This window comes from Scyliorhinus torazame, chromosome 5 (genome assembly GCF_047496885.1).
Source record: "Scyliorhinus torazame isolate Kashiwa2021f chromosome 5, sScyTor2.1, whole genome shotgun sequence".
Taxonomy (NCBI): Eukaryota; Metazoa; Chordata; class Chondrichthyes; order Carcharhiniformes; family Scyliorhinidae; genus Scyliorhinus; species Scyliorhinus torazame.
In genome coordinates, this window is record NC_092711.1 from 244,058,992 (window position 1) to 244,347,349 (window position 288,358).

Here is a 288,358-nt window from a genome sequence, read left to right on the forward strand (position 1 = left end):
GGGATTCCAGTTATGACGGAGAGCGGGTATTGAGGATGGGGGATATGTTCATAGAGGGGAGCTGTCAGAGTATGAGGGCGCTGGAGAAGTTTGGGTTGGCGAGGGGAAACAAATTCAGGTATATGCAGGTGCGGGACTTCCTTCGTAAACAGGTGTCAACCTTCCCACTCCTACCGCTAAGGGGGATTCAGGACAGGGTAGTTTCCAGAGGGTGGGTAGGAGAAGGGAGCGTCTCAGGCATTTATAAGGATCTGATGGGGTCAGAGGAGACGCAGACCGAGGCGATGAAGCGCAAGTGGGAGGAGCTGGGAGGAGAGAGGATGGTCTATGGGCAGACGCGTTGAGTAGAGTCAACACATCCGCAACATGTGCCAGGCTCAGCCTGATACAATTTAAGGTTGTTCACCGGGCTCACAGGACAGTGGCCTGGATGAGCAGATTCTTTGGGGTTGAGGACAGGTGCACAAAATGTGCGGGGAGGACCGGCGAACCATTTCCACATGTTTTGGACATGTCCAAAGCTTTGGGGATTTTGGCAGGGGTTTGCGGACGTCATGTCCACGGTGTTAAAAACAAGGGCGGCGCTGAGTCCAGAGGTGGCGATTTTCGGGGTGTCAGAAGACCTGGGAAACCAGGAGAGGCAGACGTTCTGGCCTTTGCTTCCCTGGAGACGGATACTATAGCATTGAGGGACTCAAAGCGCCCGAAGTCGACGACCTGGCAATCGGACCTGGCTAGCTTTCTCTGTTTGGAGAAAATCAAGTTCGCCTTGAGAGGGTCACTGTTAGGGTTCACCCGGAGATGGCAACCATTCGTCACCTTCTTTGCAGGAAGTTAATCGTCAGCAGACGTTTTTTGGGGGGGGGGGGGGGGGGAAGAAGAGAGAGAAAGAGAGAGAGAGTAGTTTAGATTAGAGTAGGGGGTCAATAGGGAGGGACTTGTACGAGAGGTAAATGCTTTTGCACTATATTTATGGTTTCATGTATAGTTTATTTGGTTGTTGTTAATATACCAAAAATACCTCAATAAAATGTTTATTAAAAAAAGGAATAGCAGAGCAAGCTTGAAGGGCTTAATTGCCGACTTCTACTTCCTATGTTCCTCAATATAAAGTCTGTTCTACAGTATTAATTTAGCAGTACAACTTGTTCTGCAAAGGCACGTGGCTTTGGACAAACACATAGGACATATTACTGAGCAATTTTTGTACAAGGACAGGGAAGAAAAGCAAACAACAACTACAGAGGAATGTATATAAAGAATGTCTGTTTTTAATTCTGCTTGGGGGTGGTACTACCACTGTACAGTCCTGATATTTAGTTGTTACTTTGCTTAGCAGCCAGTCTCTTGTCTCTCTCTTCAGCAATGGTGAGGCGAATACCCTTTCCACGAGGCAGAGAAACCCATGGCTTATTACCCTAAGAACAAAGAAATTTGGTTAAAGTGGTGGAAGTAAATACATAAAAATGGTATTTTTCTGCAACTTTAAAAAAAATATTTTTTTAATAAAAAGAGTAATCAATTATTTTTTATTCAATTAAGGGGCAATTTAACATGACCAATCCATCTATCCTGCACATCTTTTTGGTTGTGGTGGTGAGACCCAGGGAGAGAATGTGCAAACTCCACAAGGACAGTGACCCAGGACCGGGATTGAACCCGGGTCCTCAGTGCCGGGTGGCAGCTGTGTTAACCACTGCGCCACTCTTCTGCAGGTTTTGGCTCGATTATCAACAGCACAACGCCAATGGCAATTTGTTTCTAGGCACCTTTGTAACTTTCGCCATTTCTCTCTTCCCCCCCCCCCCCGCCCCCCGGGCCTGGAAAACCTCAACACTCAGTTGCATTACAACCAATCAGTCATGGAAACTTCTAATGGCACATTTTATAAATACAAATTCCTAACAAGTTGCTACATAGAAGATTGTTATGGTTTTTGATCAATCATACAGTGAACTTAATCTACTGTCACAATAGATGCTGAGAGTGGGAACAGATTCAATCTTCTGAGAAAGCTACTTTTACTTCACAGTAAGTCACTAACTTGTTCAAATCGTCATGTGCAGAATTTCCCAAAGAGGATGAACCAAAATGCAGCAGATAACTAGAAATGCAGCTCACCAATTAAACATTCAAAGAAAAGGTTTGCATTTTTATACAGCACCTTTCAGTCAAAGGACACCTCAAAGCACTTCACTGCCTGTGAATTTCATCTGAAGCATAATCATTGTGGTAATGTAGCAAGGGGGCAGTTGATTTGTTTTAGTGGCATTAGCAAGGAACAAATGAATTTTTTGTATAATCCCATGGAATTATTTAGTGTTTCCGCGCAGTGGAAATAGGAGATCAATGTAACACCTCATCCTAAAAAAGTCAGTAGTCACTGAATACTGTACTGGAGTGTCTAGGATCAAGTGTCTACAAAAGGCAATACACAACCTTCTAACTCAAGAGGCTGACACACAACTAAAGCTTTGCAATCCAGGCAAAACATGCATTTACATAGCACGTCTCAAAACATCATCAACTAAGTAATTATGAAGTATAGTCACTGCTATAATGTAGGAAACACAGTAGCCAATGTGTATTCAGTGACATGATAATGTCGGGATTACCTGCTTTTGTGATGTTGACTAAGGAATCTATCTTTGCATCAGTATTCACCAAAGAGAAGAAATTGGTAGATGTTGAGTCTGGAGAAGGGTGTGTAGATATCCTGGGTCACATTGAGTTCCAAAAAGACTAGGTGTGTTGGGTGTCTTAAAAAATATTACGGTAGATAAGTCCCCAGGGCCTGATGGGATCTACCCCAGAATACTGAAGGAGGCTGGAGAGGAAATTGCTGAGGCCTTGACAGAAATCTTTGGATCCTCACTCTTCAGGGGATGTCCCGGAGGACTGGAGAATAGCCAATGTTGTTCCTCTGTTTAAGAAGGGTAGCAAGGATAATCCCGGGAACTACAGGCCAGTGAGCCTTACTTCAGTGGTAGGGAAATTACTGGAGAGAATTCTTCGAGACAGGATCTACTCCCATTTGGAAGCAAATGGACGTATTAGTGAGAGGCAGCACGGTTTTGTGAAGGGAAGGTAGTGTCTCACTAACTCGATAGGAGTTTTTCGAGGGGGTCACTAAGATGATTGATGCAGGTAGGGCAGTGGATGTTGTCTATATGGACTTCAGTAAGGCCTTTGACAAGGTCCCTCATGGTAGACTAGTACAAAAGGTGAAGTCACACGGGATCAGGGGTGAGCTGGCAAGGTGGATACAGAACTGGCTAGGTCATAGAAGGCAGAGTAGCAGCAATGGAAGGATGCTTTTCTAATTGGAGGGCTGTGACCAGTGGTGTTCCACAGGGATCAGTGCTGGGACCGTTGCTCTTTGTAGTATATATAAATGATTTGGAGGAAAATGTAACTGGTCTGATTAGTAAGTTTGCAGACGACACAAAGGTTGGTGGAATTGCAGATAGCGATGAGGACTGTCAGAGGATACAGCAGGATTTAGATTGTTTGGAGACTTGGGCGGAGAGATGACAGATGGAGTTTAATCCGGACAAATGTGAGGTAATGCATTTTGGAAGGTCTAATGCAGGTAGGGAATATACAGTGAATGGTAGAACCCTCAAGAGTATTGAAAGTCAAAGAGATCTAGGAGTACAGGTCCACGGGTCATTGAAAGGGGCAACACAGGTGGTGAAGGTAGTCAAGAAGGCATACGGCATGCTTGCCTTCATTGGCCGGGGCATTGAGTATAAGAATTGGCAAGTCATGTTGCAGCTGTATAGAATCTTAGTTAGGCCACACTTGGCGTAGTGTTCAATTCTGGTCGCCACACTACCAGAAGGATGTGGAGGCTTTAGAGAGGGTGCAGAAGAGATTTACCAGAATGTTGCCTGGTATGGAGGGCATTAGCTATGAGGAGCGGTTGAATAAACTCGGTTTGTTCTCACTGGAACGAAGGAGGTTGAGGGGAGACCTGATAGAGGTATACAAAATTATGAGGGGCATAGACAGAGTGGATAGTCAGAGGCTTTTCCCCAGGGTAGAGGGGTCAATTACTAGGGGGCATAGGTTTAAGGTGAGAGGGGCAAGGTTTAGAGTAGATGTACGATGCAAGTTTTTTTACGCAGAGGGTAGTGGGTGCCTGGAACTCGCTACCAGAGGAGGTGGTGGAAGCAGGGACGATAGTGACATTTAAGGGGCATCTTGACAAATACATGAATAGGATGGGAATAGAGGGATACGGACCCAGGAAGTGTAGAAGATTGTAGTTTAGTCGGGCAGCATGGTCGGCACGGGCTTGGAGGGCCTGTTCCTGTGCTGTACATTTCTTTGTTCTTTGAATGAATAGTCAGGACACAGGAGATAATTTCCCAGCTTATCTTCAAATTGGTGCCATGGAATTTTCCATCCACCTTGAGGCTGATGGGACCGGGTTTAATGTTCTATCGAAAAGAGAGCGCCTCTGACAGGGCAGTGCTCTCTCACTTCTGCACTGGGGAGTCAAACCTTGATTTTAGTGCTCAATCCCAGGAATAGGAATCTTAGGATTCCTACTACTGAGCCATGGCTGAAAACACCAAAACAAATTCTGCATTGAACTGGTGAATATCTAGCAACTATATACAACTGTTTGATAAAGTATTATTTAGTTTTGCAAGTCAGTGTGCACACTCAAAGAATTAAGAGGTCCATAATCATGCTGCAGTTTCTGCCCTTCACCAAGAGCTATCTTGATAAAGCAGGACCATGTCTGATAACTGAAGCCACAATTGACTGGTCAACTACGTAAACAAAAAAAATGTTTCCAATGGCACCAGAATTCATACTTACTTTCCCAATAACAAAAATGTTGGAAAGCCTGGTAGCAAAGCTGTTACCATTAGCATCCTTTACATGAACGACATCAAAAGAGCCAGGGTGCCTCTCACGATTAGTGATCACTCCAATACGACCCAAGTTAGCACCTCCTATCACCATGCACAAGTTACCTGCAGGAGGACAACGAAACAGGTGACAACACATCAAGGGGATTTTAGGAATAATTATTATTTTTATTTATTAAGGGACATGGTCAACTCACCTACCCTGCACATCTTTAGGTTGTGGGGTGATACCCACACAGACACAGGGAGAATGTGCAAATTCCACACGGACAGTGACCTGGGTCTGGGATCAAACCCGGGTCCTCGGCGCTGAGGCAGCAGTGCTAACCATTGCACCACCGTGCTACGCCTATTTTAGGAGTAGTTCTTATGTATAGAACGTACCCAATAAAATTATTCACTCAGGTTTCTTTTTTAAATGCAAAATAGCCCAAGTAATGGCACACAACTTATTCCATCACAATATCAACAGTCTGTAAAAATTAATATTCCCTACATTCCAGTGCCCCCTAAAATGCTCCTAGACTATCATGGTCTCATTACATTTTAATTGGTATTAATTTCTCAATCTATTGTTAAAGGGAGTTGAAGATAAGCAAGCTAGGCTAGGGAAAGGAATCAAGTCAAGAGTCCATGTTCCTGATCTCTATTCAGTCCTCCAGTAATAAATCCATGCATGGGATCTGCAACCAAGGAATGATTTACGCTGTAATTTTCTTCTCTTCCAGCATGTAACAGAGGTTAAGATGCTGAAAAGCATCTGATGCACAGGGGACACATTTTTCTTTAGGAACCCCATCAGCTTAACCTCATATTTCTTTCACCCAATGCTGATCCAGGTTACTTTAAAATGCATGGACCATATGCAACAAAAACTCAGTTGTGGCTAGTTAGGTGAGCCAAATCACCATAATTTGTTGCTACTGATGGCTTGATTAAACAGCTTCTAATGGTAGAATTATTGCTGCAAAACCTATGTACAGAGTATAAAAACTGCATCTATTACACATTTCAGGTACCGTGAGAAATATAACACTATTCGTATGTAACCCTTTACTTAAAAATGATATTTTTTAAAATGATTCGGGTATTTAAAGTAACTTTACTTTCACTCTACATTTTCCCGTGCTTTGAAAACATTTTAAATTTGTAAACTCAGACTATCTGGAGCTTAGAATCCTACCCAGCTTCAACCAGAGAAAATTACACTGATCTTACCAGAAGATTTTGATTTTACTTTGTAAATTCTCTATCATTCTATATTGCTCTGTGCCATTGTTCTTCACTTAGGGCAGCATAGTTTTGTGAATGGGAGGTCGTGTCTCACTAACTTGAATCGGGTTGCATGAGGAAGTGACAAAGATGATCTGGGCATACAGGTCCACATCACTGAAAGTGTCAACAGGTGGATAAGGTAAGTCAAGAAGGCTTGCTTGACTTCAGTCAGGGCATGGAGTATAATAATTGGCACGTCATGCTGCAGTTGTACAGAACTTTAGTTAATAATAATCGCTTATTGTCACAAGTAGGCTTCAATGAAGTTACTGTGAAAAGCCCCTAGCCGCCACATTCCGGCACCTGTTCGGGGAGGCCGGTACGGGAATTGAACCCACACTGCATTGTTCTACATTACAAACCAGCTGTTTAGCCCACTGTGCCAGTTGGGGCACATTTGGAATATTGCATATAATTCTGGTCGCCACACTACCAGAAGTATGTTGATGCTTTGGAGAGGGTACAGAAAAGGTTTACCAGGGCGTTGCCCGGTCTGGAGGGTATTAGCTATCAGTAGAGGTTGGATAAACTCGGTTTTAATTGGAACGACGGAGGTTGAGGGGCAACCTGATTGAGAATTAAGAGTGGCATGGACAGTCAGACGGTTTTCCAGGGTGGAAAAGGCAATTTCCAGGGGACATAGGTTTACGATGCGAGGGGGGAAGTTTAGACAAGATGTGCAAGGCAAGTTTTTTTTAAATATAGAGTGTGGTGAGTGCCTGGAACACGCTGTCTGGGGAGGTGGGGGGAAGCAGATATGATAGCGCCATTTAAGAGGCATTTTGACAAATACATGAATAGGACGGGAAAAAAGGATATGGACCCCGGAAGCGCAGAAGGTTTACAGGCATCGTGATCGGCATAGAACTGGAGGGCCAGTTCCTGTGCTGTTCTTTGTACTGTCTATGCAGCCATTTGAAGCCAATTTCCATCTTAATACCCTTTCCCTAAATGGACAGAAGTACAGACTTGGAAGCATGTTGACCATAAATGCTTCATCACACCACAAAGATATTGCTCAATTTACAGTCACAACTCAGATACCAGTGTCAAATTTGATGAAGTCTGTGATCTTGCCAGTATCCAGATCGATCTGTACGGTATCGTTGACCTTAATCAGTGGGTCTGGGTAGCGAATGGTTCGGGCATCATGTGTAACCAGATGAGGGATTCCCTTGGTCCCCACTCGGATCTTCCTTACTTTACACAGCTTATACTGGAAAACAAATGAACATATTTGTTACTCTTCATAGACACGACACAATGGTTAGCACTGCTGCCTACAGTACCCGGGTTCGATCCCAGCGCTGGGTCACTGTCCTTGTGGAGTTTGCACATTCTCCCCATGTTTGTAGGGTAGGTGGATTGGCCACACAAAGTTTAAAAAATAAATAAATTTTAAAGTACCCAATTCATTTTTCCAATTAAAGGGCAATTTAGCGTGTTCAATCCACCTACCCTGCACATCTTTGGGCTGTGGGGGCGAAACCGACGCAAACACATGTTCGATCCCAGCTCTGGGTCACTGTCCGTGTGGAGTTTGCACATTCGCCCCATGTTTGCTTGGGTTTCGCCCGCACAACCCAAAAGATGTGCAGGGTAGGTGGATTGGCCACGCTAAATTGCCCCTTAATGGGGAAAAATGAATTGGGTACACTAAATTTTTTTTTTTTTTTTTAATAAATCTTGTTGAATCCAATTCACTCCTACTACCCAATACTATTTAACTACAAACTGACACTGTATCGTAAACAATCCATCCAATTTAGCAGGAGGAACTGACAACATAGTATTTCATTGCACAGTAGCACCTGTGGTCACTTGCAACTTTCCATAGCAAATGGCCAGCGTCTGTACTTTGACCGGGTCGACACAACCAAAGTCAGGTGCATCTAACCTGGTCGGCAATGGGACTGGAGGTTGAGTCTGGGTAGCATTTAAACAGATTCACACTGACAGAAATCCATTAGCACTAAAGTAATCTGTCCTCCAGAATTTAAATAGGAACGGTGCAAGAACATGACACCAATGAAATGGTACAACTTCCAGATTTAATATTCTGATTCATATATTTATTGCTTTACTTAAATTGAGGCTTTTTATCAAAAATCAAATCATTAATTAAAGTTGCGAGGTCCGTTACATATTACTTTACTTGCTCCAACATCACAATACCCAGGGGCAGCAGGGTTGCCTCACAGCACCCGGGTTACATTCCGGCCTTGGCTGACTGCGGGGAGTTTGCATGTTCTACACTTGTCTACGTGGGTTTCATCCAGGTGCTCAGACTTCCTCCCAGTCCAAAGATGTACAGGTTAGGAGGATTGGCCATGTTAAATTACCCCTCCACAAGGTTAGGTAGCATTATGGGGATAGGGCGGGGACATGCACCTCGGTGGGGTGCTCTTTCAGAGGATCGATGCAAACTCAATGGCGTCCTTCTCAACTGTAGGAATTCTATGATCTGCACATCCCAGTGAACTTGGCCAGCAAGTTATTTAAATGTTTATAAAGTCACCTTTAAAATCAGAATAATTTTAGCAGCAACAAACACATCTATCTGGTGGTAGAAACAGGCCAGTTACCATTCCCTCTACCTAATTACAGCAAAATGAAAAAATTGTGGAAAACACCCAAGGCTGAGGAACTGCATTATCCTGCCAATTTTTATATCAACACCTGGAATGATAATCATGATTTGGTTTAACCGGAGGAATTAAGAAAAGTGGCAGGGGTAAATTGACGACTCTGTGGCTTGGATCCAGAAAGGAAGAACTACCACCTATCTCAACAACAAATCCCATTTATATGGCCTGGGAAGAGGAAGCACAGATGGGTTATGTACAGAGATTTAATTTCTCTTATGAAGACTGAGTAGGATATTCCTTATGCTTTGCAGTTTAAATGTATGAGAGGTGATCTTACTGAAAGATGAACAGTTCTGAAAGGGCTTAAGAAGGTAGATTCTGAGAGGCCGTTTCATTTAAGGACAAAGGGTCAGCCATTTATTTAGGAGGAATCTCATCTCCGGATGCGACAAATATTTGGAGTTCTTTAGCTCAGAGAGTTATAGATGCTTCATTATTGAGGTTATTCAAGGCTAAGAATGCAGAGAACTTTGCATTCTGCAGGGTACAAAGGGACGATGGGGACATGATGAAAACAGCGATTGGGGTAATTATTAGCCTCATCAGTTAGATGATGAAGGGCTCAAGGGGTTTAATGCATGCTCCAATTTAATGGCACTAAAACAAAGCCAAAGGTGATAGATGTTGAAAATCTGACCAAAAAGTGTTGGAAATACCTGGATGCTGCCACCCAAATGATAATTTATTTATAGACCACACTTTGTGTACCAATACCATAAAGGAAATAAAAATACCATCTAGCTATTTCTAATCAGTCAGTGCAGTCTAATGGGAGTGCTGCAAAAGACTCAAAACACAATGCAGTCAGGAAAATTAATCTATTACAAACACTTCCATAAGCGTTATTCCAAAAGGCGCTAAGCCTTCACATTTGATGCCAATCTCATTGCAAACCAAGAATTGGGGCAGCAACATGGCGCAGTGGTTGGCACTGCTGCTTCAGGGCACCGAGGATCAGTGATTGATCCCAACCCCAGGTCACTGTCTGTGTGGAGTTTGCACGTTCTGCATGACCTGCGTAGGTCTTACCCCCACTCTCAGGAGCCTAAAGAAGCCAGCTAATGCTGACCATGCAGTTTTGTCAAAATATTCTCCCCTCCATTGCATAGGGCACAGACTCATGCCCATTATGCCAGTCATAACAAGTACACAAAGGCAGAAGCCGGTGAAGCAAGCTCTTCAAAAAGGGAAAGATCAACAGAAGTAAATATTGAAGCTGCTCTTGAGCACATCACTTCAGGTGCCAGGTGGAGTTGAAACAAGGGACATGCCCAAATGACTACTTAAATGGAAGAGCAACGAATGCTGGCATAAATTCCATGAAAGAACAAAAATAAGAGTCCATGATGAGGCAATTACCTTGGCCTCCTCAGCTGTAATTCGATGTACAGCAAAACGACCCTTGGTGTCATAGATCAGACGGAAGTGTTCACTCGTCTTATCAATGCTGATCACATCTGCAAATAATGAAATACATTGTGCACATATTCATAAATTAAGCACAACACATCATGCAACTAAAGTGCAAACACAAATGTTACCAAAATCAAAAAGCTGTCAACCAAACAACATAAGAACTAGAAGCAGGAGTAGGCCATCTGGCCCCTCGAGCCTGCTCCACCATTCAGAGATCATGGCTGATCTTTTGTGGACTCAGCTCCACTTTCCGGCCCGAACACCATAACCCTTAATCCCTTTATTCTTCAAAAAAAAATCTTTATCTTAAAAACATTTACTGAAGGAGCCTCTACTGCTTCACTGGGCAAGGAATTCCATAGATTCACAACCCTTTGGGTGAAGAAGTTCCTCCTAAAATCAGTCCTAAATCTACTTTCCCTTATTTTGAGGCTATGCCCCCTAGTTCTGCTTTCACCCGCCAGTGGAAACAACCTGCCCGCATCTATCCTATCTATTCCGTTCATAATTTTATATGTTACTATAAGATCCCCCCTCATCCTTCGAAATTCCAACGAGTGCAGTCCCAGTCTACTCAACCTCTCCTCGTAATCCAACCCCTTCAGCTCTGGGATTAACCTAGTTAATCTCCTCTGCACATCCTCCAGTGCCAGTACGTCCTTTCTCAAGTAAGGAGACCAAAACTGAACACAATACTCCAGGTGTGGCCTCACTAACACCTTATACAATTGCAGCATAACCTCCCTAGTCTTAAACTCCATCCCTCTAGCAATGAAGGACAAAATTCCATTCGCCTTCTTAATCACCTGTTGCACCTGTAAACCAACTTTTGCGACTCATGCACTAGCACACCCAGGTCTCTCTGCACAGCAGCATGTTTTAATATTTTATTTAAATAATAATCCCTTTTGCTGTTATTCCTACCAAAATGGATAAGTCATTCTTTGTGACATTACAGTAGCTACAACATCTGGCAGTCTACAAAGAGGCAGCACAAGAAAATGCAATTCTCTGGGTAAAGCTTCTAATTCCCACCACACACATTCCATTCCCTTCAGGCCATCCTCTCTTCTCCACTATTATATTTGAACAGATTCAACCAAGTACCCTTTTTTCTTGGGATATGAATAGAACTGGCAGGGTAAGCCTCGTGTTACCCATCCCTCGAAAAATTGAACCACTGCTGGCCATTTGGCATAGGTACATACACAGTACTGTTAGGGAGGGAGGTCTAGGTTTTTAGTCCAGTGACCAAAAATAGTTTCAGGTCAGGATGCTGTGATAGCTTAGAGGAAACCTTTCCAAACACACCCAATTTGACATCAGGAATTGTATGTCTACTTTTCAAAGCAATAGCGCAGGATTGTCTCCATTTTGTTTGAGAAGAGAATGAAATCAATCTGCTGAAACCAATATTCAATCCAGACAACGCATGCGAGGGATAAGGATCTTCAAACGCCCTTTAGAGGACTGCCATAATTACCCATGAATCCAGTTGGGTAGGTGATATCTGTACGGACTTTGCCATCAATTTTGATGAATCTCTGCATACAGATCTTCTTTACCTCATCACCAGTCAGCGCATACTTCAGGCGATTTCGGAGGAAAATGATGAGCGGGAGGCACTCTCGGAGCTTGTGGGGACCAGTAGATGGACGGGGAGCCTAATAAAGCAAATCAGGTTATACACACTGTATGCGACGTACCAAATTCCTGAACACTCATCTGGACAGTACATTCAGTTGGAAGATGTTTTCTAACTGGAATATTCTCAGTAACTCTCATTCTAGCATAAAGTTGCAACACCTGCTTCCTTTTTACCTGAAGCCACATTACTCTCATGGCATTTTTCTCTCTCATCTTCCTTCCTTGTGACAAGCCAGAGAAACAAGTCCACAAACTAGTTTAATATTTCTGCCAAACCCCAGGTGTCAAACTACATCCATTTGGGTTGTACTTAGATCTTCTGGGCAACCAAGCAGGACACCCCAAAGACTTAACAGGCTGAGAACAGCAGGTGACAAACTATGACAGCACGGTAGCATTGTGGATAGCACAATTGCTTCACAGCTCCAGGGTCCCAGGTTCGATTCCGGCTTGGGTCACTGTCTGTGTGGAGTCTGCACATCCTCCCCGTGTGTGCGTGGGTTTCCTCCGGGTGCTCCGGTTTCCTCCCACAGTCCAAAGATGTGCAGGTTAGGTGGATTGGCCATGATAAATTGCCCTTCGTGTCCAAAATTGCCCTTAGGGTTGGGTGGGGTTACTGGGTTATGGGGATAGGGTGGAGGTGTGGACCTTGGGTAGGGTGCTCTTTCCAAGAGCCGGTGCAGACTTGATGGGCCGAATGGCCTCCTTCTGCACTGTAAATTCTATGAATGACAGCGCCTTTAAAAAGCAAAGTAGGATTACAGAGCAAATCATTCAGCAACTGCAGCCTCTAACATTTATTTTTTTTATTATCGCCAACCTTGATGCACGCAGAGCAACTCATTTTTAAATGCACATTGAAGAAAAGATATTGCCAAATTCATTGGAGTAAAAGGCTCTTGTGAACTCATCACTCAATCTGTAAACTGACTAGAGTACAAGCTGACTGTTTAAAAAATGTACAATATTTCAAACTGGAATAAAAAGTTAAACAGCATTAACCTTAACTGGAATAAAAAGTTGAAAGGCATCAACCGTACCAGCTAAACAGTTATTTAGACATAAAATATACTAGGATTCGTGACAACAGGTTGCCAGGCTGGACTGCAAAACTCTCCATTCAGCACAACACAAAGTTGCTGTTGCCCCAATGGGGCTATTCACCCACAGTATCGGGGCAAATCAAATATCAATATTTCCTCCGATGTTGGGGAGATACTTACAAATACCCCGGTCAGTTTATCCAGCATCCAATGTCGGGGAGCCGCCAGGCGCTTCAGGTGCTTCTTTGGACCTCGGGCCTGTGTGAAGAGGAAAGTGTTTAGTTTGTAGGTGCGACTCTCAATCCTCCGGTGTCCAGATCCGCGGGGCGGCGGCGGCAGCAGCAGCAGCAGCAGCAGCAGGAGCAGGAGCAGGAGCAGGAGCTCCCCCCCCCCCCCCCTGCCCCGAGTCCGACTCTCTCGCCTAACCCAGGGCGGGGTGAGGAGAGAAAGATTATTTATAAACCCGAAACCTAACCGCCAGTCCCGGGCTGAAGCTGCAAATCCAGGCCGCTGATGGGCCACGGTCTAGTCCTGGGCCTACATCGCCCGGCAGCGAAAGGAGACAAGGGGCAGCAAACGTTAACTGACTGAATCAGCGCCAACCCCGCTGTAATAAGGTGGAGGGGAGGTGAGCCAGGTTGGCTCCCCGGGAGTCGAGCGCTCTCTCTCGGTCTCCCCCTCCCTCCGAGTCCCCGGGACGGCAAATGACCGCCGCTCTCCGCCCAGCACTCGCTCGGTGGCCCCGCCGCACTATGTGTTAGAATATCCAGCAAGCTGCCGTTCGCTTCGCGCAAATTGTCCCGGAGCCTGATTCCCCGGCCGTTTATAAACGGACGGCGGTGAGGTTAATCGCGTTTGCCCGCTTTACGAAGTGGATGTTGTCGGATTCGCCCCGCGCTCTCTTCGCCGCCAACTCTCACCATTTCTGTAGCTGCAGGAAAAAGGAGCGTTCCCCACAATGCAGCGCGCCTCCAGGCCGCGGTGCGCCTGCGCACTGTGCCCCTCGACAAGTCAGCAACTGGTCAGGTCCAGTGTCAGCAGCACAATGGTCAGTTGATAGGACAGACTGTGGGTCTACCTCTTTTTCAGCCATACACTATCTTACATTAGAGTTTCCAACTCTCCCAGGAATTAAAGATTAGCCCCCTGGCGTGATCAGCAAGAAAAATTAAAGGAGCTTTATAAAAAAACTTTTCATTTATTGTCTACAAAAATATATGATGTGGAGATGCCAGCGGTGGACTGGGGTGAGCACAGTAAGAAGTTTTACAACACCAGGTTAAAGTCCCACAGGTTTGTTTCGATGTCACTAGCTTTTGGAGCGCAGCTCCTTCCTCAGGTGAATGAAGAGGTCTGTTCCAGAAACATATGTATGGACAGATTCAAAGATGCCAGACAATGCTTGGAATGCGAGCATTAGCAGATGATTAAATCTTTACAGATCCAGAGATGGGGTAACCCCAGGTTAAAGAGGTGTGAATTGTCTCAAGCCAGGACAGTTGGTAGGATTTTGCAGGCCAGATGGTGGGGGATGAATGTAATGCGACATGAATCCAAGGTCCCGGTTGAGGCCGCACTTATGTGTACGGAACTTAGCTATAAGCATCTGCTCAGCGATTCTGCGTTGTCGAGCGTCCTGAAGGCCGCCTTGGAGAACGCTAAGCCGGAGATCAGAGGCTGAATGCCCTTGACTGCTGAAGTGTTCTCCGACTGGACGGGAACATTCCTGCCTGGTGATTATCGCGCGATGTCCGTTCATTCGTTATCGCAGCGTTTGCATGGTCTCGCCAATGTACCACGCTTCGGGACATCCTTTCCTGCAGCGTATGAGGTAGACAACGTTGGCCGAGTCGCACGAGTATGTACCGCGTACCTGGTGGGTGGTGTTCTCACGTGTAATGGTGGTATCCATGTCGATGATCTGGCACGTCTTGCAGAGATTGCCATGGCAGGGTTGTGTGGTGTCGTGGTCACTGTTCTGAAGGCTGGGTAGTTTGCTGCAAACAATGGTTTGTTTGAGGTTGCGCGGTTGTTTGAAGGCAAGTAGTGGGTGTGTGGGGATGACCTTGGCAAGATGTTCATCTTCATCGATGACGTGTTGAAGGCTGTGAAGAAGATGTCGTAGTTTCTCCGCTCTGGGAAAGTACTGGACGACAAAGGGTATTCTGTCGGTTGTGTCCCATGTTTGTCTTCTGAGGAGGTCTTTTTTGCTGTGGCGCGTTGGAACTGTCGATCGATGAGTCGAGCGCCATATCCCGTTCGTACGAGGGCATCTTTCAACGTCTGTAGATGTCTGTTACGCTCCTCTTCGTCTGAGCAGATCCTGTGTATACGGAGAGCTTGTCCATAGGGGATGGCTTCTTTAATGTGTTTAGGGTGGAAGCTGGAGAAGTGTAGTATCGTGAGGTTATCCGTGGGTTTGCGGTGAAGCGAAGTGCTGAGGTGACCGTCCTTGATGGAGACGAGTGTGTCCAAGAATGCAACTGATTTTGGAGAGTAGTCCATGGTGAGTCTGATGGTTGGATGGATCTTATTGATGTCACCGTGTAGTCGTTTCAGTGATTCTTCGCCGTGGGTCCAAAGGAAAAAAATGTCATCGATGTATCTGGTGTATAACGTCGGTTGAAGGTCCTGTGCGGTGAGTAGGTCTTGTTCAAACTTGTACATGAAGATGTTGGCGTATTGGGGTGCGAATTTGGTCTCCATGGCTGTTCCGTGCGTCTGGATGAAGAACTTGTTCTCGAAGGTGAAGACGTTGCGATCCAGAATGAAGCGGGTGAGTTGCAGAATTGAGTCTGGAGATTGGTAGTTGTCAGTGTTGAGTACTGAGGCTGTTGCAGCAATGCCGTCGTCATGGGGGATGCTGGTGTAGAGTGCCGAGACGTCCATTGTGATGAGGAATGTTCCTGGTTCAACTGGTCCATGGGTGCTGAGTTTCTGTAGGAAGTCCGTCGTGTCGCGACAGAAGCTGGGCGTACCTTGTACGATGGGTTTCAAGATGCCCTCGATGTAGCCAGAGAGGTTCTCACACAGGTCCCATTGCCAAAAATATGGGCGAAGGAAGCTGTTTTTTTATTATACGTTTAGAGTACTCAATTATTTTTTTTCCAATTAAAGGGCAATTTCACGTGGCCAATCCACCTACCCTTCACATTTTTGGGTTGTGGGGGTGAAACCCACCTAGACATGGGGAGAATGTGCAAATTTCACATGAACAATGACCCAGGGCCGGGATTCGAACCTGGGTCCTCAGCACTGCAGTCCCGGTGCTAACCAATGCACCACATGGAGGAAGCTGTTGCAATGTGTTTTTTTAAAATTCGTTCATAGGATGTGGGTGTCGCCGGCTGTGCCAGCATTTATTGCTCATCCCTAATTGCCCTTAAGGGGCAGTTAAGAGTCAACCACATTGCTGTGGGTCTGGAGTGGGCCAGACCAGGTAAGGATTACTCGTCCGGTGACAATACTACTAGACAGCACCTCCAATAATCCATGTGTAAGGATTATGGAATAACTCTAACAGAATTGGAAATCCTACTTTATATGGCAGTACATCCCCTACTGCTCACCCTTCTTGAGAAGAACTTCCTCATTTCTATTCAAAATTTGTCTTTTCCAGTTTTGAACTTGTGCTTCAACTCCGCAGCTTGTGTCTTTTGTCATTGACAGGTCTGATCCCGGTTGCGGTGTTTTTTTTAGGAGGAGCTTGAGGGTCCAAAGAGGAAGCACTCCTGCTTCATCTGGTCCAAAGGTTGTGCTGCAAAGGCACTGATCTTGTCTTTCAGCTTTCCTTCCCTCTACTCAACTGCTGGGATTCTCAAGGCCTGGGAAACCCGGCTGCACACTGCAAGATAAGCAACACAGGTTGAACAAGGCAGCCGACCTCAATAGGACAAATAAAGGCCTAGCCCATCTAATGGGACCAGGTTAGCTGTATGCCCCTTGCCCTGTATCCAACACCAATGGTATCCTGCTACAGACAAAATGCCTAGAACACATTGTTCCATCAGAGGGACCGATACAAGACCTCATGGCAACACCCTCCCTCTAAGCACTGGCACCTGTTTGACTCTGTCATCATCCGAGCAAGGGACCACAAAGACATGCATTTTACCTGCGCCGTGACAGGAGCCAACAACTGCTGGATGGACCATCATCTAATCCACTCTGTGATCAACATCAATGTAGCCCCAAAGCAACAATGGCAACTGAAACAATGCCACAGGAAAACAGATGCAGAGGCACTCAAAGACCCTGATAAGAGAGTCTCTTCAGCGCCTCACCGCCAACTCCCGGTGACCCAGAGATGGAGAGTGTCCACAGCGCCTCACCTGCCCTCAAGACCGTCATAATCAGCACCTGCGAAGAGACACTTGGGTAACACCAAGGAAACACCAAGACTGGTTTGAATAGAACGATCAGGAGATCCAGGAACTGATAAGCTGATGAACCTGAAACAGCAACACAACTCGGGAGAAAGAAAGCAGCTCTACAGATAGCTGATGACTGAGGTCCAGCAAAAAACCTGGGATCTAAAGAACAGATGGTGGATAGAAAAAGTGCAGGAGAACCAGCCAGGACGTTCGAGGTATCTTTAGCACAGTCGAGTACCCAATTATTTTCTTTTTCAATTGGGGCAATTTAGCGTGGCCAATCAACCTACCCTGCACATCTTTGGGTTGTGGGGGTGAAACCCACGCAGACACGGGGAGAATGTGCAAACTCCGCACGGACAGTGACCCAGGGCTGGGATTCGATCCTGGGTCCTAGGCGCCTTAGGCAGGAAATCTTTAGCACAGTCAAGTCAGTCTCTGGCCCAAGTACCCAAGGTCTCATCCCACTGCTGGCTAAGAACAGAATGGAAGTCAGCACCCATTGGAAAGAGCACTTTGAAGACCTCCTTAACAGAGACTCTGTCTTTAATGCGAATGTCCTCAACTCCACCCCACAGCATGCTACCCACCACCATCTCAGCACAACCCCAACACGCCACAAGGTAGAAAAGGCATCTGACAGCTAAAGAGCAATAAGGCACCAACAGCAGATGGAATTCTCGCTGAAGCACTAAAACATGGCGGAGAAGCACGAATAGTACAAACACATTTACCTAATTTCCATTATCTTGAAGGAGGAGAACATGCCAGGAGATCTCAGAGATGCCGAAGTCATGATCATCTTTAAGAAAGGAGATAAGTCTGACTGCAGTAACTACAGAGAAATTTCCTTGCCGTTGGCCACAGGGAAGTTCATCGCAAGTCTTCCTTAATTGCCTTCTCCCTGTTGGTGAAAAGCTTCTTCCAGAATCACAATGCAGATTCCACGCACTAAGGGGCATGACAGACATGATCTTCATCATGTGACATCTACAAGAGAAATGCAGGGAACACAACAATCTTATACATGGCCTTCTTTGATCTCACAAAGGAGTTCAACACCGTGAGGGATTATGGAGCGTCCTCCTCCGTTTCGACTGCCCCCAAAGATCTGTCACCACCCTCCACCTGTTCCATGATGACATGCAAGCCGTGATCCTTTTTTAAAATAAATTTAGAGTACCCAATTATTTTTTTCCAATTAAGGGCCAATTTAGCATGGCCAATGCACCTACCCTGCACATCTTTGGGTTGTGGGGCGAAACCCACACAAACATGAGGAGAACGTGCAAACTCCACACGGACAGTGGCCCAGAGCTGGATCGAACCTGGGACCTCGGCACCATGAGGCAGCAATGCAAACCACTACGGCACCGTGCTGCCCGCAAGCTGTGATACTGACCATTGGTTCAACCACAGACCCAATTCTCATTCAAACTCGGATCAAACAAGGCTATGTCATCGCACTGACGTACTTCTCAACCTTCCTTTTTGCAATGCTTCATCTTTTTTTTTTAAATATAGAGTACCCAATCAATGTTTTCCAATTAAGGGGCAAGTGGTGCTAACCACTGCACCACTGTGCTGCCTGCAATGCGCCATCTTACCCTCAGCAAGCTCTGCTGGAGTGGAGCTGAACTACAGAACTAACGGGAATCTGTCATTGAACTACAATATGCAAACAATGCTTGCATCTGCGCATACTCAGAGGCTGAATGCAAGCAATCATCACACTTTCACTGAGGTGTACGAGAGCATGGGCCTTATACTGAACATCTGTAAGACAAAGGTCCTCTACGAACCTGTCTCCGCCACACAGTATTATGTCACGGTTATCAAAATTCACAATAAGGCCTTGGACAACATGGATCATTCTTCATACCTAGGCAGCCTACTGTTAACAGTGCAGACATTAACAATTAGGTTCAACACCACCTTGAATGTGCCAGTCTAGCCTTCGGTCACCTGAGGAAGAGAGTATTTGAAGACCAGGAACTTAGATCTGGCACCAAGCTCACTGTCTACGGAGCAGTAGTTATCCTTGCCCTCCTATGCAGCTCTGAGAGTATATACAGCAGGCACCTCAAAACCCTGGAGAAGTACCACCAGCACTGCCTCCGTATGATCCTGCAAATACATTGACAGGATAAGCTCACCAACATCAGTATTCTCATTCAGGCCAACATCCCAGCATTGAAGCATTGAGCCCCCTTTGATTAACTCTGCTGGGCGGAAACATCGTCCGCATGCCTAACGCGAGATTCCCGGAACAAGCACTCTACTTAGAGCTTCGAAACAGCAAGTGAGACCCAGGAGGGCAGAGGAAATGCTTCAAGGCCACTCTCAAACATTCATGAGCTCCAGAAAGGGACGGGGTGAATGTCTTAGCCTTCGCCTCGCTGGTGGCGAGGAGGCGGATTCTATTGGGGGTAGAGGTCAGTGCCTCAGTATGGCTGGGAGACAATGGAGTTTCTGAGCCTAGAGAAGGCTAAATTTAGCATAAGAAGGGGCGGCACAGTGGCACAATGTTTAGCACTGCTGCTTCACAGCGCCAAGGACCCGGTTCAATCCCAGCCCCAGGTCACTGTCCATGTGGAATTTACACATTCTCCCTGTGTCTACGTGGGTCTCACCCCCACAACCCAAAGATGTGCAGGGTAGGTGGATTGGTCACTCAAAATTACCCCTTAATTGGGAAAAAAATGAATTGGATACTTTAAATTTATAAATAAATAATAACTTTTGGGCGAGAGATGGATATATTTTTGTCAGTCAGTGCTATTGTAGGGTTTGTGGTATGTAATGGGCTATTAGTGTATGATTTTTGGCACCATCATAAATTGTTTTTTCAAGACCAGTACCCTATGTCTCTAAAGGCATTGGAAGATATTGAGTGGGGAGATTAATTAAATACATTAGTGGTGAATTAGTCTTCTGCTGATTATCTTTAAAAAATAGGGAAGACATTTCCCAATACTCTTTATGATCTGGGCCATAGGTTTTTATATTTTTATACTTACTCCCCTGCCCACCCAGAAGTTAGCAGTATTAATAATTGTGGAGGACGATTGCCACAGGTTGCACAATAATAATAATCACTTATTATCACAAGTAGGCTTCAATGAAGCCCCGAGTCACCACATTATTTTCAGTCTTAAAAGGGGAGGCTGGTACAGGAATTGAATCTGCGCTGCTGGCCTTGTTCTGCATTACAAGTCAGCTGTTTAGCCCACTGTGCTAAACCAGACCCTCATTTGCACAATTGAGGTCTTTGGTCCAAATTGTATGTACTATTACTTACTCGTAAATACTATCATTTGTGTAAAATATTTAATTTGAAGTAATGTATAGAATTTACCTTTTCTACATCTCTTTTTTTTAAAAATATATTTCATTCAAGATTTTTGGCCAAACATAACAGTACATAGTGTTTCTTTTACACAACAATAAAGCAATATAAATAACAGTGGCCAGTTTTAAACAAATAAATAAATAATATATAAACAAAAACAAGAACAAAACTGAATGGCAACTGCCTTGTCCAAAATAAATACTCTCCAAAAATACAATCCAATATAGAATTACCTATAACAAATACCTATACATATTATACATATACAATAACATCTCTAAGAATCCGTCCGATTCCTCCCCCCCCCTCCCCCCTCCCCCCTGGGTTGCTGCTGTTGTCTACTTCTTTTCCATTCCCTCTATCTTTCTGTGAGGTAATCGACGAACGGTTGCCACCGCCTGGTGAACCCCTGAGCCGAACCCCTTAACACGAACTTAATCCGTTCTAACTTTATAAACCCTGCCATGTCATTTATCCAGGTCTCCACACCCGGGGGTTTGGCTTCCTTCCGCATTAACAATATCCTGCGCCGGGCTACTAGGGACGCAAAGGCCAACACGTCAGCCTCTCTCGCCTCCTGCATTCCCGGCTCTTCTGCAACCCCAAATATAGCCAACCCCCAGCTTGGTCCGACCCGGACCCCCACCACCTTCGAAAGCACCTTTGCCATCCCCACCCAGAACCCCTGTAGCACCGGGCATGACCAGAACATGTGGGTGTGATTCGCTGGGCCTCACGAGCATCTCGCACACCTAGCCTCTACCCCCAAAAATTTACTAAGCCGTGCTCCAGTCATATGCGCCCTGTGTAACACCTTGAATTGTATCAGGCTTAGCCTGGCACACGAGGACGATGAGTTTACCCTACGTAGGGCATCAGCCCACAGCCCCTCCTCAATCTCCTCCCCCAGTTCTTCTTCCCATTTCCCTTTCAGCTCATCTACCATGATCTCCCCCTCGTCCCTCATTTCCCTGTATATGTCCGACACCTTACCTTCCCCCACCCATGTCTCTGAGATCACTCTATCCTGCACCTCCTGCGTCGGGAGCTGCGGGAATTCCCTCACCTGTTGCCTCGCAAAAGCCCTCAATTGCATGTACCGAAATGCATTCCCTTGGGGCAACCCATATTTTTCCGTCAGCGCTCCCAGACTCGCAAACGTCTTTTCTACATCTCTATAGAAGTACCTTATTGTCCTCTTTTAAGACTGAAAATCCCCATTTTTTGTCATTCTTTCCTCACGGATATCTTTTCTGATTCTGGTAATCTGTCTTGCCGTGGTTCATGGCAGTATTTCCACGGTTTGAACGTAACCCTTATATCCTGATCTGGATACGATAATCAACATATAATCTGATCAGACCAATGTCCCAGCCAAGCATGACTCTGTTGTTGCTTTTCTCCTTTCCACATAATTAACCAGAGGAGTCTCAGGTACAGAATGATCATTTATTGACCAACGCGTTGGGAGAGCCCAGCTTTAGAGATAGACCTCTGGAGCTGACTCTGCCAACGTACAGAATCAGGTGACATTTATACAGAATATGGTTATCAAGGTTATGTATGTGAGGATATTGTTTACATTAGATCATGTCTGCTTTAAATTTTACATTAAGTTATATGCACCCAGAGTGTTATCTACTCTTATCTACCCTTCAGTTTTCTATGGATCCCTCCCTAACTTCCCATTTGGTGCCAGACCCGTTAGATGTGTCTGGTCCTTAGGTCGAGTTGGAAAAACACGTTTGTTAATTTTTTATGTTGGGGCAGCACAGCGGCGCAGTGGTTAGCACTGCTGCCTCATGGTGCCGAGGACCGGGTTTGATCCCGATCGCGGGTCATTGACCATGTGTCATTTGCACATTCTTCCTGTGTCTGCATGGGTTTCACCGTCACAATCCAAAGATGTGCAGGGTAGGTAGATTGGCCACGCAAAATTGCCCCTTAATCGGAAAAAAAAGAATTGGGTATCCTAAATTTATAATGTACTCCACTATATAGATTCAAAATCCTTTAGAATAAGTGCTAACTGTCCTAATAGATTATTGTTAATAATTCCTAATCATTTGTCTTCTGCAACATCTCTAACATATACTCTGCTATAGTTCAGCACTTTAGCATGAACATTCGGCACAGATAAATCGTTGAAAGATAGAAATCTTCGCTCAAATAGAAGAAAGAGGAATTTCTGGTGAATGCATGAAGCATTAGCAAACGAGAATCTCATGGTGCCATTTTAAGGCCTGGGTGAAATAATACAACATCATAGAAAAGCTTTTGCGCTGTAACTGCCAGTGTAACTGTTAGAAACAGTGCAAGTAAAGATTTTCTATCCAGCTATTTATAATGTACCCTATCTTCTTCTTCATTACTTAGGTTTTTCCAAGCTAACCCCAGCCTTCTCCCACAGCTTGCAAAGTACATCACTTTTGAGTCAGAAAATGGGAAGCGCATGCACGTCACTCATCCTCCAATGTTGTCTATTGACAGCACATAGCTGTCGGTTCCACCTGAGAGTTCGCAGAGTGAGGCTTCATGGATATCAACTAACGCCCTACCATTCTAGGACAGAATTATTTGGAGTTCCAATGCGCTGCACCAACGTTTTCCAAATTTATTCCATGTGAATTGGCATTTTAAATGCATCAAGATACAGGCATTATCATTAAAGTTCGAATTTATGTTGCATATCAATAAGTGAGAAACGCCTAGATAATACACTTCAAAGTATTTGCCAGATAAGTGAAACAAAAGAGGAGGCACAGAGTGGCAAGAGAGAGAGAGGGATAAGAAGACAAAAATACAGGACACAGAATGATGAGAGTGAGGAGAAAAAGAATAGATTAAAAGATAACATTTAGATATAGGACAGGATTTAAAATTTTGGGTCAGGACCACCACCATTGGGGTCAAATGCAGATCCTGATCCATTCCACGTCAGGAATAGTCACCTGACAATGATTTGGTCTTGTTTATTCAATTACTTTTGTTTTTTTATTCATTTACGGGATATGGGCGTCACTGGTTAGGCCAGCATTTTCTGTGTTGTCAATTAGTGGACAGAGCAATGGCTCGCTGTCCATTTAAAGACAGTGGGTGGTCTCTTGAAGTTGGAGGCCCTCCAGCATGTGTGGTATTATCATAACTGTCAGTACTGCAGTCAGTGCTGCAAGGGTTAATGAAGTGTTGGGAGTAGCCACTAGAGGGAGCAACTGTTACATCTATATAAGGCAGTAATGCTAAGCCTTGTGGGAGAGTATGTGCAGGGGTTAGCTAGTGAGAGTCAGAAGCACAGATAGTATAAGTGAGTACAGATCATATTTAAACCAGTAGTGAGATTAGCTGTAGATGAGTGTAGTTTAGATGTTATTAATCAACTGTGTATTCTTTAGGAGTATGTGTCGAATCCAAGTTAGCAGTGTTCAAGTTTGTTTTAGTTCAAGCTATTTTGTGGGCTCTGTGAACACTACGCCAACTATCCTGAAATAAGCACCTCAAAGTACACCACAGCATGGAAGGAACTGCAGAATACTGTTGCGGGTAAGGAAGATAGAGGGCTCCTCTATCATGAGCACCAGCCCCCACTGCCCTCCATCAGTAACTTTAAAAAATCTGACATAAAATAAAAAATGACCAGGGCTGCTGGGCCCTGTAGTGGAGAGGGAACCTGTGGCCGCAGCTGTGGCCAGGTAGGTGGGGAAGGTCCTCACTGTCTTCCTTGAAGCACTGCCCCCATTGGCCTGCTACAGGAGTCTGCCTCTGGGCAGCTGCCATGTTTTTACAGTAATTTCATTGCATTGTAAATGTAAGCCTACTTGTGACAATAAAGATTATTTAAAAAAATTAATATGTTGCCAATTATGTGGAGGAACCCATTGAAAAGTTCAGTCGGCCTCTGATCCAAGGCCTTAAATGACCTTTCAATTACCTAAATTGGCTACCTGCTGCTTGTGGGCGGGTAGCGTTCCACAGCTGATCTGGCCTTATCCAAAATGGCTCCTGGGCGACGCCATGAAATAATGTGCCCATGCACCTCGGTTCCCACCCCAATAGCAGGGAGAAATTCTTGCCAAAAAAGAAAGCAAATTAGCGGACTGAAAGAACAATTCTGTGATTTCTCATTACACATACCCCAGAATAATATATGTTCCAAAAGTCACAATCAGGATCATGAAGTATTGTGCTGAAAAATGCACTAACAAATGATTAAATCTACGAAATGAGATGCTTCACACTCTTCAATTCTATATGACAAATTGTATGTTTATTAAGTAACAGTGCTGGTAAAATAACTTTGGGATATTTTAAACAGTTCTACAACATTTCACCCACAATAAGACAAAGTGCCATAGTTTTAGATCATCTAGATTTTTTCAGTGTGTACATTTGTCATCGGTCCAACAGCAAATAACCCTGTGAGAATGTCTAAGTTGACAGCATTATATTGTATAAAATGTTCCACCTTAGATATGGTCATTACAAGTCTTTTTTGTGCTATAAACAAGTATTAAAAATTTGCAGAATTTTCTTCAAACTTCTGGAAATCTTTTGAAACTGTGGTGCAAGATATTAAGGTATTTTTCTCACTTTATCTCTGCTTTAAATATCTACAGAACAACAAAGGCAGGAAAAAGGATAGGAGTAACGTGTGTAGTTGTTTAAAGTCCAAACTAGTGTGAATTAAACATTAAAGTAAAAGCAAAATGCGGAAGATCCTGCCAATCTGAACTAAAAACTGAAAATGCTAGAAATACTCAGCAGGTCAGGTAGCTTCTGGAGGGAGAGAGAAACAGTGTTAATGTTTCAGCTCTGTGACCTTTCATTAGAACTATTCTGAAGGGTCACAATGACCTGAAACATTGGGCAGAATAATACAGGGTGTTGATGGCACCCCTACCCCCTTCCGGAAACCACGTCGTCAGGCTTCGCCTCAACCAACTCCACAGCAATAAAGCACTGCGGGGTTCATTAATCAGAGCTCAGTGGGACCCTCAATGGGGCAGAGATCCTGCCCTCCGGAGCTGCCAGCTAATCGGGATTGGCCAGCAGCTCCATCAGTCTGGGCAGCACCAGGAGGGTGCCACTGGCAGCTGCCCGGAGCAGCTGAAGTGAGGAGCCTGAGGCATAGGATCCACGGAGCAGGTAAATCTGGGGCCTTGAGTCAAGAGGGTTTGGAAGTGTTTGGGGTGATGGCGGGGGAGAGGGTGAGAAGAAAAGGGGGCTTCAGTCTAAGAGGCAAAAGGCAGCCTCAGAAAATCTACCCCATTCCCCCTTCCAACCCACCCGTTAACCATTTGAGGTTTAAAAAAAAAAAATTATTTTTAATTTTTTTTTAAAAATCGGGCTTTCCATACCTGCCCTGCTGCCCACGGCAAACATATTATGGCCTGGGCAGCATATTATTCGGGCCGATAGACTTGATAACAAGTCTAATTGGCCCCTGATCCATAATTTTAATATAGCATGTGGGCTGCCAATTTCTGTTCCCGCCGTTCCCCCACCCTGTATTATAGGGGTGAGTTCAGTGGTAAGTAGGAAGAAGGTGGGTTGGGTGCACATCCCATTTTATGTGTCCCCCTTGCGGGGAGCTCGCCTACTGCGGGCACGTAAAATTCATCCCCTGAACTCTTTTTCTCTCCGCTGATGATGCCTGCCTGACCTGCTGAGTACTTCCAGTATTTTCTATTTTTATTATTAAAAACTGGGAATGGTAAGAGAAACTTCATATATTTATTCAAGAGAAACTGCTCTTAAGCCCCCTGGTAGGGAAGAGGTTATTTCCATCACAATTATATTATGCTCAAGTGACTGATTGACATTTGCTGAATATCCAGATTAACTCATCAAATCTGTGTTCTTCGGAATATTTCTAGAAAACGGTTTCCCATTAAATGTATTGTTTGCACTTAATCAATTGTAAGATTTATAGAATAAAATTATAGATAAATGGTTACAACACAGGACATTCAGTCTAGTAAGCTGTGCCAGTTATTTGAAACAGCATTGTAACTAGTCTCACTCCCCATAGCCCTGCAATTTATTTTCTCCTTCAGGTACTTATTCCAAATCCCTTTTGAAAACCATGTCTGAGTCTGCCTCTACCGCCTTTACAGGCTTTCCAGATCGTAACCACCGGCTTTCTTTACATTTCCAGTGCTCATCTCTCCACCTGGAGGTAACATTGAATTTATTCATTCAATTACCCAGCTTTATTGCTCAAAATATTTTATAAGATTTCCTTCTCTTTATCCTTGCTTTCCCATTCACCTTGACAATTAGAATTTCTGTTTCTTCTCTTCACTGGTGACACTCCCAACTCCATTACGAAAACAAGAGAGCTGACAAGCAGCCTTAATCTTAAAAGGAGATTAACAAGCTTAAGGGGAGATGATGGTGCAGTGGTAATGTCACTGACCTAGTTATACAACAGCCCAGACTAATGCTTTGGGGACATAGATTCAGAACCTACAACAGCAGCTGGTAGAATCTGAATTCAATTAATAAGTCTGAATTTAAAGCTAGTCTCAGTAATGGTGACCATGGCAACCATCAGCAATTGTCGTAAAAATCCATCTGGTTCACTAACATCTTTACCTAGTTGGGCCTACATGTGACTCCAGAAACACGGTTGACTCTTAGCTGCCCTTTGAAATTGCCTGGCATGCAACTCAGTGCCTGGACAATTAGGAATGGGCAACAAATTCTGTCTTTGATAGAGGCTCCTTCATCACACAAAATATTTTTTTTAGAAGTCCCTCTTTTACAATGATGATAATCATGGGGGATTTTAATCAATTTATAGACTGGCAAAACCAGATTGGCAAAGGTAGCCTAGATGAGGAGTTCACAGAATGTTTTTGAGATAGTTTCTTAGAACAGCACGTTCTGGAGCCAACCAGAGGGCAGCTGGCATCGTGCAGTGAGATAGGATTAATTGATAACCTCATAGTGAAGGCACCCCGAGGAGCAGTGATCATAATATGATTTTATTTCACATTCAGTTTGAGAGAGAGGGGAGTGCGTCCAAGACTAGTATTTTAAATTTAAATAAGGGCATGAAAGCAAAACTAGCTGAAGTGAAGTGGCAAATGTGCTTACGGGATAGATCAATAGAGTCCCATTGCAGACATTTAAAGGGCTATAGATACATTCCAATGAGAAAAAAAAATCCCAAAGGGAGGGCCCATCATCTGTGGTAACTAAAAAAGTTAACGACAGTATTAAACATAAAGAAAAAGCATATATTTGTACAAGGACAGGTCAGAAGATTGGAAGGAATACGAAGAACAAACAACAACAACAAGATTGATAAGGAGGAAAAAACTAAAGTGCAAGAAGAATCTAGCCAGTAATATAAAGTTGGACAGTAAGAGTTTCTATAGGTATTTAAATAAGAGTGACCAAAGTGAGCACTGGTCCTCTAGAAAGTGTGTTTGGGGAATAGGGCTATTGCAGATGAATTAAACAGGTATTTTGCATTGCTCTTCACTATACAGGACACCAGTAACATCCCAGGAATATCTGTAAGTCAGGAAATGGAAGGGAGCGAGGAACTCAGGAAAATTGCAAACACCAGGGAAGTGATATTGAGAGCATTGTTGGTTCTGTGGGCTGTCAAATCCCCAGGTCTGGATGCACTTCATCCTAAGGTCTTGAAAGAAGTGGCTAATGAGATAGGTGATGCGTTGGTTTTAATTTTTCAAAAATCCCTAGATTCAGGGAAGGTTCCATTAGATTGGAAAATAGGAAATGTAACTCCTTCATTCAAAAAGGAGGGGGTGGTATGTAGTGCAGTGGTTAGCACTGGGACTGCAGTGCTGAAGACCCGGGTTTGAATCCCGGCCCTGGGTCACTGTCCGTGTGGAGTTTGCACGTGAGTGCATGGGTTTCACCCCCGCAACCCAAAGATGTGCTGTTTAGGTGGATTGGCCATGCTAAATTGTCCCTTAATTGGAAAAATAATAATTGGGTACTCTAAATTTTTGTTTTTTTAAAAGGAGACAGAAAGCAGATTGTTAGCCTAACATCTGTCACAGGTGAAATGTTGGAAACTATTATTAATGATATTGTAGCAGTGCACTTGGAAAAATTCAAGGCAATCAGGCAGAGTCAACATGGTTTGGTGAAACGGAAATCGGTTTATCCAATTTATTGGAGTTCTTTGAAGGAGTCATGTTCTGTGGATAAAGGGGAGCCAGTGGATGTACTGTACTTAGATTTCCAGAAGACATTTGATAAGGTGCCTCCTCAAAGGTTATTGTGGAAAATATAAGCTCATGGTGCAGGGGTAACATATTGGCCAGAATTGAAGATTGGCTAGCTAACAGAAAACAGAGTTGGCATAATGGGTCTTTTTCTGGTTGGCAGGATGTGATAAGTGAAGTGCCACAGGGCTCACTGCCAGGCCTCAACTTTTTACAGTTTGTATAAATGATTTGGATGAAGGGACTGATGATATGGTTGCTAAATTTGCTGACGTTACAAAGATAGGTAGGAAGGTAAATAGTGAAGAGGATGTAAGGAGGCTACAAAGGGACATATATAGGGTGAATGGGCAAAGATCTGGCAAATGGAAAATAATGTGGGTAAATGTGAAATTGTCCATTTGATAGGAAGAATAAAAATAAGCTTTTTTTAAAAAAAGTGAGCGATTGCAGAGCTCTGAGGTGCAGAGGGATCTGGGTGGCCTAGTGCATGAAGCACAAACGGTTTGTATACAGGTACTGCAAGTATTTAGGAAAGCTGATATAATGTTATAGTTAATTGTGGGGGAATTGATTACAAAAGTAGGGAGGTTGTGCTTCAGTAGTACAGAACATTGGTGAGATCACATCTGGAGTATTGTGTCACAGTATTGGTCACCTTATTTAAGAAAGATGTAAATGTGTTAGAAACAGTTCAGAGAAGGTTCACTGACTAATATCAGGAATGAGCGAACATTTTAGGAGGAAAGGTTGGAGTGGTTAGGTTTGTATCTACTAGAGTTTAGAAGAGTGGCTTCATCAAAATATTTAAGATCCTGAGGGATGTTGACAGGGCGGATGTGGAGAGGAAGTTTCCTCTTGTTGGAGAATCTAGAACAAGGGGTCAGCGTTTAAAAATAAGGGATCGCTCATAGAGGACAGAGACGAGGAGAGATTTTCTTTTCCAGAGAGTCTGTAACTCTTCCTCAAAAGACAGTGGAAGTAGAGTCTTTGAATACTTTTAAGGCAGAGTTAGATAGATTCTTGATTAACAAAGGGGTGATAGGTTATAGGTTATAGGCAAGAATGTGGGATTGAGGTTACAATCAGATTAGCCATGATCTTTTTGAATGGTGGAGCAGGCTCAAGGGGCCGAGTGGCCTATTCCGGCTCCTAATTCGTGTGTACACATGGTGCTCCATAACCAGCTCGTGAGTGGGGTGTGAGGACTGATTGGCTGATTTTGAATTCTCCTCCCTCCCGGAGGAAAGCATCTAACACTCCCAAGCCTTCTCTCCAATGACTAACTGAGTAATAAGCTTCACTGAGCATTGAATTGCAATGCAGATCCATGCCCTACCTCCATGTTACTTGGCTTATTATATTACCTCATGGAAAAGGGGCAGCACGGTGGCTCAGTGGTTAGCACTGCTGCCTCACAGCACCGAGGACCGGGGTCCGATCCCAGCCCCTGGTCACTGCATGTGGAGTTTGCACATCCTCCCCGTGTCTGCGTGGGTCTCATCCCCACAACCCAAAAGGATATCTATGGTGGGTGAATTGCCCATGCTTAATTGTAAGAAAAGAATTGGGTACTCTAAATTTATTTTTGTTTTAATTACCTCATGGAACCTAAATGTCCAATAGGGTGGATCTAACACCTTCTCCCATTGGCACTTTGTATATCATACAATAGCACAGCTCGGGAATGGGGAAAGGAGCCAGGTAACTTCTCAGGATTCTGCCAGTATCATTTTGAAACTGACCACAAGGGGCACAAGCATTGTCCACAGTGAATTACTGACATTCTGAATTTCACTCCTTATTGGGGAGAAGTGTCTCTATGTGCCTCCCCTTTCTGACCGGGAACATAGCACCATCAGTACTACCATTGTTATACATGCCTAGTATATATACAGCATGTATCGGACCTATATAAATGCCACAACACTGAAATGAACTGGACTCACTTCAGCCATAATGGAGAGGAAGCTTGAATGCTCGACAGTGAATATGTCATGGGATAATGGCCACTGTTGCCCCTCTAATTTCACCCTGAACAGTAAACTTTCTGCCGCATTTGGTAATTTGCTATCTACTATTTTTGTGTTTCTTTTTTTTTAAATTAAGGGGCAATTTAGCATGACTAATCCACCTACCCTGCACATTTTCGGGTTGTGGGGGTGAAACCCATGCAGTCATGGGGAGAATGTGCAAACTCCACACGGACACTGACCCGGGGCCGAACCCGGGTCCTCGGTGCCATGAGGCAGCCGTGCTAACCACTGCGCCACTTTTTTGTGTTTCTTTAACCAGTTCTTACACAACTGATAAGGCGAGGAGGGGCAAGGCAATTGACTGGACCCAGAAATAGCCTGAAGGAGAGGCTTGAACCCTTTTCTCCCTATCAGTTAGGACATGGTAGTACAGAGCTTCTCTCACAATCCAAAAGGAACTACATCAAGTTTATGTCAATATCGGTGTTCAACTTCAATAAAACAGTTGGTGTTTGGCAGTGTGGACTGGTGAGACAAGGTCCTTATGCCATCACCCATCCCAATCCCGTTTAAACACGGCATCTTCAGAAGTCCAACACAGCCCTCTGCCATTTTTGTTCACAAGAGGTTTAGTGTGTTCCCCTCAGCTCAGTGTCTTTAAAAAAAAAACAGCTGCCTTCAAAATGAAGAGTTGGGATGAGGCTGGTGGAACATTTAAGGGAACGTTTACGATGAATTATCTCCAACTCCCAGGTGAAAAAAAAACCCAGCAAGAACTTTTTGTGTAAGGCACATCAAACAAGATCATCGATCCTTTTGCGTTTCTCATAAATTAGGATTTCGAAGTGCCTGCTAGGTTTGTGTAAAAAACCATCTCACTGGTGTCCTGCGAGGGAATCTCCTTCATCCACACTGGCTGGGTCAGTGGGGGAAACCTTCCCTTGACAAATGACAATCAGGTTGGATAAGGACATAACACTTGGCAAACAACAAGCCAGTTCGCTATCTGAGTATACAGTAATGGTGCAGGTTGTAAATAGAGAACCGAATGCATTGTCAGCTCAGTTCTGTTTCAATCAATTCATACATATATATATATATATTTATAAGTAGCAATCTGGCCAGGCTGGCTCGCTGTCAGCAGGTCACCACGTTGCCCGGAGTTGCATCCGAGGTGAAATCGAACTCGTTGTGCCCCAGCCAGAGTTCGGGCAGCTCGTCCACTCGGTCCAAGCCCAGATCCAGCACCAGGGTCATGAGCACGTCCTCGTCGATGAGGTCGGTGTCGATGATCCCCGGTGAGGCTGGGGGCTGAGGAGCAGCCGGTGCCTGGCTATCCCCGGGGGCTGGAGCGGGCTGCAGAGCAGAGCTGTGGTACTGGCTGTTGAGTTTCTGCAGCTGGAAGCTGGCCAGCAGCTGCGGACTGTGCAGGCTGAACTGCTGCTGCTGGGCCCCGCACGAAGAGGCCATCAGCCCCGAGGTGAACTGCCCAGTGTTGCCGCTGGGGACCCTGCTGCGAGTGACCGTCTCTCCATAGTGCAGCATGGTGACCGCTTCCCGTTCCTTCAGTCCCGGGCACACCACAGAACTCATCGACCCACTCAGATCAGCCAAAAACCTGTGGGAGAGGGTAAAACAACTTTTAATTAACATTAGACCCAGAACACTATGGTTTTGATGGTGGGTCAGCAGGTCTGGAGGGAGAGAAACAGGTTTCCAGTCCGATAAGGCTACTTTAAATTAGCAACATTCCAGGGAGAGAGTCTCAAAAACAAACACTGCACTTTCAGTAAAGAGCAGATACCAGAAATGTGTTCACCCTGGGACCTTTTAAATGTCTCTAATCGCTGTGCTGCAACATGTTACCATTCGGAATTAGTATCAGTGTGTTTCACACTGCTTTTGCCAGGTCTTCTACAGACTGACACCGTTAAATGCAACTTGAAGGTCGATTTTTTTTTATTGATCACGTTTCAGGGCAAAAAAAAAGATTGCTGTTGCTGGTCTAGCTCTCAGTGGCGAGTGGCGTTTGGGACCTGATTGGCGGTCAGCTAACAGTTGGGTCCAAGTGAGGTTGTTGAGACATTTTCAAAGGTGCAGTTCATGTGAAAGTGACATCTCCAGGCTGTGCAGACAGAATGCCGTCACTGAAATCTAATTCAAGTGTAACTCGTGTAGACAACCGAACCTAATCTAACTGAAGGAATGTTGAAAAGACCAGCCTAACCTCTTCATTCACGAGAAAAGTGCAGGATCAGTGAAGGTGGCTGGCCCTCGCCCTCTTCAATAATTTAACCAATTATTGGATCGCCCAATGCTTCTGGGAATGTCAACTGTGTATCGCTTAAGTATTTTTATTTTTCATTTAACTTTACGTCTGTCCCCTGATTTTACTTCCCTGGCTTGATTTAAAATAGATGTCTGGGGTTACAGTGTCAATGTCATTTTATAAACGTCCATGAGGTTATCCCCCCCACCCCCACCCCCACCCCCACGCACACACCACCACCCGCCCTTAAGACATGGGTTTGCGGTCTTCACGGCAATATGGATCAATTTGCTGGGTTCTTCCAGAACACTAGTGCACTTCCTGCAAAATTCCCCCCAAATCCTACGTGATCAGATGAAAGTTGCTTGTTGAGTCGCCATAAAGCAGTGAGCCTATTCATTGCTCAATGCTCCGGGAATCAATTGCCCGAACCAGAGTTTGTAACCCTAAGTAATGACAACCAGTTCCGCGAGACTCCTGGGGATATATATCATGTGATCCAGAGGAATTACAAGTGCTAAATCCCTTTAACCCATCAAAGACATCTGCCACACTGACTTTAAGATGGTCTGCTGGGTGCGCAACAAATAATGGGAAACCGGTCAAAGTTTGGTGGATATTTCCAAACATTTTCATTCTGCGGTGACATTTTAATTTTCACCTTCGTTTCACACTATTTCCGCTTTCCAGAATTCAGACTTCTTTCACGAAGCCCTCTGCTGCTGTGACAAGGGCAGAGTGTTTTTCTTATATTCTCTTTTAACATCGCCTGCTATTCTCATCACTTGGGACCATTTTTGTGTTTCGATTATCCCCGTTAATCTACTCTAACATTCTGCTATAACAGTACTCCCGAGCTTGCCTCCCGTTGCAAGCACCTTGCTAGTGTTTTACTGAACTCTTCAAAGCCTAAAAAACCCATATAACAAACATTTAAAATCTTCTAATAAGCCCTAATTGGACAATATTTTTGTAATATCGATATATCGGACCTTGTCAACCATTATTACATAAATTGCAGGATAAACATATTGCAAGGATTAAAGATGTAGACATTAGTCTAGATACATACATATGTTTTATTTTGTGATTCACCCAGACTGGCCATGTTGTGTTTCAAACCCGGGACTAATCTCACGAGGTATATTTCCAACCAGCAAGCATGTCGATGGAAGCTACTTTTGCAGAGGAGAAGCTCGCCACTGCTAAACGGCCAAGCCGACAGCTCCTTAAAGTTGAACACTCGCTACTGAGCAGTTAGCTTGATAATCTAGTCTGCACTTCATTCAAATGATTGCGAATATGTGCTGAGCATGAAACAAAGGCGTGAGCGGTGTTCAGTCTTACCTTCTGCAAGGTTGGTTGCCCGAGACACTCTGTCGATCCGATTCAGGGTGCAGACATAACAACCCCTCCACCACTCCGAGGACGTGACCTCCAAATGCCCACTTTCTGTGCGATGAGATCCTGTCCCCTGCCGGGTTGGTGCTGGAGCTCCCGCTGATCCGACCTGGAGAAATCCCCCTCGAAGTGAGGGCTCAGCAGCAAATGGGGGTGAACAGATTGAGTTCTGAGTCGGATCCGGAGTTGTTGGTACCACCGTTCAATTTGACGAGCTGGACCACTTGCAGCGACAGGCGTGCAGGCTTTCTCCTGGGCAATGACCTGACTCGAGTTGCCAGGAGCTGGGGAGACCCGTTCCCAAAGAATATCTCAATCTGAATGATCTGCGCTTGATCCAATTCTCTCTGCCCAGCAAATCTATACACCGCTCCCTCTATGAATCCCCACTTGCAATGAAAGAGGTTGTCTCTGGTCTCTCAACGTTATTCTGACCTAGCCCCCATCAGCATTCACTGGCACAACGTGCAAATGTAACCGAGTGGGACGACTGCAAAACCTGGCCTGGATCGTCCTGTTTGTTGATGTGCAGCTTTTCCAGAGGATTCCTCCAATCAAAGCAAAGTCACTGGAAGAGAGGGGAGGGGGGGGGGGGGGTGGAGGGGGAGGGGGAGGGGGGGAATTAATTAATAGGAATAACTGCTTTGAAAGAACAAAGCCAAATGTCCATTCAAGGTGCATGCTAAGTAGTTCTGGTCTCAAAAGCTGGATGGGAACATAGGATCAGGAGTAGACCGTGTGACTCCTGCAGCCTGTCCCGCCGTTCTATCTAATCACTTGATTCTCTGAGTGACCAATGCCTCTCAGTCCGAGTATATTAGCTGGTGGAGCATTCATAATAATAATAACCTTTATTATTGTCACAAGTCGGCTTACATTAACACTGCAATGAGGTTACTGTGAAAAGCCCCTAGTCGCCACACTCCGGCTCCTGTTCAGGTACACAGAGGGAGAATTCAGAATGTCCAATTCAGTTAACAAGCACGTCTTTCGGGACTTGTGGGAGAAAACCAGAGCACCCGGAGGAAACCCACGCAGACACTGGAAGAACGTGCAGGCTCCGCACAGAGAGTGACCCAAGCCGGGAATCGAACCCGGGTCCCTGGTGCTGTTAAACAACAGTGCTAACCACGGTGCGACCATGCCACTATCCTCTGAGGTACAGAGTTCCAAACGTTCACAATTCTCTGAGTGATGGGGCTTCTCCTCAACTTACTCCTGAATGATAGGCCCCTTTTCCTGAGATTTTGCAGTTGGGGGAAACAACCTCTCACTATCTACCCAGTCAAACTCCTTCTGAATCTTTTGTGTGTCGAGGCACAAAGGCAGGGGACTGGCACGAAGTCACGGTGCTCGTTTGGAGAGCCTGTGCAGACACAATGGACTGAATGGCCTCTTTCAGCACCATGTCAATTTTGTGATTCTGTCATATGTATCAGTGAGATTGCCTCTCAGTCTGCTAATCTCCAGAGAGTAGAGACTCAATTTAGTCCATCTCTCGTCATAGGACAACCCATCCCAGCCAATCTAGAAAACTTTCACTGTTGCACCTCCAATGCAAATATATCCTTCCATAAATATGGACAATAAAAATCTCCTTCAGTACTCCAGGTCTCACTAATGCATTGTGCTATTGTAACAAGACTTCCTTATTCTTGTATTATAACTCCTTTGCAATAAGGACCAACATGCCATTTGCCTTCCAAACTGTTTTGCAGCACCTATATCCTTGTACATGTTCACCCAAGTCTGACTGAATACCAGCATTACAGTGGTTAGCACTGTTGCTTCACAGCGCCAGGGTCCCAGGTTCGATTCCCGGCTTGGGTCACTGTCAGTGCAGAGTTTGCACGTTCTCCCTGTGTCTGCGTATGTTTCCGCCGGGTGCTCCGGTTTCCTTCCACAAGTCCTGAAAGACGTTCTGTTAGGTAATTTGGACATTCTGAATTTTCCCTCCGTGTACCCGAACAGGCACCAGAATGTGGCAACTAGGAGCTTTTCACAGTAACTTCATTGCAGTGTTAATGCAAAACTACTTGTAACAATAAAGATTATTATTATTACAAATTTCACCCTTTTTGGAAACAATTCTGCTTTTTTACTTATTATGAAAGCAAATAGCCTCAGACATCCCCACTTTACACTACAGAGCTCTGAACGAAAACGTCAATACAGACTCGAAACACTAACTGTGTTTTCTCTCTCCACAGATGCTGCCAGACCTGCTGAGTTTTCCCAGCATTTTCTGTTTTTGTCTCAGATTTCCAGCATCTGCAGTATTTTGCTTTTAGCTTTGAGCCTTAGTGGAGAGGGTGTTAGGCAGCAGAAGGGTAGGGGTGTTGGTGGAGAGGCAGGGCGGGGAGGGAGCACCCACAGGAACAGACCTTTGTGTGGGCGGATGGTGAAGGGAGGCCATTGATTTATTTATTTTTAAATTTAGAGTACCCAATTAATTTTTCCAATTAAAGGGCAATTTAGCATGGCCAATCCACCTAGCTTGCTCATCTTTGGGTTGTGGGGTAAAGGAGGCCATTGATGGACATGCCCCTCCAAACCCAAGGCCTGGTAGAGTCACTGTTCAGACTTCTCCCCTGATTGTAAAGAGCAGCAGACCCAGCAGTGGCATTTACATATGACCAGGCTACACACCATGGGCTTTGTCAACATTAAGAAACTATTGGGAAATAAATGGGAATTGTGTTTTTTCTCAACTGACAATGCAGCACAGTGCCTTTATCCATTGTGATCAAGGGAGCATGTGTCTGATCACCACAAGTATAGACAATTATTTTGAAGTACGGTATTAACAAAACTTGTCATGAGAATTGGACTTTTGCTATTCATGTTTTTGAGTCTTCCTGATTCCATGACATCTATAGTAACAGCCTCAGGCCAATATGAGTATCAGACAGAAAGGGGAAAATCAGGTGAAAAGAAAGGGGAAATTCTTAATTAAAAATGGGGAATTCTACATAAGAACATAAGAACTAGGACCAGGAGTAGGCCATCTGGCCCCTCGAGCCTGCTTCGCCATTCAATGAGATCATGGCTGATCTTTGTGGACTCAGCTCCACTCCATCCGGCCCGTACACCATATCCCCGAATCCCTTTACTCTTTAGAAAGGTATCTATCTTTTTCTTAAAAACGTTTAAAGAAGGAGCCTCAACTGCTTCACTGGGCAAGGAATTCCAGAGATTCACAACCCTTTGGGTGAAGAAGTTCCTCCTAAATTCGGTCCTAAATCTACTTCCCCTTATTTTGAGGCTGTGCCCCCTAGTTCTGCTTTCCCCGACCAGTGGAAACAACCTGCCCGCATCTATCCTATCTATTCCCTTCATAATTTTATATGTTTCAATAAGATCCCCCCGCATCCTTCTAAACTCCAATGAGTACAATTCTTTTGGACTTAGAAATCAATATTATATTTCTTATAATCCTGCACTTAGACACATGTTAGGAAATACCAAATAAACCCATATTTGTCGTGTACAATCCCTTTTGCCTTTACCTTGAACAGTATTTATTTTATTTCACTGTCTACTTGCGTCCAGAACACTTTCTCCTGTTTCTGCCAGATTGGGTTCAGAGGAATGAGTTGAGCTTGGGTTGGTTGAGCATGGCACCACGGTCAGGGCTTGAGTCGGCACATAGGAGAGTAATGCATTTGAGGCTAAGGGGTGTGGAATAAGTGAGGAACAAGAAGGAGACAAGGGTGGACGTGAGTGGGTGTGTGCGAGTGCAGAAAGGAGAGAATGAGCAGAAAGAAAATGCATTTTATTGGCCAGTAAAGCCAAAATCACTATTCTGATGAAGTAATTGAGCTGAATCGTTGCTCTGTTTCTTTTTCTATAGATGATCTGCTGAGTGTTTTCGGCATTTTCTATTTTTATTCCAGCATTTAGAATATTCTGCTTTAGTTTACGTGATACTCCTTTTGGGACCCTACAGGGTTAGCGTACGAAACATCATAAGCGGAGTTCTTCACTCTGAAGCAGTTTAAGACTGCGACCAGTCCATGTTAAATGCCACACGAATTCCTCCACGTTTTGCAACCACCATTTCCATTCATCGAAAAGGGCAGATGTTCAGGTTTTTTGCACAAAAGTAGCTGCCTAATCGGCACTTCAATAACACTATACCTCAGTATTCAGGGCAATTTGAAGACCACCCGTTAAACATACTTACTTTTCAATGCCATCCTATCCAGTGCTTTGCATTTCAAACTGCTCTCCCTTCCAATGGGAGCGTTGCAGCTCCATTTCCACAAGAGCGGCACAGATTAGATCATCTGCTGTTGTGCGTTACATTGTTTTCAATAGCGTGACTATAGATCTGCCTTTGGTTATCTCTCAACTTCTATTTGCCACATTCACATCTACCCATCTATCGCTCACAGTGTGCCTGCTGATCAACACCCCACATTTCTAACATTCAAACAGGGCAAATATCAGAGACTGAGGAAGATATAGTTCGAGAGGCAGTAGTGACAAAGTGATCTCACAAAGTAATTTCAACTGATTTCCTCTGCCTTTGAAATATTCATTAATATAACATTACTTGGAATGTTATTAAAATGTTCATCTTACTCGTGTAGATCAGAACTGACACCAGTGCCGCAAAATAATTAAACCTCCCCCTCCCCGACTTTAGCACGATGATTTGTCCTCAGGAGTGGAATCTTCTGGTTTAAGAGCATCCGATCTATTGATGTCTGTTTGGACAGCCTGCAGAAATTCCTGTATTTCTTCTGGATTCTTGAAGCATTCCAGGGTTGCCTCAATCTGATCCCTCAGTGAATCCGAGGCCTGCGGGGGGGGGGGGGGGTGCAGATTCATCAGTCACTTCTGCAGACTAGGATCTTTTTAGCCCAGCTGTTCAGATTCATCTGTGGCGTTTTGTTTCAATTTTATCTGTGTCTGGAAGATTGCCAGCGAGATAGTAGGTAGCTATTTAAACAAGATGTGTTTTTTTTTTTGCAAGGCCAGAACACCCAGGAGCGCACATTTGAATGGGATGCGACTTATTCCAACTACGATAAACCTTCCAGACCACCTTTACTGCTCTCCAAATAGGACGAAGTCTTACAACACCAGGTTAAAGTCCAACAGGTTTGTTTCGATGTCACTAGCTTTCCAAATAGGAGGCGATAATTGAACCAATCAAAGCATTGGCGGTAAGATATTCACATCCAGTATAGTTTTGTTTTGCTTCCGCCGGTGTCAGCCTGTGGAGTTACCAGGCAATATGGTTATCAAGGAAACGGTGCTGAGTTAGCACAGTCTACTATTAAAACCGTAGGGGGCCTTTTTAAAAAATGGATAATTTTTTCGTCTCTTCCTTCCCCGCCCACATCGAGAAGGAAAGCCAGCATACCTTTTAGCAAAAGAATAGCACAACCGGAAATGACTTGTTAGAAACCTGGCCAGTCAGCATTGAGTATCGTTAAAATTTAAGTATGTTCAAGGCTGTGATAGACAGATTTTTAATCAGTTAGGGAATCAAGAATTATGGGGATAAGGCCGGAAAGCGGAGTTGAGGATTATCACATTAGATCAGTCATGATCTCATTGAATGGCAGAGCAGATTTGATGGGCCAAATGGCCAACTTCTACTGCCAGGTCTTATAGTCTGATGGTCTTAAACTGCCCAGCTGTTGACAATACTTCCACCTGTACTAAAGCTGCGAGCAGTCATATTGATGGCTTTCTGGAACAGTGGGGCCAGTCAGCAAGCAGGCAAAAAGTAATTCCTGTCTTCAGGTGCTTTTAACACAAAGACACAGCAAAAACATAATTACAGTTATATTAGTGAAAAGGGATGGTCAAGATCAATAGGAACTCCTTGAAAACTGATAAGTTGTATTGTCAACAAATGTAAGGAAATGGCATACATGTTTGAACAGTTACTTTCTGTTTTGCATTTAGAGTAGAGGGAGAGGTCAGCATGCTGGATCTCCCAAGGAAACTAATATTGTGTCAAGGTCAGTGGCACCAAATGCATATAATAATGGGACTAAAGAATGATAACTCCCAGGAGGAGATTTTTTTAAAAATTGAGTACCCAATAATTGTTTTCCAATTAAGGGGCAATTTAGCGTGCCCAATCCACCTAGCCTGCACATCTTAGGGTTGTGGGGGTGAAGACACGGGGAGAATGTGTAAACTCCACATAGACAGGATTGAACCTGGGCCCTCAGTGCCGTAGGCAGCAGTGCTAACCACTGCGCCACCCCCAGGAGCAGATTTTAAAGGAAACGGCTGAGAACATTGCCCAAGCTATAATCTACCAAAGTTCTCTCGATTTTTTCCCTTTAGATTGGAAAATTACACACGTTGCTGTGCTATTTAAAGTGAAAGAGGGAAAGCAGGGAATTATAGACCAATTAGTCTAACATCTGTTGGAGGGAAATTACTAAATGCTATAATTAACGATAGGGCAACTAAACACCTTGAAAATTTTCAGCTGATCAGAGAGAGCCAGCATGTATTTGTAAAGGGTATGCCATGCCTGACAAACCTGATTGAGATTTATGAAGAGGTTTTGAAGAAGTGTTCAGGGGAATGTCAATGGATGCGATTTATATAGTTACATAAAACATTGATATGAAATGAAAATCGCTTATTGTCACAAGTAGGCTTCAATGAAGTTACTGTGAAAAGCCCCTAGTCGCCACATTCCGGCGCCTGTTTGGGGAGGCTGGTACGGGAATCAAACCGTGCTGCTGGCCTGCCTTGGTCTGCTTTAAATGCCAGCGATTTAGCTCAGTGTGCTAAACCAGCCCCTTGATAGTCCTTGATAAGAGGCTCTTAACTAAAGTTGAGCAAGTTTTATAATTGTCAGGATGTAATCCATGGTGTCTCACAGGAACCTGTGTTGGGGCTCAACTATTCACCAAATTTATTTACGACTGTTTAAAATTGGGATGGAAAGTGTAGCCAGTTAAAATGGCTAACTCCCGATTTAGAATGGCTAACCCCGATTTAAAATGGCAAACGGAAAAGGCTGATGGGAAAATCAGCCAACAGGACTAAAACAAGCAGCTGCAGGTAAAACTGTGTATTTGCCTCTGGGAAGGCCAGACAAGATCGATACCTGCAGCCATCAGCATAACAAAACACCAGCCATCTGAATACTAATTAACAATCCCCGGGAACAATGTGCAACAAATTAGACACACACAACCCAGACTTTTCGGCACCAACAGGAGCCTACACAAAGGGAGGTGAACGATCACCCCCAAGACCGCCCATCGATCAAGGAATCGCTCCAGCATTGGAGAATATCGAACCAAGTGATTGGGCACTTGGAACCAGGTACAGGGTCCGCCCCGAAAGGCGGGAAGCCCCTGGGGACTATAAGAATAGAGTCCAAGTTCAAATCGACCCTTCGACACCCTTCTGCAACCCCTTCTGCCTCCTGCACCCTTCTGCTGACCTTCTGCAACAGCTGCTCAAATCGTAAGTCTTACTTCAACGCTCGCTATGAGATAGGCGCTCCTAGCTATTCATCTGTACCAGCTTCGAATCCCACAGGCTCAGAACCCAAACGAAAGGCCATTCATTTCCCTAACCTGGTGGGCCATTTCCAAAGTTAAGTATTGGCCTGTTAGTTGTAGGAAGTAGCTTAGAAGTAGAATTTATGCATAAGCATTGATTACTGTATATAATAAATGTGCGTTGATTTAACTCTTACTAAGCGGTGTGTTGGATTATTGATCATTACTCGGACTTGAACCACATGGCGGTATCAGAAAGATAACCGGCGACTCAAGAGCAAAGGTGATAGAACAAGAGCAATTAAACTAAGACTAAAGTTAGCAGCAACATTTGGCGAATCTGGTGGGACCCAATCTAGAAGTGGAAAACCACTCCGGGAGAACCCAAGAATTTGAATTAGAAATCCAATTGGAAACAGAAAACCACAAGTGTTCAAGAGTTCTGATCAATAGTCATAATTCGGAAGTGTGTGTATGCATGCGTAACTAACAGGGCTATAAGGTAAAACTGATAGATTTTTGTTGTGTCAAAACTGTCGGAAGTTTGTATATCGGAAAGTAGCGAAAGCCGTACCCATATTTACAACACCGCCTTAGCCCCCTGTTCCAAATTTTAAAGAAGAGGCATTCGGATAGGAAGGATGGCAATGCAGGCAATGCAGCGCCTCATGAACCCTGAGGAATTTGCGGTCGCAGCGACCAGCAGCAGTAGAGTGGGACAATGTCCCATTTGGGAGGAAGAAATCAGGAAATATCTCAAAGGGAAAGGATGGCCCCTTTGGAATGATTTCTGTGATAATGAGGAATCAGGTCCCGGGAGTATAGGACATACTTGGTGGGAGAACCTGAGCGAGATCCACAAAAAGAGCTTGGGAAAAGCTCGCAAGCCGATGGCAATCGTGTCCTGTTTGGCACAATTGCGAGGCACAGGGGAGGTCGTTAAGACGCTCCGCAAAGAAGTTGAGGGCATACATCGGATGAGTAAGGTCGATGTAAGCGAAGTAGAAAGAGAGAGTATGGAATTGAGGAGGAAATTGGCAGCAAAAGATGGAGAGGTGGATGACGCCAAACGGGCTCACCAGTCTTGTCTGGCGCATTTAAACAGCTTCCAGTCTCAATACGAAAAGGCCTATCACGACACGCAACGTGCAGTTCTGGTACGAGAGGAGACAGAAAAACAGGTAGAGACATTACGGAAACAGTGTAGTGATCTCAAGGCAGCATTAAGAGCACTCCATGCTGCCACCACAGAACAAAGACAAAGCACCTTAGATCACGCAAAGTGCCGGAAGCAGATTGCAGAGCTGCAATCGCTGCTTTCTGTTCAAAAAGGTTTTCAGGAAACCTTTGAGGAAAAGTTAGATCAGGAAGATGGCCCTGATTGGGAAGAGTTAAACGAAACAGCGCAGAGATATGTTCAGGGAACATGTGTGCAGGGAAAGCCCCAAAAGAGAAAAGCGCCCCAACCCCCCCCACACAGCAGATAGTTCTAGCTCCAATGAACCCTGTAACCACCCTCCGCACAGCCACACCGGACGATGCAGAGTATCTATATTCCACCCCCTTAACAGTGACCCAATTACGGGACGCGTGTGAAAAGATCACACCGTTCCTCCCCGCCTCAGACCCCCACCATTTCTTTGCCACAGTTAGACATCAGGCGAACATGTACGGCCTGGATGAGCGAGAGCATGTAAAGCTCACAGTTTTAAGTTTAGATCCGTTGGTAGCAGCAGCCCTTCCCGACCCACAGAATTAGGAGGAGGCACCCTTGCAGAAATGCATACCGCGATCCTGGATGCGATCGGGTATAACCGGGGTGACCCCGTAGATGGCCTCAATAAATGTAGGCAGAAGAAATCTGAGCACCCCACAGCGTTCGCTGGACGCCTGTGGATTCACTTTGCAGCAGTCTTTGGAGACGTAGACCGTGCCCATTTGTCCCCAGACAACATGGCCAAATGGACCCACACCCTTATCTCCCATGCCACAGGAACAGGACAGAAAGCTTGTACGAGTTATGATCCCTCAGAGGAGGCCCATAACGAGAAGTGGGTAGTGAAGAGATTGTCCCGCGTTTGGGAACAATCTGTTCAAAGTAAACCCACCGTTAAGAATAGCGAGGAAAAGCAGGCCGGCGCAGATATGCAGGCAGTAAAAACAACACAATAGAACCCCGCATGGGTGAATGAGCGAAAGAACAGCCCCCACCTAAGTCACAAGAGTGTTACAACTGCGGACAGTTGGGACACTTCGCAAAAGAGTGCAATGCCCCTAAAAAGCCACAGAGAGCCCAGCAGACAGGCACTCTGATTAAGAAAAAGACAGAGCCCATTCATAGTGTTAGCGCCCGTTCGGATCAGACGGACTTGACCGGAACGGACTGACGGTGTACAGGCTCCCCCAGTTGGGTCTGCGACACCCTTTGGGATAGGTCAGGACGACCAGTAGTTGCAGCAAAAATTCGGGGACAGCCTATCGAATTTCTCTGGGACACAGGAGGGTCCCGCACCACAATAAATTCCTCCACCATGTTCCAAAAAGACACGTGGCCCACTACAGCCACTATCACCCTCAGTGGCTTTACAGGCCACTCACAGCAGGGACACATCACAGCCCCTGTACCCATTCAAATTGGTAACATTACCACCAAGCACCCCGTGGTTTTAGTTGACCTGCCCCACACAGCAGAACACATTCTGGGAATTGATTTAATCAATTCCCACAACTTATCATTCGATCCAGACAACCAGTGTGTCTGGAAGATGGCAAAATCCGCAAGAGCCCCCGCAACGCTCAACATAGGAGAGTATATGAACAAAATTAGCGCCGTAGGTGAATTTTGGTTCAACCCGACCACGATTAGCACGGACAAGCAGGTTAGGGCAGTTCTGCAAAAGAACAGGGCAGCATTCGCGACCCACAAGCACGACTGTGGATGGATGACTGGCTCTGTACAAATAACAGGACCTGACCCTAGACCCCAAAAACAGTAAGGATTTCCCCAAGAGGCAGAGGGAGAAATCTCAAAAGTAATAGAGAGCTTATTAGAGCAGGGCATACTTAGATCAGTAGCCTCTACTAATAATGCCCCGATTTGGCCAGTGAGAAAGCCCGATGGATCAAGGCGACTGACCATCGACTATCGGGAACTCAACCCCCGCAGCTGCCCCCACCGTAGCAACAAGTCCCGAGACCATGCTCAAGCAGGGACTCAATTACCGACACTTCACGGTTTTGGACGTCAGTAATGGATTCTGGTCCATCCCATTGGCAAAGGCGTGCCAGTACAAATTTGCCTTCACCTTTAAAGCACAGCAGTACACGTGGACATGCCTGCCACAAGGCTTCCACAACTCCCCCTCCATTTTCCACCGACAGCTGGTTTAGCAAAATTCTCTCGCCCCGAATGTCTGGTACAGTATGTAGACGACCTACTACTGCAGACAGACACCAAGGAAGAGCACATTGAGCTTCTGTCCGAACTCCTGGAACTATTACATTCAATTGGTTGTAAAGTCAACCCCAAAAAGGCCCAGATGTTGGAAGAAAAAGTGATATATTTGGGAACAATTATCACGCACGGTAAACGCGAGATCGAGCATAAAAGAATTGACTCAATTGCTAAATTGCCCCTTCCCCAGAACGTTTCAGCCTTCGGTCGTTTTTAGGACTACTGGCTACTGCCAAAACCACATTGACAGTTTCGCCAGCAAGGCAGCACCCCTCTCAGACCTCCTAAAGAAAGGAGCCCCTTGGGAATGGCTTCCGCAGCATACGGATACTGTGGACTCTTTAAAACAGGCACACATAGCAGCCCCCGCACTACATGTTCCAGACCCGCTTTCCCCTTACGCCATAGAGGTAGCGACCACAGACCGCACCCTTTCAGCCGTGCTCCTCCAGGAATGGCACGACCAGTTAAGGCCCGTAGCTTACGCTTCCAGAATTTTAGATGCTGTGGAGCAGGGATTTTCAGCCTGTGAGAGGCACTTGCTCGCAGTATTTTGGGCAGTCCAGTACTTTTCATACATTACCGGACTGAACCCCATCACAATTCTCATAGAACATACCCCCACCAAACATTTACTGGACGGACGACTCTAGGACGGTACCGTCAGCCAAATAAGAGCAGCTAGATGGACCCTTCTCTTGCAGGGACGGGACATCACTGCGAAAAGGACAAAGACACACACCTATTTAGCCGACAATTTACAGTATCCCAGAACCCCCCATGAATGTGAGATTATCTCTCCACACCACAACACAGGCCCCTTTATCGCTAAAACACCCCCCAGAAAGATAGGTAATTCAACTCAGAGCCCCAAGCACACGGACACGTGTGAGCCCATAAATATTTATGTGGATGGATCTTCCACAGTCTTGGATGGGAGGCGCATAACAGGTTGCGGTATCTATGTCGAGGACACGCAGGGACGCGCCCTCGAGGAAATAGCGTTAAAACTACCCGGACACTTAGGCGCGCAGGCAGCAGAGCTTGCGGCCATCGCATATATAGTTGAGCACCCAGATTCCTTCCCCAGCCCAGCAGACATATACTCGGACAGCCTCTATGTCTGTAACAGCCTCACGGAATTTCTGCCCCTGTGGAAAGCAAGAGGATTTGTTTCCGCAGACGGGAAACCTCTCCCCTCAGCCCCATTCCTCCGTCATATTTTAGAAAAAGCCCAGAACAGGACTTATGGGATCATCAAAGTCCGCAGCCACCATCGTTCCTCCCCCCCTGGAAATGTAAAAGCCAAAGCACTGGCTAAAGCAGGTTCCAGACATGGGTATTTTTAGAAACCCCCCGAAAGCGCGCCAGTGAGTGCAGTCCACGTCTCACAGACAAAGATCGAGGATCTAGTGGAGGCCCAGAAGCAGGACACCAATCTCAAGGGAAACTATCCAGCTCCCTATGAGAGATTTAGAAATACACTGACCACACATGACGGTGTGGTGTTAAAGGACACCCTTTATGTGGTTCCTGAACAGGACAGGAATCAATTGATTTGTTTGTTCCATGACGGTCATGGACATCAGGGAATCGATCCCACTACAGCCCATCTCAAGCAGCTTTGTTGGTGGCCAAATTTAAAGGAAGATGTAAACCATTACATAGAAAACTGTCTTATCTGTGCGCAGAATAATCCGGACCGATATGCCAAAAAGGCTCAACTCAGCCACACCCGACCCGTTAATGGCCCCTGGACTAACCTCCAGATCGACTTTATAGGACCATTGCCCCCTTGCAGGAATGGCTATATATATGTACTTGTGGTAATTGACACATTTACAAAGTGGGTGGAAGCATTCCCAGCCCGCACAAACACTGCAAAAACCACAGCCAAGATTTTGACCCACCACATCTTTACAAGGTGGGGACTCCTCCGCAGCATTGAATCCGACCAAGGTTCCCATTTTACGGGACGTGTCATGCAGAACGTCCTCACGACATTTGGCATCACCCAAAAATTCCACATAGCATACCACCCACAGTCGAGTGGTATCGTGGAGCGCATGAATCGGACCCTAAAAACCACCCTCAGAAAAATGGTCCAGCAGAACAACACCACTTGGGACTCAGTCCTCCCTTTTGCGCTGATGTTTTTGCGTAACACTATTTCTACCTCCACAGGTTACACCCCACACACCCTCATGACCGGATGCCCCATGCAAGGCACAGAATATTTGTTAGGTTTGGACCTGACCAGCCCCGAAGTGACGGCCCTCACACACGAGAAAGCCGTGGAGCAATTAGTTGCAAATGTTAAAACGGCTCAGCGAGCAGCCGCAGTAAAATTGGGCACCAGAAAGAAACAGAGCAAGGCTTGTTTCGACAAGACAGTGCATGCGACTGAGTATAGTATCGGACAGCAAGTGATGCTTTCTGTATATAACCCCAGCACATTCCTGTCACCAAAATACTCGGGTCCGTATTCCTTTGCGGATAAAGTAAGCCTTTCCGTTTATAAAATAAAGTACCCCAATGGTAAGACTGCGTGGTTTCATATAAACCAGTTAAAGGTTTATGGAACACAGTCGAACCACGCACACCACGACATGCTGGACGCAGCACACCACACCCCGCCCACAGCCAACGTAACCCTACCAACCCCCACCACGTCCAGCCCAGCCACGGACTTGACCTCGACTCCACCCCCGAAATATACACTCTGCCCCGGAACGCCCACAGACTGCAGCAGCAGATACAGCGACTGTGACTCGGACGATAGCCACAGCACGCCTACCTACTATCCCCATGCAATCGGACCCACACCTAGCGACTCCGACTTCGATCCCAGTGATCCCTTCCTGATCACTTTCCTGAACAAACCCGACCTTCGACCATCGAACCACACTGACGACCCCGATTTTGTCCCCACACAACTAGACACCAATCATTTGCACCGTGACAACTCATACCGACTCGTCCGCAACGACAAGAGCAACCCCAACTCACACCATGCAGCCCTTTCAGTCCTAATGTACTCCAGAGTTTGGCACCCGGGAGAAGAGGACGACCTCGGGTCTGACTCCCAAACCGCCAACCCCTTTGCGACCCTGTTCGCAACCGAGAACTGAGGTGTCCAGATGATGTTTTAAAGGAACCGCTTGGGAGAAGTGTTGTCCTTTCTGATGGAACCTGCAGAATGTTTTATGTTGTGTGTACGTTTGTTAAATGTTGTATGTCCAACAGGAGAATTTTTTTCTCACTGCCCCACGCCTATTTGGCCGAAACCTCTGAGGACTTGCCTACAGAGCCTCACTGTGGCCAGACACTAGTTCAGAGGAACTAGCTTGTCTGCAGACACTTGTTCGGGTACCAGACGCCCGCTCGTAACTGCCCTTCTGGTTCGAAGGAAAGAACCACTACGGCAGCCCCAGCACGATGACTACATTTTTGCCCGTTCTTGTCGGTTGCTCAGGCAGTGGAGAAACGGCTTGAGACCCGCCCTGCCTGGGAACCCCCCACTGGTCAACTACGCTCGGGTAGGAGAGATACGGCATTGGTAGCCGTCCTACCCGGGGACTCCATCCAACTCTTACCCGTCGCGGCCCATACCCACCTCATTTGGCATTTTTCAGTTCAAAAAGTTTTGTTTGTTTCGGTAACCTTTAGGTTGCCGGCCATCTGCTATTTACATCCTGGAACATTTGGATGCTAAATCAGCACTGGTTTATTATTGGGAAGTGTGCCGTGTCCTAAAATCTGTTTTTTTGGGGGAAAAAAATGAGGGAGTCATACATAGTGACCAATTATAAAGGGAATAATTGGCACAACAGGACAGACACACTAGCATACCAGATATTAAACAAAGATAGTTACAGACACTATGCTTATTTCTACAGAACTCCAGAAGCTCCAGGACCGGAGAAAACAAAGAAAGAAAAGGGAAAGAGAACAGCCATGAGGACTTCCTTCATATGGATCAACATAATGTTTATGGACATTTGGTTGCGCGTGACCGCGAACCCCATGACTTCAAGACCCCCAGCCGTTAATGTTTTACTTTCCCGCAGTACCCAGAGCCCAGTCACCAGCGACACTACATCATCTTGGTGTGCCAGGTTCATAACCTGGTACTCCCTGTCCTATGTGATCGAAACACTACTAGCGTTGGCGATACTCTGCTGCATCGTGCAGACTATGCGTCTATGGAAATGGAGAAGGAGAGCCTACCGCGCTCGAATCCCGGTATATAGGATCAGATCCCCTATGTTAGGTTACGACCAGACCCCCGACCCCCGCGATCTATAACAAAGTAATAAAGTGCATTCACTTGCGTTACTGTTATTGTAAATAAAGAGATGTAAAGAACTTTTCATGAGCAAATTGTATGATCCTGAGCTTGACTGCCAAGCCAGGAAAGACTGGATGAAATGCTATGATTTTGTTGTATGTTTGAGGAAGGTTGGATAATGGAATGTTTAAGTGAGTGTAGTATATTAAGAATAAGTTAGAGGTTCCCAGTTTATTGTTTTGTAATGCATGTCCCTGTCTGACATAGCGCCCTTAGAATTGTTAGTTAAAATTCTTTGTGCATAGCTATGATCAGTGCAGAGGCCATGAAGGAAGTGACCCCCCCCCCCCCCCCAGGTCAGAGAATGGAAAGCAACATAATGATGTCATCTTTCACGCTTCGCGTTAGGATCACAAGGAGGGAATGTAGCCAGTTAAAATGGCTAACTCCCAATTTAGAATGGCTAACCCCGATTTAAAATGGCAAACGGAAAAGGCTGATGGGAAAATCAGCCAACAGGACTAAAACAAGCAGCTGCAGGTAAAACTGTGTATTTGCCTCTGGGAAGGCCAGACAAGATCGATACCTGCAGCCATCAGCATAACAAAACACCAGCCATCTGAATACTAATTAGCAATCCCCGGGAACAATGTGCAACAAATTAGACACACACAACCCAGACTTTTCGGCACCAACAGGAGCCTACACAAAGGGAGGTGAACAATCACCCCAAGACCGGCCATCGATCAAGGAATCGCTCCAGCATTGGAGAATATCGAACCAAGTGATTGGGCACTTGGAACCAGGTACAGGGTCCGCCCCGAAAGGCGGGAAGCCCCTGGGGACTATAAGAATAGAGTCCAAGTTCAAATCGACCCTTCGACACCCTTCTGCAACCCCTTCTGCCTCCTGCACCCTTCTGCTGACCTTCTGCAACAGCTGCTCAAATCGTAAGTCTTACTTCAACGCTCACTACGAGATAGGCGCTCCTAGCTATTCATCTGTACCAGCTTCGAATCCCACAGGCTCAGAACCCAAACGAAAGGCCATTCATTTCCCTAACCTGGTGGGCCATTTCCAAAGTTAAGTATTGGCCTGTTAGTTGTAGGAAGTAGCTTAGAAGTAGAATTTATGCATAAGCATTGATTACTGTATATAATAAATGTGCGTTGATTTAACTCTTACTAAGCGGTGTGTTGGATTATTGATCATTACTCGGACTTGAACCATGTGGCGGTATCAGAAAGATAACCGGCGACTCAAGAGCAAAGGTGATAGAACAAGAGCAATTAAACTAAGACTAAAGTTAGCAGCAACATTTGGCGAATCTGGTGGGACCCAATCTAGAAGTGGAAAACCACTCCGGGAGAACCCAAGAATTTGAATTAGAAATCCAATTGGAAACAGAAAACCACAAGTGTTCAAGAGTTCTGATCAATAGTCATAATTCGGAAGTGTGTGTATGCATGCGTAACTAACAGGGCTATAAGGTAAAACTGATAGATTTTTGTTGTGTCAAAACTGTCGGAAGTTTGTATATCGGAAAGTAGCGAAAGCCGTACCCATATTTACAACACCGCCTTAGCCCCCTGTTCCAAATTTTAAAGAAGAGGCATTCGGATAGGAAGGATGGCAATGCAGGCAATGCAGCGCCTCATGAACCCTGAGGAATTTGCGGTCGCAGCGACCAGCAGCAGTAGAGTGGGACAATGTCCCATTTGGGAGGAAGAAATCAGGAAATATCTCAAAGGGAAAGGATGGCCCCTTTGGAATGATTTCTGTGATAATGAGGAATCAGGTCCCGGGAGTATAGGACATACTTGGTGGGAGAACCTGAGCGAGATCCACAAAAAGAGCTTGGGAAAAGCTCGCAAGCCGATGGCAATCGTGTCCTGTTTGGCACAATTGCGAGGCACAGGGGAGGTCGTTAAGATGCTCCGCAAAGAAGTTGAGGGCATACATCAGATGAGTAAGGTCGATGTAAGCGAAGTAGAAAGAGAGAGTATGGAATTGAGGAGGAAATTGGCAGCAAAAGATGGAGAGGTGGATGACGCCACCTTAGGAAATTCCAGCCGGTCCAGGAAGCACATCATTCTCTCCTTCCCATCCGGGGGCCGAGCTTCGTATAATCTTTTATAGAATGCCTTGAACACTCCATTCACTCTCTCCGCTCCCCGCTCTATCTCTCCTTCCTCATCCCTCACTCCCCCTATTTCCCTCGCTGCTCCCCTTTTCCTCAATTGATGGGCCAGCAACCTGCTCGCCTTCTCCCCATGCTCATACTGTACACCCTGTGCCTTCCTCCACTGTGCTTCTGCAGTACCCGTTGTCAGCAAGTCAAATTCTACGTGTAACCTTTGCCTTTCCCTGTACAGTCCCTCCGCATATTGCCTGTCCACCCTCAGAAGTTCTTGCAGCAACCACTCCCGTTCCCTACTCTCCTGCTTTCCTTTATGTGCCCTTATTGATATCAGCTCCCCTCTAACCACTGCCTTCAGCGCCTCCCAGATCACTCCCACCTGGATCTCCCCGTTATCATTGAGTTCCAAGTATTTTTCAATGCACCCCCTCACCCTTAGACACACCCCCTCATCTGCCATTAGTCCCATGTCCATTCTCCAGGGTGGACGCCCTTCTGTTTCCTCCCCTATCTCCAAGTCTACCCAATGTGGAGCGTGATCCGAAATGGCTATAGCCGTATACTCCGTCCCCCTCACCTTCGGGATCAACGCCCTTCCCAAAACAAAAAAGTCTATTCGCGAATAAACTTTGTGGACATAGGAGAAAAACGAAAACACCTTACTCCTAGGTCTGCTAAATCTCCACGGGTCTACTCCTCCCATCTGCTCCATAAAATCTTTAAGCACCTTGGCTGCAGCCGGCCTCCTTCCAGTCCTGGATCTCGACCTGTCCAGCCCTGGCTCCAGCACCGTATTAAAATTTCCCCCCATTACCAACTTTCCCACCTCTAGGTCCGGGGTGCGTCCTAGCATGCGCCTCATAAAATTGGCATCATCCCAGTTCGGGGCATATACGTTTACCAAGACCACCGCCTCCCCCTGTAATTTGCCACTCACCATCACGTATCTGCCCCCGCTATCCGCCACTATAGTCTTTGCCTCAAACATAACCCGCTTCCCCACTAGTATAGCCACCCCCCTGTTTTTCGCATCTAGCCCCGAATGAAACACCTGCCCCACCCATCCTTTGCGTAGTCTAACCTGGTCTATAAGTTTCAAGTGCGTCTCTTGTAACATAACCACGTCTGCCTTAAGTTTCTTAAGGTGTGCGAGTACTCGTGCCCTCTTTATCGGCCCGTTCAGCCCTCTCACATTCCACGTGATCAACCGGGTTGGGGGGCTTTTTACCCCCCCCCCCCCCCTTGTCGATTAGCCATCCCCTTTTTCCAGCTCCTCACCCGGTTCCCACGCAGCTGTGCCCCCCCCCAGGCGGTGACCCCCCGCCCACCCCACCCCATTCCGGCTCCCCCCTCTCCCCAGCAGCAGCAACCCAGTAACTCCCCCCTCCCACCCCCCCCGCTAGATCCCCCACTAGCGTAGTTACACCCCCCATGTTGCTCCCAGAAGTCAGCAAACTCTGGCCGACCTCGGCTTCCCCCCGTGACCTCGGCTCGCACCGTGCGACGCCCCCTCCTTCCTGCTTCCCTATTCCCGCCATGATTATCATAGCGTGGGAACAAAGCCCGCGCTTCCCTTTTGGCCCCGCCCCCCATGGCCAACGCCCCATCTCCTCCACCTCCCTTCCTCCCTCCACCACCACCTGTGGAAGAGAGAAAAGTTACCACATCGCAGGATTAATATCATAAAACTCATCTTTCCCCCCCTTTTTCCCCCTCTTCGCCCCCCATACTCGCCCCACCCCTTTGTTTCAAACGTTCTTTTTTAATAACCCGCTTATTCCAGTTTTTCTTCCACAATAAAAGTCCACGCCTCATCCGCCGTCTCAAAGTAGTGGTGCCTCCCTTGATATGTGACCCACAGTCTTGCCGGTTGCAGCATTCCAAATGTTATCTTCTTTTTGCGAAGCACCGCCTTGGCCCGATTAAAGCTCGCCCTCCTTCTCGCCACCTCCGCACTCCAGTCTTGATATACGCGGATTACCGCGTTCTCCCACCTACTGCTCCGAGTTTTCTTTGCCCATCTAAGGACCATCTCTCTATCCTTAAAACGGAGGAATCTCACCACTATGGCTCTAGGAATTTCTCCTGCTCTCGGTCCTCGCGCCATCACTCGGTATGCTCCCTCCACCTCCAGCGGACCCGCCGGGGCCTCCGCTCCCATTAACGAGTGCAGCATCGTGCTCACATATGCCCCGACGTCTGCTCCTTCTGCACCTTCAGGAAGACCAAGAATCCTTAAATTATTCCTCCTCGTGTTATTCTCCAGCACCTCCAGTCTTTCCACACATCGTTTATGGTGTGCCTCGTGCATCTCCGTCTTCACCACCAGGCCCTGTATATCGTCCTCGTTCTCGGCAGCCTTTGCCTTCACGACCCGAAGCTCCCGCTCCTGGGTCTTTTGCTCATCCTTTAGCCCTTCGATCGCCTGTAATATCGGGGCCAACAGCTCCTTCTTCATGTCCTTTCTAAGTTCTTCCACGCAACATTTCAAAAACTCTTGTTGTTCAGGGCCCCATGTTAAACTGCCACCTTCCGTCGCCATCTTGGTTCTTGCTTGCCTTCCTTGCCGCTGCTCCAAAGGATCCACTGCAATCTGGCCACTTCCCTCTCCTTTTTCCATCCGTTTCCAGGGGGGATTCCCTTCTGGTTTACCGCACAGTGCTTCTAACCGTTAAAATTGCCGTTGGGGCTCTTATCAAGAGCCCAAAAGTCTGTTCCACCGGGAGCTGCTGAAACATGCGACTTAGCTGGTCATCGCCGCACCCGGAAGTCGTGAGGCAGCACTGCTAATCACTGCACCACCGTGCTGCCCTTCCCAATGATCTTATATTAATATCAATGACCTTTCTCCATGTGACTGTAAATAAATTTGAACAATTAGTTTTAGTCTGCACCGATTGGTCTGGGTTATTTTGTAATTTTGGAGATGACAACGTGATGGGCACTCCATATATTTCCACTAATCTATTTATCATGTTCAAGGGTTAATTGATTGTCAATCAGGGCATGTTGTCAAGCACTCAGCAGAAAATAAAGACTCAGGTTTTGATTTGAAATGAATGAATGAAAATGAAATGAACATTGCTTAATGTCACAAGTAGGCTTCAATGAAGTTACTGTGAAAAGCCCCTAGTCGCCACATTCCGGCACCTGTTACGGGAAAAGGTTTAAAAGGTATTTAGTATCCCCATAGTATTTAAAAGGTTTGATCATGGAAAATGTCATCTCACAATGAACACAAGAGAAAGTTTTTTGGGGAAAAACGTAAAATTGTATTGCAAGTCCTTAACCAACACCTTTTCTTTGTATCAGGTTAGTGTTCCAATGCTTTGGTCATAATTTCCTCCAGCACCATTTATGTGAGAAACATTTTGTTATATTCATTCCTGAAATGTGGTCTCTGGCAGGTCTAGCTTTTGCTGCCCATCCCCAACTGCCCTCGAGAAGGGGATAGCAAGAACGATGAGCCAGTGGACACTGCAAACTTCACTTCGCAAGTAATCATCTTGTACCATCCAGGGCAGATTGCTGCTGGCTATGCTTCTGTCTTTGATTGCTATGCTGCTCACATTCCTTGCAAGTTTGCAGAGTTGGAGAAGATTGACCGTCACTCTGGAAAGAAGCTGGAAGATAACCCCAAGTCTGTGAAGTCTGGGTATGCTGCCATTGTTGAAATGATGCCATCTTTAAATTTTTTTTTTAAAGAGAACTCAATTTTTTTTCCCAAGGGGTAATTTAGTGTGGCCAATCCACCTATCCTGCACATCTTTGTGGGGGGGGGGGGGGGGGGGGGTGAAACCCACAGACACGAAGAGAATGTGCAAACTCCACAGTGATCCAGGGCCGGGATGGAAGCTGTGTCCTTAGTGCCGTATGCAGCAGTGCTAACCACTGGGCCACCCCAAAATGGTGTCCTCTTGAATGCCAGCAGTTCATCTGATGTAGGTAATCTCATTTGAAGGAATTGCTGTTACGCAAGGAATTCCAGCAACAGTGAAGGAACAGTGATTAAGTTTCAAGTGAGGGCGATGTATGACTTAGAGGGGAACTTGCAGGGTGTAGCCTTCACATGAGCTCGCTGCCCAGTCCTTCTGGGTAGTAGAGGTCATGAGCTTTGAAGGTGCTTTGGTGAGTTGCTATTGTGTATCCTGCAAATCGTACACTGTTGCCACCGTGTGGCAGTGGTTGAGAGGGTGAATATTTGTGGCAGATGAGTGCTGATCTAGTGGGCTGTTTTGTCCTGGATGGTGCAGAGCTTCTTGAATGTTGCTGCAGTTACACTCGGCAAGTACATAGTACAGGGCAGGAGGCCATTCGGCCCATCGAGTCTGCACCGACCCACTTAAGCCCCCACTTCCACCCTATCCCCGTAACCCATTAACCCCATCTAACCTTTTTTTTGGTCACGAAGGGCAATTTATCATGTCCAATCCACCTAACCTGCACATCTTTTGACTGTGGGAGGAAACCGGAGCCCCCGGAGGAATCCCACGCAGACACGGTGAGAATGTGCAGACTCCTCACAGACAGTGACTCAGCGGGGAATTGAACCTGGGACCCTGGCACTGTGAAGCTACAGTGCTATCCATTTGTGCTACCGTGCTGCCCAAAAGTATACAGCATTGCACCACAATCCTGACTTCTGCCTTATAGACGGTGGGGAGTTAGAGAGGAATTACTTGCGACAGGATTCCCTACCCTTGACTTGCTCTAGTAACCACAGTATTAATATAGCTGATCCAGTTAAGTCTCTGATCAATGGTAACCTGCAGGATGTTGATGGTGGGGTTTCAGTAATGTAATGACATTGAATGTCAAGGAGAGATGGTTTCATTCTCTCTTGATGGAGATGGCTATTACTTGGCACTTGTGCAAATGTTACTTGCACCGGGGCGGTTTAGCTTAGTTTCTCAGATGCAAAGCACGGCCAGCAGCTTGGGTTCAACTCCCGTACCAGTTGAGATTATTCAGAAAGGCCTTGCCTTCTCAACCTTGCCCCTCACCTGAGGCTTGGTGATCCTCAGGCTAAACCATCGCCAGTCAGCTCTCCCTCTCAAAAGGGAAAAGCAGCCTACGGCGATTTTCAGTGATTACCTCGAGTGAGATGATTAGCCTTCAACAATTACAACTATTTTATTTGTGCTGGAAGCTGCTAGATGTACAAGACCCAGCTCAGCTTGAATGCTTCCCATGATTAAATAGCCTAATGACACTCAAGTTTAAACTTCCATGTGCAGAAAAATAACCTTTAGAAGGGCAAGAATAACAATTTAGTTTCACTGTAAAATATTAACACACACAAGCAAAGCCAAAAAAATTAATTGACTTTTAAGGGCCCCTCTAGACCATCTTTGACAGGTCAGCAAATTACTCTCTACATAATAGCAATATTGTGTTGTTCTCAAGTAGTAAGTAGATCAGCACAATTTCAATCTTTATACATAATTCATCCACCTGGCAGGAGATGCTGGGGATGGAATTAATTCAGTAAAGCAGGAGACAGCCGAGGTGACAGCTGCTGACAGAACTAGTCCCATTTCAATACTTCACCAGTAGAGATGATTATTCACATCACTGCCTCCTTTTCTTTTACAAAGGGAAATTCCTTCAGATCCTTTCCCAAAGTAACTAATACAGAATATTGTTGCTTGATTACATTCTTTAGGCTTATGAAAGTCTGACAATCCCGTCTCTTTGTGCTTTATCAATTTTTGCAAAATGAGGCTTTTTCATTCAAAAACAGTGAACAAAATATTTGTATTAGTCATTAAATGCTAACTATGAATGACAATGTGGTGGAAAGCAATGGTACAATTACCTAGTTAGTGAAATCACTGCATGCTAGGTTATGAGCCATAGGAAGCTTCTAGGTTAAATTTGACTGAGTTTGTCATTCTTAATTGGTGCAATTGTGGGGTACTAGAATTAGCCTTAGGTTCCTTGTGTCCCCAAATTCCCTAATTGATTTCTTGATGACTATCTTATGTTAATGACTTCTGGTTTTGCTCTTCCCTACAAATGAAAATGCACAAAAGCCTTTCCTAATTTTAAAAACCTCTATTAGGTTACCTCTTAGCCATACTTTTCCAGTTGGAGCCCTGGAAGATCTGCTGGAAAGTGTGAATGTTTAATGAGGGCTAAATAGCAGTGTATAAATACCTCCTCCCCGCTCAATAAAATAGCTTACAAGCTCTCATTTTTGAGGGTCAAAAACAAAGGATGATCATAGCAGGGAGGTTCCAGACAGTTATTGGAGTGTCTAAGTGACAAAGGGGGAGAGAATAGTTTAATAACCTGTTCCAATGAATCATACCTCATGTGAGGTGGCTCTTCAATGTAAACAATTATTCATCAGCAACAAATACACCATCACATTCAAACACATAATTGCACCAATAGTTTTGAAAAGAATGTTTTTCAAAGAAGATACATGGCTTGATGCACTGGTCTACACTATAATGGACGCATTAAACTTCTGATTGAAATCATGGTATCAATGAAGGAATGAGAGCAGGCGATGCACTCATTCATACAAGGGCATACAAACAGCTGACCATTGCTGTCCACCCCTTATGAACCATACTGATGCTTGAATTGAGAACCATACCTGTGGAACTGCATGACATGGTAATATCTGCAATTTGAGTTCATATTCAACACAATTATTTTTATATAGCTTTTCAAATCTTCTGCTTTGGATGGTTCCTATCTATTTTTATTTGGACTAAGCACATAATAATGTTGTCAGCTATTAAATTCTGCAGTTATCAAATCCCTTCTTTACCACAGAGTCATCCCGCACCCTGGTCTCAGCAAATTTGGTGCTGCCTTCAATTTGCAAAACCCATAAATTGGGGTCCAATGCCATTAACAACAACTTCTCATAACCGGACTCTCGCCAGGAAAGCAGATGGGTGTTTGGTTGCCTTTTGATTCCTCACCAAGTTCCACCATTTGTGGATGAGTCCAAATAGTGTCTTCAGGCTGTTAAACCACCCATGAATTACAATTGAGCCCAATTCCTACCTTACACACTTCATTGAACTACAATCAGGAAATAATGCTTTTTCCACTTTAACCTGACAGTGCCACAGCCAATTGTAGCATTCCTACTGTGTGCCCAATGACATTAGCCTATTAAGCATGAGTAGCTGAACTAAACAGACCCAAAATGCTCATCGTCAGATCTCTGGTCTACTGAGCTAGCTGATCTTAACTAGAGTACTGGATATGTGAGGTGTTTTTAATGATGTCAGTGCCATGGTAAGGACTGGAGAGAAATCAGCCAAGGTTCCTGCACTGGTCACTAGCCAGTTACACTCGGAAATTTACACATATGTACATTGAATCGGAATCAACTGATTTGCTCTCCCATGATTCAACATCCTCCTATTATCACAACATGAACATAGTGGTTTGGGTGATGCAAAGAGTAACTGGAACCCATGAAAATAATAAGTCTGCAAGGGGACCAGGTGCCACGTCTGTCACAAAGGCAAAGACGACAGAAATGAAAAGAAAAATCCATGGGTTGGTGGAAGTGCAGGGAGAGGAAGCAATAGCAAGAGGGGAACTATTGGCAATGGATAGGACGTATAGAGCACAGGAACAGTTGCAGAACATATGACTAACATGAAGTTAAGAAATTCTTTTCAGGGGATGTTTGTCTCATTATCCTTGTTGGATGTTTTCTTAGATTTGCACCCCATTCACAATGCTAAAAAAGAATATACCCCTCAAGAGGGTAGGAAAGGTAATTTTGATCTCTGCCTTTAAAATGAAGCCCTGTGCATCTTGCATGAATTTCCATAGTGCGATTAGTATCACAGGCAAGAATAGCTTTCCTCATATTACTCATTGCCATGTGAAGAACTAGTATAATCTTTGGTCGTTAACAAATGTGCAAGTTCCAAAAGAGATTCAGTATTCAGAAAGGTTAATCTAGCGGTTTCTTTTCAGTGAACATTTACTTTAAATTTGTTAATGGAAATTAAAGGGGGTAAAGAAAAATATCAAACTAAGCCCAATCATGACGGTATTGGACAGGCCTCCAGAAAAACTGTTAAAAGGTGCACTATATTAAAGCGACTGGAAGTTGTTGGCATTTTAAATTCCATTTATTAATAACCACGTTGTATAGTTTCTGGCCACCACAAAAACTGAAAAAATAAGAAACAGTAACAGGAGCAATGTACAAAACACGTTTAGAGCTTGGCTCTCAGTAAAAATGCCACAAAATTATTTAATAAGGCTGAGGTATAGTTAAAAACCTGTGTTTGAAATACACAAATAGGACTTGGTTTCAAAAACGTGTTAAAAACAAGCAATTACAAGAAGTTGCTGGTGAACGAATGGATCGGCTAAAACTGAAGCATCCTTTTTGTAAATTAACCTCCACAGATGGACAATTCTCTCAAGACATTGTCTGGAATTTTCCGGTCATTGTGATTCACTTTTCCCACTGGCGGGGAAATCCCATTGACAAGCGTTGGGAAGGTAGAATCCCGCTGCAAGCGAATGGCGCGCCACCGAGAAACATGTGGCTGAGGGAATGGAGAATTTCACCCATTGTTCTTCATTCTAATAAACATAAAAACATTTTGAAGGAATGCTTTGGTGAGCGTTAAAAGGATGAAGCAGACATCTCAACAGTCTGCAAAATTATGGATATTCAGGAACAGTAGGTCCATCTATTTACATTGTACTTCCAGTTCAATTGAATCTCTTATCAAATTTAATAATTATGTGATGCTGATGATACTCAGAAAATTCATGGAGGCAAGGCCGAGAATGAAACCGTCTCTTCTCTACATTTTCACTAATTTCAGCTTTTTCATTATTTTCTGTCACTTTGCTGCCTTTTATATACTTTTAGCATTCAAGTTTCTCACATTTGATTTATTTGTTTAATTAAGTGACCTCTTTACTGTCGTTCACTTGTATTTTTCTGTGTTCAATTTAATTCTTGCTCTGTTGCTTTTAATTCTTTGCAGATCTTTCTCGATTGTGACTTTAAAAAAAAAAAATTTGTACCCAATTATTTTTTTCCCAATTAAGCAGCAATTTAGCGTGGCCAATCCACCCAACCTGCACATCTTTGGGTTGTGGAGGTGAAACCTATGCAGACACGGGGAGAATGTGCAAACTCCACATGGACAGTGACCCAGGGCTGTGATCAAACTCGGGTCCTCAGCACCGTAGGCAGCAATGCTAACCACTGCGCCACTGTGCCGCCCCACTCTTGATTGTGTCTTAACCAATATTCCATCCTCAATCAATCCCACAAAAAAATCAACTGAATTATTTTATGGCTGCTTGTGCGTCATTGCCAGGTTTGCCGAAATCAATGGTCACTGCACTTCAAAAGTAGTTAATTGTGTAAAGAACAGGTAGTTAAAACTGATAAGGCACTTATTAAATGCAATCCCACAGGAACAAATTTCACTTGTTGAGTATTTTCCTAGAATCCATCTATATTGTGTGTTTTATATTACGAGGTGGAGTTTATCCACTCCCAACACAACAGCAAAGCCTCTTACTAACTTCTGCCCTTTTTTCTGAATATTTTTATTCAAGCTAGGGATGATGACATAATTAATGGAAATTGATTAGATGATTCAATGCTACTGTCCTTGATGTGTGAGGCAGTTGAAATGGCATCAAGAGAAGTAGAGACAATAACTAACAATCATGTTATTAAAAAGAAAAATCCAATTAAGGGGCAATTTAGCATGGTCAATCCTACCCTGCACATCTTTGGGTTGTGGGGTGAGGCCCACGCAGACATGGGCAAACTCCACATGGAGAGTGACCCGGGCCGGGATCGAACCAAGGCAGCAGTGGTATTCACTGCAGCACCCTGCTGCCCCAATCACATTATTCTGTGTGCCAAGCATAGAGTAAAGGGGTTTAACATTACTAGGTTCTATATCAACACTTAGAATGGCGCATCGATTAATTGTTTTGATGGACTCAGCAATGCTTGCCAGCCAGTACAGTTCTTCTGACTGCTTTTACGTGGCATTCAGACCAATGCTTTCAGTTTCCATATCACATGCAGTCATTTATAAATAGAAAAGTCAACTTGCTGGATTTCTCCAGGACCACATAATGGGAAGATCCATTCGCTGCCAGTCTCAGTAAATACTGAGAAGTACACTTTTGTATTTCAAATGTTGCATGAGATACAGGTATTGGGAGTTTATGGAAGTCCTTGCTCTGGTAGGCCTAGCATCAGCAGCTAGCATTAGGTACCGTGCAATGTTTGGTACTAATTCAGCTCCCTCATGGTTTTGGGCTCAGTACCTTCTTCATTTAAGTCCTCTTGTTACACAAGAATTCAGTATTTAAACAAATCCTTTGAGAAACAATCATAACTTTTAACAATTAAACCCTTAAGACTTAAGAATATCAATGTTGATAACCACTTTTGAAGAAACATTTGGAATGATTCCTCGGTGTAGCTGACATTGAACCTATAGCACAGGAATTTCCAAGCTCTTGTCCTTAATGTTCAGCTTATATCCATTTTTCCATTAATTATCACGTCACGCTACTAATAGCTCTTGCAGGTCTAGTTTAGTGAAGCACTAAGAAAATCACTTCCAAACCTCCACCCATGTTAACTTCAAATACAACAAATCAAGATGAGATAAACTGCTTAAGTTCAAGGGTTACACATGGCTGCAGGTTGGACACCCATGTTATAAAGTTGAGGTTAAACGCGTTCCTTTTGACCAGCAAGCCTATTGACTAAAATTACTCTTTGTAATTGGTGGCAGCTGTCCTTCTCGTTGTGAATGTTTCAAAAACAAAAAAATGTTTTTCATCTTTTTGTAGCATGCAGCTGTTCCAAATTGGTATTTTATCTCAAACACCATCAGAGTAATTTATTTTCGCTGATATTTGTCAAGAGTTTGAAATAGAAATCAGAACACGTTTGTGAAATATTTGTTATAAGCATTGCCACTCTATGCATCTGCAAATTAGAGGTTTACTTAGGTCAGCAGGAGGGCTATGTTCCATCCCATCACAGAGTGACTGCCTTAGGGGCCCCAGGGGAAAAAGATGTAAACAACCATATATGCTTGGATTGAAAGGTGATCCTACAGAAAACCCTCCCAGAACACAACCAAAGAAAGCAAATAGTGAAGAATTACAGATCTACTTAAGCAAGTTGTCGTAGTGGATGACTAACTTCTTAACCTTTTGTTTCAACCACAGTTGATTTTCCATTCTAATTTAAAATATGATTTTATGGACCATGATAATCGCTTATTGTCACAAGTAGGCTTCTAATGAAGTTACTGTGAAAAGCCCCTAGTCGCCACATTCCAGCGCCTGTTCGGGGAGGCTGGTACGGGAATTGAACCGTGCTGCTGGCCTGCTTTGGTCTGCTTTCAAAACCAGCGATTTAGCCCTGTGCTAAACCAGCCCTATTGCACCATGCCTGCAAAAAGGGCAGGTTTTATCCAGCGTTTTGTAACCAGAGTTTAAAAGAGGCTCCTTGAATGGCTCCAGAGGAAGGCAGGTTCAACTTCACTTGTTTCTTTTCACCCACCTTGAATGCGACCATGACCTTTACTGAGACATTCCCCCGCCCCACTTCTCTGAAAATTTAGCCAAGAAAATTGCCAGGTAAAGAATAAAACCCACACATCTAGGTCCGTCCTTAAAAATCAGTGCACCAGAGCATTACATTGCTCCATGGATTATTTTGGTTTATAAAGTTTTGTATCCTCATTTTGCAATTTCTCTGCAGTTGAACCAAGTCATTAACTCTGTATTTGAGGACAGAAAGCAAAACACCACTCGCGTCTCAGCATATATACCTGGCAGACTCTTTAGCCAACCACAAAATCAACTGCAATTCCAATACAGACTGTATTTCAAAGCAGCAACTACAAAATGAATTAAAATATATTTACAAGATAATGAGGTTAATAAGAAAATACAACAAGATACTGCAGTCATTGAATGTCCAATGTTCTGTCCTACATGGTTGAACAAGAAAGGGTTAATTGCAGTTTTAAGTCTCAATGAACATCTGTTGTCCTGGAACTTGCAAGTAATTCCGTCCAAGTTTCCCCTGCAGCTACAGCAGCCACAGACTGCCTTCAGTTTAAAGGCTTCTCTCGCCTTCCGCTCACTCCCCACCACTTATTAAATTACATTCTTCAGATTTCCTGGAAAACAAACACAAAAACAATATTTTTACATAAACCTTTGTCCGCAATGGTTCATAGCACGATACCACCAGCAAATTAGCTACAGATCACATTCAGAAAAGCGTGAATCAAATCCAGTCAGACCCTCACGTTATCAAATCGAGGAGTATTCACATTAAGCTGCAAAAAAAAAAAAATGAAATGAAAAAAATGAAAATGAAAATGAAAATGAAAAACAGATAGTCTTGAGGACCATTAAATCGTACAAGTTCCAAGGCCAGTTTTTGTTTAATCAGGGCTTCCCCAACAGCACAAGGTCCAACAAGAGACTCTTGAACTGAAATAATGCTCAAGTGCACCAGTGCAGCTTCTGAATGTTATTATTAGGGGATCTAATGAGGCTTATGGATTGCTGGTATGGAAGATTTTAGTGTTGGCTGTTTGCATTGAGGATGCATAGCAGGCCTCAGTTTTCCATTCCCAATATTGTAGGCAGCAGGTGCCCAGTATGTTTCAGTGCATCAGATAGTTTGCCTAAAGTAATACACATGAATTTGCACTTTACTGATATTAATCAAGTTTCTCGAAAATATTTCACCATTCAGGTTGAAAGAAGTCAAAATCGGTGCATTCTCATTTGGATTTGTGAAACAACCACCAATTCTCCTCTATTTGGAACAGGCTGACAGATGGAATGTGTGCAGAGAAATGCATTGTTTGGTGATTGCTCACAACAACCAGCAGTCCGCGAGCATGAACTTTCTAGAGAAGTCTTCCAAAACACACAATGTGATTACATCAACTTCAAATAATAATGCTAAGTGTCTCACACATTTAAATGGGAAATATAATGCTTCCAATTTAAAAATAGAAGTTGTAAGACTATAGATGTAATTTCACTTTAGCTTTTTTGATAAGAAATTTTCTGGACCCCAAACAGTAAAGATGGACTGGACATTGTTGTGTAGATATTAAGCAGCCTACTTCCCTGTGCAACATTATCTGAAAAATGTAAGTCACTGAAGGATCCAGTTAACTCTCCCAATACTCAAAAAATGGTCATCGAGTCATAACATCTTGGCAAGTAGAAGCTCAGTTTGAATTCAAGATCAGAGCAGTTCTGTACCAGAACATGGCTATACAATTCAATCTTTTAAGCTTGTTAAATGTTGTTTGACAATGCTCTTGTAAGTGTCTTGGTACATTTCACTATAGTAAAGATGCTATATAAACAAACATATCTGGAGAAAAGGACATGGTCAACAGAACACTATGCCAGTAAGCTTAACCATTAATTATGGTGGGGGGAGGGGGTGGGGTGGTATGGCGGCACAGTGGTTAGCAGTGCTGCCTCATAGTGCTGAGGATGCCGGTTCGATCCTGGCCCCCAGGTCACTGAACGTGTAGAAAGAAACACATTCTCCGTGTTTGCATGGATCTCACCCCCACAATCCAAAGATATGCAGGGTAGGTGAATTGACCATGCTAAATTGCGTCTTAATTGGAAAATGAAAGAATTGGATATTCTTTCAAAACATTTTTTAAAAATTAATTATGGTGGGGAAAATGTTTGATCCTCCACTTTTGAACTCCTGATCTCAGCCGTACGTTTATGGACAGGTACAGTATTGAAGATGGGTCAGGAAAATTCCCACTGATGGGGAGGCATGGTGGTACAGTGGTTAGCACTGCTGCCTCAATGAAGCCTTGGGTGACTGTCCGTGTGAAGTTTGCACTTTCTCCCCATGTCTTTGTGGGTTTTCTCCAATTTCCTCCCTCATTCCAAAGATGTGCAGGTTAGGTGGATTGGCCATGTTAAATTGTTCCTTAGTGTCCAAAGATGTGGTTAGATTGATTGACCATGCTAAAGTGTCCCTTTGTGTCCAAAAGGTTAGGTGGGGTTACAGGGATAGGGTGGGGCCCTGACTCTAGGCAGGGTGCACTTGCAGAGGATCAGTGCAGACTCGATGGGCCGAATGGCCTCCTTTTGCACTGTAGGGATTATATGATTCGAAGATATTTTCATTGAGGAAAACTGGATGTACACCCATGTTTGGGTCACTCATATGGCTCTTTTGAATGCTGGAGAAGCTTTCTGCCTTCGTAGGAAATGGATATCCTGATTTAGATTTTGCCTCCATTAGACTACAAATCCAGAATGGAAAAAGCCACTTCCTTAAGGAAGCCCATGAGCCCGTATCCATTTAAATTCAATAATGACGAGTCCAACCAGTGCTGACCTGGGTTTTTAACCTTTTGGATCATAGGAACAGGAATATGTAATTTAGCCACTCAAGCCAGTTCCACCATTCAGTGAGATCATGCATCATCTATGAACTAACTCAATTTTCCCTACTTTTGCTCCACATCTCTTTTAATACTTTTGTCAACAGAAATCCATCAATCGAAGGGCGGAACGGTGGCGCAGTGGCTAGCACTTCTGCCTCACGGCAAAATGGACCCGGGTTCGATCCTGGCCCGGGATCACTGTTCGTGTGGAGTTTGCACATTCTCCCATTGTCTGCATGGGTCTCATCCCCAAAACTCAAAGATGTGCAGGGTAGGTGGATTGGCCAAGCTAAATTGCCCCTTAATTGGGAAAAAAAAAATTGTGTGCTCTAAATTTATAAAAAAAAGAGAAATCCATCAATCTCAGATTTAAAATTAACACATGCCATTTGCAGAAGAGAATCCCAAATGCCAACCATTCCTTGCAAGAAGTGTTTCCTAATTTAAATCCCGAAAGGCAGGACTCTAATTTTCAGACTATGCCCTCTAATAAATCTAAACTGCACTCCTCCAAGAACAATAAATCATTCTGAAGGCGTGTTGCTCAGAACTGAACACATTACACCAGGCGAGTCTGACCAAGGTTTTGTGTAGCTGCAGCATAATTACAAACCCCTGAGATTCTAATCTTCCAAACATAAAGGCCAGTATTCCATTCATCTTTTTGATTATTTGTGTACCCGTTTGTAATATGTAATAATCTACTTACATGGGCCCTCATTCTCTTTGGACTGCCACTATTTTTAACTTTGCACGATTTACAAAACACTCTATTCTATTTTTTTCAATAGAAAGTGGATACTTCCCACTCACCTATATTAAAATCCATTTGCCCCAGTTTTGCTTATTGATTAATTTAGTTCTCTCTTAGTAATTTAATGCTCCATCAACACTGCTTACAATGCCCATCTTTATGGAATTGTAAAAATTGAATACATGGCTCTCAATCCTATCAAAGTCGTGGGAACCCAACACTAGTCAGGTTATGCTATTTAGTGTACCTGCCAATTCATCCTATTTTCTGTCACCTGCTACCTAGCTCATTTCCTAACCAGGTCAATAATTTGCCTTCAATTCCATGGCCTTCAAATTTACCTACCAATCTTTTATGAAGGATTTTATTAAGTGTCTTCTGGAAGACTATATAAATTCTATCCATAGATTCCCCTGTAAACTAGTTACCCCTTCAGAAACAAAACAAACAGGTTCAGCAGGTCTCAACCTGTAGTACATTGCTGGTTCTCTCTAATCAGCTGAAAGTCTTCCAGGTGTTCAGTGACCCTACCCATAATTATAAACTTTAGTAACTTGCGACAACAGAGGTTAGGTTAATTTCTTATATAATGGAGTTACTTAGGGAATTTTCCCATCTAAAGGAATCAAGAGATCTTCAGAAAATTACAGTAAAAACATCTGCAAAATGCATGTCTACTTCCTTTAAAACCCTAGAATGAAGACTTTCTAGATTTAGCAATCTTCAGTGACATTGGTTGAAAATTTACAGGGCTGAGCCTGCTTCCTCTGGCCTGGGAACACTAACAGATTTTACAGTTGTTATGCAGTTAGCTGCTGCCCCTATGAGTGAGGATATTCTGACGCCACATGGCCAGCAGCATGCCAAAAATCAGTGGTCACTGTTGGGACTGCAGTTAGGCTCAACATGGAACATCCCTGGAGGCCTTGTCAGGGCCAGAAGGGGAGGGGCGAAGGGGCGTGATTGAGGGGCTGAGCGGATGGGGGTGCAAAGCAGGGACAGCCATTTCTGTTGCAATGGGGAGGGTTCAGTTCGGTCCGGGGGAGGCTTCGGTCCGGGGGAGGCTTCGGTCCGGGGGAGGCTTCGGTCCGGGGGAGGCTTCGGTCCGGGGGAGGCTTCCGTCCGGGGGAGGGTTCCGTCCCGGGGAGGGTTCCGTCCGGGGGAGGGTTCCGTCCGGGGGAGGGTTCCGTCCGGGGGAGGGTTCCGTCCGGGGGAGGGTTCCGTCCGGGGGAGGGTTCCGTCCGGGGGAGGGTTCCGTCCGGGGGAGGGTTCCGTCCGGGGGAGGGTTCCGTCCGGGGGAGGGTTCCGTCCGGGGGAGGGTTCCGTCCGGGAGAGGGTTCCGTCCGGGAGAGGGTTCCGTCCGGGAGAGGGTTCCGTCCGGGAGAGGGTTCCGTCTAGGGTTTGGAGATGGTGGCACAGTGGTTAGCACTGTTGCCTCCCAGCGCCAGGGTATAATTCAAGCCTTGGGTCTGTACGGAGTTTGCACTCAGTGTCTGCATGGATTTCTTCCGGTTGCTCCAGTTTCCTCCCACAGTCCAAAGATGTGGTTAGGTGGGGTTATTGCGTTACGGGGATAGGGCAGGGGAGTAGGCCGAGGTAGGGTGCTCTTTCAGAGGGTCGGTGCAGACTTGATGGACCTAATGACCTCCTTTTGCATTGTAGGAATTCTATCGTTACATTAGGCATAGTGTGCCCGAGCAGGAGGAACCCACCAAACATTTCACAGCCACACCTGCTGCCAGACTACCAATGCTTGTTTACCTGATAACCTCACCATGTGGCACGGGCTCCCGTAACCTCACCATGTGGCATGGTCTCCCCTGCAGTAGGTGGTGGCCCTAAAGTGGCCATTCACTGGTCAGTTGAGGGTGCCTAAATTTCTGGTCATTATTTTCTTCATTATCGTCAATTTGATATCCGTCACAAGTTTCTTTTCATACTCCGTTTTTTGTAGTTCTTATTATGTTTTGTCACCCTTTTCTGTTCTTTGTACATCTCCTATTCAACCGGATCTTGTATGCTCTTTCTACAACAACTTATATTTGTATAGCAATCGCAATTAAATAAAACAGCCCAAGTCACTTCACAGCAGAGTTTGAAAGTAAAATTTGACAAAAACCAATTCAAGGACATTTAGGGCAGTTGAGGTCATTTTTAACGAGCATTTTAAAGGACAAAGGAGGTTTAGGGAGTGAATTCCAGAGCTTTCATAGAATTTACAGTGCAGAAGGAGGCCATTCAGCCCATCGAGTCTGCACCGGCTCTTGGAAAGAGCACCCTACCCAAACCCACACTTCCACCCGATCCCCATAACCCAGTAACCCTACCCAACACAAAGGGCAATTTTGGACACAAAGGACAATTTAGCATGGTCAATCCACCTAACCTGCACATCTTTGGACTGTGGGAGGAAACCGGAGCACCCGGAGGAAACCCACACACACACGGGGAGAACGTGCAGACTCCACACAGACAGTGACCCAAGCCGGGAATCGAACCTGGGACCCTGGAGCTGTGAAGCAATTGTGCTAACCACTATGCTACCGTGCTGCCCTTAGGACCTTGGAAGCAGAAGGAATAGCCACTGACAAATAAAACAGGGATTCTCAAGTGGCCAGAATTTGTGGAGTGCTGATATCTTGGAAAGATGTGGGGCTGAAAAAAGATTATAGAGATTGCTAGGGGGAGAGGCCAAGAAAAAACATTGCAGGTAAATCTCCAACTACGACTCGGTGAGTACAGTTCCACCTAGCTAGCCGCCAATTAATATTTTTTGACAGGCAGAGCTCTTGCCCCTTAGCGGTATAAACTGTATCACTTTGAATTATTTTTTGAACACCACTGCTGATCAACAGATTTGCCCAGTTTACTGAGGGCAGCCTCTGCCTCATCCTGTTGAAGTCGACCGTACCTGAATTTTTGTAGCTGTTTCGCCCGTCTCCCTTTCATACAGGACAATGAACTCAATCATATTATGGTCACTAATTGATAAATGTTTATGCACCATTACTTATTTTCAAATCCAGTATGGCTCACCCCTTTGTTGGTTCCAGAACAGTCTGTTGCAGGAAACTGTGCTGAACACACACAAAATATTTGCTATCTATCTGATATGAACTCATCTGCTTTTCTCAATTTCCTGAGCGTATGCACTGCTCACCTCGGATTGTGCTAAGTATCTGCTCGATCCGTTGAGGATCATTCTGGTCAGTCCTACAGCTGCGGGTGATTTCCAGAACATAATCAGGTCCATATTCTGTAAAATACTGTGAAGTCAATTGGGTTAGTAACGGCATTAAATAATCTGCAGCATTGTCAAACGGAGTATGTGTTATAAGGATCCCAGCACATGAGTTCAAATTCCAAATTTAAATTCAATGAAACAAATCTGAAATAAAAAGCTAAGATCTGTAATGATGAGCATGAAGTTACGATGTTTTAAAAAGCCCCAACTGTTTGCTAATGTCCCTTGGTAAGGACAGCAGAATCTGCTGTCCTTATCAGGTCTTGTCTACATGTGACTTGGTACCTACAATCAATATAGTTGACTCTCAACTACCTTCTGAATAGTCTCGCAAACCACTGTGTTCAAAAAGGCAGCATACTGCCACTTTCTCAAGAACAATTAGGGATTGGCAATAAGTATTTGACATGCCATTGATGCTCATATTGCATGAATGAACTGAAAAAATAGGAAGTACAGTATTTACTTAGGTCTATTTTTACCCCTGCAGCAACTATAAGTTGTAACACTGGCTGCCAATAATCGGAAGTTCAATATTTACAGCATCAGGTTCCCACCAACATCCAAACTTGTAGTTTAAATATAAGCAAAAGCAAAATACTGTGGATGCTGGAAATCAGAAAATGTTGGAAAAATCAGAAGGTCTGACAGCATATTTTCAGCATTCGCTGTTCAGTACAATCAAATTCTTGAATAGGACTCCCCAAGACTTACATTGCCATGGTTCATTCAGCATTTCCCAATACAGGGTACTGTGAGCATGTCTTTAATGTGGAGAAGATGACCGCTCATCTTAATCAATTGTTTCCGTTACACAGAGCAATCCAAGCTCATTACTCAGTCTAACAGGCAGGATTTGGAAGGGCAATTGCCTGTAAATTCTGCAGCACAATGTCTTCAGAAGTAATTGCAGGAAGTGCCAACCACGCAGTTACACTGTCTGAGTGTTGATAAATAATTAGCTAACTTGGGGCTCCATACAAGCAGAACCAATTATACTCATGACAATGGAGTTGTAAACTCAAACAGAGATTAGAAGCGCAGAGTTCAGGTTGCACACCCTCACTGAATTCAGTTTACTAATGTTCTACTATATTTTCTTTAAAAAATAACTAAATTTAGAGTATCCTATTAATTTTTTCCAATTAAGGGGCAATTTAGCATGGCCAATCCACCCACCTGCACATCTTTGGGTTGTGGGGGCGAAACCCGCGCAAACACGGGGAGAATATGCAAACTCCATACGGACAGTGACCCAGGGCCGGGATCGGATCTGGGATCTCGGGTCTATTATATTTTCAATGAGAATTGCACATTCAGGTAGCTAGGTTGCAATCTCATCTAACTTGACAATGATCCATGTAAAGTGTGCAATCTCGACACTGGTGACTTGGTTAAAGTGATTTGGTTATAATCCCAGCCTGTGATATTCAAAAATGTCTATACTTTGAATGAGCTGCTGGATGGAATGTCCCTTGTGTCAAGATGATCACCACTACTGGTGAAGTTGTCCAGAGTTCAGACAATACGATCTGTCAGGCTGAAAGAGGGAGCTGAGTGACATGAAAGCAAAAGAAAATAAATTATAAATCACAGATTTGATTCCAAATTGCAAACTTTCCCCCAGAGATGGGATATGATGTCTAACGGAAAGCTGTAGTCTCTCTGCAAGTGTATCACAAGGATTTAAAAAATAGATTTCTGAAGGATACTGAACCTTTTCAACTTTTTTCCCCATAAAACTTATCTAACCTTGAAAAAGCTTGAGCGTAGCACAATGAAACCTCCTCATCTCGGTCAGCAGCAGCTGGAGTAGTAGAGTGCTGAGAGAAGGTATCCAATTAAACATGCTCGGGGAAGAGGATGTGAAGCGAAAAAAGACAGATCTTAAAAAGGAACTGTTAGTTCACATATCTCGTGAAAATACTCCAAAAGGTAAACAAAAATAGCAAAATACTAGTATGCTTCTCTGCACTGTGTGAGAATGATTGCAAATCAACACTTAAATTCAAACTGGCATTGTGTGAACAGATGCCCTAAACTGCACACACAAACTTAATTACCAGAGGAAATGTCAGTTCCTTCAGTGCAGGCAATGATGTTAATTATCCATGGAAATGGGGCAGTTAACTTCCTTTCAAAGCTCTAACAGCATTCTGAAATTAGACTAGAACCATTGAAGTTCTCTTCATGAGGATTGTCAAGCTGAAAATTCAGCTTCAAAAGTCCCATTTCAGATCATTCCACAATTCTCGTCCTGTTTTTTTTTAGCTTCTTGACCACAATCTTAATCCTTCTTCCACAATTTTAAAATTATAATTTGTGGCAGTTGATAATTTCTTTCTGCTTTTGTAAAGTTTATTTTCTCTTCCAATGGAGACTCTTGGGGCAGTACAATATTCACAGACTGGTAACTTGCTTTCAGGGTTCAACCAAATTCAGCCATGAAACCAGTTGGTGAAAGGCCCAGATCCACACTAAGATGACTGGTTCCCTCATGACTGGTAGATTCTTAACACCTTCCCACAGTAAAATATCAAAGATCATCACTAACGCAGCATGTTGATAAGGGAAACAAACACTTGGACTAGTGACACTTTAACATGCTGCAACCCCTCAACATGTTTTCCTGTCTTTGCAGTTGTTGTGCCACACAGGCGAAATAAAATCTATTCACGGATTCAAATGAACAACCACCTCGTACCAAGAAGAAATAAAAAAAGCACAAGTTGGGTAAATCACCATTTGACAGTTGGCATGGCAACCCAGAATGAACAGGCTGTTTGAGATTCCAGGAATTGTTCTCGCCAATAGAACAGAGTACCTCCCTGTTGACAGAGGTCAAAGGATTCTTATATTCACTGCATAAGTCACGAAAGATCATCATCAGCTCAGTGAGCCAAGAGATATCCCCCCACCCTGCACAACTGCTCTCAATCCATTTCTAGTGGACTAACTCAGATTACATTTGCTATGATGTTTACACTGTGTTAAAAGAGCAGAGTGGAAATCAGAGATTAGCAAGAAATAAATTAATACACTGTACTATACAATACTGGGTGGCACTTAATGCACTGTGCTATAGGATAATGAATGACATTTGAGATGAATGCTTCTCTTTCTACTCTGAAGAACTCTTATGGAAGATGCTGCCCCACACTTCTGAAATCATCAAATCTATGGAAGAACATCATATGGACAGACTATGTAGTTCAGACTAAACAGCTAAATTTGATTTATGGCAAGCAAAATTATGCAGAGACAAAAGTAATCAGCAGATAAACATCAACAAGTAAAGGACTAAACTTTATCTCATCTGTTCCATTCGCAATATAATTCTAAAAATTTGTAGCTCTCTTCAGTAAGTTTTAGGCATGAGTGAGTGATGGAAGGTTTTAAGGGAAATTAGCCTCAGCACATAGTAATACAGCAAAACATAGGGAAAAAAGGCAGCATATGTGTGGTTAAATTTTTTCCTTCGCTTTGATGTACAAATTGCCAGACAAAAGATACCCTTCACAAATAAATCAAAACAGCAGTGTCTGTGACACAAAAGATCTCACAGATGTAAACAATCTCAATATACAAAGGCCAGACATATAATTTAACTAGATTAGGATTCTATACAGAGGTGTCCAGTTAATTTGGCCAATAAACTCCAGAAGGCACAGGATGTATTTTTGAATAAAGCATGGCAGCCACAAATTATCCTAACAAGATACAGAATTAAATTGAGGCTGGAGGGAACGAAGGATTCATCATGCCAGTCGCTTAAAATATTAACATTTATGTGAGATAGAACAACCTAGAGTAAAAGGAAAATATTCCGGATGCTCGAAACTTGAAATAAAAACAGAAAATGCTGGATAAACTCAGTAGGTCTGGCAGTATCCGTGGAGAGAGAAGTAGAGTTAACGTTTTGAGTTATTAGTGCAGCACAGTGGCGAGCAGTGCTGCCTAATGGTGCCGGGGTCCCAAATTCGATCCCAGCTCTGGGTCACTGTCCGGGTGGAGTTTGCACATTCTCCCCGTTTTTGTGTAATTTTCACCCACACAATCCAAAGATGTGCAGGGGAGGTGGAAGGTGGGTTGGCCACACTAAATAGCCCCTTAATTGGAAAAATGAATTGGATACTCTAAATTTATTTAAAAAAAACATCGAGTCCATAGCTGTTTCTCTCTCCGCAGATGCTGCCAGACCTACTGAGCTTATCCAGCATTTCCTGATTTTAGCATAGCTCAGAGTACTGACTTCAGGTCTGTCTCATAGGTGTGGACGGTTTTAGTTAATTATTTTCAAGGGCAACAAAAAAGTGTAGAACAAAGGTTGATATGCCAGCAAATAATGATATGAGGATAAATTTTCTAAATATTTAAAAGTATAATTTAGCACAAGTAAACATTCAAAACTCATATAGTTAATAATGCCAAAGCAACCTTTTCCTTTTTCCTCCCAGTTGGGAAACAGTACATGGAATTGGAGAAGATTAACCTAAAAAGAGGGGGATAATGATTTAAAAATGCAAAATAAAACTTGCTCCATAGGCTAAAAACAATATACTCTCCATCGGAAGCTGTGTTAATATAAACTCTGTAGTGGACACTCTAGGCAGAATTGAACGATGATAGTGGTAGTCTCATCCACTGACTGGAAAGTGGATGGCAACCCGATTGCTGTCAATTCCAGGAGTTCTGATAGGATTAAATGTCCATTGTTATAAATGCCTAGTTCATGTTTCATCATAATATTTTACAGGTAAGTGTTAGTTCCGGGAAGGTTAAAGTTTAATTGCAGAAAATGGGATAAATGCAACAAAAGCAGCTTGAAGACTATTCCACTTAAAAGGTTACAGCCATGTTGATTTAAGGGATTAAGAGCTAGAACTGTAAAATGATAAAACAGCAGGTGGGCTTAATTACCTGGAGAACTGGAGACTAGGCACCCACAGTATTTGCAAAGAAGTACAGTGCAACCCAGAGAGTTGTTTTATTGCATAGGGAGGTGGTGGCGTAGTGGTATTGTCACTGGACTAGTAAACCAGATCCAGAGGGCAGCACGGCGCAGTGGTTAGCTCTGCTGCCTCACGGCACTGAGGTCCCAGGTTCGACCCCGACTCTGGGTACTGTCCGTGTGGAGTTTGCATATTCTTCCCGAGTTTGCGTGGGTTTCGCCCTCACAACCCAAAAGATGTGCAGGGTAGGTGGATTGGCCAAGCTAAATTACCCCTTAATTGGAAAAAAATAAATAATTGGGTACTCTAAATTAAAAAAAAAAGTAAACCAGATCCAGGTTCAAATCCCACCACTGCAGATGGTGAAATTTGAATTAAATTATATAACCTGGAAGTAAAAGTCTAATGATGACCATGAAACTATTGTCGATTGTCATAAAAAAAAACATTTGGTTCACTAATGTCCTTTAGGGAAGGAAATCTGACATCCTTACCTGGTCTGGCCTACACGTGACTCCAGACCCAAAGCAGTGTGGTTGAATCTGAACTATATTGGCCCCAAGAACTTCTTCTGAGCCCCAACTCTGCAATTAGGCAATGGGCAATAATTGCTGATGCCCTCGTCCCATGGACAGATTTTTAAAAAATTACAGCACAGAAGGAGGTCATTCAGCCCATCGCACTTGCACCAGTTCCCAGAAGACCAACCCAGCTAGTCCCATTCCCCAGCCCCATCTCTGTAGCCCTCTAAATTAATCACTTTCAAATATATATGCAGCCCTCTTTTGAAACCTCCAATGGAATCCGTCTCCACCACTCTCCCAGGCAGTGCATTTCAAACCCCAACAACTCTTGAGTAAAGAAGTTTCTCCTCATCTCACTCCGAGCTCTCTTGCTGACCATCTTGAAATTGTGACCCCTAGTCACTGACATACCAAAGAGTGGACACAGAAGATCCTTCTTTACCCTGTCAAAATTGAACACCTCAATAAGGTTGCATCTTAATCTTCTCTGCTCCAAGGAGAACAAGCCCAATTTCTCCAATCTTTCCTTGTATCTAAAATTCCTCATTCCTAGTATCATTCTTTTTTTTTTTTAATTTAGCTTTTTTTTTCTCCAATTAAGGGGCTAAAAATTGCCAATCCACCTAATCTGCACATTTTTGGATTGTGGGGGTGAAACACATGCAGACACGGAGAGAATGTGCAAACTCCACATAGACAGTGACCCAGGGCCGGGATTCAAACCCGGGTCCTCAGCGCCGTAGTCCCAGTGCTAATGTGCCGCCAATTCCTAGTATCATTCTAATACAGCTCCACTGCACTCTCTCCAGGGCTTTAACATCCTTCCTTAAATAAGATGCCCAGAACTGAACACAATACTCCAAATGTGGTCTGATCAATGATTTGTCGAGGTGTAGCGTCACTTCTTTGCCTCTATTTATAAACCCAAGGATAGAATCATAGAATTGACGGCATTCGACCCATCGAGTCTGCACCAGCCCTTGGAATTAGCACCCCACTTGAGCCCACACCCGTAACCCAATAACTCTACCATGCCTTTTTGGACGCTAAGAGCAATTTAACATAGCCAATCCACCTAACCTACACATCTTTGGACTGTGGGTGGAAACCGGAGCACCTGGAGGAAACCCACACAGACACAGGGAGAACATGCAGACTTCGCACAGACAGTGACCCAAGCCGGGAATCGACCTGGGAGCCTGGAGCTGTGAAGCAACTATGCTAACCACTGTGCTACCCTTTTAAAAAAGTTTCAACTTGCCTGGCCACCTTCAGAGAATTATGCACTCGAACCTGGAGGTCCTTCTGCACTCCCCTCAAAGTTGTACCATTGAGTCTATATTGTCCCTCCATGTTTCTACTACTAAAATGCATTGCAGTTCATCTGCCAGGTGTCTACCCATTTGGCCAGCTTGTCAATGTCCCTTTGAAGTCAGTCAGCATCATCCTCACAATTCAGTATTCTCCCTAGCTAAGTATCATGTGCAAATTTAGAGATTTTGCCCTCAACACCCACCTCTTAATCATTTATATAAATCAGAAAAAGCAAGGGTCCCAACACTGAGCCCTGAGGTACACCATTTTCTTGTGAGTGTTTGTTTGCTGTGGGGAGTGATTATTCTGTAGCAGGCTGAAAGGCTGGCTCAGGAGAAGTCCAAGAGGCCTTTTGATAGCTCTGTGCAGTTAGGGCTCAGGATAATTTCTGGGGAGTGGAGATGATGGTAGATGGTCACTGGTTCCATGCTAAAAAGAGTTAGGGCTCAGGAGAAGCACTGGGGGCATTTTATGGCTTGGTGTTGCTGGGGAGATCGGAGCTTGGTGAAATCCAGTGGCAGTGCCAACCCAATGAAGCTAGCCAGGTATTAAAGATTTGAAATTGGAGGGGGTGATAGTGGAGCAGGAGATAAAAGATGTGATTGGGAGGATTCAGTTGGGGAAGATGGCAGGGCCGGATGGGTTTCCGGTGGAATATTATAAAAAATTCAAAAATAAGCTGGTACCGGTGATGGTGGGGATGTTTGAGGAGGCGATAAGGAAGGGGGTGTTACCACAAACTTTGGGGCAGGCATCGATTTTCCTGTTACTTAAGAAAGATAAGGATCTGACGGAGTGTGGGTCGTATAGGCCCATATCACTTTTAAACGTGGACTCAAAAATATTGGCAAAGGTACTGGCATGTAGGCTAGAGGAGTGCCTCCCGAAGGTGATAGGTGAAGATCAGACGGGGTTTGTGAGAGGGAGGCAGCTCTTTTCGAACATTAGGAGGGTATTGAACGTGGTTATGGCACCGGCGGAGGGGAAGGAAACAGAGGTGGTTGAAGGGATGAATACCTCATTCAATTGGGGAGGGAAGGTGGCCAGAATTAGGTGCTACTACAGAGAGGAGAGGAAGGCAGACAGGGGATTTGGGTCTTCTGAACCTGATGTTTTATAACTGGGCGGCGAATGTGGAGAAGGTGCGGAGCTGGGTCAGAGGGGTGACTCCCAATGGGTCAGAATGGAGGAGAGTTTGGGTAGGGGGTCGGGATTGAAGGCGCTAGCAGGGAAGTGGGATGTAAATTTTCGGAGATGGAAGGAGAAAGGAATTAGGAAACTAAAAGACTTGTTTCTTGGAGGTCGGTTTGCGGGGTTGAAGGAGCTGGGAGTGAACTATGGGCTGGAGCAGGGGGAAATATTTAGATACATGCAGGTTCGAGACATTGCCAGAAAGGATATACAGAGCTTCCCAGTAGAGCCGGCTTCCACATTGCTGGAGGAGGTGCTGACGACAGGGGGACTGGAGAAAGGTGTAGCATCGGCGGTTTATGGGGCTATTTTGAAGGAGGAGAAGATGCCGCTGGAAGGGTTCAAGGCAAAGTGGGAGGAAGAGGGTCTAGAGGAGGGGTTCTGGTGTGAGGTGCTCTGGAGGGTGAAAGCCTCCACCCCATGTGCGAGGTTGGGGCTGATACAGCTGAAGGTGGTGTATAGAGCACACCTTAAAAGGGCGAGGTTGAGCTGGCTCTTTGAGGGGGTAGAAGATGTGTGTGAACGTTAAGGGGGGGGGGGGAAAGAGAAAGAGAGGCGCAAACCACGTTCATATGCTTTGGTCCTGTCCAAAGCTGGAGGATTACTGGAAGGAGGTTTTTAGGGTCATCTCTAAAGTGGTGCACGTGAAACTGGACCCGGGCCCTCGGGGTGTTGGATGAGCCGGGGTTGGAAATGGGTGCGGAGGCAGATGTTGTAGCCTTTGCTTCGTTGATCGCCCGAAGGCGGATCCTGTTAGGGTGGAGATCAACCTCTCAACCATGTGCTCTGGCATGGCGGGGGGACCTGCTGGAATTCTTGACGCTCGAAAAGGTCAAATTTGAACTGAGGGGAAGGATGGAGGGGTTCTACAATTCATGGGCAGTATTCATTATGCACTTTTGAGAATTGGATCACATCGAACATTAGGGGGGGGCTGGGAGGGTTGGGAGGAGAGGGACTGTATGTGTTAATGGGGACTAAGGGTGATTCCTGTTTCCTTTTTGTCATTTGTTTATGTTAACATCGGGCTAATGTTTGGGGGTTTGGTGGGAGGATGGGATTGTTGTTATTGATATGGGGATTGACATTGTATTCGTTACTGATTAGTTTATTGTTGGGTGTAAATTTGGGAGAAAATGTGAAAAAGGAGAAGAATAAAAATATTTTTTTTAGAAAAGAGTTGAAATTGCACCAGTAGAGCCTGGAGTGCAGACTTGGAAATCCAAGGAATGCTGTCTCAGGAGATGAAATTGAAACACATGGAGGTGTGCAGACATTGATGCAGTTAGTTCAGAGTGGATCTGAGGGAATTCAGAGGCATGATCTTCAAAAGTTAAAAGTTTGGAGCTCCCTGTGAGGGAGAGTTTCAGTGAGGTTGGTTGACTCAATGTTTACTGGGTGGTGGGTTGCTGAGAAATCTGTCTTGGTCACATTTGTTATTTTGTGTACAGTGTGGTGCATTCGACCACAGTTTTCCCATTAATTTAAATGTATCTCTGACTGTTATAGAGTACGAGATAAATTGTTTCATCTTTTTTTAACCTTATAGAGTGTGTTTTGTTTGCACAAAACCTGTGGAATCTTGTGGTTTTATTCATATAGCAAGTGTCTTGAATCCCAAACTTTGTCTACTTTAACCAAAAGGTTATTTAAATTAAAAAAAATTTAGAGTACCCAATTAATTTTTTCCAATTAAGGGGCAATTTTGCATGGCCAATCCATCTAGCCTGCACATCTTTGGGTTGTGGGGACGAAACCCACACAAACACGCGGAGAATGTGCAAACTCCACACGGACAGTGACCCAGAGCCGGGATCTAATCTGGGACCTCGGCGCCGTGAGGCTGCAGGGCTAACCCACTGCGCCACGGTGCTGCCCATTCCAAAAGGCTATTTTGTCCCAAACCCAGATCTTATCAAAAACCTAGGGCATGGTTTAGAATTATTTAAAAAAAAAAATTTAGAGTACCCAGGCCAGGGTCAAATCTGGGTCCTTGGTGTTGTGAGGAAGTAGTGCTAACCACTATGCCACGTGCTGCCCCTATTTGGTCTAGAATTATAACATCAGGAAGTTAACAGGCCAGCTTTGAAGGCTAAGAGCTCACCCTCAAGTGCTGCTGGCCAAGAGCCAGCAGCTCTTCATCCCCAGCAGAAGTGCCAGTAACATTGGCAACTCCTGCGTCTATGGCAGGCCCTGGACCAGAAGCATTACGAGGCCTGGAAGAGATTAGAGTGGCGTGGGGTTGTTGTGTAGGGCAGGGATACTTTTATAGCAAGGGTGACCCTTGTCATAGAAGAGCCATGCATAGGGCACAATGTGTCCTTTCATGACGGACCCCCACCTTGGAGCCCACAGGCAGGCCACCAGTTATGCCCTGTTGCAGTGGGGTACGACCCTTAATTGGCCACTTAAAAGCCTCAATTGGCCTAGGGACACGGAAGGCTGGCCTCAATCTTTCCTATTCTGGACTTGATTAAATTCTGCCTTCTGAACATTTAAGCCCAGTATTTGAAACCTGAAATGATCTTCAGTACTACATTGAGTTGGTTGTTGACAGGAGATCTTTCACATTCATGAAAGCAGAAGCTCCACAGCTGAATCAGCTGAATGGTGGGTCATTATCATGCCAGCAATGGTAGTATGTTCATTTAGTGCAGGAACAATTGAACAACCGTATTAAAAACATTCCCGCAATTGGACAAGATTTGCCACACTGATGGAAGGTGAAATTTTCTCCAATGCCGACGGTATACAAGACCATGAGTTGGAGTGTCCAACTGTTGTACTGGGTGTGGTGATGTGCATCAATGTAAATACATGTAGGCTAGCTAGACACTAGAGGGAGCACAAGAGACATCACACACACACACTCAACCAATAGATCAAGTAGATAGGACACGACCAATAGACATTCACGATACACAAGGAGGTGACACGACCACAGGGGGGCATTACACCAACCCAAATATAAAGGACACCACACACATGATCTGCCTCTTTCCAGTGGAGACAGTCAGTGCATACAGACACAGGGTTGATTCAATATTACACCCACCACGTGGATTGCAGCAACTGGTTAGTCAATCTGGGTAGCTATAGTAGGATTAGCAACAGTGTTGAACCCGAGTAATAGAAGTGTAAATAATTTAATAAACGTGTTGAAGTTATCTCCACGTCTGAACCTTCCTCTGTCAAGTGCACCACAAGGAAGCCGCTTATGTTACACCTACAGCATAACAAATCACTGGGGTCACTTGCAACCCAAACCCTGGTAATCTGTCCCTTGTAACCCAGGAGATTAAGTTCCTTTCCTCTGCACAATAAGTAGGCATGCTGAATACACGAAGAAACAGTCATTCAGGAAAAAACAGAAACTTTTAAGGCAAGCATAACATTGTATTTGTATGAACTCAATGTATCTGTAATAACAGCATATACACAATGTTTGAAATGAATCTTCACAATATTACCCATATCTAAAAAAAATATTCAAGGTCTAAAGGTTGCAAGTAAGCCTCGAGAGGCCTCTCAGTAATGATTATGCCAAATGCTTCATTTATGAATCTAACAGTTGTAGCTTATTTCAGTCCCGAACAAGCCCATCATTCTGGGCAAAATGGAAAGACAGTGCGTTATTGTTGCGCTGTCACTTGACTACAAAACTGTATTCAGAGTAAAAGTCCCAGGTTTGATTAGTCAGAGTGACTCAGCAGATAGCAAGAAAAGGGAGCCTGTTGCAGCCTTACCTCATGATCAGGAATCTCAGAGGACAGGGTTTTTCCAAGGATAACAGCAGTCAGATATGTCCAGCAACGGGCTGTGTTAGCATGGTTATAGCCCCCTGTCTCCACCAGAAAAGCAAACCACACAGAAATAATTTATATGGCAGAAGGCACAGTGACAATGTTATGTATTACTGTCTGATCTTAATACAATCTTTCCACACACTTATATTGAAGTTATGATAACTAATGGTTTATGAAGAGTTCCAATTATTTCTTATTTCCTTCTTCTTCTATCCAATGGGTCTTTTCAAGTTGGCACAATGCATTTGATCCTCAGTATGTGGAGCAGGAGTACCTATACTTTTTTAGATCCTCAACAGCAACATGACTAACATTATTTTTATTTTTTCATAAATTTAGAATGCCCAATTCATTTTTCCAATTAAGGGGCAATTTAGCGTGGCCAATCCACCTACCCTGCACATCTTTGGGTTATGGGGGCGAAACCCACGCAAAGAACGGGAACAATGTGCAAACTCCACACGGCCAGTGACCCAGAGCCGGGATTGAACCTGGGACCTCGGCGTCGTGTGGCTGCAGTGCTACCCACTGCGCCACCGTGCTGCCCCTGTGACTAACATTATTGACAGCCTCATCAGAGCCCCAGATCATGTCCTACCACAATGTAATATTTCCTTTCCCAAGTCAACCCCTTGAGCTAAATCAACAATTTGGTACCAATCTGGGCAATTGGTGCTTTAAGGACATGTACATTATAATCTGAGCTAAAACTTCCCAAATTCATTTTGTACAGGATACTTACAGCAAACCGAGGAGTGTTTCATTCCATCAGTCTGGGATGAATTTGAACTTAGGTCCCAAGTTCCATACCCTGATAGTCCTTTTCCAATCTCTCACTTATTTAAATGTGATTGCATCACTGATAAACTCAAATCCTCCCCGAATTCAACACCTACATGCACAGACCCAGATAATATCACTGCCATAAATAAGCAGTGGTAACCCCAGATGTTTCACTTTACTTGCCTAACTCAAGGACAGGACTAAATTTGCATAACTTTTACTTGCTTCAGCTAAAATGTGTTCATTCTGTACAGACCTGGGATGGACCTTCCTGGCCAGTTTACTTCTGTACCACACTATATGATGCATCTACTTGCGCAATTATTAAAGAGCTCTTTCTTTATAAGAACACTCCTAATGCAAAATGTTAAACTATTTTTAAACACAGCAAAGACTCCTCTTATGGGCAATGTTGTAACTTGTCAATGAACTCTATTTACAGTTATCAATCATCTCTGTTCCTATTACAACAAAAGACAGATTGACTCACCTCCTCCCAAGACCAGAGTTGGCAACTCCCAGTTCAGAATGTAACGGAGGCACTTTCCCACTCCCACTGGTGTCATATTAAAGGAGCACATTGGGTCTCCAGCAATTGTATCTGCTCCTAGCTGGCAGACCACTGCTTCAGGGTTGAATGATGCATACACCTCCTTTAACACACTAATGCGGAAACAAAATAAGTAAATGGATGTTACTGGATAACAGATATTTGCTGCATGTGGAATTGTAGAATCACTGTAATCAATGATTTCCTCCTCATCAGTCCTATTCCCATATAAGAATGAGCAATAAATGCTGGCCATGCCGGTGATGGCCACGACCCAAAAATGCAAAAACAAAGGTCAGTCTAATAACAAGACTATGCTTAATTGGCTTGTTATTATCCATCATTTATTATTCTTCATGCAACCAAGCGAAAGGTGTGAAAGCCTACTTATGAATTCGCTAACAGTAAACTTGATGAGAGCATGCTAAGGTGATTTTCCACCCGATTTTATCCCTCATGTCATTCCCTTCAGGGAATTGAGGTTTCCTTAAAAAAAATCCAATGTTCAACTGCCTGATCACCCAAGTGGTATGTACACCTGTTCAAGGCTAAATTATCCAATACAGAAAAACAACTTCATAAAATCAGTATTCCTAAATTTGCACAACTATGAATAAATGTATAGAAATTATTTTTTTGGTAAATATTTTTATTGAACATCTAAAAACTTTATATACAAATACAAAAACATAACACTAAAACAAGAACAGCCCCCCCAAACCCCCTACCATCCCCAACAGCTGACAGTGGCTAGCTCTTTAAAATGCAACAGTTGCCATTTTATATAGAACCTCCCAATCGACCCCCTCAGCGTATACTTAACTTTCTCCAAATACAAAAATTCCGGGAGGACCCCAGCCACGAGGTGGAGAAGCTGACCTCCACTACAGCAGAACATGGCTATGATCAATTAGCAATATGAAGGCTAAAACATCTGCAGCCACTCCCACCTGCAACTGCGACAGCTCGGACACCCCAAATATGGCCTCTAGGGGACCCAGCTCCCTGCCCAAGATCATCGATATGGTGCTGAAGAAAGAGCCCCAAAAGTTAGCTAGCTTAAGGCATGCCTAGAACATATGTATGTGATTCACTGTGCCCCTACCACATCGCTCGCATTTGTCTTCTAACCCCTCAACCTACTCATCCTTGCCCTCATTAGGTATGCACCACCTTCAGTTGTATGAGCCTGAGTTTCGCACACGATGATGTTGCATTCACCCTCCATAAGGCCTCATACCAAACCTCCTCCTTCACTTCACCCCCTAGCTCCTCTTTCCATTTTGCCTTAATCTTCTCCAGCGAGGCCCTGCCCTCCGCCAGCAGCCTCCCATAGATACGTGAAGTTTTGCCCTCCTCCAACTTGGCCAGCGACAGTACCCTCTCCACCAAAGACACGGGCGGTGCAACTAGAAAACTCGAATAAACTTTTCTCGCAAAATTCCGGACTTGCAAGTACCTAAATGCCTCTGACTGTGCGAGCCCGTGTTTTTCCCAACTCCCCCAAACTCGCAAACCGCCCCTCCAGAAACAATCCCCCATTACTGCCACCCTTTATCCTCCCATCCCCTAAACCTGGTGCTGACCCTAGCCAGCCACAACATATGGTTGTCCTCGACCCTCTACCTGCTTTAAAGTGCTGCCGTAATTGCCTCCATAGGTGAAATTTTTTATTTTTATTTTTTTATTTTTTTTAAAAAGAGTACCCAATTCATTTTTATTACAATTAAGGGGCAATTTAGCGTGGCCAATCTACCTATCCTGCACATCTTTGGGTTGTGGGGATGAGACCCACGCAGACACTGGGAGAATGGCAACTCCACACAGCCAGTGACCCAGGGCTGGGATCAAATCCGGGTCCTCAGTGCCATGATGCAGCAGCAGTGCTAACCACTGTGGCCTCCATATTTTTAACGTAGCCACCACCGGGTTCTCAGAAAATTTTCTCGGGGAGAATGGGAGCGGGGCCATCAACAGCACCTACAATCCTATCCTCTCACACGATCTGGCCTCCATCTTTAACCAAACTGACTCCTGATCCCCCCACCAACCCAACCTTTTCCACATTTGCCACCTAACAGGAGGAAAGCAGGTTCAGCAGCCCCAACTCCCCTGACTTACGGTCCCTCTGCAGGACCAGTCTTTGGATTCTCGCCACCTTCCCTGCCCAAATAAACAACAAAATTGTGCTTTCTACCCCTACAAAGAACGTCTTTGGTAGAAATACTGGCAGGCATTGAAATAGGAACGAGAACAATGGAAGATATTCATCTTTATCGATGCAGTTAGAAGTATCCCAAGCTTATTTGTCCGGACACTAGCTTTTGGCTCCTGGTACAACTTAATCCATGACACAAACTTCGGCCCTATCCAAAATCGCTCCAGCACCACAAACAGATACCTTAACTCCACCCTATCAAAGGTCTTCTCGGCATTCAGTGCCACAATCACTTCCTGCTCATCTCCCTCTGCCTGAGACAACACCACATTCAACAGATGCCATACATGGAAGACAACTGTCTACCCTTCACAAATCCCGTGTGATCTTCCCAATGACCTGTGGGAGGCAGCCCTCCAACCCGAGTGCCAACACCTTCGCTAAACTCTCTGCATCCATGTTTAATAATGAGATTGGTCGGTATGACCCATATTCCACTGGATCCCTATCCTTCTTCAGAAGGAGTGAAATGGAGGTCTGACTCGTCATTTCTGAGAGCACTCCCCGAGCCACCGCATGCTCAAACGCTTCCACCAGCAACGGGACCAACCTGTCCATGAACTTCTTGTAAAATTCCATCAGCAACCCATCCGGCCCTGGTGCCTTCCCAGTATTTTTTTTGTTTTGGGATGCGGGTGTCGCTGGCTGGGCCAGGATGTATTGCCCATCCCTTATTGCCCTTGAGGAGGCAGGTAAGAGTCAACCACATTGCTGTGGGTCTGGAGTTATATGTAGGCCAGACCAGGTGAGGATGGCAGATCAGATTTCCTTCCCTAAAGGACATTTGTGAACCAAATGGTTTTTTACGACAATCGACATTGGTTCCATGGTCATCATTAGACTTTTGATTTCATATTTTTTTTATTGAATTCAACCCACTACCAACACCAAACCAACACCAATGTCTCACGTTCGCCATGATTAACTAAGTCCCTGTCCTTCTGCCTGAATGAACGTCTCCGCGTTCTCGAAATAAGGGTCTCTCCCATTGCATGTGCCCCTCAACTTTGCTGGGTAGATCACGCACTCCACACTTATAAAGTGCTGCCTTTGTTTTATTGAAGGCAGCTCTCCTTTTTGCCACCGGGAGATCCTGGTAAATTTGAATCACAGTGCCATCCCACTTTGTCCCCTGCATCTGCTTGGCCTCCCTGAACAAGTTCTCCTTTGCCTGGTAGCTATGAAAGCATACATCCAGCTTCGGCCGGAGCGATCGGTGGGCCCTGTCCAACGCCACGGGGGGGTGAACGGACACATTTGCCTTCTCCCCCATCAGTTTCCTCAGCATCTCCACTATAAACTTTGTTGGCCTCGGGCCCTCCACAACCTCCGGCAGCCCCACAATCCGCAAGTTCTGCTTCCGAGACGAGTTCTCAAGATCCTCCACCTTTGCTCTCAGGCCCCTTTCCAATCTTCGATCTTGGTCATTTTGGCTTCAAGCGAAGCAAATTGGTCACTGTGTCTCGACAGTGCCTCCTCTGCCCCTTTCAATGCTTCGCCCTGCTCCCTCACTGTCTCCAATGTTATTCCAAAAGTCTCTCTTATCAGGACCAGCAAGTCCTCCACCAAACGATTGAGAGACTCCAGCATTTCCCTCTCATGCCTCTCAAAAGTGTTGAATGAAGTGCCATTCAAACTCCATCACCCTCACCTCCGTCAATGTATACACCGTTATATAGGCTGCCCCTCCTGGCCCACTCGTCTCCTCCATCTTCCCTGCCCACGCACCCTTCATTGTACTCAAATCTCTTGGCGGACTAGCGCTCAAGTCCTTCCTCCCCTGATTTTTCCGCAAGTTCTTTGCCATCCTCCACCAACCATTCTCGACGGGGACAGCTTTTCACGCAATTTTCCCCACAAAAACCAAGTGAAAAGGGCCTAAAACTCAGGACTCTGGAGGGAGCAACCCAACCTGCAACTTCTTCCTACATGCCGCCACCGGAAGTCCCCAATGTATAGAAATTTAGTAAAATCAAAGTTCTAAGTTTGCCTGCTTGTCATGGTTAGATTTTTTTCTTTTAATAGTAACTGCAGTAAACCTACCATCCCCAAGCTGACACCTGGAATGTGTTACCAGGGTCCTTCTCAGTACCAATGTTATTCCTCCTTTGACAACTAATGGTTTACAGCTTCCACATAACATTTTTAATCATAGATATTGTTTGTAAAGGATCTCCATGTTTAATATTACACAACCATAATTAAAACCGTATTAATAAGCACAACACATGTCTCTTCAGGAGTCTTCTTGTTGGAACAAATTCTTGGGATTAAAAAAAAAGGCAAAACATTTTTCAGTCTAAACGCTCAATATTCCCAATAACTAATTCAAATTCTGAAAGAACTAGTCAGGTCAATAGGAAATCCTATTGGCCAAACAAAACATTTTTAAAGGTCCTGTTGATTGTGCACATCATATTTGAACATCACCATACTAACTGATCTGGAAGCAATTATCTGAGCTGACAGAGCGTGACAGTTAAATTTGCAGAAGAAACAAAGTCATTAACATAGGGTGCTAGTTTCAAATAATTACTGAGTCTGACAGAATGAGTTAACTGTTCTAAGATCAACTCAGGTTTAGTCATCCACACAGGGTTCTGGCTGAGAAGAGTTACAGTGCAGGAGTGGATTACCATAAATAGTGATCTCATCACAAGCCCAACAAATATCCCCTTAGTGAGATTAACAGTTAAAACATGCACACTCAATGGGTGGAATTTAACGAGGACCTCAGGCGTGGATTGGGAGTGGCCACTTAAAGGCCTTTTTCATACAAGCATAGAAAATAGGAAGAGTAGGCCATATTAGCACAGACGTTCTGGAATCTGTATGTGTTAAATTAAGAAACACCAAAGGGCAAAAAACATTCGTAAGGGTGGTATACAGACCACCAAACTGCAGTAGGTAATATTGGGTTTAGCATTATGAAATGAAAATCGCTTATTGTCACAAGTAGGCTTCAAATGAAGTTACTGTGAAAAGCCCCTAGTCGCCACATTCCGGCGCCTGTTCAGGGAGGCTGGTACGGGAATTGAACCGTGCTGTTGGCCTGCCTTGGTCTGCTGAAAAACCAGCTCTTTAGCCCTGTGCTAAACCAGACTCAGTAGAGGGGAAATCAGAGATGCAAGTGATAAAGGAACATCTGTGATCATGGATGACTTTAATCTACATATAGATCAGGTGAGCCAAATTAGCCACAGTACAATAGATGAGGAATTTCTGGAGTGGAAATGGGATGGTCCCCTGGACCAAAAAGTCGAGGAGCCAACTAGGGAACAGGCCATCTAGGACTGGGTGTTGTGCAATGAGAAAGGATTAGTTGGCAATCTAGATGTGAGAGAACCCTCAGGGATGACTGACCATAATATGATAGAATTCTTTATCAAGCTGGATAGTGAGGTAGTTGATTCTGAGACCAGGGTCCTGAATCTCAATAAAGGTAACTATGATCATATGAGACATGAGTTTGCTATGATGGACTGGGAAACATTACTGAAAGGAAGGTCAGTGGACAGGCAATGGCAGGCATTCAAGGAACAAATAGGTGAACTCCAAAAGTTGTTTATTCCCATTTGGTGCAAGAGTAGAAAGGGAACTGTGGCCAAACCATGGCTTCCAAGGGACATTAGAGATAGTATTAGATTCAAAGAGGAGGCATACAAATTAGCAAGAAAAAGCAACAGACCTGAGGATTGGGAACAGTTTACAATTCAGCAAAGGTTGACCCAAGATTGATTAAGAAGGGGAAAATAGACTACCGGTGGCGGCTATGAAGGAGTAAGTCACACATTTGTTGGCTCCCGCTCGGGTCGGACTTTTGGACCTTTCCCCCCAATTTTCTACCGGACTTGAACTGTAAAACTGAAGACAGAAGCAATTATGTACTGAATTCCCACATCGGTGCAAGGAGAGAAGGACTAGAAGTGCTCGTAAAGGCAGAAACAGAAAGACAGAGAAGGCTTGGGCTGAAGCTGCAGCGGGAGACAGCATGGCGGAGGACAGGACCTCTGGTTTGTCGACCCTGCGGTCAACGGAGCAGCTGATGCAAGTTATTCAGGAAGGCTTTGCTAAGCAGAAACGGGACTGCTTGGACCCGATAAAAGAGTCGATTGAGCGGCTGGAGCTTAGATTGGACGCCCAAGATCTGGCTATCCAGAAGGTGGAGAAGGCGCTGGCTGAGCAGGAGGAACAACAAACTGCGGTGGAGTTGGAGGTGGGGATGCTGAGAGACCAGCAGAAGAAGCTCCTGGAGAAGGTGGAGGACCTAGAGAATAGGTCCCGCCGGCAGAACTTGAGAATCGTTGGGCTCCCAGAGGGGTCTGAAGGAGCGGATGCTGGGGCATACATCGCAGATATGTTTGAGAAGTTGCTGGGGGATGGGGCATTCTCCCGACCCTTGGAGGTGGACAGGGCTCACAGAGCACTCGCGAGGAAGCGTGCCCCCCCCCCCCCCCCCCCCCAAGGGCAATGATGGTGAGATTCCACAGGTACTTGGATAAGGAGTGCATTCTGCAGTGGGCCAAACAGACACGGAGCTGTTAATGGGACAATAGTATCCTGCGGGTCTACCAAGACCGGAGTGTGAAGGTGGCCAGGAGAAGAGCAGGCTTCAACCAGATTAGGTTGATCCTTTTTAAGAAAAAGGTGACTGTTGTATCCGGCCCATCTCTGGGTCACGTACGAGGAACAGCACTTCTATTTCAAGTCGCCTGAGGACGCGCTGGACGTCGCGAAAAGGGAAGGACTGGCGGTGGACTGAGAACATTTGAACTTTGCTGCAACGTTCATGTTTTGTTTTTTCTTTTTGTTTCTCTATTCTTTAAAAAAGAAGTTTTCGTTTTGTGGAAGCTGTTTGTAATGTCTTCTGTATTGATTTGGGACCAGTGGCAGAGCTGAGTGAGTTAAGGTTTTCATCTGCACTGTTGGGGGATGGAGGTGTGCTTGTTTAGATTTTGGTGTTTTTCTGTCGGGCAATTGTGTGGGGATTGCTTGATGTTGGAGTATGTTTGTATGAGTGAGGGAGGTTGGGGGGGGAACAATAGGTGGGAGACTATCTGGTGCCAGGGATGGGGGCCACCAAGCTAGCTGGGCGGGCTAGATCACGGAAGCGCAGTGGGCGGTGTGCATATGTTTGGTTTATCAAAGGGATTGGGTTATAGAGTGTTGTTACTGGGGGGTGTTCTGCTGATGAGGGAGGGACTTGGGTTAAAGGACAGAGAGGAGGTTGGGGGCGGAGGCTGCCTGGGGCGGGCCATTGGAGACGTGGAGCATGGGTTGGGGGCGGGCCCACAAATGGGGATGGCTGATCGGCGAAGGGGAAATGAGTTGGGGGAAATGAGCCCCCCAACTAGGCTGATCACCTGGAATGTTCGAGGGTTAAATGGGTCGGTCAAGAGGGCACGCGTGTTCGCACATCTTAGGGGACTGAAGGAGGACATGGTAATGTTGCATGAGATGCGCCTTAGAGTAATTCATCAGATTAGATTGAGGAAAGGCTGGGTTAGTCAGGTCTTTCACTCGGGACTGGTTTCAAAGATTAGAGGGGTCGCGATCCTGCTCAATAAGCGGGTGGTGTTTGAGGCGGAGAGAATAGTTTCAGATGTGGGAGGTCGGTACATTATGGTCAGTGGGAAACTGGAGGGGGTGCAGGTGGTATTAGTAAATGTGTATGCGCCAAATTGGGATGATGTGGAGTTTATAAAGAGGATGCTGGGGAAGATACCAGACCTGGTCACGCACAGGTTGGTCATGGGAGGGGACTTCAACACAGTTATTGACCCTGGTTTAGACCGGTCAAGCTCAAAAACGGGCAGGGTGCCAGCAATGGCAAAGTAACTAAAAGGGTTCATGGAGCAGATGGGGGGGGGGGGGGGGGGGGTTTGGATCCATGGAGATTTGGACAGCTGAGGGTGAAGGAATTCTCCTTCTACTCACACGTGCATAAAGTGTACTCCTGGATCGATTTCTTCATTTTGAGCAGGGCCTTACTGGCAGGGGTGGTGGACACGAGGTACTCGGCGATCACAATCTCAGACCATGCTCCACACTGGGTTGACCTGCAGGTTAGTAAAGACAGTAACCAGCGCCCGCACTGGAGGTTAGATGTGGGACTTTTGGTTGACGAAGGGGTGTGCGAGCGGCTGAGGAAATGTGTTCAGAACTACCAGCAGGTCAACGACATGGGGGAAATTTCAGCAGTGATGGTCTGGGAAGCACTGAAGGCGGTGGTCAGAGGGGAGCTGATCTCGATACGGGCCCATAGGAAGAAGGTGGACAGGGCAGAGACGGTTAAGGAGATAATACAGATCGATAGGAGCTATACGGAGACCCCAGAGGCATGGCTTTTAAGGGAACGGCGGAGGCAACAGACAGAGTTCGGCTTGTTAACCACAGGGAGGGCGGTGGAGCAGCTGAGAAAGGCGAGGGGGGCGATCTAGGAGTATGGAGAGGCCAGCAGAATGCTTGCACAGCAGCTTAGAAAGAGGGAGGCAGCCAGGGAGATAGGGAAAGTAAATGAATGAGATGGGAACCTGGTTGGAGATTCAGCAGGGGTGAATAAGGCATTTAGGGATTTCTACAGTAGGCTTTATCGGTCGGAATCCCCTACGGGGCCGGAGGGGATGAGGCACTTCTTGGGGGGGTTGAATTTCCCAAAGGTGGACGGGGAGCTGGTAGAAGGGCTGGGGCCCCCGATCGGGTTGGAAGAGATAGTGGAGGGTCTGAAGGCCCTGCAGGCGGGTAAAGCCCCGGGGCCGGTGGAGTTTTATAAAATGTTCTCTGGGATATTGGGGCCGGTGTTGATGAGGATGTTCAATGAGGCAAGGGAAAGAGGTGTGCTGCCCCCGACAATGTCACAGGCAATGATTTCGCTGATTCTGAAGTGGGCCAAGAACCCGGAGCTGTGTGGGTCCTACAGGCCGATATCCCTGTTGAATGTGGACGCCAAACAGCTGGCCAAAATTTTGTCCTCCAGGATTGAGGATTGTGTTCCGGACATTATTGGGGAGGACAGACAGGGTTTGTTAAGGGTAGGCAGTTGGTGGTCAATGTAAGAAGGTTGTTAAATGTGATCATGATGCCTCCGGAAGGTAGGGAGGTGGAGGTAGTGATCGCAATGGATGCAGAAAAGGCTTTTGACCGGGTAGAATGAGGTTATCTGTGGGAGGTACTGGGATGGTTCGGATTTGGGCGGGGCTTTATTGACTGGGTCAGGTTGCTGTATCAGGCTCCTGTGGCAAGTGTACGGACGAATAGGACAACATCGGACTATTTTACACTGCACCGGGGGACGAGACAGGGATGCCCCCTCTCCCCACTGTTGTTTGCGCTAGCTATAGAGCCGTTGGCAATTGCTCTGAGAGCTTCTGAGGGCTGGTCCGGGAGGGGTGGAGCACAGAGTCTCGCTCTATGCAGACGACCTGCTTCTGTATGTATCGGACCCATTAGAGGGGATGGAAGAAATCATGAGGATTCGAGGGGAATTTGGCTGGTTTTCGGGGAAAAAGCTAAATATGGGGGAAAGTGAGATGTTTTTGGTCCAGGCGAGGGGACAGGAGAGGCGATTGGGGGAGCTGCTGTTTAGATTAGTAGGGGCAAGCTTTAGGTACCTAGGCATTCAAGTGGCGCAGGAATGGGACCGGTTGCATAAGTTAAATCTGGCCCGGCTAGCAGACCAAATGAAGGGACGATTTTCGGAGATGGGACGCGCTCCCGTTGTCATTAGCTGGGAGGGTCCAGACGGTGAAGATGACGGTCCTCCCGAGATTCCTGTTCGTGTTTCAATGTCTCCCCATCTTTATTCCGCAGTCCTTTTTTAAACGGGTCAACAAAGTGATCGCTGGCTTTGTTTGGGCGGGCAAGACCCCGCGAGCAAGGAAGGTAATGCTTGAGCGGAGTCGGGGAGAGGGCTGGCGCTGCCAAAGTTTAGTAACTATTACTGGGCGGCGAATATAGCCATGATCAGGAAGTGGGTGGTGGGGGAGGGGTCGGCGTGAGTGCGGATGGAGGCGGCTTCATGCAAGGGCACCAGTTTGGGGACGTTGGTAACTGCGCCTCTGCCGTTCCCGCCGGCACGGTACTCCACCAGCCCCGTGGTGGTGGCGGCCCTGAGTCTGGGGGCAATGGAGGAGACATGTGGGAGCAGAGGGAGCATCGCTCTGGTCCCCAATCTGTAATAATCACTGGTTTGCTCCGGGAAGTATGGATGGGGGGTTCCGGATATGGCGGAGAGCAAGGATTGAGAGGAGGGGGGATATGTTTATAGAGGGGAGCTTTCCGAGTATGAGGGCGCTGGAGGAGAAGTTTGTGTTGGCGAGGGGAAACAAATTCAGGTATCTGCAGGTGTGGGACTGCCTACGTAAACAGGTGTCAACCTTCCCGCTCCTACTGCTAAGGGGGATTCAGGACAGGGTAGTTTCCAGAGGGCGGGTAGGAGAAGGGTGCATCTCGGACATTTACAAGGAACTTATGGGGTCAGAGGAGATGCAGACCGAGGAGCTGAAGCGCAAGTGGGAGGAGGAACTGGGAGGTGAGATAGAGGATGGTCTATGGGCAGATGCGTTGAGTAGAGTCAACGTGTCCGCAACATGTGCCAGGCTCAGCCTGATACAATTTAAGGTCGTTCACCGGGCTCACATGACAGTGGCCCGGATGAGCAGATTCTTTTGGATGGAAGACAGGTGTGAAAAATGTGTGGGAGGACCAGCGAACCATGTCCACATGTTCTGGGCATGTCTGAAGTTTAGGGGATTTTGGCAGGGGTTTGCAGATGTCATGCCCACAGTGTTAAAAACAAGGGTGGCGCTGAGTCCAGAGGTGGCGATTTTTGGGGTGTCGGAAGACCCGGGAATCCAGGAGGAGAAAGAGGCAGACGTTCTGGCCTTTGCTTCCCTGGTAGCCCGGAGACGGATACTATTAGCTTGGAGGGACTCAAAGCCCCCGAAGTCGGAGAACTGGCTATCGGACATGGCTAGCTTTCTGTTTGGAATTCGCCTTGAGAGGGTCACTGTTAGGGTTCGCCCGAAGGTGGCAACCATTCGCCGACTTCTTTGCGGAACATCAATCGTCAGCAGAAAGGGGGGGGGGGAAGAGTTAGTTTAGCTTAGAGTAGGGGGTTAATAAAGATGGGACCTGTAAGGGAGGGAGACGGCTTTTGCACTATTTTATAGTTTCATGTACATTGTTTATTGTGTTCTTGTTATAATACCAAAAAATACCTCAAAAAAAAATTTATGAAAAAAAAAAAGGGCAAAATAAAATATGAAAGTAAGCAGGGAACATAAAAACTGACTGTGAAAGTTTTTATCGGTATGTGAAGAGAAAAAGGTTGATAAAAACTAAATGTAGGCCCCTTACAGTCAGAAACAGGGAATTCATAACGGGGAACAAAGAAATGGCCGAGGAACTAAATTCATACTTTATTTCCGTCTTCACAAAGCAAGACATGAATAATGTACCAGAAATTCTGAGTAACGCAAATTTTAGTGAGGAGCTGAAGAAAATTTGTATTAGTAGAGAAATGGTTTGGGAGAAATTAATAGGATTGAAGGCGGATAAATCTCCAGGGCCTGATAATCTTCAGCCCAGAATACTTAAGTGGCCCTAGAAATAGTAGATCAATTAGTAGTCAATTTCCAAAATTCTTTGGACTCTAGAATGGTTCCTACAGATTGGAGGGTAGGTAACATAACCCCATTATTCAAAAAGGGAGGTGGGCGGGCAGCACGGTGGCTCAGTGGTTAGCACTGCTGCCTCACGGCACCGAGGTCCCCGGTTCGATCCCGGCTCTGGGTCACTGTCCGTGTGCAGTTTGCACATTCTCCCCGTGTTTGCGTGGGTTTTGTCCCCACAACCCAAAGATGCGTAGGCTAGGTGGATTGGGCACGCTAAATTGCCCCTCAATTGGAAAAAATTAATTGGGACTCTAAATTTTTTTAAAAAGGGAGGTAGAGAGAAAACAGGAACTATAGACCAGTGAGCTGAACATCGGTAATAGGTTAGAGTCCATTAGTAAGAATTTCATGGCACAGCATTTGGGGAGCAGTGGTATAATCAGACAAAGTCTGCACGGATTTACGAAAGGGAAATCATGCTTGACAAATCTACTAGAATTCTTTGAAGATGTAACTAGTTGACCAGGGAGAACCGGTGGATGTGGATTATTTGGACTTTCTGAAGACTTTCGACAAGGTCTCACACAGCAGATTAAAGTTGAAGTGCATGGGATTGCAGGTAGCGTTTTGAGACGGATAGAAAGCTGGTTAGCAAACAGGAAACATAAAAGTTGGAATAAATGGGTCTTTTTCTGATTGGCAGGTAGTGACTAGTGGGGTCCACAGGGATCTGTGCAAGGATCCCAACTGCTCACATTAAATGATTTGGATGAGGGAACTAAATGCATTATCTCCAGATGAGCTATGATCGTAATGAATGGCGGAGCAGACTCAAAGGGCTTAATGGTCTCCTCATGTTTCTATTTATATTTCTATGTATTCGGTCTTTCGAGCCTGCTCCGCCATTCATTAAAATCATGACTCAACATCAAAGTCAGTATCCTGTTCCCGCTTCCTCCCCATTTCCTTGGATTCCTTTAGCTGCAAGAATTTATCTGACCCCTTCTTGAAAGCATACAATGCTTTGGCTTCAACCATTTAACACAGCTTTCTCTGGTAGTGAATTCCACAGACCCCCACATTCTTGGTGAAGACATTTCTCCTCATTTCAGTCCTAAATGGTTTACCCTGCATCCTTAGACTTTGACCCCTGATTCTGGACTCTCTGCCATCGGAACATCCTTCCTACATCTACCCGGCCTAGTCCTGTGAGTATTTAATAGGTTTCTGTGAGATCCCCCCTCATTCTTCTAAATATAATCCTAACCGATTCGATCTTTCCTCATACGTCAGTCCCGCTGCCCCAGGAATCAGTCTGGTAAACCTTCGCTGCACACCCTCCATAGCAAGAACACCCTTTCTCAGATAAGGAGACCAAAACTGCAAACAATATTCCAGGTGTGGTCTCAGCAAGGCCCTGTGTAACTGCAGCAAGACATCCCTGCTCCTGTACTCTAATCCTCTCGCTACAAAGACCAACATACCATTTGCCTTCTTTACCGCCTGCTGTACCTGCATGCTTACTTTCAGTGATTGGTGTACAAGGACACCCAGGTCTCGTTGGACATTCCCCTCTCTCAATCTATAGCAATTCAGATAATGTTTTTGCTATCAAAGTGGATAACCTCACGGTTATCCACATTATATTTCATCTGCCATGCATTTGCCTACTCACCCAAATTACACTGAAACATTTCTGCATCTTCCTCACCCTCCCACCCAGCTTTGTGTCATCTGCAAATTGTAAGATATTACATTTGGTTCCCTCATCTAAATCATTAATATATATTGGGAATAGCTGGGGTCCTAGCACTGATCCCTGCGGTACCCCACTAGTCATTGCCACCATTTGGAAAAAGACCGGTTTATTCTTACTGTTTCCTGTCTGCCAACCAGTTTTCTATCCATCTCAATACACTATCCCCAATCCCATACACTTTAATTTTATATGCTAATCTCTTATCTGGGACTTTGTCAAAACCCTTCTGAAAGTCCAAATAAACCACATCCACTGGCATCCCCTTGTCAACTCGATGAGTTACATCCTCAGAATTCCAGTAGATTTGTCAAGCAAGATTTCCTTTTCGTAAATCCACGTTGGCTCTGCTGTCCGATCCTGCCACTGTTTTCCAAGTGCTCTACAATTAAATCTTTTATAATGGACTCTAGCATTTTCCCCACTAACTGATGTCAATCTGACTGATCTATAATTTCCTGTTTTCTCTCCACTTCCCTTTATAAATAGTGGGGTTACATTTGCTACCCACCAATCTGTAGGAACAGTTCCAGAGTCTATAAAATCTTGGAAAATTACCACCATTTCTAGTGCCACTACCACTATCAAGTAAAACCTAGGGGCCTCCCTGTAGGGTCAGAGAAAGAGGATCTCTTGATTGGGAATTCTGTGGGCTCCTCCCTAGCGACAAGGGCCACATCTGATGAGTTGCACCACCCACCTTGCCAGAACCTTCCTGACTGGCTTCAGTGACCCCACCCCCACTTACCTTGGTACCACAACAGCATCTATGTTGCTGCTCTGGGTTGGGTGTGGTTCCAGCTGTTGCCAATGCTCCCTGTGGTACTGTTGTGAGTGAAGAGTTGCCTGGCCTCCAAATCGACAACAGCCCTTGGGAGGTGGGATATCGTCTATTTCAAGGACAAGAGCTGCAACTAAAGGCAATTAATTGCCTGGTTGTCACAATTGGGTCAGGGCTCTCAAAAGTGCTGTGGCATGGTTGCTTCCAGCTTTCCAGCAAGCTGTTAGAACCACTCCAACAAAATTCAGCCCAATGTTAGAACAACAATGCAATGGAATGAGATTAACAGCAAAGGTGCAGGTCATTCGTATTACAACATATTAATTTGCAGCAATTCCTCTAACCCAGTTTACATAATGACCACATTAACATCAACCATTCAAACAAAAATATTACCCTCTCCCCAAGCAAATGTGGTTAAAAGTATTGTTGATTCTGCAATTAAATTTGATTTTCAGAGTAGTCTTGTTGATTGACAATGGAATGTATACTCCTTGTACTCGCTCCATTGTATAATAGAGTCATAGGGTGTGGCTCGCCAGTCTTAGGATAGGGGACGGGGATAAAACTGAGACTGAAGCCAGTTATTCCTTGATACTCTGACTTATCTCCTTGGCATTTGGTTACAAAGCAATATTGAGAAAAGTCTAAAGGAAAGCCTCCATTTCCCTTGTCAGCCACAGTATAATGGTGAAATACTCGAGAAGGACACGGTGACAGTACTGGAGATAGACATTTCCAAAAAACAATACTTCCAAATATCTACCAATATTGAATACTGCTCGAGGTTAACAACATATTACCGAAGCATCGAAGTGCTAAATCAAAATTTACTTCTTAAGAGTGCATGGTTCTGTGTAAGGTATTGGGTTTTGAGAAGTTAAAATCTGACACGCGAGGGGCAGCATGGTGGCGCAGTGGTTAGCACTGCTGCCTCATGGCACCTAGGACTCAGGTTTGATCCTGGACCCGGGTCACTGTCTGCGTGGAGTTTGCACATTCTTCCCGTGTTTGCGTGGGTTTCAACCCCGCAACCCAAAGATGTGCAGGGTACGTGAATTGGCCACGCTAAATTGCCCCTAAATTGGAAAAATAATAATAATTGGGTACGCAGCACTCTCTTTGCTCAATTCAATGATTCCTTTCCTCACAAATCTGTATGCTACACATGGTTGTGACCATGGATAATGGAATGTACAAACTCAAGACTTTGTTGGTGGGATGTACTGGCCATGTCATGTCCGACCGAGAGCGTAACGTGGCCGGTAGATGCCGTGAGAAGCCTCCCGCAAGCCTCCGGCAGCCATGATGCCTCGTGGGATCTACCCATGTCCCGCAAGGCCAGAACCCTGCCCACAATGGGTGGGACCAAACTGCACATACTTAAGTAGGTTTTAAATCTACTTAAGTGTACTTACCCACGATTTACCGCCCTCCCCAGGAGGCCTCAGCCAGGCACCATTCGGTCCTGGTCCACACAAACATGGACCAGGCGGAACGGCACCAGGGGTGGGGGGGGGGTCGCTCCCGAGCCACCCAACCACTGATTATGCTCACTTTATGCTAATTTGTTGGATGGAACTGATTGGGAAATGCACCTACATTCCAAACCTCTGGAGTGAGATAAAGCGTGTTGGAATTACCGCTTACTGTTGTTCTCAGTTAGGATAACGTTGTCACTTGAGAATTATTTTCCCCAATTCTGTTATTTGGTCTTGTCATTCTAAATCCAATCAATGGTCACCATTAATTTCACTCAGACAGACCACTTGGTAGACATGCAAAATTAATCCAACCACCACTCTTGCTCCATCTGTGGCTGTCCCTGGCCTCTGCTCCACATTTAAAAAATCATATCACAGTTGAGACAACTCACCCACCACATTTTCATATCGTATGCTCTGCGATATAATTTGTTAATGTCTAACATACTGCATTACTTAAGGTGCCATCCGAGCAACGAAACACATATTCCCACTCTCTCTCTTCAGCGTGTGTTGAAGTTTCTAGATTCAAAAGGGTAGCCCTGCTCATTGCCTCAGCAGATCATCTATTAAGAAAAGTCTTTTCTGTTGCACAAGTTGACATCCCAGTACAAATTTGCTGGGCTTTTGGTGCTTTGAACAACAAGATTGATATTGTGAAGCATCAACGTCATAAAAATGGTTTCTTTATCTTCAATTTGTAGTGTGTGAGATGCCCACTTACACTGGGGTTCAAACACAAAAACTGTCTGCGATATAATTCTGGAGATGGATTCTAGATTAAGTTTCATTTAGTTTAGTATCAAAATCTCAGACATGATGGGATATTTATAATCCTCTGATATCCAGTGAAGAAAGTCAATACTCTGGCTCCTGTTGGACTAGAATGATTTAATTTATATAGGATCTTATCTAGGTTATTCATCTGTTCGAATGCTGCAGGTTGCAAACTGGTTGTTCACATCTAACACCCACCTTTCATTATGTACAAGGGCCCAGAAGTTACTTATCAGCAAGGATGAAGCAAGAGATTGTTTCGAATAAAAGTTTCAGATTAGGAGGCATGCAGTCAGCAACATTAAGGATTAGACAATGGATTAACGAGATAGATTGAATTTGCCTTAAGAGATACTCAAGAGTCTAATGACAATTTGCAAATACACTTCCAGTCAGCCTGCATGACCCTTCCAAGGTCAGACCCTAGATCTGCTCAGCTGAACTAGTCGCTCAGTTGGCAAGTAAAGTACAAGCACAAAGCATAAGTACTAGAATGGTAGGGGATGGGAACCTAAGCAGGGTGACATGGGAAATAGAAACAAGGACTGTAATAAAAGAAAGAACGGTAAAATGCAAAAACGGTAGACAAGGTAATCAAAGGTGAGAGGCAAATAGGGCTACAGTACAAAGCAAGGTCAGGATAATTAAAAATATCAAATAGGGCAAGCCTAAATGCTTTCCATCTTCACGCATGAAGCATTCGGAATAAGACGAACCGACAGCACAAATCGAGTTCAAGAGATACGATCTCTTAGCGATTACGAAGACATGGTTACAAGGAGATCCAAACTGGGAACATGGATATTTGACCTTTCGGCAGGATAAGAGGGAAGGAAAAGATGGTGCGGTAGCACTCTTAACAGATGAAATGAGGACAGTTGTGAGAGATGATCTAGATTCGGATGATGTGAGATCCATTTGGGTGGAGGTAAAAAAACAGCAAGGGAAAGAGTAGGAAAGGGAAAATCAACAAATAATAGGAGCATGGAAAAAGAACAGAGCCATAATTACGGGTGACTTTGATATTCATGTTGATTGGATTAAGTTGGTAAGGATAGCTACGACAATGTTTAGGGATAGTTTAGGGATATAGAGCAATATATCATGGAGACAACCAGGGGCAGGCTATCTTGGATTTGGTAATAGGTAATGAGGCAGGTTTAATAAATGACTCCAGGGTAAACGATCCTCTAGGAAATAGTGATCACAACATGATGGAATTTAATATTCAGCTGAGAGTGAGAAATGTGGATCAGAAACAACTGTGTTTAACTTAAATAAATGAAATGAGGATAGACTTGGCCAAGTGGACTTCGTGGATAGATTAGCAGGAAAGACAATAAACAAATGGCAGCAGGCATTTAAGGAGCTAATTTGTGACTCCCAGCAAAAATATATCCCAGTAGGGAGGAAAGATTCTAATAGAGGGATAAACTAACTATGGCTAACCAAGGAAGTTAAGGAGAGTATTAAGTTGAAAGGAATCACTTCCAGTGGTGACATGTAGGTGGTGGCTCCTGCTAGAGTCTTTAGTTTTTCGTGCCCGGTCTTCAGGGGTACTTTTTGGATGGGTTGGTGTGGGACGTCATAAAGGAGTTGGTGGCATGTCGAAGTCCCAGAAGAAAGGTCTTTGAAAGAAGGGGGCGAGCAGAAGTCCACCGGTGAGCACTGCTGTGAGTCCACCAAGAGGAAAGATGGCAAGGGCTGGTTTGTCGGGTAGGGCTGCTCCCATTACAGTTGAAACTGTGACCGTGGTGGTGTCGGTGGAGTTTGAAAGAATGTTCACCAAGCATTTAGAGGTACTTTGGAGGGAGATGACGGCTTTGCTTAAAGAGTGGGTGAAGGAGGCGCTTGCTCCGATAAAGGTTGCATTTATGAAGATGTCAGTTGAGGTGCGGGAGCAAGGGGAGAGGATGAAGGGGATGGAGGAGGCATTGTCACAACATAGCAACCAGTTCAATTCGATGGGAGAGCTGCAGAGGGTGGCGGAAGTCAATAAAGTGCTCAGAGCCAAGGTGGAGGACTTGGAGAACAGGTCGAGGAGACAAAATTTGAGTATTATAGGGCTGCCCGAGGTGGTGCCGACCGTAACAAAAGAATTGAGTGGGTACATGCGGATGGGCAGGGCCTGGGGCAATGGCGGATAGGAGGGGACTGGAGGGGGTACTGATGTTGAGAGACCCCTGGCCAGTATGGTGACGTGGAACATGAGGGGGTTAGGGGGACTGGTGAACAGCGCAAGCATTTTGGCACATTTGAAGAGTTTAAAAGCTTTTGTGGTGATGCTGCTGGCATAGTCTCAGAATAAAGGGGTGTCAATTTAAGACTGAGATGAGGAGGCATTTCTTCTCTTATAGAGGGTTGAGTCTTTGGAACTCCTTGCCACAGAGAGCTATTCAGTCCCCTGTCTGGCCATTTAAGGAGATCATGGCTGATCTGTGGCCTAACTCCATATACCTGCCTTTGGACTATATTTCTTAATACCTTTGCTTAACAAAAATCCATCTGTCTCAGATTTAAAATTAACAACTGTTCTAGCTTCAACTGCTGTTTGTGTGAAGAAGTGTTTCCTAACATCTCTCCTGAATAGTCTAGCCCTAATTTTTAAACTATGTTTTAGAATCTCCAACCAGTGAATATAGTTGATCTCTCTCTACCCTGTATTTCCCTGTTAATATCTTGACTATTTCAATCAGATCACCCTTTTAGCTTCTAAATTCTAGCGAAAACAGGCCTAATCTGTGTAATCACTCCTTGTAGCTTAATCCCTGTAGTCCAGGTATCATTTTTGTAAACTTACGCTGCACCCCCTCCAAGGACAAAATATCCATCCTAAGGTGTGGTGCCCAGAACTACTCACAGTACTCCAAGTGGGGTCTTTTTTAAAATGTATTTACGGGATGTGGGCACCTCTGGTTAGGCCAGCATTTATTGCCCATCCCCGGTTGCCCTTCAGAAGATGGTGGAAAGCTGCCTTCTTGAACCGCCGCAGTCCTGAGGTGTAGGTACACCGACACCAGGTATCTGCTGCTCTTGCCCTTCTAGATGGTAGTGGTTGGGGGTTTGAAAGGTGCTGCCTCAGGAACCGTGGCGACTTACTGTAGTGCAACTGTAGAAGGTACACACAGCTGCCACTGTTCATCAGTGGTGGAGGGATTGAATGTTTGTGGAAGGGGTAGCAATCAAGCAGAGTGCTTTGTCCTGGATGGTGCTGCACTCATCCAAGCAAGTGGATAGTATTCCATTATACCCGTGATTTGTGCATAGAGATGGTGGACAGGCTTTTGGGGGGGGGGGGGGGGGGGGGGGTGAGTTACTCGCCATAAAATTCCTAGCCTTTGACCTGCTCTGGTAGCCACAGTATTAATATGGCTGGTCCTGTTCAGTTTCTGATCAATGGCAACCCCCAGGATGTTGATTGTGGGGGATTCAGTGATGGTAATGCCATTGAGTGTCAAGGGGCGATGATTAGATATTCTCTTGTAGAATTTCTAGGCTTTATTCTTGATAGGGAATTGTTCTTTTTTGAAATACTAGACTTTAAAAATAAAGGATTTCCTAGACCTCCAAGCATTCCCCCTAGCTACAGCAATGATGAGACCCAGAGACACTTACAAGGAGATCCTTCAATGTAAACTATCGATTGTCATTTATTTCATAAAACTAACAAACACAGATCTCAGAAGATGAGCAATATAATGGGGTCTGTGTTTAATTAAACATTAGTAACTTGAGTAAGAATTACTCTCACTATTTATCTTCAGGTGGTTCAGGACTGGCTGTCAATGTAGCTTAAACAATAGCTGCAATTATTAATTTCAAATTAATTAAAACTTTCCCCCCCCTTTTTTTAAAAGTTAGAGTACCCAATTCTTTTTTTTCAAATTAAGGGGCAATTTAGCGTGGCCAAGTTACCTAACCTGCATATCTTTGGGTTGTGGGGATGAAACCCACGCAGTGATGGGGAGAATGTGCAAACTCCACACGGACAGTGACCCAGGGTTGGGATTCGAACCTGGGTCCTTAGCGCCGCAGTCCCAGTGCTAGCCACTGCACCGCATGCCACCCTCAAATTAATTAAAACTTAGGGTTCGATCCTGTTTCTGTTAATGACTGGGCCTTGTATACATATTTTTATACCAGAATGTAAGTTTGATTCACAAGATATTCAACTAATAATGGTATTATTTATTTAGTTAGTTTTATTTATTTATTTTTACATCCCATCTCTTCCAGTAACTTTGATCCTTCCTCCTTATGTTTCTGGCTCTGAATGCTATCCGTACTACGTTCAGCTTGCTTCTACACTCTACATTTTTGATTCTACGGTCCCTCTGATGGATCTTATGTGGCAGCTCAGATCTCTTAAAGCCGAGTATAATGTATTTGCTGCTCATAACACAATCTCCTCTACATTGGGTAGATCAAAGGCAGTCCAAAAGCATGATTCCGAATTTCTAGTGTCTGTCATTTTAATTCATCATTTTAATTGACCTTGGTCTCCGACACGATTGCAATGAAGAACAACTTAATTTTGAGGAACAGGTGGCAGGATGGCACAGTGGTTAGCACTGCTGCCTACAGCACGGAGGACCCGGGTTCAAATCCCTGCCCTGGGTCACTGTCCGTGTGTAGTTTTCACATTCTCCCAGTGTCTGTGTGGGTTTCACCCCCACAACCCAAAGATGTGCAGGGTAGATGGATTGGTCACGCTAAATTGTTCCTTAATTGGATAAAAATAATTGGAGACTCTAAATTTATTTTTAAAATTTTTTTTAGGCACTTTACAGTCTTCCATGCTCAACATGGGAGTTCAACAATTTCAGATCATAAACATTGCCCTATTCTTATTATAGTACTTGTTGGTTATAATATTGACATTGTTCTGTCAATCAGCTTGAGGCGGGCTTTCCACCTCCATCGGAGATGCCCCGCCTTCAAGAGTTGGTACCCTGAGGTCCTCTAATGGACACAGAGGCACAGATGTTTCCCCAGCTCTCCAATGCAAGTGGCCAAATCTGCCCAATGAAATCTGTCAGCCTGGACGTTTGGTGCCTGCCTCCCAACATTGCAGGTAAATTCCCAGTGGCGCAGAAGCTCATTAATTGGCCATTTAAGGGCTTCAAATAGTCCATGGTTGAGAAGGTGAGTCTCCAGACTCCACTTAATCTGGTTGGGAGGGCAGTATGTTTTCAGGGTGTCCTCTTCTTCCAGATCCAGTTCCAGTAATAATAATAAAAATAATTGCTTATTGTCACAAGTAGGTTTCAATGAAGTTACTGTGAAAAACCCCTAGTCGCCACATTCCGGCGCCTGTTCAGGAGGCCGGTATGGGAATTGAACCCACGCTGCTGGCCTTGTTCTGCATTACAAGCCAGCTATTTAGCCCGCTGTGCTAAACCAGCCCTATAGTAGCCACCACTTCCATTGGAGTTACTGAGCTGCCGACCCTCCAATTGACCAGCAGCTCCTTGGGGAGTATACAGTGATGGAAGCTGCAGTGGCAATTAATTTGTTGCCTGATCCCCGTAAACTGCAGGAGAGCTATTTGCTTCTTTGAACTTTAATAACTTTAATGGCTGGGGAAATTTTTTTTAAAGGCAAAGGCCCTGGTGATTTACTGGAAATTAGTATTATGTGTTTTGAACTGTTTTTTATGAACCCGGTTGGGAATAAACTGAGAGGGAAAGCTGCGTAACTCGCAGTTTCCTTGCTTTGCCTCAAAACCAATTTGGTTATTAGTATCCAGCTAGCAATCCTCATCTCAGTGGAACATGTCTGTATTTGGAAACCTGTGAGACTGAGATGAGGGCAGAGCCCAAGGACTGAAACGGCTCTATTCTCCCCCATGCTGAAGCTCCATTGATGAGGACCACCAGACATCTACTGAGACTTGTGATCCATCTTTGCAAGAGGCACCAAATTAACAGCTTTGAAACCTTGCAAATTTTCATAAACTTTTTCTTTAACTGCTGGCCTCTGCAGAGACCTATCTGTTTGTCCTTTGTTTGTTTGTGTGTGCGCTAAGGTATAGGTAGCTACGCTTCCAGATTACAAATTATGTGTTAACCAGTTCATGCAAATTGTTTTAAAAAAGAGGTTTTGTTTTATAATAAATCGATCATTGAGTTTATTGAAAGAAGCCTGGAATATAGTTGCTTTTACCCTGGGTCAAACAATAGCGAAGGTAAACAATTGGCCATTTTGGCAAGTGAATTAAATGTTTACATGAAAAGTGTGATGCAAGTAGTTGGGCTAGATAAACTGCACCCACCTTCCATCTTGGCCATATCAATATTTTGACATAATGGAGTGCTTGAAATAGAAATCTCCTGCCTGCATTGTCACCACATACATTTGAAAACTGATTATTCAATATTCTGGTCTTCACAATCACATTTTATCAAAGTTGAACTTGAATAAAAGAAATCTCATTTAAATCCAGACTGCAGAAAGACCTGCATTTTATCAAAGGTAGGAAACTGTGAATCTAGGTAGTTAGGATTTATTTTATTTGTTCATGGGACCGGGGGGGTCGCAGGCTGGGCCAGCATTTATTGGCCATCCCTATTTGCCCTTAAGAGGGCAGTTAAGAGCCAGCCATGTTACTGTGGATCTGGTGTCACCTGTAGGCCAGACCAGGTCAGAATGGCAGATTTCCTTCTCTAAAGAATGTTAGTGAACCAGATGGGCTTTTACGACAATCCATAATGGTTTCATGGTCATCATTCGACTTTTAATTCCAGACTTTCATTGAATTCAAATTTTACCATCTGCAGTGACGGGATTTGAACCTGGGTCCCCAGAGCATTACTCTGGGTCTCCGGTTTACTAGTCCAGTGACAATACCACCATGCCACTGTCTCCCCCAAATGCTAGCGGATGATGTTATAAAATATTTTGTCTTGTTAAATCAATGACAAACCTACTCATTTAAAATCAAAGAAATAGTCTGCCTGCTCCACCTTTGAAATGGTTATGATCTCTGCACCAATTAAGTCATAAAGATCTAATGTGTGGAATGCAGGTTCATGCAGTGTTAACATAATCTCTATACACCTCTGCAGCCAAATTTGAAATCCAATCCAGATGAATAACATTTTAAAGTATTTTCCATCTGGCTATAATGATGGCAGACAGTGAGACTGGGCAGTTTCAATGCAGTCTCAAGTCATCAGGAATGTGCAGCATACAACTCCTCAGAAATCAACACCAATTGGCAAGATCACTGAGCGGTCATAGATTGCCTTTGCCTAAATCGCACTCTGATAGTTATCTAGAAATTGCATTTTAAAAAAAAATATTTGTAATTAAAGTGCCCAATTCTCTTTTTTTCCAATTAAGGGGCAACTTAGCGTGGCCAATCCACCTACCCTGCACGCAGACACGGGGAGAATGTGCAAACTCCACATGGACAGTGACCTGGGGCCGGGATCAAACCTGGGCCCTCGGCTCGGCACCGTGAGGCAGCAGTGCTAACCACTGCACCACCGTGCTGCTCCTAGAAATTGCATTTAATCAGTCGGAGAACATTGCCCTGTGATCCTTCTTCTCTTGCTGGAAGACATCTGACCTAAAATTTGATACATGCCCTGCGTCAACATGCCCTGCGTCAATGCAGAAGATACAACAAATTAATTTCTGTATGTGATGAGTTACAGGCAGAAAATCCATTTATATGCTGTAGATGAAATATAGGGAAACCCCAATTTAAGCATAATATTTTACAAGAAAGTAATTCTGTCGTGATCAGGATCTAACCGAATTTTAAGCAGTTCCTACCTTTCACATATTTGGTAATACAGGTCATCTTGAATGCCATCTTGTAATGGGACATTCACAGTGTAACACCGTCCTTTCCCCATTCCAATATCCGTCACGTCACCTGTCCCTTGGGAAATAACCACAAGAAATCATAAAAAAGAAAACTCCAAATCAATACTGCAATCCAGTAGGAGGACTGAAGTGACAGTAGACCTACCTGGAAAGAATCCAGGTGAATACTTGTGAAAAGATACAGTCATTACTTTTGATGTAAAGCTGAATGCATCTTCTACACCTGGAGACAATAAAAAAATAAGACAAACACCACTGATTAGACCAATAAAGTCAATATGTCCCTTCGACTGTAAGAAAAGGCTGCTCAATTTTGGAAATGCAGACTAACCTTTTCTCAAAAATGACTGCTAACATAATGTCCTTCTAATGTGTAACACTAACGAGTTGTAGGCCTATGGATTCTTTCCACCTTTTGTTCAAAGTAACATACACATCGCAGCCAAATGAAAATATGCTGAGGGAGGCCAGATCTTTCTCTGACAGAGGAGAAGAAAAATCAGCACAATAGTAACTTCAGGGCATTGCCCAGCACCTCCAAGAAAGTATTATTATACTGGTATTCCTGAAGATGTGAGAAAAAGTCACTGACTCACTAACATGATCAAGAACTTGTGCTATGTAGCAAGATACAGTCATGCTTTTGAATCTAAAACTAAGTCGATTTCGGCGGGAGAACAGCTGGTGAGTCAGTTTCAGCGGGAGCATTGCTGAAGGAGGTTGCTGGGAGGTAAGTCAACCTTTAAAAGCACTTGTCTTTGCAGGGGCAGGCCAGTCGATTTCGGCGGGAGAACAGCTGGTGAGTCAGTTTCAGCGGGAGCATTGCGGAAGGAGGTTGCTGGGAGGTAAGTCAACCTTTAAAAGCACTTGTCTTTGCAGGGGCAGGCCAGTCGATTTCGGCGGGAGAATCAGCTGGTGAGTCAGTTTCAGCGGGAGCATTGTGGAAGGAGGTTGCTGGGAGGTAAGTCAACCTTTAAAAGCACTTGTCTTTGCAGGGGCAGGCCAGTCGATTTCGGCGTGAGAACAGCTGGTGAGTCAGTTTCAGCGGGAGCATTGCGGAAGTGGCTGTTGGGAGGTAAGTCAACCTTTAAAAAGCACTTGTCTTTGCAGGGGCAGGCCAGTCGATTTCGGCAGGAGTGGAGCTGGCTGGTTAGTCAATTTCAGCAGGAGCTGAGAATTTTTTTTTTTTTTTTTAAATTTAAAATAGTTTTTTAGGCGGGAACAGGAAGTCCACCCGCGGACGTCTGGGAAGACCCTCACCAATAAATTCTGGTGGAGAGGAAACCCGAGACACTACACGTGTAGTGTCTCCCACCCGCCCTCCTCCTCTAACCTAATAATAACACCCATTGGTGTGAGGTAAGTACCATATTTTATTATATTATTATTTTTTATAAAAATTTAATTTAGTTGTTAGCCAGATCTTGGTAGAAAGTTAGAGGAATGGCAGGGAAGGGAGTGCAATGTTCCTCCTGCAGGATGTTTGAGGTGAGGGATGCAGTTAGTGTCCCTGCTGATTTTACCTGCAGGAAGTGCTGCCATCTCCAGCTCCTCCAAGACCGAGTTAGGGAACTGGAGCTGGAGTTGGAAGAACTTCGGATCATTCGGGAGGCAGAAGGGGTCATAGATAGCAGCTTCAGGGAATTAGTTACACCAAAGATTGGAGATAGGTGGGTAACTGTAAGAGGGACTGGGAAGAAGCAGTCAGTGCAGGGATCCCCTGCGGTCGTTCCCCTGAGAAACAAGTATACCGCTTTGGATACTTGTGGGGGGGGGGACTTACCAGGGGTAAGCCATGGGGTACGGGCCTCTTGCACGGAGTCTGTCCCTGTTGCTCAGAAGGGAAGGGGGGAGAGGAGCAGAGCATTAGTAATTGGGGACTCGATAGTCAGGGGCACAGATAGGAGATTTTGTGGGAGCGTGAGAGACTCACGCTTGGTATGTTGCCTCCCAGGTGCAAGGGTACGTGATGTCTCGGATCGTGTTTTCCGGGTCCTTAGGGGGGAGGGGGAGCAGCCCCAAGTCGTGGTCCACATTGGCACTAACGACATAGGTAGGAAAGGGGACAAGGATGTCAGGCAGGCTTTCAGGGAGCTAGGATGGAAGCTCAGAACTAGAACAAACAGAGTTGTTATCTCTGGGTTGTTGCCCGTGCCACGTGATAGTGAGATGAGGAATAGGGAGAGAGAGCATTTAAACACGTGGCTACAGGGATGGTGCAGGCGGGAGGGATTCAGATTTTTGGATAACTGGGGCTCTTTCTGGGGAAGGTGGGACCTCTACAGACAGGATGGTCTACATCTGAACCTGAGGGGCACAAATATCCTGGGGGGGGAGATTTGTTAGTGCTCTTTGGGGGGGTTTAAACTAATGCAGCAGGGGCATGGGAACCTGGATTGTAGTTTTAGGGTAAGGGAGAATGAGAGTATAGAGGTCAGGAGCACAGATTTGACGTCGCAGGAGGGGGCCAGTGTTCAGGTAGGTGGTTTGAAGTGTGTCTACTTCAATGCCAGGAGTATACGAAACAAGGTAGGGGAACTGGCAGCATGGGTTGGTACCTGGGACTTCGATGTTGTGGCCATTCCGGAGACATGGATAGAGCAGGGACAGGAATGGATGTTGCAGGTTCCGGGGTTTAGGTGTTTTAGTAAGCTCAGAGAAGGAGGCAAAAGAGGGGGAGGTGTGGCGCGGCTAGTCAAGAGCAGTATTACGGTGGCGGAGAGGATGCTAGATGGGGACTCTTCTTCCGAGGTAGTATGGGCTGAAGTTAGAAACAGGAAAGGAGAGGTCATCCTGTTGGGAGTTTTTTATAGGCCTCCTAATAGTTCTAGGGATGTAGAGGAAAGGATGGCGAAGATGATTCTGGATATGAGCGAAAGTAACAGGGTAGTTATTATGGGAGACTTTAACTTTCCAAATACTGACTGGAAAAGATGTAGTTCGAGTACAATAGATGGGTCGTTTTTTGTACAGTGTGTGCAGGAGGGTTTCCTGAAACAATATGTTGACAGGCCAACAAGAGGCGAGGCCACGTTGGATTTGGTTTTGGGTAATGAACCAGGCCAGGTGTTGGATTTGGAGGTAGGAGAGCACTTTGGGGACAGTGACCACAATTCGGTGACGTTTACGTTAATGATGGAAAGGGATAAGTATACACCGCAGGGCAAGAGTTATAGCTGGGGGAAGGGCAATTATGATGCCATTAGACGTGACTTGGGGGGGATAAGGTGGAGAAGTAGGCTGCAAGTGTTGGGCACACTGGATAAGTGGGGCTTGTTCAAGGATCAGCTACTGCGTGTTCTTGATAAGTATGTACCGGTCAGACAGGGAGGAAGGCGTCGAGCGAGGGAACCGTGGTTTACCAAGGAAGTGGAATCTCTTGTTAAGAGGAAGAAGGAGGCCTATGTGAAGATGAAGTGTGAAGTTTCGGTTGGGGCGATGGATAGTTACAAGGTAGCGAGGAAGGATCTAAAGAGAGAGCTAAGACGAGCAAGGAGGGGACATGAGAAGTATTTGGCAGGAAGGATCAAGGAAAACCCAAAAGCTTTCTATAGGTATGTCAGGAATAAGCGAATGACTAGGGAAAGAGTAGGACCAGTCAAGGACAGGGATGGGAAATTGTGTGTGGAGTCTGAAGAGATAGGCGAGATACTAAATGAATATTTTTCGTCAGTATTCACTCAGGAAAAAGATAATGTTGTGGAGGAGAATGCTGAGCCCCAGGCTAATAGAATAGATGGCATTGAGGTACGTAGGGAAGAGATGTTGGCAACTCTGGACAGGCTGAAAATAGATAAGTCCTCGGGACCTGATGGGATTTATCCTAGGATTCTCTGGGAGGCCAGGGAAGAGATTGCTGGACCTTTGGCTTTGATTTTTATGTCATCATTGGCTACAGGAATAGTGCCAGAGGACTGGAGGACAGCAAATGTGGTCCCTTTGTTCAAAAAGGGGAGCAGAGACAACCCCGGCAACTATAGACCGGTGAGCCTCACGTCTGTAGTGGGTAAAGTCTTGGAGGGGATTATAAGAGACAAGATTTATAATCATTTAGATCGGAATAATATGATCAGGGATAGTCAGCATGGCTTTGTGAAGGGTAGGTCATGCCTCACAAACCTTATTGAGTTCTTTGAGAAGGTGACTGAACAGGTAGACGAGGGTAGAGCAGTTGATGTGGTGTATATGGATTTCAGCAAAGCGTTTGATAAGGTTCCCCACGGTAGGCTATTGCAAAAAATACGGAGGCTGGGGATTGAGGGTGATTTAGAGATGTGGATCAGAAATTGGCTAGCTGAAAGAAGACAGAGGGTGGTGGTTGATGGGAAATATTCAGAATGGAGTACAGTCATAAGTGGAGTACCACAAGGATCTGTTCTGGGGCCGTTGCTGTTTGTCATTTTTATCAATGACCTAGAGGAAGGCGCAGAAGGGTGGGTGAGTAAATTTGCAGACGATACTAAAGTCAGTGGTGTTGTCGATAGTGTGGAAGGATGTAGCAGGTTACAGAGGGATATAGATAAGCTGCAGAGCTGGGCTGAGAGGTGGCAAATGGAGTTTAATGTAGAGAAGTGTGAGGTGATTCACTTTGGAAGGAATAACAGGAATGCGGAATATTTGGCTAATGGTAAAGTTCTTGAAAGTGTGGATGAGCAGAGGGATCTAGGTGTCCATGTACATAGATCCCTGAAAGTTGCCACCCAGGTTGATAGGGTTGTGAAGAAGGCCTATGGAGTGTTGGCCTTTATTGGTAGAGGGATTGAGTTCCGGTGTCGGGAGGTCATGTTGCAGCTGTACAGAACTCTGGTACGGCCGCATTTGGAGTATTGCGTACAGTTCTGGTCAGCGCATTATAGGAAGGACGTGGAGGCTTTGGAGCGGGTGCAGAGGAGATTTACCAGGATGTTGCCTGGTATGGAGGGAAAATCTTATGAGGAAAGGCTGATGGACTTGAGGTTGTTTTCGTTGGAGAGAAGAAGGTTAAGGGGAGACTTAATAGAGGCATACAAAATGATCAGGGGGTTGGATAGGGTGGACAGTGAGAGCCTTCTCCCGCGGATGGATATGGCTGGCACGAGGGGACATAACTTTAAACTGAGGGGTAATAGATATAGGACAGAGGTCAGAGGTAGGTTCTTTACGCAAAGAGTAGTGAGGCCGTGGAATGCCCTACCTGCTACAGTAGTGAACTCGCCAACATTGAGGGCATTTAAAAGTTTATTGGATAAACATATGGATGATAATGGCATAGTGTAGGTTAGATGGCTTTTGTTTCGGTGCAACATCGTGGGCCGAAGGGCCTGTACTGCGCTGTATTGTTCTATGTTCTGTGTTCTATGAATGCATCTTCTACACCTGGAGACAATGAAAAATAAGACAAAGTAACCACTGGCTGGCACAGTGGCAAGTACTGCTGCCTCACAGCCCCAGTGCTAATCACTTTGACTCTGGTCTTGGGTGACTGTCTGTTTGGCATTTGCAAATTCTCTCCGCATCTACGTGGGTTTCCTCCCACAGTCCAAAGATGTTTAGGTTCAGTGATTGACCATGTTAAATTGTCCCTTAATGTCCAAAGATATGCAGGTTCGGTGAACTGGCCATGATCAATGCATGGGTTAGGGGGATAAGGCATGGGCATGGGCCTGGGTAGGTTGCTGTTTCAGAGGTTCAATGCAGACATGATGGGCTGAATTTTTTTTTTAATAAATATTTTATTGAAAATTTTTGGTCAACCAACACAGTACATTGTGCATTCTTTACACAATATTATAACAACACAAATAACAATGACCTATTTTATAAACAAAAAATGAATAAATAATAAATAACAAAAATGAAAACTAACCCTAATTGGCAACTGCCTTATCACAAGTAACACTCTCCAAAAATATAATTTAACAGTCCAATATATAATTATCTGTCGCAACGACCTATACATATTATACAGTATATATTAACAACCCTGAGAGTCCTTCTGGTCCCCCCCCCCCCCCCCCCCCCCCCTGCCGATCCTGGGCTGCTGCTGCTGCCTTCTTTTTTCCATTCCATCTATCTTTCTGCGAGGTATTCGACGAACGGTTGCCACCGCCTGGTGAACCCTTGAGCCGACCCCCTTAGAACGAACTTAATCCGCTCTAGCTTTATAAACCCTGCCATGTCATTTATCCAGGTCTCCACCCCCGGGGGCTTGGCTTCTTTCCACATTAACAATATCCTGCGCCGGGCTACTAGGGACGCAAAGGCCAAAACATCGGCCTCTCTCGCCTCCTGCACTCCCGGCTCTTGTGCAACCCCAAATATAGCCAACCCCCAGCTTGGTTCGACCCGGACCCCCACTACTTTTGAAAGCACCTTTGTCACCCCCATCCAAAACCCCTGTAGTGCCGGGCATGACCAAAACATATGGGTATGATTCGCTGGACTTCTCGAGCACCTTGCAACCTATCCTCCACCCCAAAAAATTTACTGAGCCGTGCTCCAGTCATATGCGCCCTGTGTAATACCTTAAACTGAATCAGGCTTAGCCTGGCACACGAGGACGACGAGTTTACCCTGCTTAGGGCATCTGCCCACAGCCCCTCCTCGATCTCCTCCCCCAGCTCTTCTTCCCATTTCCCTTTTAGTTCATCTACCATAGTCTCCCCCTCGTCCCTCATTTCCCTATATATATCTGACACCTTACCATCCCCCACCCATGTCTTTGAGATCACTCTGTCCTGCACCTCTTGTGTCGAGAGCTGCGGGAATTCCCTCACCTGTTGCCTCGCAAAAGCCCTCAGTTGCATATACCTGAATGCATTCCCTTGGGGCAACCCATATTTCTCGGTCAGCGCTCCCAGACTCGCGAACTTCCCATCCACAAACAGATCTTTCAGTTGCGTTATTCCTGCTCTTTGCCACATTCCATATCCCCCATCCATTCCCCCCGGGGCAAACCTATGGTTGTTTCTTATCGGGGACCCCCCCCCCCCAAGGCTCCAGTCTTTCCCCTATGCCGTCTCCACTGTCCCCAAATCTTCAGTGTAGCCACCACCACCGGGCTTGTGGTGTAGTTCCTCGGTGAGAACGGTAATGGGGCTGTCACCATAGCCTGTAGGCTAGTCCCCCTACAGGACGCCCTCTCTAATCTCTTCCATGCCGCTCCCTCCTCCTCTCCCATCCACTTACTCACCATTGAAATATTAGCGGCCCAATAATACTCACTTAGGCTCGGTAGTGCCAGCCCCCCCCTATCCCTGCTACGCTGCAAGAATCCCTTCCTCACTCTCGGGGTCTTCCCGGCCCACACAAAACCCATGATGCTCTTTTCAATCCTTTTAAAAAAAGCCTTTGTGATCACCACCGGGAGGCAGTGAAACACAAAGAGGAATCTCGGGAGGACCACCACCTTAACCGCCTGCACCCTCCCTGCCAGTGACAGGGATACCATATCCCATCTCTTGAAATCCTCCTCCATTTGTTCCACCACCCGCGTTAAATTTAACTTATGTAATGTGCCCCAATTCCTGGCTATCTGGATCCCCAGGTAACGAAAGTCCCTTGTTACCTTCCTCAACGGTAGGTCCTCTATTTCTCTACTCTGCTCCCCTGGATGCACCACAAACAACTCACTTTTCCCCATGTTCAATTTATACCCTGAAAAATCCCCAAACTCCCCAAGTATCCGCATTATTTCTGGCATCCCCTCCGCCGGGTCTGCCACGTATAGTAGCAAATCGTCCGCATACAAAGATACCCGGTGTTCTTCTCCTCCTCGAAGTACTCCCCTCCACTTCTTGGAACCCCTCAACGCTATCGCCAGGGGCTCAATCGCCAGTGCAAACAATAATGGGGACAGAGGGCATCCCTGCCTTGTCCCTCTATGGAGCCGAAAATATGCAGATCCCCGTCCATTCGTGACCACGCTCGCCATCGGGGCCCTATACAACAGCTGCACCCATCTAACATACCCCTCTCCAAAACCAAATCTCCTCAACACCTCCCACAAATAATCCCACTCCACTCTATCAAATGCTTTCTCGGCATCCATCGCCACTACTATCTCCGTTTCCCCCTCTGGTGGGGCCATCATCATTACCCCTAACAGCCTCCGTATATTCGTGTTCAGCTGTCTCCCCTTCACAAACCCAGTTTGGTCCTCGTGGACCACCCCCGGGACACATTCCTCTATTCTCATTGCCATTACCTTGGCCAGGATCTTGGCATCTACATTTAGGAGGGAAATAGGTCTATAGGACCCGCATTGTAGCGGGTCCTTTTCCTTCTTTAAGAGAAGCGATATCGTTGCTTCAGACATAGTCGGGGGCAGTTGTCCCCTTTCCTTTGCCTCATTAAAGGTCCTCGTCAATACCGGGGCGAGCAAGTCCACATATTTTCTATAGAATTCGACTGGGAATCCATCCGGTCCCGGGGCCTTTCCCGCCTGCATGCTCCTAATTCCTTTCACCACTTCTTCTACCTCGATCTGTGCTCCCAGTCCCACCCTTTCCTGCTCTTCCACCTTGGGAAATTCCAGCCGATCCAAGAAGCCCATCATTCTCTCCCTCCCATCCGGGGGTTGAGCTTCATATAATTTTTTATAAAATGTCTTGAACACTCCATTCACTCTCTCCGCTCCCCGCTCCATCTCTCCTTCCTCATCCCTCACTCCCCCTATTTCCCTCGCTGCTCCCCTTTTCCTCAATTGGTGTGCCAGCAACCTGCTCGCCTTCTCCCCATATTCGTACTGTACACCCTGTGCCTTCCTCCATTGTGCCTCTGCAGTGCCCGTAGTCAGCAAGTCAAATTCTACATGTAGCCTTTGCCTTTCCCTGTACAGTCCCTCCTCCGGTGCTTCCGCATATTGTCTGTCCACCCTCAAAAGTTCTTGCAGCAACCGCTCCCGTTCCTTACTCTCCTGCTTCCCTTTATGTGCCCTTATTGATATCAGCTCCCCTCTAACAACCGCCTTCAGCGCCTCCCAGACCACTCCCACCTGGACCTCCCCATTATCATTGAGTTCCAAGTACTTTTCAATGCACCCCCTCACCCTTAGACACACCCCCTCATCTGCCATTAGTCCCATGTCCATTCTCCAGGGTGGGCGCCCTCCTGTTTCCTCCCCTATCTCCAAGTCCACCCAGTGTGGAGCGTGATCCGAAATGGCTATAGCCGTATACTCCGTTCCCCTCACCTTCGGGATCAACGCCCTTCCCAGCACAAAAAAGTCTATTTTCGAGTAGACTTTATGGACATAGGAGAAAAACGAGAACTCCTTACTCCTAGGTCTGCTAAATCTCCACGGGTCTACACCTCCCATCTGCTCCATAAAATCTTTAAGTACCTTGGCTGCTGCCGGCCTCCTTCTAGTCCTGGACTTCGACCTATCCAGCCCTGGTTCCAACACCGTATTAAAATCTCCCCCCATTATCAGCTTTCCCATCTCTAGGTCCGGAATGCGTCCTAGCATCCGCCTCATAAAATTGGCATCATCCCAGTTCGGGGCATATACGTTTACCAAAACCACCGTCTCCCCCTGTAGTTTGCCACTCACCATCACGTATCTGCCCCCGTTATCCGCCACTATAGTCTTTGCCTCGAACATTACCCGCTTCCCCACTAATATAGCCAACCCCCTGTTTTTCGCATCTAGCCCCGAATGGAACACCTGCCCCACCCATCCTTTGCGTAGACTAACCTGGTCTATCAGTTTCAGGTGCGTTTCCTGTAACATGCACACCTTAAGAAACTTAAGGCAGATGTGGTTGAGTACCCGTGCCCTCTTTATCGGCCCGTTCAGCCCTCTCACGTTCCACGTGATCAGCCGGGTTGGGGGGCTTCCTACCCCTCCCTGTTGTCGATTAGCCATCCCCTTTTTCCAGCTCCTCACCCGGTTACCACGCAGCTGTATCTCCCCCAGGCAGTGCCCCCCCGCCCATCCCCTCTCCTCAGCAGCAGCAACCCAGTAATTCCCCCCTCCCACCCCCCCCCGCTAGCGTAATTACTCCCCCCATGTTGCTCCCAGAAGTCAGCAAACTCTGGCCGACCTCGGCTTCCCCCCATGACCTCGGCTTGCACCGTGCGACGCCCCCTCCTTCCTGCTTCTCTATTCCCGCCATGATTATCATAGCGCTGGAACCAAGCCCGCGCTTCTCCCTTGGCCCCGCCCCCAATGGCCAACGCCCCATCTCCTCCACCTCCCCTCCTCCCCCCATCACCACCTGTGGAAGAGAGAAAAGTTACCACATCGCAGGATTAGTACATAAAACTCCTCTTTCCCCCTTTTTTAACCCCCCTCTTCGCCCCCCACAATCGCCACACCATTTTGTTCAAACGTTCTTTTTAATAACCCGCTCATTCCAGTTTTCCTTCCACAATAAAAGTCCACGCTTCACCCGCCGTCTCAAAGTAGTGGTGCCTCCCTCGATATGTGACCCACAGTCTTGCCGGTTGCAGCATTCCAAATTTTATCTTCTTTTTATGAAGCACCGCCTTGGCCCGATTAAAGCTCGCCCTCCTTCTCGCCACCTCCGCACTCCAGTCTTGATAAACGCGGATCACCGCGTTCTCCCATTTACTGCTCCGAGTTTTCTTTGCCCATCTAAGGACCATTTCTCTATCCTTAAAACGGAGGAATCTCACCACTATGGCTCTGGGAATTTCTCCTGCTCTCGGTCCTCGCGCCATCACTCGGTATGCTCCCTCCACCTCCAACGGACCCGCCGGGGCCTCCGCTCCCATTAACGAGTGCAGCATCGTGCTCACATATGCCCCGACGTCCGCTCCCTCCGCACCTTCAGGAAGACCAAGAATCCTCAGGTTGTTCCTCCTTGCGTTGTTCTCCAGTGCCTCCAACCTTTCCACACATCGTTTCTGATATGCCTCATGCGTCTCCGTCTTCACCACCAGGCCCTGTATGTCGTCCTCATTCTCGGCTGCCTTTGCCTTCACGACCCGAAGCTCCCGCTCCTGGGTCTTTTGTTCCTCCTTTAGCCCTTCGATCGCCTGTAGTAACGGGGCCAACAGCTCTTTCTTCATTTCCTTTTTGAGCTCTTCCACACAGCATTTCAAGAACTCTTGTTGTTCAGGGCCCCATGTTAAACTGCCACCTTCCGACGCCATCTTGGTTTTTGCTTGTCTTCCTTGCCGCTGTTCTAAAGGATCCACTGCAATCCGGCCACTTTCTCCTCCTTTATTCATCCGTATCCAGGGGGGATTCCCTTCTGGTTTACCGCACAGTGTTTTTAGCCGTCAAAATTGCCGTTGGGGCTCCTATCAAGAGCCCAAAAGTCCGTTTCACCGGGAGCTGCCGAAACGTACGACTCAGCTGGTCATCGCCGCACCCGGAAGTCCATGATGGGCTGAATGACCTCCTTCTGCACTGTCGGGATTGTATGGAAGACCAAGGGAAATAAGGCGATTCTTCAAGATTGAAAGAGGGAGCTAAACCAACAAAACCAAATATAATAGGGCGGCACCGTGATGAGCACTGATACCTACTGCGCTGAGGACCTGGGTTCGATCCTGGCCCCTGAAGGACGTAATCACATTAAATTCAGAGAAATGGAGAACTTTTAAATGTCATATTGTGCCCCGACAGTTCCTGTTTTTACACCGGTACATTTTCTAATAATGCTTCAAGACTTAAATCACGATACAGCATGTAGGGCAAGTGCTATTAACTTAAGCCAGTGTCTAGAGCATTAATGGATTGTGACAGGTCTTGTAAAATTCACAAAGTTACTTTTAAACAACAGTTTAAAGAGCAATTCAATGTTTGTTTTGCTGAGAGTAACAACTGAGGCTATCAGCACTCACCATTATTATGGAGCAGTAACCCAATGCATTCAACAGTTTTCTGGAGTTTGGGAGACTTTGGGCGGGATTCTCCGGTCACCGATGCCGAAATCGCTTTCGGCAATTGGCCGGTGAATCAAGGTTGGCGCCGAAATCGGGGTGGCGCCGTTTTCACAATGCTTCGCCCCCTCCAAAGCAGTGTATAGACGGCCCCAGATGCTCTGCCCACGAACGGCCGATTTCCCGACAGCATGGGTCTCTCATGCTATTATTTGTCGGAATCTCAGTGTGGTGGCTGCGGACCGAGTCCAGCGACGTCACAGTCAGGGAGAAGCCGATCCGTGGGCAGGGGGGATTTGGCAGGGGCAGGGGAGCACTGCTGGGGGTGGTGGTCCGGGGGTCACAAGCCTGGCCCAAGGGGGGCACTAATTGGCAGGCTAAGCAGAACTGTACTGGTTCCATTCTTGAAAGGGCCGCTTTCTCTCCCCAAAAGTCTCTACACAACTAAGCAAGTAATCTGTTTGTTAACTTTATTTATAAGTGTATCGTTTGAACTGTATCGGGTTGCTTAATTAGAGTTAGTAGCAGGTATAGATAGTAAAGTTTTCCCTTGTGCTTAAGAACTGTTTAACTGATAATTATAACACTATTTTCTTTGATGTTAACGTGATTAATTCGGTGTTTCAATTAAAGTTTGCTTTAACATAAAATATGCCTATTGGTCAGATGTATCACTCCTGGGGTGAAGTTTCCTTTCCTCAGTTTTACAAATTAAAAAAATTTTGATTGGGGTTCTTGTCTGGTATCCTAACAAATATTGGGGTCTGGTCTGGGATCCTAATAACATGTGTGCTTCTACTTGGCTGAACTAATGTATTATTCGGGTTGCCTGAAGTCATTAGTCTAGGTTGCACATGCAAACCAATGAATAAATTAATTTTGCCAATCTACGTCTCTCCCTCCAAGCTTTAAATCATTCATATTTTAAGTTTTCTCCCTTCATCCTCATACTTTGTAATAATCACATTGCCACATTTGCCCATTTTTAACGTTTTTGACTTGGAGGAACTGGTTGGATTAATTTAGGTTAAAATGCTATTAAATTAAACTCACACACCGAGTTAAACCTAAATATATTGGGTTCTAGGAATGGATATTAGATTTAGGTGGATCACACCCAGAATAGTGCTCCTCATATATCACATCAGTTTGAGACATTTTATTTTAAGAGGTTTAAGATCCAATTTGCATTAAGAAAGAAACTCTGTGTGTGTGTGTTCCTTTCTCCCTGCATGTGCTGTCCATCTCTGCCCTCTCCGGCCTCTACCACACCACAATATCTCTCGGGTGCAAGCTATCAACAATGGCTTGGCGAACTGCCAATGAAATATAGACAAGATAATTTGTTGCTCTCAAAACTCTCATTTTATTCAGAATGGCAGTAATGTTAAGTAAAGTCTTTCCCTGTCCCTCAGCCAGCTATACTTTTCAAGTTTGTGGAACTAATGAAACGACAGCAGGTGTCTAACTAAAACATTATTGTCATATTTCTATCCTCTGTTAAATAACATTCAATATATAATCAATCACATTTATGAAACTTATTCGCTTGTATTGCAAAATTAGAAAAAAGTACTAAAAGCTAAAGAAAAATGTTCAATTAATATATGAGAGTGACACAGTAGACTGCATACACACATACCACATGCTCCAAGTTCACCTCAGTCACAGCTCTGAATAAAGATACTGGCTAGCAACTGTGGTTAAAAACTATGTGCCTACCTTTTTATTTAACTGCAGCCTGGATCCATTAGTGAGATGAGTAGGGAGGTCTAGTGACAAAGTGCAATTCCACCAAAGTGACCACCTTTGATGTCACGAGCTGGCGGCACACCCTTTTGAAGTCTGCCCTTTTCTGGGCTCAGTGACAATTAAGTGAATTAAATAATAGCTCAAATTTAAAAATTGCAGCGTCCCTCCCACCCGCCACTGCAGCAAACCACCAACCTCCCCTGCATTCCTGGATCTTCTCCGACACAGTTGGGACTGAAAAGCTGTGGTGGAGAGGAACCATGGGTGCAGTGGGTTGGGGACGTGGTGGAGTGGAGAGGAGCTGTGGGGGAGGGCGGGGTGGGGGGGGGGGGGGGTGGGGGAAGGATACAGGTGGTATCAGAAATGCTGGTATGTTTTGACAAAGTAAAGAGCTGAACTTCGGAGCAGGTTCTATGCCTGCTAGGAGCAGCCATATATACGTCAGTACAAATATTGAGCTAGGTTCATTGCAATCAATAGAAGTTCACACGCTGATTGGTCCCAGCAGGACCATCAGCATGGCTCTCTCAGAGCCTATACAGGTGCACCACAACTTCCAGATTCAAAACGTTAAGCGGCTGTGCTGGAAATACCATTGTGGCCCTCAACTGCAGTGAGCATCTCAATCACTTGCGGCTATTGGAATGATGAGATCTAGGTCAATAAGTCTAAGCCCAGCCATTTGGGAGCATTCAAGTTAAAAACTTTAGTGAAGGAGTTAAAAGACAATTCATTAGATAATGTAATCATATTATGACGTAAATAATACTTTAAATTTATTTTTTCTCCTTAATTGGAAATTTAAAAAAATATATTTTATTAATTTTTTTGTGTGATTTAAAAATAAATAAAATTTAGAGTACCCGATTCATTTTTTTTCCAATTAATGGTCAATTTAGCGTGGCCAATTGACCTGTCCTGCACACCTTTGGGTTGTGGGGGTGAGACCCCTTGCAGACACGGGGAGAATGTGCAAACTCCACGTGGACAGTGACCCGGGGCCGGGATTGAACCCGGGTTCTTGGCGCCGTGAGGCAGCAGTGCTAACCACTGCACCACCGTGCCACCCCAAAATATATTTTATTTAAACCCTGATTTTGGACATTAGAAATTTGTTACTGAGGAAATAATTTGCAGGTGAAAAATGATCTGAAAACAGTTTGTACATTTTATGGTAACCTGGTGATCAAATTATGCAATCAGAGTGACATACACGGAAACCCATTCCAAATGTAAATATAGAAAAATATAATGGTAAAATGTGAATGCAGAATGTGTGATAAAACAAAACAAGGGGAAGTCAAGCTATACAGACAGGAGGTTTTCTGTATAAGATCTAATAGATAATTACAGTTTAGAAGAATGAGAGGTAATCTTCTTGCGGCATATAAAATTCTGAGATGGGCCGATAGGGTAGGTACTAAGATGTGTTTGTCCTTGGGGAATCTAGAACTAGAGAGCGCAATTCCAAAATAAGGGGTCTTTCTTATTATGACGGAGATGAGGAGGAATTTCTTTTCAAAGGGTTGTTAATCTTTGAAAATCATTTCTCCAGAGAGCTGGGTTATTGAATATACTCAAGGCTGAGTTACATTTGACAGGGGAGTCAAGGGTTAATAGGATGTGGGGGGAGGGGTTCAGGCAGAAGTGGAATTGAAGACCACAATCAGATCAGCCATGATCTTATTGAATGGCAGACCAGCTTCAAAGGGTCAAATGGCATACCTCTGCTCCTATTCATATGATCGTACTATAAAGGTTTTTGGGAGATATATGTCGTGTGTCAGGTATCACACTTTGACACACTTACAAGTCAATCATTTCCTGCACTTTTTTTTGACTTTTAAATCACATCAATATCTGATTTAAAAAAACAATTAATGTCTAATTGACCCCAGGATGGCACATGAATAAAATTCAGCAGCTTTAGAGAACATACTGGATTACACACAGCTTCAGTTTTGAAGCAGACAAGTACAATGCATGTACAGTAATGCTCCTGTCCTTATAAAACAGAATATCCTTCAACCTACCATCTATAATGTTATTCCGTTCTAACTTTCGTTATGATATTGTAATTAACATCTACTGAAAAATTCAATCTTACCATCACCATGGTGAAGATCCAGGTCTATGTATAAAACTCGATCAAACTTCTTTCGCAGTTTTAAAATGCCAAGCACAGCATCATTCAGATAACAAAAACCAGATGCTTCATCTCTTTAGGAGAAAAAAAACCAGGTGGATAATTAGAACAAGATGGTTTTTCCTCTGGGTGGTAATAACCAACGTTAAAATAAAATGTATTCATGGGATGTTGGGGTCGCTGGCAGGGCTAGCATTTTTCACCCCATCCCCAATTGTCTTTGAGAAGATGCTAGTGATCCACTTTCTTGAGTTGCTGCAGTCTGTGTGGCGTTAGTATACCCATAATGCTGTTAGGTAGGGAGTTGCAGGATTTTGCAAGGTAATAAAGGAATGGTGTTTTACAAATAACTGCTACATAGTACTGAAATTGAATACTGCTGAAAAAGTGATGTGCTTTTGAAGCTTTTAATCTTGTTCTCATAGGACAGATGCAAGAATACCAAATTTCAAAGGGAATAACAATTTATACAACATGAGAAAAGGGTGGGGATTGATTTTGCTTAATTTAAAAGGCCACTTTGCCAGATATGTTCTTTCTGCTTGCATCCATTGGGCTCGCACTAAGCATGACTGCACAGTCCTGCTCAAAAGCAGTTACAAAAACGTTCAATCTTAGACTTGTGTAAGAGTAACAAGCTGTCTGGTGGTGTATATGATGGGATTTTACGTCATGGTTCACTGCTTCCACGTATGCATGGACTTCCAAAACATAAAAGTGATGTCCCTTTACGTCTTTTGATTGATCTGCACAACATGACTTGGCCAAATGGCTGACTTGGGGTGTTACAACTGGTTCTGGCGAGTTTTCCACATACATGGCGAAGGATTCATTTGCCTTCGTAAAGACCATACAAAACCTGCATATTGACAGCACTGCCATGCCTAAGTCTTTGTTCAGCATTATAAGCCTACTGATTAATGTGCCACTCAAGGAAGCCATAGACATTTGCAACACACTACAATATGATGGCATCTAGATGCAGTATTCAGTGAACATATGAACTTTAAAAAATATATATTTTATTGAAATTTTTTTCCCTGAGCAACATTTTTCCCGCTTACAAAACAAGCGAAACGATAACAGTAACAAAACAGAAATGTTTAAACTTGTTAACAATAATAATAATAATAATATACAAGTAACAAAACCTCGTACTCTATTGACCTCTACTCAACTGCCTCCCCCCCCCCCCCCCTGGGTTGCTGCTGCTGGTCATCCGTCTTCCCTCTAACGTTCCCCTAGGTAGTCGAGAAATGGCTGCCACCGCCTGGTGAACCCTTGAGCCGATCCTCTCAGGGCAAACTTTATCTGCTCCAGTTTAATAAACCCCGCCATATCGTTTACCCAGGCCTCCAGTCCGGGGGGTTTCGCCTCCTTCCACATGAGTAGGATCCTGCGCCGGGCTACGAGGGACGCAAAGGCCACATCAGCCTCTTTCGCCTCCTGCACTCCCGGCTCTTCCGCAACTCCAAATAGAGCTAACCCCCAGCCTGGTTTGACCCGGGCCTTCACCACCTGCGAAATCACTCCCGTCACTCCCTTCCAATACCCTTCCAGTGCCGGGCACGCCCAAAACATATGTGCGTGGTTTGCCGGGCTCCCGCCACACCTCCCACATTTGTCCTCCACTCCAAAGAACCTGCGCAATCTTGCCCCCGTTATGTGTGCTCTACGTAGCACCTTAAATTGAATCAGGCTAAGCCTGGCGCATGAGGAAGAGGAATTTACCCTGCTTAGGGCATCAGCCCACATACCCTCCTCTATCTCCTCCCCTAATTCTTCTTCCCACTTACTTTTTAGTTCGCCCACCGACTCCTCCCCCTCTTCCCTCATCTCACTATAAATCTCTGACACCTTGCCCTCTCCGACCCACACCCCTGAAAGCACCCTGTCCTGTATCCCCTGTGTCGGGAGCCGCGGAAATTCCCTCACCTGTTGTCTAGTAAACGCCCTCACCTGCATATATCTCAAGAAATTCCCCCAGGGTAACTTATACTTTTCCTCCAGTGCTCCCAAGCTCGCAAAAGTCCCATCTATGAATAAATCTCCCACCTTCCTAATTCCCAACTGGTACCAGCTCTGAAATCCTCCATCCATTCTTCCTGGGGCGAACCTATGGTTGTTCCTGATAGGGGACCCCACCAGGGCTCCCCGCACCCCTCTCTGTCGCCTCCACTGTCCCCATATGTTCAGTGTTGCCGCCACCACCGGGTTCGTGGTGTACTTTTTCGGTGAGAACGGTAGCGGCGCCGTCACCAGCGCCTCTGGACTCGTCCCTTTTCAGGACCTTCTCTCCAGCCTTTTCCACGCCGCTCCCTCATCCTCCATCATCCATCTACGTATCATTGCCACATTGGCGGCCCAATAATAATCTCCCAAGTTCGGTAGTGCCAGTCCTCCTCTGTCCCTACTGCGCTGAAGGAACCCCCTCCTTACTCTCGGAACTTTCCCTGCCCACACAAAGCTCGTAATGCTCCTATCTATTTTATTAAAAAAGGTCCTGGTGATTAAAATAGGGAGACATTGAAATACAAATAAGAACCTCGGGAGGACCATCATCTTAATTGCTTGCACCCTGCCCGCCAGCGATAAAGGCTGCATGTCCCACCTCTTAAAGTCCTCCTCCATTTGTTCTACCAGCCGTGTCAGATTAAGTCTGTGCAAGGTTCCCCAGCTCCTAGCGATCTGAATCCCCAAGTATCGGAAGTTTCTTTCCACTTTCCTTAGCAATAAACCTTCTATCTCTCTACTCTGGTCCCCCGGATGTATCACATATAATTCACCCTTTCCCATGTTTAACCTATACCCCGAAAATTCCCCGAACCTCCTCAAGATTCGCATAACCTCTATCATCCCCCCCGCTGGGTCCGACACGTATAGCAATAGGTCATCCGCGTATAACGAAACTCGGTGTTCTTCTCCCCCTCTAGTCACCCCTCTCCATTTCCTGGAGTCTCTCAGCGCCATGGCCAGAGGTTCAATTGCCAGCGCAAACAACAATGGAGACAGCGGGCATCCCTGTCTTGTTCCCCTATATAATCGGAAATACTCCGATCTATGTCGACCTGTAACTACGCTTGCCGTCGGTGCCCCATAAAGTAGTCTAACCCAGCGAATAAATCCGTTCCCAAACCCAAACCTCCTTAACACTTCCCATAAATACTTCCACTCCACCCTATCAAATGCCTTCTCTGCGTCCATTGCCGCCACTATCTCTGCCTCCCCCTCCACTGAGGGCATCATTATCACCCCTAATAGCCGTTGCACGTTAACATTCAATTGTCTCCCTTTTACGAACCCTGTCTGGTCTTCGTGCACCACCCCTGGGACACAGTCCTCTATCCTCGATGCCAGCACCTTTGCTAGCAGTTTGGCGTCCACGTTCAATAGTGAAATAGGTCTATAGGACCCACACTGCATCGGATCTTTGTCCCTCTTCAAAATTAGCGATATCGTCGCCTCCGACATTGTCGGGGGTAGTGTCCCCCCTTCCCTGGCCTCACTGAACGTCCTCGCCAACAAACGGCCAACAAGTTCACATATTTTCTGTAGAATTCCACCGGGAACCCGTCTGGCCCCGGGGCCTTCCCTGCTTCCCAGTCCCTTAAATAACCTCGTCCACCTCAATCGGCGCCCCCAGGCCTGCCACCGCCTGCTCCTCCACTTTCGGGAACCTCAACTGGTCCAGGAACTGCCGCATCCCCTCCTCTCCCTCTGGGGGCTGAGACCTATACAGTTCTTCATAAAAGGTCTTAAACACCTCATTTATCTTTCCTGCCCTTCGCACGGTGTCTCCCCTTTCATCCCTAATTCCTCCTATCTCCCTCGCTGCTGCCCTCTTTCGCAGTTGGTGCGCCAACAGGCGACTAGCCTTTTCCCCATATTCATACCTCCTCCCCTGTGCCTTCCTCCACAGTACCTCCGCCTTTCTGGTGGTCAGAAGGTCAAACTCGGTCTGGAGTCGTCTCCTCTCCCTGTACAGCTCCTCCTCCGGGGTCTCTGCAAATTCCCTGTCCACCCTTAAAATCTCCCCCAGTAATCTATCCCTTTCCTTGGCCTGTTTTCCTTTTGTGGGCCCCAATAGAAATCAGCTCTCCTCTGACCACCGCTTTTAGTGCTTCCCAGACCACTCCCACAGGGACCTCGCCGTCGTCATTGACTTCCAGGTATCTCTCGATACACCCCCTCACACTTGCACACACTCCCTCATCCGCCATCAGTCCCACATCTAATCGCCAGAGTGTTCTCTGCTCCCTGTCCTCTCCTACTTCCAGGTCCACCTAATGTGGGGCATGATCCGAAACCGCTATGGCTGAGTATTCAGCTTCTTCCACCCTAGAGATCAACGACCTTCCTAAAACAAAAAAATCTATCCGGGAGTACACTTTATGGACGTGGGAGAAGAAGGAATACTCCCTAGCCCTGGGTCTAAGAAATCGCCATGGATCCACTCCCCTCATTTGGTCCATAAACCCCTTAAGTACCTTGGCCGCTGCCGGCCTTCTTCCAGTCCTTGAGCTGGATCTATCTAGCCCCGGGTCCAGCACCGTATTGAAGTCCCCTCCTAAAATCAAATTTCCTGCCTCCAGGTCCGGAATACGCCCCAGCATCCGTCTCATGAACCCCGCATCGTCCCAATTTGGGGCATACACATTAACCAACACGACCTCCATTCCCTCCAGCCTACCACTCACCATTACATATCTACCTCCACTATCTGCTACGATGTTCTTTGCTTCAAATGCTACCTGTTTCCACACCAAAATGGCCACCCCTCTGTTCTTTGCGTCCAGTCCTGAGTGGAACACCTGTCCCACCCATCCTTTCCTTAGCCTAACTTGGTCCGCCACCTTTAGGTGCGTCTCTTGGAGCATAACCACGTCTGCCCTTAGTCCTTTCAAATGCGCGAGCGCTCGGGCCCTTTTTATCGGTCCATTCAGGCCTCTCACGTTCCACGTGATCAGCCTCACTGGGGGGATACCTGCCCCCCTCCCGTGTCGACTAGCCATTACCTTCTCTAGGCCAGTCCCATATCCCGCCTCCGCGCTCCCTCCCCCAGCGTCGCATTCCGCCCCCGACCACCCTCTCTTTAGCCATTTCCTTTTGGATTTCCGCAGCAGCAACCCAGTTGTCCCCCCACCCCCCCCACGGTTAGATTCCTATCTAGCTTGATTGCTCCCCCCATATCACTTCCGCAAGTCAGCTGACTTCAACTGACCCCGGCTACTCCTGCTCGCTCCTCGGCCCCCCCGGTGTGAGGGAACTCCCATCCGCCTTGCGCCTGTTTTCCCGCCTTATTCTTTCTGGCGCGGGAACATCCCTTTACCTGTCCCGCCTCTTATGGCGCAGCTCCCTTTCCCCTCCCCCTCTCCTTCCCCATTCTCTGACTATGTCCCGCCTCTCCCCCCTCACCGGCGCCCACATTTCCCCAGTGTCCTCCCCCTTCCCTGTTTACTTCTCGATTAACTTTCACCATCCCATTAACAAAAACAATAATAACAACAATAACAGTTCCCTGCAGCATCAGTCCCTCAGTTCCGGTCCAGTTTCTCTTCGTTAATGAAGGACCATGCTTCCTCCGCCGTCTCAAAATAATCGTGTCTCTCCTGATGCGTGATCCATAGTCTTGCCGGCTGCAGCATCCCAAACTTCACCTTCCTTTTGTGCAAAACCTCTTTGGCTCGGTTGAAGCTCGCCCCCCTTCTCGCCACCTCCGCACTCCAATCCTGGTAGATCCTTACCACCGCATTCTCCCATCTGCTACTCCGCACCTTTTTAGCCCATCTCAGGACCTCTTCTCTGTCCTTAAGGCGGTAGAATCGCACGATTATCGCCCTCGGTGGTTCTCCCGCTTTTGGTCTTCTCGCCGGGATCCGATTTGCCCACTCCACCTCCATGGGGCCCGCAGGGGCCTCAGCACCCATCAGTGAGCTCAGCATCTTACTTGCGTACGCTCCACAGTCCACTCCTTCCACACCCTCCGGGAGACCTAGTATCCTTCGCGCTCCATTTTCACGGGCCTCAATCCTATCAGCACACTTTTTATGAAGTGCCTCGTGCATCTGAGTCTTGACCGCCAGGCCCAGGACCTCGTCCTCAATACCTGATACCTTCTGCTCCACCACGCGAAGTTCAGTCTCCTGGGTCTTTAAAGTCTCCTTAAGCCCCTCAATTGCCTGTAACAACGGGGTCATTACCTCCTTCTTCAGCAGGTCCACGCACCGTCTCACCACCTCGTCCTGCTCAGGCCCCCATGTCACCTGTGGTTTCTCCGCCGCCATTTTGTTCCACTCCCTCTGACCTTCTGGCTGCAGATTCTTCAGGCTGCAGCCGCCGCCACCGGTTTTTCCCTCCGTCTTTCGGGGGGGGACTCCCTTCCCTCGCGCCTCGCACCGGGTTTTACGGCCGTCCAAGTCCCCGTTGGGGCTCTTAAAAGAGCCCGAAGTTCCGTCGGAGCTGGAGCCGCCGAAGCGTGCGGCTAGCTCATCCCTGCCGCTACCGGAAGTCCCGTGAACATATGAACTTAACAACGAGCAATTGACTTCAGCTTTAACGACACCAAGCATGTCCAAATAGATATTTTCCCATGGAATCCTGTCCAGGTCCAGTTCTTACGAACATCTTCATCTGCTTCCACGAGAAACGTGTATGACGGATGGAGTGATCTCCTAACCTTGAACATTTTTGAGATGTATAAAGTATGTTTTCGATATTTAAAGCTGCATGCATGAATTCCCTGATATACCGTAATGGGCTCCAACCCACACTCAGATTCACCTTTGAAATGAAATGGCCTGCCGAGTTCCTATTCCATGACATGTTGGTTGAGAAATCTGCTAATGAGTTCTCCACTATCGCTTACCACAAGCCGACCTTCACTGGTCAATATATGCATTGTGATCTCTATAGCTCCACTACTGCAAGATTGGCTTTATTGGCAACCTTCTAAATAGGGCCGGAGCCATTTACTCACCATGAAAGCAGAAATTTCATACGGGATAATGGCAACACCAATCAGATTATGACGAATTGTACATCGCACAAAATCACAAATTGCCCCAAGGCCACCATTCTCTTTTTTTTAAATTTTAAGTAGCCAATTATTTTTTTTCCAATTAAGGGGCAATTTAGCATGGCCAATCCACCCACCCTGCACATCTTTGGGTTGTGGGGCTGAAACCCACGCAGACACGGGGAGAATGTGCAAACTCCACACAGACAGAGCGGGAGCCCGTGGCGTTGGTGATCATTTATGCCCCAAATTGGGATGATGTGGAGTTTAAGAGGCAGGTCCTGGCGAAGATCCCGGGCCTGGACACGCACCGGCTGGTCACGGTTGGGGTTTTTTAATACGTTGTTGGACCCAAGGCTGGATAGGTCGTGCCCCAGATCTATGAGGGTATCGGCAATGGCGAAGGAATTGCTCAAATTTATGGAGCGAATGGGGGCAACGGACCCAGGGCCGAGGGAATTTTTGTTCTATTCGCAAGTCCACAGGGGGCACTCCCGGATTGATGTTTTTGACCTGGACAAGGCACTGTTGGTGGGGGTGGTTGGGTTTGAGAAGTCGGCGAACGTGGCGACTAACCAAGCACCACACTTGGTGGATTTGCCTCTCCTTAGCAGCGCCACCAAGTCTCTGATCAAGCTCCCAGAGGCCGCAGTGGAGGTTGGATGTGGGGTTATTGGCCGATAAGGTTTATGAAAGATAGGAGTAGCTATCTGGAACTATGTAGAGTATAATAGGGGGAGGTGGGGGAGGTCTCAGCTGCTACGTTGTGGGAGGTATTGAAGGCAGTGGTGAGAGGAGAGTTCAATTCAATTAGGGCGCTTGTGGTGAGGGCGGAGAGGCTGCGGCTGGTGAAGGCCATTCTGGCAGTGGATCAGAGACTTGGTGGCGCTGCTAAGGCGAGGCAAAATGGAATTTGGGCTAGTGTCAATGGGGGTGGCGGTGGGATAGCTGCGCAGGGCCAGAGGGGCAGTGTACGAGTATGGGAAGGCGGCGAGCAGGATGCTTGAGCATCAGTTGCGGCTGTGAGGGGGCTGGGGGGGAGAGGGGGGGGGGGGGATTAAGCTGTTAACGGGCCAAACGAGGCAAATGGGGTGTTTGAGGCATTTTAGAGGAGGTTAGTTCAGAGCCCCCCCCCCCGGCTCACCCTTTTCTCAATTCAATGATTCTATAAAGAAACTTCAGCAACCCACTCCCCCATCCAAAAGAAAGAAAGCCCCACCGCCCCAGGTTCGCTAGCCCCACCCAAATTCAAAACAAAGAAAACAGAAGCCCTCCTCCTACAATAGCCAGCCGCTGCTCTCCCTCTCACCACTTTCATTAACCAGCATTTCTGTGAGCAGGGTGACCACCCCCCACCTGAGGTTCCCAGCTCTTCGGTTTCTTCCTCAACAACCGATGGGCCCGGTCCCCTTGAGGAAGACGTCAAAGACTCCTCCCCCACCAACTGCTCAAACATCTTGGCCACATATTCTGTGGCTCTTCTCCCCTCAATGTCTTCGGCAGGCCCACAATACTCAACATCTGCCTCCTTGAGAACTTCTCCAGATTGTCGAGCTTAGGCTTCAGCCCTCCGACATCATCAACATTTCAGATGAGGGAAAGTTACCAGGACACTTTGTTGCAGGTGGTGGTCACACTCCTTAGGATTGGGCCTTCTGGTTTGAACAGTGGTCAGGGACAGGAGAGTGTGACTGCGACATAGGCTGGTATAGGGACCCAAAGAAGTGGAGGAGCCTTAGCCTTTGCAATTGTTCAACAGGTTTGAAGTTCTTGCAGCCTGTGGATGAAAGCAGGGTGGATGAGCAAACTGATTATGGCAACTTGGTACAGGAAACCATTCAAGCGGTGGTAGTGGTTGGGGGGGGGGGGGGGGGGGGCAAAAGGGGGTACAACACAGATCTCTGCAGCTGAGTGGAAGTTCAGATGGCTGTGTTGCCTGCTTGGTGCCAGCATTCAATGCATCTGCTTTGGGCTGGAGGGAGACGTGCAGTGGGAGGGGAAGGATCTAGTGGTCGGTGGTTCATGTAGGTACTAATGATATAGCTAGAACATGGAAAGAGTTTCTGTTTAGAGATTACGAGCAACTGAAGGCCAAATTAAAAAATTTAAACTCAATAGGTAATAATCCCTGGATTACTACTTGAGCCATGATTAAATTGGTGTTGGATAAATCAGATTAGAATATTACAGAGTTAAATACATGGCTCAAAGATTTATGTGGGAGAAATGCATTTTGATTCACGGGTTACTGGCACCAGTAATAGGGAAAGTGGGAACTGTATCATTGGGACGGTCATCACCTGAACCATGTTGGAACCAGTATTTCTGGCGCGTTGTATCACTAGGACAGTAGAGGAGTCTTTAAACTAAAATGTGGTGGATGAAGGATTAAGTTTGGGAAGATGTGATACATTAAATGGAGAAGACAAGACAAGAGAGCAAGGCAGGAATAAGGGAAATTATGATCAGAGTGTGGCAGGAAGGGACAGAGTGTACAAACCGAAGGGTGCACCAGCAGATAAGAAGGCTAGAAGTTACAAAAATAGTAAAAGGACAGAACTAAAAGCTCTATCTGAATGCAAGTAGCATTTATAACAAAACAGATGAATTTACAGCACAAATAGAAATAAGTATCTATGATTTGATAGTGATGGCTGCAGAATGACAAAGACTGGAACTTGAATATTCAAGAATATTTCGACGGACAGGAAGCTAGGAAAAGCTGGAGGATGATATTGGTACAAGAAAAATAGATAACTGTAGACCTTATTTCTGGAACTCAAGATGTATAATCAATGTAGGTTGAGATAAGAAATACTAAAGTTAAGTTACTTGTGGGAGCGGTTTATAGGCCGAACAGTAACCACACTGTAGGATGGGGTATATAGGAAGAAATAATAGGGCCTTGTAAGAAAGGTATGGCACTAATCCTGGGTGATTTTAATCTAGATTTAGACTAGACGAATCAGATTGGCAACGATAGCCTGGAGTATGGGTTCCTAGAATGTTTTCAGGACAGCTTCTTAGAGCAGCACATTCTATCATCAACTGAAAGCAGGCTGGACTAGATCTGGTAGGGTGTAATGAGACAGGATTAATTAATTAAAAAAATAAATACATTTAAAATGCCCAATTTGTTTTCCCCCAATTAAGGGGTAATTTAGCGAGGCCAAGCCACCTACCCTGCACATCTTTGGGCTGTGGGAGTGAGAGCCACGCAGACACGGGGAGAATGTGCAAACTCCACATGTACAGTGACCCAGGGCTGGGCTCAAACCAGAGTCCTCGGTGCCGTGAGGCAGCAGTGCTAACCACTGCACCACTATGCCACCCCCTAGAGACAGGATTAATTAATGAACTCATAGGTAGCAGCGAACACAAGATGATTGAATTTCACATTCAGTTTGAGGGAGAGAGAGAAGTATTTTAAACTTAAGAGCAATTATAAGAGCATGAACAGTCAACACAGGAAGCGTCAACATGGTTTTGTGAAAGAGAAATTATGTTTGACTAATCTATTAGGTGTTCTTTGAGTAAATAACACTCAATAAAGGGGAACCTGTGGATGAGCAGTGCTTGGATTTCCAGAAGGCATTTATCATGTTATCACATCAAAAGATACTAGGCGAAGTAAAAGCCTGTGGTCACTGTCCAGGTGGAGTTTGCACATTCTCCACGTGTCTGCATGGGTCTCACCATCACAATACAAAGATGTGCAGGGTAGGTGGATTGGCCACACTAAATTTCCCCTTAATTGGAAAATTAAAAAATAGTAAACGCCTGTCGTGTAGTGGGTAAAATATTTGCATAAAAGATTGACTAGCTAACAGAAAAGAAAGTGTAAGGATAAATAGGTCATTTATTTGTTGCGAGAGTTGTACAGGTCATTTGAGAACACACATCTGGGCTACTTCACACAGTTTTGGTCTCCTTATCCAAGATAGGGTATAAATGCATCAACAGTTCAGAGCAACGGAGACCTGGGATTGCTGGCAGAAAAGGTTATGAGGAACGGTTGGACAGGCTGGGCCTATATCTATTGCCGTTTCGAAGATTGAGAAGTGGTCTTATTAAAACGTATATGATCCTGATGGCTCTTGACAGGATGGATGCTGAAAGGATGTTTCCCCTTGTGGGAGAGACTAGAACTAGGGGACAAAGTTTAAAAATAAGAGGTTTGTCATTTAAGATGAAGATGAGAAGAATTATTTTGTTGACTGTGAACTAAGTCAATAAACTCTCTCCAGCAAAGAAAGCTGCTGCATTAGCTTTAACTTCACCAGTTTGGATCCAGTCAACAAAGGCCACAATCAAATCAACCATGATTTTAGTGAATGGCTGAACAGGTTTGAGGGGCCAAATGGTCTACTCTTGCCCCTAATTCATATGCTCCTACGCATGGTCGCATCATTCCTGAGAATAATGTTACATGATGTAATGCTAGATCAGGGCTATTGCATAAACAATTAATCCAACTTTGTAATCACGCAAGAGTAAAACAAATTGAGGAGCATCTTGAAAATAAACTTGCAAGATGTTGGACAATCATTGAAGTTAGCCAAAGAAAATGAAAAGGCATCTGTGGCTTCCCATGGTTGAATGGGATATTCAAAAATGCCGAACTCTGAAATTGACCTGTGAGAAGGACTGCTAATTAGATTTGTTAAAATAACCAGTGACATCCAGAAATCAGAATGAACCTACAGCACCCACCTGACAAGTTAACAAACAGTAAGCAGCGCACTCAACTACAAGGTAGCATTAAAGTATTACAAGTGCAATTATTGTTTCCTCAGGCAAAAAAAAAAATGCTGACACCTGCTGTCTCGCCCCAAAACAGATCTTTCTCTCTTGCACCCTATGTGCATGAATCACCTGACTCTCCCACTAAGCTCAAGCCATAAACAAACCACAGATACTGAAGATACCAACCAGAGTCCCTCTAATGAGCTAATGGAAAGTATCTTATAGGCAGTTCCAGGCTGAGACCACACTCTCCATATTTTAACTTTTTCTGTTATCTCCACTGTCTCCACTCCATCTCTGTCCTCACCCCTTCAGGTATTCAGCTGGATTTTAACAACACTCTAACTTATACGGCTGTATTTGCTGACAACACCGTGCATGTGTAATTTGACTGTTTTACTCAGTTGTCATTGGGAGCGATGGAATGGGCAGCAGCCAGGACCAAAGATTGCTCTGTTCAGCAGTTTCTTTTTAACATGCACTAGGAGCAGAATTGCCCCAACAACAGTTGGGGACGCAACAATTCCAAATGCACTTTACGGAGAAAATGGCTAAACTTAACAATATGACTAATTTCAGTCTCAAACCACTGCCCAGGGAAACAATTAAACTGCAGACACACTCCCTGGGGAATGCATCACTGTTTGCAATTGATCAATCAGCTTCTTAGTCCTTCCCTGCAGAAGAGCTTTTTGTTCTTTCGCTTTACACCATCTCTCGTGAAGGGGGAAGTGGGCGATGAGTGGATGTAAACCCCTGTAAATACTGTCCGAACTCCCATGGATGCCCCTCGCTTACTGACACGCTTCCAGGGAAACATGGTGACATCTCTGGAACATACGCAGAGTAATACTGGCAAACCAGGTGCAGCAGAGTGACATTACTAGATCTCTGCACATGTGCAGCCCAGTGCATATACGCAGACCGCCATCTTGCACTGGCAGGAGACAGATTGAATTTAAGGTAACGTCTATAAATACTGCTCAGGTTTTCCAGTATTCAGCAGTGGTGAAGTGTCTTAGGTTGGAATGTTTAATGTGTTAAGTGTTACAGGCTTAGAACATGGTAGGTGGGGTGTGAGGAAAAACACTACTTTGCATGATGCCATCCTCCAGGCAACATCCCTTTTCTCTCAAATCATCATTCTGTCCGTCAATCTTTCCATTCTTCACTAATGTTAGAAATCAACATCTGTTTTAAGTGATAGACGCTGACCTTTTCTACAATCAAAACATAGATACCACCATTAACTGGCTTCAATATTAAACTTATTTTTGAAAACTGAAGTAACATTAAATGAATAAAGCTCATACGTTGTCACTTCTTTTGCTATATCTCACTGTCCACCTCCAATAATTAAATATAAGTTTAGAGAACACAAAACAAAGTGTAAAGATGCATGTAATCAGTGTAATTTTCTCTCTCTCGTACATGAGTTTATTACAGCTTTTAAATTTCATCCTGTGTGTTCCAAAATTATTTCAAGTAAAGCTACTGGGAAGAAAGTACCAGGTAGTAATGAATATCATTACAGCTGAATACTGATGAATCTTGGGAAATTAGGTACACTGAATATGTTCAGAGTAAACAATCTAAATTCAAGATATAGCATCAAAACTCTTGAGCAAATTATCAAGTCTCTGCCAGGCTTTTGGAAAAGACCAAAGCCTTCAAATAAAAACTTAAATGAACAGATTAAAAGACACAGAAGAAAATTCAATTATTAAATTGAATAATGTTATTCCTATCTTGCTGGGTGAAGAAATTATTTTCCGAACACTCACTTTTTTGCATGATGCCATCCTCCAGGCCAATTTATTGCCACCTGATATTTTTTGTCCATCAGGCACTGCGCAGCTGTAAGAGTGGCCCCAGCTACTGCTGCGGCATAATCAAACACTCCCTCTGCCGTAGGGCAGTCATAACCTGAAAAATACAAAAATGGAAAGAGATAATTAAACTGAAAGAAAACTTAAACCAAGTCGAGAACCAACAGAATCCTGAGCTATGGGCAACCTCATCATGGAGCAACATTTTTGTTTAGTTCTTTTTCCCTCATCTTCAGCCACTATCACCCTCATTTCCTGAGGGTGTTGAGTACGTGCTGGGATATGATTCCACACATCTTGCTTGTGCTAAAGTATTGCAATAAAGCAGCCAATACTCATGCATGAGTTTTGAAAATGCACAATTGTTAACTACAGGGTAAACCGCAACTAAGCCCAATTCGCTCAACCAACATCCACACATACACAATTTCAAAACAGGATAATGAGCACTGATTTATTTTCCTTTCATAACCCACGGGTGTTGAAACTAATTGAAGTTAACTGTAGCACCACTACCATTGCCTGTGCTGAGATTAACTAATCCAACACAAACTGATAAATTGAATTACATTCTGCACAGTTTTACCACTCATTGTATAAAATCAGCTGCCAAGAAAGCCATTTCCACTCCCATTTTCAGCCTTTCAAATGCTCTCTACCATTTCCTGAGCTGAAAGAAACCCTTATACAATCTTCTCCTGCTCATCATTTAACCACTCGTGATACATCACATATGAAATCAGAACACTTTATCCTCTCATCCCAGCGTAACTAATTTTCCTTCAAGCAACTAATCCTTCCATTTCCCCTCCCCTGAAAGAGAACGCGTGGGAAAGAAATAAAAATCAGAGTGCAAGCAAATCTACACCACTTTTGCACAACTTCCTGTTGTCATGCAGAGTGCATGAAGTTGCTCTATATTAAGATCAAAATGCATCTCAGCTGGAGATAAATGACTTTCTACAGATTAAAAAGGTAAGTTAAAGCTTCACATCAGCCTGAATTTTGGCAATATTTTGCCAAAATGTAAACCCCCCCCTTCTTTTAAAGACTTTCCTGGGGCCAGTCCATATCACGCACTGTGAACCAAAATAATTTACAGGTTGTCCCTTTTAAGCCTTTGAAAAAAAAAAATTGTTGTCCTTCACGGTTCTAAAAGCCCATATCTCAGGCATCACATAGAAAGAAGCAGTGAGTGATGGGAGGATTGGGTCACTTGAGGTTATGTAGGCGTCTCTTTGTTAATAGATGCACAATAGTATAGGATTAGAAACAAGAGGCATATTTAAGCACAAAAAGGATCACAATAACATGGAAAAACAAAGAAACATTACAGTTTAAATAAGTGTATTAATCTGAAATAGAAAGGGTTTCGACGAATTGCAGATTTACATCCAAATAGAGACACCACACTTTGTACCACCCCATGCAACCTATTTCATTCAGCACCAGAGCATGAAGCCTTCGTTTCTACAGATGATCTGAATCCTGTTCCACTAAAAGCAACAGAAATTCTTTTGTTTTCCCCCCTTCCAAAGTCAATTGGGAACCAGAGTGGGGGATTTCAGAGTAAGAAACACTAGGCTGGTTGGCCTTTGTCTTTTCCCAATATTGGCTGCTAACAGTTCCACAGAAGGTCCTTTGTTGGATCAGGTTTAAGTGAAAGATAATGAGTGTTCTGTGAGCTCAAATTTCTCTTTGCTGGAATGGTCCCAGCTTTCAGACAACCTGACTGACGCTAATCCTTATCTATAGAGTATTGCAAGGCACAGTGTGAGGCTGTGTAACACCTAGCAACAGGGAAAAGCTTGGCAGCTCCAGCAATGACACAGACAGACAGGCAGGAGAGACAGAGCTTTTCACAAACTCATTACCACGAGGAAACCATGAAGGGGTGTGTTTCTGAGAGTTACACTGTTCCCAGGTACTGCAATAAAACAAGGTTAACTTCTTGAGTATCAAATCTCCAAAGAATCTGGAAATATATAAATAGTGTGGTGGCCGAGGATGGGGAGAGGTTGTGTTGGGCCAGATTACCAATGCAATCTGTTCCCCGCTCACTTGTTGATCATAATTATTTAAAAATAAATAACAAACCTGTTTTTTCACATGTGTGCCAATGTTGATACTTCTAAAGACGAAGAAATATCTTCCAATGTTTCAGACCTAGGGTCAAGGCTGGTTTTGATCTGAATGAAAGAGCCCTGCTACATTTTTAAATAATAATAATCTTTACTGAAACAAGTAGGCTTACATTAACACTGCAGTGAAGTTACCATGAAAAGCCCCTAGTGGCTACATTCCTGCGCCTGTTCGGGTACACGGAGAATTCGGAATGTCCAAATTACCTAACAGCACGTTTTTCGGGACTTGTGGGAGGAAACCAATCCAGACTCAGGGAGAACGTGCAGACGCCCCACAAACAGTGACCCAAGCCAGGAATCGAACCTGGGACCCTGGCGCTGTGAAGCAACAGTGCTAACCATTGTGCTACCGTGCCGCCGATGACTGTAGGAAGTACTCATACATTATTTTAGTATTTTTTAAAGTTAGCTATCTTAAAAGATAAACATTACTTGCATGTATGAGCGAGTATTTTGAAAGAGTCATTTTTGATTTTGAGACTTGCAATTTAAGAAGGAAGTCAACTTGCATTACAACATGAAAACTCAATCACAGAATGAATAAAGAGTAGGAGGCAATTGTGTTGCAGTGGAATTCTCTTTACTAACATTCTCACAGAAGCATCAATAGTACAGCACAGAAAATGAAATGAAAATCACTTATTGTCACAAGTAGGCTTGAGATGAAGTTACTGTGAAAAGCCCCTAGTCGCCACATTCCGGCGCCTATTCGGGGAGGCTGGTACGGAAATTGAACTGTGCTGCTGGCCTGCCTTGGTCTGCTTTAAGAGAAAACATTCAGTCCATCAGATGGTGGCTCTGAAACATCTATGCACTTAGTCCCATCCCTCTGCCCTTCCATCACCAAATACCCCACTCTCCCAAATACTTCTCCATGGTCTTTTGTAAAACTTTATTGTATAGTAATTTGCTGTACAGAATTTGAGCATTGCTGAATAGAGACTTTTTTGTCGAAGCACTCATCAGGACATTCCACAAAAATGCAAATCCAAGGGGGACAACAAATTTATACTGTGTGAGAAGAGAGTGCGCAGATTGGTTGACAAGTGGATTCTGATTGGTAGATGCACCAGCTGATGGTGACTGATAGCCAACTGCCAAGCAGTGTTTGAAATTTAAACCAGGTAGCTGGACCCCAGTTGGTCAAGGTATTGCCCTGAGGAATAAACCAGCAAATAGCTGTCACGTATTTTGTTTAGCTGGAACAGGAGCAATGTGTGTTCATGTTCTTTCTGTCTGAAAAGACCACGGCCCTATGTTTTAATATATGTAGCTTCCAATGCATGCAAATACACAACGCTGCAAGCCTGACTGACTATTTTTAATTGGTTGTCAGCGTAAATTTTAGCACAACGGGGGTTACTTGCCAAATGTTGTTCAATTGCAGAATCACATCTATGTTGGACACTGTATATTGAGTTTTGCAAGCACAGGTTAGTTGAGTACAGTTTGTACCTAGCCCGTTGTGAACAGTGGAAGGGACATGCTGCTTGGTATGATCTGCCAGTCATTGAGACTTATGGCCGACATATGTAGCATCACAGTGGCATTGAAATTCATATTTCATCATGTAATAGGCAGAACGTCTTTTTGGCTTGACAGCAGCATCCTGTGTGGCGAAACATCAGTCATGTTGCTACTGCATGAAACAGCTAGCTTCATCTGTTGTTCAATTTTTTTTTTAGATAATTTGCCCTTCCAGGGTAACCGGAGGTAAACTGGGGACTTTTCAGGGCCGAACGTGATGGCCTTGGGTCTGTTCGTGATTTAGTGCACTATACAGCGTAAAATGATCTGGTCAGGGTAGCCATTATCCTGCAGGATGTGTTTGATGCACCCCATTTCAGTATCAAGTTTGCATGGTGAGTAAGTGTCTCGGGCCCAATTTAAAAGATTGCCAATAAGGCCAATCTTCTCATGTGGGGAACTGCAAGAATCCCAACGCATATTTTCAGCAGTGAAGATAGGCCTGCAGTAGACTGGTGGATTTCCCAACTAATAAATAAGGAAAAGGGAGTTAATTTGACTGCTCCATTTCAAAAGGCGAATTTGAGTGCAGGATGAAGCCCATTAAGGCATGTCATGAAATTATTACATTCATCTGCAGATTTAAATATAGCAAACATGTCATCCACATATCAAAATATGCAAGGGATAAGAAGTTCTGTGTCATGCCTTTGAAGGCATGTTTTTCATGGGACCCAGCGAAGTTGTTTGCAAGAGCTGAGTCTAGAGGAAATTCCATGACAACACCATCTATTTGGGCATTTGTGGTGTGGCATTGTCAAAACTGGACGCAAACTGCATGAGTTACCGAGTTCATAAGTTCAATGAATACTGATTCATGCAAAGGTGGTGGGTTTAGATCACCATGGTATAGTGCTGCAGTGCAAATATCTATGGCTTCCTTAAGTAGAACATCGGTGAATAGGCGAGCAATGTCAATGAGCATCCGTTCACAACATGCTATCAGTATGCAAGTCCTGAATGATCATCACAAATGTGAAGGAATCCGTCATCTTATGCCTGGAAAACTTGTTCAAAACTGGTTGTAGCATTTCACCCAATTCATATTGTGAGAACTGGTCATAGATAAGATGGTGACTGATAACTGGTGCATTCTCCATGGCAACATCTCTACCAATCAGAGTCCACCTGCCAACTAATCAGCACTCTGCTCATACAGTCTAAATTTGTTGTCTCCTTTGGCTTTGTATTTTTGTGAAATGTCCTGATAAGTGCAAGATGAAAAACTGCTTCAACAATTTTTTTAAATGTTTATTGTATATTCAATTTCCTACTCTTTCTTCTAGGATATGCCAAATCCTAGCCGTCTGTACAAAAAATAATTTTCCTAATCAGTTGCTGCATTCTTTTGGTAATGTTCTTACCAACTTGGTAAGAACCGAGTTACCGACTTGGTAACTTGAACTTACGTTCAATTGAAACAAAAACATGCTTTCTCCAACTTTCCTTGTCGCTGAAGTTTCTCATTCTTGGCATTACCTCAGTAAATCCCTTTTATAGCCTGTGTCTTTGTCAGCAAAACTGGTTACAATATTCTAACGGCGCACCCACCAATGATTTGCATAGATTCAGCATTACCACTTGTTTTAATACCCCATGCCTCTTATATATAAAAAGTGAGAATCCCATTTTTTTTTAATGACAGCTTTATTTAAGAGCCTTCGTACATTAATAGCTTTGTGTAACTGAATTTCTAAGGTCTTCAATCCTTTTAAGATTTTACCCTTCAGTGCATCAACTGAGAATTTTCGTTCTTATGCACAAAACAAAATCAAAATGTTCTCCTTCCTGAACTGCACTCTAGCTTCCAAGGGGCAATCATATCCTAGAGTCTTGCTGCGCACAGGCCTCTATCAACACTTCTACATCCCAGGTACCAGGTGGCACAAAATAGCTGAGGGAAACTCTTTTCAGTTCTTACTCCCACAACTATGGGAATATCCCTTGCCTCGTCTCAATGTCACACAACATGATGGTATTTGACTTACTTACTGTCGCTAGGGCTAACTTCTATACTTTTACCCACACTCAATCTCCACTTCCACTGTTTATGTTCTCTTGGCTCTAATAGTAAGTGATCTGCTAGCTTAAAGTGTTCACTGCTCATCCTCCTGTAATGCCAACTCTTTGTTTTCTTAAGTGAACACAAGATCTTTTCTCAAATTTGGTTTCCAAACTCCTGGACTCCTCTGGACTTCAAGAATACATTTCTAAATTGGACTACACCTGTGCACCTCAACTACTGCTCATTTGTTTAAATTTTAAAGTAACTTTGTCTAACTTACAGCCAATTCTCCACTGCTATTGTTAACTGCTCAGTCTGTGGTTAGCCTACTGGTTTTGCAGCTCTAGCTCGTCTGGTTCATGGCCAGAGATTCATTCTCCTGAACTGAAGTACACGTCTCAGATACTTCTGGAATGCACAGTGACCTTCAACTTTGCCAAAATTTTCTGTCCCACAACTGATTCTGCACGTCTCCTGGACCTTCATGCCCATGGAAATACCTCTTACAGTGTGTCCTCCTATCTGCTATCCTTTAAATAGCTTCTGGTCTTACTCACCCATCACATTGATCTCTCAATCTGGACATTAGTTTATATTCTGTGTTGACCCCACTCTACTGTTGTCACCTTTATGTCAGTACAGAACATCTGGCTTTAACTGGTAGAACAGTGGTTAGCCCTGTTGCTTCACAGCTCCAGGGTCCCAGGTTCAATTCCCGGATTGGGTCACTGTCAGTGCAGAGTCTGCACGTTCTCCGTGTCTGCGTGGGGCTCCTCCGGGTGCTCCGTTTTCCTTCCACATGTCCCAAAAGACGTGTTTCTTAGGTGAATTGGACATTCTGAATTCTCCCTTGTGTACCCGAACAGGCGCCGGAATGTGGCGACTGGGGGATTTTCACAGTGACTTCATTGCAGTGTTAATGCAAGCCTACCAAAGATTATTATTCTAGCTAGTGGAGTGGCCCCAAAAATTCTGAAACCCAAACCAACCCCCACCCAAAACCGACTATTAATTCCAACAGAAAGAAACACCTAGAAATTCCTTTTACCTTTTATGGACTCTAATTTGATCAACATATCCTACCCCACTCTGTAATAGGGGTGTGTGCTTGTCTGCAAAAGTCAGTATGCATTTTATTATTTTTTCCTAGATTGGTTTAAGTATAATAACGCAAATCTGTTTCTTTGTTAAACTCCAGAAAACCTGCCCTATTAGTTATTTTATGATCACAGTGTAAACAGTTAACTACTCACTGAATTGTCAAGTATATTCTTTTCCAACAAATAAAACTTGTTGGGGTCAAACGAGGGGGTAAAGAAAGGAGCCAAGCAACCCTCCTCAGCTAGTTGGAACAGTGCCCTGACAATTTTCTCACCAAGATATCTTCACTGCTTTCCTCCCTCAGCAGCTGCTCCAAATGAATTCTTATTTGCGGTAATTTCAACATCATCTCAACTGATCATGCTTTTACTCTTCAGGGTTCACATCCTTCTTAATCTTGACCAATGGCCACCCCTCTGACCGTGCCATCTCACATGGTCTCACTACTCCCACTGTGTCAAGCTTTAATTCTGTCTACACCTCCCGCTGCCTCAGGAAGGCAGACAGCATTATCAGAGAACCCTCCCACCTAGGCTTTGCCTTCTTCCAGACCCTTCCATCAAGCAGAAGCTACAGAAGCCTGAAGACCCGCACATCCAGACATAGGAACAGCTTCTTCCCCACAGCTACTAGACTCCTCAACGACTCCCGCTCAGACTGATCTGTTCCCTGTAAGAACACTATTCACGAAACCCTAAGCTTCTCTTGCTCATGTATTTGCTTTGTTTTGCCCCTTGTTCCGCACTGTAACCAATCACTGTTTGTCATGTACCATTTGTCAATGTACTCTGTCGATTATTCTTTTTTATTTACTATGTACGTTCCCTTGGCCGCAAAAAAATACTTTTCACTGTACTTTGGTACATGTGACAACAAATCAAATCAAATCAGGTAAGATCATCTTGGAATATCTGATCACTTCCTTGTATTGCTCTCCACCTACATCCCCTTCCCACTTCCAACCTACTTTCTTCTCAGTCCAGCCCAGGAAAATCTCTCTCCCAATTAATTCCCAGTTCAGCTTTTGAACCTCCACACACAACATTTCTGAAGCCACCAATCTGTGCAACCACCCTCACCCCCACTTTTAATGCCATGGTCCCGATTTAAAAAAACATGTTATTTTCTCTCATTCTGGTCAATGCCCTGGTACGGCCTTCTCCTCCGCTTCCTTAGGCACACGGGAAACAAGACTTGAATGTATATAACAAACAACTGGCTTAGCTAAATCATTACTCAGCAACCATAAAGGAACAGCATAAATCAAGATTCTGTTTGACTCGCATAAAAATCTGACGGTACTGGATTACCGAAAAGTACGTTGCTTGTCATCCAATGAGGCGGAGATTTGTAAAATTATTCTTTAAATGCATCATATTTAATATCGGAAGTAAACTTACATCCTACCTCTCCATGGCAAACACAGGGCTTGTCCTAATACCATAACTGTGCATAGTTTTGAGTTTGATTGTGCGATAACTCATTCTTATTTTAGATTCTATAATAAGAATCTTCATTAGTGTCACAAGTAGGCTTACATTAACACTGCATGAAGCTACTGTGAAAAGCCCCTAGTTGACACACTACGGCACCTGCTCGGGTACACTGAGGGAGAATTCAGAATGCCCAATTCACCTAACAAGCACGTCTTTTGGGACTTGTGGGAGGAAACCGGAGCACCCGGAGGAACTGCTTCTCTAACATGCAATGCGGTGTGTTGTGAACCTGGATAACGCACAAAAGCCTCTGTGTAAATTTAGTTACAGATGCTGCCCGACCTGCTGAGTATCCCAGCATTGTTTGTTTTTATTTAATTTTCCAGAATCTGCAATATTTTGCTTCCGAGTAAATTTTGGCAGTTTACTTATAATATCAAAAGAAAATCAGCTGCGAACTAGCAGTAAAACGCTTTGGCATACCACTACACTACACAGCATCAACTGGGCATGAACCCGAGAACTCTGCAGAGACACCAATGAAGGTCAAGTGACACTCTGTAATGAAGGAGAAGAACACAATGCATTAATCTCCCTCAACTATACTCACTATTTCGCGCAGAGCTATCAGCTAGCTCCAAGTAACCTGTGGCACTCTGGACCAGCAATCATAAAGCCAGCCTTGGAATCACGAGCATCAGCTTCGTCTCGGTTTCTCCACAGGAGTGGTGCAAAGCTTAAATGAATGAATTTCTTTCTGCCAATAATTTAAAAAGATTTATGCTCTGAAGTTCACATGAAATGAGATAACTTTAGAAGCTACAGTCTCCAAGTCCAATCTTTAACAAGTATATAAAGCAACGCTGGCAACTTGTGGATCTTTCCGAAGATCGGTAATCAGCGCCATCTAGTGGCCTATGACAGTAATACACTGGCAAGCCGACAGAAATATTTTCCTGTTCTCTGCATACATTTGCAGGAAGTTTGGCTTCTAAATCCACATTTATAATGTGGAATTTTAATTAGTACTACAACAAAAAATGCATAACTGCAGGAGGATGATAAACCCTGCATGGATTGATACTATTATGGTTTTACAATAGCTTGCCAGTAGTTGTTTCTCAAAAAAAGTTATTTTTAATAGTCTTCCATCAATCAGCCTGCTCAATGGATCATTCCCAATGGATATAAAAACTACTATTTCCCAATTGCTTTTATACGTATTTCACACACCTCCATATGTACATATTTAAATCCTATTACTTGCGTGTGAATTGCATTTCTAATCGTCTTGTGCTACTTTAGGTGCATACCAAGTTCTTTTTTTAAATTACGTTTTTTAATTTTTTTCCAATTAAGGGGCAATTTAGCATGGCCAATCCACCTTCCCTGCACATCTTTGGGTTGTGGGGGTGAGACCCACGCAGACACGGAGAGAATGTGCAAACTCCCCACGGACAGTGACCTGGGGCCAGGATCTAACCCGGGTCCTCAGTGCTGTGAGGTAGCAGTGCTAACCACTGCACAACGTGTTGCCCATATACCAAGTTCTTGATTGAGTTATGCATTGCGGGATGAAGAAAATGAAATGATCTTTAACGTAAATACAGTTTCCAGAAAGCTGGATACAAGCAGTATATACACTGGCAAAAAGCATTGCATTTATCTGAATTCAACTCTTAAAATATATGGACTTAATCAGAGGAAAAAGCCTGCGGAGCAACTAGAGCATGAAATATTTTTATAAAACACCAAGAAAGTTGTAAAAAAAAACATTGAGTGTGTCCCCTTTAGCCATGTTAGGCAACACAACCCTCAATTCTCTATCCACTAACAGACATAGAATCGCTCAGGAGAGGCAAAATAACAGATTTTAAAAACAGACAGCAATCAGTTTTCCACAAACATTCAATTCCTCCACCACCGATGAAAAGTGGCAGCCATGTGTACCATCTACAAGATGCACTGCAGTAAATCGCCAAGGTCCCTTAGTCAGCACCTGCCAAACACACGATCTCTACCACCTAGAAGGACAAGAGCGGCAGATACCCGAGAACCCCACCACCTGACGGTTCCCCTCCAAGTCACTCACCAGCCGACTTGGAAATATATCACTGTACCTGCACTGTCACTGGGTCAAACTTCTGGAACTCCCTCCCTAACAGCACTGCGGGTGCACCTACACCTCAGAAATTGCAGGGGTTCAGGAAGGCAGCTCACCACCACCTTCTGAAGGGCATCTAGAGATGGGCAATAAATGCTGGCCAGCAACGGCCGCAACTCGTAAATTAATAATAAAAGTAAAATAAGATCGCACTGCTGCACACCTAAGTTTATTGTGGCATCAAATTGACAGAATGACTCCCATCACGGTGGATACATTGGCAGAGGTGATGCCGGTGGAATTCGAGTGGAAATTTGCCTAGCACTTCGATCAGCATGGGAAGGAGATGATGGGTACTCACAAACAGTTGGTGGAGGATGCGCTTCCCCAATAAAGGAGGCTCTTGGAAAGATGATGATGCGGGAGCATGATGATGTGTTGAAGGGGGTGGAAGAAGCACTATTGCGGCACAGCGACTAGCTCACCTCAATGGGAGAGGAGCTGTCAAGGGTAGAGGATAACAATAAAGGCCTGAGGGCCTGGAGAATCGGTCATGACAATACAATCTTCAGATTGCGGTGCTGCCAGAGGAGTTCAAGGGCCAGAGGCTGACAGAGTACTTTGCAAGAATGTTCGTGAAGGCTTAAGGGCTAGGACTGAACGGAGTTTGGATTAAGTTGTCTGAGGTTATGGTAGGGTTGGCTTAGGGATGTTCGGATATTGTGTTGTGTTTTCCCTCTGTGTGTTTTTCTTTTGGTTGCTTTTAATAAGTTTGGCTGTTTTTGCTCTGTATTTGATTTGAATATCACTGTATGGGAAGGTAGTTGGGTATGGAGGGGCGGAGGAGTTTCGTTGTTCAGGGTAGAGGGAGTGGGCGAGAGCGGTGGGGGGGGGGGGGGGGGGGGGGGGGTTGTGTCTGAAGATTCTTTATGTTAGATAAGTGGGGGAGTGGGCTTTGGTGGGGGAGCACCCCACTAACAAGCAAGGGCTGGCTAGTGAACGTGAATGAGGTGGGGGAGGGGCTGCGGCCGGCCAAACCTGGTTTTGGCTTTCTTAGGAGGTGTGAATGGGGAGGGAAAGGAGAGCCATTACCCGTTACGAGAGGAAGTGGCTGGAGTGTTTTTAGGATGGGGCGGTAGGTCGCTGATGGATGTTGGGGACTGGGCTAGGTCCCATCCATGGTGTGGGGCCATCTTGAGTGGGTGGCGGACCTAATGTTGGTGGAGGGGGCATGAATGGGGTGATTATGGCTGATAAAGGAGGGGGGGGGGTGAGAGATCCCAGTCTGAATGGTGACGTGGAAGTGCAGAGATTGGGTGGTCCAGTGAAGAGGGCTAGAACCTTTTCGCATTTGAAGAGCTTGAGAGCTGATGTGGTGCTGCTGCAAGAGACCCATCTGAGGGTGAAGGATCAGGTGCGGCTTCGAAAAGATTCGCTTAGTCAGATGTTGCACTCAAGCATTAATAGCAGGGCCTGGGAGGGTAGAAATACTGGTGAGTAAGAGGGTTAGGTTCCAGATGGAGCAGGGGGGCAGATATATTATAGTTCAGGGCACTTTGGAGGGGAGGTTGGTGGTGTTGGTTAGCGTATATGTCCCAAACTGGGATGATGTGAGGTTTATGAAGAGGATGTTGGCGGCCATTCCTTGCTTGGACACACATCAGTTGGTTTTGGGTGGGGATGTAAATTCGACGTCGAACCCGAGATTGGATCGGTCGAGGCCATGCTCACTGGCCCCTTCAAGGGGGGAGGGGAGGAGACAAAGGTGTTGGTGGCGCTCATGAAGGAGATGGGAGGAGCGGACCCATGGCGGTTTCTGCACCTGGGGGGTAGGGAGTATTCTTTTTTTTCCTCCAGTGCATAATGTATGTTTGAGGATTGATCTCTTTGTCGTGGGCGGCCGTTGCTGCCAGGGGTGAGAAAGCTGAATACTCGTCTATTGTTATTTCAGATCATGCACCTCACTTTGGGGATGTGGTCTTGGAGAGGGGGCTAGCACAGAGGCTGGATAGATGTGGGTTGCTGGAGAATTTAGGTTTCTATGGGAGGATGGCAGGGGCATAGATGAATATGTTAGATTTGATAACGGGAAGATCTCGCCATCAGTGATATGGGAGGCGCTGAAAGCGGCAGTGCAGGGCGAGAATATCTCGTATAAGGCACAGGATGACATGGAGGCGAGGGGGGAATGGCAGGGTTTGGTGGATGAGATTTTGGAAATGGAAGGGAAGTATGCGGAGGATTCCACGCCTGAGTTGTTGGTTAGCAGGGAGGAGCTGCAGATGACGTTTGATCTTTTGTCCATGGGGAAAGTGGTACGGCAGATGAGGCAGGGAAAGAGGGAGGTGTATGAGTATGGGGAGAAGGCCAGTCATTTGTTGGCAGGCCAGCTCAGACACAGGAGGGGAGGGGGGATCGACCGATATCCCTGTTAAATGTGGACGCAGTTTAAGTTTGAGGGTCAAGCTGTTATATGTCAGGGACTGGTTTAGCACAGTGGACTAAACAGCTGGCTTGTAATGCAGAACAATGCCAGCAGCGTGGGTTCAACTCCCGTACTGGTCTCCCTGAACAGGCAACGGAGTGTGGCAACTAGGGGCTTTTCACAGTAACTTTATTGAAGCCTACCTTTGACAATAAGCAATTATTATTATTATGCGGGTCCGAAGGCAAGTGTTTATACGAGCCAAGTGGGCTTGGGATACTTCCGGCTACAAAGGGGAATGAGGCAGGGGTGTCCCATGTCCCCCCTCGTTTGCTTTGGCGATAAGAGCTCTTGGTGGGGCTTGGATATGTGGACGGATATAGTGGGAGGGTAAAGCATAGGGTGTCTCTGTTTGTTGATGACCTTCTTTTGTACATATTGGACTCAGTTCCTACGGTGGGAGACATAATGGGGCTGCTAAAGCATTTTGGGGCTATAAACTAAATTTGGAAAGAGGGAGTGCTTTTTGGTTTCTCCACTAGGAAAGGGGACTATGTTCGGGGCGGGGGGACGGCGGGGGGGGGTTGCTGTTTCGGGTGATGGCTACCCATTTCAGGTGTCTAGGGGTGCAGGTGGCTCAGGATTGGGCCATAAATTAAACTTCACAAGCCTGGTGGGTAGGGTCAGGGCGGATTTTACATCTGATCTATTCTAGCTGAAGGTTCTTAATGGTGACAACCCTACAGAAGAATAAAATTGCAAAAAAAAAGCATAAACACTTGAGAGACTGTCAGACTGCTCACCTAGTCCATACTCTGCAGACTCAGGGTCATCATCATCACCATCCTCACTGATTTTCCGTAAATGCTCCAGGTAGGCATCGGTGTGGAACATTGCCATTTCTTCCATAGAAGCTACTCGGGGTTTGACTACTCTGTTGCAAACAATAAAAGCATCGACTTTAGAATTTTACATCTTATGGAACAATTATGCCAGAATCTAATGCTTTGCTAAAATACAAATTCGATTCTGGGATTTATCCCTCTGCCTCCAAGTCTGTCTGGACTGGTGAACACCCATGTGTCATCCTTAACGGGCACTCAATATTTTTAAAGTGCAGTATAATTAGTAGTCAACTGTGAGATGATGCTACAAAACCAACACCTAATAAAATATTTAGCTATGCGTTTTCCAAATAAATCAATGCTTACCATTAAAGCCTACATGGAAATACTAAAGTTAGCTGCCATGCTGAACTCAATACTTAACTCAATTACTGGTGGGATAAAGAGCTATGCAAACCAGGAAGGTCGGTGCTGGATTAGTTGATCTCAACAAGGCCTGCAATTGGTATCAGTGCCCCAAAGTCAGGGATGGGGAACAAAGCCAGGGTTCTCACTGCTGATCCTACATCAGATAATTTGCTGGAAACAAATGGATATGCCCTGCCAGTGATCATTGCCACGGTTCACACATGACACAGACCAGTACATGGAAAAACACATCAATACCTTTGTTTCGATTACCAAATGAAATGAAAATCAATAATTTACACCAGATGGACAAACTTTATCAATATGGCAAACTATTTGGATCAAGTTAATTGGCCAACTCTACTGGGTGGAGATGAAACCAACTTTGAATACAATTGGAAGGTTTTTAAGAATACGATAAAAACGTGGGAGACAAATATTTACGTAAAGTCAAAAGAATAGAATGTGATAAGAAAAAGACAAGGTGGCTGTTATGTGCACTGACAAATAGGGTGAAAATTAAAATGCTCTTACCAAAGGCACCTGATACTCAACCAAACAAAGTACAAGGAACTGCTTTTCAGTTACACAGAAGACTGTATTCAGCTATTGTAGGGTGCTCAAGGGCTGTTGGTATTATGAGTCTGGTGGCAATATCTCAGTATCTTGCAATGGTCTTTACTCTTTAAGAAGATGCCCTACTCTCCAAATGTAAAGATAATACTAATAAAATTAGATGACCATGTTGTTTTAGATTAAATTAAGAACATGAGAATAGGCAAGGGCAGCTGGGCCAGATGATATCCACCAGAGGGTCCACAGCAAGATGGGATGAGTACTGTATTAGCCCATTCCCATTTTAAACAGCTCACTCGGCACTCTGAGATGCTTACCGTAGAGTGGAAAGGGGCTAATGTTGTTACCTTTAAAAAAATGAAGGACAGAAATGGGTCAAATACAAGACCATTTGACAGGAATAATACCTGAATGAATCATTAGGGAAGCAATATATAATTATTTGGAGATGGGTATATTACAGACATCCAACATGGTTTCAAAAATAGGTCAGTCTTATAACCTTCCTTATTTGAAGAAGTCACCAAGATGTTGGATGACAGATGCTCAGACTTCAAAAAAAGCCTTTGACAAAGTACTGAATAAGAGATTTCTCTTTAAGATAGAGGTCTCCAGTATTAGTGATAATATATTGTCCTGGATTGAGAACTGGCTGGACGGAAGTTGGTAGAAAGTAGTTATAGATGGAGTTCGGAGCTGTTTGGAAACCGGACACCAATAGTTAATTTACATTAATAATGTAAATGAAAGTGTTGAGAGCATGATCTGTAAATCTACAGATGACACTAAGATCTGAGAGATTGTAAGGACTGCAGATTATGCCTTACAGTTTTAGGTGGATCTCAAAGGTGTTGCTGGATTTGTTAGGATCTCAGCAAGAGATCGGGAGAGGTGTGGCAAGCAGAGGTGAAAACCGGCACAACATCAGCATTGGAAGAAACTGTACCTACAATGACTGATGCATGCAACTGTTCCCGTTTGGCTACAGCATAAGCAAGCATATTATAAACATGAACTGGATGCCGAAACAGTTAATTCTGTAAATAAAATAGCTGTACCTCATGTAGTTCAGCAATCCATAAGAGGCAATCAGAGAATGAACCATACTGGCCTAGAAGTAAAAAGTAGGGATTAGTTAAGAGACAAGAAGTGAAGATCAACAATACACTACAAAATGTCCAACCGCACTAAGTAGTACGCTGAGTGGGTTGACCTTGGAACTGTGCTTCCAATTCTTTACACATCAACTCAAGATCTTACCTATTCCATCAGGGAAGCAGTGAGCAGATAGATTGAAGGCATTTCCTCTGGGAACAGCTAAGAGAAGATTTTTAAACAAGTTTCTTTGCAATCAAATTGAATAATCCCCACAGCCAGTTAGGAGTAAAAGTGACATGGAACAAAGATCAGATAATCTGTGTCGCCTCTGATTAAAGGGAATGGCATGAATTGAATACCTAAAGTATATCTAATTTCAAAATATAGATATGCCGAGTTGGACGAACAGTCACTCCAGCATGGCGATTGGCTTCAGCATCTCGGGATTGAAAATAAACCCCACCACCATTTCTACTGACTACTATCCAATATACATGCTGCAAAATACAAGCAAATAAACCTTAGGCAAGTGCAGCGTAGGGCTCTGATATTACCACCCCAGTGCATCAGTATATCATTGTGATCTAGGCACACCACCAATATGTGAATCTTTTCTCATTGAACTTACGAATTCAGAAACTCATGCAGTCGAGTTCAGCTTTAACACCATGTATACCCAAATAGATGGTTTGAGGGGCTGTCCCTTTCTTTTTGTCCCTCAGTTTATGTGAATTGCTCTAAAACAAACCCAAATAAATTGTGTTGCAATGTGATCCCCTTTAGGTTCAGCTCCCAGAAATACCTTTGTTTGTTTCCATGAGAAATGTATCTTCGATGAAATGACACAGAACCTCCTACCTCCTATATATTTCCACTACAAAGATAATACATTTGCTATATTTGAATCCTCAGCTGTATTCAAGAGCTTCCTTCCACACCTCAATAGGCTTCATCCTGTGCTCAAATTCACCTTTTGAAACGAAGCAGTCAAAAGAGCTCTCTTTCCTTGATGTGTTAGTTGAGAAATCTGCCAACGTGTTCTTGACTAGTGTCCACCTGAAGCCTACCCTCACTGGTCAATATATGCATTGGCACTCCTACAGTTTCATGCTCCATAAGATTAGCTTTTAGGCAACCTCGTAAATTGGGCCTGAGCCATTTACTCGCCTTGATGCAAGCTTGATGTTGAAATAAGGCATATCAAAGCCACCCTACGTGATAATGGCTAGCCGGATCGATCAGATCATCGCTCACCGGATATTGTGCAACTCACGAATGGACCCAAGGCCACCATTCTCAGCCCTGAAACGTGCCCAGTCCACCTCAGATTATCATAGAAATGTAAGGTGTCCCCATTGACCAATATACAAAATAGGAGAAGAAGGTTATGTTGAAAATGAAATGAAATGAAAATCGCTTATTGTCAAAGTAGGCTTCAAATGTAGTTACTGTGAAAAGCCCCTAGTCACCACATTCTGGCACCTGTTCGGGGAGGCTGGTACAGGAATTGAACCGTGCTGCTGGCCTGCCTTGGTCTGCTTGCAAAGCCAGCGATTTAGCCCGGTGCTAAACCAGCCCCTAGAGCCCCTCGAGCCTGCTCCCCCCCCCCCCCCCCCCCCCCCCACCCCCACCCCCCATTCAATAAGATCATGGCTGATCGGTTTATGTTTAAATTCGACATTCCCACCAATCCCCGATAATCTTGGATTTCCTTGCCTAACAAAAACTAACTTAACTGCCCTCCACCCCCTTCTGAAGCACAACCCTCACACAACAATTCTCCTCATTCCTGTCCCAAAAGAGCAACCACTAATTGTAATCTCCCAGAGCCTGTGTGAGCTTTCTCCGGGTGCTCCGATTTCCTCCCACTAGTCCCGAAAGACGGGTTGTTAGGTAATTTGGACATTCTGAATTCTCCCTCAGTGTTCCCGATCAGGCGCCAGAGTGTGGCGACAAGGGATTTTCACAGTAACTTCATTGCAGTGTTAATGTAAGCCTACTTGTGACAATAATAAAGATTATTATTATTAAGTGTTTCCTAGTTCTGGACTCATCCACAAAAAGAAACATCCTTTCCACATTCACCTTATCAAGACCATTCAGAATCTTACATATCTTTTTATTAAAACAATAAAAAATATATACAAGGCCAAACGGTACAAACACAAATTTTGTGTTGGAGAAACAGGGTACCCTCCCCTCAGTACAAATGTACGGGAAGGGGGTGGGGGGTGGATACTCTGATTATTAAAACAGTTCACAACACATTTCTACAAAAGAAAATGGTACAAGCACTAAACTTTGCACTGGAGAGGCCAGATGTCCTCGCCTCTGTACCAACAGAAGGGAAAAGAAGGGGGCTGGTGGGAAGAGAGAGGAAAGGAGGGTGGTGGGGAGGGAGGGAGTCGGGGTGTTGGTAGAGGGGTCCCAATAGGGCACTGCCTGAACTATCTACGGAGGCAGAAAAATAAAAGAACCTTCAATTATGATGCTGCAATCAAGTCAACCCTCACCTTTCTAAACTCCCAACAGAAACAAGCAAGACAACCCGCTCATTACAGGTATCAATCTGGTAAACCTCCTCTCCAATGCATTTGCATCTTTCCTTAATTAAGGAAACCAAAACAGCACACAATATTTGAGATGTGCTTGCACCAATTCCCTATTTAACTTAAGCATAACATCCTTACTTTTATAGAATCATAGTCATAGTCATAGACGTTTACAGCATGAAAACAGGCCCTTCGGCCCAACTTGTTCATGCCGCTCAGTTTTTAACCACTAAAACAGCAAATCATTCCATGATCCTGAGCTCCACCTTTATATTCCTTCGGGTACCTACTGACACCAATCCTACTAGATTTTAGCTGGCTGGTTAAGGACTGGGTGGGGCAGCTGACATTTTGGGTTAAAATATGAGGGTTTGCCAAATTATATGGCCTGTTTATAACAGTCTGAGCTTGACGTCCTGGTAACATGTGCAGGCCATTTCTACGTTCAAAAGCTAAAGAAGGCTATGATTAATTTAATCAGTCTACCCACAATAAATTTAATATCCATCTCCACATTTCTGATACTGGTGCAGCCACCACCCAGGACTGTCTAGAAAAATCCCTATCAGCACTTAGGACAGGGCTTAAAGTGAGCCAGAACACAAGATCATCAATTTCGAACCATCCTTCCAGGCAACAAAGGGACATGGCTGGGGTTTTCTGCATCCTTGCAACTCTATTCTCTCCCACCACTGCCATGTTAACACCAGCTTTTGGTTCCGGCTCAGAGGCCTACCCCAGGCATAATAGTAATCTCATAGATGCCCCTCATTATATTTTAACCCAAAATGTCAGCTCCCCACCCATGTTGAATTTCTCATGCAATAAAGAATAGCATTCCATTAGACTTCTGAATTACTTTCTGTACCTACAAACTAACTTTTTGTGACTCATGCACTAGATCACCGAGATCCCTCTGTACCTCAGAATTCTGCAGCTGTTCTCCTTTGTAATGTACTATATTTTTATTCTTCCTGCCAAAATGAATAAGATCACATTCTCCCATATTATATTCCATTTGCCAGATTTTTGCCCACTCACTCAATCTTTCTATATCTGTCTGCAACCTCTTTATGTCCTCTTCACAATGTACTTTCTTACCTATCTTTTGAGTCATCTGCTAATTGAGCTACCATGCCTTCGCTTCCCTCATCTAAGTCATTGATATAAATTGTAAAAAGTTAGTAGACACCAACCAGGCAAGCAAGGCACAGAAGGGGGGGGGGCAAGGACGCACATGGGCACGGTGACAAGGGCGACAACAAGGGATGCCCAGGTAGCACCAAACACACCCCTGATATGTTCTAATACCAGGAAGCAACATATATAAAACTAATACGGCACGGTTGTGGTAACCGATCACTGGGGACCCAAAGTTAGGGCCCCCACAGCAGTACACACGTTACGTTTGTATAAATACCTCTTTATATTCCTAATGTTTTCCTTGTTCTTTTTCCTCATAGACCCACTCTGTAAACATCTCTCTATTACTGTGTGATGTTCCTTGCATTGTTATTATAAATGCAAATACCTTTTTAAAAAAAGAGAGTATTCTCCACTAACAGGATGCTGCCATCAAGCCAAAAAGATGTTCTGCCCATCACACAAATGAGCATCATGGTATATGAATTTCAGTGATATCAGGTATATCTTAATGGCTGATGATCGTATCAAACAGTATGACCCTGTGGCTGACCACAATTTGTAAAGTACTGATTGTACTCGACCAGCTTGTGCTTGCAAAACTTAGAATATTATCCGACAGAAGATGTGATTCCACAATTGGACAACATTTGCAAAACAATCCTGATGAATTACACTGTAAACTAAGTTAAGATGGTCAGTCAGGCTTTCAGTGTGGCTGGAAGCTACATATATTCACACAAGGGGCCCTGTTCTTTGGAAACGGTAACGGCATGTCCACATTTTGCACCTTTTTCAACGGAGTAAATGCTTAATTAACAGTCATTCCCTGGTGGCATAGTGGTTAGCAATGCTGCCCCACAGCACCGGGGACTCAGGTTCTGTTCCGACCTTGGGTGACTGCGTGGAGTTTTCACATTCGCCACATGTCCGCGGGGGTTTCCTCCGGGTGCTCTGGTTTCCTCCCACAGTTTCCTCCCAAGGGGCTGGTTTAGCACACTGAGCTAAAGCGCTGACTTTTAAAGCAGGCTAAGGCAGGCCAGCAGCACGGTTCAATTCCCGTACCAGCCTCCCCGAACAGGCGCCGGAATGTGGCGACTAGGGGCTTTTCACAGTAACTTCATTGAAGCCTACTCGTGACAATAAGCAATTTCATTTTCATTTCATTTCATTTCAGTCCAAAGATGTGCAGGCTAGGTGGGTTGGCCATGCTAAATTGCCCCTTAGTGTCCAAAGGTTAGATGGGGTTACAGGAGATAGGGAGGGGGAAGAGGGTTTGGATGGGTGCTTTTTCGGAGGGTCGGTACAGTCTCGATGGGCCAAAGGGCCTCCTCTGCACTGTTGAGATTCGATGATTCTCTAAAAGAAGTTTAACAGAAGTTTGATGAATGGATGAGGATATATACTCATGATGGGACTCACTAACTCATTAGTTTAATACATTGGAATAGTTTATTTATAATACATTCTAACTAAACCTCTGCAATAGAATTTTCCTTTTTGTTATTATTCAATTATACCGTCAAAGGTGGGAACGGAGTTGGGGCTCCCCCAAATATACCAGCACCTGTGGCATGTCAATTTCACGTCACCCACTGCAATAATCACCAGGGTAGGACAGAAATCCTACTCTTCTCCCGAAATTTAGCTTGTAAAAAAACTCAACTGTTGAATAGGATGGGAAAAGCTTAACTACATGAATAGGATGGGAATAGAGGGATACGGACCCCGGAAGTGCAGAAGATTTTAGTTTAGGCGGGCAGCATGGTCGGCACGGGCTTGGAGGGCCGAAGGGCCTGTTCCTGTGCTGCACCTTTCTTTGTTTGAAGAGGGAAGGCAGAATATTAAAAGGGATGCACAGGTTTCAGAAGCTGTCAAGTTTATGAACAGCTGAGGGGAGAGAAGTACACTTCATGGGGCTTCGCTCTAACCCCATAAAAGGGGTATCACCCATCACTGGAAGGGCTGTAACACAGGCATCTGGAGGCTAAAGGACGGGAGGGGCAGAAAGGCAACTGGAAGCCAAATCCTTAATATAGATCTCTTCAGTGTTGGAGACAACCTGGAGATGACCAAATAGCAGTGCCACAAGAGACTGTGACCTGTCAAACAGATGGTTAGACATCAAGCCCTTATCACCAGAAACCTCACAGCAGTGGTTGACATGCCCTACAAATTGCCATCAAAGCCATTATTGCCTTGAATTTCTTCACTTCTGGCTCCTTCCTAAGATCAGCTATGGACCTTACTGTTGTCTCAAAAACAGCTGTACATCACTGTATCTTGCTGGTCACTGATGCCTTCTTTACAAGTGTTCAACAACACATTAACTTAATGACAGCCATGGCCTCGCAAGGCTAGATGAGATGGCACTGGGTTTCACCTCCATTGCTGGAATCCACCAGGTGCAGAGTTACATTGAGTCTAACTGTGTGGCAATCAAGGCACCCAGTGACCAGCCAGTGAAATCTATCAACAGGAAAGGTTTTCACTTCTTCAATGTTGAACTGTTTTGCGTGATTCCTCCATGTGCATGCTCACTTCCCTGGCAGCTGCCAAGATTCGTTTACCATCAAGTCCAGGCTGCCTTTCACCCCTAACACTGTGACTCCTAGAGAACAAGAGAAATCCCTTGCAGAGATAGCTACTAATGCCCCTAAAGAAGCCCAAGACAAAAGCACAGAGATGAAACAACCAAAGCCACCACTCAACAGGTTCACTATTGAACACGTCATCAGGCTCTTGAAAGTGAAATTCCTGTGCCTGGACCATTTAGGCGGTATCCTCTAATACTCTCTTGCATTATGATGGTTTGCTGTGTTCTTCATAACTTGGTCTTCGAGAGAGAGCTGAGAACCTTGAAGATGGTAAGTCCCCGAAAGCAGACAGTTCATTGGGGGAAGAGTATAAGCAGGTGCTAAGAGAGGAAAAGAAATTGGGGGCGGAAGGAGATGCTGCAGAACAGGTCAGTATCAATGAGGTGAGGTTCTGGCCTGCCTTGGTGCCAGGCCTCTCAACCCCTATGACATATCACTTCTTTCTGGCGCAGTGCAAGCCTTTGGTACAAACCACACATCCCCCCCTCAGGTCACCCACCAACATCCTGGGGAATACCACTGACCATAAATTGAACTGGACTAGCCATATAAATACCATGGCTACCAGAGCAGGTCAAAGACTAGGAGTCCTGTAGCGAGTAATTCACTTACTGATTACCCAAAGCCTGTTCACCATCTACAAGGCACCAGTCAGGAGTATAATGGACTCTCAATTTGCCTGGATGAGAGCAGCTCCAACAACACAAGAAGTTTGACACCATCCAGGATAAAGCAGCCCACTTGATTGCTACCCCTTCCACAAACATTCAAACCCTCCACCTCTACTGAACAGTAGCAGCCATGTGTACCATCTACAAGGTGCACGGCAGGAACTCACCAATGTTCTTTATGCAGCACTGCTCCAACCGATGGCCACTACCATCTAGAAGGAGAAGAGCTGCAGATTCCTAGGAACTCCACCCCCTGGAGGTTCCCTTCCGAGTCACTCACCACCTCGACTTGGAAATATATCGCTGTTCTTTCACTGTCACCGAGGCAACATCTTGGAGCTCCCTCCCTAACACCTCACTGTAGCGGTTCAAGAAGGCAACACAACACCACCTTCTGAAGGGCAACTGGAGCAATAAATGCTCGCCTAGCCCATATCGCGTAAATGGATTTTAAAATTCTGCAGTTTTTAACACCTCCTTAACATTTGTGTGTCGTGGGGTGGGGGCAACAAAGAGGATCTCCAGGAGCTGGTTTCTACTGACTCCCCAATGGACCTACAGCTTATTTAAAAATATATATTGAGAGTACCCAATTATTTTCTTTTCCAATTAAGGGGCAATTTAGTGTGGCCAATCCACCTAACCTGTACATCTTTGGGATGTGGAGGTGAGACATATGCAGACTCGGGGAGAATGTGGGTCCACAGTTTGTAGCTTTTCGCCTTACCCTGCTGGTGACCTTGGAAAGGGAGTCACATCTCTTGATGTAGTCGGGAGTGTAGATGTATGAGATTTTACTGGCAGCGGGTGCCTCAGGCTCCATCTCCAGCCCAGAAAACCGTCCGCCCTCAGGCCGGCACCGTGCAACCCAGAAAACCGTCCGCCGGCCGGCAGGCGGGCACCGCGCAACCTAGAAAACCGTCCGCCGACAGGCAGGCACCGTGCAACCTAGAAAACCGTCCGCCGACAGGCAGGCACCGTGCAACCTAGAAAACCGTCCGCCGATAGTCTCCATGCAGCCTGTAAAAGGGGCCGGGTATCTCTGACTGACGCAGCCGCAGTTATGACCCGGAAAAATGAGTGCTACCGTCACCTTCAGCAACATCAGCTCATAAACAGGGTATGACGAGAAATAACACTTCAATGGACCAGGAAGATGTTACTTAAGGATCATTAGAGTATATGCACCCGGAAGCCCTAAAATCGTATTTATTATGTGCCTCCATGTCACTTAGTCCTGCAGTATCCAGGAGTTGCAGAACAATCTCCAAGCCCTTTGTTGTGTGCAACCCTGGAGGAAAAACATCAGGACATTAAAAACGATTTTTTTTTTTTGTCATTTTCTTTCCCAGACCTGAATAATATTGAAATGGAAATAAGGCTCATCATACTGCTTTTGAATTGGCGTAGGAATGCAGCATTGGCCAACTAATGGCTGGAGCGTAGAAACGTTTCATGTGATGACACCTCCAGGAATACACTTGCCCACATTTAATCACAGTTGGCAACCTTAATTTCAGTCCGTTTTGAGATTAATTCTCTTCAGCGCCTGTTTCATATAAGTAGAGGTGACGGACTCCAGCGCTTGAACAGGAGAGCCAAGAATTCCTAAAATGAAACCCAGAAAACTAGCGAACAGTTTCAAAAAAACAGATAAGGCACAAACAACTGGTCCGGGGGTTTCCCGGCGGCGCGGGGCTGCCCCACAATGGGAAACCCCATTGACCGGCCGGCGTAACGGAGAATCCCGCCGGCAGGTCGAGGCTGAAAAGTGGCGTGGCAGAGAATCCAGTCCAAGGACTTTGTGTATACACAGCATTCCTCAATTCCTCATCTGAAGTGTCATACGGACTCAAAACGTTAACTCTTGTTTCTCTCTCCACAGGTGCCAGACCTGCTGAGTTTTTCCAACATTTTCTAATTTTATCTCGAGATTGTTCTATGTTCTATGCGGTTATTGGCTAGGCACATGGAGCACACCAGAATGACAGTGGGATAGCTTGATCTTGGTTTCCGACAAAGCTCGGCACAACATCGAGGGCCGAAGGGCATGTTCTGTGCTGCACTGTTCTATGTTCTATGATTGTTATTGGTGAGAAATATGAAGCCTGATGATAAAATCCAAATGCTAGTTGTAACATGGCCAGTACATTTCTATGGGACCACTCTTGCAAGGAAAACCTTGAATTAACGTTAAAAATTGAATCCTGGTTAACTCTAGAAACATTTATAGCTAATGATAAATTTAAAAAGTGGGGCAGCACAGTGGCGCAGTAGGTTAGCCCTGTTGCCTCACCGCACCGAGGTTTGATCACGGCTGGGTCACTGTCCGTGTGAAGTTTGCACATTCTCCCAGTGTTTGGGTGGGTTTCACTCCCACAACCCAAAGTTGTGCTGGCTGGGTTGATTGGCCACGCTAAATTGTCCCTTAATTGGAAAAAATGAATTGGGTACTCTATTTATTTATTTATTTTTCCATAAATGTAAAGTGAAGACAGAGTGACAGTGGGTTATCGTAAAAGCAGCCCAAAATTTCTTGGGATGTGAATATTAATGGAAAGGCCAGCATTTATTACAAACCGTTGAGAGTGGTGGCATAAAGTAGCACAAAAACTAGATAAGGTGATTAAGTAGAAATATGAATAATCTTTTAGGGCATAGATTTTAAGAGCAGGCAAAGTAGCCTCAACCGGGACCTTGAATTCATGTCGCGTTACATTCCCCCCACCATATGGGAAATCCTACCAACTGTCCTGGCTTGAGACAATTCACACCTCTTTAACCTGTGATTATCCCCCTCTCCAGTCGCACCATCTGGACCTGTAAAGACTTAATTACCTGCAAAGACTTGCATTCAAAATATCATCTTGCATCATTGAATTTGTCTGTATATGTGTTTGTGGAACCCACCTCTTCATTCACCTGAGGAAGGAGCTGTGCTTCGAAAGCTAGTGATTCAAAATAAACCTGTTGGACTTTAACCTGGTGTTGTAAGACTTCTTACTGTGCCCACCCGTCCAATGCCGGCATCTCCACAACATTGAAAATAGGAACTGATTGATCAAGGCATCATAGGGGCAACACAATGGGTGGGCACTGTTGTGGTTGTGCCTAAACCAAATGGTGACATCTGTATTGATACGTGACAAGTGAATGAAGTGATAGAGAATGTTATGCAATTCCTGCTGTGGATGAAGTATTTCAAGAGTGGTCAACAAGCAAGGTATTTTCCAAGTTAGGTTTAACATGGGGATACCACCATCTGAAGCTTCATCTTGATTCAGGAAGGTGACAACTTCTGTCACTTGTGGAATTTACCTGGTGTGACCTACATATGACTCCAGACACAAAATGTAGTTGACTCTTAACTGCCGTCAGTTGTATCAAACGACTACAAAATCAATAAAAAGGGAAAGAAACCAGACAAAACTGGTAACAATAACGGCAAATTCAGCCCTGTCCACCCTGTAAAGTCCTCCTAACACGTGGGGGCCTTTTACCAAAATTGGGAGAGTGGTCTCACAGACTAGTCAAGCAACAGCATGGCAGTTATATCCACGGAATCGCATACACATGGAATCATGACCTACTGATAATGTCCCGGTCACAACCATCACCATCCCAGGGTATGTCCCACTGGCAGGAGACCCAACAGGGGTGGCAGCACAGTGGCATACAATCAGAAGACAGTTGCCCTGGCAGTCCTCAACATTGATTCTGGGCCCCATCAGGTCAAACATGGGCATGGAAATCTCCTGCTGATTACCGCAATCCTCTCCCAAGCTAGGGTGTCCCGCCAGTTGAACACAACTTGGAGGAAGGACTGAGGTGGCAAGGGCACAGAATGTACTCTGGGTAGGGGACATCAGTGTCAGTTGTGTGGTACTCACCACTGTTGTATTATATTGTATATATTGGTTTTACGGTAAGGCCCCGGTACTACAGGTACAGGGGTAGATCCCTGCCTGCTGGCTCCACCCAGGAGGCGGAGTATAAATGTGTGTGCTCTCCGAACAGCAGCCATTTCATAAGCTGCTGTAGGAGGCCACACATCTCTGTGTAATAAAGCCTCGATTACATTCTACTCTCGTCTCGCCGTAATTGATAGTGCATCAATTTATTCCACAGATTTTTCAGAAATGGACCTCGGCATCAAGCCAGATCGCCTGCAACTGCATCCTCAAGCAGACAACGCCAAAAAGGACTTCCAACATTGGCTATCTTGCTTTGAAGCATACATCGGGTCTGCACCAGACCCAATCCCAGAAGCACAGAAGCTCCAGATTCTGTACACACGGCTGAGCTCCAACGTTTTTCCCCTCATCCAGGACGCACCTACCCACGCATAGGCCATGGCGCTACTGAAGGAGAATTACGCCCAGCAAACCAACAAGATCTACGCCAGGCACCTCCTATTCACGCGGCACCAACTTCCTGGTGAGTCTGTGGAAAATTTCTGGCGTGCCCTGCTCGCCCTGGTGAGAGACTGTGAGCCTCCAGATCCCACTCCGTGGCGATGCGGGGGTACTGCATCGCCACCCTCACCGTCCAGGGCGTAGAGTTCAGCGGCTTCCGGCTCTACGTCCTCCCCAACCTCTGCACTGCCTTGCTAGTCGGCATGGACTTCCAGTGCAACCTCCAGAGCCTACTCTGAAATTTGGCGGGCCCCTACCACCCCTTACTGTATGCGGCCTTGCGACCCTCAAGGTCGACCCGCCTTCCCTGTTTGCAAACTTCACCCTGGATTGCAAACCCATCGCCACCAGGAGCAGATGGTTCAGCGCCCAGGACAGGACCTTCATCAGGTCTGAAGTCAAGCGGCTGCTTCGGGAAGGCATCATCGAGGCCAGCAACAGCCTGTGGAAAGCCCAAGTGGTAGTGGTCAAAACTGGGGAGAAAAACAGGATGGTCGTTGACTAGTCAGACCATCAATCGGTACACGCAGCTCGACGCGTACCCCCTCCCACGCATATCTGATATGGTCAATCTGATTGCACAGAACCGGGTCTTCTCGACAGTAGACCTGAAATCTGCCTACCACCAGCTCCACATCTGCAAGGCGGACTGCCCATACACTGCGTTTGATGCAGACAGCCGCCGTTACCACTTTCTTAGGGTTCCCTTCGGCGTCTGCCAACGGAAGATGGACCGAATGGTTGACCAGTACGGCTGCGGGCCACTTTCCCGTACCTGGACAATGTCACCATCTGCGGCCGCGATCAGCAGGACCATGACGCCAACCTTGCCAAATTTCTCCACAATGCCACTCTCCTCAACGTCACGTATAACAAGGAGAAGTGCGTGTTCAGCACAAACCGCTTAGCCATCCTCCGCTATGTGGTCCAGAACGGAGTTCTGGGGCCCGACCCTGATCGCATGCACCCCCTCATTGTACTACCCCTCCCCCACGGCCTTCAAACGTTGCCTGGGGTTCTTTTCGTATTACGCCCAGTGGATCCCAAACTATGCGGACAAGGCCCACCCACTCATTCAATCCACTGTTTTTCCTCTGACGGCCGAGGATCACCAGGCCTTTAACAGTATCAAGACCGACATTGCCAAGGCCGTGATGCAAGTGGTCGACGAGATGCTCCCCTTCCAAGTCGAGAGCGATGCATAAGACGTCGCACTGGCTGCCACCCTCAACCAGGGAGGCAGGCCCGTAGCATTCTTTTCACGCACCCGCCATGCCTCCTAAATTTGGCACTGCTCCGTCGAAAAAGCGGCCCAAGCCATCGTTGAAGCTGTGCAGCATTGGAGGCATTACCTGGCCGGCAGGAGATTCACTCTCCTCACTGACCAACGGTCGGTCGCCTTCATGTTTAATAGCACACAGCGGGGCAAGATCAAAAACGATAAAATCTTCAGGTGGAGGATCGAGCTCTCCACCTATAATTACGAGATTTTGTATCGCCCCGGTAAGCTCAACGAGCCCCCCCCCAACACCCTATCCCGAGGTACATGTGCCAGCGCACAAGTGGACCGACTCCGGACCCTGCACGACAACCTCGGTCACCCAGGGGTCACACGTTTTTACCATTTCATCAAGGCCCGCAACCTGCCCTACTCCATCGAGGAAGTCAGGGTGATCACCAGAGACTGCCAGGTCTGCGCGGAGTGTAAACCGCACTTCTACCGGCCAGACCGCGCGCGCCTGGTGAAGGCCTCCCGCCCCTTTGAACGCCTCAGTGTGGACTTCAAAGGGCTCCTCCCCTCCACCGACCGCAACACGTACTTTCTCAGTGTGGTCGATTAATATTCCCGATTCCCCTTTGCCGTCCCATGCCTTGACATGACATCTGCCACCGTCATCAAAGCCCTCAACACCATCTTCGCTCTGTTCGTTTTCCCCGCCTACGTCCACGACGACTGGGGATCTTCATTCATGAGCGATGAGCTGCGCCAGTACCTGCCCAACAGGAACATTGCCTCGAGCATTCCCGTATCAGCCTCCCCGAACAGGCGCCGGAATGTGGCGACTAGGGGCTTTTCACAGTAACTTCATTTGAAGCCTACTTGTGACAATAAGGAATTTTCATTTCATTTCATTCAGCAGGACGACCAGCTACAACCCCCGGGGAAATGGGCAGGTGGAGCGGGAGAATGGGACGGTCTGGAGGGCCCCACGGTCCAGAAATCTCCTGGCCTCCCGCTGGCAGGAGGTCCTCCCCGACGCACTTCACTCAATTCGGTCGCTCCTGTGCACCGCGACCAACGAAACCCCCCATGAACGTCTCTTTGCCTTCGCTAGGAAGTCCACCTCCGGGGTTTCGCTCCCGACATGGCTGGCAGCTCCAGGACCCGTTCTCCTCCGTAGACATGTTTGACTCCACAAGGCGGACCCGTTGGTTGAGAGGGTACAGGTACTTCACGCTAACCCGCAGTACGCCTATGTAGCGTACCCCGGTTCTGAAGACAGTCTCCCTCAGGCACCTGGCACCAGCTGGTTCCACACACACACCCCCCTCCAACCCACCGCCGGCGCACCCCCCGCTCCGGGACAATCCATCCTCCCCTTGCCCACACCCGGGATAAAGAGGATTTTGACACGCTCCCGGAGTCACCGAAGACCAAGCCGCCGCCGGAGTCACCACCAGCACTGCGGCGCTCTCAACGACAGAGCAAGGCACCGGACCGCCCAAATTTGTAATATTATCTGTACTTTTAAAACACAACATTCTGTATATTGTTCTCCACCACCCCCGCAGGACTAATTTCTTTAACAGGGGGTGAATGTGGTCGTCACCACTGTATATATTGTATATATAGGATGTTGATATAGGTGCTTTATGGTAAGGCCCCTATACTACAGGTACGGGGGTAGATCCCTGCCTGCTGGCTGCGCCCAGTAGGCGAAGTATAAATGTGTGTGTTCCCAGTACAGCAGCCATTTCGTCAGCTGCTGTAGGAGGCAACACATCTCAGTGTAATAAAGCCTCGATTACATCCTACACCCGTTTTTGTGTAATTGATCGTGCATCAGAGGTCACGCCAGAACCAACACCAGGCATTCCTAAAAATGAGGTGTCAACTCGGTGAAGCTACAATACAGGAAAACTTGCATGCCAAACAGCATCTGCAGGAAGTAGCAGATGGAAATTCCACAACCAACAGATGAGATCTAAGTTCTGTAGTCCTGCCACGTCCAGTCGTGAATGATGGTGGACAATTAAACGACTCACTGGAGGAGGAGGCTCCACATCACTAACACATCAGGAGCCTAGCACATCAGTGCAAAAGACAAGACATTCACAACAATCTTCAGCCGGAAATGTCAAGTGGATGATCCATCTCCGCCTCTTCTGGAGAGCACCAGCATCAAAGATGCCGTCTTCAGCTAATTCGATTCACTCCATGCACTATCAAGAAACAGATAAAAGCACTGGGTACTGCAAAGGCCCTGACAATATTTCAGTAGTAGTACTGAAAACTTATGCTCCAGAATTTGGCGCGCCCCTAGCCAGGCTGTTCCAGTCAGCTACAACACTGGCATCTACCGGACAATGTGGAAAATTGCCCAGGTATGTAATAATATTAATAATCTTTGTCAGAAGTAGGCTTACATTAATACTGCAATGAAGTTACCGTGAAAAGCCCCCTAGTCACCACATTCCGGCGCCTGTTCAGGTACACGAGGGAGAATTCAGAATGTCCAAGTTACCTAACAGCATGTCTTTGGGGACTTGTGGCAGGAAACCGGAGCAAACCCACTCACCACGGGGAGAACGTGCAGACTCTGCACAGACAAGTGACCTAAGCCGGGAATCGAACCTGGAACCCTGGCACTGTGAAGCAACAGTGCTAACCACTGTGCTACTGTGCCACCTCACATCTTTGGGTTGTGGGGTGAAACCCACGCAGACACGGGGAGAATGTGCAAACTCCACACAGGCAGTGACCGGGGCCGGGATCAAACCCGGGTCCTCAGCGCCGTAGGCAGCAGTGCAAACCACTGCACCAACATGCTGCCCTTATGTCTTGTGCACAAAAAGCAGGACAAATTCAACCCTGCCAATTTCAGCAAAGTGATGGAGGGGGTCATCAACAGCACCATCAAGTTGTCCTTGCTTGCAATACTCTGCTTATTGACTTTCAGTTTGGGTTCTAGTGTCACTCCTCTCCAAACCGCATTACAGACTTGCTTCAAACAGGGACAAAAGAGTTTAATGCCAGAGGTGAGGTGACAATGACATCCCTTGACATCAAGGCAGCCTTTGATGGTGTGACATCAAGGAGCCCTTGGAAAACTGGAGACAGCGGGAATTGGGGAAACCCTCCACTGGTGAAGTCACACCTTTCACAAAGGAATGTTGTTCTGATAGTTGGGAGATCAATCATCATGGTTCCAGGGTAGGCCCAACCATCTTCAGGTGCTTCATCAATGATCCTTCCATCATAACATCAGAAATGAGGATGTTCACTGATGACTGCACAATGTTCAGCACCATTTGCGACTCCTCAGATATTGAAGCAGTCCATGTCCAAATACAGCAAGACCTCGACAGTATCCAGGCTTGGGCTGACAAGTGGCAAGTAGCATTCGTGCCATGCAATGACCATCTCCAATAAGCGAGAAATTGCCATCTCCTGCATTTGTAATGAGGTTTTACAACCCTGGGCTGTTTCCTAGTTACTGAGGCCACAGGAGAACAGAAAACAGTTTTAGTGCAGATTAAAGAATGTAACCTAGAAGCAAGCTCTTCACAGAAACTGCTGGAACAGTGACATGGACAGAGAGCAGATCCCAAACTAAAGAACTGAAGGTCCCATAAACCAGGGAACAACGGAGACAGATTAATAAATGTATTATTCTTTTGCTAACAGTTCATTTGCTGCCTCCTGTGACTCTTTACAGTAGCTGCCTTCCATGTATCCAAACAAAGAAAATTAGGATCTATCAAGCCAAGTTCCATCCTGGGATATTATCCAGTGGCATCTCCGGCTGGGATTCTAACGATACTAAAAATGCGCAGCGTGATTCTTCGTCGGTGGGATCCTCCACTTCGCCGGCAGCGTACCCATGCCTGGTTTCCCGATAGTGTGGGATGGCTACATTGGGAAATCCCAGTGGCCAGAACGGAGGATCCCACTGCTGGCAGGGTTGCGACATGCCGGAAAGCGGAGCTGGCGGGACTGAGAATTCCGCGCAGGATATTTGACACTTACCAGTCACTGGTTAGGCTGCTTCTGGAGTACTGCACCCAATTTTAGTTCCCTCACATAGCAGATGAGTAATGGACTTCGAAAAGATTCAGTGGATGAGTAGTGGACTTGGCAAAGATTCAGAGAACGAAGAAAACGATTCCTAGATAGAAGGTCTTTAGTTTTGAAATTTTCAATTGCCTAGCCTTTACCCTTTTGAAGGAGCCAGTTTCAGATTTCCACTCTCCTTTGTCCAAGTGTTTCCTGACATCATCCCTGAAAAGTCTAACTTTAATTTTACGGTTTGTCCCTGGGCTCCCACACCAGAGAAGTTTCTCTCTCGCTACTTTATCAGTTCCGTTATTCATCTTACATAAAATAATCCCCCCTTTAATCTTCTATACACAAGGGAACCTAAGCTCTGTAACCTGTCCACATTATTTAATTCATCTATCATTCTGGTGGATCTGCATTGCACCCCTCAAAGGTCAATTTATCCTTACTGAGGTGTAACAACAGCAAAACCTAACCCTAGGTCTTCAGATTGTTATGAAAACTATGGGTGGGATTCTCTGGCTGCATTCCGCTCAAGCAAGAGTATAAAGCGGCCAGAGAATCCCGGGAAAGCCACCCTGTGGACTTCCCGGCAGTCTCCGCGCCTCGCTGGATTCACCCAAGTCCTGCGAGGCGTCGAAATTGGAACTCCACCCAAAAGGGGGGTGGGAAACCAAACAGCGCTTGGGAAAATAGGTCTTAAACCTACTTACGGCCTATTTACCTGGGATACACTGGCTCCCTCGATTCTCCAGCCTTCCCAGGGAGGCTGAAGCCAGGCACCAATCAGTACTGGTCCACAAGAAGGTGGACCAGGCAGAATGGCACCCGGTGGACTTCCAGGCTATTGGAGACCCTGGGTGGTCGGGGCCAGTGCAGAATGGCCACCTTGCCCTCCCCCTGGAACATGGGCACCTTGGCAGTACAGAGTTGGCATCATCACCCTGGCATGAGCATTGCCAGGGTAGCAGTGCAAGGTGCCCAAGTGCCAGGGTGGGTGTCAAGGCTCGGGGGCCATGCCCATAGGTGTGCAAGGCAGGTACGTTTGGGCCGCGGGTAGGTTGGGGGGTTACGGGTGGGGATCGTGGAAGGGAGGGACTGCTGTAAGGGGGTGCTCCCAGGGACCTTGGAGTTGAGAGTGGAAGTCCCAATAGATCAAGCGTTATGCTTGCACAGTTCTACAGTTTAAGTTCTTCAGGACGAGGAGAGGCTCAGCATGCCTGCACATAAAGAGCGAGAAAAACCCCCACTGACAGTGGAAAACCATTGAGAAGATAAAGAGTCTCAGACAGGGGATGTCCCAGGGATGGAGAGGGAACAGGGAAAGATCTCAATAGCAGAATCCCAGAGAGGGGACAGGAAATTGTCCCAGTTGAGTTAAAAAGATGGGAGCAGAGAAACGGACTCCAAAAAGGAAATGGCTAGAAGAAGCAGACTAAGTGAAGAAAGCAGTGAAAGGGACGGGAGGGGGTGTCCTTGCTGCAGGCCACTGGGGCACAGGTAGCCCTTTGGAGCAGTAGTGTTCTGTCGGCACAGTGAAAAAAGTTATGCTCGAGTTGGTGTTTGGGTACACGCTCAGGAATCCAGAGGAAAAGAATCCTGGGAGACGAGATTGAAACCCTGCAAGATGAGCTGTCGTTGACACTGCTCAAACGACTTTGAGATAATTCCAAGGCTAGATCTTCAAAGGTGAAAACTGGAATCCCTCCTTTGAGAGACACAGTTTCAGTGATATTTATTAACTCAGTGTTACTAACATCTGGGTGAGTTGTTGAAAAATCCCTGTGCTCTGTCTCGTTCACATTTGCCATTTGGTGTGGTGTATTCAGCCACAGTTTGCCTGTTCGTTAACATGTACCTCATATTAACCCAGAATGTCAGAGTATAAGACAGAAATTGCAAATTGTTTAATCTTTCTGCACTTGTACAGCAATGTTTATTTCTGCATGTTCAAAACCCATGTAATCTTGTGGCTTTATTATATTAGCAATTGCCTTGAATGTCAAACTTTGTCTATTTTAAATACGTTATTTGGTGGTCCCCAGCCGAATCTTAGCAAAAGCCTGGGGATCCGGTACAAGGTCATAACAGCATGATGGTGTTGAGCAGCATTACGTGGAGAAATAGGTGAAAGTTAAGGATGAAACTTTAGGGACTCCAGAGATGGTCCACGACCAGAAAGAAAAGCTGTTGCAGGGGATTCTTGAACTACAAGATAGTCAAGAGTAAAGCCGGATGAGAACAGTTCCACGCATCTATGGACTATGGAGGAGACACACTGGAGGCAGATAACCATGTAAAAGGCTCATCTAGATCAGAAAAAGATACGGAGAGTGTGTACAACATTTTCAGAGAATTCCTATTGTGACTTTCAGTGATGAGGCACTGGCAGCTAAAAATTTCGAAAGGCAAATAATTGTACAAAGTACCCACAGATCAGAGAAAATATTAAAATATTGGCATAACAAACACATTTCTAAACAATTTCATATTGAATTCATAGTTTTAATAAATGTTTTTATGAAACAAAGTCAGATTTTTGGTGAAGCTGGGAGGTGTATTAAGTGTTGAACCAAGTGAAGGGTAACTGATTTCTTCTTAGTTGTATCTGATACAGTTTTGAAGGCAATAATAGTGATCTGAATATGACATCTTCATAAGCATCATTTAAAACAGATGGCACACACTCAGTTTCCCAGCTATTTTACACCCCTTCCCCACAATGTTCATTTAAGCCTTAAAGTGCCAGCCTCTACTCTTTGTTGCATTACACAAACAACTTTCCTATAATTGTGCAGCAGAATGATTGCAGTTCATTAGGCTTGACTACCCTTGTATTAAAACATAGTGTATTAAACAGCTCAACTAAAAGCAAATTGTTAAGCAGATTGCCTAAATAACAAGCATATCACCAAAATAGATAAATATTTCTCTGGTTTATGATTTTAAAAAATACTCTTAACTTCTAAAACTAAGTTTCTTATAGATTATTACTCAAGATAAGGCAGCAACATTACCCTGATCATTACTGTCAAAGTGTAAATTTCTTTTTAAAAATATACGAAAGGAAATATAAACCAAACACCTGATCGCTACAATTTTGCTTGGGGGTGAGGAGAAAAATGTGTTTTTTGTTATCGAATCCGGAGATTAGCTTCGTCAAACCTATAAGAATTGCATAATATTAATGTGTGCTAGATGTCATGCAACATAGGAGATATTAGGACGATGGAAGAGTTGCTTGCATGCACCATTGAACCTATTATTTTAATTTTATAAGTTAAAATTGTTTGCATACAAAATACAGTTTTCTCAAAAGGTACCACAATATGTTCAGTACTGTTTTCTTTTTTAAAAAGGAGTTTATACAAGGTTATATATTTCAACCACGAACTGTAATAGATGGCTTTCTTTCCCAAGAATCTACAATAAATAGCATGCTTTTAGCCATGTGTAAAGTTTTGCATGGTTTAATTATATAATTTTGCTGATATATTAAAAAAAGTTATATAAAACATTCCAGATATTCTCCAATTCCTACTGAATACAGGGGCATATAGAAATGTACACTAGGTCATGCTTCCCTTTCTGTGAAGATTTAATCGATTTAAGGATTTAATTTAGTAATTTGTAACTATAAATGATTCAACATGGACTTCACAGTTTTTGGATTACTAGTGCATGGTAACATCCAAGTTCAATGCTGCACATGGCAACTCGGTGTCCAGTGTCTTGATTTAGATTACATCAATAAACTTGATGAGCAGTTTACTGCATAGCGCACCCAGTGCCTGGTAAGAATTCATCCACATATATGACTACAGCCTTCAAAAGATAGGTCATGGAGCCAAAGCGACCGCTTGGGGCACTGTCGTATAACAACTTGCAAATCCCAGTGGCAATATCCTTCTCCAGCATGATATCATCAGCACCCAGGGCTGTCTATTGGAAAAAAAAAAAGTGGAAAATCCAATTAGTGCCACATCTTTATAAAAGATAATACCAACAAAGTTAAGGCTCAGGGCCGTCTTGGAGATGGAAGGAATATAAAAATCCATGGATGATCTAGAGTCTTCACCTCTCTCAGTTAAAATGTCAGGCAGGAATCTTCCCAAGAGAGGAATAGCTGCCCTACAGCCATTTAATGACCAGTTGTGATTTCTGCATGTCAGGAACAGCAAGTCTCACCTCAAAGAGCTGTCAGCCCATCAGATATGATGGCCAATCCTGGTATTACTCTGGGGCCTTCAACTGGGACCATCGCTGGATCCCTGGAAAGGAGCAAGTGTGGGTGGGATGGGTGATGGGAGGAGTGCCAGTAAGATGGAGGATCTGTGGGAATTGGTGGGACTTGGCTCTTTGAGGAGCCCAGGGAACCTGCTAAGGAGGGACCCTCCTCCCCCCTAGCCACTAAGAATCTAGCCACTTGGCATGAGTCTCTCCCGCTACCATTTAAATCTCAACAGTGGTGGAATGGGGCCCTGAAGTGTGAATTGATTGTTCATTTAAGGGCCTTAAATGGATCCACTGACAGGCATGTCACCCAATATCACCAGCTACCTGGTGGGGAGCTTTGAATTTGGCCCCAGGGGTTCTCCAAATTATTGCACTGTTGGACATATTTCTGAATCTGCTGCAATATCTGGAGATGAATGGGGAAGAGAAAAACCACAAGAGAGAGAGAACAGGCAACACACGGAGGTTCCAATAATTAAATACAAACTGGCTTTTTTAGATTACCTACTCCTTGCTTCAAACTTTCCGGCCAGGGAAGAAGATATAGGACCAAGAGAGGAAATAATGATACTCTAGTTTATGAAAAGAAAATTTTACCTGATCCTCGATAAATAAGTTATTTGCCATGTGTGCAATGCGATCGACTCGAATTATTTCACCAATAATTTGTACATCTGCATCGGCCAGCATGGTGAGGACGAGGATTGTTTCTACAAGAAGCTGCCGATATTCTGGGTGTGGCACACTGTTCAGGAAAGTCTCTACCTGAACTGCAAATTTTATTTCACCAGGAGTCATCTATTTAGAAAGAAAAAAAAAATTGCAGGTCAAGTAAATCAAGTCATTAATCTCAGTAACTATCTCCAAGAAATGGCAGTTTTTTTGATAAGTAACGGAGTGTAATGTGGTTGATGTGGTGTGGATTTCCAAAAGGCGTTTAATAACATGCCACATAGTAGGCTTATCAGCTAAGATGAAGATGGAATAAAAAGAACAGTAGCAGCGTGGATATGCATTTGGCTGGGTGACAGGAAACAGTAGTAGTGAACAGCAGTAGTCATTGTTTTTTGGGGAAGTTGCGTTCCCTGGCAGTCTGTACCAGGACCACTGCTTTTCTTGATATATAGTCATAACTTAGATTTGGGTGTACAGGCACAATTTCACATTTGCTGGTGACCCAAAATCTGGATGAATTGTGAACTGCAGGGAGAATAATGAAACTTAGACAGACTGATCCATAGAATCTCTACAGCGCAGAATGAGACCATTCAGTCTATTGAGTCTGTACCAACCCGCTGAAAGAGCACCCGACATAGTGCGGTGCAGTGGGCCTATTCCCGTAACTCCACCCAACCTGCACATCTTTGGACTGAGAGGGGAAACCGGAGAGCCAGGAGGAAACCCATGCAGACACAAGGAGAATGCGCAAACTCCACACAGTCATCCAAGGCCAGAATTGAATCCGGGTCTCTGGTGCTATGAGACAGCAGTGCTAACCATAGTGCCACCATGCCAGCCAGTGATGGAATGGGCAGATATGTGTCAGATGAAATTTAGTGCAGAGAAGTGTAAAGAGATACATTTTAGTTTTGTAGAACGTAGAAAGAAACTAATAGGTAGAATTTTAATTGCTGCAGTAACAGAGATTTGGGGGTATATGTGCACAAATCGTAAATGTAGCAGGGCAGGTTCAGAAAATGGTTAAAAAGGCATTCAGGATCCTGAGCTTTAGAAATAAAGACAGAGGACAAAAGTAAGTAAGGATAGGGTGCTCTTTCCAAGGGACAGTGCAGACTCGATGGGCCGAATGACCTCCTTCTGCACTGTTAATTCTATGAATCAGGGCAGCACGGTGGCGCAGTGGGTTAGCCCTGCTGCCTCACGCCCCGAGGTCCCAGTTCGATCCCGGCTCTGGGTCACTCTCCGTGTGTAGCTTGCACATTCTCCCCGTGTTACACAAAGATGTGCAGTGTAGGTGGATTGGCCACGCTAAATTACCCCTTAATTGGAAAAAAATAATTGGGTACTCTAAATTTATATTTTTAAAAAGAATTATATGAATCAATGAACTTCTGAGTGAATGTCAGCTAAGAACAGTATTACAACTCAATTGTGATGTACCTTTGCTCAGCTTAACAAAGCCACCCACCCTACCACATGCCCACAGGTACAACCACATGTCTACCCCGCCCAACCATCCAACCACATCCACACACTACCTATGCAGGTGTAAACTCCTGAATAGCCCAGTCTAAATTCAAAAATAAAACTGAAGGTATTGGAGGATGGGAGAAGATTGTTAAAAGAAAAGGGATAAATGGAACAAAATGAACTTTTAGTGGTCCAATCAATAATTCTGCTCATAGTTATCTAGATTGACAGCAAAAATGTATTTTAATGGCTTTCACTTTAAATTGACTCTTATCTGCACAAACAATTTGGAAAGGAGAAGACTGAATGTCTACCTCGACTGAATCTAATTTAGTTTGATAGGCACATGATGCAGTAACACACAGCTGGCACAAGTACCAGATTTGGACACTGATGGCAGAGTTCTGGGTATCCTCAGGTTTACAGCGAGTAGAAAATGGGAAACCAACCAGTAGTGTATTGGAACAGTCAAGTCTAGAGATAAGGAGGCATGAATGAGGGTTACAGCAGCAGATGAGCTGAGATAGGTGAAGTCGGGTGATGTTATGGAGGTGGAAATGGGCATTCTTAACGGTAGCGGAAATATATGGGAATATAAGGGCGCGGGGGAAAGGGAGGATGCTCAGGACAGCAACAGGAAGGGCACACCTGGGGGACCACAAGCATGCCTCTGGTATGTTTGAATACCAGGGAGCCACACATAAATAGTAAAATAGGAGGTTAGCTTCCCGACCACATCTTTGGACTGTGGGAGGAAGCCGGAGCATCTGGAGGAAACCCACACAGACACGGGGAGAACGTGCAGACTCCACACAGACGGTCACCCAAGCCGGGAATCAAACCTGGTACCCGGAGCTGTGAAGCAACTGTGCTAACCACTGTGCTACCGTGCTACCCACGGTAGCGTGCAACAATGTTGCCACCAGCCAAATGTAAATAACCAATAAAAAACAATGTGTAAAAGGGGGGGGGGGGGGGGAAAGAGAAGAGGGTAGGCTATGTTTCAGGTTCTTACGTTTGTACAGGTATTTTACTCTGTCTTGTTGTTTTGCACAATTGTGTATGATATAAATTGAAAATCCGACTTCCGGGTGCGGCGATGACCAGCTAGGTCGCACGTTTCGGCACCTCCCGTTTGAACGGACTTTTGGGCTCTTATTGGGAGCCCCAACTGCAATTTTTGACGGCTAAACCCATTGTGCAGTGAAACAGAAAGGAATCTCCCCGGATGTACATGGAGAAAGGAGATAATAGTGGCCGGATTGCAGAGGATCCTCTGGAGCAGCGGCAAGGAAGGGAAACACAAAGCAAGATGGCGGCGGAGGGAGGCCGTTTGGTATGGGGCCCGGAACAGCAAGAGTTCCTTCGGAGATGTGTTGAGGAGCTAAAGAATGAGGTGCTGGCCCCGATGCTGCAGGCGATTGAGGGGCTAAAGGAGGCGCAGAAGACCCAAGAATTGGAGCTTTGTGGCGTGAAAGCAAAGGCTGCCGAAAATGAGGACGAAATACAGGGCCTGGTGGTGAAGACAGAGACACACGAGGCACTGCATAAGAGGTGTATGGAGAGGCTGGAAGCCTTGGAAAATAGCTCGAGGAGGAAGAACCTAAGAGTTTTGGATCTTCCCGAAGGTGCAGAGGGAGCGGACGTCAGGGCATATGTGAGCACGATGCTTCATACCTTAATGGGACCGGAGGCCCCGACGGGCCCCTTGGAAGTGGAGGGAGCATATAGAGTCCTTGCGAGAAGACCGAAGGCGGGAGAAATACCTCGAGCTATAGTGGTGAGGTTTCACCGCTATAAAGACAGGGAGATGGTCCTGAGATGGGCGAAAAAGACACGGAGCTGCAGGTGGGAGAACGCGGTGATCCGCGTGTACCAGGATTGGAGTGCGGAGGGAGAGTTTCAATCGGGCCAAGGCGGTGCTCCATAGAAAGAAAGTTAAATTTGGTATGCTGCAGCCGGCGAGACTGTGGGTTACACATCAAGGGAAACACCACTACTTCGAGATGGCAGAAGAGGCGTGGACATTCATTGAAGAGGAGAAGCTGGACTAGACTGGAGAGAGAAAGAACTTTTGTAATAAAGTAGTGGTGTGATTGCGTGGGACTGGGAATCGGAAGGGGGGGAAAATTTTCTCTTTCCCCTCGATGGGGGGGGGGGTATGGTGAACTGTGAGCGCCGGTGGGGAAGCAGAGGGGGAAGGAGAGAGGGAGCTGCGCCATTAAGGGCGGGGCCGAGTGGGAAGCTCGGGCTTTGCTCCCGCGCTATGGTAATTGTGGCAGGAAGGAGGGAGCCTTACACAATGGGAGGCTGAGGATTAACGGGGGAAGCCGAGGTCAGCCAGATTTTGCTGACTTCTGGAAGCAACATGGGGGGAGCAATCACGCTAGAGTGAGATCTAGCGGGGGGTGGGGGGAATAACTGGGTTGCTGCTGTTAAGGGGAAGGGGGAGCTGCTACGGGATGGGATGGTCGGGACGGGAGGACACCGTTGGGGGGACAAGTGGGTGCGTGGGAACCGGGTGAGGAGCTGGTCTAAAAAAGGGGATGGCTAGTCGATGGGGGAGGGGGGGGGGGGGGGGTAAAAGAGCCCCCCAACCCGGTTGATCACGTGGAACGTGAGAGGGCTGAATGGGCCGATTAAGAGGGCAAGGGTACTTGCGCACCTAAAGAAATTAAAGGCAGATGTGGTCATGCTGCAGGAGATGCATCTGAAACTGGCGGATCAGGTCAGATTACGAAAAGGATGGGTGGGACAGGTATTTCACTCGGGCTTGGATGCGAAAAATAGAGGGGTGGCAATATTAGTGGGAAACGGGTATTGTTTGAGGCGTGGACCATAGTGGCGGACAGTGGGGGTAGATACGTGATGGTGAGTGGCAGATTGCAAGGTGAGGTGGTGGTTCTGGTGAATGTATATGCCCCGAACTGGGATGATGCCAACTTCATGAAGCGTATGCTGGGGCGTATCCCGGACCTGGAGGCGGGAAAGTTGGTAATGGGGGGAGACGTCAACACGGTGCTGGATCCAGGGCTGGACCGGTCCAGGTCTAGGACCGGGAGGAGGCCGGCAGCGGCCAAGGTGCTTAAGGACTACATGGAGCAGATGGGAGGAGTGGATCCCTGGAGATTTACTAGGCCTAGGAGTAAAGAGTTCTCCTTCTTCTCCCATGTCCACAAGGTGTATTCTCGGATAGACTTTGTCCTGGGAAGGGCGCTGATCCCGAAGGTGGCCGGGACGGAGTACTCGGCTATAGCCATTTCGGACCATGCCCCACATTGGGTAGATCTGGAAGTAGGAGAGGAAAAGGAACAGCACCCACTGTGGAGATTAGATATGGGATTGTTGGCGGACGAGGGTGTGTGTGTAAGGGTAAGGAGATGTATCGAAAGGTATCTGGAGATTAATGACGATGGAGAGGTTCAGGTGGGAGTGGTCTGGGAAGCACTGAAGGCGGTGGTCAGAGGGGAACTGATTTCCATAAGGGCCCATAAGGGGAAACAAGAGAGCAAAGAGAGGGAGAGATTGTTGAGAGAAATTTTGAGGGTGGATAGGCAGTATGCGGTGGCCCCGGATGAAGGACTATACAGGGAAAGACGAAGGTTGCACACGGAATTTGATTTGTTGACCACGGGCAAGGCGGAGGCACAATGGAGGAAGGCACAGGGAGTGCAGTATGAGTACGGAGAGAAGGTGAGCCGGTTACTGGCCCAACAACTGAGGAAGAGGGGGGCGGCGAGGGAGATTGGAGGGGTTAGGGACGAGGAGGGTGAGATGGAACGGGGAGCGGAGAGGGTGAACGGGGTGTTTAAGGCATTTTATGAGAGGCTGTATAAGGCTCAGCCCCCAGAAGGGAAGGAGGGAATGATGCACTTCCTAGACCAGTTGGAACTCCCGAAGGCTGAGGAGCAGGAGAGGACAGGACTGGGAGCACAGATTGAGGTGGAGGAGGTGGTAAAAGTGATTGGGAGCATGCAGGTAGGGAAGGCCCCAGGACCGTATGGGTTCCCGGTGGAATTTTATAGGAAATAAGTGGACCTGGTGGCCCCGCTTCTGACGAGAATCTTTAATGAGGCCAAGGAAAGGGGGACGTTGCCCCCGACGATGTCGGAGGCGATGATATCGCTGCTCTTGAAAAGGGACAAAGACCCGCTGCAGTGCGGGTCTTACAGGCCTATCTCCCTCCTGAATGTAGATGCCAAGCTTCTGGCCAAGGTGATGGCGACGAGGATGGAGGATTGTGTCCCGGGGTGGTTCACGAGGATCAAACGGGGTTTGTTAAGGGGAGACAATTGAACACTAACATACGGAGGCTGTTGGGTGTGATGATGATGCCCCCGTCGGAGTGGGAGGCGGAGATAGTGGTGGCGATGGATGCAGAGAAAGCATTTGATAGAGTGGAGTGGGATTACCTGTGGGAAGTGTTGAGATTTGGATTTGGAGAGGGGCTTTATGGATGGGTTCAGCTTCTATACAGGGCCCCGGTGGCAAGTGTGATTACAAATAGGCAGAGATCTGACCACTTCCGTCTATACAGAGGGACAAGACAGGGATGTCCTCTGTCCTCGTTACTGTTTGCGTTGGCAATTGAGCCACAGGCCATAGCGCTGAGGGGCTCTAGGAAGTGGAGGGGAGTACTTAGGGGAGGAGAAGAGCACCGGGTGTCACTATACGCGGATGATTTGCTGGTGTATGTCGTGGACCCAGTGGAGGGGATGCCCGAGATAATGCAGACACTCAGGGAGTTCGGGGAATTTTCAGGATATAAATTGAATATGGGGAAGAGTGAGCTGTTTGTGATGCACCCTGGGGAACAGGGCAGGGGAATAGATGATTTGCCGTTGAGGAGAGTAACAAGGGACTTTCGGTACCTCGGGATCCAGATGGCCACTGGGGAACCTTGCATAAGGTTAATTTAGTAAGATTGGTGGAGCAGATGGAAGAGGACTTTAGGAGATGGGACATGGTGTCCCTGTCACTGGCGGGTAGGGTGCAGGTGGTTAAAATGGTGGTCCTTCCGCGGTTTCTTTTTGTGTTCCAGTGCCTCCCTGTGATGATTACAAAGGCCTTTTTCAAGAAAGTGGATAAGAGCATTATGAGTTTTGTGTGGGCTGGGAAGACCCCAAGAGTGAAGAGGGGGTTCCTGCAGCGTAGTAGGGATAGGGGGGGGACTGGCACTGCCGAGTTTAAGTGACTATTATTGGGCCGCCAACATATCAATGGTATGCAAGTGGATGGGGGAAGGGGAGGGAGCGGCGTGGAAAAGACTAGAGATGGCGTCCTGTAGGGGAACCAGCCTAAAAGCATTAGCGACGGCGCCTTTACCGTTCTCCCCGAAGAAATACACCACAAGTCCAGTGGTGGTGGCAACGCTGAAAATTTGGGGGCAGTGGAGACGGCATAAGGGAGTGACAGGTGCCTCGGTGAGGTCCCCGATAAGGAACAACCACAGGTTCGTCCCGGGGAAGATAGATGAGGGATTTAAAGCTTGGCAGAGAGCAGGGATTGTGAAATTGAAGGATGTGTTCCTAGGCGGGACGTTTGCGAGTCTGGGAGCACTGACAGAAAAATATGGGTTGCCACCGGGGAATGCATTTCGATATATGCAACTGAGGGCTTTTGCGAGGCAACAGGTGAGGGAATTTCCGCGGCTCCCGGCGCAAGAGATAAAGGACAGAGTGATTTTGGGGGCATGGGTGGGGGATGGTAGGGTGTCAGATATATACAGAGAAATGAGGCACGAGGGGGAGACGATGGTGGAGGAGCTGAAGGGAAAATGGGAAGAGGAGCTAGGGGAAGAGATTGAGGAGTGGCTGTGGGCAGATGCCTTAAGTAGGGTAAACTCTTCGTCCTCATGCGCCAGGCTCAGCCTGATACAATTCAATGTTCTACATAGGGCGCACATGACTGGAGCAAGGTTAAGTAGATTTTTTGGAGTGGAGGATAGGTGCGGGAGATGCGCGGGAAGCCCAGCGAACCACACCCACATGTTTTGGTCATGCCCGGTACTGCATGGGTTCTGGGTGGGGGTGGCGAATGTGCTTTCAAGGGTGGTGGGGGTCAGGGTCGAGCCAGGCTGGGGGTTGGCGATATTTGGGGTTGCGGACGAGCCGGGAGTGCAGGAGGCGAGAGAGGCCTTTGCGTCCCTAGTAGCCCGGCGAAGGATATTACTCATGTGGAAAGAAGCTAAACCCCCAGGCGTGGAGGCCTGGATAAATGACATGGCGGGGTTTATAAAACTGGAGCGGATAAAATATGCACTGAGAGGTTCGGCTCAAGGGTTCACCAGGCGGTGGCAACCATTCCTCGACTATCTCGCAGAACGATAAGGGAAATGGGAAAGGTAGCAGCAGCAACCCGGGGGGGGGGGGGGGGGGGGGGGGAGGAGGGGGGGGGCCCACCTGGGCCCTCAGGGGTTTTGTACAGGTGTTTGTATGAGTTATTTATATTGGTCTTTGTGACTTTATTATTTTGGATATTGGCTAGTTTTTATTTTTGTTGCTGGCAGTTGCCGTCTAGTTAATATATTATTTATTCTTAAAAAAAAAAACGGTCATCATCATTATTTATATTGTTTTAAAGTTGCAAAAGGGGAAACTTTTGTACTGTCTTTGTTTGACCGAAAAATTTGAATAAAATATATATTTTTTTAAAAATTGAAAATCCGAATTAAAATATATATATATATATATTTTGTTTTTAAATTAATCTCAGGCTCAAACATGACATCAAGTTTGCAAACATTTATCTCAGATTTTGCCTCAGACTGTTACCCAAGGCTGAAAGATAGACACAGTAGCTAGAGAATTGAGTTTGAAGTGAGGGCCAAGGATTCAGTCTTCTCAATATTTAATTGGGGAAATTTATGCTCATCCTGTACTGCATTTAAAATAATCAGTCTGATTACTTAGCAACAGTGAAGGAGGTGATGGGTGTCATTAGTATATATGTGAAAACGTAACGCTTTGCTTTTGGATGTTGATGCTAAGGGGTAGCACGAAGAGCAGAAATAGATGGGGGCCAAGGATACATCCATTCTTGGTAGATACCAGAGGTAATAATGTAGGAACAGGAAGAGAAGCCATTGTGTGTTATACTCTAGCTACCATTAGATAGTTAAGAATGGAACCAGATGAGGGTAGTCCCCATCCAGCTGACTGACAGTGGAGAAACAGTGGTGGTGTCAAAGGCTGTAACAGATCACGAAAGGCCAGGGGGAATAGTTTACTTTTGTCACAGCCACATTGAAGATGTCAAGTGAAAGTTATCTTTACAAGTGAGATAAGAGTGCCAGCACTGGGAATGATAATTTGTCCTGCAGAATACGGTCTCTACCTTTGATACGGGAAATCCCAAATCAATAGTGGGAATTGTAAAGTGCTTAAATTGAGTCTTAATATTATCCCCCTTGCATGGTTAAAAAAAAGAGAGATTTGTTATATTAGATTGAAGTACAAATTAGAATAAAAAATTAAACAGAATGAATGGGAAGGTGAATAGTACAAATGAGGGGCTGAATGGACTTGTTCTTGCTGTAACATCTTATAATTCCATTATTGATGTTTCAAGTGATAGATGAAATGTTTCTCTGAATGATACAAATTAGAAGGCTCCAGTTGCAATCCCACTTTGCTATTAGCTTTCAGGTACTGTAATTATGAACATTAGCAACTCGTTTTGGTTTGATTAGGCCAGGGAGGGGGAAATCAGTTCCTGTTTCAAATTTCTGTCCAGTGCTCCTGGAAGTGCATGTATGGTAGTCAGTATTAGAGGTATTATGGTACTCTGTAATGCCGGAAGACCATTGGTGTAGAAGGTACTCTGTTCTCATTGGTTAAGCCTGTCTGCTGGCTGCGCCCAGCAAGGCGGGGTATAAGAGCCCGTGTCGCCCCAGCAGCTGCCTTCTGTACCTGCGCTGCTGGGGGAAACATCTAGTGTAATAAAGCCTTCAATTGTCTTCAATCTTGCTTCTGGAGTTATTGATCGAGCATCAATTTATTACACTAGATTTTAAAGAATGGAGCTCCGAATCAAGCCGGAGTGTCTGCAACTCAGCCCCCACTCGGCAAACCCAGCGGCAACCTTCAAGCACTGGCTGGCGTGCTTCAATGGATGTCTCGGGACGGCCGAAAACACACACACGGAAGACCAGAAACTACAAATTCTGCACTCGAGGGTGAGCCCAGAGATCTACACCCTCATCCAGGATGCGGACGACTTTGAGGCCGCAATGGATCTGCTGAAAGGACATTATATTCGCCCTGTAAACCAGGTCTACACCCGGCATCTACTAGCGACGAGGCGACAAATCCCTGGGAAATCGCTGGAGGAGTTCTACCGTGCGCTCCTGGTGTTGGGGAGAAACTGCAGCTGCCCGCAAGTTTCGGCGAGCGACCACACAGAACTTTTGATCCGGGACGCTTTTGTTGCAGGTATGCTGTCCTCCCAAATCTGCCAGCGATTGCTGGAGAAAGAGACACTAGGCCTCAAGGAGGCACGGGCCCTCGCCAGCTAACTGGATATGGCTTCCCGAAATGCACGCGCTTACGTCCCCGACCGCGCGGCAGCCCCCTGGGCAGCGTGGAACCCCACTGCGGCCAACCCTGATGCATCTTCCATCCCCCCACAAGCTTGTGCTGAGAGACGGCCTAGCAACCCCGGGGGCCCCGCTGCTATTTTTGCGGGCAGGCCAAGCACCCCCAACAGTGCTGTCCGGCCCGCTCATCCTTCTGCAAAGGATGCGGCAAAAAAGGGCCACTTCGTGGCGGTATGCCAGGCCCGGGCGGTCGCTGCGGTCTCAGGAAGCGAACACGGACCGCCACCACAACCCTCTCCACGGACGCCATCTTTCTCCTCCAGGGCCACGTGTGGCCTCCGGGCGCCGCCATCTTGTACACCCCCAGCCATGTGCGACCAGTGGGTGCTGCCATCTTGGCTGGACTCTCAGGACCCCAATTCGGACACACCGCCCAAAGAGAACATCCAACTGCTGCCACGACTAGCCTCGGTGACCCTGGACCTGTCTCGGCCCCGAACATTCTCGACTGCAATGACGACGGTGCTCATCAATGGGCATGAAACGTCCTGTCTGATCGACTCTGGGAGCACGGAGAGCTTCATACACCTCGACACGGTCAGGCGCTGTTCTCTCTCTGTTCACCCTGTCAAAAAATCTCCTTGGCCACCTGGTCTCATTCAGTAGACATCAAGGGGTTTTGTGTAGCAAACCTCACGGTCCAGGAAGGGAGTTTAAAAACTACCGGCTCTACGTCCTTCCCCACTTCTGCGCTGCCACACTCCTAGGGTTAGATTTTCAGTGCAACCTCAAAAGTCTAACTTTCAAATGTGGCGGACGAACGTCACGAACTAAATGGCCTCCTCAAGCCTCCAATGTGACACTCAGATAAGTACATGTTCACTTTAGTTCAGATATGTGTCAAATGTAAGGACACTATCCAAAATAATTTAGCACAATGGGTTAAATAGCGGGTTTGTAAAGCAGCCCAAGGCCAGCAGCGTGGGTTCAATTCCCTGCCAGCCTCCCTGAACAGGCGGCGGAATGTGGCGACTAGGGGCTTCTCACAGTAACTTCATTTGAAGCCTACTTGTGACAATAAGCGATTTTCATTTTAACACCAATTACTTTAAGTTGAATATTTTTAAATTACTGACAATTTAAACTTGATTATTAAGCTTTAGTCAACGCAAAGGAAAGCTGCGTTTCCCCACTGTAGTATTGCAAGTGACAGACACATGAATTCTCTCATTCACTGAATGAGAGCATCGCTAGCTGGGCCAGTGTTTATTGCCCATCCCTAATTACCCTTGAACTGAGTGGCTTGCTAGCCCTTTCAGTGGGCATTGCTGTAGGTCTGGAGTCACATGAAGGCCAGCTCAGGTAAGGATAGCCGATTTGCTTCCCTAAAGGACATTAATGAACGAGATGGGTTTTATGATCATTGACAATGGTTTCACAATCAACATTAGACTTCCAATTCAGATTTTTATTGAATTTACCATCTATCGTGGTGGGATTCAAATCCGGGTCCCCCAGAGCATTACTCGTCCAGTGACAATACCACTAAGCCACCGCCTCCCTGCATTGTCAGTTATGGTGTCATTATAATTGCATTTCCTGACAACGCGCTACCCTTCTGACTATATTTGAAGATAACACATCATCCCTATTCTACATTATGCCAAGATTATGTTGGTCTATTTGGCTTGAGTCTGCAACTTGCAAAACTCAAAGCCAGAGTATAAAGTTGCCCATACTGTGAACAGGTTGGTGGCACTAAATTGTGATGAAGTTCAATGAAAGTATGATGAACAGCATTTTACCTTTTGATTTGGACGTCTACAGCCTCTTGGACTTAATAGTAAATTCAACAATTTTAGGTCATGATCACTGCTGCCATTTTTTCAGTCAGCGACTGTGGTAATGATCTGTTATTGCCATTTATCATAGAATCACAGAATTTACAGTGCAGAAGGAGGCCCATTGAGTCTGCACCTGCTCTTGGAAAGAGCACCCTACCCAAGCCCACACCTCCACCCTATCCCCATAACCCTAGCTCAACCCAACACCAAGGGCAATTTTGGACAAGGGCAATTTAGCATGGCCAATCCACCTAACCTGTACATCTTTGGACTGTGGAAGGAAACCGGAGCACCCGGAGGAAACCCACGCACACATGGGGAGAACGTGCAAACTCCACACAGACAGTGACCAAAGCCGGGAATCGGACCTGGGACCCTGGCGCTGTGAAGCAATTGTGCTAACCACTATGCTACCATGCTGCCCTTTACACCTCTTCTAGACCAAATTTTTTATTTCTTTACTTGTCCTATGACAATCTCCCTTTGCCTTGCATTATTGTCCCTCATCATTTCATCTCTATTTTCCACCCTATCACAGACCTTGGTTTTGTGGAATAAAACACTGTTACATCTCAAACCATTTCCAGTTTCGATGAAAATTCATCAGCCTGAACTGTTAATGTGTGAGCGGTTTAGGTATTCCGGATCCGAAGGGACTATCTTACTAACCTATATCAGGTTAAGCCATCAAAAGAGGGAAATCTGTTTCTCTGTTAAGACTTAGTTAGAATAGCTCTCACGGGGGGAGATTACTTTTCTGTGTCTCAAACAGTTAAACAGGATTTCAGTTACATTTTAATGGAAGAAGTTCAAATACGTCTCTCATGACTAAAACCCCTACCTCTGTCAGTCGTGGATCCTTGTCATTTAAGACTTCCTAAATAAGTGTTTAGGATCTAAAACCTATTGTGTGTAAGACTGCATGATTAATTTCAAATAGTATTTTTATTATAAGATACTCTCAATTGATCACATACAGAATTGCAGAGTTAAAAATATGAATTGATTAAGTCCTTTGTTATCTGTTAAAAATATAAATCAGTTAACAGTCCTTTGCTAACAAACTAACTTCTCTAAGAGAAGGATACATCTAAACATGGAAAATCCTAAAGTACCTCATATCAATTTCTAATACATTTCTAAGAACTTTAATAGAAACATACTTACAAAAACCATAATGGTCTTTGTTTTGACTAAGCAGGTGGAGAAAATTAATCTTGACTGCACTCTAGCAGGAGAGCGCGAGTGCCGATTCTGCTTAACTGCTCATCTTTTATACATAAATTTTCCCTATTTAGTGAAAGACTTTTCCTGGGTCTTATCTCCCCTACTGGCCCATTTCCTATAGCCAAATGGCCAGGTTTGTGGTTTATCAACAATAATGTGATTTAATGATCTTAGTGTCTGCTTGAATGTCAGGTGTTTAAGATATATGGTCGGACAGGGAGTTGTTTGAGACACATTTCTACTTCTGTCCATTTTCAATGTGTCAAGATTCTTAAATATATAGATGTCCAGGCAGCCACTATTCAAAATGGTGTTATCTTAAGTGTCAAAGTTCATGGGCGTCATTCTCCGACCCCCCCGCCGGGTCGGAGAATGGCCGTTGGCCGCCTTGAATCCCGCCCCCGCCGAAGTCTCCGGTACCAGAGATTGGGCGGGGGCGGGAATCGGGCCGCGCCGGTTGGCGGGACCCCCCGCTCAATTCTCTGGCCCGGATGGGCTGAAGTCCCGCCCAGAAATTGCCTGTCCCGCCGGCGTAAATCAAACCTGGTATTTACCGGCGGGACCAGGCGGCGTGGGCGGGCTCCGGGGTCCTGGGGGGGGGGGGGGGGGGCGCGGGGCGATCTGACCCCGGGGGGTGCCCCCACGGTGGCCTGGCCCGCGATCGAGGCCCACCGATCCACGGGCGGGCCTGTGCCGTGGGGGCACTCTTTCCCTTCGCCTCCGTCACGGCCTCCACCATGGCGGAGGCGGAAGTGACTCTCCCCACTGCGCATGCGCGGGAATCTTTCAGCGGCCGCTGACGCTCCCGCACATGCGCCGGGAAACTGTCAGCGGCCACTGACGCTCCCGCGCATGCGCCGCATTTCCGCGCCAGCTGGCGGGGCAACAAGCGCCATTTCCGCCAGCTGGCGGGGCGGAAATCTCTCCGGCGCGGAGCATTCCGCACCTTTGGGGTGGCGCGATGCCCGTCTGATTGGCGCCGATTTGGGCGCCAGTCGGCGGACATCGCGCCGTTGGGGGAGAATTTCGCCCACTATGTTTAAGAAAGAAGTTTGTTTAATTCAATCTAGTTGCTGTCTTCTAATATATCTCCCCGCACTCTAGCTTATACTTATAATTGCAGGAAGGTAATTTGAAGCATTTATGGGCTGTCAATTCAAGAATCTTCCTTAGCCTGCATTTGTCTGGGATGGCTTAATGATCCTAGGGGTCAGCTAAAGTGTTTGCAGCTGGTGGTGACTTTAGAAAAACCTTTCTGCTGAAGTGGATTTATTCTACTTTGAAAAACACTTGAGGTATTAATTTCTGCGGCGTATTCATGTCCTTATTCTGAACCGAATTCTGCAGACATTGTGATCTCCATCACAAACGTCATCTCTCTCTTCCCAGTTAACCTGCTGAGTATTTTTTTAATACTGAAATGGCAAGTTTAGTTAGTCTTGGATGGGTGAACCGAGTTACAAATATAATATATTAAGGAGGCACAAATTGATGAGGCAAACTAAACAGTAAAAGGCCAAAAAAGATAGATGTGGTTTACCTCTTCAGTTGTAGATGATCGGAGAATGCTACCTTCAAAAGCCAATCCTTGACACTGCAAAGGATAGATCAGATTCTTTAAAACAGATTTCCTCATTTCAAAAATTAGTTTTAAAAACAATGATTGAAAAGAAAACAGATTCTACAGAAGCACTGCTTAGCACACTGACCTTTTGTAAAATGTTCCAGACTCGCCGATAAAAACCAATAGGGACTCTGTTGAGTGCCCCATCAATGCGCCTGCGCCGCAACCATTGCCCATGACGTGCATCCACAAAATTACTACCTTCCAATGGAACATGGATCAAAGTCTCAGCTACATGAGGCAATTGGTGAATTGCTTGCTGTAATATAGAAGTGCATTTATTAATGAGCTTACAGAGAATATTCCAGTGTACCTTAAGGCACAGCAAAGCATAATAACTTAATAAAATTTCTTGGTTTCAGTTTCAATCATCACACATAAACTAGACTCCACTCAAGCGACCTCAAGCAGAAGACAAATGTAACTAAATCATGGGGGGGGGGCATGATTCTCCGCCTGCATTGTGCCTAGTGCACATCCGGCTATTCCAGAATAGTGGGAAAGCCCCTACACATGGTTTGCGCCGGGGGCACCGAACGGAGTACAATGATCCTGGCTCGTGAATCCTGACGCAAATTGGTTCATGCCCTCACTGGACGTGAACCAGATGAGCATATTTAAATTAGCATTCAAATATGCTCAGACCGTTCGAAGCCGGATGCTCCGGTTCCCAGGGTTTTCTCCCCCCGCCACACAGCGACACAGGTGAGGTCGGCGTGTATCACTACTGATCTTCATCACCGAAGACCAGATGCGGCGATGATGACACTCAGATTACTGGAGCTCCCAGATGGTCGGGGACATGGCAGGGCACTGTGCCGATACCCTGTTGTCATTGCTGGGATTCCAAGGGGCAGAGCCTGAAAGGGGCCATGTCCATGAAAGGGGTGGTCATTTGGTGACCCCATAGTGGAGTGGGGGAGAGGGTGGTGGTGGGTTTCAAGGTACCGATGACTGGGGGAGGAGGGGGGGGGGGGTGGGGGGGGGCTGATGCTGGCTAAAAGGGGGTGGGCCTGAAGGTAGACCCTTTGGGAGGTCTCTAATGCCCCGATGCAAGCAATCCTTTGGGGACGGGCCTGCACTCTCACGTTGAAATTGGGACACACATTAAAAATGGTGCCCGATCTTGGTGAGGCTGGGCTTGCTGGCGATGTTGGTTCCAACACATCACTTTTCCGATGCGTTTCACCCCTGGCTGCAAAAGAATGACTAAGTGTGGGAGAATTGGGATGGGAATTCACACCTGTAATCCCACCCAAAATGATATTTAGTCATTTTTTGGAGAGTTCCACTCATGATGTCACTAACCACCTGTGGCAATTAAGTTTATTGATGGGGCCACTTCCGGGTGCGGCGATGACCAGCTGAGTCGCACGTTTCGGCAGCTCCCGGTGGAACGGACTTTTGGGCTCTTGATAGGAGCCCCAACGGCAATTTTAACGGCTAAAAACACCGTGCGGTAAACCAGAAGGGTGTTCCCCCTGGACACGGATGGAAAAAGGAGAGGAAAGTGGCCGGATTGCAGCGGATCCTTTGGAACAATGGCAAGGAAGGCAAGCAGAAACCAAGATGGCGTCGGAAGGTGGCAGTTTCATATGGGGCCCTGAACAACAAGAGTTCTTGAAACGCTGCGTGGAGGAGATAAAAAAGGAAATGAAGAAAGAGTTGTTGGCCCCGATATTACAGGCGATTGAAGGGCTGAAAGAGGAACAAAAGACCCAGGAGCAGGAGCTTCGGGTCGTGAAGGCGAAAGCAGCAGAGAATGAGAACGATATACAGGGCCTGGTGGTGAAGTCGGAGATACAGGAGGCACACCAGAAACGATCTGTGGAGAGGTTGGAGGCACTGGAAAACAACGCAAGGAGGAACAACTTGAGGATTCTTGGCCTTCCTGAAGGTGTGGAGGGGGCGGACGTCGGGGCATATGTGAGCACGATGCTGCACTCGTTAATGGGAGCGGAGGCCCCGACGGGTCCGTTGGAGGTGGAGGGAGCATACCGAGTTATGGTGCGAGGATCGAGAGCAGGAGAAACTCCCAGAGCCATAGTGGTGAGATTCCTCCGTTTTAAGGATAGAGAAATGGTCCTTAGATGGGCGAAGAAAACTCGGTGTAGTAAATAGGAGAACGCGGTGATCCGCGTTTATCAAGATTGGAGTGCGGAGGTGGCGAGAAGGAGGGCGAGCTTTAATCGGGCCAAAGCGGTACTTCACAAAAAGAAGATAAAATTTGGAATGCTGCAACCGGCAAGACTGTGGGTCACATATCAAGGGAGGCACCACTACTTTGAAACGGCGGATGAAGCGTGGACTTTTATTGTAGAAGAAAAATTGGAATGATTGGATTATGAAAATGAACGTTTGGACAAAGTGGTGGGGCGAATGGGGGGGGGGCGAAGAGGGGTTTTATGTTTTAATCCTGCGGTATGGTAACTTTTCTTTCTCCCACAGGTGGTGATGGGGGGAGGTGGGGAGGGAGAGGAGATGGGGCGTTGGCCATGGGAGGCGGGGCCGAGGGAGAGGCGCGGGCTTGGTTCCCGCGCTATGAGAATTATGGCGGGAATAGAGAAGCAGGAAGGAGGGGGCGTCGCACGGTGCGAGCCGTGATCACGGGGGGAAGCAGAGGTCAGCCAGAGTTTGCTGACTTCTGGGAGCAACATGGGGGGAGTAATTACGCTAGCGGGGGGTCTAGCAGGGGGGGGGGGAAGAGGGGGGAATTACTGGGTTGCTGCTGCTGGGGAAAGGGGGGAGTGGGTACGGGAAAGGATGGGCGGGGGGGCACCGTCTGGGAGAGATACAGCTGCGTGGGAACTGGGTGAGAAGCTGGAAAAAGATGATGGCTAACCGGCAAGGGGGGGGGGGGGGGGGGGGCGGTGGGAAGCCCCCCAACTCGGCTGATCACGTGGAACGTGAGGGGGCTTAACGGGCCGATAAAGAGGGCACGAGTACTCGCACACCTTAAGAAACTTAAAGCAGATGTGGTTATGCTACAGGAAACGCACCTGAAACTGATAGACCAGGTTAGGTTGCGCAAAGGATGGGTGGGGCAGGTGTTCCATTCGGGGCTGGATGCGAAAAACAGGGGGGTGGCTATATTAGTGGGGAAGCGGGTAATGTTCGAGGCGAAGACTATAGTGGCGGATAACGGGGGCAGATACGTGATGGTGAGTGGCAAATTACAGGGAGAGATGGTGGTTTTGGTAAACGTGTATGCCCCGAACTGGGACGATGCCAACTTTATGAGGCGAATGCTAGGACGCATCCCAGACCTAGAGACCGGAAAGCTGATAATGGGGGGGGACTTTAACACGGTGTTGGAACCAAGGCTGGATAGGTCGAAGTCCAGGACTGGTAGGAGGCCGGCAGCAGCCAAGGTGCTTAAGGATTTTATGGAGCAGATGGGAGGGGTGGACCCGTGGAGATTCAGTCGACCTAGGAGTAAGGAGTTCTCGTTTTTCTCCTATGTCCATAAAGTCTATTCACGCATAGACTTTTTTGTGTTGGGTAGGGCATTGATCCCGAGGGTGAGGGGAACGGAATATACGGCTATAGCCATTTCGGATCATGCCCCACACTGGGTAGACTTGGAGATAGGGGAGGAAACAAGAGGGCGCCCACCCTGGAGAATGGACATGGGACTAATGGCGGATGAGGGGGTGTGCCTAAGGGTGAGGGGATGCATTGAAAAGTACTTGGAACTCAATGACAATGGGGAGGTTCAGGTGGGAGTGGTCTGGGAGGCGTTGAAGGCGGTGGTTAGGGGGGAGCTGATATCAATAAGGACACATAAAGGGAAGCAGGAGAGTAAGGAACGGGAGCGGTTGCTGCAAGAACTTTTGAGGGTGGATAGACAATATGCGGAAGCACCGGAGGAGGGACTGTACAGGGAAAGGCAAAGGCTGCATGTGGAATTTGACTTGCTGACTACAGGCACTGCAGAGGCACAATGGAGGAAGGCGCAGGGTGTACAGTATGAATATGGAGAGAAGGCGAGCAGATTGCTGGCACACCAATTGAGGAAAAGGGGAGCAGCGAGGGAAATAGGGGGGGTGAGGGACGAGGAAGGAGAGACGGAGCGGGGAGCGGAGAGAGTGAACGAAGTGTTCAAGACATTTTATAAAAAATTGTATGAAGCTCAACCCCCGGATGGGAGGGAGAGAATGATGGATTTTTTGGATCGGCTGGAAATTCCCAAGGTGGAAGAGCAGGAAAGGGTGGGACTGGGAGCACAGATCACGGTAGAAGAAGTGGTGAAAGGAATTAGGAACATGCAGACGGGAAAGGCCCCGGGACCGGACGGATTCCCAGTTGAATTTTACAGAAAATATTTGGACTTGCTCGCCCCGCTACTGACGAGGACCTTTAACGAGGCAAAGGAAAGGGGACAACTGCCCCCGACTATGTCAGAAGCAACGATATCGCTTCTCTTAAAGAAGGAAAAGGATCCGCTACAATGCGGGTCCTACAGACCAATTTCCCTCCTCAATGTGGATGCCAAGGTCCTGGCCAAGGTAATGGCAATGAGAATAGAGGAATGTGTCCCGGGGGTGGTTCATGAGGACCAAACTGGGTTTGTGAAGGGGAGACAGCTGAACACGAATATACGGAGGCTGTTAGGGGTAATGATGATGGCCCCACCAGAGGGTGAAACGGAGATAGTAGTGGCGATGGATGCCGAGAAAGCATTTGATAGAGTGGAATGGGATTATCTGTGGGAAGTGTTGAGGAGATTTGGGTTTGGAGAGGGGTATGTTAGATGGGTGCAGCTGTTGTATAGGGCCCCAGTGGCGAGTGTGGTCACGAATGGACGGGGATCGGCATATTTTCGGCTCCATAGAGGGACAAGGCAGGGATGTCCTCTGTCCCCATTACTGTTTGCACTGGCGATTGAGCCCCTGGCGATAGCGCTGAGAGGTTCCAAGAGATGGAGGGGAATACTTAGGGGAGGAGAAGAACACCGGGTATCTTTATATGCGGATGATCTGCTACTATATGTGGCGGATCCAGCGGAGGGGATGCCAGAAATAATGCGGATACTTGGGGAGTTTGGGGATTTTTCAGGGTATAAATTGAACATGGGGAAGAGTGAGCTGTTTGTGGTGCATCCAGGGGAGCAGAGTAGAGAAATAGAAGACCTACCGTTGAGGAAGGTAACAAGAGACTTTCGTTACCTGGGGATCCAGATAGCTAAGAATTGGGGCACATTGCACAGGCTAAATTTGACGCGGTTGGTGGAACAGATGGAGGAAGATTTCAAGAGATGGGATATGGTAGCATTGTCAATGGCAGGGAGGGTGCAGGCGGTTAAGATGGTGGTCCTCCCGAGATTCCTCTTTGTGTTTCAGTGCCTCCCGGTGGTGATCACGAAGGCTTTTTTCAAAAGGATAGAAAAGAGTATCATGGGTTTTGTTTGGGCCGGGAAGACTCCGAGAGTGAGGAAGGGATTCTTACAGCGTAGTAGGGATAGGGGGGGGCTGGCACTACCGAGCCTAAGTGAGTATTATTGGGCCGCTAATATTTCAATGGTGAGTAAGTGGATGGGAGAGGAGGAAGGAGCGGCGTGGAAGAGATTAGAGAGGGCGTCCTGTAGGGGGACCAGCCTGCAGGCTATGGTGACAGCCCCATTGCCGTTCTCACCAAGGAACTATACAACGAGTCCGGTAGTGGTAGCTACACTGAAGATTTGGGGACAGTGGTGACGACATAGGGGAAAGACCGGAGCATTGGGGGGGTCCCCGATAAGAAACAACCATAGGTTTGCCCCGGGGGGAATGGATGGGGGATATGGAATGTGGCAAAGAGCAGGTATAACGCAATTGAAAGATCTATTTGTGGATGGGAAGTTCGCGAGTCTGGGAGCGCTGACTGAGAAATATGGGTTGCCCCAAGGGAATGCATTCAGGTACATGCAATTGAGGGCTTTTGCGAGGCAACAGGTGAGGGAATTCCCGCAGCTCCCGACACAAGAGGTGCAGGACAGAGTCATCTCGAAGAAATGGGTGGGGGACGGTAAGGTGTCGGATATATATAGGGAAATGAGGGATGAAGGGGAGACTATGGTGGACGAACTAAAAGGGAAATGGGAAGAAGAGCTAGGGGAGGAGATCGAGGAGGGGCTGTGGGCAGATGCCCTAAACAGGGTAAACTCGTCGTCCTCGTGCGCCAGGCTAAGCCTGATTCAGTTTAAGGTATTACACAGGGCACATATGACTGGAACACGGCTCAGTAAATTTTTTGGGGTGGAGGATAGGTGTGCGAGGTGCTCGAGAAGCCCAGCGAATCATACCCATATGTTTTGGTCATGCCCGGCACTACAGGGGTTTTGGATGGGGGTGACAAAGGTGCTTTCGAAAGTAGTAGGAGTCCGGGTCGAACCAAGCTGGGGGTTGGCTATATTTGGGGTTGCACAAGAGCCGGGAGTGCAGAAGGCGAGAGAGGCCGATGTTTTGGCCTTTGCGTCCCTAGTAGCCCGGCGCAGGATATTGCTAATGTGGAAAGAAGCCAAGCCCCCGGGGGTGGAGACCTGGATAAATGATATGGCGGGGTTCATAAAGTTAGAGCGGATTAAGTTCGTCCTAAGGGGGTCGGCTCAAGGGTTTACCAGGCGGTGGCAACCGTTCGTCGAATATCTTGCGGAAAGATAGATGGGGGGAAAAAGAAGGCAGCAGCAGCAGCCCAGGACTGGGGGGGGGGGGGGGGGGGGTGGCCTGAGACAAGGCAGTTGCCAATTAGGGCTAGTTTTTTATTTTTGTTATTTAATATTTATTTATTTGTTGTTGTTTTCTTTTGTTCTTGTTTAAATAAAAAAGGTCATTATTATCTGTATTGTTATAATGTTGTGTAAAGGATGCACAATGTACTGTGTTGGTTGACCAAAGATTTTCAATAAAATATTATTTAAAAAAAAATAGTTTATTGATGGGAATGGCGGGTTTTATTATACATTGCAAACCCTGTACTTAATCCATTAATAAGTAATATTAATATTTAATGCACTTATAAAAATGAAACAGTTGCCAAAATGCTTCCCATCTACTCCATGAGAAAATGCTTGGTCTTGTGTTGCCAAACCTCCAAGTTTGGCAATATGCCAAAACTGTCCATGGAATACAACACATCTGTTAGATTGTACCTCGAAAGCGAGTCTTATTTATAATGATATTCATTGTGCACTTCAGCTACTTATGCTGCAAGATTCAATTTTCCTGAATCAGTCTGTTTTTTCTGTCCTCTCATTACTCCTTCTCCTACCCTGGAAAAAGGGCTACGTCCCTCATAATAGCCAGTGTAGATAAAAAAGAACCATCGTAAAAATAACTTATTTCAAAACTCCTTACCGTACAACATCTCTGCAAGTCTCAATGAGTGGTTAAACGGAAATGAGGTTGTAAAAAAATCTTGTTATATGTAGAGTAACGAAGACTCAAAAATTTACATAATTACATCTGTGTCATTCAGGCATCTCCCCACATGACAGGGCCATATCAAACTGCTACCAATTTTAGAGTAGGATTTTAAAAGCAATGTATATTCTTAATGATTCTCAATAGCACCATGCCACGTATAAATAATGGAAGTTGGTTCTTCCAAAGACTAAGCAATATGCAATTTGCTCGCTTGGATGGTGGAAATGCCTTCATCTCAGTCAATCAGTGAGAAGAGGATTAGAATGCGAACATGCATTTTGATAGGCAGTTAGCCTGTTGAAACACGACAGACACAAAAAAGGGAGACAATGTACTGCAAGAAGCTCAAAAAAGCAGAGGGAGCTGCAGTAAAGTCCTGCTGTTAGACAGATTGCAGGATAGTTAATCAGGCAAAGCAAGCCATTGAAATGGCTGGCATAATCTATTTATTTTTCATCTGAAGTTAAATTGCACTATTTGAACCAAGTGGTTCTGACCATGACCATTGTGCTGTGCATTCATCACACAGTGGAAATAAGCTACTGTATCTAGATCTAGAGAATATAAAATGGCCTATTATTTCTCATAATAATGGTGATAAAACAGAAAACCAATAGTCAGTGCAGAAATAAGTATTCATGAGGTCCAGGATACAGATAGCCTGGGCCTCAAATAGATCAGTTTTTTCAGTGGTTGAGGGCAAACAAGCCTGATTGAATTAAGATGAGGTCTAACTCTTGTACCTACGAAAGGCATATGTTTTGTTGGCACAACTGGAATCTCCCCCAGTATATCATGATGCCCACTTATTCCAATAGAATTAAAGGCGGCAGATTCATACGATCTGAAGAGAAACCAGAGTGTACTCATTCCAGTAGAATTAAGATCTACTGTATAGAAACCATATAATTCACTTTGCATAGGAACTCTTACAGGCAGCAGCCCATGTTTATTTAATTGGCTGAATGGATTTCAATCCCAGATCCTACTGTGGCATCTAGTTCATTCCTTTTCTTTGGATTGAGGAAAGTCATGGACACATCAAAGGCTACAATTGTTTAGTTAATACACAATGATTCTGACATAAATTAGGAAGATGCAATTGAATATCAAATCAATTACCAAAAATATGAATACATTTATGCAATTGTGCTAACATTATAGTCATCACCTTGTGTGTTTCATCCATCTCATGCTGTGCCCTGATGGATCCCGTCTACAAGGATGGAAAATAATATGTTAGACAAAAGAACATACCATAGCACATAACATAATTTTGTTGTTATCTGGCCTGTTAAAACAAGTTGAACGTTAGTGATTTCAAATATTGATGGTATGAAGCTTAAGTGAAGAAAGTGGTCAGTTCATTTTTGAGATATCATGCAAAAAGCAATATTAATAATCATGGTTAAAAGTGCCATTAGAACAGAAATCCCTACAAATCTGCTACTCAGTTTTGTTACTAGGATTCTTACCTAAGGCTCTATTTGAAACATTGACCGTTTTCCCTATTTTAAATGTTGAACAATCTTTACTGCATATTTACTATGTTCTATTTTATTTCATATTTTCAACACTATTTTTATTTCTAGATGGACACAGTTTAACTCGAGGATCAAGTTGTGAAAAGAAGCTTTGATGGATTAATTTACTGGGCTTACCAAAAAAAAAGGAAAATAAGTAATTTACATTCATAAAGCACCTTTTGCATCATTGAGGTGTTCCAAAACACTTTACAGTCAATGAAGTATGTTTGAAATGTAGTCATCATTGTAACATAGGTAACCACAGCAGGTAATTTACACACACCAATAATGAATGGTTTCACAAATAGCAATAATTAAAAGACTGGGACTGTACCTTTAGAGTATGATGGGGGAAAGCACCAAAGGTAAGGACATTTGTGTCGTTGGTCGGTGCGCTGATTTGCCCGCACCATCCTGCCTCCAGATTTTACCATGGTAGGATGGACAGGAAATCCGGTCCAGCTACCTGACCACAAGTGGTGAGTAGCCAATTGAGGCCACTGAATGGCCTAGTATGGCTTATTGTCAGAGGCTGATTGGGTTGGGGCAGCACTGAAGGCAAGCTATGAGGTCCGCCCCACCTGGAGTTGCAGACCACCCTGTGGAGGAATACCCCTTTCCACAATGGCAGCCCAGCTGCTAAGGACTCTTTCATTTCCCTAAGAAAGCAGTCTGATGCTTCTTCTGAGCTGCAGAGCCTCCTGTTGACCCTCTAACTCCATGAGCACTCCATCTAGGTGAGTTTCCTTCACTGTGGGTTTCTAATCTCTGTCTGGATCCTGGGATTGGCGTTCTGAAACTGTCTGGAGAAATCCTGTCCAAGTAAATGTGTTTTGCATTGCTGGTTGAGGGATAAATGTTGGCCAGGAGATCAGGAAACTCCCCTGCTCTTCTTCAAATGGTGTTATGGATCTTTTACAATCACCTAAACAAGAAGATTGGGTCTCAGATTAGGATGGGTTCTAAAAGACAGCATTTCTAACATTGTGCCAGTTGCTCAATATTGCACTGTCGATCGAGATTATGTGCTCAAACCTTTAGAGTTAGGTTCAAATCCACAATTTTCTGCTGCTTCAAAGAGAATGTTACTATCAAGCCAATGTTGGCAAAAATAAACTTCATAATCAAAAGCTCACAATTGTTCATTGATTCAAAGTAGTTTAGTCAATGTTTTTAAACATCTCTGCAGAGTCTGGAGAGTCCTCACTCTCCACTGGAGTAGTACCGGATGATTGGAGGGAGGCAAATGTTGTTCCCCTATTCAAGAAAGGGAATAGGGAAATCCCTGGGAATTACAGACCCATCAGTCTTACGTCTGTGGTGAGCAAAATATTGGAAAGGATTCGGAGAGATTTATGATTATTTAGAAAAACATAGTTTGATTAAAGATAGTCAGCATGGGTTTGTGAGGGGAAGGTCATGCCTCACAAGCCTCATTGAATTCTTTGATGATGAAGGTCGGGCAGTGGATGTGGTGTATATGGATTTCAGTAAGGAATTTGCTAAGGTTCCCCATGGTAGGCTTATTTAGAAAGTTAGGGGCATGGGATACAGGGACATTTGGCTGGATGGATACAGAATTGGCTGGCCGAAAGAACGCAGCGAGTGGTAGTGGATGGAAAGTATTCCTGGAGGTCGGTGATCAATGGTGTCCCGCAAGGATCTGTTCTGGGACCTCTGCACTTTGTGGTTTTCATGAATGACTTGGATGAGGAAGTGGAAGAGTGGGTTAGTAAGTTTGCCGATGACACGAAGGTTGGTGGAGTTGTAAATAGTGTTGAGGGTTGTTGCAGTTACAACAGGACATTGATAGGATGCAGAGCTGGGCTGTGAAGTGGCAGATGGAGTTCAACCTTGGTAAATGTGAAGTGATTCATTTTGGAAGATCGAATTTGAATGCGGAATACATTGTTAAAGGCAGGATTCTTGGAAGTGTGGAGGAACAGTGGGATCTTGGGGTCCACGTACATAGATCCCTCAAAGTTGCCACCCAGGTTCATAGGGTTGTTAAGAAGGCGTATGGTGTGTTGGCTTTCATTAACAGAGGGATTGAGTATAAGAGCCACAAGGTTTTGCTGCAGCTTTATAAAACTCTAGTTAGACCACACTTGGAATATTGTGTCGAGTTCTGGTCGCTTCATTATATGAAGGATGTGGATGCTTTGGAGAGGGTACAGAGGAGATTTACCAGGATGCTGCCTGGACTGGAGGGCATGTCTTAAGAAGAAAGGTTGAGGGAGCTGGGGCTTTTCTCACTGCAGCGAAGAAGGCAGAGAGGTGACTTGATAGAGGTGTACAAGGTGATGAGAGGCATGGATAGAGTGGATAGCCAGAGACTTTTCCCCAGGGTGGAAATGGCTGTCACGAGGGGACATAATTTTAAGGTGATTGGAGGAAGGTATACGGGAGATGTCAGAGGTAGATTCTTCACACAGAGAGTGGTGGGTGTGTGGAATGCACTGCCAGCAGAGGTGATGGAGTCAGAGTCATTAGGGACATTTAAGCGACTCTTGGGCAGGCACATGGACAGCAGTAAATTGAAGGTTAGGTTAGGTGTAGGTTAGGTTGATCTTAGATTAGGATAAATGGTCGGCACAACATAGTGTACTGTTCTATGTTCTATCTCTAGAAGCATACTGATAAAACAATGCACAGTTTAAGGAACTGTCGTAAGGCACAGGTTCAATTCCTTACTTTGCTTAAATGTGCATCTGTGACCAAATACTAAGCAAAGACCAGTTACCTTCTCACAGGGAAAGAGTTTAAGGATGGATGGAGAAGTTTGGGAAACATATGAAAGTAAATTATTTGCTTGCTTTTTTGTCAAACAAATTAGTAATATTGAAGGAGAAGGGAGGAAAATGAAGTTAAAAAGGAGGGAGAAAGATTAAATATATTTTTTCGGCATACGTGCAATCAATCACAGCATGCAACAATAATTAGACATCTGTAAGAGTACACTGTACTTGTGATGCAGTGTTGTTTTAATTGAAAACTTTAAACTGATGGTTAAGTTGCATCTTCAAAGCAATACACAGTGTTTAATGTTCTGTGAGGAAGTAATTAGGTATTTGGGAAATAAAGAATTGATGAAAATTTTTGAAAGCTGCTAGTTCCAGCTACAAATATTTCACCTCCTTTTTGGTTACACCAGTAGAAAATCTACGTGAATCCATCTACAAACAGGAAAACAAATACCAGATGTATTAGTGACATAAAATTTAAACATTTTCTGAGTGAGACACTTCAAATGCCCAAATCTCTCAAGTTGCATTTATAAAATGAAGAATCATTGGTATCACAATTCGACTGCAATCAAACTGCCGAACCATGTATGTAGTATATGCTCCCCTGTTGCAACCTACTCTAAAGTGTAATACAGCCTTGTGTGGTATGCTTACTCTCTCTCCCTCCATGTAATTAAAGATAAAGTACCCAGTATTTGTTTTCCCTTGGATAAATCACTCTCTTCCTGTATACTATTTTGATTCTTTCCCTGTATGAAATGACATGTGGAAAATTGCATGCAATCTCCTCCCTATCTTTAAGTTTCTTTTGTGGTAGGTTTATTCAAGTATAAAAAATATATTCCACCCTGAAAAGCAGCGTGGCACAATGCAATCGGTGGATGCCGGGAGATCCCACTTCCAGGATCTACCTTGCCTCGTCACGCAAGATTAACGCAATCCTGCGAGATGTCACGATGTGAATCCCGCGCATTGTGGGCAGGATCATTTTCTGGCAAATCTGCATATTAGAGTGGGACAACTAGTCTCACTCTAACATGCGTTCCCGAAATCTAACCAAGGCCTGGGATCGACTTCCCTCAACTTGGAGACCTTGGGCAAGCGGCGTTCAGTGCTGGTCTCCACAAACTGGGAACGGTCTCCCAAGGTATTGGAGGCCCCCAGGTGCATGCCCTCCGGGCAGGGTGGTACACTGACACAGATGCCGCCTGGGCACTACCAGCCTGGAACACTGGCACCACCAAGGTGCCAAGCTGGCATTTATTTGTGCAGTGTTTGGGCCAGCGTGTGAGAAAACGGGGTGAAGCGTGGCCTCGTCAGAGAGTTCCCCGCTGAGGCCTCCGATCTACCCCTTGTGGGTGATAGATAGCGGGGTGTTTCTCAACACTCCAGTGCCGGTTAACACCTAGCTAATATCGCGCTACAGGACTCAGTCCCCATTCGGGTAGATCACGCCCATGGGCTATCTACTTGAAACATGGCTGATATCTTTGAGGCCACCAATTAATGAGGCCCAAGAGTACTATAATCAAACCAGATAACAAGTAGTGTTATTAATCAAGGGAGAAAACTGGGATACTCAAGATGTGCCTCATAGATCTGGAGGTGCCCTTCATTACGCAGCAGCCATGCTCTCGAAATTTTTATTCGTTCATGGGATGTGGCGGCCGCTGGCTGAGCCAGCATTTATTACCCATCCCCAAGGGCATTTTAGAGTCAACTCCATTGAATGATCACTACGGGCTATGTGATACACAACAAAGTGCAGGAGTATGGATTAGAGCTGCCAGAGGTTGCTCATTCTGATTGGTCTCATCCATGCCAAAGTGCCTGCTCTGGCAACATGACATTGGTGACCTGGGTGATGCATTTGTGAGCGGAAAAAAACTGCTAATATCCCTTGCAGGTGTAACAAGGCACATTGCACAATGCCTCTTCAGAGGAGGAGAATACTATTATATGATCATTGTACCAACATTTCACAATGCCTCTTCAGAGGGAGAGAAATACTATTATATGACCATTGTACCAACAGCATTACCCCTCGTGATGGCTATATTTAGTCAGGTTGCATCATTGTGCCCATCTGTCAGCCACATGCTGAATAAACCTGTAGTCTCCATTCATTACTCGGCTTTAAGTCCTAGCTCACGATTCTTCCCAAATGAGTCGGCCAATTTCCAGGCAACGAAAAAATAGGCAAGATGGAAAGGTGGTGTTAACAAATCATTTTTATATAACTCAGAAATTAAACAGAAAATTAACATTGTTCAACACACCTACTTACAACTACGCGTCTTTGCTCTTTCTCCTCAATACTTCTATCCTGTAAAGGCTACGCGAAAGCCTGTTTCACCTGGACCTCTTTTTGTTTCATAGGCCTTTGTGATGGTGGTTTGGCTGTGATTTCGCAGTGCTCCAGTTTGTGACAGATTAGTCCAATCTCTCTGCAAGCGTATATCGTGCGGGTGGAATGTTTGCCAGTTCTGTTCTTCCAGGACACCGTACATTTTTGTTTGCTACTGCTCCAGAATTATCCTCTGCTTCGATGCTCCCCAAGGTACAAAGTATGTGCCCCGCTGAGCAGAGCTTGGATCATCCTGTGGTCCTCCAATATTGAGTCCACTTCTATATCTGACTGCACCATCTACTCTTGCTCACTAGTAATATGTGAGGCACCAGGTGAAAACCCAACTATCCATCTTCCCGGTCCCTTCTAAGTGTGCATATGCGAATTGGTGCAAAGTCTTCATGGCTCCTGCGATGTGCGGCCTCCGAATGAGTGACCCCCTCTGAGGAGTCTTCATCCTGTTCCTGCAACACCTGCTGCAGAATAGTGATGGGCCTGTGGGAGTTGAACTGTCCAGGTGGCTGTCCTGACGTCAAGGTGAACACGAGTGAGTGTTGTATTCCACATGGTTGTGATATTTAATTTTGTCACCAGATAGGTGGGAGGCCCTTAGCTCTCCATTTAAAATGGCCAGGTAAACAAACTCTGCCCATCTCTAGCCCTTCTCTTTCATACTCTATTTTCCTTTATTCTGTAAGGAAGGATAGAACAGACCTATCATTCAGCAATGAAATGTGTTGAGTAGGTGGAAGAGCAACAGTTGTGGAGGGTCACAATGAGGGATAGGTTTAATATGTATTAAGATGAGGGTGTGTGTTAAGGGTGGTTCAGATGGTGATGCAAAGTGGTACCTAAACAAAGAAGGTTGGGTGCAGCTGCAAGGTAAGTCGTGTAAAGAGAGATATACAGGAGTAGGTTTCAGAAGGCAGAGTGATGGCAGTGCATGATATGCACATCAGGATATAGTTGATTGTGCAACTGTACTCACCTTTACTGCCTTGATTAGTCATTAAACCATTTTCAATACTGTATCTAGGAGCATGGCACCACACTACAACATCTAACCTCAGTAATCTCCAGTCATGTCTTCCAGCTTTGAGGTAGGCTTCTTCCTCCAACCTGCAGGGAAGAGTATTTCCCTGCAGGCCATTTCACAACACAGAATCAGACCTAGGGAGATATCTGCAAACTTAATTCAACCTTGCCAGCTTGGGAATCCATTTGTCTAGTCGCTTCCTCTGTTTCACAACTTCGATCATCATTCATCCATCAAATGTCACCTTCGCAGTGTCTCTTTAAACAGTTCAGCTGAAATAGACTCATCCGGGTCACCACATTGCCTGCTCGAGTTAATTGCTTGGGAAATTCAGAAGTTAATTGTAAATGCTACGGCGGGGTTAAAATGCCACCATCAAACACGCTGCAGATACTTTCAGGTACCCCACATGCTACCATTGGGTTCTCCTGCTCCAAGCACATCGCTATGTCAAAATTCCAATCATGGAGTGAGTCTAAACCAGGAAGTACAAGTTTGAATTTTTAAGTGATAACATAAGAAATAGGACTTGGTTATTTTATAAACAAAATTTATTAATGCAAAAGAAAAGCAATATTTAAACTTTTAAACTTCAACTTTAACAAGCAGATTACAAGTAGTTTCTTTATTTTTCCTGTGGGCTCGATTACTCTAATTCTTTTCATGTTCAACATGGGACAGTGACAAATATTAAAATACTTTTCAAAATGTCTAAAAGACTAATGGACTACAAAAGCTAAAAAAAACTCATCCAGCAAAATATCAGACCAAGCTAGAGTCACAGACTAGTGTTACAGACACTCGTCGGTTGTGGCAAGGCCTAAACAGCATAACGGGCTACAAAGCGAAGCCGAGCTATGTCTCTGGCAGGAGCGCACCCCTCCCGATGAACTCAATGCATTCTATGATTGGTTCGAGCAGGAAACCATCGATCCGCTGTCAAGTGCCCCAGCAGCCCGAAACACTTCCATGCTGTAGCCATCTGGGATGGCCACGTCCCGATTACAAAATGGACACTTGCAAAGAATGCAGGGAAAATTGGACAATACCGAAAAAGCAAGCAGGTGCAAGGTCTGTCTGTTGATTAGAGCCTTAGCTCTCAGACAGGACCGGTACTGCTAAGCCATCTACATATAATGAGCCATCCCCGGAAACAAAAGGCAACAATTAGGTAAACAATGCTAAGCCAGGCATCCCGGTGCCAGAGGAGACTAAAACAAAGCAAACTAACGGCCACCTAGGACACGCCCAGCAACCAGGGAACCCACCCCTCTATTGGAGGAAAATCGATAAGGACAATTGGGAAATGGCCCAATTAATTGGGGCCAAATTCAAGGCCCGCCCAAAAGCACGCGAAACCCTTTTGGGGTATAAAAAGGACTCCCCAAGAGAGGATCGCTCTCTTGGGCTTGGCTCTCAGTGAGGAGAGACCTGCCTAGCAGCTATGCCAGACCAAGTAAGTTCCAAGTAAACGCACGCTACGAGATAGACGCTCCTAGTTGCTATCCTGTAAACAGCTCAGCCCAGCAGCCTCAGAACCGAGCAACGGCCATTGTTCCTCTGACTGAGTGGGCACCCGAAGCTAAGTATAGGTTTTTAGTAATAGTGGTAGTTTAGTTTGTAGAGTTTATGCATGAGTAGATTTGACTGTGTGTAAATAAATGAGCATTGCTTTTGAACTTACTAACTGATGTATCGAGTCTTTGATCAGTATTCGGTTCTGAACCTTGTGGCGGTGTCGAAAGATACCTGGCGACTCTTGAGCAAACATGATTAAACAGAGCCAAATTAAGAGACAACACCAAGTTAGCAACATTTACTGGCGACATCCGACGGGACTCGACTTAGAAGTGATCTAACCACTCCGAGAGAACCCAAATTTGAATTGAGAATCCAATTGGAAACAGAAAAACCACAAGCGTAAGAACAGTACTGATCAAGCCTCCGAGATTCGGGAGTGTGTTAATGCATGCGTACTAACAGGGATATAAGGTAAACCTGAGAGATTTTGTTGCGTAAAACTGTCGGGAGGTTTGGAGGCCGGAAATTAGCGTAAGCCATACCCGTGTTTACACCACCACTTTATCACCCCCTGTTCCAAATTCAGTAGAGAACCCAGATAGAGAAAATGACAATGAAGGCAATGGAACGCCTTATGAACCCCCAAGAATTTGAGGTCGCAGCGACCAGTGGAGTAGGACTGTGTCCCCTTTGGGAAGATGAGATCAGGAAATATCTCAAAGGGAAGGGATGGCCCCTTTGGAGTGAACTCTGCGCTAATGGGGAAACAGGTCCCGGGAGTATAGGACATACTTGGTGGGAGAACCTGTCAGAGATACACAAGAAGAGCTTAGGGAAAACTCGCAAGCCGATGGCAATCGTGTCTGCCTGGCACAATTGCGAGGCACAGAGGAGGTCGTTCGGACGCTCCGTAGAGAGTTAGAGGAGAGAGTCAGAAATAGTGAGGTAGACGTGAGTGAAGGAGAGAAGGAGAATAGAGATTTAAAAGAGCAGTTAGCAGTAAGGGACACAGAGGTGGATGATGCCAAGGGGGCACACCAGTCTTGTCTCGCGCATTTGAGTAGCTTCCAAACGCAATACGATAAGGCCTACCAGGACACGCAACGTGCGGTCTTGGTAAGACAAGAGACCGAGCAACAAGTCGAGAAATTGCAGAAACAGTGCAATGCTCTGAAAGCAGCCCTACGAGCACTCCATACTTCCACGACGGAACAAAGGCAGAGCTCTGTAGACCACGCAAAGTGCCGGAAGCAAATTGCAGAATTGCAATCTCTGCTTTCCGTTCAGAATAGGTTTCAAAGCACATTTGGACCACGGTTAGATCAGGAAAACCGCCCCAATTGGCAGGAATTGAACGAGACTGCCCATAGATACGTACATGGGACATATACGCAGGAAAACCCCCAGAAAAGGAGAGCGCCCCAACCCCCAACCGAACAGGGAGAACACACCTCCATGAACCCTGTAACCACACACCGCAGGGCCACAGCAGAAGGAGAAGCAGATTTCCTTTATACAACCCCGTTAACTGTGACCCAATTACGGGACGTGTGTGGGAAAATTACACCGTTCCTTCCCACATCAGACCACCACCAATTTTTCACGAAAGTCAAACAGCAGGCTACCATGTACGGTCTGGACGAAAAGAAGCAAGTGAAGCTCACAGTTTTAAGCCTCTACCCTTCAGTCGTGGCAGCCCTTCCCGAACCACAGAATGTAGGAGGAGGCACACTCCAAGAGATGCACACAGCGATCCTTGATGCGATCGGCTACAACAGAGGAGTCCCTGTAGAAGGTCTAAATAAGTGTAGGCAAAAGAAGACAGAACACCCCACAGCGTTTACTGGACGCTTGTGGATACACTTCACAGCAGTTTTCAGAGAGTTAGACCGTGCCCATTTGTCCCCAGATAATATGGCCAAATGGACTTGAATCCTAGTCCCCCATGCCACAGATGCAGGACAGAAAGCTTGCGCAAATTATGACACCTCAGATGAGGCCCACAATGAGAAATGGGTTTTGAAGAGATTGTCCCGCGCTTGGGAGCAATCAATTGCAGGCAAAACCGCATTTATAACACCCGATGAAGAGCAGGCAGAGATGAACCCAGTTAAAGCGCACCAGAACCCCGCATGGGTAAATGAGGGCAGGAACAGCCCGCCCCAGCCCAAAGCTCAAGAATGTTACAACTGTGGACAGCTCGGACACTTTGCACGAGAGTGCAATGTGCCCCAAAAGCAGCAGAGAAGCCAACAGACAGGCACCCTAAACAGGAATAGGGCTAAGCCGATCCATAGCGTTAGCGTCCGTTCAGAGAATGCAGACATAAACGCCACCAACTGACGGTGTTCGGGCTCCCCAACTTAGGTCTGCGACACCCTTTGGGACAAGTCCGGTAGACCGGTAGTAGCAGGCAAAGTTCGGGGACACCCCATAGAATTTCTTTGGGACACAGGAGCGACCAGCACCACACTCAATTCCTCCACGATGTTTCAGCGAGACATGTGGCCCATAACAGACACCATCACACTCAGCAGTTTTACAGGCCATTTACAACAGGGACACATCACAGCCCCTGCAGCAATACAAATAGGGAACATCACAACTAAGCACCTTGTAGTTTTGGTTGATTTGCCCCAGACAGCAGAACATATCCTTGGGATCGATTTCATGAGCTCCCATAACCTTTCTTTTGATCCAGTTAACAAGTGTGTTTGGAAAATGGCAAAGGCAGCACGAGGCCCCGCCACACTCACAGTAGGAGTGTATGTAAACAGGATTAGCTCAGTAGGAGACTTCTGGTTCGACCCTCGAGCCATTAGTGCAGACAAACAGGTTAGGGCAGTCCTGCAGGAACATAAAGCAGCATTTGCACAGCACAATTTGGCTGGCTTTGTGAACATTACAGGTCCTGACCCTAAACCCCAGAAGCAGTACGGATTTCCCCAGGAAGCAGAGGGAGAAATTTCCAAAGTAATAGAGAGTTTGTTGGATCAAGGCGTACTCAGATCAGTAGCCTCCACAAACAACGCACCAATTTGGGCCGTCAGGAAACCCGATGGATCATGGCGACTGACCATTGATTACCGGGAACTGAACAAAGTAACCCCAGCAGCAGCCCCGACCGTAGCCACGAGTCCCGAGACCATGCTCAAACAGGGACTCCAGTCAAAATTTGTTTCGGTTTTGGACATTAGTAACGGCTTTTGGTCCATTCCATTGGCTAAAGCGTGCCAGTACAAATTCGCCTTTACATTCCAAGGGCAACGATACACGTGGGCGTGCCTTCCACAAGCCATCCACAACTCCCCCTCCATTTTCCACCGACAGCTGGCAAATGGATTAGCAAAATTTTCCCGCCCCGATTGTCTGGTCCAGTACGTAGACAACTTGTTACTACAGACAGACACAAAGGGAGAGCACATTTCGCTTCTCGCCGAACTCCTAGCACTCCTAAAAGAAATTGGTTGTAAAGTCAACCCCAAGAAGGCCCAGATTTTGAAAGAGAAAGTGATTTACTTGGGAACAGTGATCACACATGGTAAATGCGAGATCGAGCAGAAGAGAATTGACTTGATCATCAAATTGCCCCTTCCCACAATGTCTCAGCCTTCCAGTCATTTTTAGGACTGGTTGGCTACTGCCGAAACCATATTGACGGTTTCGCCACTAAAGCAGCGCCCCTTTCCAAACTTCTCAAGAAGCAGGCACCTTGGGAATGGCTTCCACAGCATACGGATGCCGTGGATGCTTTAAAAAGAGCCCTCAGCATTACAGGTTTACAGGTCTCAGATCCACTTTCCCCATACGCAATCGAAGTTGCAAGCACCGACCGAACCCTTTCGGGCGTGCTCCTCCAGGAACGCCATGACCAATTACACCCCGTAGCATACACCTCATGCGTGTTAGACCCTGTGGAGCAAGGATTTTCTGCCTGTTAGAGGCATCTGCTCGAAGTTTTTTGGGCAGTACAATACTTCACCTACGTTACAGGACTCAACCCCATCACCATCCTCACAGAACACACCCCGACACAACTATTGTTGGACGGCCGACTTAAGGATGGCACAGTCAGCCAAATCCGCGCAGCCCGTTGGACCCTTCTTTTACAGGGACATAACATCACAGGAAAACAAACCAAGACCCACACCTTCCTTGCTGATAATTTGCAGTATGCAGGCACCCCTCACGAGTGTGAGATCATCATCACAAAACAGAATACAGGCCCATTTATTCCTAAAACACCTCCCAGAAAAACAGGTAGTACACCCCAGAGACCCCAGCCCACAGACACATGTGCACCCCTGAAGATTTATGTGGATGGCTCCTCCACAGTGTTAAATGGAAAAGAGAATTACCGGTTGCGGTATTTACGTAGAGGACACGCAGGGATGCGCCCTAGATGAGATTGCATTAAAGTTGCCAGGACACTTAGGCTCGCAGGCAGCAGAGCTGGCAGTGGTCGCTTACATTGTAGACTACCCCGACTTTTTCCCGACCCCAGTAGACATCTATTCAGACAGCTTGTATGTATGTAATAGTTTGACGGAATTCCTACCCCTGTGGGAAATGAGAGGATTTGTTTCTGCGGACGGTAAACTCCTACCCTCAGCCCCATTACTCCGCCATATCTTAGAGACAGTGAAGGAGAGGAAATACGGAAGAATTAAGGTTCGCAGTCATCACCGTTCTTCCCCCCCATGTAACGTTAAAGCAGACACCCTAGCAAAGGCAAGCTCCAGGCATGGTTATTTTTGGAACCCACCCAAAAGCACCCCAGTACACACAGTTCACAGACCAACATTCAGGATTAGGCGAAGTCACAGAAAGAGAACGAGAAACTCAGGGAAGTTTTAAAGCCCCGTATGATAAATACAAGAATGCAATAACCACAATGACGGCGTGATTTTAAAGGATGGCATTTATATAGTTCCCAGCAAGGACAGGAACCTGATCACTTATCCATGACAATCATGGACACCAAGAAATTGAACCCACCATAGCCCACCTCAGACCGCTCTGCTGGAGGCCTGATTTAAAAACCGATGTAACGCACTACATAGAGAATTGCTTAATCTGTGCCCAGAACAATCCGGACAGATATGCGAAAAAGGCTCAACTTGGTCATACCCGCCCTGTTAATGGACCCGGGACAAATCTCCAGATAGATTATATAGGACCCCTACCCCCTTGCAGAAATGGTTATAAGTATGTGTTGGTAGTCATAGATACGTTCACAAAATGGGTGGAAGCATTTCCATCGCAAACTAATACGGCCAAGACGACGGCTAAAATATTAACACACCATATCTTTACAAGATGGGGCCTCCCCCGCAGTATAGAGTCCAATCAAGGCTCCCATTTCACAGGACGTGTAATGAAAAACGTCCTCACGATTTTCGGCATTCGACAAAAGTTTCATTTTGCATACCACCCCCAGTCGAGTGGTATTGTAGAGACGATGAATAGGTAATTAAAAGCCACCCTCAGGAAAATGGTTCAGCAGAATAACAGCACCTGGGATTCAGTTCTCCCATTTGCTTTAATGTTTATAAGAAACACGGTATCCACGTCCACAGGATACACCCCCCACACCCTCGTGACCGGACACCCCATGAAAGGCACTGAGTATTTATTAGGACTGGATTTGGCCAGCCCCACAGTTACAGCCTTCACACATGAAAATGCGGTTCAACGGTTATACAGAACATAAAGGCTGCCCAACTCGAAGCAGCTGTGAGATTTGGAACCAGGAAGAAACAGAGCAAGGCTTGTTTCGACAAAACAGTACACGCCACTGAGTTTGCAGTAGGGCAGCAAGTCATGCTTTCCCTTTACAACCCCAGTTCATTTCTTTCCCCTAAATTTTCCGGACCGTACTCCATTTCGGACAAAGTCAGCCCCTCGGTATACAAGGTTACATATCCCAATGGTAAGTCTGCGTGGTTTCACATAAACCAGCTGAAGGCTGATGGCTCGCAGAATAACCACACACACCACATCCTGCTCGCAACAGCAGGCGAGCACGCCCCGCCCACAGATGACGTTTTCCTAACCTCCCCCACCCAGTCCAGCCACAACTTCAACTCCGCCCCCAGAGGCACAACTCCGCCTCTCCCTTCCTTCACCCAGCAGCGACAGCGACAGTGATAGCGATCACAATGACGATGGCCACAGTAAACCACTCCCAGCGATTCAGAGCATGACCCCTTCGAGATTACATATATCAAAGTCCCTGACCCAGATCCACTGCCCGACGATTACGGATTGAAACCTAGCAGCCCCAACCTCGACACACGATTCTGGCACCGAGACAATTTGTTCAGGCTCATGAGATGAGATGGACCCCAATTTGCCCCAAGCAGCTTTAGCACGGTTACTACAGTCACGAGTTTGGCAGCCGGGAGAAGATGATGACATAAAAGTCTGACTCCCACCAAACAAATCTCTTTGCGACCCTGTTCGCTATTGAGCAGTGAGGTGTTCAGATGTTGGAGAAAAAAGGAACCGCTGGAGAGATACGGTGTCCTTTCTGATGGCACCTGCACCATGTTTGTTGTATGTTTGTTCGTTAGTGCTAATGTTAAGTGTTGTGTGTAAACTTGAAACTTTTCACAGCCCCACTCCTTTAACGCCCGCCCCCTGGCTGTTAATGGAACAAGTTTGTCCCCAGACAGCAGTTCAGAGGAACTAGTTTGTCAACAGAAACCAGTTTAAAGGTACAAGTTTGTCGCCAGACAACCGTTCAGAGGAAGTACTTTATCGACACACGACTCATAGCTACTCTCCTGATGTGAGAGGAAGCCCCCACGAGAACCACATTCTTACCCGTTCTTGTTGGTTGCTCAGGCAGTGGAGAAACGGCATTAGTCCCCGTCCTGCCTGAGGACCCCCCATCTGGTCAGCTACGCTTGGGTAGAGCACGAACAGCATTGATCACCGTCCTACCCAGGGTTCCACCCATTTCTTACCCGCCGCGACTCAATTCAAAATTCTTTTGTTTGGTTTTGGCAACCCTTAGGTTGCTTCCGTATGCTATTTACATCCCCAAACACTAGGATCGTAGATCGCACATGCTGCAAGCCAGCCCGCACAATGTCAGTATTTTTCTCGGATGTCTTGTCCAAATATTTGGTTTAAAAAAAAAGAAAAATGAGGGAATCACAGATGGTGACCAATTATAAAGGGAAATTGGCAACAAAGGACAGACAGACAGACATACAAGATCTTAAGCAAGATAATAACAGATATTATGCTTGTGTTCACAGAACTCTGGAACCTCAGGAACCCCAGAGGAAGACAAAGAAGATGTCCGACAAAGATGAAGACAGCCTTCGTGTTCACATGGATCTTAGCGGGATCCCTTCAGTTGAGCGCGGACGCTACCCCCCTGACCCCTACCACACAAGCCGTGAATGATTCCCACCCCTGCAATACACAGAACCCCGAGATAGCTAGCCCCGCGACAGCTAGCAATACCCCAACCTGGTGTGATAGGTTTATCACCTGGTACTCACTATCTTATGTAGTAGAAGCCCTACTAGTGCTGGCGATACTTTGCAGTGCCGTGCAGACACAGAGTCAGGAAATGGCGAAAGAGAGACTACCGCTCTCGCACCCCGGTATACAGGATTAGGTCCCCTATTTTCAGATTTCACCAAACCCCCGAACCCCTTGACATGAATTAAAGTGCATCCATTTCTCCTTATGTATTCTGTGAAATAAAGAGATGTAAACCTCTGTGTCTGACTGCCAGGCCAGAGAAATTTGTGTGCTGCTATTTTGTACATTTAAAATGTTGTGGATTTTTGGATTGTTTGAATGAGGATAGTTTATTGAGAATAGTCAGAGGTTCCAGTTTTTATTTTTCTGTATTGCATGCAGTGATGTCATAGTGCCCTGTAGAGTTTTATAATACTGTATGTATTTAAAATGATTCAGGTAAAATTGTGTTGCATAGGATAGGACTGATTATGGGTGCCCCGTTTGGTCAGAAGACGAAGATGACGCAGTAATGTGATCCTTCACGCTTCGCGGTGAGGATCGCAATGAGGGTGTGTAGCCATCTGGGATGGCCACGTCCCAATTACTAAATGGACACTTGCAAAGAATGCAGGGAAAATTGGACAATACCGAAAAAGCAAGCAGGTGCAAGGTCTGTCTGTTGATTAGAGCCTTAGCTCTCAGACAGGACCGGTACTGCTAAGCCATCTACATATAATGAGCCATCCCCGGAAACAAAAGGCAACAATTAGGTAAACAATGCTAAGCCAGACATCCCAGCGCCAGAGGAGACTAAAACAAAGCAAACCAACGGCCACCTAGGACACACCCAGCAACCAGGCAACCCACCCCTCTATTGGAGGAAAATCGATAAGGACAATTGGGAAACGGACCAATTAATTGGGGCCAAGTTCAAGGCCCGCCCAAAAGCGTGCGAAGCCCTTTTGGGGTATAAAAAGGACTCCCCAAGAGAGGATCGCTCTCTTGGCCTTGGCTCTCAACGAGGAGAGACCTGCCTAGCAGCTACGCCAGACCAAGTAAGTTCCAGGTCAACGCACGCTACGAGATAGACGCTCCTAGTTGCTATTCGGTAAACAGCTCAACCCAGCAGCCTCAGAACCGAGCAACGGCCATTGTTCCTCTGACTGAGTGGGCACCTGAAGCTAAGCTTTTAGTAATAGTGATAGTTTAGGTTGTAGAGTTTTATGCACGAGTAGATTTGACTGTGTAAAAATAAATGAGCATTGCTTTTGAACTTACTAACTGGTGTATCGAGTCTTTGATTAGCATTCGGTTCTGAACCTTGTGGCGGTGTCAAACGATACCTGGCGACTCTTGAACAAACGTGATTAAACAGAGCCAAATTAAGAGACAACACCAAGTTAGCAACAATGCCCACTGTCACTTCCAAAGTCAGATTGGCCTTCCTGAAAGTGAACCCTCGGAAGGCGACTGGTTCGGACGGGCTCCCTGGTCATGCACTGAGAGCCTGCGCAGACCAGCTGGCAGATGTGTTCACGGACATCTTCAACCTGCCCCTACTCCGCTCCAAAGTCCCCGCATGCTTCAAGAACACCATCATACTGGTGCCAAAGAAGAACCAGGCAACGTGCCTCAATGACTACCGTCCGGTGGCCCTGACATCATTCTTAATGAAGTGCTTTGAGAGGTTGGTCATGAAGCGCATCAACTCCATACTCCCAGAATGCCTAGATCCACTGCAATTCGCATACCGCCGCAACTGGTCCACAGCAGACGCCATCTCCCTGGCTCTACACTGATCCCCAGAACATCTCGACAATAAGGACCTACATCAGACTCCTATTTATTCACTACACCTTAATCCCAGCCAAGCTCAAATCAAAGCTCCAAACCATCGGACTTGGCTCCTGACTCTGCAACTGGATCTTCGACTTGCTGACCCGCAGACCACAATCACTAAAAATAAACAACACCTCCTCCACGATAGTCCTCAATACCAGGCCCCGCAAGGCTGCGTACTTAGTCCCCTATTATACTCCCTATACACACATATGACTGCACGGCAAGATTTGCTGACGACACGACCATAGTGGGCCGGATCATGAACAACGACGAGTCAGAATACATGGGGGGGGGGGGGGGGGGGGGGGGGGGGGGGAAAGAGAGAAAGATAGAGAACCTAGTAGAGGGGTGCAATGACAACAATCTATCCCTCAATGCCAGCAAAATTAAAGAGGTGGTCATTGACTTCAGGAAGCAAAGTACTGTGCACACCCCAGTTTGCAACAACGTGGCAGAGGTGGAGATGGTCAACAGCTTCAAATTCCTAGGGGTGCATATCACCCCTGGTCCACCCACGTTGAATCGACCACCAAGAAAGCGCAACAGCGCCTATACGTCCTCAGGAAACTAAGGAAATTCGGCATGTCCACACTGACTCTTACCAACTTTTTCAGATGCACCATAGAAAGCATCCTATCTGGCTGCATCACAGCCTGGTATGGCAATTGCTCAGCCCAAGACCACTAGAAACTTCAGAGAGTTGTGAACACAGCCCAGTCCATTACACAAACCTGCCTACCACCCATCTATCTACATCTCCCGCTGCCTGGGGAAAGCGGGAAGCATAATCAAAGACCCCTCCCACCCGGCTTACTCACTCTTCCAACTTCTTCCATCAGGCAGGAGATACAAAAGTCTGAGAACACGCGCAAACAGATTCAAAAACAGCTTCCTCCCCGCTGTTACCAGACTCCTAAATGCCCCTCTTTTGGATTGATCTGATTAATACTACACTCCTGTATGCTTCACCCGATGCCGGTGCCTATGTATTTACATTGTGTACCTTGTATTGCCCTATTATGTATTTTCTTTTCATGTACTTAATGATCTGTTGAGGTGCTCGCAGAAAAATACTTTTCACTGTACCTCGGTACACATGACAATAAACAAATCCAATCCAATCCAATCAATAATTTGCAACAGCTACGAATGCTGTATCCGCTTTCAATAAAATATGAAATCAAAGAAATACCCTGGCAGAAATTAAAAACCGTATCATTTTATTTTTTTTCTCAGAGGGGGTTTGAGCTGCTGCCGGCCACCACCGTTTTCTCCCTATTGGATTTCCAACATGCAGAGGCCGATTGGCCTGGCGGGGCTTCATGACAGGTTGTCAGGGGGGAGATGGCAGCCTCAGTCTTTTCTGCTTCGGTCGTGTCAGCTTCATGAACCAACATCCATATGTCGCCAACATTTCCGAGTGAGTATGGTGGCAACAATGTGATAACCGGCAGATGAAATTGATTTCTTTAGTGATGTTGATTGAGGGATAAATATTGGACAGAGCGACTCCAAGGAGATCTTGCCTGCTCTTCTTCAAAATGGTGCCAAGGGGTCTTTTACACCCACCCGAACAGGTTTATGGGACCTCGGCTCGATGTCTCATCTGAGAGATGGCACCTCTAATTGTGCATTGCTCCCTCACAACTGCACTGGAGGGTCAACCCAGCTTTTTATGCGCTTGAGGCCCTGGAGTGGGACTTAAAACATGTAATTTCTTAACATTAACACCCAAATTTCCATTAAACAGTACTTCATAGGAATATACAACTCTCATTTCACTTACACAGGCAGGCAAAGGTGATACTTGCATTTACGAAGCAAGATTCTTTCTCTCTCTCTGAGCTCCGTCCAGCCCCTCAAATTAACTCCTGGGGTGTCCAGACTTCAAATCATCATCGTTATCTTGGCTGTTTGATTTCCCACTCTCGTTCACATAAAGGAACAGAACTATGCTATTTTAATAAAAATAAATTTAGAGTACCCAATTCATTTTTTTCCAATTAAGGAGCAATTTAGCGTGGCCAATCCACCTACCCTGCACATTTTTGGGTTGATGGGGTGAAATACACGCAATCACGGGGAGAATGTGCAAACTCGACCCGGACAGTGACCCAGGGCCAGGGTCGAACCAGGGACCTCGGCGCCTTGAAGCAGCAATGCTAACCACTGCGCCACCGTGCTGCCCAGAAGTATGCTATTGATATGCAACAAACCTCCCATTTACAGACAAACTAGGCCATCAGACTCTGTAATGGGCTAATGGCTGGTCAAACAAGAGTGTCCCAGAGGACAATGGATCTTGAGTGAATCACCCTGGCTGAACAGAGGCATCCTGCGTACTCCCACCAACAAGTTGAAGTCTGAATGCGACAATGTAACTCAGGCCAGGTGTGGGTACAGTGGGTATATCCATCTGACTCCATGTTAGCAGTTTTTCCCCTCAGTCTATCAACGCCTAAATTGCCTACTACATCGTCGATCCCATTTCTGGACCCAATTTCCTAATATCGTCCTCCTGTAACAGTGTTAAAAATTAATTTACACTTGAATGAATAAGTGCTAACATTTTACTGGGAAATTTTGTTGAAGGCTAGTAAGTAGCAAAATGCAATGTAGTTTAATGAGGAGTCTCTCTGCAAAGTACTGTAGTTAAACTTGTGGCAGACATTGGAAGGGAGTCAGGGACGTCCATGATTCTAGCTCTAAATTTTTGTAACTCCTGTGTGATCTGCATCATGAATATAAATATGTTTCCCTGCAGAATGCTTTCCATTTTTAATTCCACATGTTGCTGTCCACCTACGACCACAATAACGGAGTGCTGATGGCTGTGCTATTATCCCTACTACAAAATTCTGAGTAGGGTTCCACAGGTTCTGCCTGGCCTCTGTGATTACCGGCAAAAAATTGGATTCTTTCCTTGCTTGGTTTGGACAAATGCATTTTCCAACAAGAGATATGGGCAGGTGCTGCATCTGGCAAATTTGAACTTTCAGCCCAGGGGTGCCAATGCAGTGCACTGCGATTACAATTGGCTAATTGAACACATACCAGGGCTGAAAATGATCTACTTAACACTGCACAACGTATCATTTTTATTCTTTAACAGCAATTAGAAATATTTCTACAAATATACAGGTTTTTTTTAAATAAATATATTTTATTGAAATTTTTTCAAACAAATTTTTTTTCCCCTTACTGAGCAAACATAACAGTAAAGAAATTTTAACAATAAACAAATAACTAAACAACATAATCATTTAACATGAACTAAAACCTCCACCCCCCCCTCCCCCCTGGGTTGCTGCTGCAGGTCATCTGTCTTCCCACTAACGTTCCTCTAGGTAGTCGAGGAATGGCTGCCACCGCCTGGTGAACCCTTGAGCCGATCCTCTCAGGGCAAACTTTATCCGCTCCAGTTTAATGAACCCCGCCATATAGTTTACCCAGGCCTCCAGTCCGGGGGGTTTCGCCTCCTTCCACATGAGTAGAATCCTACGCCGGGCTACTAGGGACGCAAAGGCCACAATGTCGGCCTCTTTCGCCTCCGGCACTCCCGGCTCATCCGCAACTCCAAATAGAGCAAGCCCCCAGCCTGGTTTGACCCGGGCCTTCACCACTTTAGAGATCACTCCCGTCACTCCCTTCCAATACGCCTCCAGTGCCGGGCACGACCAAAACATATGTGCGTGGTTTGGGCTTCCGCTGCACCTCCCACACTTGTTCTCCACTCCGAAGAACCTGCTCAATCTTTCTCCCGTTATGTGTGCTCTATGTAGCACCTTGAATTGAATCAGGCTAAGCCTGGCGCATGAGGAAGAGGAGTTTACCCTGCTTAGGGCATCAGCCCACATACTTTCCTCTATCTCCTCCCCTAGCTCCTCTTCCCACTTTCCTTTTAGTTCGCCCACTAACTCCTCCCCCTCTTCCCTCATCTCTCGGTATATCTCTGACACCTTGCCCTCTCCGACCCACACCCCCGAAAGCACTCTGTCCTGAATCCCCTGTACCGGGAGCAGCGGAAATTCCCTCACCTGTTGTCTAGTGAACGCCCTCACCTACATATATCTAAGGAAGTTTCCCCGAGGTAACTTATACTTTTCCTCCAATGCTCCCAAGCTCGCAAACGTCCCATCTATAAATAAATCTCCCACCCTCCTAACTCCCACTGGTGCCAGCTCTGAAATCCTCCATCTATTCTTCCTGGGGCAAACCTATGGTTGTTCCTGATTGGGGACCCCACCAGGGCTCCCTGCACCCCTCTCTGTCGCCTCCACTGTCCCCAGATATTCAATGTTGCCGCCACCACCGGGTTCGTGGTAAACTTTTTAGGTGAGATCGGTAGCGGCGCCGTCACCAGCGCCTCTAAGCTCGTCCCTTTACAGGATTTTCTCTCCAGTCTTTTCCACGCCGCTCCCTCTCCCTCCATCATCCATTTACGTATCATCGCCACATTGGCGGCCCAATAGTTATCGCCCAAATTCGGTAGCGCCAATCCTCCTCTGTCCCTGCTACGCTGTAGGAACCCCCTCCTTACTCTCGGGACTTTCCCTGCCCACACGAAGCTCGTGATGCTCCTGTCTATTTTGTTGAAACAGGTCTTAGTGATTAGTATAGGGAGACATTGAAATACAAATAAGAACCTCGGGAGGACCATCATCTTAATTGCCTGCACTCTGCCCGCCAGCGACAGAGGCTGCATGTCCCACCTCTTGAAGTCCTCCTCCATTTGTTCTACCAGTCATGTCAGATTAAGTCTGTGCAAGGTTCCCCAGCTCCTAGCGATCTGAATCCCCAGGTATCGGAAGTTTCTTTCCACTTTCCTTAGAGGCAGGCCTTCTATCTCTCTACTCTGGTCCCCTGGGTTTATCACAAATAGTTCACTCTTCCCCATGTTGAGCCTATACCCCGAGAAATCCCCGAACTCCCTCAACATCCACATAACCTCTATCATCCCCCCCGCTGGGTCCGACACGTACAACAATAGGTCATCCGTGTATAGCGAGACTCGGTGTTCTTCTCCCCCTCTAATCACCCCTCTCCATTTCCTGGAGTCTCTCAACGCCATGGCCAAAGGTTCAATTGCCAACGCGAACAACAGTGGAGACAGCGGGCATCCCCGTCTTGTTCCCCTATATAATCGGAAATACTCCGATCTTTGTCGACCCGTGACTACACTTGCCGATGGGGCCCCATAAAGAAGTTTGACCCAGCTAATAAACCCGTTCCCGAACCCAAACCTCCTTAACACCTCCCATAAATATTCCCACTCCACCCTATCAAATGCCTTCTCTGCATCCATTGCCGCCACTATCTCTGCCTCCCCCTCCACTGGGGGCATCATCATCACCCCTAACAGTCGTCGCACGTTAACATTCAGTTGTCTCCCTTTTACGAACCCTGTCTGGTCTTCGTGCACTACCCCCGGGACACAGTCCTCTATCCTCGATGCCAGTACCTTTGCCAGCAATTTGGCGTCCACATTCAATAATTAAATAGGTCTATAGGACCCGCACTGCAACGGATCTTTATCCCTCTTCAGAATTAGCGATATCGTCGCCTCCGACATTGTCGGGGGTAAAGTCCCTCCTTCCCTGGCCTCATTGAACGTCCTCACCAACAACGGGGCCAACAAGTCCACATATTTTCTGTAAAATTCCACCGGGAAACCGTCTGGTCCCGGAGCCTTCCCTGCTTCCATGCTCCCCAGCCCCTTAATAACCTCGTCCACCCCAATCGGTGCCTCCAGGCCTTCCACCTCCTGCTCCTCCACCCTCGGGAACCTCAATTGATCCAGGAACTGCCGCATCCCCTCCTCTCCCTCTGGGGGTTGGGACCTATACAGTCATTCATAAAAGGTCTTGAACACCTCATTTATCTTCCCTGCTCTTTGCACCGTGGCTCCCTTTTCGTCTCTAATTCCCCCTATCTCCCTCGCCGTTGTCCTCTTTCGCAACTGATGAGCCAGCAGGCGACTAGCCTTTTCCCCATATTCATACCTCCTCCCCTGTGCCTTCCTCCACAGCACCTCCGCCTTTCTGGTGGTCAGGAGGCCAAACTCCGTCTGGAGTCGTCTCCTCTCCCAGTACAGTCCCTCCTCCGGGGTCTCTGCCAATTCCCTATCCACCCTTAAAATCTCCCCCAGTAATCTTTCCCTTTCCTTGGCCACTGTTTTCCCTTTGTGGGCCCCAATGGAGATCAACTCTCCTCTGACCACCGCTTTTAGTGCTTCCCATACCACTCCCACAGGGACCTCGCCGTCGTCATTGACCTCCAGGTATCTCTCGATACACCCCCTCACTCTTCCCCACACTCCCTCGTCCGCCATCAATCCCACATCTAATCGCCAGAGTGCTCTCTGCTCCCTTTCCTCTCCTAGTTCCAGGTCCACCCAGTGTGGGGCATGGTCCGAAACCGCTATGGCTGAATACTCAGCTTCTTCCACCCTAGAGATCAACGACCTTCCCAAAACAAAAAAAATCTATCCGGGAGTACACTTTATGGACATGGGAGAAGAAGGAGAACTCCCTAGCCCTTGGTCTAAGAAATCGCCATGGATCCACTCCCCCCATTTGGTCCATAAACCCCTTAAGCACCTTGGCCGCTGCCGGCCTTCTTCCGGTCTTTGAGCTGGATCTATCTAGCCCCGGGTCCAGCACCGTATTAAAGTCCCCTCCTAATATCAAGTTTCCTACCTCCAGGTCCAGTATACGCCCCAGCATCCGTCTCATAAATCCCGCATCGTCCCAATTCGGGGCATATACATTAACCAACATGACCTCCATTCCCTCCAGCCTGCCACTCACCATTACATATCTACCTTCGCTATCTGCTACGATGTTCTTTGCTGCAAATGCTACCCGTTTCCCCACCAATATGGCCACCCCTCTATTCTTTGCGTCTAGTCCTGAGTGGAACACCTGCCCCACCCATCCTTTCCTTAACCTAACTTGATCCGCCACCTTCAGGTGCGTCTCTTGGAGCATAGCCACGTCTGCCCTTAGTCCTTTCAAATGGGCGAGCACTCGGGCCCTTTTAATCGGTCCGTTCAGGCCTCTTACGTTCCACGTGATCAGCCTCACTAGGGGGCTACCTGCCCCCCCTCCCGTGTTGACTAGCCATTACCTTCTCTAGGCCAGTCCCATATCCCGCCTCCGCGCTCCCACTCGCTCCCCCAGCGTCGCATTCCATCCCCGTCCACCCACTCTTTAGCCATTTCCTTTTGGATTTCCGCAGCAGCAACCCAGTTGTTCTCCCCCCTCCCCCCCGCTAGATCCCTTTCTAGCGTGATTGCTCCCCCCATATTACTTCCGTAAGTCAGCGGACTTCAACTGACCCCGGCTACTCCTGCTCACTCCTTGACCCCCCGTGTGGGGAACTCCCATCCGCCTTGCGCCTATCTTCCCGCCATACTCTTTCTGGCGCGGGAACATCCCTTTGTCTGACCCGCCTCTTGTGGCGCAGCTCCCTTTCCCCTCCCCCTCCCATTCCTCATTCTCCGCCTGTGTCCCGTCTTTCCCCCCTCACCGGCGCCCACATTTCCTAGTGTCTCCCCCCATCCCAATTTACTTCTCTATTTACATCAACCATAACATTAACAATAACATTCCCTGCAGTATCAGTCCCTCAGTTCAGATCCAATTTCTTCTCTTTAACAAAGGTCCATGCTTCCTCCCCCGTCTTGAAATAATGGTGTCTCTCCTGGTACGTGACCCATAGTCTTGCCGGCTGCAGCATCCCGAACTTCACCTTCTTTTTGTGCAACACCTCCTTGGCTCGGTTAAAACTCGCCCTCCTGCTCGCCACCTCTGCACTCCAATCCTGGTACACCCGTACCACTGCATTCTCCCATCTGCTACTCCGCACCTTTTTAGCCCATCTCAGGACCTCTTCTCTATCTTTAAGGCGGTGAAATCGCCCGATTGTCGCCCTGGGTGGTTCTCCCGCTTTTGGTCTTCTTGCCGGGATCCGATGTGCCCACTCCAACTCCAAGGGGCCCGCAGGGGCCTCAGCACCCATCGATGAGCTCAGCATCGTACTTGCATAAGCTCCACAGTCCGCTCCTTCCACTCCCTCAGGGAGACCCAGTATCCGAAGGTTCTTCCTTCGCGCTCTGTTTTCTAGGGCCTCGATCCTTTCAATACACTTTTTATGAAGTGCCTCGTGCGTCTGTGTTTTGACCGCCAGGCCCAGGATCTCGTCCTCATTATCCGTCACCTTCTGCTCCACCACGCGGAGCTCTGTCTCCTGGGTCCTTTGTGCCTCCTTGAGCCCCTCAATTGCCTGCAGCATCGGGGTCAGCACCTCCCTCTTTAGTAGCTCCACACACCGTCTCAAAAATTCGTCTTGCTGGGGCCCCCATGTCGCCCGAGCTTTCTCCGCCGCCATCTTGTGCTTCTCTCTTTCTGTCCCTTTGGTCGACGATTCCTCGCGCTGCAGCCGCCGCCGACGGTATTTTCCTCCTTCGTTTGGGGGGGGGGGAAGAGACACACTGACACCCTACTCACTCACCCCACACCGGGTTGCATCGCCCAGAAATTCCCCGTTGGGGCTCTTAAAAGAGCCCGAAGGTCCGTCGGAGCTGGAGCCGCCGAAACGTGCGGCTAGCAAGGCATCACCGCAACCGGAAGTCGCACAAATATACAGGTTATATATCAGATAAGTGTGCTGCTCACCTGCTTCATCTCAATCTTCAATTTGTTAATTCCAGCTCTGTCACTTTTTGTTGCTCCAGTGTGATCCAAATCATGAATAGAAATATGTTTCCTGGTAGAATAACGAGCTACGGAAAGACAAGCAGGATGATTAAAGCTAGAACAATTACATGAATGGCACGAATTGGATAGCAGTTGCACTTCAAAATAGGTTACGATCTAATTTCAAACAGAATGGTAGAGAAAAGGATAGGGCTGAGAAAAGTCTGCATGAGTCTCATGGAGGCACATTTAAGGTGAAACACAAACATTAAAAAAAAAATCACAAACATAAGTTTCATTTTGCTACATTTCCAATGTAAGGTAAAATTGACTGCTGAAAAGTAGATGATTGACTCAAATGAAATTGCTCCTTGAAACAAAATGAATAAGGGGCGGCATGGTGGTGCAGTGGTTAGCACTGCTACCTCACGGCGCTGAGGATCGGGTTCGATCCCGGCCCCGGGTCACTGTCCGTGTGGAGTTTACACATTCTCGCCATGTTTGCATGGGTCTCACCCCCACAACCCAATGCCGGTGTTTATGTAGTTACATTGTGTACCTTGTGCTGCCCTATTATGTATTTCTTTTATTTTAATTTCTTTTCATGTGCTTAATGATCTGTTGAGCTGTTTGCAGAAAAATACTTTTCACTGTACCTCGGTACACGTGACACTAAACAAAATCCAAATCCAAAAAGCTGTGCAGGATAGGTGAATTGACCACGTTAAATTGCCCTTAATTGGGAAAAAAAGAATTGGGTACTCTCAATTTATGTTAAAAAAAGAAACAAAATAATTGATTGACATGGTTTCAATTGCCCTAAAATTCTCAATGCATTGACACAGACATTAATTCCATTAATTTCTGTTCCAACTAGAATTGAATTTTTAGCTTGGGCTGATAACTGGTAAGTAACATTTGTGCCAGACAATGACCACCTCTAACAAGAGAAATCTAGTACGTAGTCTTACAACACCAGGTTAAAGTCCAACAGGTTTGTTTCGATGTCACTAGCTTTCGGAGCGCTGCTCCTTCCTCACCTGAGGAACAAACCTGTTGGACTTTATCCTGGTGTTGTAAGACTTCGTACTGTGCTCACCCCAGTCCAACGCCGGCATCTCCACATCAAGAGAAATCTAATCATCTTCCCTGGACATTCAATGGCATTACCATTGCTGAATTACCCCACTATCAACATCCTGGAGGTTACCACTGACCAAAAACTGAACTGGACTAGCCATATAAATGTTGTGGCTGTAGAGCAGGTCAGAGGCTGGGAATTCTGCAAAGAGTAACTCATCTCCTGACTCCCCAAAGCACAAGTCAGGGGTGTGATGAAATACTTTGCACTTGCCTGGATGAATGCAGCCCCCATAACACTCAAGAAGCTCAAAACCACCAGGATAAAAACAGTCTGTTGATTGGCATCCTAACCACCAGCTTCAACATCTGCTACCTCCAACACCAACGCACAGTGGCAGCAGTGTGTACCATCTACAAGATGCACTGCAGGAACTCACAAAGTCTCCTTTGACACACTTTCCAAACCCATGACCATTGTCACCCAGAAAGTCAAGGGCAGCAGATTCATGGTAAGACCACTCCAAGCCACACACCAACCTGACTTGGAACTCTATCACCATTTTTTTGCGGGTCACTGGGTCAAAGTCTTGGGACACCCTTCCTAACAGCACTCTGGGTATATCTACACATACACCACTGCGGTTCAAGGCAGTTTGTCACCACTCTCAAAGGCAATTAGGGATGGGCAATAAAAATGCTGGCTTAGCCAGCGAGGCACATATCCCTTTAAGAACAAAAATAATACATACATATACGTGTACACATTAAATATTTTTCATTTATCAATGCAGTCTTGAAACGATCACACTTACTTCCTGGAATACTATTTTTGCGAAACCAACAATCCTTATTAAAACCTATTATTTTTGTGCAATTGAGCAGTGTAAAATGGTATTCAATCAAATCATTGAATTCTGTCTTGCGCCATTGCTTCCCAATTGTGCACTTCATCTGCATCTATTATTACTGTGATCTGTGGATCCTTGCGTTTGACCAGCAGCATTTTCCCCTGTGGCTTTTATTTCCCCATCTGTTTTTGGATCCTTGTGTGAGCATTCTTAGAATATGATCAATGTAGGTCCATGTTTTCTCACCAATTTAGTCGATGGGGACACCATTTCTCTTCGTTGTACACTTTGATCTGTCACTTTGTTAAACCATTTGATATGAAAGAGTTGTCACAAGCATTTGAATTGGAAGCTGCTGAGCTGGTTTTGGATGGCTTTGTTGGACCTCCATGTTTCTGATTCCTGGGGAACACAGTCAGAGCATTTCTCTTTTTCCAATCACATGCTGAGATTGCGAGAAAGGTTTTAAAAGCTCCGTGCTGAAACCTGCCTTAGGCTTACCAATGTGAGCTTTCCTGTTTACAAGGCAGGGAACATTGTAATAATAATAATCTTTATTATTGTCACAAGTAAGCTTACATTAACACTGCAATGAAGTTACTGTGAAAATCCCCTAGTTGCCACATTCTGGCATCTGTTCGGGTACACAGTGGGAGAATTCAGAATGTCCAATTCACCTAACAGCATGTTTTTTGGGACTTGTGGGAGGAAACCCGAGCACCCAGAGGAAACCCACGTAGACATGGAGAGAATGTGCAGACTCCGCACAGACAATGACTCAAGCCGGGAATCGAACCTGGGACCCTGGCGCTGTGAAGCAACAGTGCTAACCACTGCACTACCATGCCGCAAGCCATTGATTAATATACTACACCTGCCCATCCTTCAGTCTTTCAGTTCACTCCCAAAGGTAGCCTCTTCAACCCTGTCCCCATGTCTCCACGATTTCCACCCTGTTGCAACTTTACTGAAGGGCAGTATTCACTGAAGGGCTTCTCCAGCACAGAGCTCATAATGTCATTGTCACCTGAAGCTGGTGAGTACAAACAAATGTGATCTGCTCTCTAGCTCAAATAACCTATTCAAATGGACAGAAACTAAACCTTTAATAATATTTATTTCTTCAATAGATTCCCTGGAAACCTATACTTTTCCTTAATAATGCGACCCAGATCTCTACTGGCCTGATAGGCGGCTGGCCCTCCGCTGGGACTCAATATTTACACACCGCGAGGGAATCAAAACCAGATATTGTCCCACGCATAACTTCACCAAGACCTTGTAAAGGTAAGGATTTTAAAAATATTTTTTAAATGTCCAAACAATGAAGCCGAGCACATTATTCACTTTTGGTCACAGGTGAATACAGAGGGCAACTGAAAAGAACATAAGAACAAGGAGCAGAAGTAGGCCATCTGGCCCCTCGAGCCTGCTCCACCATTCAATGAGATCATGGCTGATCTTTTGTGGACTCAGCTCCACTTTCCGACCCGAACACCATAACCCTTAATCCCTTTATTCTTCAAAAAACTATCTTTCTCTTAAAAACATTTAATGAAGGAGCCTCTACTGCTTCACTGGGCAAGGAATTCCATAGATTCACAACCCTTTGGGTGAAGAAGGTCCTCCTAAACTCAATCCTAAATCTACTTCCCCTTATTTTCAGGCTATGCCCCCTAAGTTCTGCTTTCACCCACCAGTGGAAACAACCTGCCCGCATCTATCCTATCTATTCCCTTCATAATTTTATATGTTTCAATAAGATCCCCCTCATCCTTCTAAATTCCAACGAGTACAGTCCCAGTCTACTCAACCTCTCCTCGTAATCGAACCCCTTCAGCTCTGGGATTGACCTAATGAATCTCCTCTGCACACCCTCCAGTGCCAGTACGTCCTTTCTCAAGTAAGGAGACCAAAACTGAACACAATACTCCAGGTGTGGCCTCACTAACACCTTATACAATTGCAGCATAACCTCCCTAGTCTTAAACTCCACCCCTCTAGCAATGAAGGACAAAATTCCATTTGCCTTCTTAATCACCTGTTGCACCTATAAACCAACTTTCTGCGACTCATGCACGAGCACACCCAGGTTTCTCTGCACAGCAGCATGTTTTAATATTTTATCATTTAAATACTAATCCCTTTTGCTGTTATTCCTACCAAAATGGATAACCTCACATTTGTCAACATTGTATTCCATCTGCCAGACCCTAGCCCATTCACTTAGCCTATCCAAATCCCTCTGCAGACTTCCAGTATCCTCTACACTTTTTGCTTTACCACTCATCTTAGTGTCGTCTGCAAACTTGGACACATTGCCCTTGGTCCCCAACTCCAAATCATCTATGTAAATTGTGAACAATTGTGGGCCGAACACTGATCCCCAAGGGACACCACTAGCTACTAATTGCCAACCAGAGAAACACCCATTAATCCCTACTCTTTGCTTTCTATTAATTAACCAATCCTCTATCCATGCTACTACTTTCCCCTTAATGCCATGCATCTTTATCTTATGCAGCAAACTTGTGTGGCACCTTGTCAAAGGCTTTCTGGAAATCCAGATATACCACATCCATTGGCTCCCTGTTATCTACCGCACTGGTAACGTCCTCAAAAAATTCCACTAAATTAGCTAGGCACGACCTGTCATTTATGAACCCATGCTGCGTCTGCCCAATGGGACAATTTCCATCCAGATGCCTCGCTATTTCTTCCTTGATGATAGATTCCAGCATCTTCCCTACTACCGAAGTTAAGCTCACTGGCCTATAATTACCCGCTTTCTGCCAGCTTTGACACTTAACCAAATCAAACTTATGCTTTTCCCTGTTCATAACTCAATCCATTATTATGGGAATTATGGGAAAGTCAAATGAGGTCATGAGCCACTTTACAAGTATCCTACATTGACAGATCATATTGCTGAGCATTAAATATTACTTTTGGTCACTTTATTTCTTTAGCATTATAACCACGTGCATACTTCTTAAAAGAATAAATGAGATTAAAAAAACAACCATTTATCTCCTCAACTTCAAATTCTTTTCCGCTCAGAATATGGTGTAGAAGGGACTTCAAATCAAAGGGTTTCATAGAAATTAAATGTTCAGTTGCTGCTTCTCCTAAAAAGAAAGTCCAAATTGAAAGGAATGAATATTATGAATATTATTGCAATTAGAAAAACAAAACATAATGCGATGATCATATAACAAACCTATGACAACAAAGCCTTTGGAGTCACATCACAAAAAACATATGTAGAAAATAGACAGGGCACTGAAAGGCCAAAGATCAATTTTGAAGAGAAAGACACAAGCTATGAGAAGCTTAAACTCTTAAAACTTTAAAAAGGGAGAGATTACAAATGTAAGACAGCAAAAACTGAAGGCAGGATTTTCCCTTTTAAATCGGGGTGCCCTGCTGTTAGGATCAAATAGGGGTCACAACCATGCACTGTGTGGGGAGCAGTTACTTGGCAATGATTTTTCCCAATGTGGTAAACGCCACTAGGAACATTGCATGTATTATGGTACTGCCCCTGTATTACAGGTACAACAGTAAATCCCCGCTTGCTGGCTCCTCCCAGCAGCTGGCGTATAAAAGTGTCTGCTCTCCTGAGCTGCCTCCATTCTGGTTCCAGTTGCAGGAGGCACAACATCTTGTGCAATAAAGCCTCGATTGTTTTACCATTCTCGTCTCGTGGTAATTGACGGTACATCAATTTATTGCAAAAGATTTTAAAAAGATGAACATCTTAATCAAGCCTGATCGCCTGGAGCTGAGCCCTCACGCAGCCAACGCCACATCCCCCGGTCTGTCGCCGCTGTTTCCATGCCCGGCATTACTACACCCCCACGTCTGATCCAGGGGTGCTGCCATCTTGTCCACCACAAGCCACGTGCGGCCCGTGGGCGCCGCCATCTTTGATGCCGCCCGCCATGTGCGCCCCATGGGCGCCATTTTGGACCGCGCCTCAGGACTCCTGCTCGTCTGGCCCTTCGCTGCCTGCTGATACCTCCGCCACCGCTGATCAGCCGGGACCTCCCAACACCTTCCGCAGCTCGCCTCCATCACCCTGGATCAGTCTCGGCCCCGCAACCTCGCAACCGCTACGACGACGGTGAAGATCAACGGGCACGAGACGACCTGCCTCTTTGACTCCGGGAGCACAGAGTTTCATCCACCCTGCTACGGTAAGGCGCTGCTCCCTCCCGTACTCCCCGTCACCCAGAAAATCTCCCTGGCCTCCGGATCCCATTCCGTTGAAATCCGGGGGTATTGTGTCGCGACCCTCACCGTTCAGGCCGTAGAGTTCAGCAACTTCAGGCTCTACGTCCTCCCCCACCTCTGCGCTGCCCTGTTACTAGGCCTTGATTTTCAATGCCACCTTCAAAGCATTACTTTGAAATTCGGCGGACCCCTGCACCCCCCTCACCGTCTGCGGCCTCACGAACCTTTAGGTCCAGCCACCTTCACTGTTTGCGAACCTCACCCCGGACTGCAAGCCCATCGCCACTAGGAGCAGACGGTACAGTGCCCAGGACAGGACCTTCATCAGATCGGAGGTCCAACGGGTTCTGCGGGAGGGGATCATTGAGGTCAGCAACAGCCCCTGGAGAGCTCAAGTGGTGGCAGTGAAGACTGGGGAGAACCACAGAATGGTCATGGGCTACAGCCAGACCATCAACCACAGCTTGACACGTACCCCCTCCCACGCATATCTGACATGGTCAATCAGATTGCGCAGTATCGAGTCTTCTCCACAGTTGACTTGAAGTCCGCCTACCACCAGCTCCCCAACCGCCTGGAGGGCTGCCAATACACTGCGTTCAAATCAGATGGCCGCCTCTATCACTTCCTTAGAGTTCCCTTCGGCGTCACCAATAGGGTCTCAGTCTTCCAGCGAGAGATGGACCGAATGGTTGACCAGTACGGGCTACAGGCCACCTTTCTGTACCTAGATAACGCCACCAGCTGCGGCCACGATCAGCAGGACCACGACGCAAACCCCCAACAATTCCTCCATACCGCCAAACTCCTTAACCTCACCTACAATAAGGAGAAATGCGTGTTCTGCACCAACCGCTTACCTATCCTTGGCTACGTAGTGGAAAATGAAGTCCTAGGGCCCGACCCCAACTGCATGCGCCCCCTCCTGCAGCTCCCTCTCCCCCACTACCCCAAGCCCCTGAAACGATGCCTGGGGTTTTTCCTTGTATTATGCCCAGTGGGTCCCAAATTATGTGGACAAGGCCCGCCCACTCATCAAGTCCACAGTTTTTCCCCTGACGGCTGAGGCCCGCCAGGCCTTCAACCACATCAAGGCGGACATCGCCAAGGCCACGATGCACAAGGTCGACGAGACTCTTTCCTTTCAGGTGGAGAGCGATGTATCAGACGTAGCTCTGGCCGCCACCCTCAACCAGACGGGCAGACCCGTGGCTTTCTTTTCCCGCATCCTCCATGCCTCTGAAATTCAGCACTCCTCTGTCAAAAAGGAGGTCCAAACCATTGTGGAAGCTGTGCGACATTGGGGGCATTACCTGGCCGGCAGGGGATTCACTCTCCTCACTGACCAACGGTCGGTTGCCTTCATGTTTAACAATACGCAGCGGGGCAAGATAAAAAATGACAAGATCTTGAGGTGGAGGATCGAGCTCTCCACCTATAACTATGAAATCTTGTATCGCCCGGGGAAGCTCCATGAGCCCCCTGATGCCCTATCCCGCGGTACATGTGCCAGCGCACAAGTGGACCGACTCCGAGCTCTCCACTATGACCTCTGCCACCCGGGGGTCACCTGGTTCTTCCATTTTGGCAAGGCCCACAACCTGCCCTACTCCATCGAGGTCAGGACCGTAACCAGGGACTGCCAAGTCTGTGCAGAGTGCAAGCCGCAGTTCTACCGGCCAGACACAGCGCACCTGGTGAAGGCCTCCCGCCCCTTTGAGCGCCTCAGCATGGACTTCAAAGGGCCCCACCCCTCCACCGACCGCAACATGTACTTCCTCAACGTAATTGATGAGTACTCCCGATTCCTTTCGCCATCCCATGCCCCGACATGACTTCTGCCATGGTCATCAAAGCTCTGCACAGCATCTTCACCCTGTTCGGTTTCCTAACCTATATCCACAGCGATCGGGGATCCTCCTTCATGAGTGATGAGCTGCGTCAGTTCCTGCTCAGCAAAGGCATCGCCTCGAGCAGGACGACCAGCTACAACCCCCGGGGAAACCGGCAGGTGGAGAAGGAGAACGGGACGGTCTGGGAGGCAGTCCTGCTGGCCCTTTGGTCTAGAAATCTCCCGGTCTCCCGCTGGCAGGAAGTCCTCCCTGACACGCTCCACTCCATCCGGTCGCTCCTGTGCACCGCCACTAATGAGACCCCTCACGAACGTGTGTTTGTCTTCCCCAGGAAGTCCACCTCCGGGGTCTTGCTCCCAACATGGCTGACAGTTCCTGGGCCCGTCCTCCTCCAGAACCATGTGCGGAGCCACAAATCGGATCCCTTGGTTGAGAAAGTCCACCTCCTCCATGCAAACCCGCAGTACGCCTACGTGGCACATCCCAACCTGGCACCCGCTGGGTCCCCACCCACAACCCCTGACCTGATACCGCTCCTTCCCTCCCCCCGGTTGCCTCATTCACCCCTGCGCCACCCACCCTCCCACCAGCAAACCTCATCGCAGCCTCCACCCCAGCAGGATCCGTCCCCTCACTGGATCCACTAAGGGGTGACGAAGCAGAGGACAACACGCTCCCGGAGTCACAGGTGACCACGTCGGCACCCGCATCACCACCAGGACTGAGGCGATCGCAGCGGAGGGTCACAGCACCCGACAGACTCAATCTGTAATGTTTTTCTTCACCCCCGCCGGACCCTTTTTTAAACAGGGGGTGAATGTGGTAAACACCACTAGTAACCTGTATTACAGGTACAACAGTAAATCCCCGCCTGATCGCTCCTCTCAGCAGGCGGCGTATAAAAGTGTCTGGTCTCCTGCGCTGCTCCCATTCTGGTTCCAGCTGCAGGAGGCACAACATCTTGTGCAATAAAGCCTCGATTCTTTCACCATTCTCGTCTCGTGGTAATTGGCGGTACATCACCCAAATTGGCAAATTAGTAGCCAGAGGGTGGGCTTGTTGTCCAGGTTAGGGAACAAGCTGTCTCAAAGCTGATTGCCAACAGGAGAGGATCCTCTATCACTGAAATGAATGAAATTTGCATTTTAGGGAAGGGAGAGAGAAGGCACCTCCATTTTGAAGCACGTTTCAACATTTTACACTTTCAAATTTAAAAGTAGCCTCAACAACAGGGGCAACATTGTAGTCGGGGAAACATCTGCACACTTATACGGCCGGGGTGGTCTGCTGTCAAGAGGCTCTTTTCAGGCAGCTGGCATAGCTCCAAAGTCTTCAGAGGCCTGGAGGCGGTTTGGAAAATTCCAGTTAGTCTCTGGCTTTAATAGGCCCCAAATTATTCTCAATTTCCTGTCCACTGCTTGTGGATGGCTGTCCTTCAACTGCCAATTTCACCCCAATCTCACCTCCACGTAACAGGTCTGGGTGGGGTATAGAATAATAATCTTTATTAGTGTCACAAGTAGGCTTACATTAACACTGCAATGAAGTTACTGTGAAAATATAGTGTTGAGAAACCAGCATTAATTTCAAGGCTAATCCACAAACGATTATCAGGTTGGGTAATGGTGGTGGTGGGGGATGGGGGGCAGCAGCAGTAACTTGCACTTTGATAGTTTGGAAGGTGCCATGTTACTTTACAAGACCTGGGAGAAGCCTCTGTTTACTAGTATGAATAACTTTAATAATGTAAAGGGATTTACTCATATAAATGATTTTAATAATGTCGAGAGATTTACTACTGTGAATAGTGTATTGAGGGATTGATTAGAGTGAACTAGTAATCTGTCTGCGGCTGGGGCCTGGTCCTGATGGCGAAATCACAGACCTAGGGAAGTCCAATATCAGTGGAGAGTTTTGTGACCTGCTTCTTGTGAGGGAGTGAGTGGAAAGGGGAAAGTGGGGATTGTGGGAGAGAGCAGGATGGAAGGTTGGAGGGAGAAGGGCTGTACCTGTTGTTTCAGAAACCCAAGGGTGGTGGAGCTCAGGTCAGGGTGGGGATGGGGCTGAAATGGGAGGGATCTGTGAGGGGAAGAGAGAATCTGGACGAGGGCGGCACGGTAGCACAGTGGTTAGCACTGTTGCTTCACAGCTCCAGGGTCCCAGGTTCAATTCCGAGCTTGGGTCACTGTCTGTGCGGAATCTGCACATTCTCCAGTGTCTGCGTGGGTTTCCTCCGGTTTCCTTCCACAGTCCAAAGATGTGCAGGTTAGGTAGATTGGCCATGCTACATTTCCCTTAGTGTCCAAACATGTTAGATGGGGTTACAGGGATGGGGAGGAGGTGTGGGCTTGGGTGGGATGCTCTTTGCGGCGGCCAGAGCAGACTCGATGGATCAACTAGCCTCCTTCTGCACTGTAAATTCTATGATTCTATGAGGGGCACGCCAGGGTGAGGTAGGCTGGAGTGTGGGTGAAGGCAGGAGGAAGAGTTAATGCACAAGGAATCTGGGAGAGGAAGCGAGGAAGATCTGTTTTAGACAAACAGGAGCCTGTCTGCACACCTTGCATATGTCTACTTGTTGTGTTAATGTTATGCAGCAGACCCTCGTCTCCAACTGTGTTGGATTTCCTTGGGAATAGCTCAAACCTCACTGTCAAAACTGTGTGTACAACGATTGTCCCACGTTGGCTCACATTAAGTGGGCGGCACAGTGGTTAGCACTGCTGCCTCACAGCACCAGGGACCTGGGTTCAATTCCGGCCTTGGCTGACTGTCTGTGTGGAATTTTCACATTCTCCCGTGATGCCTGCGTGGGTTTCCTCGGGGTGTTCCGATTTCCTCCCACAGTCCAAAGATGTGCAGGTTAGGTGGGGTTACAGGGTTAGAGCACGGAGTGGGCCTAGATAGGGTGCTCTTTCAGAGGATCAGGGCAGTCTCGATGGGCCAAATGGCCCTCTTCTGCACCGAAGGGATTCTATGGAAAAGATCTTAAGGACAGACATTTTCTATTCCTAAAATGAAATATGGAACCTTGAATATCGGGGCCCGCATGGACAACCCCAACAGCAACAGACCCAAGTGCTGCACCACTATCAAAGCTCAGGAACTCAGGTGCTACAATATCTATATCATTGGAGAGCGAGACCACTTAAGAAACAAGGCAGCGAGTACATCTTTTTCAGGAAGGGCAAACTGGGGGGCTTTACTATCAAGAATGAGCTTATCTGGCATCTCAATGACTCCATATGTGGGATAAGCAAGCATTTCATGATACTTTGACTATTTAAATCAGTATGCCATTGTCATGGTACATGTGCCTCAACCCCAGACATAACAGGCAAAACTAACGAGGGATTTTACTCTGATCTTGATCAATCCCCAACGAGCCCCAGGATTGGACAAGCTGATCTCCTCGGTGACTTCAATGTCAGAGTCGTGAAGAACATGAACGTCCGAAAGCATTCATAGACTGGAAGCATTACCACATGTCAAGAGAAAAGTAAACAACCTCTGTGTTTGAAGACACTGGCACAATTTTTTAAAAAACAAGACAATTGCCCTCCATCCCCAGCAGCGTTACATTCAAAAGCAAAAATATGGGTACTAGAAACAACATTTTCTTTTATAGAAACTGATAACATAGGAAGGTGGCCCAAGGGTTAGTCCAATCTGTTTTTGGAGGAAGGAGGGCAATTGTCATGTTTACATCGTAAAATTATTTACAACTGTACAACTTCACTATTTGTGAACCAGAGGATATTATGCCATTGTTAGTTTGTGGCCCCTCTGGATGTCATTTCTATTCATAGTGCTTTCACATAGTAGCATCTACATCTTCAGTCTCTGTGGTCCTGGCATAGGTAAGGACAAAGGATTCACAGAAATAGGTGCAGTCCTATAAAAAACGAATTTAAAAATAAACAAGCAAATCTTCCTGACATATAAATAACACTGGCTAGTAATAATGAGGTACCATTATTTAATTGGACTATCAGGAAGGCTGTCCACAGCTGACAAAACATCTACAAATGATTTCCTGGTCTCTGTCACCACTATTATTTTGATTTGTGTTATATATATGGTTTGTTGTGTTGTTGCATGGTCCCTTTAAGAGTTTAGTCACATGATCGTATGTGCCATCAGCTGTTTCGTGGGCTTTTTGCCTTTAGTCTAGATTAAGCCTTTGTACAGTTTCCAGCCATCTAATAAGCCTCTGTTGATTATTGCATTCAACCCACGTGCCTCAGCATTACGGGCGCTATTCTCCCCCCCCCCCCCCCCACGCCGGGTGGCAGAATCGCGGGGCGACGCGCGAATTGCGCCACGCCGACCCCCGCACGCTATTCTCCCATCCTCCGGAAATCAGCAGCGTGCGATTCGCACCGGGCCGCTCGGAGAACCGGCGAGCGCCGATTCTCCGGCCAGATGGGCCGAGCAGCCGCTACAACACAAAAAGGTTCCCGTCGGTGCCATCCACCCCTGGTCGCTGCCGGCGGGAACTCTGCGGGAATGCTGGGGGCCAGCCTGTGTGTGGTGGGGGTGGGGGGGGGGGGGGGGGGGGGGGAGGAGAGGCTCCTTCACCGGGGTGGCCTCCGATGGGATCTGGCCCACGATCGGGGCCCACAGATTGGCGGGCCGGCCTCTCCCCTTCCCCCTCCCCCCCGGGCCTACCTTCTTCCGCGCACGGCCCCAGAACACCGGCTCCATGTTGGTGAGGGACCGGCGTGTGTAAGATGTTCCCCGCACATGCGCAGGATTGGGCTGCTCCAACTGCGCATGTGCAGGATTGGGCTGCCCCCAACTGCGCATGCGCGGGTTGGCGCGGCGCCCATTTGACGCCACGCAAGGACGCTGGAGCAGCGTGAACCACTCTAGAGCTGGCCCCCTGTGGGGGCCAGAATAGGTCGTGTCCAGGCCCTGTTTGCGCCGTCGTGAAACATGACGGCGCGAACACTTGGCCTCAATATCGGAGAATCGCCCCCTACATTCTTTTATCCTGCAAGTACAATACAAAATACTTATGACTGGTTCTGAACACAGCAATTCAGAGCTTGAACAGGCATATTTCCAGACATTATTTTGTTTTGCCATCCTCACAGGGAGCTGGTGTTTCGGAGAAGCTTTACCTGTACAATTGAGACAACTGGCCAACTCGGTTGCCATGACTTGAATAATTAGTCCAATACGGAGTCGGAACATTTCAGCGAACAAATTGGGTTCTGTCCTTATGTACATTGCTAGGTAAACCACAATTTCCTATTAAAAAAACCCAGAAAGGATCATAAATGAAAAATGAAGCAACTGATACAATGTACAAATTAATTCTGTATTCATAGATACTTATAGAACAGCAGGAGACCACTCAGCTCATTATGACTGGGCCAAATCTTTGAAAGAGCTACCCAATCAGTCCCACACCCCTGCTTTCCCCCCCCCCATGGTCCTGCAATTCGTTTACCCTTCAAGTATTTATCCAATTCCTTTTTGAAAATTACTACTGAAAATGCGGCCAACTTCCTTTCGAACAGTGTTTTCCAGGTCAATAATATGTTTTTTTAAAATCCTCATGTCACCTCTGGAACTTTTGTCAGGATTCTGTGTCCTTGGTTTACAAACACTGCTGTCGGTGGACACAGATTTTCCGTATTTACTCTAATAAAACCGATCATGATTTTGAATGCTTATTTTGAATCTCTTTTTAAACTTTCCTACTCAAAGGAGAGCAATCCAAGCTTCTCTCATCTTACCATGTGAATAGTTTGGGCAAGATCTACCGGCTGCGTCTAGCTCGAACAGCAGTGTAGTGTGGCTGGTAGATGCCAGGTGAAGCCTCCCGCGGGCTTCCCGGCAGCCACTATGCCTCGTGGGATCTGCCCAATTTCCCGTGGTGTCGAGATCAGGTACCCCCCCCCACAATGGGCGTGACCAAGCCGCACTCGTGCAAGTAAGCCGTAAACCTACTGAGGCCTACTCACCCGGGATCTGGCAGCCTCCCGGCATCTAATGGCCTCCCCAGCTAATTTCATTACATTGAACTTATTAACAGGATCTTATGGACCAACCTGAGTGAGGATGGCCAGACTTGTATTTTGTTCGTTAGCTGCTTCAATCAGTTTTGTAAGTTCATTAAGTGGCAAGGGCCTAATTAGAAAGGAAAATCATAATGAGACACCTCCAATTAAAACAATTCCTCCGCAAAGAGACAGTGGGGTACCCTGGGGCCCCAGAAAGCACACTACTAGAGGACCTGATAGGTACAAGTAACTATGTGGGAAAATATACGGACAGCTACTGGACAGAGCCCGGACTCCACTGGACGAGATCAGACAAAAATGGGAGGACGAACTGGGGACAGAGGTAGGATGGGGACTCTGGAGCGAAGCACTGAGCAGGGTGAACTCCACCTCCTCCTGCGCAAGGCTAAGCCTAATGCAGCTCAAAGTGGTGCTCAGAGCGCACCTGACCAGAACCCGAATGAGCAGGTTCTTCCCGGAGGTGGAGGACAAATGTGAGCGGTGCCAGAGGGGCCCGGCCAACCACACTCACATGTTTTGGGCTTGCCCCAAGCTTGCTGGGTTCTGGACAGCCTTCTCTGAGGCAATGTCCAAGGTTGTGGGGGTGAGGGTAAAGCCATGCCCAATAGTGGCAATCTTCGGGGTATCGGAGCAGCCAGAGTTACACATGGGAAATGGGGGCCAACGCCCTTGCTTTCGCTTCCCTAATCGCATGCCGGAGAATCCTGCTCGGCTGGCGATCGGCAGCACCACCCAAAGCTGCAGACTGGCTCGCTGACCCTTCGGAATTTCTCCACCTGGAGAAGATTAAGTACGCCACCCGAGGGTCAGAGGAAGGCTTCCTGGATACTTGGGGGCAGTTTGTCGGTCTGTTCCAAAATCTGTTCGAGGCCAACAACGAGGATTAACCTAATAAGAATTTTTTAAAATTAATTTTTTGTGTGACTAAAACACCAAGATAGATGAGTTACCAAAAGACTGCGCAACCCGGGAAATACTCACGATGAAATTGTTCTCTCACGAGGTTCAGGAGGAAGGCCAACAGTCAGATGCTTGTGATTTGACAAGAGCGTTGTGCAGGCCTGTGAGAGATACCATCACAGTACAGTTTTAGGACGTACCTTTATACACTAAAAAAATACAGTAATCATTTAGAACCAGTTACTCAGGTCCCTGACAATGAAGATGTTCCAGTAACTCAGTGAAATATTGCTTTATTACATTCTTTTTTTTTAGAAAATATTTTATTGAGGCATTTATAATTTTAACAATTTTCAACAAAAAAAACAGCAATATAACCAACAACCCCCCCCCCCCCTGCCGAGCACAAACCCCAGCCAACATGGCTTATGCAAACAGTGCCACCTTCCCCAGCCACCACTCCATTGGTTCTCCTATCTTACTCGTCTCTCCCATGCCTCTCCTTTCCCCATTCCTCCCCCTGCTGACAGCGTAATTTTTCTCAAAGAAGTCAATGAACGGCTGCCACCTCTGAGCAAACCCCTGCAACGAACCCCTCTAAAGGCAAATTTAATTTTCTCAAGTCTGAGAAACCCGCCATGTCGCTAACCCTTACCCCCGACTTCAGGGATTCAGTGTCCCTCCATCCTAGTAAGATCTGTCTCCGGGCCACCAGGGAGCCAAAGGCCAGGGGGTCGGCCTCTCTCGCTCCCTGGGCTCCCGGATCTTCTGACACACCAAAGATCGCCACCTCTGGACTCAGCACCACCCTCACTTGTATGACCTCTGACATGACGTCAACAAATCCATGCCAGAAACCACTCAGTCTCGGACACACCCAAAATATATGGGCAGGGCCGGACTTCTGGGTGCGGCTATGCAGAGCTAGGTCGCATATTCGGTAGCTCCCGCTTGGAACGGACTTTTGGGCTCTTTTACAGGGCCCCCACGGCATTTGTTTGACATTTCCCGGTGTGGGAAGAAAACTGCAGCATTCCCCTGACAGTGTCCCCCAGGAATGTTATGTCTTTTGGTTACCAGGCCCGGCAGAAACAGTAAAAGATTTCGCTTGAGCTGCAGGAATAGACAAAAGCCTCTTCCAGCATGCAGGCGGGGGAAGGGCAAGTTTACAGCTGCAATCTGACTTGAGAGCCGCTATCAAAGGTGAATTCTAGCAGCAGAGGGAACAACTGTGAAAAGATCTACCAAGGCCATTGAAGAAGTGGGGATGAGGCTTCCGGTGGCGGCCATGGAGGAGTAGGTCGCGCATTCGGCAGCTCCCGCCTGGAACCGACTCTCAGACTTTTTTCAGGAGTTTCCATAGACTTTTTGGGGCAGACTGGTGAAGCGAACACTGCCAAAAGGATTCCCTCTCGACCTCCGGTTGCGGCTATGTGGAGCTAAGCCGCACGATTCGGCAGCTCCCGCTACCACGGACTTTCGGGCTCGTTAGAGGAGCCCCAACGGAACTTTTTTTTTGACGCAACCCATGGGGAAGGGAAGAGAGAGGTCCCCCTCCAACTTCTATGAAACGGACCAGAAGTGTAACGGCCAAAGGAGCGGCACTGGAGCAACAGGAGAAGCGAGGGAAAGAAAACAAAATGGCGGCGGCCAGGGTCAAAGGGGAGCTGCAGGAGTTCATCAAGCGCTGCTTCGAGGAACAGCGCGAGGAGATGCGCAAGGAGATGTTGGCGCCTATGCCTTCGGCAATTGAAGGACTTGGGATCACCCAGAAGGCCCACAAAGCTAAGATCCAGGAGGTACAGAAAAGAGTCAGTCAGAACGAGGACGAGCTCGTGGGCCTGGCGGCGAGAGTGGAGCAGAACGAGGCGCTACACAAGAGGCGGGCGGGAAGACTCGAAGACCTGGAGAACAGGTCGAGGAGAAAGAATCTGCGAATCCTGGGTCTCCCTGAGGGAGTGGAGGGGGCTGATGCCGGGGCATACGCGAGCACGATGCTCGAGGCGATGATGGGCACGAAGGCCCCTTCGAGGCCGCTGGAGTTGGACGGGGCACATCGGGTGCTGGCGAAGAAGCACCAGGCAAATGAGCCGCCAAGGGCGATGGTGGTGAGGTTCCACCGGTTCACGGACAGAGAGTGGGTCCTGAGATGGGCTAAGAAGGAGCGGAGCAGTAAGTGGGACAATGCAGAGATCCGAATATACCCGGACTGGAACACGGAGGTTGCAAAGCGGAGAGCGGGTTTCAACCGGGCCAAAGCGGCGTTGTACCGGAAAGAAGTGAAATTCGGAATGCTGCAGCCAGCGCGACTGTGGGTCACATACAAGGGCCAACACTATTACTTCGAAACACCTGAAGAGGCGTGGACCTTTGTACAAGCCGAAAGGTCGGACTCTAACTGAGGGTTTGTGAGGGTGGGGGGGGGATGTTTGGGGTTTGATGGGTGATGGTTGTTGTATATAGGGGGTCAATCGCGCGCAGGAAATGTTACATGGGCTGGGGGAGAGAGACAAGGCCGCGACAGGAGCTGCGCCAGAGGGGGCGGAGCGGGCTTTGGAAAGCGCGGGGTGTTTCCCGCGAGCGGGAAGAAAGGCGGGAAGGGGAACGAAGGAATGCATATGGATTGGGAGACTCCCACACGGGGAGGTCAATGGGACGGCGGGGGAAGCCGGGGTCAGCAGGCGTCAGCTGACTTACGGGAGTGACATGGGGGGAGCCAAAAAGCTAGACAGGGGTCTAGCGGGGGAGGAGGGGGAAGAAAGGGTTGCTGCTGCACTGGCCAAAAGGGAATGGGACACAGAAGAGGTGGTCGGGACAGGGGTCCCCCCTCTGGGGGACTGGAGGGTGAGGGAGGCGTGGACACGGGACTGGCCCAGAAAAGGAGATGGCTAGTCGGGGGGGGGAGCCCTTCCATTCCGGCTGATAACGTGGAATGTGAGGGGCCTGAATGGGCCGGTGAAGAGGGCTCGAGTGTTCGCGCACTTAAAGGGACTGAAGGCGGACGTGGCCATGCTCCAAGAGACACACCTGAAGGTGGCGGACCAAGTTAGGCTAAGAAAGGGATGGATAGGACACGTATTCCACTCGGGACTGGATGCGAAGAATAGAGTGGTGGCAATATTGGTGGGAAAGCGGGTGTCATTTGAGGCCAAGACTATTGTAGCGGACAATGGAGGGCGATATGTAATGGTGAGCGGTAGGCTGCAAGGGACGTGGGTGGTGTTGGTAAAAGTATACGCCCCGAACTGGGATGATGCAGGATTCATGAAGCGCATGTTGGGGCGCATTCCGGACCTGGAGATAGGAGGCCTGATAATGGGAGGGGACTGCAATACAGTGTTGGATCCAGCACTGGACCGCTCCAAATCAAGGACTGGAAAGAGGCCGGCGCCGGCCAAGGTACTTAGGGGGTTTATGGATCAGATGGGGGGGGGGGAAGAGTGGACCCATGACGGTTTGCAAGGCCGCAGGCCAGGGAATTTTCTTTCTTCTCCTATGGACACAAAGCCTACTCCCGGATAGATTTCTTTGTTCTGGGTAGGGCGCTCATCCCGAGGGTGGAGGGGGACGGAGTATTCGGCCATAGCCGTTTCAGATCATGCCCCGCACTGGGTGGAACTGGAGCTGGGAGAGGAGAGGGACCAACGTCCGTTGTGGCGGCTGGATGGGGGACTGCTGGCGGACGAGGTGGTGTGTGGGAAGGTGAGGGGGTGTATCGAAAGGTACTTGGAGGCCAACGGCAATGGGGAGGTGCGGGTGGGGGTGGTATGGGAGGCGTTGAAGGCGGTGATCAGGGGAGAGCTAATCTCCATTAGGGCTCATAGGGAGAAGACAGAGGGTATAGAAAGGGAGAGGTTAGTGGGGGAGATTTTGAGAGTGGACAGGAGATACGCAAAGGCCCCGGAGGAAAGATTACTTGGGGAAAGACGACGGCTCCAGACGGAGTTTGACCTGTTGACCACAGGGAAGGTGGAGGCACAGTGGAGGAAAGCGCAGGGGGCGACCTACGAGTATGCGGAAAAGGCTAGTCGGATGCTGGCACACCAGCTCCATAAGAGGATGGCAGCGAGGGAAATAGGGGGAGTCAAAGATGGAAGGGGAGCCACGGTTCGGAGTGCGATGAAAATAAACAAGATATTTAAGGCCTTTTATGAAGAGCTGTACAGATCCCAGCCCAGGGGAAGAGGAGATGAGACGATTCCTAGATCAGCTGAGATTCCCGAGGGTGGAGGAGCAAGTGGTGGCTGGTTTGGGGGCACCAATTGGGTTGGAGGAGCTGAGCAAGGGTTTGGGGAGCATGCAGGCGGTGAAGGCCCCGGGACCGGACAGATTCCCGGTGGAGTTCTACAGGAAGTACGCAGACATGTTGGCCCCGCTACTGGTGAGGACCTTTAATGAGGCAAGAGAGGAGGGGATCCTGCCCCCGGCAATGTCGGAAGCGACAATTTCTTTGATCCTAAAGTGGGACAAGGACCCACGGCAATGTGGATCGTACAGGCCGATCTCGCTCCTCAATGTGGATGCAAAGTTGCTGGCAAAAGTGCTGGCCACGAGGATCGAGGACTGTGTCCCGGGGGTAATCCACGAGGACCAGACGGGATTTGTAAAGGGCAGGCAACTAAACACCAATGTGCGGCGGCTCTTAAACGTGATAATGATACCATCGGAGGAGGGAGAGGCGGAGATAGTGGCAGCTATGGACGCTGAGAAGGCCTTTGACCGTGTAGAGTGGGAGTACCTCTGGGAGGTGCTGCGTAGGTTTGGGTTCGGGGTAGGGTTTATCAATTGGGTTAAGCTCCTTTACAGAGCCCCGATGGCGAGTGTAGTGACGAACCGGCGGAGGTCGGAGTACTTTCGACTGTACCGAGGGACGAGGCAGGGGTGCCCCGTCCCCCCTGTTGTTCGCATTGGCGATCGAACCATTGGTCATGTCATTGAGGGAGTCTAATAAATGGAGGGGGGTGGTCCGAGGGGGAGAAGAGCATCGGGTGTCGCTATATGCAGGTGACCTGTTGCTGTACGTGGCGGATCCAATGGAGGGGATGGTGGAGGTCATGCAGACTCTGAAGGAGTTTGGGGAGTTCTCGGGCTACAAGCTTAATGTAGGGAAGAGTGAGCTTTTTGTATTACAGGCGGGGGACCAAGAAAGAGGGTTAGGGGACCTACCGCTGAGGAGGGCGGAGGGGAGCTTTCGGTATCTGGGGATCCAGATAGCCAGGAGTTGGGGGACCCTACATGAACTGAATTTGACGAGGTTGGTGGAGCAAATGGAGGAGGATTTCAAAAGATGGGGCATGTTACCGCTCTCGCTGGCAGGTAGAGTGCAGTCGGTCAAAATGGTGGTCCTTCCGAGATTTCAGTTTGTGTTTCAGTGCCTTTCCATCGTGACCACGAAGGCCTTTTTTAAGAGAGTAGGCAGGAGTATCATGGGGTTTGTGTGGGCGAATAAGACCCCGAGAGTAAGGAGGGGGTTCCTGAAATGCAGTCGGGACCGAGGAGGGTTGGCGCTGCCAAACCTGGGGAGCTACTACTGGGCAGCAAATGTGGCGATGATCCGCAAGTGGGTTATGGAGGGAGAGGGGGCGGCATGGAAGAGGATGGAGATGGCGTCCTGTAAAGGAACGAGCATGGGGGCGTTGGTTACGGCACCGCTGCCGCTCTTGCCGACAAAGTATACTACGAGCCCGGTGGTGGCGGCAACGCCAAGGATCTGGGGCCAGTGGAGACGGCACCAGGGTGCAATGGGAGCATCGGTGTGGTCCCCGATCAGGGGTAACCACTGGTTTGTCCCGGGGAAGATGGACGGGGGTTCCAGAGCTGGCATCGGCCGGGGATTGGAAGAATGGGGGACCGGTTCATCGACGGGACGTTTGCGAGCCTAGGGGCACTGGAGGAGAAGTTCGAGTTACCCCTGGGAAATGCCTTTAGATATATGCAGGTGAGGGCTTTTGTGAGGCGACAGGTGAGGGAATTCCCGTTGCTCCCCGCACAAGAAGTTCAAGATAGGGTGATCTCGGGTGTATGGGTCGGGGAGGGCAAGGTGTCGGAAATACACGAGGAGTTGAAAGAAGAGGGGGAAGCGCTGGTAGAAGAGTTGAAGGGTAAATGGGAGGAGGAGCTGGGGGAGGAGATGGAGGAAGGTCTGTGGGCTGATGCCCTAGGTAGGGTTAATTCCTCCTCGTGTGCCAGGCTCAGCCTGATACAATTTAAGGTGGTCCACAGAGCGCACTTGACGGGGGCGAGGTTGAGTAGGTTCTTTGGGGTAGAGGATAGATGTGATAGATGTGAAAGATGTTCAGGGAGCCCGGCGAACCATGTCCATATGTTTTGGTCATGCCCGGCATTGGAGGGGTTCTGGAGAGGTGTGGCGGGAGTAATATCCCAGGTGGTGAAAGTCCGGGTCAAGCTAAGCTGGGGACGAGCAATACTTGGAGTAGTGGATGAGCCGGGAGTGCAGGAGGCGAAAGAGGCCGGAATTCTGGCCTTTGCGTCCCTAGTAGCCCGGCGAAGGATCTTGCTAATGTGGAAGGAGGCAAAGCCCCCCAGCCTGGAGGCCTGGATAAATGATATGGCTGGGTTCATAAAGTTGGAGAGGATTAAGTTCGCCTTGAGAGGGTCTGCGCAGGGGTTCTACAGGCGGTGGCAACCGTTCCTAGACAATCTCGCGGAGCGTTAGAGGAAGGTCGGTCAGCAGCAGCAGCAACCTTGGGGGGGGGGGGGGGGGGGGGGGGGGGGGTGGGGACGGGGGGGGACTGCCTGGGAGGGTGGATGAGCAAGAGATAACATGAAGGGTTGGGGAAACTGGCACGTACGGGTGAGGGCCAGTGTACAAAGCTGTGTAAATATATCATTTTGCCATGTATATATCTTGCTCTGCGCGCTTTCTCTATTTTTTTGTTACGAGGGGGGGGTTATTGTTTGTAAGGGAGAAAAATTGTGTTAAAAAAACTTTAATAAATATATATATATATTTTTTAATGGTTTGCAGGACCCCCCCAAACAGCACCCACACCTATCCTCCACCTCCTCAAAGAACCTGTGGGCAGCACGGTAGCATTGTGGATAGCACAATTGCTTCACAGCTCCAGGGTCCCAGGTTCGATTCCGGCTTGGGTCACTGTCTGTCCGGAGTCTGCACATCCTCCCCGTGTGTGTGTGGGTTTCTTCCGGGTGCTCCGGTTTCCTCCCACAGTTCAAAGATGTGCGGGTTAGGTGGATTGGCCATGATAAATTGCCCTTCGTGTCCAAAATTGTCCTTAGTGTTGGGTGGGGTTACTGGGTTATGGGGATAGGGTGGCGGTGTTGACCTTGGGTAGGGTGCTCTTTCCAAGAGCCGGTGCAGACTCGATGGGCTGAATGGCCTCCTTCTGCTCTGTAAATTCTATGAAAAAAAAAACCTGCTCACATGGGCCACAGTCGTGCGCGCCCTGTGGACGACCTTGAACAGTATCAGGCTGCATGGCGCACAACGAGGATGCATTAACTCTTCTCAGGGCCTCCTCCCATAATCCGACCTCCAACTCCCCACCCAGCTCTTCTTCACACTTTCGCTTCACCTCCCCTATTGGGGCTCCCTCCCAATCCATCAGTTCCTTATAGAACTCTGAGAACTTCCCCCTCTCCTACTCCTGTTCTCGACACCTTATCCTGCAGTCCCCGGTGCGGCAGGTGCAGGAAGGTCGAAACCTGCCTCCACACAAAATCCATCACCTGCAGATACCGGAACCCATTCCCACCTGGCAACTCCTCAAACCCCTCCTCCAGCTCCTCCAAGCTCGGGAAACCCTCATCAATAAAGAGATCCCCAAATCTCCCAGGCCCGGCCCGCTGCCACCTTCAAAATCCACCGTCCAGTCCCCCCGGAGCGAACAGGTGGTCATCCCATATCAGTGCCCACAATGACCCCCCCCCCCCCCCAACCCTGTGTGCTGCCTCCACTGTCACCACACCCTCAGGGCTGCCACTACTACCGGTCTTGTGGAATACCGAGCTGGCGAGACCGGGAGAGGCCGTATACAATGCCCCCAAACTCATGTCCTTACATGATGCCACCTCCACCCGTTCCCACACCGACCCCTCCCCCACTACTCATTTCCTGACCATCACAATATTCACCGCTCAGTAGTACTTAATGAAAAGAGCCAGCCCTCGCTCCAGCATCATCTTTTTCACCCGTGGGGTTTTAACCGCCCAAACAAATACCAAGATCACTGCATTCACGTTTTTAAAGAATGTCTTGGGGATAAAAATTGGGAGGCTCTTAAAAACAAACAAAAACCTCGGGAGGACTGTCATTTTAACCGAATGAACTCGCCCCGCCAATGACAACGGGAGCGGATCCCACCTCCAAAATTCCCCCCTCATCTGATCTACCAAACAACCAAAATTCTTTTTATGCAGCTGCTCCCACTCACGTGCCACCTGGATACCCAAATATCGAAAGCTCCCTCCCACCACCTTGAACACCACCCAATCTCTTCTCCTTCCCCCTCGCCTGGATGGCAAAGACCTCACTCTTACCCATATTCAATTTGTATCCGGAAAACCGTCCGAATTCCTCTAGTTTCCCCATAATCCCTCGAATCCCCCCCCCCCCAGAGGGTCCAATATGTACAGAAGTAGATCGTTCCCGTACTATCCCCTGCCAGACCCTCGACGTTCTCAATACCAGCAGCTCCATAGCCAAGGCAAACACCAGTGGGGAAAGTGGACATTCTTGCCTCATCCCCCGTGTAACCTGAAGTAATCTGATCTCACCCTATTCGTCCGCACACTCGCCACCGGTGCCTGGTATAGCAACGGGACCCAGTCCACTATTCCCACTCCACCCGATCATAGAATCATAGAATTTACAATGCAGAAGGAGGCCATTCGGCCCATCGAGTCTGCACTGGAACTTGGAAAGAGCACCCTACTTAAGCCCACACCTCCACCCTATTCCCGTAACCCTGCAACCCCATCTAACTTAGGGCAATTTAGCATGGCCAATCCACCTAACCTGCACACCTTTGGACTGTGGGAGGAAACCCACGCAGACACGTGGAGAATGTGCAGACTCTGCGCAGAGTGACCCAAGCGGGAATCGAACCTTGGACCCTGGTGCTGTGAAGCCATAGTGCTAACCACTAAGCTACCATGCTGCCTTCTGAGCAAAGGCCCTCTGCATCCATGACCACCACCACCTCAACCTTGTGCCCCTCTGGAGGCATCATAATTACAGTAAACAACCTCCTAACGTTGGTCGCCAAATGCCGCCCCTTAACGAACCCCGTCAGTTCCTCCCCTTACCCCTGGGATTCAGTCTTCAATCCTTGTGGCCATGATCTTCGCCAATAGTTTGGCATGCACATTTAACAGGGAGTTCGGCCTGTACAACCGGTCCAGTCTCGGATCCAGGACCATATTAAAGTCACCGCCCCATAACCAGCTGATGAGAGTCCAGGTCGGGGATCCACCCCAGCACCCGCCTCATAAATTCCACATTTTGGGGCATAGATGTTTACTAACACCACCGACATCCCCTCCAATTTCCCGCTTACCATGACATGCCTTCCCCCCCAGAGTCTGCCACAATATTTTCCACCTCGAACGCCACCCGCTTATTGACCAAAATCACCACTCCCTTTGTTTTAAAGTCCAATCCCTAATGATATACTTGCCCAACTCATCCCTTCCTCAGCCTAATCTGGTCCCCCACCTTCAGGTGAGTCTCTTACAGCATGGCCACATCCGCCTTCAATCGCTTTAAGTGTGCGAACGCACAGGCCCTCTTGACTGGTCCATTCAATCGTCGCATGTTCCACATGACCAGCCTGGTCATGGGGCACGGTGCTTCCCTGACCCCCCCACCCCTCCAACAACCCCTGCCCCCATCCCCCCACTGACCTTCCACTCACCTCCCATTGCGCTTCCGTGAACTAGCCCGCCCAGCTAGCCTGGTAGCCCCCGCCCATAGCGCCTAGCATCCTACCCCACACTGATTCCCCTCCCCCCCCCACTTGAACAAGCAAACAAGCAAAACCAACCTCTCCCCAAGCCCAAACAAAGAGACCAACCCCTTAACAAAGAACAAAGAGCAAACCTGAAGCCGAAAAAGAAAAAAAATGGCCCCAAACATAAGTTAACAGTAGAATCACAGCACCTCCACCAAAGTTCAAAATCCACCTTCTCCTGCCAGTCCATTGTCGTTACCAAATTCTACCGCCTCCTCCGCCAAACTAAAGTACAATTCCTAGTCTTCATAGGTCACCCACAGACATGCCGGGTACAGTAGCCCAAACTTCACCCCCTTCTTGTAGAGAGCGGCCTTTGTTATGGGCCAGGGTTTAGAGAACCCCAAAGAGTATCATGGAGTTCACCTGACCCACAACTTTTAATAGATTGTGGTATGGGGAGCATGCGACCCACTCTACAGGTGTAGTACAGCAGAAATGGAAAAGTATTTTTTTTAAAGCAAAACAATGTTTATTCTATGAACTCAGTTAACCTTTTTAGAACAAAGTGAACATCTTAGCAACCATTAATTCAAATACAACCCCCAAAGAATACAATACTAAATAATCCTTTAAACTTTCCTTTTAACATCCATAAGACTTAAAACACCTTTTACCAGAAGCACATCAGGTTACAGTCACTACTGTTATTAGTTTTAAATCACCAGGATCGATTTACTGTCTTTAGATTACAGAAAGAGATTCATACAACTTCTGGCTGTGACTGCAGCTTTCCAGCTCTGAAAACGAAACTAAAACACACCCTGCGGCAAACAGCCTAAAACAAATGTAAAAAGCTGACAGACAGCCCAGCTCCACCCACACTCTGACATCACTAATAAACACCCATTTCTTAAAGGTCCATTACTTAAACACCCATTTTTAAAGGTACTCTCACATGACACCTTGAGCTTATTAAAACTCGCTCTCCTCTTGGCCAGCTCTGCACCCAGGTCCTGGTACACTCGGATTTCACTGCCCTCCCAGGTGCAGCACCTCATCTGCCTGGTCCAGGAACCGGTGCAACCGCACCACCATCGCCCTCGCCGGCTCGTTCCCCTGGGGCTTCCTCATTAGCGCCCTGTGCGCTCGATCCACCTCCAATGGCTGTGCAAGCACACCCTCTCGTAGTAGCCTCTCCAGCATTCTCCCCACATATGCGCCAGCATCGGATCCTTCACTCCGCTCTTGGCAGGCCCACGATCCTAATGTTCTGCTTGCGTAACCGGTTCTCCAGGCCTTCTGCCTTCTCCTGAAGCCGCTTCTGCTGGTCCCGCATCAGCCCCATCTCCACTGCCATCGAGGCAAATTGCTCGTGTTCCCCGCCACCTCCTCCATCTTGTGGATCACCGGAGCCTGGGCCACCAGCTTTGTTTCCACGCCGTCGACCACCGCCTTGATCGAATCCATCGCCTGGGCAAGGTGCTCCAGGCTCTCCTTCCGTTGCTGGGTGAACTTCTTGTTCAAGAAGCTCACCAGCTGGTCCTTCGACCATTGAGCCGGCAGGGTTGCTCCTTGCCCCTCCGCCATCGCCACGTGCATCCCAGGTGCCGCACCAGCTGTAACCAACTGATTCCCTCTTTTTCGACCACTACTGGCCTTCAGCTCCATACACCAGAGGGTAAATCTCTCCCACTCATTCTTCTGCACCTTTTTTCTGCCTCACATCCATCTGTTAACCGGGGAAAAGGTCCAAAAAAATGCCATGAGCGGGAGCCACCAAATGTGCGACCACTCACTCCATGGCCGCCACCGAAAGTCCCATTATTTCATTCTTTATGGTGCATGACATGACCATATAAATCCCATATCAGTATTAGGTTAGTCAATCTCAGATAAGGTAGCGACTCTCATATGGCCACAAACAAAGCCAAAATATACCGGCACTGTAGCATAGTGGTTAGCACTGTTGCTTCACAGTGCCAGGGATCCAGGTTCGATTCCAGGCTTGGATCATTGTCTGTGTGGAGTCTGCACGTTCTCCCCGTGTCTGCGTGAGTTTCCTCCGGGTGCTCCCGTTTCCTCTCACAAGTCCCGAAAGATATGCTTGTTAGATGAATTGGACATTGAGTTCTCCCTCAGTGTACCCGAACAGGCGCCAGAATGTAGTGACCGCGAGGTTTTCTCAGTAACTTCATTGCAGTATTAATGTAAGCCTACTTGTGACACTGATAAAGATTATTATTATACCATGCCTGATTATTCAGTATCTTGTTGGAAAGGATAAGGATAAGGCTCAGTGGTGATATCTTACACACTCAAATAACTACCTAACATTCATTGTCCAGGTTGATACATGACGAGTGGTCATGTGAGCTACATGTCAAAGCGTTGCTGATAAATGTAGACTGCTGTCCAGAATCAGACTGCTGTCCAGAATCAGACTGCTGTCCAGAATCAGACTGCTGTCCAGAATCAGTCATTACTTTCAAAGGTAGAGGAGTTAAAATAGAGCAAAACTGAAAGTAGTTGAAAATATATTGCCTCAATAAACGTAAAGCCTCAATTCCATATTGTGATGAAGTTGGAACTTTACAAATTCTCAGAATTGTACAAATGTACAGAATTGGTAGCTCTCCAATTCAATCACTTTCAGTAATGTACACAGACATTTCCAATACAAATTGAATATAAAACACTCAACACACTAATAAGGTTAAGTCAGTGTACTAACACCAGGCATACTAGCAGATTACAGGCTAGGAAAATGTTAAAATGAATATAAATGGCACCACATATTAAGCGGTGAAGTTTAATGTTGATGTGTTAGATTTTTAACTACCTCATCAAGTTCTTCAATCTTTTTCTGGAGCATACCAGAAATATAACGGATTAGTCCCCATTGGTGAGCAATGCCAGCTTTTGTGTACAGCTCTCTTAGGAGATCACGGATAGAGGTGCTAGGATCTTCAGTCATATTTGTATCCCAATCTATACCCCTACACATAGAATATGTAGGTTTGGAAAGAGAAGCAGAAAAACACACATTAAATCACATATCAATCACTATCTCAATAATATTGAATATATTTTGGAAAAACAGAAAAATCTTACTTCACTTTATAGATTATATGGATTAATTCAAACTGTTCCTGCAAGGTTGAGCACGTCTTCAACTGTTCGACCAAGGCTTTGCAATCTATTTCACTAGAGGCAACGTTAGGAAAATCCTTTGGTCCAATGATGAATGGAATCTGATACAGAATAAGAAAAAGTCTAAAATTATAATTCTGAATTTTTCAGTCACAAATCATCAATCAAGCTTTCCATTAGCATAGGTACAGTACAAGTACATGAATGTTAATCTTATAATGTATGGCTGCCATAGAAAACACAATTAGTTAATCAACACCCTTTGGAGAAGAGAACCCGCAATCCTATTTGTTCTGTTTGTCACTATGTGGCTGATTTTTAATACCCTCTGAAGTACCAATGAAGGACAACTAGAATGGGTAATGTATGCAGTCTCCACATATGGCATAGTGCTATCCACACACCAAATATAAATTAATATTAGCTGTTATACATTTTCAAAAGCCTAATTAACTGACTAATAAAACATATGTGCAGCTATGAACATATTCCAAAAGTACCTTTCCCATCACTTGGCACAGGTTTTAATAAATGGTTTCAGCACAACTACTTTCAGGTCATCCTAACATGTAGTCTGAATTCTTCTTTCCACTGAAATAATTTTTTAAGGTCATGGAGGAAACAGAACTTTTATGGGAGGGGAAAACTTCTTTATCCAGAGTTCACCAGATCAGATGAAGCCCAAGGTAAATTCTCTCTTTACGTTAACAAAACACTTAGGTCAGATTGCACTGGATTGGAGAATAGAGTGGCATTGGGCATGAGCCCAATACCACCAGATTAAATGCAAGAGGAAGGCACTACATGCAAGTAAAGCTTCTTTTACACTATCTTTTCAAGCATTTCAGGTCAGATGCAGTTATTTGCTGGATAGATTCTAATGGCTACAAATTTCCCCAGTTTGTGGTGCTGGTACAGTTTCAGGTGTACAATTCTCTGCAAAAGTTCAGTTTTCAGTCTCCTGCTATTTCAGGGGTTCTGGAAGTCTTCCAGTACCTCACCTGTGTGGCCATAATTGTTTTAGCCTGAGCCATCAGTATCAACAGACTATTTAATTATCGAGGGCATCAGAGCTAAGCTCAACTCTGTCTTCAATGTTCAGTGGATAGTCAGAGGCTTTTCCCCAGGGTAGAGGGGTCAATTACTAGGGGGCATAGGTTTAAGGTGAGAGGGGCAAAGTTTAGAGTAGATGTACGAGGCAAGTTTTTTACGCAGAGGGTAGTGGGTGCCTGGAACTCACTACCGGAGGAGGTAGTGGAGGCAGGGACGATAGGGACATTTAAGGGGCATCTTGACAAATATATGAATAGGATGGGAATAGAAGGATACGGACCCAGGAAGTGTAGAAGATTGTAGTTTAGTCGGGCAGTATGGTCGGCACGGGCTTGGAGGGCCGAAGGGCCTGTTCCTGTGCTGTACATTTCTTTGTTTGTTCTTTGTTCTTTGTTCACAAATTTGCACTTTCCAACAAAATGATGCTTGGTCATATGTCACCTAAAAAGCCAATTTATCCTCGTGGAATATCAAATTTCTCCATTATGAAATGTTTTTTTAATTTTTCAAACTTAAAAAAAAAAGTTCTCTTATATTTTAGATCAATTTTAATGCAATCACAATTTATTCCTCTACCTGAAAAATAGAATTAAAGACTGCTGCTAATCAATGCTTTTAACGTTCAGATTTGGTGACTGTGAAATATTTCAATGTAACTGGCTGCTTACATAATAACAATTATAATAATCTTTATTAGTGTCACAAGTAAGCTTACATTAACACTGCAATTAGGTTGCTGTGAAAATCCCCTAATTGCCACACTCCTGTGCCTGTTCGGGTACACTGAGGGAGAATTCAGAATGTCCAATTCACCTAACAATCATGTCTTTCGGGACTTGTGGGAGGAAATCAGAGCACCCGTAAGAAACCCACGCAGACACGGGGAGAAAGTGCAGACTCCGCACAGACGGTAACTCAAGCCGGGAATCAAACCTGGTCCCTGGCGCTGTGAAGCTACAGTGCTAACCACTATGATACCATGCCATTCATCCACCTAATCTGCACGTCTTTGGACTATGGGAGGAAACCAGAGCACCCAGAGAAAACCCATGCAGTCACAGGGAGAACGTGCAAATTCCACACAGTCACCCAAGGCCAGAATCGAACCAACCCTGGTCCCTGGTGCTGAGAAGCAGCAGTTCTAATCACTGTGCCATGAATGCACCTTTCTTGGCATCTAGTCCAGAGGTGGGACTAGAACCTCAACTCAGAAACAGGGATGCTACCCACCTAGTGGGATAAGAACTGGGTCTGTGGCGCTGTGAGGCTGTAGTGCTAATCACTGTGCCATGAATGCACCGTTCTTGGCCATCTAGTCCTGGGGTGGGACTAGAACCTGGAGCTTCCAGCCCAGAAACAGGGACACTACCTACCTGGTGGGATAATGCAGTCCCATCGAAGTCAACAACAAATGAAGCGGCCTGTTGCACACTCAGTGGCAGGGCCATAAAGTCCTGGGCCGGGATTCTCCGCCAGCGTGATTCTCCATTATGCCGGCGCCCGGGGGTTTCCCGACGGCATGGCACTGCCCCACAATGTGAAACCCTATTGACCAGCCGGCGGAACGGAGAATCCCGCCGGCCAGTCGGGGCAGAAATGTGGCGCGGCAGGGCGGAGAATCCCGCCCCTGGCCTATAACAATTAAATGGAAAATAAAAATAACTCAAAAGTTATTACCTCTTCATTGACTTTTAGTAGGCCTGCAGACCCAGTTGTAGGATTCAATAATGGAGGAGAGAAACTTAACAAGCTGCTGGGTAGATAAAGAGAGGCATCTATAACAGAAAATAATTTAATTAATCATTTTACATTTAAAATATTACCTGAATTAGTCAGAACAAGTATTTAGTCATTATGAAAGAACACATTGCCCTAGATCTCAATTTTAACATGCTACATATCACTGTGTCCATAATAATAATCTTTGTCACAAGTAGGCTTACATTAACATTGCAATGAAGTTACTGTGATAAGCCCCTAGTCACCACATTCCGGCACCTGTTTGGGGCACCCGGAGGAAACCTAGGCAGACAGGAAGAGAAAGTGAAAACTTCACACAGTCACCCAAGCTGGAATTGATCCCAGTCCCTGACACTGCGAGACTGCAGTGCTGACCACTGTGCTGCCGGGCCGCCCTGAATAGAACCTCCACCCTAGTGGGGTATTGAACCCCATCTCCAGTGTGACAGTGGGGGGGGATACTAACCACTATATTACCGAAGAACTGACAAGACTGTGCAGAAAGAATGATTTGCTCCAGGAGTGACTGCATGAAGAAATAGGGATTTGATGTTTTTAAAATAATACTTCATTATGAATACATTAAACTCTTTAACTTCACACCCAAAAAGAACAGTTTACAATGACCCCTGAAACACTACTACTCAATTCCCTATAAGTACATAAAAGGGAAGAGAGTCGCTAAAGTGAATGTTGGTCCCTTGGAAGATGAAACCAGAGAGTTAACAGCGGGGATCACAGAAATGGCAAAGATGCTAAATCAATACTTTGCCTCAGTTTTCACAGCAGAGGACACTAGTACAATCTCTATAGGAACAGATAATTCAGGGTTAATAGAAAGGGTGGACCATAGAACAATCAGCATCAATAGGGAAAGTGTATTCAACAAACTATTGGGATTGAAGGCAGACAAATCCCCAGAGTCTGGTGGCCTACATCCTAGGGTGTAAAACGAAGTGGCAGTGGAGATAGTGGATCCATTGGTTAGAATATTCCAAAATTCCCTAAACACGGGAAAAGTTCTTATGGATTGGAAAAATTTTGAAGTAATGCCCTTATTCAAAAAGGGCGGGAAGCAGAATGTGGGAAATTACAGACAAGTTTGTTTAACATCTATTCTTGGGAAATAGTAAGAATCAATTATCAAGGAAGTAATATCAGGACATTTGGAAAATAAAAATACTATCCATCAGAGTCAGCGTGATTTTGTGAAGGACAAATCATGTTTGACTAATTTGCTGGAGTTCTTTGAAGATGTAACAAGCAAAGTGCATAATGGGGATCCTGTAGATGGGAGTATATCTGGAATTCCGGAAGGTGTTTTATAAGGTGCCATAAGGAAGGTTAATACACATGGTTAGAGCACATGGGATTAGGGGTAATGTATTAGCTTGGATAGAAGACTGGCTGACAGACCGAAGACACAGTTAGGATAGACACCAACTACTGAATAGCAGCAATGACTCAAGGGCTGAATAACTGCCCCTCAACCATGAAAACTGGCTAGCACATAGTTTTGATTGGGACAGGAGGAAGGTATGAACCTTCTGCTTGAGACATAGTCCAGTGGGGGTGGGTGCAAAATATTCACACACCTTTCGAGATGCTTCTCTGGACATGGCCATTGGGACATTTACATATGAAGGGCAGGCTTCCTGGTCTCCGATAGGAGTCACGCCGGATTGGAAGTAGAGTCTCAGGTACTTGCTGCAGCAAGGAGATGAGGCATTCACTGAGCAGCTTACATTTATGTTTTTGAATTTTTAAAAATGTGATTATGGTACCAATTTAGCTGCTGGATAATCATCAAAGGGTGAAGAGGCAGAAACATGGTGGGACACAGTCAGATAGGAAGAGAGTCAAAGATCAAAAGAGTGAAAGAGACGGAGATCCAGAGAGAGAGAGAGATCCAGAGAGAGAGAGAGAGAGAGAGAGAGATCCAGAGAGAGAGAGAGAGAGAGATCCAGAGAGAGAGCGAGAGAGATCCAGAGAGAGAGAGAGAGAGAGAGAGAGATCCAGAGAGAGAGAGAGAGAGATCGAGAGAGAGAGATCGAGAGAGAGAGATCGAGAGAGAGAGATCGAGAGAGAGAGATCGAGAGAGAGAGATCGAGAGAGAGAGATCGAGAGAGAGAGATCGAGAGAGAGAGAGAGAGAGAGAATTCGAGAGAGAGAGATCGAGAGAGAGAGATCGAGAGAGAGAGAATTCGAGAGAGAGAGAGAGAGAGAGAGAGAGATCCAGAGAGAGAGAGAGACAGCGAGAGAGAGAGAGATTCAGAGAGAGAGAGAGATTCAGAGAGAGAGAGATTCAGAGAGAGAGAGAGATCCAGAGATTCAGAGAGAGAGAGAGATGCAGAGAGAGAGAGAGAGAGAGAGATCCAGAGAGAGAGATCCAGAGAGAGAGATCCAGAGAGAGAGATCCAGAGAGATCCAGAGAGAGAGAGAGAGAGAGAGAGAGAAAGAGAGAGAGATCCAGAGAGAGAGAGACAGCGAGAGAGAGATTCAGAGAGAGAGAGATTCAGAGAGAGAGAGAGATTCAGAGAGAGATCCAGAGATTCAGAGAGAGAGAGACAGCGAGAGAGAGATTCAGAGAGAGAGAGATTCAGAGAGAGAGAGATTCAGAGAGAGAGAGATTCAGAGAGAGAGAGATTCAGAGAGAGATCCAGAGATTCAGAGAGAGAGAGAGAGAGATCCAGAGAGACGGAGAGAGAGATCCAGAGAGAGAGAGAGATCCAGAGAGAGAGAGAGAGATCCAGAGAGAGAGAGAGATCCAGAGAGAGAGAGAGAGAGATCCAGAGAGAGAGAGAGATCCAGAGAGAGAGAGAGATCCAGAGAGAGACAGAGAGATCCAGAGAGAGAGATCCAGAGAGAGAGATCCAGAGAGAGAGATCCAGAGAGAGAGATCCAGAGAGAGAGATCCAGAGAGAGAGATCCAGAGAGAGAGATCCAGAGAGAGAGAGATCCAGAGAGAGAGATATCCAGACAGAGAGAGAGATCCAGAGAGAGAGAGAGATCCAGAGAGAGAGAGATCCAGAGAGAGAGATCCAGAGAGAGAGATCCAGAGAGAGAGTGATCCAGAGAGAGAGTGATCCAGAGAGAGAGTGATCCAGAGAGAGAGTGATCCAGAGAGAGAGAGAGAGAGATCCAGAGAGAGAGAGAGAGAGAGTGATCCAGAGAGAGAGAGAGAGAGAGAGATCCAGAGAGAGAGAGAGAGAGAGAGAGAGATCCAGAGAGAGAGAGAGATCCAGAGAGAGATCCAGAGAGAGAGAGAGAGAGAGAGAAGGATCTCCAGAGAGAGCGAGACAAATAGATCTCCAGAGAGAGCGAGACAAATAGATCTCCAGAGAGAGAGAGAGCGAGAGCTAACCAGAGAGAGAGAGAGAGAGAGAGAGAGAGAGATCGAGAGATTCAGAGAGATCGAGATTCAGAGAGATCGAGATTCAGAGAGATCGAGATCCAGAGAGATCGAGATCCAGAGAGATCGAGATCCAGAGAGATCGAGAGATCCAGAGAGATCGAGAGATCCAGAGAGATCGAGAGATCCAGAGAGAGAGAGAGAGATCCGGAGAGAGAGCGATCCAGAGAGAGGTGGAGAAAGAGAGGGGGAGAGAGATCCAGAGTGTGAGAGAGATCCAGAGAGAGAGAGAGAGAGAGAGAGAGAGATCCAGAGAGAGACACAGATCCAGAGAGAGAGAGAGATCGAGATCCAGAGAGAGACACAGATCCAGAGAGAGAGAGAGATCGAGATCCAGAGAGAGATCGAGATCCAGAGAGAGATCGAGATCCAGAGAGAGATCGAGATCCAGAGAGAGATCGAGATCCAGAGAGAGATCGAGAGAGATCGAGATCCAGAGAGAGAGAGAGAGAGAGAGAGAGATCCAGAGCGAGAGCGAGAGAGAGATCCAGAGCGAGAGCGAGAGAGAGATCCAGAGCGAGAGCGAGAGAGAGATCCAGAGCGAGAGCGAGTTCCAGAGCGAGAGCGAGATCCAGAGCGAGAGCGAGATCCAGAGCGAGAGCGAGGTCCAGAGCGAGAGCGAGGTCCAGAGCGAGAGCGAGATCCAGAGCGAGAGCGAGATCCAGAGCGAGAGCGAGATCCAGAGCGAGAGCGAGATCCAGAGCGAGAGCGAGATCCAGAGCGAGAGCGAGATCCAGAGCGAGAGCGAGATCCAGAGAGAGAGAGATCCAGAGAGAGAGGGAGATCCAGAGAGAGAGGGAGATCCAGAGAGAGAGAGAGAGAGAGAGAGATCCAGAGAGAGAGAGAGAGAGAGAGAGAGAGAGATCCAGAGAGAGAGATCCAGAGAGAGAGAGAGATCCAGAGAGAGAGAGAGATCCAGGGAGAGAGAGAGAGAGATCCCGAGAGAGAGAGAGAGAGAGAGATCCAGGGAGAGAGAGAGAGAGATCCCGAGAGAGAGAGAGATCCAGAGAGAGAGAGAGAGAGAGATCCAGAGAGAGAGAGAGAGAGATCCAGAGAGAGAGAGAGAGAGATCCAGAGAGAGAGATCCAGAGAGAGAGATAGTGAGAGAGAGATAGTGAGAGAGAGAGAGTGAGAGAGAGACAGAGAGAGATAGATCCAGAGAGAGAGAGATATAGAGATAGATAGATCCAGTGAGAGAGAGCGAGAGAGAGGAGGGAGATCCAGAGAGAGCGATCCAGAGAGAGAGAGAGAGAGATCCAGAGAGAGAGAGAGAGAGATCCAGAGAGAGATAGCGCAAGAGAGAGATAGCGCGAGAGAGATCCAGAGAGAGAGAGAGAGAGAGAGAGAGAGATCCAGAGAGAGAGAGGGCGATCGAGAGAGAGAGAGGAGAGAGAGATCCAGAGAGAGCAAGAGAGAGATCTAGAGAGAGATCCAGAGAGAGAGAGAGATCCAGAGAGAGAGAGAGATCCAAAGAGAGAGAGAGAGATCCAGAGAGAATGAGGGCGATCGAGAGAGAGAGAGAGAGAGGAGAGAGAGATCCAGAGAGAGCAAGAGAGAGAGAGAGAGAGAGAGAGAGAGATGCAGAGAGACAGATGCAGAGAGAGAGAGATCCAGAGAGAGAGAGAGAGAGAGATCCAGAGAGAGAGATCCAGAGAGAGAGATCCAGAGAGAGAGATCCAGAGAGAGACCGAGACCCAGAGAGAGATCGAGACCCAGAGAGAGCGAGATCCAGAGAGAGCGAGATCCAGAGAGAGAGCGAGATCCAGGGAGAGAGCTAGATCCAGAGAGAGAAAGAGTGAGAGAGAGAGAAAGAGTGAGAGAGAGAGAAAGAGTGAGAGAGAGAGCGATCCAGAGAGAGAGAGCGAGATGCAGAGAGAGAGAGAGAGAGAGAGCGAGATGCAGAGAGAGAGAGATCCAGAGAGATCCAGAGAGAGACACAGATCCAGAGAGAGATCGAGATCCAGAGAGAGATCGAGATCCAGAGAGAGATCGAGATCCAGAGAGAGATCGAGATCCAGAGAGAGATCGAGACCCAGAGAGAGATCGAGACCCAGAGAGAGATCGAGACCCAGAGAGAGATCGAGACCCAGAGAGAGATCGAGACCCAGAGAGAGATCGAGACCCAGAGAGAGATCGAGACCCAGAGAGAGATCGAGACCCAGAGAGAGATCGAGACCCAGAGAGAGAGCGAGATCCAGAGAGAGAAAGAGTGAGAGAAAGAGTGAGAGAGAGAGCGATCCAGAGAGAGAGAGTGAGAGAGAGAGAGAGAGAGCGAGATGCAGAGAGAGAGAGAGCGAGATGCAGAGAGAGAGAGAGAGAGAGATGCAGAGAGAGAGATGCAGAGAGAGAGAGAGATGCAGAGAGAGAGAGAGATGCAGAGAGAGAGAGAGATGCAGAGAGAGAGAGAGATGCAGAGAGAGACACAGATCCAGAGAGAGACCGAGACCCAGAGAGAGATCGAGACCCAGAGAGAGATCGAGACCCAGAGAGAGATCGAGACCCAGAGAGAGATCGAGACCCAGAGAGAGATCGAGACCCAGAGAGAGATCGAGACCCAGAGAGAGATCGAGACCCAGAGAGAGATCGAGACCCAGAGAGAGATCGAGACCCAGAGAGAGATCGAGACCCAGAGAGAGATCGAGACCCAGAGAGAGATCGAGACCCAGAGAGAGATCGAGACCCAGAGAGAGATCGAGACCCAGAGAGAGATCGAGACCCAGAGAGAGATCGAGACCCAGAGAGAGATCGAGACCCAGAGAGAGATCGAGACCCAGAGAGAGATCGAGACCCAGAGAGAGATCGAGACCCAGAGAGAGATCGAGACCCAGAGAGAGATCGAGACCCAGAGAGAGATCGAGACCCAGAGAGAGATCGAGACGCAGAGAGAGATCGAGACGCAGAGAGAGATCGAGACGCAGAGAGAGATCGAGACGCAGAGAGAGATCGAGACGCAGAGAGAGATCGAGACGCAGAGAGAGCGAGATCCAGAGAGAGCGAGATCCAGAGAGAGCGAGATCCAGAGAGAGCGAGATCCAGAGAGAGAGCGATCCAGAGAGAGAAAGAGTGAGAGAGAGAGAGAGAGAGAGATAGAGATAGACAGATCCAGTGAGAGCGAGAGAGAGGAGGGAGATCCAGAGAGAGCGATCCAGAGAGAGAGAGAGAGAGATCCAGAGAGAGAGAGAGAGAGATCCAGAGAGAGAGAGAGAGAGAGAGAGAGAGATCCAGAGAGAGATAGCGCAAGAGAGAGATAGAGAGCGAGAGATCCAGAGATCCAGAGAGAGAGAGAGAGAGGGAGAGAGAGAGATCCAGAGAGAGAGAGGGCGATCGAGAGAGAGGGGGAGAGAGAGAGAGAGAGAGAGATCCAGAGAGAGCAAGAGAGAGATCCAGAGAGAGCAAGAGAGAGATCCAGAGAGAGAGAGAGAGATCCAGAGAGAGAGAGAGAGGGATCCAAAGAGAGAGAGAGAGAGAGAGAGAGAGACACCCAGAGAGAGAGAGAGAGAGAGAGAGAGAGAGATGTAGAGAGAGATAGATGCAGAGAGAGAGAGATGCAGAGAGAGAGAGAGAGATGCAGAGAGAGAGAGATCCAGAGAGAGAGAGGGCGATCGAGAGAGAGAGAGATCCAGAGAGAGCAAGAGAGAGATCCAGAGAGAGAGAGATCCAAAGAGAGAGAGAGATCCAGAGAGAGAGAGAGAGAGAGAGATCCAGAGAGAGAGATCCAAAGAGAGAGAGAGAGAGAGAGATCCAGAGAGAGAGAGATCCAGAGAGAGAGAGATCCAGAGAGAGAGAGAGAGAGAGAGAGAGAGAGAGAGAGACATCCAGAGAGAGAGAGAGAGATGCAGAGAGAGAGAGAGACGCAGAGAGCGAGAGATGCAGAGAGAGAGAGATGCAGAGAGAGAGAGATGCAGAGAGAGAGAGATGCAGAGAGAGAGAGATGCAGAGAGAGAGAGATGCAGAGAGAGAGATGCAGAGAGAGAGAGAGATCCAGAGAGAGAGATCCAGAGAGAGAGATGCAGAGAGAGAGAGACACAGATCCAGAGAGAGACACAGATCCAGAGAGAGATCGAGATCCAGAGAGAGATCGAGATCCAGAGAGAGATCGAGATCCAGAGAGAGATCGAGATCCAGAGAGAGATCGAGATCCAGAGAGAGCGAGATCCAGAGAGAGAGCGAGATCCAGAGAGAGAGCGAGATCCAGAGAGAGAGCGATCCAGAGAGAGAGCGATCCAGAGAAAGAGTGAGAGCGAGAAAGAGAGAGCGATCCAGAGAGAGAGAGAGAGAGAGAGAGAGGAGGGAGAGAGAGTGAGAGATCCAGAGTGAGAGAGAGATCCAGAGTGCGAGAGAGAGAGAGAGAGAGAGAGATCCAGAGAGAGAGAGAGAGAGAGATCCAGAGAGAGAGAGAGAGAGAGAGAGATCCAGAGAGATCCAGAGAGAGATCCAGAGAGATCCAGAGAGAGATCCAGAGAGAGAGAGAGAGAGAGATCCAGAGAGAGAGAGAGATCCAGAGAGAGAGAGAGATCCAGAGAGAGAGAGAGATCCAGAGAGAGAGATCCAGAGAGAGATCCAGAGAGAGATCCAGAGAGATCCAGAGAGAGATCCAGAGAGATCCAGAGAGAGATCCAGAGAGAGAGAGATCCAGAGAGAGAGAGAGATCCAGAGAGAGATCCAGAGAGAGATCCAGAGAGAGAGATCCAGAGAGAGAGATCCAGAGAGAGAGATCCAGAGAGAGAGATCCAGAGAGAGAGATCCAGAGAGAGAGAGAGATCCAGAGAGAGAGATCCAGAGAGAGAGATCCAGAGAGAGAGAGAGAGAGAGAGAGAGAGTGATAGAGAGAGAGAGATCCAGAGAGATCCAGAGAGAGAGAGAGAGATCCAGAGAGAGAGAGAGAGAGAGATCCAGAGAGAGAGAGAGAGAGAGATCCAGAGAGTGAGAAAGAGAGAGAGAGAGAGAGAGATATCCAGAGAGAGAGAGAGCAAGAGAGAGATCGAGAGAGAGATCCAGAGAGAGATCGAGAGAGAGATCCAGAGAGATAGGGCGATCGAGAGAGAGAGATCCAGAGAGAGCAATAGAGATATCCAGAGAGAGAGAGAGAGAGACCCAGAGAGAGAGAGATCCAGAGAGAGAGAGATCCAGAGAGAGAGAGAGAGAGAGAGAGAGAGAGAGATCCAGAGAGAGAGAGAGAGAGATCAAGAGAGAGAGAGATCAAGAGAGAGAGAGATCCAGAGAGAGAGAGAGATCAAGAGAGAGAGAGAGAGATCCAGAGAGAGAGAGAGAGAGATCCAGAGAGAGAGAGAGATCCAGAGAGAGATCCAGAGAGAGAGAGAGAGGTCCAGAGAGAGAGAGATCCAGAGAGAGAGAGATCCAGAGAGAGAGAGATCCAGAGAGAGAGAGATCCAGAGAATGAGAGAGATCCAAAGAGAGAGAAAGAGAGAGAGATCCATAGAGAGAGAGAGTGATCCAGAGAGAGAGAGAGAGAGCGAGGGAGAGAGATATCCAGAGAGAGAGAGAGAGAGAGAGAGATCGAGAGAGAGAGAGAGAGATCCAGAGAGAGCGAGATCCAGAGAGAGCAAGATCCAGAGAGAGAGCAAGATCCAGAGAGAGAGCAAGATCCAGAGAGAGAGCAAGATCCAGAGAGAGAGAGAGAGAGAGAGAGAGATCCAGAGAGAGAGAGAGAGAGAGAGAGAGATCCAGAGAGAGAGAGAGAGAGATCAAGAGAGAGAGAGATCAAGAGAGAGAGAGATCCAGAGAGAGAGAGAGATCAAGAGAGAGAGAGAGAGATCCAGAGAGAGAGAGAGAGAGATCCAGAGAGAGAGAGAGATCCAGAGAGAGATCCAGAGAGAGAGAGAGAGGTCCAGAGAGAGAGAGATCCAGAGAGAGAGAGATCCAGAGAGAGAGAGATCCAGAGAGAGAGAGATCCAGAGAATGAGAGAGATCCAAAGAGAGAGAAAGAGAGAGAGATCCATAGAGAGAGAGAGTGATCCAGAGAGAGAGAGAGAGAGCGAGGGAGAGAGATATCCAGAGAGAGAGAGAGAGAGAGAGAGATCGAGAGAGAGAGAGAGAGATCCAGAGAGAGCGAGATCCAGAGAGAGCAAGATCCAGAGAGAGAGCAAGATCCAGAGAGAGAGCAAGATCCAGAGAGAGAGCAAGATCCAGAGAGAGAGAGAGAGAGAGAGAGAGATCCAGAGAGAGAGAGAGAGAGAGAGAGAGAGATCCAGAGAGAGAGAGAGAGAGAGATCCAGAGAGAGAGAGAGAGAGAGATCCAGAGAGAGAGAGATCCAGAGGGGGAGAAAGAGATCCAGATGGGGAGAGGGGGGGGAGAGTGAGAGAGATCCAGAGACAGAGGGATCCAGAGAGAGAGATCCAGAGAGAGAGAGATCCAGGGAGAGAGAGAGAGATCCAGAGAGAGAGAGAGAGAGAGAGATCCAGAGAGAGAGAGAGAGAGAGAGATCCAGAGAGAGAGAGGGAGATCCAGAGAGAGAGATCCAGAGAGAGAGAGAGAGATCCAGAGAGAGAGAGAGGTCCAGAGAGGAGAGAGAGAGAGAGAGAAGAGAGATCCAGAGAGAAGAGAGATCCAGAGAGAAGAGAGATCAGGAGAGAGAGAGATCCAGAGAGAGAGAGATCCAGAGAGAGAGAGATCCAGAGAGAGAGAGATCCAGAGAGAGACACAGATCCAGAGAGAGAGAGAGAGAGAGAGAGAGAGATCCAGAGAGAGAGAGAGATCCAGAGAGAAGAGAGATCCAGAGAGAGAGAGATCCAGAGAGAGAGAGATCCAGAGAGAGAGAGATCCAGAGAGACACAGATCCAGAGAGAGAGAGATCCAGAGAGAGAGAGAGATCCAGAGAGAGAGAGAGATCCAGATCCAGAGCGAGAGCGAGATCCAGAGCGAGAGCGAGATCCAGAGCGAGAGCGAGATCCAGAGCGAGAGCGAGATCCAGAGCGAGAGCGAGATCCAGAGCGAGAGCGAGATCCAGAGCGAGAGCGAGATCCAGAGCGAGAGCGAGATCCAGAGCGAGAGCGAGATCCAGAGCGAGAGCGAGATCCAGAGCGAGAGCGAGATCCAGAGCGAGAGCGAGATCCAGAGCGAGAGCGAGATCCAGAGCGAGAGCGAGATCCAGAGCGAGAGCGAGATCCAGAGCGAGAGCGAGATCCAGAGCGAGAGCGAGATCCAGAGCGAGAGCGAGATCCAGAGAGAGAGTTCCAGAGAGAGAGAGCGATCCAGAGAGAGAGCGATCCAGAGAGAGGTGGAGAAAGAGAGGGGGAGAGAGAGAGATCCAGAGTGTGAGAGAGATCCAGAGAGAGAGAGAGAGAGAGAGAGAGATCCAGAGAGAGACACAGATCCAGAGAGAGACACAGATCCAGAGAGAGAGAGAGATCGAGATCCAGAGAGAGATTGAGATCCAGAGAGAAATCGAGATCCAGAGAGAGATCGAGATCCAGATCGAGAGAGAGAGAGAGATCCAGAGAGAGAGCGAGATCCAGAGAGAGAGAGAGAGAGATCCAGAGCGAGAGCGAGATCCAGAGCGAGAGCTAGATCCAGAGCGAGAGCGAGATCCAGAGCGAGAGCGAGATCCAGAGCGAGAGCGAGATCCAGAGCGAGAGCGAGATCCAGAGAGAGAGCGAGATCCAGAGAGAGAGAGAGATCCAGAGAGAGAGAGAGAGAGAGAGAGAGATCCAGAGAGAGAGAGAGAGAGAGAGAGATCCAGAGAAAGAGAGAGAGATCCAGAGAGAGAGAGAGAGATCCAGAGAGAGAGAGAGATCCAGAGAGAGAGAGAGATCCAGAGAGAGAGAGAGAGAGAGATCCAGAGAGAGAGATAGTGAGAGACAGAGAGAGAGATAGTGAGAGACAGAGAGAGATAGCGAGAGAGAGAGAGAGAGAGAGAGAGAGAGAGAGTGACAGAGAGAGAGACAGAGAGAGATAGATCCAGAGAGAGAGAGAGAGAGAGAGAGAGAGATAGAGATAGATAGATCCAGTGAGAGAGAGCGAGAGAGAGGAGGGAGTTCCAGAGAGAGCGATCCAGAGAGAGAGAGAGAGAGAGATCCAGAGAGAGAGATCCAGAGATCCAGAGAGAGAGATCCAGAGAGAGATAGCGCAAGAGAGAGATCGAGAGAGAGAGATCCAGAGAGAGAGAGAGAGAGAGAGAGAGATCCAGAGAGAGAGAGGGCGAGAGAGAGAGAGAGAGAGAGAGAGAGAGAGATCCAGAGAGAGAGAGAGAGAGAGAGAGATCCAGAGAGAGACCGAGATCCAGAGAGAGATCGAGATCCAGAGAGAGATCGAGATCCAGAGAGAGATCGAGACCCAGAGAGAGATCGAGACCCAGAGAGAGATCGAGACCCAGAGAGAGATCGAGACCCAGAGAGAGATCGAGACCCAGAGAGAGATCGAGACCCAGAGAGAGATCGAGACCCAGAGAGAGATCGAGACCCAGAGAGAGATCGAGACCCAGAGAGAGATCGAGACCCAGAGAGAGATCGAGACCCAGAGAGAGATCGAGACCCAGAGAGAGATCGAGACCCAGAGAGAGATCGAGACCCAGAGAGAGATCGAGACCCAGAGAGAGATCGAGACCCAGAGAGAGATCGAGACCCAGAGAGAGATCGAGACCCAGAGAGAGATCGAGACCCAGAGAGAGATCGAGACCCAGAGAGAGATCGAGACCCAGAGAGAGATCGAGACCCAGAGAGAGATCGAGACCCAGAGAGAGATCGAGACCCAGAGAGAGATCGAGACCCAGAGAGAGCGAGATCCAGAGAGAGCGAGATCCAGAGAGAGAGCGAGATCCAGAGAGAGAGAGCGAGATCCAGAGAGAGAGAGCGAGATCCAGAGAGAGAAAGAGTGAGAGAGAGAAAGAGAGAGTGATCCAGAGAGAGAGAGAGTGAGAGAGAGAGAGAGAGAGAGATGCAGAGAGAGAGAGATGCAGAGAGAGAGAGATGCAGAGAGAGAGAGATGCAGAGAGAGAGAGAGAGAGAGATCCAGAGAGAGAGAGGGCGATCGAGAGAGAGAGAGAGAGAGATCCAGAGAGAGCAAGAGAGAGATCCAGAGAGAGAGATCCAGAGAGAGAGAGATCCAGAGAGAGAGAGAGAGAGATGCAGAGAGAGAGAGAGAGAGATCCAGAGAGAGAGAGATCCAGAGAGAGAGAGAGAGAGAGAGAGAGAGAGAGAGAGATGCAGAGAGAGAGAGAGAGAGATGCAGAGAGAGAGAGAGAGAGATCCAGAGAGAGACCGAGATCCAGAGAGAGACCGAGATCCAGAGAGAGACCGAGATCCAGAGAGAGACCGAGATCCAGAGAGAGATCGAGATCCAGAGAGAGATCGAGATCCAGAGAGAGATCGAGATCCAGAGAGAGACCGAGATCCAGAGAGAGACCGAGATCCAGAGAGAGACCGAGATCCAGAGAGAGATCGAGATCCAGAGAGAGATCGAGATCCAGAGAGAGATCGAGATCCAGAGAGAGATCGAGATCCAGAGAGAGATCGAGATCCAGAGAGAGATCGAGATCCAGAGAGAGATCGAGACCCAGAGAGAGATCGAGGCCCAGAGAGAGATCGAGGCCCAGAGAGAGATCGAGACCCAGAGAGAGATCGAGACCCAGAGAGAGATCGAGATCCAGAGAGAGAGAGAGATCCAGAGAGAGAAAGAGTGAGAGAGAGAAAGAGAGAGCGATCCAGAGAGAGAGAGATCCAGAGAGAGAGAGAGATCCAGAGAGAGACACAGATCCAGAGAGAGACCGAGATCCAGAGAGAGACCGAGATCCAGAGAGAGACCGAGATCCAGAGAGAGACCGAGATCCAGAGAGAGATCGAGATCCAGAGAGAGATCGAGATCCAGAGTGAGAGAGAGATCCAGAGAGAGAGATCCAGAGAGAGAGAGAGAGATCCAGAGTGAGAGAGAGATCCAGAGAGAGAGATCCAGAGAGAGAGAGAGATCCAGAGAGAGAGAGAGAGAGATCCAGAGAGAGAGAGAGAGAGATCCAGAGAGAGAGAGAGAGAGATCCAGAGAGAGAGAGAGAGATCCAGAGAGAGAGAGAGAGATCCAGAGAGAGAGAGAGAGATCCAGAGAGAGAGAGAGAGATCCAGAGAGAGAGAGAGAGATCCAGGGAGAGAGAGATCCAGGGAGAGAGAGATCCAGGGAGAGAGAGATCCAGGGAGAGAGAGATATCCAGGGAGAGAGAGATATCCAGGGAGAGAGAGATCCAGGGAGAGAGAGATCCAGGGAGAGAGAGATCCAGGGAGAGAGAGATCCAGGGAGAGAGAGATCCAGGGAGAGAGAGATCCAGGGAGAGAGAGATCCAGGGAGAGAGAGATCCAGGGAGAGAGAGATCCAGGGAGAGAGAGATCCAGGGAGAGAGCGATCCAGAGATCCTGGGAGAGAGAGAGAGAGAGAGCGATCCAGAGAGAGAGAGAGAGAGAGAGAGAGAGAGAGAGAGAGAGAGAGAGAGAGAGCGAGAGAGATCCAGAGAGATCCAGAGAGAGAGATCCAGAGAGAGAGATCCAGAGAGAGAGAGATCCAGAGAGAGAGAGATCCAGAGAGAGAGAGATCCAGAGAGAGAGAGATCCAGAGAGAGAGAGATCCAGAGAGAGAGAGATCCAGAGAGAGAGAGAGATCCAGAGAGAGAAAGAGAGATCCAGAGAGAGAGAGAGAGAGATCCAGAGAGAGAGAGATCCAGAGAGAGAGAGAGAGAGAGATCCAGAGAGAGAGAGAGAGATCCAGAGAGAGAGAGAGATCCAGGGAGAGAGAGATATCCAGGGAGAGAGAGAGATCCAGGGAGAGAGAGAGATCCAGGGAGAGAGAGAGATCCAGGGAGAGAGAGAGATCCAGGGAGAGAGAGAGATCCAGGGAGAGAGAGATCCAGGGAGAGAGCGATCCAGAGATCCTGGGAGAGAGAGAGAGAGAGAGCGATCCAGAGAGAGAGAGAGAGAGAGAGAGAGATCCAGAGAGAGAGAGAGAGAGAGAGAGAGAGCGAGAGAGATCCAGAGAGATCCAGAGAGAGAGATCCAGAGAGAGAGATCCAGAGAGAGAGAGATCCAGAGAGAGAGAGATCCAGAGAGAGAGAGATCCAGAGAGAGAGAGATCCAGAGAGAGAGAGATCCAGAGAGAGAGAGATCCAGAGAGAGAGAGATCCAGAGAGAGAAAGAGAGATCCAGAGAGAGAAAGAGAGATCCAGAGAGAGAGAGAGAGAGATCCAGAGAGAGAGAGATCCAGAGAGAGAGAGAGAGAGATCCAGAGAGAGAGAGAGAGAGATCCAGAGAGAGAGAGAGAGAGATCCAGAGAGAGAGAGAGATCCAGGGAGAGAGAGAGATCCAGGGAGAGAGAGATATCCAGGGAGAGAGAGAGATCCAGGGAGAGAGAGAGATCCAGGGAGAGAGAGAGATCCAGGGAGAGAGAGAGATCCAGGGAGAGAGAGAGATCCAGGGAGAGAGAGAGATCCAGGGAGAGAGAGAGATCCAGGGAGAGAGAGAGATCCAGGGAGAGAGAGAGATCCAGGGAGAGAGAGAGATCCAGGGAGAGAGATCCAGGGAGAGAGATCCAGGGAGAGAGAGATACAGAGAGAGAGATAGAGAGATCCGGGGAGAGAGAGAGAGAGAGGGATCCAGGGAGAGATTGAGAGGGATCCAGGGAGAGATTGAGAGGGATCCAGGGAGAGAGAGATCCAGAGAGAGCGAGAGATCCAGAGAGAGTGTGAGATCAGAGAGAGAGGGAGATCCAGAGAGAGAGGGAGATCCAGAGAGAGAGGGATATCCAGAGAGAGAGGGAGATCCAGAGAGAGAGGGAGATCCAGAGAGAGAGGGAGATCCAGAGAGAGAGGGAGATCCAGAGAGAGAGGGAGATCCAAAGAGAGAGGGAGATCCAGAGAGAGAGAGAGAGAGAGAGAGAGAGAGAGAGAGATGGAGAGGGACTGAGACAGACAGCGTAGTTGGAATAGGCCTTTGACCCTTTGAGCCTGCTTAACAATCCCCAAAAATCTATCAACAGGTTTCAAAGATATTCAGTGGTTGAGGATCCACAGCTTATTATCCACAGTCTCTTATTCTGAGGCAGTGACCCAGTGTTCTAGATTCCCCAACCAGGGTATTATTTTTTATTCAGATATGAGATGTGGGCGTCGCTGGTCAGGCCAGCATTTATTGCCCATCCATAGTTGTCCTTCAAAAGGCAGTGGTGATTTGCCTTCTTGAACCACTGCAGTCCTTGAGATGTAGGTACACCTACAGTGCTGCTAGGGAGGGAGATCCAGGATTTTTACCCAGCGAAAGTGAAGGAACGGCGATATATTTCCAAGTTAGGGTGACTTGGAGGGTGGGGTTCCTAGATATCTGCTGCTCTTGTACTAGTCTGTGAGACAGCTCTCCCATCTTAGGCACAAGCCCCCAGATGTTAGTATTGAGGACTTTGAAGGGTTGACAGGGCTGAGTTTGCCGTTGTAGTTTTCGGTGCCTGTGTCGATGCCATGCGGTCCGTCCGATTTCATTCCTTTTTCTCAATGTTTTTGTAGTGCTTGAATACAACCGAGTGGTTTGCCCAGCCAATTCAGAGGGCATTTAATTGTGTTTTAAAAATAAATTTACAGTACCCAATTCATTTTTTTCCAATTAAGGGGCAATTTAGCGTGGCCAATCCACCTAGCCTGCACATCTTTGGCTTGTGGGGGCGACCACGCAAGCACGGGGAGAAAGTGCAAACTCCACAAGGTCAGTGACCCAGAGCCGGGATCGAACCTGGGACCTCGGTGCGCCACCATGCTGCCCTCAGAGGGCATTTAAGATTCCACCACATGTAGGACAGACCAGGTAAAGATGGCAGAGTTCCTTCCCTAAAGGACATTAGTGAACCAGATGGGGTTTTACAACAATCGACAATGGTTTCATGATCAGCATTAGACTTTTAATTCCAGATATTTTATGGAATTTAAATTTCCCCACCTGTCATGGTGGGATTCCAACCTGGATCCTCAGATCATTACCGAGAGTCTCTGGATTACTAATCCAGCAAGAATACCATTACACCACTACCTCCCCCAATTTTCTAACCTGTCAAGCCCTTAATAATTTCATATGGTCAGAATTTCATGCTCCTCTTCCGGTGTGTTTTTAGGCAGGGATGGCTGGAAATATGAAACTGAAGGTCCAGAATTGCCTCCAGGTTCTGCCTGCTCCAACCACACAGCAATAATACATTGGGGAGGCAAGGCCTTGAACAGGAAGCTCAGCCTTGCCCCAATTGGGGCCCCTATTGGAAAAGCAATGGGAATTTCCGGCCCTGCCTCAATTTTTAGGCTGGCGGGAGGATTGAGCTTGTGCGGTGGAATTCTAAAAATGAACGGAGTTATATCTCGGGCGGGAAGGAATAGGGGAGCGCCTCCATCAGAAGCACCTCCATCAGAAGCCAATTTGTGAAGTTGGGTGCGTCCCACTGATGGTAAGGTGGCCTCTGGACCTCCCTCCTCTCCACCGTGGCTTCTCTTGCCACCTTCACGCACCCCTTCACCCTCGTCTCCCCCTCTCCCCGGGCCTTTCTTATCCTCCCTGCCCTGGGACCCCTTGAACTTGCCTGGGTCTAGGACCTAACCTCAGGGGTCCGCCTGCATTCTTCTTTCGTCCACTGCAGCACTGCTGAACAATCGCATTAGCCAGCAGCTCTCTAAGGTCAGGCTTCATCCTGAAAGAGGGAAGTTCCACCTGTAGCCACTTAACATTCATTTGAGGGTGAAATGCCTGCAGAGCGCTCAGTCGAAGCAGAATGGTTTGGACGTCTGGAAGCGAGACCCCCGCCATCTGAAAAATTCAGGCCTACGTTTCAATTAGATTACTTTTCATTGTCCTGAGCTTCAAGGAATATCGGCCTTATTTAATCTCTTCCAGGACAATTTTGTCATCTCAGGACTCTGTCGCGTGAACTTTGCTGCACTCTCTGCAGGGGAAGCATGTGCTCCTTAACCAAGGAGACCAAAACTTCATACAGTACTCCGTGTGGCCTCACCAGTCTCCTACACTTGTAGTAAAACTTCATTACCCTTGTAATTTAATCCCTTTGTAACACAAAATATATATTTTGCCTTCCTAATTGCTTGCTGTATATACATACATGTGAACTTCCGGTGATTCGTGTACAAATGCCTCTGAATGCAATCATTTCCCATTCTCTCATCATTCAAAAAAAATATTCTGCTTTTTAAAAACTTTTCTTACCAAACTGGATAATTCACAGCACACCATTCCAACGGTCATGTTCTTGCCCACTCCTCAAATTGTCCAGCCTCTGTGCATCCTCCTCATTGCTTACTTTCCTACCCAACTTTGGATTGTCAGCAAGCTTACATCAGCAACACACAATCCTCACATTTATGTCAATAATATAGATTGTAAACGTTCAAGACGCAAGTACCGATCCATGTGTCCACTAATCCCCCGTCCCACTCCAATTGCAGCCAAAAATGACCTGTTTATTCACACTGTTTTTTGTCCCTAACCAATCCTCAAGCCATGCTAATATATTTTCCCAATCCCATGAGCCCTCATTTTGTGTAATAACCTCATGCTTGGCGCCACATTTAATTATTTTTGAAATCCAAATATACTATATGCACTGATTCCCCATTCCCCATCTTATTAGTTGCACCCTCAAAAGCTAACAATGGTGTACTGAACAATGAGATGCACTGGGAACAAGAGACACAACATAAAGTATATTATGTAAAGAAAAAACTGTCCCTAGCCCAAACAGTGGAAGCCATGAGGATTAAAGTGGCTCAGGAGAAGCACCGAGTCAAAAAAGGCAGATTAAAGGCAGAGAACAGGCCAGTCGAGATAAAAGTGGTCATGCCAGCACCCAAGGGAGTTAAAGAGGCCTCAGGTCACAATACTAGATTCAAGATAATCTGTTCCCGAGCTGATTATTCAACATACTGATCTAGAAAGATATTTTGCATAACAATTCCTTCACAATTTCACCATCAATTTAATTTGCCGAGCCTATATGCTGATAAACTCCCCCATGATTACTGTATGACCCTTGATGCAAGTGCTTCTAATATCCCAATGTATACTTTGCCCTGTACTACAGTTGTTGGGGAGCCTGATCGAACTCCCACCAATGGTTTCTGCTCCTTGCTGTTTCATAGCTCCACACATTCCACTTTTTGTTTTGGAGCTAAAATCCTTTCTCTCCACTGTATTTATTCCATCCTTTATTTGCCCATCTCTTCTAAAAGAGAAGTATCCTGGAATATTTAGTTCCTAACCTTGGTCACTGCAACCATGATTCCATCATAGTTATTCAATCAAATCTATTAATTTCTATCTGTGCTATCAATTTATTGAATTTAATGTGAATTCTTTGGCTTTGACTTTGAATTTTCCTCGCCAAAAGAGAGAGAAAAACAGACAGAGGCAGAGGCTGAGGAATCCAGCTTGATAGGTTAGCTGATTTAGACAAGTGCAGACAGAAGACTTATTTTTAAAAATACTGAAAAATAGTTAGATGAAGATATTATTCAGACTTCCGGGTGCGGCGATGACCAGCTGAGTCGCACGTTTCGGCAGCTCCCGGTGAAACGGACTTTTGGGCTCTTGATAGGAGCCCCAACGGCAATTTTGACGGCTAAAAACACTGTGCGGTAAACCAGAAGGGAATCCCCCCTGAATACGGATGAAAAAAGGAGGAGAAAGTGGCCGGATTGCAGTGGATCCTTTAGAACAGCGGCAAGGAAGGCAAGCAAAAACCAAGATGGCGTCGGAAGGTGGCAGTTTAACATGGGGCCCTGAACAACAAGAGTTCTTGAAATGCTGTGTGGAAGAGCTCAAAAAGGAAATGAAGAAAGAGCTGTTGGCCCCGATACTACAGGCGATCGAAGGGCTAAAGGAGGAACAAAAGACCCAGGAGCGGGAGCTTCGGGTCATGAAGGCAAAGGCAGCCGAGAATGAGGACGACATACAGGGCCTGGTGGTGAAGACGGAGATGCATGAGGCACATCAGAAACGATGCGTGGAAAGGTTGGAGGCACTGGAGAACAATGCAAGGAGGAACAACCTGAGGATTCATGGTCTTCCTGAAGGTGTGGAGGGAGCGGACGTCGGGGCATATGTGAGCACGATGCTGCACTCGTTAATGGGAGCGGAGGCCCCGGCGGGTCAGTTGGAGGTGGAGGGAGCATACCGAGTGATGGCGCGAGGACCGAGAGCAGGAGAAATTCCCAGAGCCATAGTGGTGAGATTCCTCCGTTTTAAGGATAAAGAAATGGTCCTTAGATGGGCAAAGAAAACCCGGAGCAGTAAATGGGAGAACGCGGTGATCCGCGTTTATCAAGACTGGAGTGCGGAGGTGGCGAGAAGGAGGGCGAGCTTTAATCGAGCCAAGGCGGTGCTTCATAAAAAGATAAAATTTGGAATGCTGCAACCGGCAAGACTGTGGGTCACATATCGAGGAAGGCCACTACTTTGAGACGGCGGATGAAGCGTGGACTTTTATTGTGGAAGAAAAACTGTAATGAGCGGGTTATTAAAAAGAACGTTTGAACAAAGTGGTGGGGCGAATGTGGGGGGGGGCGAAGAGGGGGGTTAAAAAGGGGGGAAAGAGGAGTTTTATGTACTAATCCTGCGATGTGTTAACTTTTCTCTCTTCCACAGGTGGTGATTGGGGGAGATGGGGAGGTGGAGGAGATGGGGTGTTGGCCATTGGGGGCAGGGCCAAGGGAGAAGCGCGGGCTTGGTTCCCGCGCTATGATAATCATGGCGGGAATAGAGAAGCAGGAAGGAGGGGGCGCCGCACGGTGCGAGCCGAGGTCACGGGGGGGGGAAAGCCGAGGTCGGCCAGAGTTTGCTGACTTCTGGGAGCAACATGGGGGGAGTAATTACGCTAGCGGGGGATCTAGCTGGGGGGGGGGGGGGGGTGGGAGGGGGGAATTACTGGGTTGCTGCTGCTGGGGAGAGGGGGGAGCTGGTATGGGAGGGGATAGGCGGGGGGGCACCGCCTGGGGGAGATACAGCTGCGTGGGAACCGGGTGAGGAGCTGGATAAAGGGGATGGCTAAACGACAAGGGGGGGGGTAGGAAGCCCCCCAACCCGGCTGATCACGTGGAACGTGAGAGGGCTGAACGGGCCGATAAAGATGGCACGGGTACTCGCACACCTTAAGGAACTTAAGGCAGATGTGGTTATGTTACAGGAAACGCACCTGAAACTGATAGACCAGGTTAGGCTACGCAAAGGATGGGTGGGGCAGGTGTTCCATTCGGGGCAAGATGCGAAAAACAGGGGAGGTGGCTCTATTAGTGGGGAAGCGGGTAATGTTCGAGGCAAAGACTATAGTGGCGGATAACGGGGGCAGATACGTGGTGGCGAGTGGCAAACTACAGGGGGAGACGGTGGTTTTGGTAAACGTATATGCCCCGAACTGGGATGATGCCAATTTTATGAGGCGGTTGCTAGGACGCATTCCGGACCTAGAGATGGGAAAGCTGATAATGGGGGGAGATTTTAATACGGTGTTGGAACCAGGGCTGGATAGGTTGAAGTCCAGGACTGGAAGGAGGCCGGCAGCAGCCAAGGTACTTAAAGATTTTATGGAGCAGATGGGAGGTGTAGACCCGTGGAGATTTAGCAGACCTAGGAGTTAGGAGTTCTCGTTTTTCTCCTATGTCCATAAAGTCTACCGCGAATAGACTTTTTTGTGCTGGGAAGGGCGTTGATCCCGAAGGTGAGGGGAACGGAGTATACGGCTATAGCCATTTCGGATCACGCTCCACACTGGGTAGACTTGGAGATAGGGGAGGAAACAGGAGGGCGCCCACCCGGGAGAATGGACATGGGACCTTCTGGGAGGTGAGTACTTACTTTATGTACTTATGGACTTCAGTAAGGCCTTTGACAAGGTCCCTCATGGTAGACTAGTACAAAAGGTGAAGTCACACGGGATCAGGGGTGAACTGGCAAGGTGGATACAGAACTGGCTAGGCCATAGAAGGCAGAGGGTAGCAATGGAGGGATGCTTTTCTAATTGGAGGGCTGTGACCAGTGGTGTTCCACAGGGATCAGTGCTGGGACCTTTGCTCTTTGTAGTATATATAAATGATTTGGAGGAAAATGTAACTGGTCTGATTAGTAAGTTTGCAGACGACACAAAGGTTGGTGGAATTGCGGATAGCGATGAGGACTGTCTGAGGATACAGCAGGATTTAGATTGTCTGGAGACTTGGGCGGAGAGATGGCAGATGGAGTTTAATCCGGACAAATGTGAGGTAATGCATTTTGGAAGGGCTAATGCAGGTAGGGAATATACAGTGAATGGTAGAACCCTCAAGAGTATTGAAAGTCAAAGAGATCTAGGAGTACAGGTCCACAGGTCATTGAAAGGGGCAACACAGGTGGAGAAGGTAGTCAAGAAGGCATACGGCATGCTTGCCTTCATTGGCCGGGGCATTGAGTATAAGAATTGGCAAGTCATGTTGCAGCTGTATAGAACCTTAGTTAGGCCACACTTGGAGTATAGTGTTCAATTCTGGTCGCCACACTACCAGAAGGATGTGGAGGCTTTAGAGAGGGTGCAGAAGAGATTTACCAGAATGTTGCCTGGTATGGAGGGCATAAGCTATGAGGAGCGATTGAATAAACTCGGTTTGTTCTCACTGGAACGAAGGAGGTTGAGGGGCGACCTGATAGAGGTATACAAAATTATGAGGGGCATAGACAGAGTGGATAGTCAGAGGCTTTTCCCCAGGGTAGAGGAGTCAATTACTAGGGGGCATAGGTTTAAGGTGAGAGGGGCAAGGTTTAGAGTAGATGTACGAGGCAAGTTTTTTACGCAGAGGGTAGTGGGTGCCTGGAACTCACTACCGGAGGAGGTAGTGGAAGCAGGGACGATAGGGACATTTAAGGGGCATCTTGACAAATATATGAATAGGATGGGAATAGAAGGATACGGACCCAGGAAGTGTAGAAGATTGTAGTTTAGTCGGGCAGTATGGTCGGCACGGGCTTGGAGGGCCGAAGGGCCTGTTCCTGTGCTGTACATTTCTTTGTTCTATTTCTTTGTTCTTAAAAAGCCTTACCTTTACAGGAGCAGCCCTTCGGATTTCGGCGGCAGCGGTGCGCAGGGGCCTTCTTGGAGGTGAGTAGTGTATTTAAAAGCCTTACCTTTACAGGAGCAGCCCTTTGGATTTCGGCGGCAGCGGTGCGCAGGGGCCTTCTGGGAGGTGAGTACTTACTTTAAAAAGCCTTACCTTTACAGGAGCAGCCCTTCGGATTTCGGCGGCAGCGGTGCGCAGGGGCCTTCTTGGAGGTGAGTAGTGTATTTAAAAGCCTTACCTTTACAGGAGCAGCCCTTTGGATTTCGGCGGCAGCGGTGCGCAGGGGCCTTCTGGGAGGTGAGTACTTACTTTAAAAAGCCTTACCTTTACAGGAGCAGCCCTTCGGATTTCGGCGGCAGCGGTGCGCAGGGGCCTTCTTGGAGGTGAGTAGCGACTTTAAAAAGCCTTACCTGGTCCCCTGTCTGTTCTTTTCTGTTTTATTTGTTTTTATATAAGGCGGGAACCGGAAGTTCGACCCGCGGACCTCTGGGAAGTCCCCCCCCCCCCAACTAATAAATTCTGGTGGAGAGGAAACCCGAGACACTACACGTGTAGTGTCTCCCACCCGCCCTCCTCCTCTAACCTAATAATAAGACCCATTGGTGTAAGGTAAGTGCCATATTATATTATTATATTATTAGCATTGTGCAGGTCAAGGATCGGAGGTGGAGGAGCAGTCTCTGTCAGCGAGAGAACCTGAGAACATCTCAGACACTCAGAAGGTAAGTAAGTTATTTTTACTTTTATACCTTTTTTCAAATTGTGTGTGTTGGGGGGAAACTAAAGTGACATCACAGAAAAGCTGTGGCCAGAGTGGCTGGTTGGGATTCTAACCTAAATTTTAAAAAAATGTGAGTATTTGGGAACTAATTAAACATAATAACTTAATTATAATTTAGAGGATATCTAAGCCAGAGATCGGAGAGTATTATAGTTAGCTATAGCATTTCTATTAGAAATCTAGTGCTAGGAAACAGATAGTTGACAGTAACTTTGAAATTTAAAAAAAGTATTTAAAAAAAAAAGACAAATTTTAATTAATTGACGCAATGTCAGTTAGAGGGGTGCTGTGCTCTGACTGTGAGATGTGGCAGGTCCGGGAGGCTTCCAGCGTCCCGGATGGCTTCATCTGCAGAAAGTGCACCCAACTGGAGCTCCTCACAGACCGCATGGTTCGGTTGGAGCAGCAATTGGATGCACTTAGGAGCATGCAGGTGGCGGAAAGCGTCATAGATCGCAGTTATGTAAATGTGGTCACACCCAAGGTGCAGGCAGAGAAATGGGTGACCACCAGAAAGGGCAGGCAGTCAGTGCAGGAATCCCCTGTGGTTGTCCCCCTCTCGAACAGATATACCCCTTTGGAAACTGTCGGGGGGGATAGCCTATCAGGGGAAAACAGCAGCAGCCAGAGCAGTGGCACCACGGCTGGCTCTGATGTTCAGAAGGGAGGGTCAAAGCGCAGAAGAGTAATCGTAATAGGGGGCTCTATAGTCAGGGGCACAGATAGGCGCTTCGGTGGACGTGAAAGAGACTCCAGGATGGTATGTTGCCTCCCTGGTGCCAGGGTCCAGGATGTCTCCGAACGGGTAGAGGGAATCCTGAAGGGGGAGGGCAAACAGGCAGAGGTCGTTGTACATATTGGTACTAACGACATAGGCAGGAAGGGGCATGAGGTCCTGCAGCAGGAGTTCAGGGAGCTAGGCAGAAAGTTAAAAGACAGGACCTCGAGGGTTGTAATCTCGGGATTACTCCCTGTGCCACGTGCCAGTGAGGCTAGAAATAGGAAGATAGAGCAGATAAACACGTGGCTAAACAGCTGGTGTAGGAGGGAGGGTTTCCATTATCTGGACCACTGGGAGCTCTTCCGGGGCCGGTGTGACCTGTATAAGAAGGACGGGTTGCATCTAAACCGGAGAGGCATAAATATCCTGGCCGCGAGGTTTGCTAGTGTCACACGGGAGGGTTTAAACTAGTATGGCAGGGGGGTGGGCACGGGAGCAATAGGTCAGAAGGTGAGAGCATTGAGGGAGAACTAGGGAATAGGGACAGTGTGGCTCTGAGGCAGAGCAGACGGGGAGAAGTTGCTGAACACAGCGGGTCTGGTGGCCTGAAGTGCATATGTTTTAATGCAAGGAGCATTACGGGTAAGGCAGATGAACTTAGAGCTTGGATTACTACTTGGAACTATGATGTTGTTGCCATTACAGAGACCTGGTTGAGGGAAGGGCAGGATTGGCAGCTAAACGTTCCAGGATTTAGATGTTTCAGGCGGGATAGAGGGGGATGTAAAAGGGGAGGTGGAGTTGCGCTACTTGTTCGGGAGAATATCACAGCTATACTGCGAGAGGACACCTCAGAGGGCAGTGAGGCTATATGGGTAGAGATCAGGAATAAGAAGGGTGCAGTCACAATGTTGGGGGTATACTACAGGCCTCCCAACAGCCAGCGGGAGATAGAGGAGCAGATAGGTAGACAGATTTTGGAAAAGAGTAAAAACAACAGGGTTGTGGTGATGGGAGACTTCAACTTCCCCAATATTGACTGGGACTCACTTAGTGCCAGGGGCTTAGACGGGGCGGAGTTTGTAAGGAGCATCCAGGAGGGCTTCTTAAAACAATATGTAAACAGTCCAACTAGGGAAGGGGCGGTACTGGACCTGGTATTGGGGAATGAGCCCGGCCAGGTGGTAGATGTTTCAGTAGGGGAGCATTTCGGTAACAGTGACCACAATTCAGTAAGTTTTACAGTACTGGTTGACAAGGATAAGAGTGGTCCGAGGATGAATGTGCTAAATTGGGGGAAGGCTAATTATAACAATATTAGGCGGGAACTGAAGAACATAGATTGGGGGCGGATGTTTGAGGGCAAATCAACATCTGACATGTGGGAGGCTTTCAAGTGTCAGTTGAAAGGAATACAGGACCGGGATGTTCCTGTGAGGAAGAAAGATAAATACGGCAATTTTCGGGAACCTTGGATGACGAGTGATATTGTAGGCCTCGTCAAAAAGAAAAAGGAGGCATTTGTCAGGGCTAAAAGGCTGGGAACAGACGAAGCCTGTGTGGCATATAAGGAAAGTAGGAAGGAACTTAAGCAAGGAGTCAGGAGGGCTAGAAGGGGTCACGAAAAGTCATTAGCAAATAGGGTTAAGGAAAATCCCAAGGCTTTTTACACGTACATAAAAAGCAAGAGGGTAGCCAGGGAAAGGGTTGGCCCACTGAAGGATAGGCAAGGGAATCTATGTGTGGAGCCAGAGGAAATGGGCGAGGTACTAAATGAATACTTTGCATCAGTATTCACCAAAGAGAAGGAATTGGTAGATGTTGAGTCTGGAGAAGGGGGTGTAGATAGCCTGGGTCACATTGTGATCCAAAAAGACGAGGTGTTGGGTGTCTTAAAAAATATTAAGGTAGATAAGTCCCCAGGGCCTGATGGGATCTACCCCAGAATACTGAAGGAGGCTGGAGAGGAAATTGCTGAGGCCTTGACAGAAATCTTTGGATCCTCGCTGTCTTCAGGGGATGTCCCGGAGGACTGGAGAATAGCCAATGTTGTTCCTCTGTTTAAGAAGGGTAGCAAGGATAATCCCGGGAACTACAGGCCGGTGAGCCTTACGTCAGTGGTAGGGAAATTACTGGAGAGAATTCTTAGAGACAGGATCTACTCCCATTTGGAAGCAAATGGACGTATTAGTGAGAGGCAGCACGGTTTTGTGAAGGGGAGGTCGTGTCTCACTAACTTGATAGAGTTTTTCGAGGAGGTCACTAGGATGATTGATGCAGGTAGGGCAGTAGATGTTGTCTATATGGACTTCAGTAAGGCCTTTGACAAGGTCCCTCATGGTAGACTAGTACAAAAGGTGAAGTCACACGGGATCAGGGGTGAACTGGCAAGGTGGATACAGAACTGGCTAGGCCATGGAAGGCAGAGGGTAGCAATGGAGGGATGCTTTTCTAATTGGAGGGCTGTGACCAGTGGTGTTCCACAGGGATCAGTGCTGGGACCTTTGCTCTTTGTAGTATATATAAATGATTTGGAGGAAAATGTAACTGGTCTGATTAGTAAGTTTGCAGACGACACAAAGGTTGGTGGAATTGCGGATAGCGATGAGGACTGTCTGAGGATACAGCAGGATTTAGATTGTCTGGAGACTTGGGCGGAGAGATGGCAGATGGAGTTTAATCCGGACAAATGTGAGGTAATGCATTTTGGAAGGTCTAATGCAGGTAGGGAATATACAGTGAATGGTAGAACCCTCAAGAGTATTGAAAGTCAAAGAGATCTAGGAGTACAGGTCCACAGGTCATTGAAAGGGGCAACACAGGTGGAGAAGGTAGTCAAGAAGGCATACGGCATGCTGGCCTTCATTGGCCGGGGCATTGAGTATAAGAATTGGCAAGTCATGTTGCAGCTGTATAGAACCTTAGTTAGGCCACACTTGGAGTATAGTGTTCAATTCTGGTCGCCACACTACCAGAAGGATGTGGAGGCTTTAGAGAGGGTGCAGAAGAGATTTACCAGAATGTTGCCTGGTATGGAGGGCATAAGCTATGAGGAGCGGTTGAATAAACTCGGTTTGTTCTCACTGGAACGAAGGAGGTTGAGGGGCGACCTGATAGAGGTATACAAAATTATGAGGGACATAGACAGAGTAGATAGTCAGAGACTTTTCCCCAGGGTAGAGGGGTCAATTACTAGGGGGCATAGGTTTAAGGTGAGAGGGGCAAGGTTTAGAGTAGATGTACGAGGCAAGTTTTTTTACGCAGAGGGTAGTGGGTACCTGGAACTCGCTACCGGAGGAGGTAGTGGAAGCAGGGACGATAGGGACATTTAAGGGGCATCTTGACAAATATATGAATAGGATGGGAATAGAAGGATACGGACCCAGGAAGTGTAGAAGATTGTAGTTTAGTCGGGCAGTATGGTCGGCACGGGCTTGGAGGGCCGAAGGGCCTGTTCCTGTGCTGTACATTTCTTTGTTCTTTGTTAATGGCAGATGAGGGGGTGTGTCTAAGGGTGAGGGGGTGCATTGAAAAGTACTTGGAACTCAATGATAATGGGGAGGTCCAGGTGGGAGTGGTCTGGGAGGCGCTGAAGGCGGTGGTTAGAGGGGAGCTGATATCAATAAGGGTACATAAAGGGAAGCAGGAGAGTAAGGAACGGGAGCGGTTGCTGCAAGAACTTTTGAGGGTGGACAGACACTATGCGGAAGCACCGGAGGAGGGACTGTACAGGGAAAGGCAAAGGCTACATGTAGAATTTGACTTGCTGACTACGGGCACTGCAGAGGCACAATGGAGGAAGGCACAAGGTGTACAGTACGAATATGGGGAGAAGGCGAGCAGGTTGCTGGCACACCAATTGAGGAAAAGGGGAGCAGCGAGGGAAATAGGGGGAGTGAGGGATGAGGAAGGAGTGATGGAGCGGGGAGCAGAGAGAGTGAATGGAGTGTTCAAGACATTTTATAAAAAATTATATGAAGCTCAACCCCCGGATGGGAGGGAGAGAATGATGGGCTTTTTGGATCGGCTGGAATTTCCCAAGGTGGAAGAGCAGGAAAGGGTGGGACTGGGAGCACAGATCGAGGTAGAAGAAGTGGTGAAAGGAATTAGGAGGATGCAGGCGGGAAAGGCCCCGGGACCGGATGGATTCCCAGTCGAATTCTATAGAAAATATGTGGACTTGCTCGCCCCGGCAAAGGAAAGGGGACAACTGCCCCCCGACTATGTCTGAAGCAACGATATCGCTTCTCTTAAAGAAGGAAAAGGACCCGCTACAATGCGGGTCCTATAGACCTATTTCCCTCCTAAATGTAGATGCCAAGATCCTGGCCAAGGTAATGGCAAGGAGAATAGAGGAATGTGTCCCGGGGGTGGTCCACGAGGACCAAACTGGGTTTGTGTGAAGGGGAGACAGCTGAACACGAATATACGGAGGCTATTAGGGGTAATGATGATGCCCCCACCAGAGGGGGAAACGGAGATAGTAGTGGCGATGGATGCCGAGAAAGCATTTGATAGAGTGGAGTGGGATTATTTGTGGGAGGTGTTGAGGAGATTTGGTTTTGGAGAGGGGTATGTTAGATGGGTGCAGCTGTTGTATAGGGCCCCAGTGGCGAGCGTGGTCACGAATGGACGGGGATCTGCATATTTTCGGCTCCATAGAGGGACAAGGCAGGGATGCCCTCTGTCCCCATTATTGTTTGCACTGGCGATTGAGTCCCTGGCGATAGCGTTGAGTGGTTCCAAGAAGTGGAGGGGAGTACTTAGAGGAGGAGAAGAACACCGGGTATCTTTGTATGCGGACGATTTGTTACTATATGTGGCAGACCCGGCGGAGGGGATGCCAGAAATAATGCGGATACTTGGGGAGTTTGGGGATTTTTCAGGGTATAAATTGAACATGGGGAAAAGTGAGTTGTTTGTGGTGCATCCAGGGGAGCAGAGTAGAGAAATAGAGGACCTACCGTTGAGGAAGGTAACAAGGGACTTTCGTTACCTGGGGATCCAGATAGCCAAGAATTGGGGCACATTGCATAGGTTAAATTTAACGCGGTTGGTGGAACAAATGGAGGAGGATTTCAAGAGATGGGATATGGTATCCCTGTCACTGGCAGGGAGGGTGCAGGCGGTTAAGATGGTGGTCCTCCCAAGATTCCTCTTTGTGTTTCAGTGCCTCCCGGTGGTGATCACGAAGGCTTTTTTTAAAAAAGGATCGAAAAGAGCATCATGGGTTTTGTGTGGGCCGGGAAGACCCCGAGAGTGAGGAAGGGATTCTTACAGCATAGCAGGGACAGGGGGGGGCTGGCACTACCGAGCGTAAGTGAGTATTATTGGGCCGCTAATATTTCAATGGTGAGTAAGTGGATGGGAGAGGAGGAGGGAGCGGCGTGGAAGAGATTAGAGAGGGAGTCCTGTAGGGGGACTAGCCTACAGGCTATGGTGACAGCCCCATTGCCGTTCTCACCGAGGAACTACACCACAAGCCCGGTGGTGGTGGCTACACTGAAGATTTGGGGACAGTGGAGACGGCATAGGGGAAAGACTGGAGCCTTGGGGGGGTCCCCGATAAGAAACAACCATAGGTTTGCCCCGGGGGGAATGGATGGGGGATATGGAATGTGGCAAAGAGCAGGAATAACGCAACTGAAAGATCTGTTTGTGGATGGGAAGTTTGCGAGTCTGGGAGCGCTGACCGAGAAATATGGGTTGCCCCAAGGGAATGCATTCAGGTATATGCAACTGAGGGCTTTTGCGAGGCAACAGGTGAGGGAATTCCCGCAGCTCCCGACACAAGAGGTGCAGGACAGAGCGATCTCAAAGACATGGGTGGGGGATGGTAAGGTGTCAGATATATATGGGGAAATGAGGGACGAAGGGGAGACTACGGTAGATGAACTAAAAGGGAAATGGGAAGAAGAGCTGGGGGAGGAGATCGAGGAGGGGCTGTGGGCAGATGCCCTAAGCAGGGTAAACTCGTCGTCCTCGTGTGCCAGGCTAAGCCTGATTCAGTTTAAGGTATTACACAGGGCGCATATGACTGGAGCACGGCTCAGTAAATTTTTTGGGGTGGAGGATAGGTGTGCGAGGTGCTCGAGAAGCCCAGCGAATCATACCCATATGTTTTGGTCATGCCCGGCACTACAGGGGTTTTGGATGGGGGTGACAAAGGTGCTTTCAAAAGTAGTAGGGGTCTGGGTCGAACCAAGCTGGGGGTTGGCTATATTTGGGGTTGCACAAGAGCCGGGAGTGCAGGAGGCGAGAGAGGCCGATGTTTTGGCCTTTGTGTCCCTAGTAGCCCGGCGTAGGATATTGCTAATGTGGAAAGAAGCCAAGCCCCCGGGGGTGGAGACCTGGATAAATGACATGGCAGGGTTTATAAAGCTAGAGCGGATAAAGTTCGTCCTAAGGGGGTCGGCTCAAGGGTTCACCAGGCGGTGGCAACCATTCGTCGAATACCTCGCAGAAAGATAGATGGAATGGAAAAAGAAGGCGGCAGCAGCAGCCCAGGATCGGGGGGGGGGGGAAGAGAGAGAGAGAGAGAGAGAGAGAGAGAGAGAGAGAGAGAGAGAGAGAGAGAGAGAGAGAGGAACCAGAAGGACTCTCAGGGTTGTTAATATATACTGTATAATATGTATAGGTCGTTGCTACAGATAATTATATATTGGACTGTTAAATTATATTTTTGGAGAGTGTTACTTGTGATAAGGCAGTTGCCAATTAGGGTTAGTTTTCATTTTTGTTATTTATTATTTATTCATTTTTTGTTTATAAAATAGGTCATTGTTATTTGTGTTGTTATAATATTGTGTAAAGGATGCACAATGTAGTGTGTTGGTTGACCAAAAATTTTCAATAAAATATAAAAAAAAGATATTATTCATAAAAACTGCAAGACATACCTGATGACCTCATATATTTTTTTAAATGATCAGGACTGCTTTAAAACTGACAATAATTAAAGGGTAAAATAAAATATTTTGATAGCTACAGTAATAAACATCAGTACCTCTTTAAAACATATGGGCCACATGTTTCACGGCCGCATGCTGTTCGCTGGCGGCAGGATTCTCGGTCCCCGCCGCTGTCAATGGGAATTCCCATGAAAGCCATCCCACACTGCTGGGAGACCCGCGGCCGGTGGTGAGACCAGAGAATCCCCCATTATCTCTGTTGTTCAAACAGTAAATGAGGAAAGAAAAGGCGGCGGAGCGAAAGACTGGAACAAGGAACCCAACCAATGGAGTTGTCTTAGCATCAACAGAGATCATCAATAATCCTGGGTGCTTCAGCAAAATATGCAATTTTAGTTGAATGAATACAGTCAATTTTAAAATTCCCCTCAACAGTTTCCTAATTGATGGCAACAAAACACTATTTCCCGAACTGGAAAAGTGAGAACATAACCATTGGTACAGCATCAGGAATATGTTGTTACAAGTTAGAATTACTTTTCTAAGAGCTCCTTACTACGGAAACAAATGGGACCCTTCCCCTCATTTTTAAAAGAAAGCATCACGTGGCTCATCGTCCTACTTGTCTGACCAAGAATTCAAGGTCAAATTATCCCTCACAAGTGCTCATAAAGTCGTAGCAAAAGTTCTAGAAAACAAAAATTGATGTCACCAAACTAACTTTGAATGTTAAGTCCTTTTGCTTTGTGTGCCAGAGACAGGAAGTCCTGTGTAGTATGTGCAGCAGCACGGAAACGATGCAGACCCTTTTTCTGTGCAGTCGGCAGCAAATTAGTTTGCGATGGCTTGCTCTCCAGCAGTTGGTTTAAGTACACGGTTAACTCATCCCGGCTTTCCACTGTGGCAACGAAGACACTTATACTTAATGGGTACAAATCTTGATGGACGCCAAGCAAGACACAAACACTTCCATATTTGAAAATTTGTATAAGCAAACAGGCAGAGAGAATGAGGCCTCGAGCTTTGCAAATGCATGCACTTGAAATGAACATTCTGCAGCAGCCATGAAAGGAAGTTCTCATTGCAGTCAACATATTGGCTGATTAAACTTGGTAAAACAACCAAAAATATAGCCAATGAATACAGTCAATGTAAAAACAAGAATAAGGCCTGTCTGTCAATTTACACCGGTCACAGACGATGTACTGTTTTGGAATCGACTCTAACCCACCTATTTAATTTAAGAAAATAACTTACATAAAGATTTCCTGATTCCCAAAGTTGATCAGGGAAAAGAAACACACCATATCCTTTTCCAAGGGCAGTAGCAACAATTGCATTGCTTCATCCCAAACAAATGAGGTCCTATTTGAAGGAGTAAAATTGACTTGGATCTAGGCTAGGGCAGACTTAAAGATGTTCTATTGTATTCTGTATTCAGCTGCACACCTCTGCGATGATTTCATCCAGACTGAATGAACATGCATGTTGTGAAGGATTGCTCAGCTGCACACCTCTACAATGATTTCATCCAGACTGAATGAACATGCATGTTGTGAAGGATTGCTCAGTCATACAAAAAAATACTTTCTTCGTATTAAACAATTGAATCATCAGATGAGCACTGCTGGAGATGCACCTTAGTTCCGACTCTGAATTCACTGCTCATAAAGGTTCATATTCCTTAGTAATACTGACGTGGTTGCTGGTGGCTTTGTGCAAATATCAGCTCCATTAGAGAAATATTCTGTTTGCCTAGAATGTCTCATGTACAGCAATGAGCTTTGCGTGTTTGCCATCAAATCTAATAATGTTCACTGCACAAAATAATTTCCCGATCACAATTAAGTTTTCTTTAAATGTGGAAAATTAAATAAAAAGTGGCAATCTATTAAACTAACTTAGCGCAAGCAAGACAGCAGTACAGGAAAAACAGTAAGTCTCTGTCGCATGTTAGGCAGGGGATCCCATGCCTGATAATTGTCCAGTAACACGTCCGAGGAAGTGGGAATGTGATGATGTCAAGTGAGGGTTGCACAGATTTTGGCTGTGATGCTTTGGCTCTAATAGCCTGCTAATGATCACAAATGACTAATGTTCATTGAAGAGAGGATCAGCTAGATGTCAGTACTTGAATTGAATGAGTCACTGTCTTCAGGACAATTGACAAGTACTAGATAGGGGGGGGAAATCAAAACAAACTATATGTTTTAGGTTGTTGTCTGGTACTAAATGTAACAAACTAAGATGTCACCATCTGCCTCTCCCTGACTTCAGTCAATGCATGGATAAAAAAAAAAAGTTCAGATATAGTAGAATTTGCACAAGTATTGGATGAGGATCTCAAGGGGTGGAAGTCACAAAAGTTTCAGGCTTGGCACTCTCAAAAAGGTTAATGTTGAGAATTCTAATACTGATAGCAAAAGATTCACCCGTTCAGAGTATTGAAAGCATCAAAAAAGTACAATCGAGCCTTTAGGATCATTACATCCTTCTAGTTTGAAATTCATTCCAAATTCAGGATCTCAGCAGGAACTGTGTGTATCCTTACTCATTTCTGCTAATGAATGAAGACAAGCAAAGGACAGAAGGCAGCTGAAAAACATCATACTCTGCAAGATGCTGACAGCTTGACATGCTCTTCAGTTTCTCAATAAGCCAGAAATAGCAATATTTCAAACATCTTGAACTACAGAAATCCCATTGAAAAGGAACATAGCAAATAAGGTCTACGTAGTATAACATTATTTACAATCACTTTAATTTTTTTTATTTAAAAAGCACAACTTAATACCATAAATAGCCAAGTGCAAGACAAATTTAATGACTCAAGAGAACATACCCATGCACCTCAAA

The 288,358-nt window shown here is 46.6% G+C and overlaps 4 protein-coding genes and 1 long non-coding RNA gene across 6 annotated transcripts in view; 1 reads left to right on the plus strand and 4 right to left on the minus strand.

Moving 5' to 3' along the window:
- Window positions 1–1,249: 1,249 nt before the first annotated feature.
- Window positions 1,250–13,906, minus strand: rps4x (ribosomal protein S4 X-linked). The gene is made up of 7 exons (XM_072505230.1): window positions 13,836–13,906; window positions 13,096–13,173; window positions 11,709–11,889; window positions 10,169–10,266; window positions 7,206–7,377; window positions 4,834–4,991; window positions 1,250–1,418 (listed from the first exon to the last, which is right to left on the minus strand). Exons 1-7 carry the CDS (start codon window positions 13,836–13,838, stop codon window positions 1,317–1,319), a joined length of 792 nt encoding a protein of 263 aa, XP_072361331.1. The 5' UTR covers window positions 13,839–13,906; the 3' UTR covers window positions 1,250–1,316.
- Window positions 13,907–24,882: 10,976 nt separating this feature from the next.
- On the minus strand, window positions 24,883–34,627 carry cited1 (Cbp/p300-interacting transactivator, with Glu/Asp-rich carboxy-terminal domain, 1). Its single transcript, XM_072505234.1, has 2 exons — window positions 34,437–34,627; window positions 24,883–32,438 (listed from the first exon to the last, which is right to left on the minus strand). Exon 2 carries the CDS (start codon window positions 32,411–32,413, stop codon window positions 31,958–31,960), a length of 456 nt encoding a protein of 151 aa, XP_072361335.1. The 5' UTR covers window positions 32,414–32,438; window positions 34,437–34,627; the 3' UTR covers window positions 24,883–31,957.
- On the plus strand, window positions 32,333–73,646 carry LOC140420995 (uncharacterized). The gene is made up of 4 exons (XR_011946650.1): window positions 32,333–32,450; window positions 39,472–39,599; window positions 55,279–55,526; window positions 72,967–73,646. It is a non-coding gene; the product is annotated as an uncharacterized lncRNA (long non-coding RNA).
- Window positions 56,980–160,802, minus strand: hdac8 (histone deacetylase 8). 2 transcript variants are annotated; one of them, XM_072505232.1, is made up of 11 exons: window positions 160,594–160,802; window positions 152,864–152,916; window positions 150,780–150,910; window positions 137,190–137,331; window positions 123,606–123,718; window positions 108,057–108,134; window positions 107,858–107,966; window positions 83,386–83,558; window positions 82,053–82,147; window positions 70,242–70,347; window positions 56,980–64,056 (listed from the first exon to the last, which is right to left on the minus strand). In XM_072505232.1, the coding sequence occupies exons 1-11, from the start codon at window positions 160,687–160,689 to the stop codon at window positions 64,034–64,036; spliced, it is 1,119 nt and encodes a 372-aa protein (XP_072361333.1). In that variant the 5' UTR covers window positions 160,690–160,802; the 3' UTR covers window positions 56,980–64,033. The 2 variants fall into 2 exon arrangements, with proteins under 2 accessions (XP_072361333.1, XP_072361334.1); XM_072505233.1 differs by lacking the exon at window positions 108,057–108,134.
- An 11,244-nt stretch (window positions 160,803–172,046) lies between these two features.
- Window positions 172,047–288,358, minus strand: part of phka1a (phosphorylase kinase, alpha 1a (muscle)) — a 252,415-nt gene continuing 136,103 nt past the window's right edge. The window contains exons 20-33 of the mRNA XM_072505235.1: window positions 254,560–254,657; window positions 251,791–251,930; window positions 251,519–251,675; window positions 238,826–238,905; window positions 237,872–237,950; window positions 236,936–237,065; window positions 228,744–228,848; window positions 223,769–223,875; window positions 201,244–201,285; window positions 197,755–197,799; window positions 189,266–189,439; window positions 189,097–189,150; window positions 174,396–174,596; window positions 172,047–173,504 (exon numbers count right to left, since the gene is read on the minus strand). Coding sequence (XP_072361336.1) covers window positions 173,331–173,504; window positions 174,396–174,596; window positions 189,097–189,150; window positions 189,266–189,439; window positions 197,755–197,799; window positions 201,244–201,285; window positions 223,769–223,875; window positions 228,744–228,848; window positions 236,936–237,065; window positions 237,872–237,950; window positions 238,826–238,905; window positions 251,519–251,675; window positions 251,791–251,930; window positions 254,560–254,657 — 1,586 coding nt within the window. The 3' untranslated portion in view covers window positions 172,047–173,330. The remainder of the gene's footprint in view (window positions 173,505–174,395; window positions 174,597–189,096; window positions 189,151–189,265; window positions 189,440–197,754; window positions 197,800–201,243; window positions 201,286–223,768; window positions 223,876–228,743; window positions 228,849–236,935; window positions 237,066–237,871; window positions 237,951–238,825; window positions 238,906–251,518; window positions 251,676–251,790; window positions 251,931–254,559; window positions 254,658–288,358) is intronic.

Excerpts from the sequence above, each read along its gene's own strand:
- rps4x (XM_072505230.1), bottom strand. Across the intron at positions 11,890-13,095 it reads ATAAACTGACCGGGGTATTT|GCTCCCCGTCCATCTACTGG; the intron begins GTAAGTATCTCC and ends TTGCTTTATTAG. Across the intron at positions 4,992-7,205 it reads CTTCATCAAATTTGACACTG|GTAACTTGTGCATGGTGATA; the intron begins GTATCTGAGTTG and ends GTCCTCCTGCAG.
- cited1 (XM_072505234.1), bottom strand. The coding sequence starts at position 32,413 with ATGAGTTCTGTGGTGTGCCCGGGACTGAAGGAACGGGAAGCGGTCACC.
- hdac8 (XM_072505232.1), bottom strand. The coding sequence starts at position 160,689 with ATGGAGCCTGAGGCACCCGCTGCCAGTAAAATCTCATACATCTACACT. Across the intron at positions 123,719-137,189 it reads GGATGGCATCATGCAAAAAA|AGATGAAGCATCTGGTTTTT; the intron begins GTGAGTGTTCGG and ends TTTCTCCTAAAG. Across the intron at positions 83,559-107,857 it reads TATTACCAAATATGTGAAAG|TGTGTTAAAGGAGGTGTATG; the intron begins GTAGGAACTGCT and ends TTTCCGCATTAG.